At 42.6% G+C, this 267,639-nt stretch overlaps 3 protein-coding genes and 1 long non-coding RNA gene across 13 annotated transcripts; all 4 read left to right on the top strand.

Annotated features, from left to right (window-relative positions):
* Positions 1 to 8,299: 8,299 nt before the first annotated feature.
* On the top strand, positions 8,300 to 64,006 carry SNX4 (sorting nexin 4). 2 transcript variants are annotated; one of them, XM_037912268.2, is made up of 14 exons: positions 8,300 to 8,591; positions 14,854 to 14,972; positions 28,980 to 29,118; positions 29,202 to 29,351; positions 31,405 to 31,452; positions 37,312 to 37,367; positions 43,269 to 43,341; positions 45,640 to 45,701; positions 47,782 to 47,847; positions 53,853 to 53,942; positions 55,126 to 55,225; positions 56,455 to 56,600; positions 57,996 to 58,110; positions 61,873 to 64,006. In XM_037912268.2, exons 1-14 carry the CDS (start codon positions 8,478 to 8,480, stop codon positions 61,918 to 61,920), a joined length of 1,326 nt encoding a protein of 441 aa, XP_037768196.1. In that variant the 5' UTR covers positions 8,300 to 8,477; the 3' UTR covers positions 61,921 to 64,006. The 2 variants fall into 2 exon arrangements, with proteins under 2 accessions (XP_037768196.1, XP_037768197.1); XM_037912269.2 differs by lacking the exon at positions 29,202 to 29,351 and having other exon boundaries at positions 8,434 to 8,591.
* A 14,985-nt stretch (positions 64,007 to 78,991) lies between these two features.
* On the top strand, positions 78,992 to 107,265 carry LOC122462261. Of its 3 annotated transcripts, none has more exons than XR_006284729.1 (3): positions 78,992 to 79,378; positions 104,716 to 104,860; positions 106,853 to 107,265. It is a non-coding gene; the product is annotated as an uncharacterized LOC122462261 (long non-coding RNA). The 3 variants fall into 3 exon arrangements; XR_006284727.1 differs by having other exon boundaries at positions 106,717 to 107,265; XR_006284728.1 differs by lacking the exon at positions 106,853 to 107,265 and adding an exon at positions 106,222 to 106,371.
* Positions 107,266 to 110,091: 2,826 nt separating this feature from the next.
* On the top strand, positions 110,092 to 158,256 carry ZNF148 (zinc finger protein 148). Of its 4 annotated transcripts, none has more exons than XR_006284726.1 (7): positions 110,092 to 110,287; positions 134,269 to 134,614; positions 136,069 to 136,194; positions 141,356 to 141,479; positions 142,220 to 142,303; positions 145,307 to 148,953; positions 149,232 to 149,262. XR_006284726.1 is itself a non-coding variant. In XM_037913162.2 (7 exons), the coding sequence occupies exons 2-7, from the start codon at positions 134,285 to 134,287 to the stop codon at positions 150,825 to 150,827; spliced, it is 2,379 nt and encodes a 792-aa protein (XP_037769090.1). In that variant the 5' UTR covers positions 110,095 to 110,287; positions 134,269 to 134,284; the 3' UTR covers positions 150,828 to 158,256. The 4 variants fall into 4 exon arrangements, 3 of the variants coding, with proteins under 3 accessions (XP_037769090.1, XP_037769089.1, XP_043380800.1); XM_037913162.2 differs by having other exon boundaries at positions 110,095 to 110,287; positions 148,835 to 148,953; positions 149,232 to 158,256; XM_043524865.1 differs by lacking the exon at positions 110,092 to 110,287 and adding an exon at positions 118,409 to 119,362 and having other exon boundaries at positions 148,835 to 148,953; positions 149,232 to 158,256.
* A 12,859-nt stretch (positions 158,257 to 171,115) lies between these two features.
* Positions 171,116 to 265,966, top strand: SLC12A8 (solute carrier family 12 member 8). Of its 4 annotated transcripts, none has more exons than XM_007057055.4 (14): positions 171,116 to 171,254; positions 177,452 to 177,677; positions 182,432 to 182,578; positions 187,055 to 187,246; positions 192,011 to 192,242; positions 218,091 to 218,204; positions 232,315 to 232,402; positions 234,320 to 234,407; positions 244,399 to 244,545; positions 249,586 to 250,273; positions 251,485 to 251,582; positions 257,205 to 257,322; positions 258,914 to 258,974; positions 262,253 to 265,966. In XM_007057055.4, the coding sequence occupies exons 2-14, from the start codon at positions 177,561 to 177,563 to the stop codon at positions 262,416 to 262,418; spliced, it is 2,256 nt and encodes a 751-aa protein (XP_007057117.2). In that variant the 5' UTR covers positions 171,116 to 171,254; positions 177,452 to 177,560; the 3' UTR covers positions 262,419 to 265,966. The 4 variants fall into 4 exon arrangements, with proteins under 4 accessions (XP_007057117.2, XP_043381469.1, XP_043381471.1 ...); XM_043525534.1 differs by having other exon boundaries at positions 171,116 to 171,344; XM_043525535.1 differs by lacking the exon at positions 171,116 to 171,254 and adding an exon at positions 171,512 to 171,892.
* The last annotated feature ends 1,673 nt before the right edge of the window (positions 265,967 to 267,639 follow it).

The following is a 267,639-nucleotide window of genomic DNA, read 5'->3' as shown; positions in this document are numbered from 1 at the left end:
CTTTGCATTTGTCAACATTTGAATTTCATCTACCATTTTGTTGCCCAGTCACACAGTTTTGTGAGATCTCTTTGTAACTCTTTGATGTCTGCTTTGGACTTAACTATCTTGAGTAATTTTGTATTGACTGCAAACTTTGCCACCTCACTGTTTACCCTTTTTTTCAGATCATGTATGAATATGTTGGACAGCACAGCACAATACAGATCTTTGGGGGAATCCTGCTATTTACCTCTCTCCACTGTGAAAACTGACTGTTTATTCCTATCCATTGTTTCCTATCTTTTAACCAGTTACTTATCTATGAGAGGACCTTCCCTCTTATCCCATGACTCCTTACCTTACTTAAGAGCTGTTGGCGAGGGACCTTGTCAAAGGCTTTCTGAAAGTCCAAGTACACTATATCCAATGAATCACCCTTATCCACATGTTTGTTCACCTCCTCAAATAATTCTAATAGTTTGGTGAGGCATGACTTTCCCTTGCAAAACCTCTGTTGACTCTTCCCCAACATATCATGTTCATCTCTGTCTGATAATTCTGTTGTTTACAATCATTTCAACCAATTTTCCAGGTACTGAAGTTAGGCTTACTGACCTGTAATTGCCAGGAGTGCCTCTAGATCCTTTTAAAAAAAATTGGCACCACAGTAACAGACCTCCAGTCATCTGGTAGAGTGGCTGAGTTAAGCGATAGGTTACATACCAGTTCTTCAATCATATTTGAGTTCCTTGAGAATTCTTGCGTGAATACAGTCTGGTCTGGTGACTTATTACTGTTTAATTTATCAATTTGTTCCAAAACCTGCCGTATTGACACCTCAATCCAAGATAGTTCCTCAGATCTGTCACTTAAAAAGAATGGCTCAGGTGCAGGAATCTCCGTCACATTCTGTCCAGTGAAGACTGATTCAAAGAATTCATTTAGCTTCTCTGCAATGGCCTTGTCTTCCTTGAGTGCTCCTTTTCATACCTCAATCGTCCAGTGACCCCCACTGATTATTTAGCAGGCTTCCTGCTTCTGATGTACTTAAAAATCTTTTTTACTGTTAGTTTTTCTATCTTTTGCTGGTTGAAGTTACATGCTACTGTGTTGAGTTTCTTTAACAAGGATGTTAAATTTAATTACACTATGGTCACTATTACCAAGTGGTTCAACTATATTCACCTCTTGGACCAGATCCGGTGTGCCACTTAGGACTAAATCAAGAATTTTCTGTTCCCTTGTGGATTCCAGGACTAGCTGCTCTAAGAAGCTGTCATTAATGGTGTCTAGAAATTTTATCTCTGCATGCATCCCATTCTGAGGTGCCATCTTCCCAGTGAATATGGGATAGCTGAAATTCCCCATTATTATTGGGTTTGCTGTTTCTGTAGCTTCTCTATCTCCCTGAGCAAGCACAGTCCTTGCTTTGTCTGTTGGTCTCTGGAGAATGCAGTTTGAACCAGTATGTGCAAGTCTTAGCAGCTGGTGGGACCTCTTAGGGGGTGTTACAACCTGAGTGAATTTTTCTAATTATTCCCCAGTGTTCTTAGTGGGCTATGGTCTCCCTCTTCCATGGAATTATATATATTGTTGAGGGCAGGGATTACAGAAATTTAATATATTAAGATCTTCTAAAGATATTGCAGGAAATAGCCATATCTGTCACAACCTCCTTTCTCAGCCATTGTGGACAACACTACCACCCTACCTGTCATTCAGGCCTGTAATCTGAGTGTCATCTGGAACTGGAACTTGACTCTAGCTCCTCACATTCAGACTATGCCTCAATCTTGCAGATTCTTTCAACATCACATCTGTACAATGGGGCCTTTCCTGTCAATCCGCACAGCTAAAACTCTCGTCCAGGCTCTCATCGTCTCCCATTTCAGTTACTGCAATATCCTGTTCTCTGACCTTGACAAATGCAGTCTTGCCCTGCTGATATCTATTCAGAATGCGGTTGTAAAGATCATTCTCCTAGCCTGTGGCTTTGACCATGTCACCCCTCTCTTTACAACCCTTCACTATTTCTCTCTCTTCCCTAATGTATCAAACATAAGCTACTTGTCTTCACTTTCAAGGCCCTTCATGACCTATCCCCACCCTATCATCTCTCATTCAGTATCAAAAAGTCAACTCAAGCCTCTGACTGGACCATGATGTCAGCCTCCATCACCCACCTAAATTTTCAAACAAGCACCTTGGTGCTTTCTTTCATACTGCCCTCATTCTTGGGATCCCCCATAAACATCCCCAAAACTAACTCATTCTCCTCCTTCAAAAACCCTCCTTAATACACTACTATGCTCTGAGGCTTACAAAAAATGTGACAATGGTTAGGCTGTTGGTGTGCTGACACCAGCGGTGGTCATGCTGACAAATATTGTCTCATTGTTTCCTTGTACTCCCCTATCTTTTGTCTCTTATCTTATACTTAAATTGTAAGGTCTTTGGGGCAGGGACTGTCTTTTTGTTCTCTGTTGGTACGGCACATAGCACAATGGGGGTGGGACTCCTAGGCACTATGATAATACAAATAATAAATAATGATAATAAAATAATGCAACAAGCAGTCTGCTTCTTACAACCCAGACATGGAGGTACTGGGCTATCTGAAATGTATGAAAGTTTATAAGGAAAGATTAAGGGTTAGGTAAATGGAAATATACATGTTGACCTTGATTGTTTTTAGCATTTGCTATGTGTGCTTTGTACCTTTTGGGTGAATGAATAAATAACTACTTTGTTTTTAAAAAGATGGGGTTTTTTCGTCACTTTAACCACCTCCCTGGTCACAGGTCCCTAAAGTAAAAGGGATCAAAGTTGCCAGACTGAGTTGGGCCTGTCATTTTAACATGATTGATGCCCAGAAACCCTATCCCAATGTGGTTGAACTGTGGGGTTCTGCCCAGAAGGAGATGCAGAAAGCCAGGCCTGTCACCTAAAGGGGGCACTCACAAAGGACTAAAGGAGTCCCAAATGCCATTGGTCCTGTAACTGTGACAGCATGAAAACAATTACCTAATAGTGGTAAATTCCTATTTACAAATCCCAGCCCTGGCACTGCAGTCTTTAATCAGGCAAACCTCCCATTGCCTTTAGTGGGACTTTTGCCTGAGAAAGGTAGTCGAATAATGCCTATGTAACTGTCTTTGAGATGAATGTCTATACACCCCTCATGCATTGATGGAAGACTAGGCACATCAAGTGCAGTTCATATACTTCAGCATCAAAATTAGGTAGCAAAACCCACAGTATTTTTAACTGAGTACAAGCTGCAAGTGATATTTTTTTCTTTTATAATTAAAGAGTACTATTCAACATGAATAATGATGGCAAAATCTGGCCCTATGTTTTTCCTGTGTTACACGTATTCACAGAGAAGCTGTGTTGTCTATTGGTAAGAGCTCAGAACTAAGACCCATGACTTTGCAATTCTATTGCCATCTCAGTTAATGTGATCAAGCAAGTCACTTGATCTCTTTCTGTGCCTCAGTTTATCTGTCTGTAAAACAGATATAATAATGTTTACTTCTCTCACAAGGGTATTAAGAGAATTCATTATTAATGCGCTTTTGAAATAATTGGAAGAGGTGATATGTGTATTATTACTTTTTTACTGATAGCACTGTTTTCATAATAAAAACAAAATTTGATATTGTATATAGGTTTCACTAAAGAATTTCAATTATATTACTGATATAGATCAGACAAATTTTGGAGTATGCACACCCTTTAAATGCAAATGTAATGGATACAGGATATGTATCTTAATGTATATCTTGAGTAAACATACTGACAACCACACCGTAATGGAAAACAGATTTTGTGCTACAGTGTACAATCATGCATTTACATCTAAACTGGACGTTGGGGTTATAAAACAAATCTTAAATCAATCATATTCAAAGGACATAGCAGCAGCTCACATATTTGTAAAAGGCTTTCACTCCAAGAAACCCTTCAGTGAAAAAGCTTGGGAAACTCCATCCTGCTAGAAAGAAGGGGTGAGATAACAATTCAAGTCATCTGAGAAGAAATTTGAACAAACATTGAAGACAACCCAGATGCAGGATATTCATCCTACAGTTCTGTGAAGAAGGTTTGGGGGTTTATCTGAAATGCAGCTGGGAGAAAAAGATAAATTATTGATGAAGAATATGTGCAAGTTCAGCTGTGGTTAATGCTGAAGTTGTGCCCACTGAAAGAACAATGAAACACAGTTTTACTTCTCAAGTGACAGTGAAAGATATTCAGCTTAATTATTTATTATTATTTGTATTATAATAGTGCCCAGAGGCCCTAACTGAGATCAGGACCCCATTCTGCCAAATATTATACATCCATGTAGGAAAAGATGGTGTTTATAATCTAATTAAGACCAGGTGCAACAATCAGAAGGAATGGGGAAGGAGGACAAAGTAAGTAGTAACAAGAACATTAGTTTAAAGGCCAACTGAGTGAGATAAATATCAGAAGCCTGGCCATGTACCTAGCTTTTATCAGTTAGTACTTTCCTGTAGGCATCATGGTAGATGTGAGTTTTGAGCAGGGCTTTGCAGAACAGGGTTTATAGACTATTTCAGGAAGGGTATGTCATGTATAAGGGGTAAAACAGAAGAAAGCATGAACGTGCCTATGGGAAAAATGGGCAAACAGGCAATGGAGACAGTTTGGAGGGAAGCTACAAAAGTAGCTAAATTGTGAACATTTATAAAGGTCAGGATCAGAAGCTTGCTTGTTCCCCTTCAGAAAAAGCACTGAGTAGAGGGATTCAAAAGTGAGGGTGAGGTGGTCAGAATGATAGTCCACTGAATATGTCGCCAATATCCCACAGCTCTTAACTAACATTAGCAGCTATTTTGTTATTAACCAATAATAAAACAATGACCTAATGAAGAGAACGATAATGCAAAAATGATGAACAGTACAATACAGTGCTTAGTAATGTAATTATATATCCACAATTGCTATTGGAGTTGACCAGCTCCTCTGTTCCATTAGGACAGCTGGCTGGAGTCACAGCGGGGATGTAACAATGGCAACATTTCAATCATGAAAGATAATTGATAGCCTTTTGTGCTGGCCATTAACATATCATTAATTTATCCCTGACCGGCGATCAGAATCTTTAGTAATTATTCTCCAATCTGCATGATTAATAAATATCTAGCCTATGCATTATGAGATTGTGATTTTATCACCAGCCCCATTATTAGTTTGTTGCAGTTGGAGCACGTTTATTGACAGCTATTGATAGCGCTGTTGATTGCTCCCATGTCCAGGGTGTGGCTGGGCCCTTCCAACGTGGTGATTGGGGGCTGCACCCCGGGTCACTGGCCGGGGGATCCCGGCGGGGGGGAGGGGGGAGACGGGACTGGGGGCTGCACCCCGTCACTCCGGGTCACTGGCCAGGGGATCCCGGGGGGGGGGGACTGGGGGCTGCACCCCGTCACTCCGGGTCACTGGCCAGGGGATCCCGGGGGGGGGGGGACTGGGGGCTGCACCCCGTCACTCCGGGTCACTGGTCGGGGGATCCCGGGGGGGCGACAGGGGGCTGCACCCCGTCGCTCCGGATCACTGGCCGGGGGATCCCGACGGGGGGTGGGCACTGCGGGCTGCACCCCGTCACCCCGGGTCACTGGCCGGGGGATCCCAGCGGGGGAGGGGACTGGGGGCTGCACCTCGTCACCCCGGGTCACTGGCCGGGGGATCCCAGCAGGGGATGGGACTGGGGGCTGCACCCCGTCACCCCGGGTCACTGGCCGGGGGATCCCGGCGGGGGACGGGACGGGACTGGCCGGGGGATCCCGGCGGAGGAGGGGAACTGGGGGCTCCATCCCGTCACCCCGGGTCACTGGCCGGGGGATCCCGGCGGGGGAGGGGACTGGGGGCTGCACCCCGTCACCCCGGGTCACTGGCCGGGGGATCCCGGCGGGGGAGGGGACTGGGGGCTGCACCCCGTCACTCCGGGTCACTGGCCGGGGGATCCCAGAGGGGGGGAGGGGACGGGACTGGGGGCTGCACCCCGTCACCCCAGGTGACAGGCCGGGGGATCCCGGCGGGGGGGGCGGGACTGGGGGCTGCACCCCGTCACCCCGGGTCACTGACCGGGGGATCCCGGCGGGGGAGGGGAACTGGGGGCTGCACCCCGTCACCCCGGGTCACTGACCGGGGGATCCCGGCGGGGGAGGGGAACTGGGGGCTCCACCCCGTCACCCCGGGTCACTGGCCGGGGGATCCCAGCAGGGGAGGGGACTGGGGGCTGCACCCCATCACCCCGGGTCACTGGCCGGGGGATCCCGGCGGGGGACGGGACGGGACTGGGGGCTGCACCCCGTCACCCCGGGTCACTGGCCGGGGGATCCCGGCGGGGGAGGAGAACTGGGGGCTCCACCCCGTCACCCCGGGTCACTGGCCGGGGGATCCCGACGGGGGGTGGGCACTGCGGGCTGCACCCCGTCACCCCAGGTCACTGGCCGGGGGATCCCGGCGGGGGAGGGGACGGGACTGGGGGCTGCACCCCGTCACCCCGGGTCACTGGCCGGGGGATCCCGGCGGGGGAGGGGACGGGACTGGGGGCTGCACCCCGTCACCCCGGGTCACTGGCCGGGGGATCCCAGCAGGGGATGGGACTGGGGGCTGCACCCCGTCACCCCGGGTCACTGGCCGGGGGATCCCGGCGGGGGAGAGCACTGGGGGCTGTACCCCGTCACTCCGGGTCACTGGCCGGGGGATCCCGATGGGGGGTGGGCACTGCGGGCTGCACCCCGTCACCCCGGGTCACTGGCCGGGGGATCCCGGCGGGGGAGGGGACTGGGGGCTGCACCTCATCACCCCGGGTCACTGGCCGGGGGATCCCGGCGGGGGAGGGGACTGGGGGCTGTACCCCGTCACTCCGGGTCACTGGCCGGGGGATCCCGACGGGGGGTGGGCACTGCGGGCTGCACCCCGTCACCCCGGGTCACTGGCCGGGGGATCCCGGCGGGGGAGGTGACTGGGGGCTGCACCTCATCACCCCGGGTCACTGGCCGGGGGATCCCGGCGGGGGAGGGGACTGGGGGCTGCACCCCGTCACTCCGGGTCACTGGCCGGGGGATCCCGATGGGGGGTGGGCACTGCGGGCTGCACCCCGTCACGCCGGGTCACTGGCCGGGGGATCCCGGCGGGGGAGGGGACTGGGGGCTGCACCTCATCACCCCGGGTCACTGGCCGGGGGATCCCGGCGGGGGAGGGGACTGGGGGCTGCACCCCGTCACCCCGGGTCACTGGTCGGGGGATCCCGGCGGGGGAGGGGAACTGGGGGCTCCACCCCGTCACCCTGGGTCACTGGCCGGGGGATCCCGGCGGGGGAGGGGACTGGGGGCTGTACCCCGTCGCCCCGGGTCACTGGCCGGGGGATCCCGGCGGGGGAGGGGACTGGGGGCTGCACCCCGTCGCCCCGGGTCACTGGCCGGGGGATCCCGGCGGGGGAGGGGACTGGGGGCTGCACCCCGTCGCTCCGGGTCACTGGCCGGGGGATCCCGGCGGGGGAGGGGACTGAGGGCTGCACCCCGTCACTCCGGGTCACTGGCCGGGGGATCCCAACGGGGGGTGGGCACTGCGGGCTGCACCCCGTCAACCCGGGTCACTGGCCGGGGGATCCCGGCGGGGGAGGGGACTGGGGGCTGCACCTCATCACCCCGGGTCACTGGCCGGGGGATCCCGGCAGGGGAGGGGACTGGGGGCTGCACCCCGTCACCCCGGGTCACTGGCCGGGGGATCCCGGCGGGGGAGGGGAGGGGACTGGGGGCTGCACCCCGTCACCCCGGGTCACTGGCCGGGGGATCCCGGCGGGGGAGGGGACTGGGGGCTGCACCCCATCACCCCGGGTCACTGGCCGGGGGATCCCGGCGGGGGAGGGGAGGGGACTGGGGGCTGCACCCCGTCACCCCGGGTCACTGGCCGGGGGATCCCGGCGGGGGAGGGGACTGGGGGCTGCACCCCGTCACCCAGGGTCACTGGCCGGGGGATCCCGGCGGGGGAGGGGACTGGGGGCTGCACCCCGTTACCCGGGTCACTGGCCGGGGGATCCCGGCGGGGGAGGGGACGGGACTGGGGGCTGCACCCCGTCACCCCGGGTCACTGGCCGGGGGATCCCGGCGGGGGAGGGGACTGGGGGCTGCACCCCGTCACCCGGGTCACTGGCCGGGGGATCCCGGCGGGGGAGGGGACGGGACTGGGGGCTGCACCCCGTCGCCCCGGGTCACTGGCCGGGGGATCCCGGCGGGGGAGGGGACGGGACTGGGGGCTGCACCCCGTCGCCCCGGGTCACTGGCCGGGGGATCCCGGCGGGGTAGAGCCAGGAGGAGCCAGGGGCTCCGGGACCCGAGGGGAGGCCTGGGGCGGTTGTCCCCGGCCCTGCGATGAGTTGGCCCGGCAGAGCCGGTCTCAGCCCCGGGAGGCGCCGCGGCTGAGCGCCTGCGCGGAGGGGGAGCCGAGCCCCCATTCCCATGGAGAGCGCGGAGGCCGAGCCGCTCGGCGCTAGCGACGGCTGCCAGGCGGGCGAGGCTGAGCCGGGCAGCGGGCCCGCGGCGGAGGAGCCGGACGGCGGAGCCGCGGGCACGGTGAGGGGGCCGGGCGACCCGCAAGCGGGGGCGGCCCGGCTGAGGACGAGGAGGCGGCCGGGCTCCGCTCCGGCCTAGGCGCCTCTGCCGAGCGCCGCTCTTTCCTGCCGGTGGCGGCCGGTCTGAGAGCGGCCTCTCGGGGCAGAGGGTTGCGTGGAGCGGGGCCGGGCGCTCCCCAGGGGCAGGAGAGAGCAGCCCAGGCCCAGCTGGCGGGAGGCCTGGGCAGAGCGGGGCACGGACAGTGGCCCGAGTCCTGGGTGAGGGGCGAGCGCAGCAGCCTCGACAGGTGGAAAGTGCCTCCCCCTAAGTCACCTGCCCTCTTGTGAATTCTTCCTTGGGAGCTTCCTTTGCCACTTGCTAGCTGGCTTGTGCCTTGTCTTGGCCTCCGCCGAATCTTCCCCCTCTCTCTCCGTAATGCCAGGACCTTTGTCTGACTCCCTCTTCCCGCCAATGTCACAACTAAACCACTGCTCCTGCTTAACGCTTCTTCCTGTGGTGCTAAGATCCTGCCTTTGTGTGCTCACATCTGATTTGTGCTTGCCATAAATACTGCATAGAGTGGCTGCCCCTTATGTACTGTAGAAGCTAAATCTTTGTGCCTTGACTTCCCATCTGTAACATTATATCTGTAACAAATATAGTGCCCATCTATAAAAAAGGAAATAGGGACAACCCAGGGAATTACAGACCAGTCAGCTTAATTTCTGTACCCAGAAAAATAATGGAGCAAATAATTAAGCAATCAATTTGCAAACATCTAGAAGATCATAAGGCGATAAATAACAGTCAGCATGGATTTGTCAAAAACAAATAGTGACAAAGCACCCTGATAGATTTCTTTGATAGGGCAACAAGACTTTTGGATGGGGGGAAGCAGTAGACGTGGTATATCTTAATTTTAGTAAGGCTTTTGATACTGTCTCGCATAACGTCATAAACGTACTAGGGAAATACAACCTAGATGGAGCTACTATAAGGTTGGTGCATAAGTGATTGGAAAACCATTCCAAGAGAGTAGTTATCAGTGGTTCACAGTCAAGCTGGAGGGGCATACCAAGTGGGGTCCCACAGGGATCAATTCTGGGTCTGATTCTGTTCAGTATCTTCATCAGTGATTTAGATAATGGCATCGAGAGTACACTTATAAAGTTTGTGGACGTTACCAAGCTGGGAGGGGCTGCAAGTGCTTTGAAGGATAGGATTAAAATTCAAAATAGCCTGACAAACTGGAAAAATGATCTGAGGTAAATAGGATGAAATTCAATAAGGACAAATGCAAAGTACTCCATTTAGGATGGAACAATCAGTTGCACACATACTAAATGGGAAATGACTGTCTAGGAAGGAGTACTGCAGAAAGGGATCTGGGGGTCATAGTTGATCCATAGTGTTATGCTATTGCAAAAAAAAAAAAAGTGAACCTCATTCTGGGATGTATTAGCAGGAGTGTGGTAAGCAAGACACAAGAAGTAATTCTTCCACCGTACTCTGTGCTGATTAGGCCTCAACTGGAGTATTGTGTCCAGTTCTGGGCTCCACATTTCAAGAAGGATGTGGACAAATTGGAGAGAGTCCAGAGAAAAGCGACAAAAATGATTAAAGGTCTAGAAAACATGAGCTATGAGGGAAGAGTGAAAAAACTGGGTTCGTTTAGTCTGGAAAAGAGAAGACTGAGAGGGGACATGATAACAGTTTTCAAGTATATTACAAGTTTTTACAAGGAGGAGGAAGAAAAATTGTTTTTGTTAACCGCTGAGGATAGGACAAGAAGCAATGGGCTTAAATTGCAACTTCCTAATTGTCAGGGTGGTTAAGCACTGGAATAAGTTGCCTATGGAGGTTGTGGAATCTCCATCATTGGAGATTTTTAAGAGCAGGTTAGACAAACACCTGCCAGGAATGGTCTAGATAATTAGTTCTGCCACGAGTGCAGGGGAGTGGACTTCACGACCTCTCGAGGTCCCTTCCGGTTCTATGATTCTATTAAATGCCTTGTTTTCCCATCTGTAAAATGGGAATTACACTTACCTACTTCTCAGGGGCCTTTTGAGGCTAAACTTACTACACATGTGAAGCACTTTTAGACTCTTGGGTGGAAGGTACAGTAGAAAGGTATTATAACAAACAAAATTATATTAAAATAACATTAGACTTTTCTTTCTGATTTCTTCTGTTCACACATTTATTCCCACTAACTGTGAATTTTGACCACCAAACCTATGTGTATTCATAATTTTCTTTGTTTTTTAAATAAAACAGAAATTTGTGTAAAGGAGTTGGAGCAATGATAACTTGGAACTTATCACTGATGATCTTACCTGATAGTCATATCTTTTAAAAAGATACTAAAACAACTTTTAAAATAGATTGGGATGCATCTTGTTGGCTCCCAGTAAATGGCATGCCTGTTTCATTAGGATGACTGTCAGGAAACCAATTCAAAATGATAGTTTAATGACACACCTAGTCTGCTTTCATGGCTTACATAGTGTAGTCTGCTGGTGATTTATCAGTATTCAGGTGAGTTTATACTACAAACTTCGCGCAGCTGGCCCTGTCTATATTAGAGAAACTATTTTAACAAAAAGAATTATGTGAATGAAAGCTAGTGTTGTACAGGAAAATAAGTGTTAGCTATATGTATGCAAAATTAAGGCGTACCCAGGTGTTCTTGATACTCTCACCCATGTGATTCTTTAATAGTGGCTTGAAAATTGGCTGAACCTACAGGGCACGTCACATAAACCGTTGTAGTAGACGTAAGCCTGTACTGCAATGGCAAAAGATTGTTTAGTTCACTCTACATATAGACCTTTATTGCATTGTCAGACTAGGATCTTAAAATTCTTTGGCTCTTTCTAAGTAACCTTGTTTTTATGAAAACTATTAACAAGGAATTTCATTCAAAAATTTAAATGAAAAAGTCCTTTGAGGAGACTTGCAAACTCTGCTCTAGAGTCTTAAAGTAACTTCTTCATTATAGATGAAGCAAAGCCTCAGGACAGTAGGGATATGGTAGGAAATGTAAAGCTTCCTGAGACAGATGCCTCGTGGAAGGGTCACTATCTGATTATTAAATATTAAGAATTCTGTTTGTTCATTCTTTAGTTACTCTTAAATAGCACTCTTTCAGGGGTGGCTGATACTTACATAATCAGCTTCTAAAGTATCACTCTCACAAATAATATAGACCCTATAATTCTAAGGGTATGTCTTCACTACCTGCCGGATCTGCGGGCAGCGATCGACCCAGCGGGGATCGATTTATCGCGTCTAGTCTAGACGCGATAAATCGATCCCCAAGCACTCTCCTGTCAACTCCTGTACTCCAGCGCCGCGAGAGGTGCAGGCAGAGTCGACGGGGGAGCGTCAACAGTCGACTCACCTCAGTGAAGACACCATGGTAAGTCGATCTAAGTACGTCGACTTCAGCTACGTTATTTAGATCAATCCCCCCCCCCCCCCCCCCAGTGTAGACCAGGGCTAAGTGATCTGATTAAAGGAGCTGGGTGTGGTGGGAAGTGGGGGGAATAGAAGATAGCTTTAATTATGATTAGTAAAGATTTTGTCACAAATATTTTTAGTAAAAGTCACGGACAGGTCATGGGCAATAAAGAAAAATTCAGGGAAGCCTGTAACCTGTCCATGACTTTTACTAAAAATATCTGTGACAAAATGAGGAGGGCGAAGGGTCCAGCACCCATCACTAGTTCTGGGGTCTCCCGCCACACCTGGCAGCTTGGCTGATACGAGGGGTCCCCCGGTGACTCAGCAGCTGCCCGTGGGGGTACCCTGCAACTCCAAGCTGCTGCAGGCAGCAGGGCAAGTGCTTACACAACCCTTATGTGTTGCAGAAAATGTCTCCAGTGACTGACCCAAAAGGACACACTGGGGATGGTCCATGTTTACGCACCTCCAGTGGCCCCAGTATCCACTGCATAAGGAACAAAAATTTGATAATTGGTTCTTCAGTCTAGCAGACAAAGGTATAACAAGATCTAATCGCTGGAAGCTGAAGCAAGGCAAATTCAGACTGGAAATAAGGTGTACATTTTAACAGTGAGGATAATTAACCATTGGAACAATTTACAAGGGGTTGTGGTGGATTTTCCATCACTGACCATTTTTAAAATCAAGATTGAATGTTTTTCTAAAAGTTATGATCTTGTTTAAACAGGAATTAATTCAGGAAAGTCTGATGGCCTATGTAGACTAGATGATCACTGCGTCGTCCCTTCTGGCTTTATAATCTGTGAACAGGTACACGGGGTTTGTGGCCTCTATTTCAGCCGTACAGCCTGTTCCTCATTTGGGTGATGATACAGAGCACTTTTAGAAACTTGTGCTGCAACGTGTTTGTATAATATAAGATTCCTAGCACATCCTTTGCTAGATTGTTTTTTCTACATTTCCTGGAATATTTTTGTTGGTCTTAGACCATAATTTACATAACCACATTCTGCTGTTTCCAGCATGTAATGCTGGGTAGGACAGCTCATATGTATCACTTTACAGTATATCTTTATAGCAACTAAAAATAAATAAATAAAAAAACCCACCACTGCTATGAGTCTGTCATCTAGGTCTGTCTCTGGCTGAAATGACAAACCAAGGTCCTGACCAGATTCCATATAAACTCCCTGAAATCAGTCAAGTTGAATTTGGGCTGGACACTGATACTAGCATATCTAGCTCTTGTTTAAAAATCACCCAAGAGATAGTGGTGCTAGTGTCAGTGACCTACCCAAATTCAACTTGACTAATTTCAGGGTGAGTTTACGCAGGGAGAATGTAGTTTCAGTAGAACAAGGCTTTTGTTTTTTGTTATAGTTTGTCTTAAACTGTTGTGTAGAATTTTGTACTATTCAACAAATGCCACATTCTGCTTTTCTGTACTGGTAATTTCCTGAAAGTCTTTCACTAATGCTAGCTCCAAAGGGAGTGAAAGTTTAGGCCGGCTGCCACTGGTTTTTATTGCTGTATTATCTAACTTTGGTTGTTCATATTATAGAAATTAAACTTTTTTCCCCTCCAAAAGTTCAGTGATAAAACCATCTTTTAGCAGAACCCCCGCTAAAGAAAAATGCATTTGTATTTGTATGTATGGTAAATCTGTTTTCTGTTGACACTCTTTGCAACTTCCAATAGGTGAAGGTGTCTTTATATGTGCATGCATTTCTTTCTACATGAGAGTTGAGGTTTTCTGTAATTTCTAAGGTTGCTTATGGCATGAACCTTTCACTTGAAAAAATAGTAGCTGCAGGATTACATTTTGGAGTAGAGTAGGAGAGGTTAGTTGCTGCAGAGCACCAAATGCAGTCTCTCCCCACACAGATCCATTCACAGTACTGCTGCAAAAAATCACTTTCGTAGCTCATTGCTTTGACCAGATCACCCCTCTCTTTACATGCCTCCACTGACTCCTCTTTCTGCATCACAGCAAACATAAATTGGTTTTCATTTTCAAGGCCCTTCACAGCCTACCATATGCTATTGAGATGTTGCCTCCTGCCTCCACTCTACCATTGGCGCCAATTTTCATCATCCACTTGTTAAATGTTCAAATAAGCACCTTTATGCTTTGTCTGTCCTGCCCCTTGTGCTTGGGAGGAGTTCCCTGTAAGCATGTGCAAAGCTATCTTATTGACCTTCTTCCAATCCTTCCTTAAAACGCTCCTTTACCATAAAGCCTACAACAACTTGGCGGTGGTCAGACAGCTGATGTGCTGAGATTGCTGCCTGCCAGTCAGACTGACCAGTATTCTCGCTGTTTTTCTTGTGCTTCCCCATCTGTCTGTATCCACCTGTTGTCTCTTGTCTTTGTATTGTAAGCTCTTTGGGACAGGAACTGTCTTTTTGTTCTGTGTTTGCACAGCGCTAGCACAGTGAGGTCCTGGTTCGTGCCTGGGGCTTCTAAGTGCTGCTGCAAGATAAATAATAAAATAATTCTCAGCGTTACATTGGAAAAAGCTAATAAAGTGGCTACTTGTCTCTTGACTGAAGAGTAAGTGTGGGAATTCTACATGTGCGGCAAGAAGAAAGTCATTAAAACTTAGGCTCTGGTGTTTCAAAGACTTACATATATGCTTAACTTTACTCGTTATCAGTAGTACTGTTCACAGCATGTTAAGCATGTGAGGAAAGTCTCTGCAGGATTGAGGCCTTACTACTTAAACAATAGGGATGGGGGGAAAGGAGGAAGGAATTGATACATATTTCTTTCTTAAATGACTCGTGTGACTCTTGTAATTTTTCTTCTAAGATGATGGAAGATTGTTTGTCAAAGAAAATAGAGATCACTGTCTCAGAAGCAGAAAAACGGACTGGAAGAAATGCCATGAACATGCAAGAAACCTACACTGCTTACCTCATTGAGACAAGGTGGGTAATAAGAACTAAGATGAATGTAGGTTAGTAGATAAGCTATTTTTTAAAAAAGGTACAATAGCTTCTGATTATACATTATTTCTTTAAAACTCCCATTTAGAGTCCAAGTGCAGTTACAGTTAGAGAACTGGGTTAGTTTCTGCTTTCAATTATACAGTATCTATTTATATAGGAAATAGTACAACTTTTTATGTGAAAATGTGGCAGGTGACAAAGGGTTAGAGAAACTCTGGGCTGGTCTACACTATGGGGGGAGATCGATCTTAGTTAGTACTTAGATCTACTTACCGTGGTGTCTTCACTGCGGTATGTCGACGATTCCCCTTGCGCTTCTCATTGAAGTGGAGTACCGGAGTCGAGGCTAGAGCAATCGGCGGTCGATTTATCAATACTAGACACGATAAATAGACCCTGGATGGATCTATCGCTGCCCGTTGATCTGGCTGCTAGTGTAGACATGCCCTCTGGATGAGCAGCTCTAATCCATATTGTAGGTAACTGTTCATCCTGTGTTTTTTGGAAGGTGCATCTGAAAGATTTTTTGACACTGTTAAACAACAACCTTCCTTGATGCGTGCTTGATTTTCGGGGTGAAATGTGCTTGGTCAGAATGTACATTGTGGCTGAAAATAATGATTTGACTTATTTGGCATACAGTAAAGCAAAGGGATATCATATATTTTGAATCGCGCTACTTAAGTCAAAACTCATAGCATTTAGCTGTATGCTAAATTTATCTTTTAAAAAAAATGGTACTGATGAAATCAAATTAATGTTTTCCTCTTTGAGGGGCATTTTAAAGTAAGTATTTAATTAACCTACTCCTCTTACCAAGTACCAATTCAGGCATACTTTTGTTGCTTTTAAGTGGAAATAGTTTTTGTTGCTTAAATGGTTTTTCAAATCAAGTACTATTAAGTGTATACATAATGCAGATATGGCAAACACATTTCTGTCTATGCAGTGAAGACTATTTGCAATTTTAAATGTTCAAGCAGTGGTGTACAATTGTAAAAAAAAAAACAAAAAAAAAACAGGTCAGACTTTTTCACAAGACAGATTTCCCCCTGTCGAAGAGCCACTTTGATACCTTTACTCATTTTGGAAAGCACTTTATTCCCTAAGTGGTCCCATAAATGGGACAGCTTGTGGAGATTGCTGCTGTTCAAAAGAGTAAAAGGTTCACAATCCAGCCCTAGATAGGGTACTATACCTGTTGCCATTGACATAAGTAGCGTGTATATGTATGTATATTTTATGAGTAAATCTGGAAAGGTGAGGTCTACATAGAACTTTGTGAAACTAACAAAGTTTAATGATCTTTTACACAGATACTAAATTCATATATTGTGAGGAGTTTAAATTGCAATGTAAGTGACATTTCCCAGGATATGAGGCACCCCGTTAAGTAGTTAAGTGGCTCTTTAATTTGTAATGGCTTTCAAACATTCCTTTGTAGGATAATTTATTTCACACTGATTGTTGATACTGTAAAGCTACAACATACTCATGCAGAAATACTTTTGTTATATATTATCCTCAATTCTAAGAATAGGTCATGACATCTTTTTTGTGCATCATGCCTGTATATGTTAATAGAGTACATGAGGTTCTCTCTCACTTTGGAAGTTTAACTTCATAAAACAAAGGCTCCAGGAGAGAAATTCCTGCTTTATTTGTATTTATGGGAGTAACATACATATTTCCCACTACTGTAGCTTTGGGTAGTTGGTTACATGTACATTTATAAAACTATAGGATTTTTTTCTTTAAAATGTACTGTATTAAAGTTAGGGATGTGTTTGAATCTTTTATTCAGATACAAATACTGGCAAAATGGTATTTTTATTTGACAGCTAGGGAGGGGCAATATTTGAAAAGTTCTAGTGGCTATGTGATATGAAGTGCACTCTGGTGTGCCTCTGTTAGAGCTGGGCAAAATTTTCAGATAACACTTTTTTGCCAAAAAATGCATATTTTAGGTTGACCAAAATATTTTGCAAATCAATGTCAAATTCACAAATTGTTGTGGCTGAAAATACCAAAACAATTCTGAAAAAAACGAACCATTCTATTTCAATAATTTCAAAACAAGCATTTTGATCTTTTTCTGTTCAGACTGATATAAAGGAAAATCCTTTAAATGAAATATTTTGGGTCAAATGAAATGTTTGACCTGAAACAGTTTTTTTTTTCTGGTTCGGCCAAACTGGAAAATCAGTTTTTAGCACAACTCTAGTCTCTCTATACAGCCCCAAACCATGCTGATGCCTTCTCCAGTTCCCATCACTTTTCCTTGCGCAGCTCTTTCCCAGTGCCAGAGATGTCTCTCATTGCCCATGTTCCCACTCATTACCACTCAGATTCTTATTCAGTGGCCAGCAACTACTAAGACCAATTACACAGTTGTCAGACAAATACTGAAAATGTGGATTTGTCCCATTCTGTTTGCAAGGAGTGCTGGCTTCCCAGTACAAGTGTAATTGCAAGCTATTAAACTGGCTTCATACTGAGCTTGTAAATTTTGAGTGGGCTTCACAATATTCCTGAAGATAATAGGATATTTTGTTGTTCTGTAGCCAAGGAATAAAATTCGTTCACAATAATATGAAAGAAGAATATTCAATAACAGTTGCATTATATTTACGATTATCCATGGGTTCCAAGGTTTCCACTGTCCAGGTTTTAAATATGGGGTGGTGGTGGGTTTTTTTTAAGTCAAATTGTACAAATAACTAAGAGTGAACTAAACTTGAATGCGGCAGCGGCAGTCCAAAAAGCGAACAGAATGTTGGGAATCATTAAGAAAGCGATTAATAAGACAGAAAATATCATATTGCCTCCAGATCAATCCATGGTACGCCCACATCTTGAATACTGCGTGCAGATGTGGTCGTCCCAGCTCAAAAAAGATATATTGGAATTGGAAAGGGTTCAGAAAAGAGCAACAAAAATGATTAGGGGTATGGAACAGCTTCCGTCTCAGGAGAGATTAATAAGACTGGGACTCTTCAGCCTGGAAAAGAGACAACTGAGTGGGGATATGATTGAGGTCTATACAATCATGGTTGGTGTAGAGAAAGTAAATAAGGAAGTGCTATTTACTCGTTCTCTTAACACAAGAGCTAGGGGTCATCAAATGAAATTAATAGCAGGTTTGAAACAAACAAAAGGAAGTATTTCTTCACACAAAACGCAAACAACCTGTGGAACTCTTTGCCAGAGGATGTTGTGAAGGCCAGGATTATAACAGGGTTCAAAAAAGAACTAGATAAATTCGTGGAGGACAGGTCCATCAATGGCTATTAGCCAGGATGGGCAGGGATGGTGTCCCTAGCTTCTGTTTGCCAGAATGAGCGACAGGGAATGGATCACTTGATGATTGCCTATTCTCTTCATTCCCTCTGGGCACCTGGCATTGGCCACTGTCAGAAGACAGGATACTGGGCTAGATGGACCTTTGGTCTGACCCAATATGGCCGTTCTTATGAATGTGCCTTGGTAATGGAAGATAAGTATGTGGCTATTGGAAATATACCAAGCTGGGCACATATACAAACTGAGCTAGGGTGACCAGACAGCAAGTGTGAAAAATTGGGACAGAGGGTGGGGGGTAATAGGAGCCTATATAAGAAAAAGCCCCAAATGTCGGGATTGTCCCTATAAAATCGGGACATCTGATCACCCTAAACTGAGCCACGAGAAGACCTAGTGTGTTTCAAACTATCACTGGGCGTCAATGAAACCCACTAACTGGTTTGTTTCAAAATGCAAGTGATAGTATCTCCATCTTCCTTTAAAATTCACTGCATACATCCTTTTCCTAAAGTTTCACCCACACGATCATCTGATGGGATTTCCTTATTGATCTGTTGTTTATCAGTGACAATTAGAAAACTTGGTGTGGATTTCTTTCTCTGACAACACATTGCAGCACTGTAGGCTGTGAAAGTCCAGTGCATCTCAGATGTCGGACTTCCCAAAGGGATCCCATTTTATTTAAATTCTTGGTTTACATTGTTAGCATTGACTCAAAAGATCTTACGGATAAAACTTTTTTCTTCAGTTTTCTATTTTCTAACAGTCCTGAGAAAGTGTATCTGTATCACAGCTTCCATAAAATCACTGTCAGAGCACTTGTCCTCTTCAAAGCACTTGATAAACATACACCTGTCTTTGCAGTATCCCTCTGAGATAAGTAGGTAAATGCCATCCGCATTGTACAAATGAGGCAGAGAAGCTAGGGTGAACATGGTTGCCTAAAAGTCAGGCACCTAAATAATAGTTGCCTGATTTTCAGAGATGCTGAGCACCTGCAACTCCTATTTCATGCCGGAGGAAATGCAAGTATTCAGCACCTCTGAAAAACCAGGCAATTTTAAATTTAAATAAAAGAGCTTTAGGTACTGAAAATGTTGATATAAGTGATTTTGTTTGATGACAGCTCTCTTTGGCAGCTTTTAAACATGCCAATGTTTGATAGAAACAACTGAAATGTGAGACAGGTGAATGAAATGTGGTCCACCTGTGTTCCATACTGCCACAGCTGACAAACTGTAATGGCTTTTAACCATGGAATCTGCTCAAGGGTGGTTCTCTTTTTAAATCTAGTTGTCTTAAAAAGAAAACTGGAAAAACAGAATTTCTATCATATGCAACAATAAGGACACCGTCACTTGGGTTGTTGGCAGGGTTTGAACCAAAGACTTAAAGACCCCTGCTACTTGGGCTAAAGTATAAAGTTTTAGCCTTCATGTAGACCAGCCAGTAGAGGGGGAAGTACTGTAACACATAACATTCTACCACCATAGCAAATAGTCAGGTATCAGGATTCCTGGATTCTAGTCACGCTTCTGGGAAGAGCGTGGTGTAGTAGTTAGACAGGATAGCCAAGTACCTTAGTTTGTTGCATTCAGTAGGAAAGCCAGTTGGGCAGCATGGCTTTGACCCAAGTTTTGTTTCTAGTTCTGGTAGAAATGATCTTGTAAGCTCTCAGCTAAATTATTTGTAAAATGGAAGAAATTATACTTGCCTCCCCCAAGGGTCTGGGATCAGAGCCATTGCTTAACTTTAAGGGGTTTTAAAGTATATATAAATACAGATAGTGAGAGAAGTGTTCCTGGAGTCATAGCCTGCTGGCTCCTCCTCAGTGCCCTATCCCCTACACCACAGTATTGTGAGGGTTTCTGTCTTCTCCGTGGAACAGAAATTAAGTTTCACAATTCTGTATTATTCCATGGGGGCAGTATAGTACATCAGCACTGACATAGGTTTTCAGATTTCATGATGAAGGCATATGACCAGATAGGTATGGTGTAACATATAAAGATGGTAGAATGCAGGCTTTACTAAAAAGAAAAATAACAAAGTATGCATCTCTCCATTAGGCAGGATGACTATTCATGATGTATAGTAAGAATATCTGCTAAATCTAAGATAATACTGAACTAAACATGGTAAGTTTGTGTCTGTATGGTTTTTTTTAAAATATCTTTCTACTGCTGGAGACACAGGTTCAGGTTCAGTCCATGTGTTGACTTTACCCTTGTCCTAAATTCTTATTCAGGGGATTTAGGGGGATGAACCCTGCTAACCCTGTTTTTGGGCGGGTTTTTTGTTTGTTTTTTGCCAGTTGGTGATTCTTGGGATGCAAAAGTGTTTTCTGCCAACAAAACTACCTTTTATCAATATATTTTGGCACACTGTGATTGGTAACTTGCAAATGGTGTTTGACATTACTGTACCTTAATGGTTTTATTCTGTTTGTCATGAGATCCCAATGTAGAGATCCATTTTTGGAGAGGTAGTGAAGGAAGGACTGCATGACTCTTCTAAAGGGTACACATATTCAGAATCTATACAGAGGATCAACACGGTGTGCTTCAGTGGAGCAACAGTGTCATTTATTGCTCCAGTCCTGAAAGATCAAAGGCAAAACCTAACCATGTAGCTTAAACAGTTAAAGGGGGCTGTTGGTTTTACAAGGAAATAAAGCTCATATGTTTCCTTCCTTTCTCATTTAAGATTCCTGCAGTAATTTCTCTTTGTATTACATTAAGAGCTGTTTAATGGCTCATTTCAGATCATTAGTTTATATAGCAAATGGGAAGAAGTTAAGTAGATGAGCTAAATTTTTCACATTGGCGCTTTGAATTAGGGTAAAGGAATGTGGCTTTTAGAGTAACCTAATCTCCTAATCACTTATGATAACATCAGTTATGAAGGTAAAAGTTGAAGGTTTTAATTTTTGTCATTTAATTTTTTCCAGGCAGGCTGGTTCAGCCAATGAATAAAGTGTATTGTTAGAACTGTACTTTGAGGGGAAACATATGGTTTTCCTATCTGAACATTGTACAAGCATTATATTGTATTTTTAAAACCAAAACAAATTGAAAAGTTTGATTGAATGTCAACAAGTGATTATGATCTTAATTGAAGCTGGGTCTACAATACTTGCATTTTATGATGGAGTTCATAATGTGGCCTCAAAAATTAGATGGTAATGAAGGTATTAAGTGTAATGAGTACCTCTGTGAATTTCTACTTCCTTTTGGAACAAGATCCTCGAGAAAAGGATTCTTGTAATCGGTGACATTTTATGGCTTCATAATGCAGCCATGTGGAGACATATTTTATAAGATTAAAAAATGCTTTCTCCCATCTTGCCTGCTTCTCCCAAATCCATCCCCACAAAATTCCAGTCCCTCATTAGTACCTTATTGAAAAAGCCAATTCTGTGGATGAAGGTTCACAATCAAGATTTGTATGGTTTTTGTCCATCACAGTTCTGCAAAAGCATCCGCTCTTACTTTTCCCAGTCTTATCCCACTCAAACTCTCCAGTTCTGTGTATTTTTCCAAGTTACGTATCATCCATTTCTTCTTAGACTATCAAAAAAATTGGGGGGAAAAGTAGAGGTGGTGTTTTGTCTTTTAACTATTCACTGCAGCAAAGAATATTTTGAACTATAAATAGCTGTAAATGTTAGTTAAAGAGTTTGTGCTTTAGGACGAGTATTAAAGTTAGTTGAATAATAGGCTTGAGAAGCATAAGTCTTGTAGGATTGCATTTTTATTTTTTTTAAATATGGTAAAGGAATTTAATGCTTGTGGGGGGTACCTGATTAAAGCTCTGGAAACTGAAGTCATCTCCATAGAATACTGTCATGTCAGTATACCTCGATACTTAATCTGGAGTGACCACCTCTAGGGATGAGAGCATTCAGTCCATTGGCTTCTGTGTTCAGACCTAGGCTTTTGTGAGTGGGAGAATTCATCCTCCCTAGACATATAGAGGAGGGAGCAAGCCCTTCCAAGGTGGAGGCAGCCCTCCCTCCCCCCCAGTCATAGAGGCAGCCCCAGGAAGGAACTGGGATTTCCCCAGCTACATTTGGGAATAGCAGAAGCAGGGAGCATGGTGGAAGCGTACTCAAGGACTCTAGTGCAGGGGTTCTCACAACACATTTTTGGTGGCCTAGAGTGTGGCTACCAAGTCTTGCTGGTGGCCGCTCTGACATTTTTCCTAAAATACTTAATTAACTTTAGGAAAAACAAATAAATATGCACACATACAGTACATGTCCAAATCGTTGTAATTTATTTATGTAGGATATTTTTTGCAGACTCAATAATAAAAATAATGTACAGGTGTGTTATTGTTTACTGGACCTAAACAGAATAGAAACACAAATAAGGCACTTCACATGTTCTTGTCTTTTTTCTTGTTGTTTCTTTTGTTTTTTGGTTTCTTTAAAACAAACAAACAAACAAAAACAACTTGCTGGCCACTCAGTCTGCTGTGAAAAGTGATATTAACTAACATAGAGATATTACTTTTCACAGCAGACTTATTCAGCCCCAGCAAGTCTGGAGACAAATTAAGCCCTGGATGGGGAGGTGGGTACAGAGTCAGTGGGGGCCAGGGGTGATGGGACACTGGGGGAGGCAGCAGAGCCCAGGAGTGGTATGGGGGTGAGCTTGGGGTCAGAGCCCACGACCTTGCTGCCAGGGAACGAAGCTCCGTGGCTGGAGCCTACTGCCTGCCACCCGCCTTTCCAGGGCTGAAGCCCGAACCCACTGTCCCTGGGAAGGTGGGGAACTCTCACCTGTTGCCTGCTCTTCCAGCTTTTGTGTCTGCAGAGGGGGGTAGGGCCCAACCACTGCTGCTCTCCCTCCTTCCCCCCCGCCCCATCACTGCCCAGGAGGCCGTGGCCGCAAGAAAAGCCCCTGGTGGCTGCATGTGAGAAACGCTGCCTGAGTGTCTGGATGCTTGTGATGTTAGCAGGCAGCTTTTCACAATTTGAAATCTGGACGTTATTTTCTGTGTGGTCGTTGGTTGCCTGCCCTACCCTCGTCCCAACCCTCCTGCAGCACAGTTCCTCTGCTGCCAGGCTCTCTCACCCCCCCCCACCCCCCCGCTTTCTTCTGTGCCCCATAACAAACGAAAAGGAAAGGGAACTAACCTGATCTGTGTCATTCATACTGATCACTATCCTTTGACTTTTGCCTTTTTAGTTTACTCTTATATTCTTATTTGATTGTAAGCTTTTTAGGGCACAAACTGTCTTGCTATATGTGTATATGGCACCTAGCACAACCGGACCCTGATTGTGACTGGGGCTTTGGGTGCTACCATAACACAAATAGTAAGAAAAGGAGGACTTGTGGCACCTTAGAGACTAACAAATTTATTTGAGCATAAGCTGTCGTGAGCTACAGCTCACTTCATCGGATGAGACAACTTCCACAAACATAGGTACTCTGTCTTGGTGCAGACTCCTTAACCAGTAATTTAAGTAGTATATGTAATTCCTCTTTCTCTCCATGCAGGTAGACTAAGCTTGTGCTTCTGCTGTTGAGGGCTGTGGGGGGTAGGAAGTAACGGGTTGATTTAGGTGACCTTCCCCCCCCCCACCCACTTTTTTTTTTAATGCTTTCAATTTAGTGTCTCATTTAGAGGTGTGATTTCCCCCCCCCCCCATAAGTGGACTGATGAATACTAGGAACAATGCATGTTAGATTGTAATTCCTTAAGAATATTTGCTAGAGCCAGCCAGTCCATTTCAAAGCTGATACAATGGGAGTATTGTGAGAAATGAAGAAACAACAGTTAGGTCCTTGGTCCAAATGACCCTCCTCTGCAGCCTTCTAGAATCATAGGACTGGAAGGGACTTCGAAAGGTCAGTCCAGTCCCCTGCACTCATGGCAGGGCTAAGTATTATCTAGACGAAGTATTATTCTAGTTTTGCCTCCTTCTGTGTCATTTTTATGTAACTGCTTCTAGTTTAATATGCCCTTGCCTAGTTTATATTGATTCTCATGAGAATCAATCAGAGCTTAGCTTTATAATAGAACATTCTGTGATCAGGAACAGTCAGCATGCATTCACCAAGGGCAAGTCATTCCTGACTAACCTAATTGCCTTCAATGACGAGAAAACTGGCTCTGTGGATGAGAGGAAAGCAGTGGACGTGTTATTCCTTGACTTTAGCAAAGCTTTTGATATGGTCTCCCACAGTATTCTTGCCAGCAAGTTAAAGAAGTATGGGCTGGATGAATGGACTATAAGGTGGATAGAAAGCTGGCTAGATCGTCAGGCTCAACAGATAGTGATCAATGGCTCCATGTCTAGTTGGCAGCCGGTATCAAGTGGAGTGCCCCAAGTGTCAGTCCTGGGGTCGGTTTTGTTCAATATCTTCATTAACGATCTGGAGGATGGCGTGGATTGCACCCTCAGCAAGTTTGCAGATGACACTAAACTGGGAGGAGTGGTAGATACCCTGGAGGGTAGGGATAGGATACAGAGGGACCTAGACAAATTAGAAGATTGGGCCAAAAGAAATCTGATGAGGTTCAACAAGGACAAGTGCACTTGTCCTGCACTTAAGGCTAAAGAATCCCATGCACTGCTACAGACTAGGGACCGAGTGGCTAGGCAGCAGTTCTGCAGAAAAGGACCTAGGGGTTACAGTGGATGAGAAGCTGGATATGAGTCAACAGTGTGCCCTTGTTGCCAAGAAGGCTAACAGTATTCTGGGCTGTATAAGTAAGAGCATTGCCAGCAAATTGAGGGATGTGATCGTTGCCCTCTATTCAACATTGGTGAGGCTTCATCTGGAGTACTGTGTCCTGTTTTGGGCCCCACACTACAAGAAGGATGTGGAAAAATTGGAAAGAGTCCAGCGGAGGGCAACAAAAATTATTAGGGGGCTGGAGCACATGACTTATGAGGAGAGGCTGAGGGAACTGGGATTATTTAGTCTGCAGAAGAGAAGAATGAGGGAGGATTTGATAGCTGCTTTCAACTACCTGAAAGGGGGTTCCAAAGAGGATGGATCTAGACTGTTCTCAGTGGTAGCTGATGACAGAACAAGAAGTAATGGTCTCAAGTTGCAGGGGGGAGGTTTAGGTTGGATATTAAGAAAAACTTTTTCACTAGGAGGGTAGTGAAGCACTGAAATGGGTTACCTAGGGAGGTAGTAGAATCTCCTTCCTTCTAAGATTTTATGGCCTGGCTGGGATGATTTAGTTGGGGTTGGTCCAGCTTTGAGCAGGGGGTGGACTAGATGACCTCCTGAGGTCCCTTCCAACCCTGATATTCTATGATTCTCTTGTCATGTTAAGGCTGCGGTCCTTAACATGAGAGTATTCAAATATTATGGTGACTTGGACCATTTTGTCAATGCCTAGACAGAATACGACATGAGTAAAATAATACTAAGTGATCCCACTCGATATCTTGAGTTTTAATTCAATATTAATAAAATGAATGGATATCTTGGAAGCAAGCTTTAAGGAAAGTCAAAGTACTGTCCTCCTGATTCATTAATAGAAGATATACAGTATTGCCAGTTTCAGGCATTCAAAAATCATGAGTCATGTCTGAAAATCCATGAAATATTTTTAAAATAATAAGTTCTGGGTACATTTTCTTAGCCTTCTGATATGAGTCTTTAGATTACAGTTGGATCACGTTTTCTGGCTCTTTTCCTCAACCATGGGGGCTAGTGACTTTTTTTAAATGAAAATTGACGCTTGACTGCAGGAGCTGAGGTTTAAGAAAAACACCAAATGTTGAGACACGTGATAAAATTGTGAGAGTTGGCAACACTGGGTATAACAGAGCAATTATTTTAGAAGGCTGACGAATAAGGGGAAAAAGCAGCACACTCTAGTCTATTAATTATTTAAGGGCAGATCCAGACATGGAAGACAAACTCCTTAACTTTATCTTAAGGAGTGATGGAGAGCCATACTGAATTCCAGCTGCAGCCTTTATAAATGTAGTATTACCAAAGCCTGGATGACTTTCTAGTATCTCTGTGGGAAGATAAATTTTTTAATGATATAAAAGCATATTTATGGCTCATTTAGGGAAAGGATTAGCAGCGTTTTTAGCTGAAGACTGCTGCTATCCAGAGACACCCTTGAAAGGTGCAAGCTGGTGTGCAGATTTTCCAGTGCTGACTCACTGATACTATTGGTCTTGGTCTTGAGAGATTTGGAAAGTGGAAGATGTAAACCCAGGTTTTAAATAGCACTGAGAGTTGATTGGATTATATACAAAAAAAGTGATTTTTGCGGTATAGATTTAAAAAAAATCTTTCTCCACAGTTAGAAACAATGGATAGGAGCAGGTTCAAACTTGACATTGTACAGCTTTAAATCTGCTGGAAGAAATGGTACACTGTACTGCTGAGTACTATTAAGTCTTTACAGCTGGTAATCCCATGGCAGGGTTAGTAGTACTCACTGTAAGTTTATACCAGCAGTTCCCAGAATGCATTTACTGCTGCTTAGAAAAATTAAATTTGGTCACTTAATAAAAAGCAGTGATATTTTTAAGTCTACTGTAGGTCTGCACATTGAGGGCCTTGTTTTGACTTTCTCTCTGCATGTGCATATTTAACTTTATCAGTGGTGGGCAACCTGCGGCCCATCAGAGTAACCCGCTGGCAGGCCGTGAGACAGTTTGTTTACACTGACTGTCCACAGGCACGGCTGCTCGCAGCTCCCAGTAGCCGTGGTTCACCGTTCCTGGCCAATGGGAGCTGCGGGAAGCAGCGGCCAGCACGTCCCTGTGGCCTGCACCACTTCCCGCAGCTCTCATTGGCCAGGAACGGCAAACCGCGGCCACTGGGAGCTGCGGGCGGTGCAATGTAAACAAACTGTTTCGTGGCCAGCCAGCAGATTACCCGGACAGGCTGCGTGCGGTCTGTGGGCCACAGGTTGCCCACCGCTGCACTGTATGGTGCTTTATAGGTGAGCAATATATCAGTAATATTTTCTGGTTAAATTCTAACGTGTACTGTTGCAATATAGCAGAATTTCCGGTGTGTGTTGGGGGGTGGGGGTTATTTAGTACATACTTCTTTTATTATTAATATATTAGATGTGTATATAGTTTTTCATCCCAAAGGATCCCAGAATGCTTTACAATCTGTAGCAATACAGAAATTCTTTAAACCCAGCACTGAAATACAGCCACTTTTGGGACTGAACAAGTCAGCTGTGTGAAAGTGCATGACAACACCATACAACAGTTTTATCACAGGAAGTGATGAATACTGTTTCCAATTAAATCTATATGTAGAGTATAATTACACCGAAATTAGCAAAGTGCACCAAAGTAAAAATACGTTACTGTTTTTTGCAAAAAGACATGGACTCTTGAATAACCACGAGTAGTAAGGATCTCAGGTTTATGTTTTCTAAAAAAACTAGTGCTTTTAATGGCACAATGTCCTCTTACTATAGTGACTCAAAGACAGAATGCTAGGGAGTCACCAACACTACTAACTACAACGCTCAGGGTTTTCTTCTCTCTTTGCTTCTCCTTCATCCATCTCTGCACTTTCTTTCCATGCTGCTTTTTACACACATGGAACACTCCTCAAAACCGGTTCAGAAAGCCACTACATTTTCCACATTTAAATCCCATCTGAAGATGCGCTTCTACCATGATGCCATCAAGAAATTAGCTGACTAATGATAGCAAAGCTGTGGGGCAGTTGGGCAGATTATGTATCTAATGAAAATAACAAAATACAATATTTTTGGGGCGGGTGGGGAGATGGGTTGTATTATCAAGATTTAACCAGTTGCACTGACTACTTTACTTTTATGTTGTACCTGCTTACCCTTCCTTTAGCCCGTTTGTTTTAATTTGGGTTTGGGTTTTTTTGGACTGTAAACTCTTAAATCCTCTGAATAGCAAAAGGACACCATCTTGAAGTCTAGTCAACTTAAAAGATCTTTCAGGTACTACACTTATTTCTGAGGCCTCTTTAAACATCTTTGTGGCTTTAGAATTGCACTTACATATGTGTTTTAAAATGTGTGTTTTCTCCCCAGTTGCTGTGTGACGATCCAAACAAATAGGGAAAACTGATTTTTTAATCATGGGGCTGAGCCAGTGAACACTTACTTATATCAAGCATAAAACTCAATCCTGCAATGTGCAAAAAACTCCTGTTAAGTTCTGAGGGTCTTTGACTCCTCAAGAAGTCTGTGGGACTTGAGGGCTAGAGGTCCTTAGAAGATTGAAACCACAGTGCTTACTGCTGTGCGTAATAAGTGTACTCGCATGAGTACAGTTACTCATATGCATAACTGTTTGGTGGATTGGGCCCTAACTGACTATCTGAAGAGTGAAGTGAAATACACAGTATAAACAAACAGGAAAACTGGGGAAGGGGGAATCTCAAATCTTCCAGTTACTGGTAAATATAAAAATCTTGAGGGATACTTATACCAGTAGTAGGTTTAAAAGAAAGTTCAGGTAGCTTTGTGAAATAACTTGGTGTCCCTTTTAAAATATAATCTTAAATACTGAAGTATGTTAAATTATTAAAGTAATCACAAGTGGGTTACTATGATTTTTTTAATATATATATAATATATTAAATTATATATATAATTGATGTTACTGAATTGTAACAATTGTACTGATGGTCTTGGGAAAAAATCAGTAACACTCAGTTGGGATATTTTATTTTTCAGAGCTGTTGAGTCACAGACTGAAGGACAATGCTCCCCACCAGACTCCCTTTGGAGGCGATACAGTGAATTTGAGTTGCTGAGGAATTATTTGTTAGTTAACTATCCACATATTGTTGTTCCACCTTTGCCAGAAAAAAGGGTAAGGAAGTTGAAACTTCAACTCACTTTGCCTTACATTTAGCACTAAATTTAGCTGCTCTTAATTCTATTCTGTTCACACAGGCTGAGTTTGTTTGGCATAAGTTATCAGCGGATAACATGGATCCAGACTTTGTGGAACGACGAAGGATTGGTTTGGAAAACTTTCTAATACGTGTGGCTTCGCATCCCATCATTTGTCAGGACAAAATTTTTTATTCCTTTTTAACACAGGTATTGTAGAAAGGCATTCTTTATTTCTAAGTACTTCCCTCCACTTTTACTTAGTTATTCAGCTTTTAAATATTAAACACTAATAGCTTTTCTTCAGTGACTTATAAATTATTGCCTGCTCTACTTCTGCATTAACAAATTAAAGGAGGAAAAGTGTTTAGATTATCTAATCTACCTCCTGTCAGTACACAGTTGTGCTTTACAATGTGCCTTATAATTCTTTTTCCAGTCTCATTCTAAGGCTATTAGGGGATGAGATTACCACCTCCCTTGGAACTTTATTCCACAACTTAATGTAACTCAGGAAGTCTTTCCTGACGCTAAATTTAAATATTTAGCATATTGGACATTTTGCAGCATTTATTGCACTGACTTCCAGTTTGTTGTTTTTTTGAGGGGATGGGCAGTTTGGATGCAACTGACTAATCTATTAAACCTTACATGGTTTGGATCTTGGCTATTTCATGCTCCAATCTGACAGTTGTGATCAACTGGAATGCTCTCACTGACAGTCCTAGAGTGTCCACTGTGGGGAAAGAACCGAACTAGAATTTACTGATGTTCAGGTCATGTTGTAAAGCTGTGACTGAAATTTCTTTTTTGACTCAGTTTTGTGTTCTTATTGAGGTAATAATATTATTTTAATTGCTTTGTGTGCCTAGTAGGTTGTGATATTGCATTTTACACATTGGGATGAAATTAATGAACACTTTTCATGATTCATAGTTACACATACGTACCCTCTTGTACCATACAGTATAATTCTTCAAGCCTATTTTGGTATTTACGTGGTTGAATTATTTCATTTTCGCATCTCCCACTTAGTTTTTACTTAGGCAAGCTACATCATTAGTTCTTTTTAATCTTTCTTGATACATTACAGGCGGCTGGACTTCTTCTGAGATCCCTTCCAGCCCTACATTTTTATGATTAATTCCTCCAGCTCTTTAATCCTTTTTTCTTGCTTTTCTCTGAATTTACTCCATTGTGTCAAGAATTGTCTTTGTTGTAAAGTCAGGGTCCAGGACTGTGTGCAGTATCCTAGGTACAGTCTGATAAGAATTAGTCTCCTTTCTTCTGCTCAGATAAGATTGAACTTTTTTTTTTTTGTTGCCATCACCCTGCAACTGAATATCTAGTGTAAGTCTAGGATCACATTTTGTAACTGCTAATAGTGATCATCACAGGAAGATTGGCTTGATGAAGACAAATGTAATTAAAACTTACAGGAAAGTGGCATGTATGGTATTTGCCTCTGCTTTCTTAATATTGTTTCTTATTTGTGAAAATTTCTCTATCACAGTTCAGCTTAGAACATTTAGAGTATTCTGCTGTGGGTTATTAGGAGGAACATTCTGTTAACATGCTGAATGTTTATCATCTGAATTACCCAGACAATACAAAAGAACAGTTTTAAATTTTCAATGTGAACATTGCCATCTTGACTACTTCAGTTTCTTACTTAAGACACTTTTAAAAAAAAAATTAATGTGCCCTATTTTTGAGGTATACTGTTTTGAAAACTGGTTCATTCATTTGGTCTTGTTGGTCTGATGGCTTAGCCAGTCGTATAATGAGCTAGAAATGAGGCAGATTGAGGCCTCAACTCAGTCTCAATCCTGGCGTTGGTGGTGGCTGGGAACATTAAAGAAGTGACTCTGCCATTACCCCTCTTCCTATAAAGTGTGAATTGCTTGTCAGACAAGAATCCTCTTAAGTACACAGGATAAGGCAGCCTGCTTGTGTCACATAGTGAAGGGGAGAAGTTGTAAAGAGGGGATGGTGGGTAAACATAAAACCTGTCATATAGAATGACCCATTATTCTAAGTCCAGACATTGAAAGGAAGATTTCCTTGATGTACCTTTTTTTAGAACTTGGTCTAGTGAGTGGGACTGAGCCCATGTTTGGATGCTTGTGGTTCCCACATAACCCAAAGAGGATTCTCCAATGTCTTTTCTGCATAGAAATGGTGCTATTATCATGTCTCACATAGACTGTGCGTGCCATATGTTTATTAGTGAAGTTTACTGAAGTGAAACTTTTATTTTTAGGAAGGTGGATGGAAAGAAATGGTGAACGAGACCGGGTTTCAGTTAAAGGTAATTGTATGCATTTGTGTAGTGAACGTTGTAACCCTATGAACTGTTCTGACCACAATTAAAGACCATAATTCAGTCTCTGCAGAGTTATGCTTGCTGTTGTGTTTAAAAATAGCAGGCCCATGACAAACTGCATAATTTTGACCATATAAGGAAACAGTGTAGTACTGGTATTATGTAACAGATAATTACCAGAGTTCATAAGTGAAGCTGTGACAGGTCAGTTAATCTGCCCATGTTTCATATTTGATGCAGCATAGAATTAATATTAAGAATTATGACCCCTGTATTTTTATAAGCAGACTGAACTGGTTTCAGAGTGACACCAACTGAGACAAATAACATGCCAAAGCAGGACTGTAAAGGCCAGCTCTAAAGGTTGACAGCCTTGAAGGAGAGGGTGCTTATTTGGAGTGGTGTGGTGGAACGTACAAATAACTCTGAAATGCTTCGGCCGAAGCTCTGAATACAGTCCTGAATTAATTTTGAAACAGAGCCTGGGGTTTGGTATGATAAGTTAGGTACCTCAAAGAAACCTGAGCAAGACAACAGAAGAGAAGCAGAAATGGCCAAGACCAAGGAGGAAGTCTCTGACAGGACGAGTAGCCAAAAGGGTCAGATGGGAGAAAGGACAGTGCTCCCTAGCAATGGAAGTAATCTAAGTAATACCTACCTGGTTCAACTGTTGCTGAGTCTCAGATTAGATATGTTTATGCAGAATTTTACTTGCTTAATTAGACCATTTGAATTTTAATTAGTTTTGAGGAAGTCACTGCAATAAATCCTTGAAGGGAACACGCTCTTCTGACTTATAGGAGACAGTTGAGAAGAAAATTGAACACCCAGTTAGGACAAACTCCTAACAAGAGCCACCTACACACTGATTGCAGAAGGTAATGGGAGAGGGAAAACTGGTGGAGGACAGGCAGGAATAGGTGACTGAGTATTACATTAGTACACAGGCAAAGTATGGGTACATGGGAATCTGCTGACAGATGCAACTTTTGGGCATAGCCATATGTACTCTGCTTCTGTGGGTGCAAAATATAGTGTGCATGAATCTAAGCCTTCGTCTTAAATATATAGTCTCTAATTCGCTTGGTTGCAAAGAAAACCTTTCAAATGTGAACTAAGTATAAACAAATGAAGTACTGTTGTCCTGAATCTGCTGAAAGCCTGAAAAAATAATTCTGGGGTGTGATCTGTCCCCATTAATCACAAGGAAGTTTAATGCTGGCACCTACTGATAATGACAATTTGACTTAATTCACTGCTGATTGTATTACCGGGCACATCCTGCTGATGTCCATATCCCATAATTTCAAACTGTCTGCATGGTGTGAAAATCTGCACCTGTCCCCTATCCACCTACCACAACCTCTAGCTTCCTTCCCTCCCAACACACACAGCACATACAGACCACATCTTCAATGCCACGATGTACGTTCAGTAAAAAATTCTGCAACCAATTGAAAATCAAAAATGTAAAGGCAGGGTAAAATAAATTGAATTTAAGATTTAATTAAATAGTACACTAGTACAATATTCCTTTTGTGTAATTTTTCCATTAAATGAAAACGGAGCTTTTATTTATCTGAAGCTGCTGCAGAATATAGGGTCTTTGACACAGAATTATGGTTAAGTATGCTGTGGATTTGTGGTAGACCTTTGTCTTGGGGTGTCTTTTCTAACACTGCTAGGCATCTAGGACTATCATTCTAGTTTCTTTATGGCACTGGAGTCTTGAAAGTGGTCTTTTTCTTTTTTTAATTAAAAAGTTTGTCACAAGATCTGTATTCATTCAGTACATTGAGGCATTTAGGGAACTCAACCACATAATGGAGAGTGGGATTTTCCACGTCGTGATTAAGGGTACTGTCAATGTTCAGTGGAAAAAAACAGATGAACAAGAAGATACGTATTCCTTATTAAAGAAAGGCCAAGTTATCATCCAAGGAGCTAGGCTGTAAATTCAGGAAGAAATATATATATATTCTCTTAATAGTAGAGGGAAACAATGAGAGAGAAGGGGTTACAGGGGAATATTAAAAAGGTAAAAAATTAAAAATTTTAAGAAATAGGAATAACATTTGCAATGGTTTTCCTTTGTATTCATTTGAATTGCAAGAATTACCATGCTTTTATTAACCTCTTGATTATTTATGGGCTGATATGTGGATGTAACATCTGCTTGACAGACCTTTTGGAAAAACTTGATCCTATCCCTGCACTGCTTCTTTAAGTGTTAAAACTGCGGAAGACAGTTTTCTGAACCATCCTTTAAAATTACTGATAGCACATCATAATTTGCAAAGCATTCAGATGGTAGACACCGCTAACTCATATTTTTAAATGACATCATATGTATGTTGTACCCCAAAATCATCAATTAATGAAAGCTTCTGTTTTAGGCTGTGTTTGAGAACAGCAGTGTAGGCAGTTTTAGTTAGTTGCATTGAGAATGGTGGGAAGGGCATAATAAAAGTTTTTATTAAACTCTTAGGAATAACTCAACATAGATACTCCAGAATAATAGTGGGAGAAAGGAGAAAATTATGGCATGTAAGAGCAAGTAAGAAAAATATAGTTTCTGTTACACAAATTGTCAGATACGTGGCCTCGTCAGTTCATTTACCTTTATTAAAATGTAAGTTACTTGAGAGGGGAAGAAGGAACCCAAAGAACAACAGTTAAATTACTGCAAAATATTCAAAATAAACAACTGTCTAAGGACAGATGGTATCTTAAGTAAAATGTAAGATGAGACAATCGCCATTCCACTTTCTAGATTTCTGACAGTGTGCATGGTTATTTTCTCTATGGAATCCCTGTTTCTCTAAGGAATTTTTTATAAAATAATGGGGAATGGAGCCTTTCTCTTTCCTTTGCTAAAGCTTTTAATTATACATTCAGTTTCTGTGCTGAATGTAAAAATAAAAGATCTTTAGTAAGCAGATTGATTTGGTTCCTTATGGTAGCTTAATAATAATATCAGAGGCAGATTTATACTTGGAGTGCGTAGTTGTGTAGGACCAGAGGCGAGTCATGGGCCCATTTGCTGTCATTGTTCTGTGACACCAATGGGTTTGCAGACTAATTAGATAGCACAGTCCAGACACTGCAATACACTAGTCGAACAGATGAAGATCCTGTGTTTAAACCAGAAGGATTTATTTTGGATTACCCTGACTACTCGGGGTTAGAATTCTGTCTCTGCCAGCTGTAATGCGTTTCCCCGCCTCCAAAATACTGCAATTTAGAATACGTGTTTAAATGTTCTTTCAAAATTTTTTGCTCTGAGAGGGCAAAACACAATGCACTATCTTCCCCATCTCCCACCCCAGTCATAGTTAATCTAAAGGAGGAAAAACGTGGTGTACAATTCTTTTCTCCCCACCCTCGCAGCCCCCCCTCCCCCCCCCCCCAAAAAAAAACCTTAACAAAACTGCACTGGCTACGCCTGAGCACAAAGGCAATACCTCTTTTTAACTGCTATATTCCATATTGTCATCCAGTTTTTGCTTGTGTGTGTGTGAAAGCTACTTGACTTAGTCTCAGTTGACAGCCAATTCCTCTTCAAGTATTCACTCCATTTAACCACCTCTGTAAATTCTTTTTGCACATACTCTCAATTTACAGAAATGTCTGTCCAGAAACCTTACATAAACTTGCTCTAGCTTTATAGTAACCCTTAGCTAGTTTGTAGTATGATTTTGTGTGAAATAAGTGTGTAAAAAATGGCCAGATTGACGATGCACAAGAAGTCAGGCTGTATTGTTTCCTTCTTGTGCATCATCAATAGTAAAGATTCTGCAGGACAAATTGTTTCCTCAGTTACACCTGTGAAACTCCATTGGCTTTGAAAGATTACGTATGTGTAAATGAGGGCAGAATTTGGTCCTGTAATTGGAATTTAGTTAATCCTTTTGATGATGCATTTACAACCCAGAGTAGAACTGACTGTCTTGCTCTCTCAGAGAGCTCTTTTAGCTCTGTAGTTCAAACAGATGTATATAAAGTAGTGTAAATACTTTTGTCCATAAAGTAAGCAAGTATGAGTCGGACTGCTCAGAGGAAACAGATCTCGTGACCAAGATGTTGCCAGACACCTTTGAGTAGAATTGAGTCTTGACACCTGTCACTTATCTTTGTTGAAAACTAGCCAATCTATTCTTAAATAAAATTTAAAAACCCCTTCCTTTGCATGCTGAGAGATGACTATGGGGGGGGTTGGGATGTTTGCTCCCTCAGTCTGTAGAATGTTTGGAAAAGCAGAGTTACTGCTGGAAAGTAACTCCTTTTTATTCCTTGACCACACTTTTGTATAATACTCATCAGTAGCTGTCATGCCAATTGCAATAGCAAAATTACTTTTTAATTGAGCTCAGACGTTGTATTCAGCACTCTACCAACATGAGATGAGATCCCAGTGTCAAGGATATTACAGTGAAATTCAAACACAGTACAGCTTGGACACAATGTGATGGGAGGCAGAACAGTCTCGTTCTGGTGCCAATCTCATAAATAGAATTTACGGAGAGGCTTATGAAGCGAAACTTTGTACTCTAACTCCAAGCGAGCACTGGGTTCTACTGGAATCAGTTGCTAAATAACTTCTTAAAACTGCTCTTAAGAGTTGCTGACTTTGCTACAATTGATGCATAAAATATTATTCCTATAGCAAACATCGTTGCTAAAAACTCTTTCTGTCAGAAGGTACACTTGTGAATTATCACTCTTACTGAGCCTTTTGCACCAGAAGTCATGGGTCTTTTAAACCTACCTCTTTTAATTTGAAGGAGGATTAAGCTAAAGTGAACTCGGGCAACTTGTGAAGGAGAGCATCCACACAGGGATTGCGTGTGCTCTAATTTAGGACCTCTTACCTTTAGTTAATTTGTCTTACTTTTCTTGAGTGTCTCCATGTAGACATGCCTTACTATCTGAGGCAGGGACTGACTTTCTGTTATGTGTGTACAGTGTCTAGCACACTCAGGCCCCAATGACCAGGACATGTAGGTATTATAGTAATAGGAATTACAGTAAAACAAATAAAATAAGTGGAGATGTGTTGCTCTTTTGCAGAGTAAACACAAAAACTGATTAATTCTAACTAAATTCTTAAAACATTTAAAACACAAAAGCAAGAATTAGTGTTGGGAATTCCATACTTCTGTTGCAGGCACTGGTAGAATAACATTTTTCTCAGAAACAGAGCAGAAAGTTTAATTAAAGCAATTATTTCTTTACTGAAGAAAATCCAGTGATCCAATTTGTGATTCAGTATAGCAGTTTCCTATCTATTGAAAAAGAACACTGCATCAAAAGCTGGCTCTTATATAATATAGTTTTCCTCTACAGTAACTCTTAAAATGAGAGCACACAATAGGTTTGTGTTTGATGCCATTGGGGAATTGTTTTTGTAATTCAGAGCATATAAAGGTCATTTCCACTATTGGTTTTATTTGGTTTGAAAAATATATAAAAAAATTTGTCCATATAGCCTTAGGCCTACTTGCATCACCTGAAAAGAATGTAGGGTTATATATCTTAATTTTGTGGTTTGTGTAACATTTTAAGAAAAGAATATTTTGCTGAGGTTTATGATTATACTAGTTTAATGATACTGGATACTGTTTACATGCTAGTTCACAGAACAGTTTTGTTTTCTAGCCTTTTCTCTAAAAGCAGACTGACATTAGCTTTCTCACTTGTCAGATTTGTTCAATATGTTTGAAATTTTTGATGAAGTATTATGACAGAAAACTGCAGCTTTCTACTGTGGCTGCCAGGAAAGAGAAATTGTTGCTTGATGTTTTTGAAATATAATTGCATTATAACACTTTTATTTTTTTTCAGGCAGAGTCCAGGTTAAAAGCTCTTAATGCAACATTCAGAGTGAAAAACCCAGACAGGTAAGATTTTTTCATACTAGTTACAGTTGTAATTACGAATGACAGTGTATGCTATCTATGTAATTTTTCCTTTCTGAATGTATGCTATCTGTACACTTTTTCAACCTCCTTAACAAACCCAATAAGGGGCAGTGAAAAGCGGTTTGAAAAACCCAGTTCACAGGGAGAGCAGGAAACTCTTAAGGGAAATGCCATCACCTTATGCAGAATCGAAGCTTTTATTTAAAAAAACAGAAAAAAAAATCTAGGCTTAGTTTGCAAAGAAACCTTCGCAAATTAATGCAGTGGTACCTTCCTGAATCTGCAAGCATACATAGCCAAAATATCTCTTGTGCGCACACACAGATATATGCACTTGCTAGGGCTGCAGTTCCCAAGCTGCCAGTTTTCACAGCTGTTATTGGAAACCAGATCAATTTCAGTCTACCATGTCTTGGGAAGCTGTGGGTAGCTGTAGAGGCAGGTACTGGAGTTATTAGCTGGATAGGAGGCCCATTAACAGAGGCTGAAGTGTGGGGAGTATATAGTAGCAGACACTCCTCATTTCGGCAGGAGGAGGATAGTATAGGACAGTGGTATTCCAAACAGTGGGTCGCAGAAAAGTGTCAGACGGTTCCAGAGGTGCCAGCTTCTTCCTATCTCTGGGGGTGTCAACCCCAGGCCCTGCCCCCACTCCACCCTTTCCCTGTAGGCCCTGACCCTTCTCTGCCCCCGCTCCGCCTCTTCCCACCCAGTTCTGCACCCTCCCCTGAGCGCACCCGTCCCCGCTCCTCCCCACCCCCCCCCCAGCGCCTCCTGCACGCCGCAGAACAGCTGATCATGGGAGGTGCTGGGAGGAGGGGGGGAGCTGGCTGCCGGTGGGTGCTAAGCATCCACTAATTTTTTTCTGTGGGTGCTCTGGGTGCCCACAGAGTTGGCACCTGTGGACGGTTCACTGTGTTCAGGGCTGGATTAACCCATTGCTGGGCCCTGGCCTCAGCAAACATACACTTCTCCCAGCCGGTGTGGAAAGGAAGCCACAGATGAGTGGGGAGTGTGGTGTTGGAGAAGTAGCCTGCTCTGCATTCACCCCACAGTGGCGACACCTTTCCCATTGGGCTGGGCCTGTCTCCCTACTCTAGGTATTGCGACCCGGCTCACATGGTTTCAGTGCCACTCGCGTTTGGGCTGCCCCAAACTGCAGTGGCGCTGAGACCATGTGCACCAGGTCGCAACACTTGGAGTGAGGAGCTGGGCCCAGCCCCATGAGACAGAAGCAGCTGCTGCAGGTAGGCTCGCTCTCCAACTCCCCCCTGCCCCCCAGCCTTCTGAGTGAGCTAGGATTAGGGTTGTGGTGCCAGGGTGGAGGGTGCATATGTGTAATGGCGAGTAACAACAACAACAAAAAGACAAAATGCAGTTGGTGCGTCCCCTCAGTAGAACATTTGGAATCACTGATACAGGATATTCTCTCTGAAGCCCCTAGGAGAGTGGGAGGGGGGTAAAGTAGCAGACATTCCTGCAGCACCCAGGATAGTCTGACACTGGACAGAGGGAACCAAGAGACAGAGTGCTACTTCTCCCTTACAACAATATGGTGCTACTTAAAATCTATTAGAATCTGAAGGATGGAATTCTGAAGCCATGTCAAGAGATGACACCTTCCCCTTTTCCAGCATCTGAAAGTGGAATTGGGCCCCTGTTTGTATATTATCTTCCCCTCCCCAAAATCTATTTTTTTTTAGTTTGTGTGTAGTAGTGTTAGTCCTCTTGTTTTTAGGGCTTGGAAATTTTACCAGCCTCCTTAGTATGGGAGGGAGAAATTGAGGTAACACAGAAGAAGAGAAATGCAGTATTTGTAGAGAGAGATTTGGAAAGGGGACATGGAGGAAAGAACACAGTGTAGGGGAAGGGAAAGCAAAAGAGAGAGGCAGGTGATATTGGTGGCCTGTGGTATACGGGAAGTCAGACTAGATGATCTGATGGTCCCTTCTATGACTGTAAGATGAGGAAATTGATACTAAATGCTGCTAAGGAGAAGATGCATTATGATCTGGTTTTGGAAAGAAAAAGTAGAATACAGACAGGAGTGGAAAGAACATGTAATAAAAGCAAGAGTAGCATAGAGTCTGTTGAATAATATTTATCAAATTTGTTATATTAGGGATGTTACCAATATTTAACAAATTTATTTGCCAAATAATTGTGATATTCAGCCTGCTCAATGGCTGACCAAATGCTATTTGACAAATATATTATTCAATAGGTATTGGGGAAATTCAACAACTAATATATTGGACACTTTTTTTCCTGCTATTCCGTGGTGCCACTAGCTCTTATTGCAAGTAACATTTTTACAAGTTTATTAAATAGCTGATTGAAATGTTATAATTACATACACAGTCTGTTTTATTCATTTGTACAGCAAAGGGTGGATTGGCAGTTAGGAGGTTGGTTTTGGAAGTGTGGGAGCACCAGTATCTTTCGCTTGACTAGTAGGCTTAGTTCCTGAGGTAGTAAGTATCAGTAGGTTTCTCAATCCTTAATTTAAACCAGCCGTAAAAGTTGGATAGCAACATAGCATTTTAAAAGTCTAACTACTGAAGTTGGTTTGGAACAAAACCAAAACCAGTCTTCTGGTAGGCTGAGTGGTTTTTATTGAAGGGGTCAGTGGTGATAAAAATGTGCTCTTCTGTTGCTCAAAAATAAATTTGCAGTGACATTTCCACGGAATTCTCTAATCCAGTTTTGTTGCAAACCTCCTGTTATCTTCCTTCTGTACTTCAAATCCAGTCAAAAATTGCTTTCCCAGTGGTGCATTGTTCCTTTTTCATAAAGTCCACTATATAACAATTCTCATGCTAGCTACTTTCCTAAACAGAATAAAAAGGATCTGGGAAATTTCACTGTGGCTGAGCCATATTAGACAATAGCTTATGGCAGCTGAACTCGTGTGATTCTCAATAGTATACTTGAGCCTGAGTCCCCATGCCATTTGTGGTTTCTTTTTGCCCTATATACCTATTCTTAAAAATACCTTTTACTCCCCTATTGTTTTGTGAAGGGGAAATTGACCACACTTATAGTAACTTTCACTGTCAAATGCACAACATAATTGGAAATAAAAGGGAGAAATTCTCTGGTGTCTTTCATTTACAGTAGTTATAGTATCGTTATAGTAAACTTAAGTATGACTAGTAGTAATAGTAGGTGAAGTATTTTCATTCAGAAGTGACTTTTTACTTGGTAGTATCTCTATTAAAATGTGGTTCTAGTCTGAAAAGCGACTGTAAAAGCAGCAGAATCTGACTCAAGTTACCTGCTTTTCATCTGCATTGAAAGTCGTACTTTGCTAAAGGTTTGGCTGCACTAGAAATGCTAGAGTGGCACGGCCGTAGTAGGGATAAGGGGATAAGACGGAAGGTCCTCTCATGGATTGGTAACTGGTTAAAACTAGGAAACCAGGGGGAGGAATAAATGGTCAGTTTTCAGAATGGAGAGAGGTAAATAGTGGTGTCCTCCACGGCTCTATACTGGGCCCAGTCTTATTCAACATATTCATAAATGATCTGGAAAAAGGGGTAAACAGTGAGGTGGCAAAATTTGCAGATGATACAAAACTACTCAAGATAGTTAAGTCCCAGGCAGACAGCGAAGAGCTACAAAAGGATCACTCAAAACTAGGTGACTGGGCAACAAAATGGCGGATGAAATTCAGTGTTGATAAATGCAAAGTAATGCACATTGGAAAACATAATCCCAACTATACATATAAAATGATGGGGTCTAAATTAGCTATTACCACTCAAGAAAGAAATCTTGGAGTCATTGTGGATAGTTCTCTGAAAACATCCACTCACTGTGCAGCGGCAGTCAAAAAAGTGAACAGAATGTTGGACATCATTAAGAAAGGGATAGATAATAAGACAGAAAGTATCATATTGCCTCTATATCAATCCATGGTATGCCCACATCTTGAATACTGCATGCAGATGTGGTCGCCCCATCTCAAAAAAGATATATTGGAATTGGAAAAGATTCAGAAAAGGGCAACAAAAATGATTAGGGGTATGGAACAGCTTCCGTCTGAGGAGACATTAATAAGACTGGGACTCTTCAGCTTGGAAAAGAGATGACTAAGTGGGGATATGATTGAGGTCTATAAAATCATGACTGCTATGGAGAAAGTAAATAAGGAAGTGTTAATTTACTCCTCCTCATAACACAAGAACTAGGGGGTCACCAAATGAAATTAATAAGCAGCAGGTTTAACAAACAAAAAAGGAAGTATTTCTTCACACAATGCACAGTCAACCTGTGGAACTCCTTGTCAGAGAATATTGTGAGGGCCAAGACTATAACAGGGTTCAAAAAAGAACGAGATAAATTCATGGAGGATGGGTCCATTAATGGCTGTTAGCCAGGATGGGCAGGGATGGTGTCCCTAGCCTCTGTTTGCCAGAAGCTTGGATGAACTACCTGTTCTTTTCATTCCCTCTGGGGCACCTGGCATTGGCCACTGTCGGAAGATAGGATACTGGGCTAGATGGACCTTTGGTCTGACTCAGTATGGCTGTTCTTATGTACTTGATTTACTTGAGATATCTTCACCATTCATGTCTGAAGCTGTCTGACACACTGCGCTGGCATATATTTTATAAAACGTAAGGTAAAAGGATTGCCCGACATCCACCAACAGCTATATTTGTGTTTCCTGCTATAATTTCTCTGCTGGTCTTTAAATGTTTTGAAAGAAACTGTACACTTTAACCCTAATATGCCACACATTTTTGTGGAAAACTCTCTTTAGGCATAGAAATCATAGAATGCCTATAAATGACCTTTTCTGTCATGGGATGTCATGAGACGCAATTTCCTAAATATTAGAAACATGTGGTGTAAGCAAAGTTTGTTTTTTTTTAAATGGGTGCTGAAATTTTGGTTCTTATATTCATAATTAGCCACCTAAATAAGTGGCTTGTTTTTTTTTTTTCAATGAGACCTGCTGGGTTCTAAGCATTTCTGAAATCAGATCACTTATATATAGGTGCCTAATTAAGATTTTAGAAGCCTAACTTTAGGCATCTGTTGTTTGTTTATTTTTAAAATCTTGGCCTGGATTTTTCTTCACTACAGTAATTGACAGATTGTCATTCAGTAGTAAGTCAGTTCTTGAGTTCCTATTCTTTACTTTCACTCTGGATAATATGCATGCCTTTGCACAATCTAAGGCTTCAAAATAGGGTTTAAGTTGGTCTTAAATGGTGTATAGGTCTTGTGCTGGGCATCTGCACAGGAGTAAATAACCCCCTCTTGAGGCTTTTCGCAAGTCAGCAAACTGCTCTGGGGTTCAGCTTAGCCATGGATATTGTATCCATTTTACACACCACCTAGGTGTATTCTGAGGCTAATTTAATGTTTTTTAGAGTTCGAGATCCTTGCATGAAAGGCACATTGTAAGTACAGGTAATATTTTATCAACTTCAAAAGAATTTAAACAGTTTTTCATTAGTAAGCATAAAACCCATCAAATGGGATTTTAAATGAAAAGTTTCTTCCTGCTCTTTAGATCATATCTATCAAATAACATTCCACTTCATAAGTGCTCTTAAAAAAACCAGATACAGCAGTCTTTCAGAAAAAAACCTCTGCTGTTTATATTTATTTCTTAGATTTATGGCATATGAATTGATCTGAACCTTTACTGTTACTGTATAAAAGTACAGTAGTTTTGCATGTGTGTAATTCTTTGCTAAAAAGGAGTTTGATTCTGTTGTCATTTTCTAGGAATCCACAGCTAATTCCACTTTAACATAAGTCAAGCTCAGTGTCGCCAGCTGTTGTGTTGTTGCTCTATCTTACAATTTGTGAAAGCTTGCTTTTGTGATAGCTAATGATGTACTATCTGTTTCCTGTTCCCAGGAGATTTACTGAGCTAAAACACTACAGCGATGAACTGCAGTCTGTCATATCACACCTTCTGCGAATCAGAGCTGTAAGTATTTCCCATGTGTGTCCTGACAAATAGTATAATATATTTATAAGACAGCATTTCTTCTTCAGTCAATAGAGAAAACGGATGTATGTATTCTTCACTTGAAATTGGTTTGTTGTACTGTCCCGTGTTTTGGGGGTGGGGCGGGGTGGGGCGGGGGAGAGATTATTTTATAACAATACACTTTTGGGGGAAGGAATTCTAAATGTGCTTGGAGTGATGCAGTGTGAAACGTTTATCTCCAGTATTGTTCCCCAGTCTGAATTATTCATGTTATGATAGTCACTGGAAAAAGACCATACTTACACCACAGATTTCTAGTTTAAAAAATGCTTACAAATGCTTCCACAAACATTCATAATGCTGTTGTTTAGCTCATTGCTTTATTCTGTCTTGTAGAATAGTTTACATGCAGTAACTTATCATCATATTGGCAATTTAAAACCCCATGAATGTCACTCGGGGAATTGGGAAGAGGGATGGTTGGAGCTTAGCTGGGACAATAGAACCTTGGGACTCAAAGTTGATACATCAGTGTCACGCCCAAAGTAATAGACAAGACCTGTAGTGATTTGGAGTGTTTGTAGACCCCAGTTTGTTGCATGTTCTATCAAAATCTGCAGCATAACATTGAATATTTCAGAGAAATAGTGAGAAGTGTGAAGTAGACTGTTACCTGAGAGTAACATACATATCTTCAATTACAATTCAGAAGAAAGGGAGATGAGCAGAATAGTATTACTTCATCTCCTTCATAGGTGTTGCCACTGGAGGAAGAAGCAAGGGGGCCAGAAGCCCACATCAACTAGAAAATGTTGGATCCCCACTGTGCAGTTAGCGGGATTCTGCCTTTCTCTCACGTGGCAGAAAGGAGTTAGAATGGCATGGAGTTTTCTGGAACATAGACATATAATATTGTGTTTTCTAGAGCTTGTGGTGTGAATTCACGAGTTATGCAAGTTCCCCACAACATTTTTCATCTTACAGACAAGTTTATAATGAATAATGTCCTTTAGAATGATTAGAACCGTCACGTCATGGAATCAGGATGGCTGTCTACTATGGCTTGAAAACACAAGCTTAAAAAATACAAAACAGAGAAGGAAATAGGAAATTACAACCCTGGTAACAGGGAGCACGATACTAGTTCTTAGTGTGTTCAACAGGGGTTTACTTTTGGGTGAAAGTGTGCTGTAGGGGAGGATTGTAATTGATTGCCCTGTCGAGTGGAGGCACTTTAGAGGATTAATTGCTTGTATTCCAGTAACTTGCCTTCCTGCCAGTACATGTGTGTGTGAGCTGTGTGACAGTGTTCTAACTTATTTCCTTTTTACCTCTTTGACACATGAATAATTATGGCTTTTATAAAGCTTCTGTTTAACTCACTGACGTCTCAAACAGTGCTCTAATAATTGTGAAGGACAAAAATAAGTTGTGCTTCAGAGTTCAATGTAAAGTAGAGGGAAAGATCAATAACTGTATAGTTACCAACAGCGTAGCATGTGCAGGTTTCTGATTCTCTGAATGCATGAATTGATTTCTAGCGTTAGCAACAAGTGTTGTGATGAGTTGACTCTTCCTTTCCCATTCTTTGTAGTATTGTATTACAAAGAAAAAAATAGGCTTGTGCCTTTTCGGATTCTTCATCCTGTATGGAAAAGCCTTGAAGTTTCTTTTCTCTGAACAAACCCAGCTTTCCTTTGCAGTTAATTTTTAAGCCCTTTGTTAGGACTGCATGGGGAAGTGGCCATGCAGGGTGAGAGAGAGGAAGAGGCTTAACCACAACTCCGAACTCAAGTGTAGATTTTTGTCTTCCTATTTTCATATACACCCTCTTCTCCCAACCCCCTGACACACACATACATTCCCCCTGTGTGATGTCTGCTTACATCGTCGTCATACAGGTGAAATGAATCACGCCTCACGTTAACTCGGTTGTTGGTGATCTAACTAGAGTGGCTGATTGACTCTATGTATAGATAGTATGAGGGCATTTCTGTAGATTCTCATACATAGAATGGTCTAAGTGTTACTTTCAGTATAGTTTGAAGCCATTGATTTAAAAAAAAAAGTTATACTGTTGATCTTAAAAGACAAGTCAGAGCTCTGCTTTAGCCTTTATAAAATAACATTTTCATCTCGTATACTGCTATTGAGAAATTACAGCTGTAGACCTGAAGGGTTAATCAGTAAACATTAGTCTTTGCTGAAGATATGTATGTTTTACAAGAAGCTAGTAAACTGCATATAAAAGAAATGGGCTTGTCCAAAAAACTGACTTACAAATGTTTGTTTTAGAGAGTGGCAGACCGTCTCTATGGTGTATACAAAGTGCATGGGAATTATGGGAGAGTGTTCAGGTAAGAATCAGAACAGGTTTTTAAAATACATAATCTAGTTTCCTGAAGCTTAGATAGTTTGCAAGTAATGGATGAAGCTTATTTATCCTTATTTTTGGAATGTAAACTTTGATATATTTTGTTTTACTAAATATGTGCATTGGAAAGTGTCACTGCTCAGTACTAAGACACTGACAAATTGCTGTATTTGACACAGATCTTTCTACCTTTGCTGAACTTTTTAAGTTTGAACTGGATGAAGTTTATTTATTTATTTATTTATAATATAACTTCATGATTATTGTCTTTTTTATTACACATAACGCGGTCCTCGGGAGCCAAAAAATCTTACCGCGTTATAGGTGAAACTGTGTTATATCAAACTTGCTTTGGCCTCGAGCATATCCGTTATTAATACAGTACTTGACACAAGAAGTTTTATTCTTGGTGTTGCTTTAGAAAGGGCGCATCTGATGTCGTCCTTCACATCAAGCCCGGGGTCGGGGCTCGCAGCCACGCGTCCCTGCCAGAGTCGGGGCTCAAGACCCCCCACATAACCGGGTTGTGACCCCCAGTTTGAGAACCAATGTTGTAGATGAGACAGAAAACCATTTTTGCTTTACTGCGTTATATCTGAATTTGTGTTATATTGGGGTAGAGGTGTAGTTCTAAACCGTTTGTTCCTTCAGAATGCTTCCTATTAATTTATTTTATATAGTTCATAAATTGTTACTTTGTATCTGTAGTGGTGAAAGGTATCCCGATCCTTTCAATACATTAAAAAATCAACAGTCTCTCAGGTATATTCTAGTACACGTTTTAGAAGTTGAATTAACGAATAGTTTTTGATTTATGTGCCTGAGTTGCATGCTCAAGTTTTCCATCTCGCTGGAGAATTAAAGAATCTAACTTCTGGTTAAGGGGAACCTCCTGCTTATACAGTCTGTACAAGTGCTATATTTAATTCACCAGGTTAATGGATTGCAGATGTCTTTCTGGTTGGGGGTTTTAAATTAAATTAGGTGCATTTTTGTAATAACACAAGGATAAACAAATGTCAACATTAACAGAGTAGAATTTATTTAAATTTTATGTAAAGTATAGAACAATAAATACTAGACATAAATTACACAAAGAGGAGGATAACTAAAAGTACATTCTATATTTAAGAGATGGGGAAGGAGGTACATTTTTAGGATAACAGATAAAACCAAATAACATGTGCAGAGTTAAGAGATAATGAGTTTAACACATAATTGTGATTTACTTGTGGTGAACTTCTAAGTGCTTGCCATCTCCACTCCAGTTTTGGTGGCTGCATTATCCATAAACTGACATTCACTTAATCATTTATCTCATCTATCTCTCCATATAAATAAAATATGATTGTTTGGTAACTCTAGGCTTCTTTAGTGGAGTGGAGCTTTAGTGATTTTTATCTATTTATAGAAATAGTCAACAATATACAGTGATCCTAAGAAAAAAATCCGGTTTGGAGAGTCTTATTTCAGAAGTGAGACTCCAGTCTACTGTGAATGCTATAAATCCATCAGTTTTTCCAGTGTATGATGTGGCAGGTTTCTGTCTGATGATGTGTTGCTCGTGTATAATGATTATTCTCTTATTAGTTAAAAAAAACCAACAGCATTCCCATATTGAGATTTTGTCGTATAGCTTTACAGACCATTTGTATTGCAGATAATGGCGCTAAAAGTGTCAACGCAAAGGAATGAACCTTGTGTTGCAATTCTGTTAGAAAATATTTCTCTTAATCTCCTTAACTACTAAAACAAGGTTCTTTTCATGCCTGCCTCTTGAACTAGAACTAAAAAAAACAACAACCCTCTGTGTGTGTGTCTGTGTCTGGGGAGGGATGGAGCAGGGGCAACTCCTGACCAGAATGCTTTAAAACTGTCTCACTATTAAATTGTGTTCAGTGCTGCTGCTTAGAGGTAGAAAAGCAGTTTGGATGGGTACAACTTTTGAGGCAGTTTCCATTCAAATATCACCTGGAAAGAAACTATTTACAGGATGCTGATTATTAACTTCCCTTAACTTCATGTGTGATGTTGTTTCTCATTGGATTTGCTTTTTTCTTTAGTGAATGGAGTGCAATAGAAAAGGAGATGGGGGATGGGCTGCAGAGTGCTGGCCATCACATGGATGTGTAAGTACTGAGTGAATATCTGATAGTTTGATGTATGCCAGATGCACATATATTAAGGGGGGGCAGGGAATTCTATAAGAAATGTACTGAGAAAACTTTGGGGGAGAGATATATTACTATTGGGTACACAACATTTCAGTGACTTTTGGATGTGGGCTGTTTTTAGAGTCCATGTACTGTATTAAGTAGCTCAAAGGGCCTCAGGAGAGCCAGAGGGGTTACTTTTTATTATTATTTTGAAACTATAGAGGTGTTTGGAATTCTTCCAGCTTTTCTTTTAAGCTGCTATGCCAGAAACTAGTGGAATTAAACTGTAATGTACTGCAGACCTGATGAGAGCCATTTGTTTTTGGCAGGAATGCTTTGCACCATGCAGTAGATGGTACACTAATTTGTACTTAACAAAAAGTTTAAGTAACTTTTTTTTTTTTTAACTGTTCAGCACCCAAGGCTTATTTAGTGGAGTCCAAAATAATTTCAAATACCACCCTGAAATAAATAGTGGTTGTAACCAGGAATCACTACTGAGCACAGCAAGGGTATCTGTTTGTCCCTTACTACGTAAGTTTAAGGGACAAACAGATTCAATGATGGTTATTATGTACATGAAACAAGGAGAACAGAACCCTCAAAATAAAAAATAACCTGTTTAGCGCTTTGGATTGCTTATAGTATCTGTACTACAGCAATAGGGAATTCTTTTTGTTTGCCTAGTTTTACTTTTTATGCAATAATAAACATAGTAGAGAAATTTTTATTCAGTCTCTCTCTGGTTCCTTCTACTTGACAAAATCATAATCACTGGTAGAGTAGTTGTTTAACCAATTCAGGAGATCTGTGGCTTTGCAAATGGAACTAGGAGACTATTTTCTCTTTTAATTGGAAAAGATAATCTTATTTTAAAAGTGAATCATGAGAAAACTTTTAGGTTGCCAGTAATACTATTTTATGATGCCAGTTTACATCTGTATTGTAAGTTAATGCCCTTGTCCAGTTTTAGTAAGGGATATAAATTTTGAGATTCCTGCTGCCAGATAGAATTTTATGGAGAAGCTCGTTTAACAGTGAATTCTCAAAATTAGTGTTTGGTTTAAAAAGTGAGAATTTTTTATCACATCCTTAAATAATATGAGTGTTTAGGAATGAAACATAGAAGCATTTATTTCCATGTTTAAAAACCTTTTTATGGTTAATGTTAAAATAATTTTATTATACAGCTGAAATCCCATTACAAGAAGTAACCCCAAATAAAAGGGCATAGAAAGAATAAGGAAATGGAGTGCAGTGTTAAATATTTATTACAATACTGCAAAATTTGAATAGTCCCATAGAAATCAATTTATTTTCAGTTGCGTGAACAAGTACTGCAGATAAATGAAAACTTACTTGAACCTGCCTAGCTTTCCTTTTGTCGTACATCAACATGCACCGTGCTGTGATGTCAGAATGTTAAGAAGATATTTTAATCAGATAAAGCAAAGCAAATAGAACAAATACCTCATTCAAGAGATTATACCCCGCCAGTTTATACCTGCTCCACTTTACCATAGAACAGCAGTTAGAGGCACAAGGGGGTTGTAAGACTTAACACCTAAGACTTCTGCCCTTTGCATTGTTAAGTGTTGAAGACCCAGAGTGATGGTGGTGGAGAGTTCCCAGGGTAACCTATATCAGTCCATGCTTTAATGAATGACAATCAAAGGTGACCTCTGATGGCATAGTTTTCCTCTCTGCTCTAACAAACAGGTGATCCCGGAAGTGGCCTCTCTAGCTCTTTTTTTTTACTGGAGACAGCAATTGTGAGGTTCAGAGACAACAGTTGTGAGATTCAGAGACCGTCTTTCCCAGGAATTGAAATTAGACGTGATATTTGAATTTACAGGGGGGACTGGAAAGCAACTAAATTGGCAACACTGCATGTAACTAGTTGACCATGGGGGTGATGGGGAGGGTGAGAGAGAATGGGGGAGTTCACGGTGTGTGTAGTGAAATCCCTGTTCAAGGGTCTCAGTGTATGACTCACAAGTTGGGTTTTTTTGTTTGTTTTTTTTCCCCTCCCACCTCCAGGATCAACTGGAAAAATAATTGAGCGGTACAATTCTTCTTCCCCTACTCTCCCTCCCCTCCAAAGCTAATGTTATGGGAAGTAGTATGGAGTGTTGCACAAAGAGTATGGTTTCTGAGCAGGAAGTATACATTATAAATATCTAAACCTGTCCCTACAATACATTTAAAACTATTCTGCACATGTCCTGCTTATACCAGCTTCATTTTTACTAGTATTTTTGATGGTGAGTCAAATGTTTCTGTCCCTTTTATTTAACTCATTATTATTTAAGAAGCCACATAGTTGTGTAGTATGGGGGGAGTGTCTGTATGTGTATTAGTTTTCATGGTGCCATCCATTTTTTCTATCCCTTGATTTGTCCCATGTGCAGTCAGCAGTTACATGAATGACCCCCCCCTAAATTTAGAAACTTGACTCCAGCCTTTCTGGCATTGCTGCGCCATAATCAACTGACAACCTACAATAATTTGTTTAAAGTATAACAAGAGCATTTTAGTTGCACAACTCCCATTGACTATGAGGTGAATCTAGTATGTTGGAAAGTTTTAGCTGTGAAACATTTATTTTACTGTTTGTAGAAGCATGCTCACTGCCGTGCATTTCCCTTTCTCTTTGGGGATTTCCATGATTTGTTTAACCTGTTTTGGCCTAAAGTGTGCAAAATTGGGTTCAAATAGTCAGAAGTGCAGCTTCTGCTGACCTACTACTTTGTCAAATCATGATTTAAGTTTTGGTATAAATTCTGCTCTAGGGTATGTTTAGGTGGGAGTTGGGCAGAACAACTCCTAGCATTCAGTCATAAATCTTCCCTTGAAAAACTTGGCTGCAACTGATGTACAGTCCATCTGTAGCCCTAAAAAAATCCCAACTCTTTTGTTTTAGGAACTTTTAAAAAAATCCACAGAGCCTTAAATTCAAGTCTTGGTACAGACACAGTGGTAATGCTCCTCTCTCACAAAACTGGGCAGATGCCATTGCCCTTTTATGGATTATTATGCAGGAGATCAGCCATACCCCTTCAGGCTCAAAGACAGCACCTTCTCAACAAGCCCAGAGCCTTCTCTCACCTCCTTGGCTGTACATTACTGGTGGGCTTTAAACTCTGAACAGGACCACAAAATGTTGCTTTTGTGGCCACATAAAAAGCCATGTATCTGGAGCACCATACAGTAATTAAAGATAGCACTGAAACATGTTCCCTGCTCCAGCTCCCAGTGCGGTGTGTTTTTACTTCTATTTAATTTATCCCTGTATCCTTCCTACCTCCTTTGAAACGCAAGCTGTTGACACATTATCGGACTTCTGTCACAAGGTCACCTTGCCTGGACCCTTCTTGGATGTGCTGTACCTCAGTTCTCCCCTTCTATAAAATCATGCACACAACAGTCACAGTCCAGAACAAAATCTCACTCCTAGACTCTGGTTTATTAATATGCAAATTATATATTGTATTGGTTTGAGATCAACAAGATCAAATTCAATAAAGACAAGTGCAAAGTACTACATTTAGGGTGGGAAAAATCAAATATACACCTACAACATTGGGAATAACTGGCTAGACAGTAGTACTGCACAAAAGGATCTGAGGGTTACAGTGGATCACAAATTGAATGTGAACCAACATATGATGCAATTGCAAAAAAGGCTAATAACATTCTGGGATGTATTAACAGCAGTGTTGTATGTAAGACACAGGAGGCAGTTGTGGACAAACTGGAGAGAGTTCAGAGGAGAGCAACAAAAATGATAAAAGGTTTGGAAAACCTGACCTATGCAGAAAGCTTACAAATCTGGCCATGGTTAGTCTTGAGAAAGGAAGACTGAGGAGGGACGTGATAACGATCTTCAAATATATTCAGGACTGTTATAAGGAGGTCTGTGATCAATTGTTCCCCATGTCCACTGAAGGTAGGACAAGTAGTAAAGGACTTGATCTGAGCAAGGGAGATTCAGGTTAGCTATTAGGAAAAAATTACTAACAATAAGGATAGTTACTCTCTGGGGTAGGCTTCCAAGGGAGGTTGTAGAATCCTCATCATTGGAAATTTTTAAGAACAGGTTGGACAAACACCTGTCGGAGACGGTCTAGGTTTACTTCCTCAGCCCACGGGGCTAGACTAGCTAACCTCTTCCAGCCCTACATTTTTTTGATTCTATATTCCAGCTCTTAGATTGGGCAGAGGGGTTCCTATACATGTCTTCTCCTCAGGATTCCATAGTCCCCCAACTAAAAACTACAAATAGTTCTCCCAAACATGACTGACTTTCACTTTTCATCTATAAGGGCTCACATCACCTTCCAGCAGGCCCCCTGATTTGCTTCCCAACTTCTGGCTGTATCCCTCCTTGGGCTCCTTACCCTGTCCCTTGACAGGGCAGACCTAACAGCCACAGTTGTTTCCTACAGGAATCTCAATAGAGGAACTCCCAGCTCTCTTCCAGATCACACTCCCAGCTCCCTTTCAGTTTGGGAGCCACTACCAGTCCTTCCCTAGTTACTGGAGAGCCTCCCTGCTGAGAACAGGCTGTCATTTACATATGCCAGCAGGCCTGACTTTATCACCTGCTCCCTGTCCCTCAAAATTCCATGATTTAGGAAGAAAACCAGGCATGGGTAGTGCTTGGTATGAAGATGCCTTACCCTGTGACAAGTGCCCAGCGGTCCCTTTTGTGCTGGTTGCTTCACAAACACAGATAGGAGAAGAGATTGCCCAAGATCTTACAATGTGAAAGACACACATGAAGTATTGGATGCAAGGAATAACATGAAACCTAAGAACGTGGTGGTGATTGGCAGTTTTGTTACTTCCATATTTTGTTGTAATTTTGGTGCTTTAGGTTTTGCAACAAAGACTCTAGAATCCAAACTTAGTTGATTTTGTTGATGCTGCAGGAGGTGGAATATAACACAGCTCATTCATCCCAGCTGCATTGGCTCTGTGTTGCTGACACAGTAAACGCTTATTTCTGTCAGTAGGCTAAGCAGATACAACTCAAAACGTACACGAGAAGATATGTGCAGGAACCATTTTACAGAGATACTTCTGTCCCTAAGTATGCTTGAAAACACTAACTTTTTTCAAACAACAGGAGCCCATTGAAAGCTATCAGACAACATTTCTTACCTTTTTTAAGTGATTGTACATTTAAAAAGTCACTTTCTGCCACGCACAGTAGGGGGTGGGATTTTTCAAAACGTCTCTGCATCAGCCTAACGCTGCTCTATTGAAGTCAATGGGAGCAGTGGTAAAACTCCCAGTGACTACAAGAGGCGCAGTTAGGGCAATACTGAGGACTTTGGAAAATATGCTCCTCAAAGACTTGCATATATAGCTGCTAGTCTGAACTAACATTCTGATTTGTGAAGCATAGGTTGTTGAACTTTCTACTTCAGGAACTAAAAGGCTTGATTCTGCAAAGTGCTGAGGACTCTCAAATGCCATTGTTTCCATCACCATTGACTGAGGGTCAAGTGAAACCCACCTCTTAAGTGTTGCCTCTAGCATTTTAGAAGGCATCAAGTTCACTTCACCAAACCTTAAAGATGCCATGCTCACTCTGAAATTTATGAATATTTTTCACTTTGCTGCTGCCTGTTGAAAAATCACTGAAGAAAAGGAATAAATTACTTTAGCCAGTTGTATTTTTTTTCCTTTTCCTGTAATAAAAACAGCCTCCTCTTCAGCAGAAAACGTTTGACTAGTGTAAGATTTATCACTTCATTGTAGTAATAACTTAAGAAACAGGCCTTCAGGAGTGTTTATATTAGTCTGTTTGGCATTAAAATATACCTTTTAAATCCAACAATAAAGAACACTTTTAAGGTAACTTATGATTACCGCTAAGAAATAGGGTTCTTTCCCTTTTACAGTATTTAAATAATTTAAGAAGCAAAATCAGGGATTCTTCTGTTTAACCAAAGGTTGTACTTTACCAGGTATGCAGCTTCTATTGACGACATATTGGAAGAGGAAGAGCATTATGCAGATCAGCTAAAAGAATATCTTTTCTATGCAGAAGCTCTGCGGTAAGTATATTAACATAAAAGATTGGAATCCCTGTACTTCTGTCGCTTTATTTTGATACATGCTCCGCAGACTTCTGTCTGTATCCTTCACAATTTTTACTTTTGAAGAAAACATTACACAGTTACGTTCTGAAGTCTCCAAATACCTTGCATCTTTTATTTGTTTGCATCTTTTATTGCCCAGTAAGCCAATCAGAGTTAAGTATCGCTTAGCTGGTTAGTAATTCAATGGCAGAACCTCCAGGCAAAATCCAGGTGCTCTAAGAAGTAATGCTGTATGTTGATTAAGCTGTGCTCATCCCTTTTGAATCAATGCCTCAGCATGCTGCTGCAGGACAATCTTCTGCTAGAGATGCCATCTTCCATTATGAGACACAAAAGAGAGTCTCTGACCACTTACAGCTGTTCAAAACTAGCTATGGGAGTTTTTTTTAAGTTTCCCAAATAACTTCCAGTTGTGACAGATACATTCTGCCTCCCTAGCCTCCCCTAGTACTCCTTCCTGACCTAAAGTACTGTGTGCTGTTGCTGTGATCTGTTACAGTTGCCACATTCACTAAGGAAGTGGCAACACTTGTGTTTGCAAATCCATTTGTAAAGTTTGCAAAGCACATTGAGATCCTTCTGAATGAAAGGCGCTGTATACATTTAGGTACAGTTATCACTTTTTACAAACAAACAAAATTTTAGTACACTCTAAGGAATTTGGAGACTCTGGGTTAAGTTACAGTGGAAGACGTTTTCTTAAGATTAATGTGCATCATTGCCTGTCACACAGGCACAATGTCCAAAGTGACATGTAAACTGTTTCCTGCTATTGGAATTTTTACTGTAACATGTTGAATGAAACCACTTTACAAGGATGTCCTTAGATAGAGGATGGTTTTATATGTCATGCAAAATCTTAGTATGAGCTTATGGAAGAAGGAGCAGCAGGAGAATATGCTCAGGGTCACTGAAGTATAAAATCACTTAACACACCAGAAATTTTGTAATTTAGCAGGCTTGCGCCAGAGTTATGTTTACTGTTATAGGGCTATTAAATACAGGCTAGATAAATAACTGAACACGACTTATGCTAAAAAAAAAACCATTTTTACTGTTTTTTTAAAGCTTAGAAGGTGGTAAAAACGTAGCAAGACAAAATATTACATGACAAATCGCTCACTGATTATGTTTTCAGGGCTGTTTGCAGGAAACATGAACTAATGCAGTATGACTTGGAAATGGCTGCTCAGGACCTGGCATCTAAAAAACAACAGTGTGAAGAACTGGCAACAGGAGTGAGCCTGTTTTCCATTTTCTTCTTCAAGACTTGGATTTTTTTTCTTTTTCTTTTTTTTAGAGAGCTAAACAAGTTAGGGTGACATCTAAATGGCATTTAACAGATAGATAACATGCGGACAGCTGGTTATGATGACAAGTATCACGTGAGCTGTAGATCTTTTAGTGGTTTACAGTAATTTATTTTCATGGTGATTTATACAGTTTGTGCAGGGCTTATTTTTATTAAGACCTAGCAAATGCAGGCTTGTAGGTAAGGTGATCTGAAGTGTTTCAAATGAAATGAAATAGAATACTACAAAGACCAAAGTTTCTGGTTAGTTACAGTCATCTGAGGGAAAAAAATCTTTGTTGTACCTTTTAAAAGCTTAACATCCCCATTATGAAATGTTAGGTTCCCCCTTCCCCCGCCTCCCCAGGAAAAATGGCTGAAGTTAGATAATATCTAAAAACAGATATTTGCATTTAATCTGAAAGGTAAATAAACAGAGTAAACAATTACTGCTAAAGTTATTAATATTTTAATGTAGAAGTATTTTACTGTTTTTTCATATAATATGACAAGAAATATTACTTGAAGATAAGAAATTGGTGACTGAATACAAATTAATTAAATATGGGCCCAGAATGAAGCCCATTAAAATCAGTGGGAGTCATTCCCTTGAGTCCGGTGGTCAGTGGATCAGGCCATAAGACTCTTACCTATGAAAGTATTTGAAGAGAGAAAGTGGGTGAGGTAATACCTTTTACTGGACCAAATTCTGTGGGTGAGAGAGACAAGCTTTCAAGCTTACACAGAGCTCTTCTTTGGGTACGTTCCCAAACCTGAAGAAGAGTTCTGTGTAAGTCTGAAAGCTTGTCTCTCTCTCCAACAGAAGTTGGTCCAACAAAAGATATTACCTCACCCACCATGTCTCTCTCTAATGTCCTGGGACCAACACAGCTACAACACTGCGTACAGCAATGGAAGTAATTTGAAGGCAGTTTTTGAAGAGGTTAGAGACTTTATGTGAAGTTTCAGATAGACAATTTTTAATAAATAGGAGTTAATATAGGTTTGTTTAATTATTGGTTTTAATTTGAACTACCATGCCTCTTGCACCCATCTAGCAGTAGTGCATTTTTCAAATGGAAGAGCCCTTTATGTCAGTGTCTGAACTCCACCAGCCAAATAATTATTATCATTCTACTGGAACAAAGCAAAGAGCATTTTTCTGTTTGATTTTAGACTCTGAGAACATTTTCTCTAAAGGGAATGACGAGCAAACTGTTTGGTCAGGAAACTCCTGAGCAAAGAGAAGGCAAGATAAAGGTTCTAGAAGAACAGATACATGAAGGGGAAGAACAATTGAAATCTAAAAATGTGGAGGGCAGGTAAAGGTGGAGTTTTTAATATATTCTTGGTGTTTACGAGCTGTCTATAAAAATTCCTGTCATTTGCAAGTTGTGAAATTAAGTACAGTACACTCAGTTAGCTCCTGGTCTGAGAGTGTAGCTTATATAAGAACTGATCGCTTTTCCAGTTACTGAACCCATTTAATGGCTGAGTTCTTGTTTTATGTTCAGCTGGTAATATATTTAACAGGTGGGCTGTAAGCAACTGAGGATTTGAGCTTTCTAGTGGCTACTTGAATGTAGAATTCAGGTGTAGTTTTAGTTCAGTCTATAAATATGGCTCCTGACATTAAAGCTAATAATTCCTTAGAAAGTTTTGTATGAAGGATAGTTGACTTCTGTTCGTCATTAAATGTTTCAGCAAGCTACATTTGAATGACTGATTCTTAGTATTCTAACTAGTAGGAGCTCACATTCCAAAACCTATATATTTGTGTCCGAACACATTCATTTTTATTATAGGAAAGATGAGTGTGCTATCTGTTAGCTGTAATCCTTACATACCAAAAGATAAGAAACAGACCAGTTCATACGCAGTTCAAAACAACAAAATACTCAATAGAAATTAGGACATGGTAAATTGAATTCCTTAATCATCTTGACAGAAGTGCTGGACGTCTGCTTTTATAGCTCAGGAAACGGTTTTCAAACAAATACTTGTCTAGTTTGCGAAGTCCAGTACAAACAGTAAGCTATGGGTTACTTTAGTATATGAACTTGCCCCTGTTCTGGTTAAGTAGAGCTGGAGGCAAATATTGCAGGCAAACAAGAAAAGGGAGTATTCTATTCTGAAATAAATTTGCTTCAGTTAAGCTTGTGTCCACTTTTTGCAAACATTCAAGCAATCATCAATTACTGACTTAAATGCTCGTGACAAGTGAATTTTAAGATGGTCTACTACAGGATTCTCACAGGAAATGAGATGATCTAAGAGGATGCTGAGGCCCAAAGCCCCTCACCAGAGCACTGGCACAGAAGTATTTAGTGAGCCTGGCAAGGCTCTGAATATAAATTCATTATGAATTTAGTTCTGTGGCCACATAGATTAACTTTAGTCAGATCTATCTGTGAAAGTCTCCAGTTATAAAAAAATTATGTGATTTGCGATTAAAAATCTCTGAAGGACTACATGAATTATTGGGACACACATTCCAATATTAGAGCAAGTAAAAGTATAAAATGAGGATCCCATCCGAGGTGCATAGAAATTACTGTGATCCAACTCGTAGACTGTAAAAGTGTAGCACTTCAGGTATTGACAAAGGCAGAGTCCTTCTCCCAGTAAATTCAGTAGCAGCTGGCTGGGGCCCATAATATATTAAGTATTTTTTTAAAAACACTCACATTGACAAAACTATATTGTTTTCATTTCAGAGAGTTTGTGAAAAGTGCCTGGGCAGATATTGAACGCTTCAAAGAGCAAAAGAATCATGACTTGAAAGAAGCCCTCATAAATTATGCTGTGATGCAGATTAGTATGTGCAAAAAGGTAGGTTTTGCTTCTGACAGACAGGACAAATATGTAAATGGTAGTAGGGGACCCAGGGACGGATCTGTAACAAATGGGAGAACTGCTATTGCAGAAGGCTGGAAATCAATAGAGTAGGAGCTGCAGCATAGTCTACCTTGCATGCAAGATGCCATATACTTGCTGCCTCCTCTCTCTCTTCCTGGCATGCACTGAGGTTAAGAGAGATTCTCCTGTGTTGGTAACAGTATGCATTAAACAGTGTGGACCAAATCCTCAGTCTTTTCCCCATCCTTATATATGTAAAGTTCTTCTTCGAGTACTTCCTCATATCGATTCCAATTAGGTGTGCACGGCCGTCGGAGGATTTTTACCCTAGCAACACCCGATGGGTTGGCTGTGGAGCCCCCTGGAGTGGCGCCTTCATGGCGCTCGATATATATCCCAGGCAACCCAGAGCCTGCTCAGTTCCTTCTTACCGCCTGTGATGGTTGTTGGAACTGTGGAGTCCTGCTTCGCTGTTCTCCACTCTCCCTACGGTATACCTAATAGTTGATAGTTTTAGTTCGTTACACTTGGTTTACATAGTGTTAGTGGGGTTGGGGGGTCTTTCCCCAATTCTCCTCTTGGGCTCATGCCCAAGGCTCTGGGATTCAAGCCCTGCGGTTCCTGCTCTAAGCCCATGCCAGAGGGCGACCCCATGACTCTTGCCTGAAGTGTCTGGGGGAGTTTCATCAAGCAGAGAAGTGCAGGATCTGCAAAGGGTTTTGTCCCCAGACTCAGAAGGAGCGGGACTTTCGTTTAAAGCAGCTCCTCATGAAGGCAGCTCTTAGCCCTCAGCCTCCTGTGGTGCGCCAAGATCCAGGACCAAGCGCCTCAGTGAGCAGCGCCTTGGCGGCAGCAGTAGGAACAGCACCATGGTTGGACTCTGATTGAGACCCGCAGCACCGGTGCTCCCTGGCACCACAACCGACATCATTGGCCCAGCACCGCTCCCGTTCTCATGGCCAGAAGTGGCACTGAAAGCCAGAAAAGGGTGGCACACCTCCACAGAAACCAGCCTCCCTGGAACTGCCCATGGAGACGCGTCCCACAGGAGAGCGTCTAGGGGCACAGCCTACGGCTTCAGTACCGTTGACTCCGGCCCCGAGGGGAGGTCGTTGAGTCCAGTACCTCTGGACTCCCCGACACACAGCGTGGTTGAGGTCCGGTTGCCATCTATCCCGGATACCTTTGCGGCTGCAAGGGATCTTATTGCCATGACTGCATCGGCATCCCCTCAGCCTCATGCCAAGGCACCGGTGCCTGTACGTGCAGCACTGTCCCAGGGCAAGCCAGTCCTAATCCACCCGTCAGCACTGTCGGTCGAGCTGCAGCACCGATCCCATTCTTGGCACCATTTCCACTCCCGACACCACTCACAGTCCTGACGCTGCTCGCAGTCCCGGCAACGCTCTCCTTCACAGTGCCGGTCGTACTCGCGGCACCACTCCAACTCCCCGCGCTGGTCCCGATCGCGGTAACGCTCTATCTGCTGGTCGTCATCGAGAGGCAGATCCCAGACTTGACGCCACTCTCAATGCCGGTCATCATCTCGATCCAGATCCAGGCGCCGTTCCAGGTACCGGTGCAGGTCCCGGCACCGCTTCCCAGCGTCGCGGCATTGTTCCCCGTTGCCTTGTCGACGTGACCCAGCGCAGATCCGCTTGGCACCACCGTGGCCCTCACGTTCCTCTTCTCGTTCTTCGGGATCCGAGGCGGGGTTGCGTTTCTCGAACCGTTGCCATTTGGACCATAGCCACCTGGAGTCAGAGCCTCCAGCCTGCCACCGGAACCTAAGCAAACACTGCAGGACTTTCCCTTTGATGGAGAGGGCCTGTTTTCGGAAAAGACCAATTTAAGGCTACAAAATCTTAAGGACTCAAGGGCGATAATGAAGTCCCTGGGCATGCACACACCGGCTACTCAGTGGAAGCCCTTCAAACCCCAGCAGCTGCAACAACGCTCCTATCCTCGGCCGAGGCAGGATATCTATAGAAGGCGGGGGTGTAATGGCAGGAGAAAGCCCTCCAAACCCCTGTCTGGGCAAGGCCAGGGCCCGTCAAGCCTTCGTCGGGCTCAGAACAGGCTTTTTGAAGGGACGCCTGGGGGCGGTGTACTGGACCTTGTTCAGGATCCTACCCCACCTTTCTTGAATCGTTTATCCCATTTCCACTGTGCTTGGTTTTGTATAACCATGGACCGCTGGGTCCTCCGCACAGTGGAAGCGGGATACTCTCTCCAGTTTTCTTCCTCCCCACCCTCCTTCCCCGTCCCTCTTCAGGGATCCTTCTCACGAGCAACTCCTTATTCAGGAGGTTCAGACTCTCCAGGCATCCGTGCCTCTTATTTTGAAGTATCTCCTGGACCTAAAACAGCAGGGTCTGGCGGCATCCTCTGTCAGAGTTCACCTTGCGGCCATCTCGGCTTTTCACCCGGGTGCGAATGGCCGCTCCATCTTTGCCAATCCTGTGGTTGGCAGGTTCCTCAAGGGCCTGAACCGTCTCTACCCACAGGTTTGACAGCCAGTCCCCACATGGGACCTTAACCTGGTCTTCCACAGACTCATAGGGCCCTCATTTGAGCCACTGGCCACCTGCTCCCTGCTCTACCTCTCCTGGAAAATGGCTTTCCTTGTCGCAATCACGTTGGCACGGCGTGTCTCTGAGCTCAGAGCCCTTACCTCGGAACCACGCTACACGATCTTCCATAAATATAAGATGCAGCTTCGGTCTCACTCGGCCTTTCTTCCCAAGGTGCTATCGGTCTTCCATATCAGCCAGGACATTTTCCTCCTGGTTTTTTATCCAACACCGCGTGCCAGTCGCCAGGAACAACGGCTGCACTCCCTCAATGTCCGTAAGGCCCTTGCCTTCTACATTGAGCGTACAAAGCCATTCAGGAAGACGACTCAGCCCTCCTTTGTGGTGGCAGACGAGATGAAGGGCCTCCCGGTCTCCGCTCAGCGGATCTCTTCATGGATCACGTCCTGCATCCGCGCTTGCTATGATCTGGCCAGTCTACCAACCCCACCCCTCACTGCTTGCTCCACAAGGGCCCAGGCCTCGTTGGCAGCTTTTCTGGCCCAGGTGCCGATCCAGGAGATCTGCAGAGCCGGAACTTGGTCCTCGGTACACACTTTTGCTTCGCACTTTGCCATCATCCGGCACACCAGAGACAACGTGGCGTTTGGTAGAGCGGTCCTAGAGTCCACATTGCTTCACTCCAACCCCACTGCCTAGGTAAGGCTCGGGAGTCACCTAATTGGAATTGATATGAGCAAGCACTCGAAGAAGAAAAAACGGTTACTCCCCTTTTGTAACTTGTTCTTCGGGATGTGTTGCTCATATCCATTCCAAACCTGCCCCCCTTCTCCTCTGTCAGAGTAGCCAGCAAGAAGGAACTCAGGAGGTGCTGGGTCGGCTGGGGTATATATCAAGCGCCATGAAGGCACCACTCCAGGGGGCTCCACAGCCAACCCACTGGGTGTTGCTAGGGTAAAAATTCTCCGACGGCCGTGCATGCAGCATGCGCACACCTAATTGGAATGGATACAAGCAACACATCTCAAAGAACAACAGTTACAAAGGTGAGTACCCTTTTTTTCCCTATTAGTGGGAGTTTTGCATGACTTAAGTCTACAGGTAATGTAGGCAAACGTGACACATTTATTTGTTTGTTGCAAGGTTCCTTTGTTTAGAATAAGCAAAAATCACTTTTTTTTTTTTTTTTTTTTTTTTAAAGGGAATTCAAGTTTGGACAAACGCAAAGGAGTGCTTCAGCAAGATGTGATTATCCAGAAAATAATTTCTCCTCAACAAAGTGCCAGAGAACAGAAGCACAAGTGCACAATCATGGATACTAAGTTGCTACATGATCTACATGTAAATCATGAAATAAATGAGTTGAGTAAATACAGTTTTCTTTATGCTGATTGTAGTTGTGTTAATAGAGGACAAAAAGGAAATGTCCTTAAATCGTTAGTCCCTAACAGTCACTTTGTGGCATATTTTACATGTAGCAAATAATTGAGGGCAAAGGGGTTAATGAAAGCTGCAGCTGTACATTGAGGCAAAGGCTTTAGGGAAAGTCCAGACTAACCCAAAAAAGTATAGTGTCATACACAACTGAACTGTTCTCTGTGTGTATCTTCTGAACCATCACATTCCGTATTAGACCATCTCCCAATGCCCGCTTTCAGCTCTTGCTGGTTAGGATTTGTAATACTCTAGGGTTGGGGGTTTTTTTTTGTTTGTTTGCTTTTTAATGGCGCACACACAGTTGTGTTGAGGTTTACACCGTAAGAAAACAAAAACAGAAATTCATTGTACTGCTTAGAGTTCATAGTTACATGCCTGTGCATCTCCATGGAGAAATTTGTTTTTTCCAAAATTCAGGTTAAACACAGTCTCAAACTTCTGAGATTTTTTTTCATACCCTCTACAGTAGAGGAATTGAACAACAGTTCTCTACCATACACCTCAGTTACTGTGTCCCATTAGAATATTAATACTGACATTGGTCTGTCGTCTAATTTTCTACTAGTAGTAAAGGAGTAATGACCCAACTGAGCAACAGGGCCAGACTCAGACCTGGTGTAATCAGGTGCAACTTCAACTCATTTTATGGAACCTGCTTACCCCAGGTATAAATGTGGCCCTGTTTTCAAAACTGCAGTTCTCGTTTAGCTCTGTAGAAATAGTCACCTTTAAAATGAATACGTGGAACATCAAAATAGCTGGTTTTCTTTTGAATATTTAAGATTCATGGTGTTCTGCAAATCACCAGTCTGAATAGGCTTTGCTTGGCTCTTGAAACACCATGTTTCAATATTGCAGATACATACCTTGAACTGATTTTACAAGTACCTACACGAATGTGGTTCTTTAGTGTTTTGGCTGTAACATTTTAAATGGCAGATGAATAAATGTAATCTGTTAGACTGAGCTATTTGTCTTTGTGATACGATTTGTTCAAGAGCCAAGCATTTTTATTTCTTGCTAGCTTTGCAGAATCTTAAATATGAGATGCTGTTTCTAATTATACCAAAAACAAAACTAAGAAACCCCACCCCTACTGTTTCATGGGGCTTTTCTACGTGTTTAAAATGCCCCTGGAATTTTGTGGAATTTGCCAGACCTAATGAGTAATCCAAAAGAAGATTTGCTATAATATTCACTTGAGTCACATATGTTTGTTTATTATATACTACAAATAACACTAATTATCAGATACTGATTTAATGTATGCCAAAAGTCTTTAAAATTCGCTATACAATAGACCTTATATAATGTATCCATTAATTTTCCCAATACCAGATTCTGTGTTTTGCTGTGGCATTTTATGCTCTTAAATCATTAAGAGCTGGAGTAGGCTAAGATCTGAATTATTTAAAAGGTTAAACATCAGTTTATACTTTTAGCTCCTCTACCGTTTCAAGGCACGTGATAATGACAAATCTGTCATCCTCTGAGAAGTGATGTTGAGCAGAAAGAGTCTCTCCTTTTAATATTTACAGAGATACAAAATCATTCCATTTTAAAGAACTGTAGTAGTCAGGTCCTATAACAAGTAAAGTAAGGACTTGTACATGACAGGAACCAGGAACTGCTCATCTAGAGTATCCAGTAAACATTCTAGAGTATTGGTGCCTTAATCCGATACCAGGAGGCACTTGGAGTAACTATTTTTCATGCACTTTGATTTTGTTTGATAGATCTTTCTGGTGCCTCTTTTCCCCCATATTTCACATGCTGTACAACTTACTAAATGTATTATATGCCTTTTTTTCTTGCTAGTTGTCTTAAATTTGAGAAGGGAACAAAACAGTTCTTGTAAGCTTTGTGCCAAATATGCTAAATAAAACTGCTCTTTGATATTTTTGTTGTGTTTGTTTATTTTGCAAAATACTTTATTTTAGATTTTGAAAACTGTTGGTCCATATTTGGGTTCAGATTTTTGCACTGTTCGGGCCTTCAAAGAACATTGCAGAGATTAGGCTCCAAAGTTGGGTTTAATGTTTTTAAAAATCACGAAGTGACTGACTTGCTATTTATGTAAAGAAGCTAGTGTCTGGCTAAGGTTGAAACTAGATTACCATTAAAAGTTCATTTTTGGCCCCACCCTATCTTTTGATAGAATGGAGCCATGTGAGTTTCATATGTACCGTTTCCTTACTCAAGGAAAAACTTTTTTGGAAAGGTTTAATCAAATCTGACAAAACTTGGAAGAGACAAAAGTGGGGTCAATTTCTGTGACATTTTTCCTACCTTGGCTTAGAAACTCCATATTTGTTGGTCTTGGCAACTACTTGCCAAATTTTGGAGGGGATATTCTCTTTTTAACGGCAGTTTCCATGTTGCTAATAAGGTCCACATAACAAATGCACTTTAGAAAAGGCATACTTTGTGAAGTATGCACGGCCATGATGCAGTCTGCAGAACCCACAAAATACCTTTTACACCTTTGGAACAGTTCTGAAATCCCTGCCCTTGGCTTAATTCTTAAATTGTCCGCAGTTACAAAACTATTAGCGGAACAGACCAAAATGCTGCTATAATGAAGTGTCTGTATAGACCAGTGGTTCTAACCCTATTTATCGTTGTGGTCTGCATATGCAGCTCTCTGTGCGTTATGTGGGTCGCATCCACACAATATATATACTCCCTGTATGGCCCCGAGGCTGTCACATAGGCTGCAGCTGCATGCTGATTGGGCCGCAAGCAGGTCACAGGAAGAGATTTGCCAGTATAGACTATATGTTCTTGCGTGGTCAGTTTTGATGGGACAATTGCCAACCCCTCTTGAATATTGCTGGAGGTCTTGGCCGCTTACATGTGGCAGGAAGCATTAACCAGCATTGTCATTGCCATTTCCAGCGCACCATGCCGGGACTCAGGAATTCACCACTATGCCATTCGCTACGACTTTCTGATCCTGAAAGATCGTCATCCCAGATAGAGGCATCTCCATAGTTGTGTATTGATAAGTTCCAGAGACGTGAACCCAAGTTTCCTTCTTTACCTCTTCCAGCTAATCCCTCCTACCTCTTTTTTAGCGGTCTCTCTCTTGCTTTCTCTCTTATTTGAGTGTCCAGCTGATCTGGCCAAGACAGACTTAACCTTGCAATTCTTTGCTAGGACCAGTTTGGCAAGCAACAAGCAAATTTTGGCACCCTAGTCGGTGATGAAAAATTTGCCTCCAGCAGACTAGCCAAAGGAAAATAAGACAATTTAGCCGAATGTTTTCCAGAGCCAACGTAGTCCCAGAATTGGTAACTGGGTTGTGCACTCTGCCTAAGGTCTTCCAGCAACTGAAGTGCAACCCAGAAACAAGATGCATTCTATCTTTGGCTATGCTATTTTCTTCTCCTTTTCCATGTGTTTGGTTTTGTTATTACAGATTTTGATTTTTTATTTCATTCAAAGAGCTCAGACCTACAGTCATGTTTTGGGCTGCAGTCTAGACCAAGGAGAGGTTCTCACCACGTGCTCTAATCCTGGGTGCCTTAAATGCTCTGCTGCTTTGGCTCATAGCATGATACCAACAGCCAGAAGACAAGAATGCTGTTCCCTGCATGTCTGTGTAGTGTTCAGCAAGCAAATAAAATAGAAATACGCTTTCTAATGACTGACTTAATAAGCTACTGCCTTGGTTCAACGTAGATTTCGTACCCATCTTTTTTTCTTCCCAGCCATGGCCGTTGTTCTCTGTCAGCACCTTCCATAGAATTACGAAGTGCTGGTTTCCCTTGTCTTCCTAGGGAAGATCTTTGCCTAAACTGGGAACTGAATATAGGTGAGAAACTTGAGACTTCAACCCCCCTGGTTGAAGGACTCATCTTTCTCAGCTTGCAAGATTTCTGGCCTGCTGTGTCTATCCAGTGATGGATGCCAATAGGCTTCTTTCTCCTTCAATCTTACCAAACTCACTGTTTAGTCCCCAGACCCAGGATGACGTCATGCTGTTCTTCCCTTTCTGTGGGTTTCCCGACCCCTGCTGATTCGTATGTAAATAGGGCTTCCATTCATTGTTTTGATTCCCCAGTGCTACCTTCTCTCCTGCCTGGGAGAAAACCTGCTTCTTCCTTTGTTTAGTCACAGACTTGAAATCATAATATCTCCTTTAGCTCAAGTAGCAAAAGCTAGTGTATTTGTAGCTGACCCACCAAGTTTCTAGTCTCCGCTCCACAAGGGCACTTTTGTAATGTAGTATTGGGTCCGTTGTCTACGTTGCAGCTGTCTGACCAAACTGCTCCATCATCAACATCTTCCGGTGCTGTCAGGTGCATGACATCTATCACGGAAATGGGTTACAATGTTTCCTTCTACTTATAAGTTCTCTGATCAGCTCTGTTTTAAAAAATATATATATATTTTCAATTTGCATCCTTTCTCAATACTTGGGTGAGGTAATTGGGGTGCATTTCTCCACGGACTCTTTACCATCACTCGGTTTTATTGCTAACTTCAGAGGAAATAGAGCCCTTGGCTGTCTCCATATTTGACCATTTTTAAATTGCACAATATGCCCAAACAGCCTGGCCTTGATGAAGTCTCCCTACCATTGTGATGTATTTCTTTTGTTAGGAGTCCTTTTTCATGGCTGGGCATGAAAAATATCAACTCTATTGCCATTGTGTTTCAATGTCTTGACTTCCATTTGATAGTGTGTGTGTGTGTCCACTTGATGAAGGATGTTGAAAAACTGAGGTGGGTCAAAAAAGAGAGAGATAATTATAAAAGCTTAATTACTACATGATCAGAAAAATCCCTTGGTTTTCCTCTTCACAGTGGTGATGCAGTGGTCTGAATCTCATCAACCCTGCATTGGTGATGTCCTGAGATAAGAGAAGTCTTCTTAGAAGTGCTTTTTGATACCAGACCAGAAGGAAGGAAATATTAATTTTATTCATAAACCAGTCGGAGAACACTTCAATCTCTCTGGTCACGCAATCACAGACATGAGGGTCGCTATCTTAAAGCAAAAAAACTTCAAATCCAGACTCCAGAGAGAAACTGCTGAATTGGAATTCATTTGCAAATTGCATACTATTAATTTGGGCTTGAATAGAGACTGGGAGTGGCTAAGTCATTATGCAAGGTAGCCTGTCTCCCCTTGTTTTTTTTCCTGCAAAACCCCCCCCAAGACGTTCTGGTTAAACTTGGATTATTGCTGTGCACATTGTAAGATGAGCTGTTGCCAGCAGGAGAATGAGTTTGTGTGTGTGGTTTTTGGAGGGGGGGGTGTGGGAAAGGGGGGGGGTGAGAAAACCTGGATTAGTGCTGGAGGTGACCCACCTTGATTATCATGCGCATTATAAAGAGGGGTTTCAAAGGGGGATGGGCTGTTGCCAGCAGGAGAGTGAGTTTGTATGTGTGTGGGGGGGGGGGGGGGAGAAGGGTGAGAAAACCTGGATTTGTGCTGGAAATGGCTCTACTTGATGATCACTTTAGATAAGCTGTTGCCAGCGGGGGAGTGGGGTGGGAGGAAGTTTTGTTTCATGGTCTCTGTGTGTATATAATGTCTTCTGCAGTTTCCATGATATGCTATGCATCCGATGAAGTGAGCTGTAGCTCACGAAAGCTCATGCTCAAATAAACTGGTTAGTCTCTAAGGTGCCACAAGTCCTCCTTTTCTTTTTATTAATTTTATTGGCGGTGCCCAGGGACCTCAGTCACGGGTCAGGGCCCCATTGTGCTAGGTCCTGCACAAACATAACAAAAACACAATACTGCCCCCCAAGAACTTACACCCATGAGGTATCGAGCTTCATTTTGACATCTTCTCAGGCTGTTGCATCTTTGCCTCTTTCCAATCCATCTTAATCAAAGCCATATATTGTATGTTAGATGGTGACCCTTGTCCTTTAGAGGCAAAGAATACTATCTGGGAAGTCTACCATTATCAAGTGCTTTCATGGCTTTTTCTCTACTCCTTCCAGGTCTGAAGTGTTTTTCTTGGACAGGCAGACTAAATTAGCAGTGATATCACTTATGTGGTTGTATTATATGTTTGCATTCCGGTAGTACCCAAAGGTCCCAGTCAAACTGTAAGCACCGTGCAAACACATAGTAAGAAACAGATGCTGCTTTACAGAGCTTACAAGCTAAATACACCAGACCAACAAAAGGGGACGAGAGGCAGAGAGGTAACAAGATGTGCTCACAGTCACAGAGTAGAGGCAGAGCCAGGAATAGAATCTATGACTTCTAAAATATAGCACATTAACTCCTAATTTAGTGGCTTATTCCTTAGACCACCCTGCCTCGTGATAGTGGAAGGAGTGATTGTCATAAATACTTCGGACACAAGTTGGTTTAAACGTTCATCGTAATTAAGGAGAAAAAGGGTCTGGCCTCGGGCTTATGGCACAGGATTGGGAGCAGGGGTTCCAGTTCTAGCTCTGCCACTGATTCCCTGCATGTCTCATCTTCATTAGAAACAACAGGAGATGCCTGCCAGGTGCTGACGTGACTGATCCCTAAAAGGCTACCCTTAGAATTTTCCAAAACTGAGCCTACATGGTGAGCGCTGTGGGCCAGGGCCTGTGTGTCAGTGAGGGTGAGGACGGTGCCTAACATACCAGAATGCAAACAGCAATAGTAGCTGGTTCCAGCTTCATTTACAATTACAGCTGTGTTTGAAGCTGGTGTGGAGATGAGCACAATCTCTTTAAAAGAATTTTGCTCAACGCTGGTAAGATTTGGGGGTGGCAAACTCTAGCAACTGATTAAATGAGAAGCAGAACTGTCAGTCTGCAATACTGCATTTTTTTTAAACAGAACCTGCTTGAACCTGGGGTGGGGGGAGAAGCTACATCTATCTTGATGGGCTTCAGAACTCAGGATAAAGCCCAGAGCCTGAGCATGCAAACGCCCCTGTGACTAGTCCCATGGATCCAGCAGGACAACTTGTATGAGTAATTTTATTAAGATAATGTTGAAGTAAAAAGAAAACGGTACAGAGTTTAAGCATACAAGTTTCTGGTTATCAGGGAATAAGGTACAGATTATCAAGGGGTGCGAAATTCGGTTTAGGAACGGGTGGCGTAAGGAATACATAATCTGCAATCTCCCCGATTGGAGGTAAAAGTTTAACGGGTCAAAGTACAGACATTGAGATATGGGGGTATGTTGTCCATATAATGGCTATGTTCAGGTGTGGAGTATAATGAGTGGATACGACGATGGGGATGGATCTACCCTCATTTGGTGGGATTTAATGTTCAGTGAGTTTATGGTTCCAGTTCATATGGTCCAATGGAAAAAATCTCTCAGTCCCTTTCCCATAGTTGATGCACGATGTTGTACCGGCTCACCCCTCCTGGTACTGTCGGTGGCCGGTGATGTGTTCGATGTACTAGCTCACAGACCAGTTACAGGATTCGCCCCATTAATTCAGTGAGCTGCGATGATCATCTTGTTTACTTACAGTAAACGTTTTGACAGACAAATGGGTTTCTTTACATATCCTGGCACATGGTGAAAACAATCACACTCGCTTTAGAAAATAGCTGCATATAAATGAATGTCAATAATCTACTTCTATTTAGCATTATGGTAAAGTTCACTGTGCACATATGGAATTAATGTAGCAAAAAGAAAAATACAATTTAGCTCGCCCTCTTGTGTCTCTAAGAAGTAATTCAGATTGGCCTAATGTAAACTATACACACCATGGAGACAAATACTGCAGCCATTCACCACTGTCTATAGCAGTCATACAAATATTCAGTTTCCATTCTGATAATGTTCTCTAGAGAGCATTTTAAATATAAAGAAGTACTGTATGTGACTGTAGTAATGAACTCAAAATATCACTGATTAACTCCATTGACTTCAGTGTCGTTTTCTGCAAATTAATTGGATGCAGTGTGTTTTAGAATGATTGTATGTAACCCACCAATCTTGGCTCTCAGATGTGTGTGCAGTTTCCATTGACACAGTGGGAGCCCCGCGTATAGCTCTGAGGACAGAATTTATCCCATAGTTTTCATCTAATGCTAATTTCCTTGGGCTAGATTAACAATTGCCTGTGAGATTCATATGTTCTAAAGTCAGAAGGGACCATCATGACCATCTAGTCTGCCCTTCTGCATAACACAGGCCATAGGATATATACAAATTAATTCCTGTTTGAACTACAACATATCTTTTAGAAAGCCATCCAATCTGGATTTAAAAGTTTCTAGTGCTGGAAAATCCACCATACTCCTTGGTAAACTGATCCAATGACTGTTCAAAATATGCACCTCATTTCAAGTCTGAATTTGTCTAGCTTCAACTTCCAGCCATTTTGTCTGGTAGATTGCAGAGCTTTCTTATCAAATTGCTATGCCACATGTAGATACTTACAGACTGAGATCAGGTCGCCCCTTTCTCTTTCATTAGCTAAACAGGATTGAGCTCCTTCAGTCTCTCATAAGTAAGATTGATCAAAACAGTGGGAAACATTCTCATGTCATTTTTCTGACCCTCTTCAGTTTTTCAACATCCTTCGTCAAGTGTGGACACCAAAACTGAACATAGTATTTCAGTAGAGGTCTCACCAGTGCCAAATACAGGGGTAATCTAACTTCTCTACTCCTGCTTGCTATTCTCCTATTTATGCATCCAAGGATTTATTAGCCTTTTTGGCCACAGCATCACACAAGGAACTAACATTCAGCATTTTAGCCAGCATGACACCCTAAAGTCTTTTTCAGAGTCACTATTTCCCAGGATAGCGACTCCCATCCTTTTAGTATGGCCTATGTTCATTGCTTCTAGAAGTATGACATTGTTGGTCATATTGCAATGCATATTGTTTGTTTGCTCACACTTTACCATGCAATCCAGAGTACTCTATATCAGTGACCTGTCCTCTTCATCGTTTACTATTCCCCAAATCTTTGTGTCATCTGCAAACTTTCAGTGATGATTTTGTTTTCTTCCAGGTCATCGATAAAAAATAGCGTAGGGCCAAGAGCCAATCCCTGAGGGACCTCATTAGAAACACACTGCTTGATGATGATTCCCCATTTACAATTACATTTTGAGACCTATCAGTTAACCAATTTTTAATCCATTGAATGAATGCCAGTGCTGATTTTTGTCTCATTCCAGTTTCTTAATCAAAATGCTGTGTGGTACCTAGTCAAATGCCTTAGAGAAGTCCAAGTATATTACATCAACACTATTAGCTTTTATCAACCAAACTTGTAATCTCAGCAAAAAATATCAAGTTACTTTGAGATCTATTTTCCATAAACCCGTGTCGATCAGCATTAATTATATTGCCCCCTCACCCTTAATTCTTCATTAATCAAGTCCTGTGTCATCCATCCCATTATTTTCCTTAGCATCAATGTCAGGCTGACAGGCCTATAACTATCTGGATCATCCCATTTAACCTTTTAAAATTTTGGCATAACATTAGGTTTCTTCCAGTCCTCTGGATTTTTCCCACTGTTCCAAGATGTATTGAAAATCAACATTAACAATCCAGAGAGCTCATCAGTCAGCTCTTAACTTGCATTCAGGAGGAGTTGTTTTTTAATCTGGAGCTGCTGGTTTAAAAATGTCTGTCTTTATTAGCTACTGTTTAATATCCTCCTGTGTTATTGTTGGGATGGAAAGTATTTCATCCTCATCCTCATGATATGAATACATCATCTAGCTTTTACCCAAACACAGAACAGAAATATTTACTAAATGCTTCTGCCTTTTCTGCATTATTGACAATTCTACCATTTCCATCTAGTAATGGACCAATTCCATTGTTAGAATTCCTTTTGTTCTTCGTCTACTTTAAACTCCTTTTTTATTGTCCCTAAATCAGCAGGTCATTGATTTCTCTTTGTGGCCTTTTGCTTCCCTGATCAATTTTCTACAATTCCTAGTTTCTCATTTATATTCATGCTAAAAACTTCTCCGTTTTTCCATTTATTATATTTTTAAAGCTGGTTTTACTTTCCCTTGAAGCCAGGTTGTTTTGTGTTTTTGTTTCAACCTATATAACCTTTCTCAATTGTGGATTTTGGGTGCATTTTAATCAAATAATCTTTAAAAGTTCTCAGTTACCATTCACATTTTTCTATTCAGTTTCTCTCATGTGATTTTGGCTCATGATCACTTTCAGCTTCATGAAATTAGCCCTTTTAAAGCACTGTGTAAAAATATCACTGGTTTGGACTCGATTCTGATTACATACAAAAAATGATCATTTGCCACCTAAGCACCCACAAAATTTTTTTTACTTCTGTAATCAATTCCCCTTTCTCTGTGAAGACAAAGTCTAATATAGAATTCTCCTGTGTTGGATGAATCTTCCCACCAGGTTTCAGTATACCAACAAGGTTGACTTTGCACTTATAAATTAACAATTCCAATTCCCTTTGTTACCCAGGCTCCTAGCTTTGTTACATAAGAAATTAGAGAATTTTTTTTCACATCCCTTGGTGCCTTAATTCCTTCCGTTCTCAACATCATGATTTAGTTTTAAATAAGTGCTTATTTGTTCCCCTTTTTTCACCCACCCCCTTTTTGTTTGTTTAATGCCTTTCTGACTACACTGGACAGCCAGTCCCCTAGAAGATTGGTTCCCCTTCTTCCGAGAAGGAGGGCATCCTAGCTCTGTCTCCCTCTCCCCACAAGAGGTGGACCAATGCTCCACAAAACCCAAACCCTCTACTTTACACTACTTACTCACCCATCTGTTCATTTCCAGAATCTTCTGCCTTCTGTCTTCCTTCACTCATGGGATAGGAAAGCTCTGTTAGAAGATCACTTGGACATTCTTTTTCTTCGGCAACCTTCAGAGTTCCCTGAAGTCATCTCTGTTCTCTGAGGTATCCTGCAAAGCATTGTCATTAGTGCTGACACACATCCATCACCAGTGGTGCCTGGCCTATTGACTTCAGAACCCTAACCAATCTTGGAATGACATCCTGTATCTTGTCTCCAGGAAGACAGCACACCATCCTGTTGTCTCTTGCAGAATGTTCTTTCCATTCTTCTTAGTACAGAATCCGCCAACAAAGATCATCAGTCTTCCTTGGACAGTTGGAGCTCTCTTTGTGTACACACTTCATTTTCTTTTAGGTTGGTTTGAGAAGCCATTAGCAGGTATGTCCCATACAACTCTCCATTCCATTCATCCAGCTTGATCATCAGAGATGTTTTCTGCAGTTTCCTGCCTGAGAACATAACGAGTGGCTACATCTAGCTTTGTGCTGTTCTTCCTAGTCCTCTTCTCTCTAATAGTCACAGCCTGCCCTTCCACTTTTGCGTCCAGCTATGTAGAATGCCACCTGGTCCTCTTGCCTCTGGTGACTATGAACAGCCAAGCTTCCTCTAGTTTCCACTTTTTCTGGTTCCTTGGAGCCTGGTTCCTTTCTGGACTTTGAAATTGTGATGCTTCCTGGATCTGATTTTCCAAAAACACCTCAGTCTTTCTGGTGCTCCGCAGTGTCTGTAATTGTCCTTCCAGACCACGAATCTTTTCTTACAGCACAGCCACCAGTTTGCATGTCATACAGAGAAAGTCCCTTCTGGCTTTGGGCAGGAAAGAAAACAAGGTGTGTCCCCTGCATTCACAACCACTACTTCATTGCTGGCCATAAAAAAGTATGTAATATTCAGTTTAAGGCACAGAGACTGTAACTGACCAACAGTTACCGAATCAAAAGATGCATTTTGGTTCATGTAAGAGAAAATTGTCACATGGTTGCATTTTAATTCTTAGTCCATTTATCATAGTGTGAACACAGGGAAAAAAATCAGCAAAAAATAGCAGAAGCCAGGAAACTGCATTCAACAACATCTGTTCACTTCTGCCTGCTCTGTTGCTGTTGGTCCCTCCGTTCCACCCACAGCAAAGACACGTTGACTCTAACAAAAAAGTTTGTGGCAAAGATGTACATTCTCCCTTCTGAATGAGTGGGAGTCTCTGAAATTTCTGCTTTTAGAAAGCACAAGTCTTACTGCACCTTCCACGGAGCCCAAGTGGTTCCTCGTACTGCAGAAGCAGTCACGAGTAAAGTGAACTCTCATTATATATCACAGGAGATCACTACTTCCTTTTAATTTGCCTGAGTTGCTCAAATTTACCGTAGTAGCGCAGAGCAGTCCAGGAAAACATCACCTTTTATTTGTTTCCTTTCACCCTACGTGCCTGGCCCTGAAAATCCTAAACCTTCCAGAGCCAAGTGGACAAGTATTGCTGCAGCTTACACATCTGTGACAAACTTGTCCAAGAAGGAATCAGAGCCCATTCAACATGCGCCACAATGACATCCTGGGCAGAAATAGAATCTGCTGCTACAGAGGGAATTTCTAATCCACTTGGTCATCCATTAACTCATTGAGAAAACACTCCAGGCTTAGCCTTCATTCCTCTGTAGAAGCACCCTTCATCAGGAACATTCTCCATAAAGTCCCTTAAAAGTCTCACTATATTAATTTTTAGGGAAATCCTTTCCATCTTACATATCTCCTAGTCCCTACTATTTCCTTACTGTTCCCTATGTCCTAAATGTCCCCAGTTCAGGTAAAGATCATGGTCCAGGATGGAACATTTGTTACCTGATTATTTTCTTTCTGGTAGTCCTATTTTACCACCCTGATTCCCCTCGCGCCACCGCAAACAATTCTCTGCATGTATAAAGTCCATCTTTGATCATCTCCACAGGGTCCATATGGGTAGTGAATATGATTTAACAGGTGTTATGGTAACATCCTAATAAGAATTTAGTCTTTCAAAACAGTGCTGGAACTATTCATCCAGAATGAGGGCAGCAGGGGTGTGTGTGACCAAACTTCAGAGCCTCCTGAATGCATCTGAGATGCTTTCAGTATTTACAGGAAGAGACATGCAATCCAAATATCCTGGACTGAGCAAGAGGGCAATCCTAAAAGGTAATCCTTAGGTAACACATTTTTTTTCACTGACCTGAAAACAAAATGGAAGTCAATGCAGATCACAGAGTACAATGAATCCATACCCAAATCCTCTGGGCATTCTAGTTATAGCAATCCTACCTCTGTGTTGTCTGAGTCTAGAGAGTCTTTATGAGTGCTTTCTCTGCAGATGTTGATCCTGCCCTGTTCTATCTTCTCTACTAATATACTTGTGCTGTAAGTGAGGAGCAAAAGCTACATTAATCTGCACTTTTTTGGGAAAAACATTATGATCATATTCTGCCTTTGGATGTTGCACATGGAGCTTCCTTTAAAGTCTTGGGAACTGCTTCTGCATATTACTCCTGAGGGAATTCTGTGCCAAAAAATTAAAAATTCTGTACCCAAAAAAAATTCTGCACACAATATTTTAAAATTCTGCAAATTTTATTTGTCAATAAATAAATGTGGAGGCTCCAGCATGGCAGTGGGGAGCACAAGCCATTGGCTGCACAGAGGTGGGAGATCACCCTGCAGCCCCCGCAGGACACAGACGTGGCAGTGAAGCAGCACCTGACCCTGACACAGCACAAGAGCCAGGTCTGCCCCAGACCTGCCCCTCCACAGCAGGCGCACCAGGTGTGGGGCAGGTAGGTTCATCCCAGTAGGAGCCAAGTGTAGAGGGGCTTGGTGTGGGGTGAGACAGTTCTGTGTGGGGCAATCTGTGTGCAGGCAGTTTGATGCAGGGGGATCTGGATGCACAGGGGCTCATTGGAGGTTGTGGGTGCAGGGGTAATGGGACTCTGCAGAGGGGTCCAGGTGAAGATGGTTGGGGCTCAGGAGGGGGGGTCTGGGTATGAGGGGATGGTGCTCAGTCGGGGGTCAGGTGTGTGGGGTTCAGCAGGGGTGTCTGGGTGCTGGCGGAGTGGGGCTTGGTGGGATGGGAGTTTGTGTGGAGGGTCTAGTGAGCGGATGCAGGGGGTGAGGCTCAGTGGAGTGGGGGTTTGGGTGTGGGGAGGCTCATTGGGGAGGTTCTGGGTGCGGGCAGGTGAGGCTCAACAGTGGAGTCTGAGTATGGGGGGGTCCAGATGTATGGGTGGCGGATGGGGAGCAGCTCCCCATATAGTAATCCCTCTCCCAGCAGCTGAGGAGCAATGGGGCAGGAAGTGGGTGATGGGGGCAGAGCTTCCTACAGCCAGGGATGGTTTCTGGTGGTGTGTCTGACCTGGCCACGGCTGCTCCTTGCAGGGGAAGAGGAAGTCCCTTCCTTCCCCATCCCCAGTCCAGCCAGGACTAGCAGCTGGGACCGGTGCAGGGTAAGAGCCACCAGCCAGGGCATCCCCAGCCCCTGCTGTGATTTACCTCTCTGCCAACTGCTCTGGGTGCCTGAAACAATGCATCTGCTCTGCTGGGGAGGGGTGCGTGACCACTCTTGCGGCTTCCCTTTACTTCCCTGTCAGAAAGTCATTTTTCTGCAGGGAAGCAAAGAAATCTTCAGGGGATGTGAATTCTGCACACGTGCAGTGGTGCAGAATTCCCCCAGGAGTAGCATATGCAAGGTCAGAACTTGCTTTTAAATGCCTTGTTGAATAATGCACAGAAATAGGTTAATGAAATTGTAAGGGACTGCAGAAGACTCTGTGACGGCCTAGTTAGGGAAGAACGCTTTTTCGTGCAGACGGTTACTATCGGTCAGTGTCGGACATGAGGAACCCGTCGAAATCGGTCCTCAACCGGCCTTGACTGCCTCGTGTGGCCCCTTGCCAGTAAAGGAGCACAACCCCTTAGTAATTATACATGAGCTGATAATGTTAAGTGTATATTAATGCTTGCTATCCGCCCCTTCGTTGGACTCCGTCCCAGGCATTGCTTCGGTGCGCTGGGCTCTCTGCCTCCGTGACAGCAACGCTTGCAGTCCCTGTTGTGGGTGCGTCACTTGCCTTCAATAAAGCCGATTATTCACTGCTTTGCCGCGTTTAAGCCTCGCTTTTTTGGAGCACCCCTGCCAGGCCTCCCAGGCCTAGAACAGAACAGAAATATTTTGGGCTTCCCTGGTTTTAATTTAACATCTGTGCAGGAAAGGAAAAGGAAAGCAACATATGTGATGTGCTTTTGCACTTTGTATGTTGCTACACCAACCAGTTAATGGTTAGTTTGTAAGGCAAGTTCTTCCCTGGCAGTTCAGAATGGACTGCACTCTGTGCCAATACACTGACTTTCAATTTGGTGGGATGACTTGCGTCTATAATAAACCTCTGACTTCTCAACTGGAAATGGGTCGGCATGTGGGGGAGTGCCCCATGAACATCCACAGCCGGATGCAACGTGAGGCCTTGATCCTTCAAATCCTTAATTTACCCTAATAATCTGATTGACTTCTAGGGTAGTACAAGTTTGCTGAATCAGGCCTGTAGGGTAATTTCCCTGAAACAATCAAAGGGAAGAGTGGGCCAGGCCTCCCCTTCCCTCCAGGAACATGATAGAGAGCTGCACTTCAGTCAGTTTTGGTTTCTGAACTAAAGGAAAACAGAAATATTAGCAACGCACCAACCTGTGGGGTCACATGCCCTCCCATCAGACTTCTGTGTGTGCTGAGCTTCCCTTGCAGGGCTTGCTCTGCTCAGCCTGCCAGGAAGAAGGGGGGCTTTGTCCTTCTCCCTCTGTTTTCCCCTCTGCCAGTTTCAGCTCACTTAGCCGCTCCCCCTGACAGCCGGGCCAGATGGAGCCACTCCTCCTGCTGGGTGACTGTGGCTGCTCTGGGTGGCTACCTCTGTGCAACGTGGTGGCTGTTTGCGAGAGCCTGGCTGGGGAGGCGGAGGCAGCCTGCCCCCTCTACTCCCAACCCAGGCCCAGCTGCTGGGGAGAGGGGACGAATGAACTGGAGCCTCCACCTCCGGTACATTTCCGACTCGCTTGGCCCCTGTCTCTGGCAGCCAGGCCCAGGTGGGGAGTTGGCCACCACTGCCTCCCCAGACAGGCTCTTTCGCAGGCAGCTGCCACACTGCACAGGGGCAGCCACCTGGGGAGTAGGGTTGCCAGCACTCCAGGATTGTCCTGGAGTCTCCAGGAGTTAAAGATTAACCTTTAATTAAAGATTATGTCATGTGATGAAATCTCCAAGAATACGTCCAACTAAAATTGGCAGCCCTACCAGGGCAGCCACTCTCACCTGGCATGAGAAACAGCTCTGTCCTGCCCCCTCCACTCCCCGCCTGGAAATATGGTTGGGAGAGGAGATGCAGCAGGAGAAGGGCAGAACCTCTCCTTGCAGGAAACTTCGGTGGGGAGAGTGCAGCGGACCAAGGCAGGGCGCGGAGTCACGGGGGAAGGCGCTGGGAGCAGATTCCCTCTGCTCAGCCCAAGTTAAGGGCATTGCCTGCACCCATCCCGCTGCTGAGGTGTCCACGAGGACACAGGTACTCCGGAGTCCAGGGAGAAACTGTGTTGTTGTGAGCCCTCCGCCCCGCCCCCCCGGCTGGTGGAATTGGCTGCCTTGGCCTAGGGAGGTGGGGCTAGAAGTTTCCTCCCAGAGATGATGTGGAATAAATAGGTCCCCCCCTTACATTTTGCCTCCCCCCTCACCCCCCAAATATGAGCAGGTACAAATCATCTCTGCAGAGGGGCCCTGCAGAAAAAAGTAACAGACTGGTGCTGTTTTACCTTTCACTAATGATCTAGGTAGGGTTAATTGGGTGATGATGTGTGCCCTACCAACCTCCAATACCCCCTCCCCCATACCAGGCTGCTATTAACAGATAGCAATGGAGCCCTTTGAAAGCCAGCAGCCTGGTCACTTAGAACACCCAGGGCCTGGAAGTAGTTGGACCAGGAGGGACTTTGGTAGTTTGGGTTAGGAAAGGTAGAAGGGATCACTTGCACCTGTAGAGCCTGATGAGCTAATGCCCCCACCAGCTGGATACCTGTGAGAAGAAAGCAAACACTATAAAAAGCTGAGCTAGAAAGAAGGAAAGGGGGTTTCACATGACTGAGGCTATGTTGTGACTTACTTGGAGCACAAAAAGAAATATAGGCACCCAGGGGAGGACCCTGCTGGACTGTGTGTATTGCTTAATTCACAAAGAGGGCTTACCAGCCAGGACTTCTAGGAGATGAAGGAAGAGCTTGTTCCTAAGTGGGGGCTTGTCTGGGATCTACTTGTAGGCCAGAACCAGGAAGGGTTGGTAGGTGGCCTGTGAGAGGCCAAGCTGAACCTGGAAGAGCTGGAGAAGCTGATGTGGTGGCTGGTAGACCAACAGAAGGAGATGCCGAGGATGTTGTAGGCATTCCAGCAGACTGAGCGACAAGCTCTGCTGGGATGGCAGGTGGAGCAACAGTGTGTGTTTCAGGAATTCATGAAGGAGCAGACCAAGGTACGACAGCAATTACAAAACACGATGAGGCCTGTTGGGGGAATGGAAGTTGAGGGGGCTAGGACTCTCTAAAAGAGGCCCCAGGGGTGATCCCAATGTGGTTCAACTGATTTTTGAAAGAATTGCTACTAGTGAGTGCTGGGATAAAGGGTTATGGGCCCTACAATTAGCCCCTTATTTGGTGGGAGACACCCATTCCACTTACATGACTTTGAGCAAGGAGCAGGCCAAGAACTACGACGTATTAAAGGCTGCTATATTGGACCCTGTTGGCTTGTCAGCTGAAATGTACCTACAGAAGTTTAGGGCAGCTAGGTGGACTTGAAGGGTACGGTCCAGGAGTTTAATGATTGGGCCAACCAATGGTTGAGGCCCAGGGGGTAAGAGATCAAAGTGGTCATGAATGCTGTGATATTAGAGTGGTTTATGCAAAGCCTCCTAGATACCACTAAGGTCTAGTGAGGCGATACAAACCAGAGATGATGGAGATAGTAGTAAAATTTGCCGAGGACTGTATGGAAGCAGAATTTCCAAGGAAAGTGGCTTGTCCTACACAAACAGGGGAAGGGGTGAGATCCCTCAAACAGTAAGGCCTATGACTCAGAGAGACAAGAAGGGGAAAAAAGGCCATTTTGTCCAGTTGGGCTATAACCTGCTACCAGTGCTAGGGAAAAGGCCACATTAAGCTGGACTATGTGTATATGGAACGAGGACTGGGGGAATATTGTGGCTGGACTGGGAGAGAGTAAAAACAATGACTGTTAAGGTGGGCAGAAGGCCAGAGATGGGAATTATTGATACAGTGGCCAATTGCTCATTTTGCAGAGCAGGCTGGTTAAACTGCAGTGGTTTTGGGAGGGGAACACTCTAGGCATAGAGTGAATACATGGGGAAAAAAACACTTATCCGGTGGCAGTAGCCCTACTAGGGGAACATGGGAGGTTCTTGATAGAACAGGGTTGGGTAGTGGGAACGTGGTCCCATCTTGTCATCATGGGACTGATTGGAACCCATGAAGGGAAGCCCAGTGGAAGAAACATCAATGGAGGGCAGAAAACAGAATGAGTATGGTGGAGCATGGTATCCAAAGCCCACAAGGAGGGAGAGAACACTAGACAGAAACTAACAAGCCAAGAAAGTGAAGGCCAGGTAGGAAATACTGGGGCAGAAGAGAAGCTGGAGAAGGGGGTGAAGATGCAGTGGTCACCCATAAAAGAACAACCCAAAAAGAGTGGGAGGTGAACCCAACTGCTAGTGGACCCAGAGGAAGGGAAAGTCCCCAGGGGCTTAAGACCGAAGGGGAGCAGAGGCCATCAGATGGTGTGTTGCTGGCAAGGGAGGATGTCATGGCTTGCTCTACAAAGGATAGGATAGATCCATGGCAAAAGGCTGTGGGTTGTCCCTGATGTGATGGCCTGCGGGAGGAAATGGAATTGTGGGGTAGACCCCCCCCCCCGCCCACTAAAGAGTGCTTATTCTGTGGATGGAGAATAGGAAACCATCAGCGTCCATGGAAAGGAAGACTAAAGGAACTCAGAGGTGATGAGAGATCACTGCCCCCATAAGGAAAGTAGAGCATGATCAGGGAGAAAACTGATCCCCCAGTGGAAAAGAGGGGGCTGTAGCCAAGCTGGGAAACCTAAAGTGGGGAGGTATGTAACAGGGTGCTATTAGTAGCTATAAACTGAGCCCTTTGGAAACCAGCACCCTGGTCACTTACAGCACCCAGGGCACTATGTGATCTGAGTAGAAGGGACTTAGGTAGTTTGAGTTTGGAAGAATAGAAGGGATCATTTGCACTTGTACAGAGCCTCATGAGCTAATGAGGTAAATAGCCCACCAGCTGGATAGCTGTGAGAAAAAGCAAACTCAAAGGCTGAGCCAGGGAGTAGGAAAGGGGGCATCACATAACTGCTGCTATGTTCTGATGTATCTGGAGCATAAAGAGCAATCAAAGCCATGTGGTGGAGGAGCCGTGCTGGACTGTGTGTGCTGCTTAATTCTTAGAGAGAGCTTACCAGCCAGGGTTTCCCAACTCAGGCCGGCCCATTCCCTGCCTTTGGTGTTCCAGCTCCGCCTTCCACCCCACACGAGAGCCACAAACATGGTCATATCACGATGGTGCAGTCTGGCTGTGTGACACCACCTGCCTTTGGTAAGCAGTTTGCTGACACAGAGACTGTACCACTTCAGCAACAATAGTATTCCATGTTCTTCCTGGGCTATGGCAATGCATGTTCCAAAAACTGCACAGGGAAAAGCAATTCTAAGTAGCACAAAATAACATCCCTTTTTACATGCTTGTAAAAATAATGGGTCATCCATCCTTCCCGTACTATAACTGACCCTCAACTACTGCTTGAGGATTATAAGCAGGCCACCCTTTCCTATTAGCTTTGTTACGAAAGCCTGTAATAGGAGCTATGGTGGACAGCACTCATTTTCCCATTTAGCTAATGAGCTGAGGAGGGCCATGATGAAGTTCAAACCAAAGTTCTATGTCTCAGTTGCTTCTTCTGCCAGGACTCTTACCGCTGGTGCCAAAGATTCTTCATAAGGTCTATAGCAGGGGTCAGCAACCTATGTCACACGTGCCAAAGATGGCCCACAAGCCGATTTTTTTAATGGCACGCTGCTGCCTGCCGGGTCCCGGCCACCAGCCCCGCTCAGCACGCTGCCGAACCCAGGCCAGGACCCCGGCAGGCAGCAGCGTGCCATTAAAAACCCTGCCCACCCTGGCCTGCTCTTCTCCGCCCCCTCCCGGGCAGGATGAAGAAGCTTCGTCCTGGCGGCTGCTGCTGCAGGGCAGGCAAGCTCCCAACTCCCCTGCCTCTTCTTCCAACGTGCTGGGTTCCTGCCCCTCCTCCTCTCCCTCCCTGCCACCGATCAGCTGATGGCCCTTGAGAGGGAGAAGTGGAGCAGCATGTTCCTGCTCCAGGGAGGAGACAGAGAAGAGGTGGGGACGGGGCCTTGGGGAAGGGGGGTGGAATCAGGGCATATCCCCTCCAGCTCCCTGCTGTGAGCTGCTCTGAGCAGGGGGATGGGAGCACCCCCACCACCCCAGCCCACACCCCCAGCCCTCTGCCCTGACCCTTATATTCCCTTCACACACACCCAGCCCTCTGCCCTGATCACTGCACCCCCCACATACCCCAGCCTTCTGCCCTGATCCCTGCACCCTCCTCACACACACCCAGCCCTCTGCCCTGACCCCTGCACCCCCGCCTCCTGCCCTGACCCCTGCACCCCCCCACGACCCCAGCCCGGACTCCTGCACCCCCCCCATACCCAGCCCCCTCACACCCCATGTCCTGACTCTTGCACCCCCCACATTCCCACCCCCACCCTGAGCACCAAACAGGAGCTCCTGCACCCTCCCACATTTCCACCTGCACCCCTCACACCAAATGGGAGCTGCCCAGGTAAGCACTCCACGCCCAAACCTCTTGCCCCAACCCTGAGCCCCCTCCTTCATTCTAGCTCCTGGCCAGACCCTGCACCCCAACTCCCAGCCTGCTTCTTCACCCCCAGCCCTGTGCTCAGTGCACTCCCACCCTCAGCTCAGTGCAGAGAGAGAGGAAGAGAATGGGCTAGAACCAGGGAGAAGTTAGGTACCCACTCTATGTGGGCAGGGCCGGGATCCCAGAGCGGCAGCGGGCTGAGCGGGGCTTGTAGCTGGAACCCTGGCTGGCAGGAGCCGGTGGACTGAACCTCAGACCGGCAGCGGGCTGAGCTGCTTAGCCCACTGCCAGTCTGGGGTCCCAGCCACCAGCCCTGCTCAGCCTGTTGCCGGTCTGGGGTTCTGGCTCAGCTCGCTGCCGGCCTCGGTGAACGGAACCCCAGGCTGCCGGCCTAGGTGAAACACCACCGGCCCGTTCAGCCTGGGGTTCAAAGATCAGCATTTTAATTTAGTTTTAAATGAAGCTTCTTAAACATTTTGAAAACCTTGTTTACTTTACATATGACAATAGTTTAGTTATATAATATATAGACTTATAGGGAGAGAGACCTTCTAAAAAACGTTACAATGTATCACTGGCACGCGAAACCTTAAATTAAAGTGAATAAATGAAGACTCGGCCCACCACTTCTGAAAGGTTGCCGACCCCTGGTCTATAGAGAAATGGCAGCATGCTGCTCTTTTGCATCCCCAAATAGACCATTCCAGTTTAAACACACATTCTCCCACATGAAAGAGAAATGCAAATTAATACTTTAATAGTTGGGCACCTGGATTCCTCCTTTCAAAACACTGGACATTGGCCATGTCCAAAGTAGGATATTAGACAAGATGGATGATGGTCTCATTTGATATTTCCCGTGCCTTACATAATGCTATCTGATATTTGGTTGCAGCCTTGCAAAATACAGTGGAAAAGATCAGGCCGGATACTCTTATCCAGCCTGCCAGAAGACACTAAGTAGTGAATCATACATATTACACAAAGCAACTGCCAATGCGCAAATTCATTTTTTTTCTTATAGGAAAAAATAATCCTGCCACTATCTGTGTAAATTGGCACCTACTTTTAGGTCAGTTATGATGCTGTCGTTTGAACACCACTCTCTATAAACACTGACATACCTAATTCACTGAGCACTGGTTGGGTCTGTTAGCTCTGAACCAATAAATGCACTGTGTATTAATAAGATCTCTTGTAAATGATCTCAGGATTTCACGAAATTTCTATTTAAATAGTTAATGTGTCTTTAAAATAGGTCAGATGATGTACAGATCAAGTATAGTAATAGAATCTCTTTCCATGCATGATTTTGTCAAAAGGCTGCTGCTAATAGATCTGTCTAATCTGGTAGTCAAAAAACAAAACAAACCCCTTATTTGCAAATATTTTAGCTAATATGAGTGCTGGGTGCAGTTCTCTATGATTCATGGAGTATTATTTGTTGGTCTTGAGTATTCAAACAACAGCTAGGCATTTGTGAAAATGTTTGTGGATTTCCCAAAAATTTCACAGTGTTAGCAGGAATGATTATTCATGCCATGAACTGCATTGTTCCTTACGTGCTGTTCTCTTGTCTAAAACATTGGTCAAAGAGTCAGGAAGCGGAAACGGTACATTAGGAGTTTGAGGTCACTGAGCACACAACATAGAGAACAGTTGAAGCAAACAGTCTTCAGACAGCTGACTCATGCTCTGAACATCATTCATCCACATAGATTTGTCATTCAAAAATTTTCTCGGAAGAAAATCGGGATTAGCTCATGAATGATTCACTCACGAGAGAGAGAGAGAGAGAAACAAAAGGAAAGGGTGTAGGGCTAAGATTTTTTTTAAAACTGACCAGTGATTTTGGGTGTCTCAATTTTTGTGGGCCCCAGTTGAGACACTTTTAAAGGGGCCTGACTTTCGAAAGTGCTCAACACCCAACTTCAGAAAGTCAGGTGCCTTTTTAGCGGTCTCAGTTGGGCCCCAAAATCACTCGCAATGATTATTATTCATAATCACCAGTTCCACCAGCTCTTACCATACATAAACAATCATGAACATTGTCTGGCTTTGCCATAGTTACTACAGAGTCACCCCTTATATTTCCTGTCCTTGGTATAGGAAGCATTTGCAGTATCTAATCTCTGATTCTGTGATAACTATTGGCAAAAGCTGACTCTTTAATTCAATTTGCTATCATTCAATTATATGCAATGGGGGAGGGTGGGAAGAATGTTAATGTGCTTAAACTTTCTTTTCTCTTTTGGCATTTGACAAATTTTATAGTAAAATGACAACTCTTAGGGATGTACTAAACATTTTCTGAATGGAATATGAGCTAGTAGAAAAGAACTTTCAAAAAGTGGATTTGTTACTATACCATTGTTATCCATACCTGGTGTGACAATATATTTATCCATAACCATCAACATGTAAAAATCACCTGCTTTGCTTGCTGCTTGGGCCACGTACTGTCCTTCTGCAAATCCATTCCCTAGTTTCCCCTCGGCCGCCTCCTTGCTCCCACTCATGCCCATTGGGGCAATCTGCATCCCCAGCATGGAACAGTATGAACTGCTTTGAACTGAAGGCAGTTTTGTAGTGCACTGTGCCTTTAAGAGATCTAGAAGCAGTGGCTTACAGGAAATGCAGTTTTGGTTCAGTAGAATTTAAAATAACGCTAATTACTTTTCTGAGTAAGGTTAACTAATGGAGTAGATAGGAGGGGTCCAGACCCAGTGTTTAATTTGCAATGAAAAAGAGGTCCTGGGGCTCAAGCAATTTTTTTTACATTCATAACTGATACAGCAATCCCAGAGGTGCTGGGGCTATGAACTGCCAAGCTTGGAGGTGCTGGGGCTCAGCGTCTACAAGCCCTGGCACACGTTAAGCCCTGTCCAGGCCACAAAGTTTAGAAACCTATCCAGACTTCCCCGAAGTTCCGAGTGGACAGATCTGGAATCTTCATTCAGCCTAGCATGGAGCTAGATGTGAAATTGGCTGCAGCTGGTTTGGGGGGATTTGGATCTGTGGTCTTCTTGGGCCCTGTCTCAGATAGAAATACAACAAATGTGGTTTGAGCATACATCTTATGAGAAACTGGATCAGCACATTTACAGCTGAGATACTTTTTTCTTTATGCAGCACACTTTTCAGTACCTAATTTCCTAGGCTGTTATGACAAGCTACCATCCCCCAGGTTGTTCTTCTCATTTAATACCAGATAAAACCTAGTCCTGATTTCCTTTCTCAAAGGCCCCTTCCATGGTATTTGCTGAGCTTTATCTCTCTTTGATAGCTGTGAAACTCTCCTTACCTTATTCCGATTATTTCTGACAGTCTTGTAGCACAATTAAATAAGCGATGCTGCACCTGAGCATTCCTCATGTCCTGTTGCTTACAGCAGTGACACTGATGTTCTAAATGAGCTATATTAAAACCTGAAATTCAGATGCAACTAATATAACAATGACAGCCAACACGCTATTGGAGCTGGCTGACGCAAATAATAATTTAAATGCTGAATCAAGCGAGTGTTCCTGGGATGCAGGTTACGGAGAGCTGAATTAGACGCCACTGTAGAAAGAGGCTGGAATGCCGTTTACCCACATCTGTTGTTCACTCTGGGCATTTATAGTGTAAAAGGGAAAGGCTAGAGAGACGGTTTCAATTGGTAGCCAATTAGCAATGAGCAAAAGTAAAGTGCTGCAGCGACAAGAGCACTGAATAGTGTTGTGTCCCTGGTTACTGGGAGTCTTGAGATTCAGTAATGAGGTACATAACAATGAATTATACAGATCATGTCTATACTGTACAGGGACCCATGCAGCACTGGTTAAACTCCCCAGGTCCTGTCCTAAGATACTCTGTGCTGGGTGTAAAACCTCGGCTGGATTGTCCTGGGGCAGACTCTGGCTATTTCAAATCCCAGTCAGGAATCCGGAGGGAATGTCCACAGGGGGTTTCCACTGGCTTGTTAAGAAGGGCCTGTGTCCTTCATGCAAAATGTAACTTGTGGTCTCTGCACCATAAGAAGGAGCAAATATCTGATTTCTGCCACTTTATCAGAACATTGCTTTAAAAAGAGAGTCAGGTGGGTTCTCCTTTTTACACTCCCTTATGGCATGTGAAGTGATGTGAGTTTCTCGTTCCCCCACTAGCTTCAGGGCATCAAGAGCTTCTGGTGCAAAAACTGCAGAGAGAGATGGAAGGAGTTTAAAGAAAACGGGAGGATATTTAAGGTTCCCAGCCGGTGGGGGAATGGGAAGGTGTCACAGAGTGGCTAGCCCCTTTAAAAGGGAGAGGGGTCCAGTGTACCTGGACTGATTTCCTGCTGCCCCATGGGCCTGCAGAGAAGGCACTTGGCATTTATAAAGGGGGAGACAGCGACAGGTTGTTAGCAAATACCTGCATAGCTGCATGGAGTGATAAGACTCCTACAGGGCCATGAGTCATCAGGGGGAAGATTGGTCCCTGTGCGCACCTGTCAGCCCAGAGAGGTGAGGGAAAGAACTACGTAGGGAGCTGCAGGCAGGGCTCCTGAGGAGGTGACCATATGTTCGGTTTTGGCCGGGACAGTCCCTTTTTTAGGCTCCGTCCTGGCCGTCCTGACTTTTTGGACAAAACTGGGCATTTGTCAAAAAAGTGGGGTTGGGTGGGACCCCTAGCATGGAGGAAGGTGGGGTGGGGCGACACCAGACCAAGTGGCAACGCCATCTCTGCACTGGAGGGCTAGAGAGAGGCTTGGGCTGGCCGGCCAGCCCCACATGAAGCGGGGAGAGGGGCCTTGGGCAGCCCGGTGTGCAAGCTTGTAGCGGGGTGACTTGGACCACCAGCCCCATGGGTGAGTGGGACAGGCTCAGAGGACCAGTCCTGCACATGGGGGGGGGGGGGGGCACTGGCACCAGCCCCAGAGGGGACCTCAACCTGGCTCCATGCCGGTGGGAGGCAGGGAAGGCTTGTGGCTCAGGTCTGCCCAGGGGTGTCCTGTTTTCCTTTGGGGAAAATATGATCACCCTACTCCTGAGAGCCCAGAAACTCAGACCTTAGAGGCTGGCTGTGCAACCCCTGAACCCAAGGTGAGACTGCAGGTCAAGGAGACTGGGTTTAAGGAATACAGGCCACCCAACGGCTGACAATAAGCTCACTGGTCTGACAAGACACTGAACTGTTTAAATTCTTTAGGTGAGGGACAATCTACAAAGCCCGGACATGGAGAAGCCAAGGTGCACTGGGAAACCAGGGGAATGAAGTAGCCTCTTTCTGGGATACCAATCTTAAAACACTGAGAATGCACTTAAATCCTGATTGCTGCTTCACAGTGTTTGTGTTTCAGTTTGTTCCTGTATTGAAATGGGTGACTTTTGATGTGCATTGCATGTTTTGAGTATTTTGTGGGCTATTAAGCAGCAATGTGCTTCATAGTGGGGTGACACCTACTGACAATTAAACAGCTTAGTGTTTAATGACCAATATCAATTTTTCTAGATTATGATGTTTCACAAACAGGATGGAATTATTAATCTTTTAGTCACAATATTTATTGAAGGAAAAGGATAAAGAAACACTGGGGAAAGGATAAATGATTCATCCCAGAAAAAGCTGAAGAGCCGCTCATTCACTCAAATGCACAAACTTTCAGTTGTTGCCATCAGTTGTTTTTGTTTCAGCGCTACCATTAACTTTGACCATGGTAAAAAAACTTTTTTCTGAGACGTTACTTTCACCATAACCTTGTAACATAAACAATACTATGAAAACTGCTAAATGAGCATCTAATCCTACCAGTAGGTCCCACTGAGAATTCAGGATGATCAACTTCTACAGAATTAGCCCGTAACAGCCTATTTTGCTCTCTTCTGCCAGCATTTTCTGGGTACAGCAGGCAATTTAAGGTCAACATTCCTTTTTATTATATTTTTTAAAACTTTATAAACTTAGTTGCAGCTACAATACTAAATCTCATAACTTGTGAAAGCATGTTCTACATCGGGTTCTCAACATTTTTCTTTCTGAGGCCCCCCCAACATGCTATAAAAACGCCACAGCCCACCTGTGTCACAATAATGGGTTTTCTGCATATAAAAGTCAGGGCCGGTGTTAGGGGATTGCAAGCAGGGCAATTGCCTGGGGCCTAATGCCATAGGAGCCCCCGCAAAGGTACATTGCTCAGGCTTCAGCCTCAGGTGGCAGGGCTCAGGGCCCCAGGCTTCAACCCCATGCGGCAGGGCTTTGGCTTTCTGCCCTGGGCCCCAGTGAGTCTAATGCTGGCCATGCTCATGGCCCCCTGGGGGTCTTGGACCCCTTGCTTGAGAACCACTGTACATGACTCCATTTCAGTAAGAAACTGGATACACTCACAAATAGGAAGGAAAAAATGTTGTGTCCCCCTTCCTTAATTTTTGTCTCTTTAGATTGTAAACCATTTAGGGCAAGGATTGTGTCTCTTTGTTCTTTATCCCACACCCAGCACAAGAGGTCCCCCAATCATAAATGGGCCCTTTGGGTGCTACTATAATATAAATATTTACTAGGAATAATAAGAGAAGTGGCTATTTAGACTGTAACCACTTTCAATGGTAAATAACATTTTTAAATACTCTAGTACACAGAACTATTTGTCTTTAAAAATTACCTTGCTTTTAATGGGTAAGTATTGTTTCAACATTGTATAATTGGGAATAGTTGCTATAATGCAGTGCTTTTAGAATACATTTCTTTGCAATGACAAGAAAAATATTATACCTTTGCATGTCTCATTATTTTTTCTTATCCCCTTTTACCCCAACATACATACTCATATTTCTTGAGCTATAAGGATATGAAAAATATATTCTTCAAAGAACAAACTTTGATCCTGTAATATTGATTTTTTTTTTCTTTTTGGCACTGACCATAATGTACAAAACTGAGTGTCGTGATACCTTTTTAGATAAATGTCTGGCATAATATTACTTTCAAAGATATATTAATATAATTTATATAAGATAAACAATTGTTTGTCTAAGATTAGCACATGCCTTAAATGTGAAAATGGTTTTTTACATATGGAAGAGGAGCTGTTTTACCACCTGTCAGGGTTCCTTCCCCACTCTGAACTCTAGGGTACAGACGTGGGGACCCGCATGAAAGACCCCCTAAGCTTATTCTTACCAGCTTAGGTTAAAAACTTCCCCAAGGTACAAACTTCGCCTTGTCCTTGAACCCTATGCTGCCACCACCAAGCGTTTTAAACAAAGAACAGGGAAAGAGACCAGTTGGAGATGTCTTCCCCCCAAGCCCTGCACACCCCCTTTCCTGGGGAGGCTTGAGAATAATATCCTAACCAATCTGTTACAACGCCATCGAAGACCCAAACCCCTGGATCTTGGAACAATGGAAAAATCAATCAGGATCTTAAAAGAAGGATTTTATTTAAAAAAAAAAAAAAAAGAAGGGTAAAAATCATCTCTGTAAAATCAGTATGAAAAATACTTTACAGGGTATTCAGATTCAAAACACAGAGGATCCACCTCTGGGCAAAACCTTAAAGTTACAGAAAACCGGAATAAACCTACCTCTTAACACAGGGAAAATTCATATAAAACTATAACCTATAGGAAACTAATCCGCCTTGCTTGGCTTACCTATACTGTTTGCAATATTGGAGACTTGGATTAGGATGGGCTGGAGAAGATGGCTTTCTGTCTGGCCTCTCTCAGTCCCAAGAGAGAACAACCACGTAAACAAACAGCACAAAACAAACGCCTTCCCTCCCCAAGATTTGAAAGTATCTTGTCCCCTTATTGGTCCTTTGGGTCAGGTGCCAGCCAGGTTAGCTGAGCTTCTTAACCCTTTACAGGTAACAGGATGTTGCCTCTGGCCAGGAGGGATTTTATAGCACTGTATACAGAAAGGTGGTTACTCTTCCCTTTGTATTTATGACACCATCCTTTCACTTTTTGATCCAGTCTATCAACTATTTTTGTATTGTTGTTTTCAGTATTTTTTGCAGGCTGGGAGAGAACTTTCCCTGAACCTTTTGCTACTTTTTCTAATTGGGGTTCAGGTACCTTTTAGGATTACAAAAGAATTAGTTCAATAAAATACTTTCCTGCAAAATGGAATGATGGTTCATATTGCTGGCTTTATTAATGTATTCCGCAAAGAAGCAATGCTACATGTTTTAAGGACATCATGGCAGTCAGTCCTTTTTCTGTCTATTTTTTGTCTAGCAATTACTTCCTATAGGAAAATTAGGGTTATTGACAAGTGTGCATAGCTACAGTGCAGAAACCCTTTTTGACAGCTCCCCAATATTGTCAAATATTTTTTGTTTAATGAGGGGTGGGGAGTACATAAGTGGATTGTATCTCAAAACAATACGTTTTTTAAATGGGACTGATCTACATAATATTGCTCAATTTGTGTCCAAGTACAATTATGGTCTCCTATTATCCATTTTAATTAAATACACCAAATAAGCTGATCTGCAGTAGTTATGATGGCAAAATTAAAGCTGCCTTAATCTTGATCTAAATATACAATTTTAAAGGGAAGCCAAAGATTTTTTTTATTGTCTTCCAAACTGCATTATGGTTAGCGAACAGTGTTGATTTCAGTCTGTCATGAAGCATTTGATAAGGAATCCAGGATAGTATGGTGTCTTTTTTTGTTTTGTTTTTAAATAAAGCTATTTTTTCCCCATAAAGGCTACAGGAAGTTTGGCCCATCTCCCGAGGCCTGCCTTTCTCTGTTGAATCAGTAGTTCCATATTTTTTGCATGTAATGTGGAATTTAAACTTCTAGATATTTTATCAGTCTTTGAAATGTGAAAAGGAAACTCTGAGGCTACTTTATATTTCATTCCTTTACAGCTGTCAAGGCCTCAGGCTTGTGAAAATTAAGATAAACTTTTTGTAGCAGTTGGAGGCAACGGGTTTTAGCCAGCACCACATCCCAGGAGCTGTAACACCAATGGATGGAACCTCTGGAGAAGGTGACAGTGGACAAATCCCTTCCTCAGCATCGTATTAAAGAAATCATGTCTCAGGCTTGGGCAAGTTCAGGATCAAGTCAGGTCCTTTACTTCAGGGCCTCATGGCAACTTCTATCTCCAGATTACATGGAGGGAAAAAAATCCACTTTTTCATCCCAATCCCGCTTTTCTATCTGCTCCTTCTTTGGTCTCAGATGGAGTCCTCCCCCTACATCCACTGCAGCTCAGGCAGCTTCTCTTAGGCTTGGGCAGGTTCCTCCCCCCATTTACCCTGGTGAAGGATTTTTAGTCCCTTTCTTGTCTTGTTGGGTATGCGCCATATGCTATCAGCACTCAAACCAAGATCACTTTTCAAGGAAATGCCCTTTTAATCAATAACAAGACACTTTTTAATCACAGCTCACTTTAAATGATCTTAAGCAAAGAACCTTCCTCTGCTTTCTAGCTGGAAGGCATAACTTAGTAAACGATATTTATTGAAAGCTTTTGTTGTTATTGGGCTGGGATCTCCCCAACTCCTCACAGAACTTTTAAAATACTGTTCTAGCCATGTGCATGCCCATAGGGTTCAATCGGGTTTTCTAGGCATGCTTAGCATTCGGTAACAGGTTCCCTGGAAGTACCCTGAGCAAGCTTTGTGAACTTGAGCCATCTGACCTAGCTTTAGAAAGGACTTTCAAGGTTGTGTGAACTGGAGATACAAATCATCATAGGCCAAGCTACAAACGAGAAGGCAGGATGTGCCGCCATACCGGATCTCACGTTGGAGAGTAAAGTGATTCATTTTTCTCATGAAGGAGCATAATAGTGTTAGGCCATGGTGATTAGAACTTTACAAGTGTCTCTCTGGATACTCCAGAGCATTTAATCTGAAGTTTGTAGGTGCATTAATCTCAATAGCTCTCACTGGTTAAGAATAGAAGGGAGCCACTAATCAGAGTCAGGGTAGATGAAAGGCAGGCTTTTGATTCATGTGTCATTTTGAAAACCATGGAGAAATAATGAATGCCTCCATGCTGTTGCCTGAAAATCATCAGTTTTAGCTGGGTCTTCCTTGGAGAAATTAATGGGGTCATCCACAGGAAGAACACACACAGTATATTGTGCCCCTATTTACCAAACTTAAGTCAAGGAAAAAGTTTCTAGCATGGACATCATTCCAGTTATAAAATAAAGATTTTGACACATTAGCATAAAAAAGGTCACATTGTTAATGCTCAGTTGTGTTGCTTCATATGGGGCCAGATTCCTTCCCTGAAATCTTCAATCTGTTGGCAGCTGTTTTGTATTATTGCTCTCTTACAGTTGAAGGCTTCTTAACCCAATTTCTGACAAGCTCTGGCATCTTTCCAATGTATATCTACATAATTGTTTGCTCTTGTTTTAGGATTCCCTTTAAGCACAGGTCTTAAATTTCACAGTCGATATACTGATATGAAATTTATACATAAATACAAGACCTGTGGCAGTGGTTATTCAGTAATAGCTTCTGTAATGGTTTGTTTAACTTGGGATAAGACTTTGTAATGAAGACCTTTGTCCCTATGTTTACAGAGACTCTTTGTGAATGTTTTAGTACAGGCTGGGGATTGTTAGACCTTGTTTATTCCTAGATAAACTGCATATTTCCCAAAACAACTGGATATATACACTTGAAAGAATATTAGCACATGTAATTTACTTATGTGATTAGGAAAATATTAACTAGAAGCCTTTTAGAGGGCTGCACAGTAACTTTTCGGGTAAGCATCAATCTTGTTGGATCAGATCACAAAACTTGAGTTAAAAATAGTGACTGGGCCAATTCTGACCTCCATTCCATTGGGATTGCACAGGTGTAACTGAGGATGAAATTTGGCTTCATGGGTTTACATTTTAAAGTATTTATTTCTCTAAGAAACATTCCTCCTCCCTGTTTCAAAATCTTTTCAATTCTACTTTCCTATTCTTATTTAGGAACACAACTAATTAAAAAATTGCCTTTGAATTGTCTAGTCCTAACATGTTGTATGGCTTATCAACATATTTGGCAGGTTGTTTTTGAAATATTTGGAATGTGAGTAGCCTGGCAGACAAGAAGTAGCAAAGGAGGGGCAAGAGTCTGAATGTCAGATGTTGACTCTTGCTCGTTGCACTGGCATTAGCATGGAGGCTTGGGCTTTCAATATAACAGGATGCAGTGCATCTCATTCTAGCAACCTGGATAGCTAAAGAATAGCGCTGATGGGATGGAATGTCAGCTCAACAGAGGGACTGTGAGGGAGAGGAGTAAAATAGAGGGAAATCATGCAAAACCACGTGGAAAGGTCATAGATTAATGTTAAGGCCTAAAGGGACCATTATGAGCATCTAGTCTGACCTCCTGTATAGCACAGTCCAAAGCACCTCACCTGGTAATCTCTGCATCAAGCTCATAATTTTTATTTGGGCTATCATGTATATTTTTAGAAAGACATTCAATCTTGATTTAAAGACTTGGAGTAATGGAGAATCAACCATGTCCCTAGATAAATTTTTCCAGCAGTTTATTCCCCTTACTGTTAAAAATGTGTGCCTTATTTCTAATCTGAATTTATCTAGTTTCATCTTTCAAACATTAAATTTTATTTTTCTGCTAGATTAGAGAGCCATCTGCTCTCAGAAATCTCTTCCCCACACAGATACTTTTAGGCCATGTTCAAGTCACCTCTTAAACCTTCTTTTGGATAAATTTATAGATTGAATTCCTTAAAATGCTCACTATAAGGTGTGTTTTCCAGAGCTCAAACCAATCTTTTAATTCTTTTCTGAATCTTTTCTGATTTTTCAACACCTTTTGTGAAGTGGACAAACTATTCCAGTAATGGTGTTACTGAAGCCATATATAGAGGTAATACCTTCTTACTCCTAGTTGCCACTCCCCTACTAAAACATCTGAGAATCATGTTCACACTTAGCTACAACATTGTACTAGGAGCTCATGTTCAGGTGCTTATCTATTATTACTCCAAAGATCTTATAAGTATGACCCATAAATGGAACCCCTGTCAATGGAGGTTTTGAAGGACAGGCTAGACAAACACCTGTCAGGGATGGTCTAGGTTTGCTTGGTCCTGTCTCTTGAACTCCCTTCCAGCCTTACATTACTATGATTCTTTGTCTCCAAATGTATGGCCTTGTATCTGGCTGTACTAAAATGCATGTATGACCCTAAGAGTGCCCCAATGCCAGATGGCACACTGTTGTCATGATATATTACATGTCACCTTTCGGTTCACTATCATTGGAAAACTAATAACCCACTGATCGTTAATATTCGTGTGTGATGTATGTACAGTTAACCTACAAAGAACTTGCCAGACTCACTGGAAATATGTGACTAAAATGCGTTTAAACAAAGATTAGCAGGGGGACTTGATAAACAGGTTTTCTCCAGACAAAGGAAAGAAGCCAACACTTCAGACCAGGTCTGGCCACATTAAGTGGGCTATTCAGTTGTATTGGAGATTGAAAGAAGAGATCATTTGCATTGTAAAAATCACCAGCTTGGAAGGAACCAGCTTGGAGTCTACTGTTCAGGGCATGGCATCTGCACCCAGAAGGGGAAAGGAACTTTATCTGGGGATCCATTTCAAAGGTTTACTGGACTATAAAGAGAGGGGGAGTGAACCCCTGAGTTAGCCTTCACCCAAGGAGTCAGAGAAACCAAGTGGTTTGAGCTCCGTGTGTTAGGTCCTGGCTAAAACTCTAGCCAGCCAGGCTGGGAGAAAGACTGTGGGGAGAAAAACTTCTTTGAACAAAATACTTTAGTTTGAATTTTTGTCTTAGAAATATGTGTGGTTTTTTTTTTTTTTTACTTTTGTTCATTTGTAACCATGTCTATCCTTATTCCTTAAACCTATGTTCTTTTTGTTAGTAAACTTCTTGTTGTTTTACCATTAGTCAGCTCAGTGCTTTGATTGAAATAGTGTTTGTTAACCGCAGTTAAGATAATAAGCTGCTGTGTGCTTGTCTCATTAAAGGAACAGTGAACTTGGTAAGATTATGTGGGTGATACAGTAAGAGGAGCTGAGCACTGCAGAGAAAGATGTCACTGAGGGACTCAGGAATTAGGGTTCATTAATTGTTACCCGCTAGGCATGGTTTGGACTGGCAGAGTCCAGGAGAGTTTGCTGAGAAGGCAGACAAGATGCCATGTCGGGGAGCTGTCACACAGCTTAGCAGCAGCATAACTCTCACTTGCTGACGCTGAGGAGTAACGCAGTGGCTCACAATAGGGGGAACTACAGCAAATTGTCACAGCATGTCATTCAAATGAGCCCACCTGACCAAGCAATTCATGTTAGCCTGTATGATTGTCTTGTTTCCATCATTATTTTCTACTTCCCAGATGTTTGTGTCATCTACAGATTTTAATGGTAACGATTATATCTTCTTCCAGATTGCTATTCAAAAACTTTATCAGTAATGGGGCAAGAACAAATCCATAAACTAGAAGCACTCCCATTTATGATTTATTGTGATCTATCAACTAACCAGTTTTTAATTTATTTAATATGGGCTACACTGCTTTTACACTAGAATATAGGAACGTAGAAATTGCCATACTGGATTAGAGCTGAGGTCCATCTAGTTCAGAATCCTGACAGTGACATAACCAGATGTTTCAGAGGAAAGAAGCCTAGAGTAGCCAGATGTGGGATAATTTGTTCCCTGAACACTAATTGTAAGGGACTGGCTTGAATCCTGAAGCACAAAGTTTAGTATCCCTTCCACAATTCGTGGTGTTAATAACTCTGAATATTCTTGATAGCGATATAATTATCCAATCCCTCTTTTACGCTTAAATTACTGGTCTCAATTAGGGCTGTCAAACGATTAAAAAAATTGTGATTAATCGTGCAATTAAAAAAATAATTGCAGTTAATTGCACGATTAACTGCACTGTTAAAGAATAATAAATACCATTTATTTAAATATTTTTGGATGTTTTCTACATTTTCAAATATATTGATTTCAATTACCACACAGAATGCAAGTGTACAGTGCTCACTTTATATTATTATTTTTGGTTACAAATATTTGCATAGTAAAAAACAAAAGAAATAGTATTTTTCAATTCACCTAATACAAATAATATAGTGCAATCGCTTTATCATGAAAGTTGAACTTACAAATGTAGAATTAGGTACAAAAAATAACTGCACTCAAAAATAAAACAATATAAAACTTTAGAGCCTACAAGTCCACTCAGTCCTACTTCTTGTTCAGCCAATTGCTCAAACAAGTTTGTTTACATTTGCAGGAGATAATACTGCCCACTTCTTGTTTACAATGTCACCTGAAAGTGAGAACAGGTGTTTGCATGGCACTACTGTAGCTGGCGTTGCAAGATATTTATGTGCCAGATGTGCTAAAGATTCATATGTCCCTTCATGATTTAACCACCCTTCCAGAGTACGTGTCCATGCTGATGACAGGTTCTGGTCGATAATGATCCAAAACAGTGCAGACTGAGGCATATTCATTTTCATCATCTGAGTCAGATGCCATCAGCAGAAGGTTGATTTTCTTTTTTGGTAGTTCGGGTTTTGTAGTTTCTGTATCGGAGTGTTGCTCTTTTAAGACTTCTGAAAGCATACTCTACACCTCGTCCCTCTCAGATTTTGGAAGGCACTTCAGATTCTTAAACCTTGGGTCAAGTGCTGTAGATATCTTTAGAAATCTTCTTAAAACAAACAACAAGTGCTGGGTCATCATTTGAGATTGCTATAACATGAAATATATGGCAGAATGTGGGTAAAACAGAGCAGAAGGCATACAATTCTCCCCCAAGGAGATCGGTCACAAATTTAATGAACACTTTTTTTATTTTTTTTAAAAGAGCATCATCAGCATGGAATAATGTCCTCTGCAATGGTGGCTAAAGCATGAAGGGGCATGTGAATATTTAGCATATCTGGCACGTAAATACCTTGCAACGCTGGCTACAAAAGTACCATGCAAACACCTGTTCTCACTTTCAGGTGACATTGTGAATAAGAAGCGGGTGGCATTATCTCCTGCAAATGTAAACAAACTTGTTTGTCTTAGCAATTGACTGAACAAGAAGTAGGATTGAGTGGACTTGTAGGCTCTAAACAACTGCATTGTTTTGAGTGCAGTTATTTTTTTGTACATAATTCTACATTTGTAAGTTCAACTTTCATGATAAAGAGATTGCACTACAGTACTCGTATTAGGTGAACTGAAAACAATTTCTTTAACATTTTTACAGTGCAAAGATTTGTAATAAAAAAAGTGAAGTGAGTACTGTGCACTTTGTATTCTGTGTTGTAATTGAAATCAATATATTTGAAAATGTAGAAACATCCAAAAATACTTAATAAATTTCAGTTGGTAATCTATTGTTTAACAGTGCGATTGTGATTGATTTTTTTTAATAGTGATTGATTTTTTTGAGTTAATCTTGTGTTAACTGTGATTAATCAACAGCCCTAATCTCAATGATTCCTGATACATTTTTTGTATTATTCCCCAACCTATTCCTTACACACCTTAAACTAATTGTTTGCTTTTTTGACAGCAGCTGCACATTGCACAAAGGTCTTCATTGAATGGTCTACAGTGATGCCCAGGTCCCTTTCTTCAGATGAGTTAACTTACAACTCTGTATGGTCTAGGAGTAATTTATATTTTTCCTCCAGTGTGCATTATTACTCTACATTTATGGACACTGAATTTCATTTGCCATCACGTTGCCTCTTCACCTGGTTTGTTTAGGATGTCTCTGATGTTGCTCATAGTCAGAACCAGAGAGGACTAATCTAGGTAACCTTCTCATCTGCATATCTTCCTACCTTATTGTTTAACCCCCTTTTCAAGATAATTAATAAATATATTAAACTTGGAACCATGTGACTTTCCCTTAACCTTTTGCCATGATGAAAATTGACCATTTAATCTACTTTGCTTTCTGACTCAGTCTTTTAGCTTGTTGACAATGACACACCTTGCCTCTCACCCCAGGACTATTTTAGCTTCTTTACTAGCCTCTTCTGTAGGACCCTGTCAAAGGCCCTTTGGAAGTCCAAATAAATTGAGTCAGTCCTCCTTTATTCACTATGTTGACACAGTCAAAGAATTCTATGAATGAGACACTATTTTTCCTTGCAGAAACTGCTGATGAGATCCATCCTGATCTTCCATGTGGTGTTCTGCTTTGAATTATTATTTCAACCAATTTGCCAGAACAGATGTAAAGTTTGCCGGTTTATAATTCCCTGGCTCGCTCTAGAGCCTTTTTAAATATAGGTACAGCATTTGATACCCCTCCAATCCTCCTGAACAGTGTTTACTAGATTGCCTATTCTTGTTAGCAGCTCAGCGACTTCATACCTAAATTCCTTCAGAACCGTGGGATGTACCATTTAGGGTTGGTGACTTACTGCTTTTTAAATTATCACCCTGATCCAGTGCCTCCTAACACTTCAATCTCTGAGAGCACCCATCTTTATTACCAGAAAACAGCAGATCTGGGGAAGAAATCTTCCAACATTCTAGATGGTGGAGACTTGATGCAAATCATATAACTCCTCAGCTGCATCCCCCTCTCTGTTGTTCCCTTTAAACCTTAGTGATCCAGCAGACTCACCCATTCTTTTTCAAGTGTCTGTTTCTGAAGAAACTTGAATTTCTTGGCTTGCTTGCTTATTTATTTAACACCTTTATTTGCTCTTTGAAATCTATTTGGGACCTTCTAATTTTCCTCTTACTGCACGTTGCAACATGCTCCCATTTTAATTGGCTTCGCCACAGTCAAATTTCCAAATACCAAAGGTTTGAATAGATTCTCAAAACTTTCCATTTAGCCATATGGGTTCACACCTTGCCTTTCTGGTTGAGTGGTAGGGAGCTGTGTTCTTACTGAGTGTTTGGTTGTTTCTTTTTTTTCCCCCTGCCTTGCCGCCTCTAAGGATTTTACTTCAGTAACTTTTAATTTTAGAGCCTTTTTGACTAATTAAAAACCCAATATAAAAATTAAACCACAAATTCAATTAGGGATGGTGAAATGACAATAAACACTTCAATGGTTTCTCATTTGCTTTTCCTCATTGGGTATTTGTACTGATGTTCATTAAACTCCCTCTTATGCTACGTGAAGTATTTGAACTGAAGAGTGGATGGAAGGAGACTTTCCTACTTTTGGTAGCTATCATTTTCTAACTACTGATAATTATCTCTGCAAGGTTTGGCATTCATCCCTCATTCCCACAGGCACTGCTGTAGAGTCATTTCTTTTATTCCTGAAATGCACCCAGCTGTGTCATAAACCTTAGATACAGTTATGATCGTCAATGGGGCTCAAAACTGGACCTTTGACACAAAGACCCCAATTCAGCAAGGTACTTTGTTGTTTAAAATTAGTCATGTACTTCAGTACTTTGCTGAACTGGGGCCCAAATGCACAAACCTATACCATGTGAGCCAACAACTAACTCCATTATTAGCTGTGTCAAGGATTATCTTTGCCAGTGCCAGTCATATGTCCTAAGCCAATGTATTACATACTCCCCGGAATAAACCCAGAACTAGCTTGTCTAATGAGAGCCATGCTGTCTGTGGTTCATTCAATTTCAAAGCATTTCCATGTAGAGGTGTAGGTTTGTTAGATACAAACACTTGATGCCAAAACCAACATTTGTAAAAACAATCCATAAGGCAAAAAACCCAATATAATTAAAAATCAGATCAATCTAGTACCACAAATACTATAATCCTTTAATCATAATTTTTTCGCCTTCCTCTGCAGCGTGAGGCACGAGTCATTTGCTGGAGGCTTCTCTGCACCTTGAAGTCTTTAAACCACGATTTGAGGACTTCAATAGCTCAGACATAAGTTAGGGGTTTGCTACAGGAGTTAGTGGATGAGATTCCGTGGCCTGCATTATGCAGGAGGTCAGACGAGATGATCATAATGGTCCCTTCGGGCCTTTAAGTCTAGGATTCTATAATTGTTTGGTTTCTGCATAGACTCACTATAAGATAATAATAGTGTTGTTTGCGTGGTTACCTGTGCATTTCCATACTTTAACATCCAGGTAAAGTGTTTTACCTTTAAATTACTGAGAGATACTCAACTTTAATGACACCTTAAATCAGGGGTAATCAATTATCTTTTGTCAAGGTCCAAATTTCTTGTTCAAAGGATAATCAAGGTCCAGACACCAGAGGAAATAATAAGTAAATAAAAAGACTTCACAGTCTGTTCAAAAGCATCTGACTGTCTGGATTTGCCCCTTGGTCCACCAATTGACTTCCCCCTCCTTAAGTTGGTTTTTGTGTGAGGTTTAGTATGGGTTTAAAATGCTCGGAAAAAATACAATTGTTTATGTAGCATTTCACAGTGTCAAAGATCTATACACACATTGGCTCTGATCCTGCACATACTTGGTCACACTGAGTTCCGTGGGATTTCTCGTGTGTGTGAAATTAAGTCTGTGTTTGGAAGACTGAGGCTACTAAGCAGGACTTCAGAGGCCACAACAAGCTCATGGAAAAGAGAGGGAGAGAGAAGTTGTATCCCCATTTTATTGACAGGGAAGCACAGAAACAAAAAGGCGAAATAACCTGGTCTTGACACAGAGTGAGTCAGTGGAATGACTCAGAATAGTAGAAATGATGTTGCAGCTAAGAGAGCTAAAGCAAACCTTGATATAAGCAGGGCCCGCATGGGAGTATCAAGTAGAAGCAAGGAGGTGGCATTATCTCTGTATCCAGCTTTAGTGAGACCATTCCTAGAATCCTGGGTCCAGTGCTAGCGTCAACACTTCAAAAAAGATGTTGAAAAATTGGTAAGAGTTGTGAAAAGAACAAGATTTGCAGTCTGACAAACAGGCCTTACAGTAAGAGATTTAAGAAGTTCAATTGATTTCAGTTTATCCAGGAGAAGGCTAAGAAGTGACTTGATCATGGCCTATAATTACTTACATGGGGAAGAGATTTTGAGTAGTAGATAACTTTTTTTTTTTTTTTCCCTCTAGCAGAAAGGGGCATAACAGGCTCCAATGATTGGATGCTGAAGCCAGACAATTTTAAACAAGAAATAAGGTACACATTTTTAACAGTGAAGGTAATGAGCCACTCTGACAACTGAACTAGAGAGATGGTGGATTCTTTCTCTAAGTCAAGACTATCTTTCTATAAAATATGCAATAGTTCAAAAAGTAATGGGCTTGATACAGAAATTACCAGGTGAAGTCTTTTCTTGTTATGTAGCTCAGTCTAGACCAGTAGTCTCTAACCTTTTTATGCCCAAGATCACTTTTTGAATTTTAAGGACAACCCAGGATCTATCCCACCCCTTCCCCGAGGCCCTGCTCCACTCACTCCAATCCCCGCCCCCCCCCCCCCCCCAAGTCATTTGCTCTCTCCCACCCTTACTTACTTTCACCGGGCTGGGGAAGGAGCTCTGGGCTGAGCCTGGGGCAGGGGTGGAAGAGAGGGTGAGGGGTACAAGCTCTGGGTGGGTGTTTGGGTGCAGGAGGGGGTGTGAGGTGCTGGCTCTGGGAAGGGGCTCAGGGCTGGAGCAGGAATTTGGGGTGCAGGAGGGGGCTCCTGGCTGGGGCAGGGTGTTGGCTCTGGGAGGGGGCTCAGGGCTGGGGTTTGAGGTGCAGGAGGGGATATGGGGTGCTGGCTCCAGGAGGGGTCTCAGGGTTGGGGTGTGGCCTCCCACCAGGTGGCGTTTAGCCTTGCTGCACCACCTATTGAGGTAAGGCAGGCTCCTTGCCTGCCATGGCCCCACACCGCTCCCGGAAGGGGCCAATGTGCCCCTGCGCATTGCTTCTCTCTGCAGGCACCGCACCTAAAGCTTCCATTAGCCACAGTTCCCTGCCCAATGGGAGCTGCTGGGGCGTGCTGGCCGCTTCTGAGAGCGGCATGGGGCCACAGCAGGCAGGGAGTCTGCCTTAGTGATAGGCAGCCCCGCTGCAACCGGAGATCGCGATCGACTGGGAGAGTCCCCAGGATTGACCAGTCAATCGTGATCGATGGGTTGGTGTCCACTGGTCTAGACGATCAGAATGGTTCATGGATTTAAAAAAATTTATGACGACATGGTTTTTAGCTGGTCTTAAACAATCAATATCCTCCAAAGATCCCAGTTACAATTTTTACGATCGTTCCTGCTTCCTATCCTTGTCATTCACTCTGAGCTTAAAAGGAAAAAGAACAGGCAATTTTAATCACTTTAAAAATAATAGTTACTTACTGTGGTTCATTATAAGCCCCTTGGAAACTTGAAACTGAAATCTGTTTCCTCCCAGAGCGTATGCACGTTAGTTTGCTACTGTTTTAGGGTTGCCCACAGCTGGAGAGCTTCTGATGGTATTCATTTTATTTTTTGGTGTTTTAGATTAAATAGTATTGAATTTTTTACCTAATGAAAACATAAATATTTCTATGGCCGTAGCAAAATATTAGACACATGCAAAACCAACAGTCCAATGCAGTATTTTGGAAAAGTTTTAAAAGGACACATTTGTCCTACTCTGTTTCTTATGCTGGTTTGCAATGTTTAACTCCTTCCATCCAAGTATTTCAAAGTATATAAACATTAACAATTAAGCCTCATAACAGCCCTATGAGTTGTGTAATTAACACCTCTGTGTTAGTTTCCTCATCTTAAAGATGAGGATAAGGCCTGAATTTTCAAGTGTTCACTAGTTACAAGTGCCTCAATTTTGGGGTGCTTAACTTTGTATGCCTCTAGCCCAGGATTCTCAAACTTCATTGCACAGTGACCCCCTTCTGACAAAAAAATTACTGCAGGACCCCAGGAGGGTGGACTGAAGCCTGAGCCCATCCAAGCCCTGCAATCCTGGGGGCTTCAGCCCCAGGCAGGGTGGCTGTAACATGAGCCCTGCCACCCAGGGCTGAAGCCTTCGGGCTTGGGCTTTGGCCCCAGCAAGTCTAAGCCAGCCCTGGTGGACCCCATTAAAACAGGGCCGTGACCCACTTTGGAGTCCCGACCCACAGTTTGAGAACCGCTGCTCTAGCCTCACTTTCAGAAGAACTGCACCACCTGCAGATCTCACTTCTATATTTTCAGGTGCTGAGCACCTCTGAAAAAGTGCCCCCAAAATGGAGGTACCTGTAGTCAGACGACATTTGAAAATCTGGCCCTAAGTATCTTGTCAAGGTCATAGAGGAAATGTTAGGCAAGAGCCAAGAACAGAACCTGCTGACTCTCAATCCAGTGCTTTAACTACAAGATAATCCTTCCTCAAATTACACTATTAATTGCCAAACACACTTTTGAAAAGCAGGTTCCCACTGATGCATCCTAGGAAAAAGTGTTATGCAGACTCTGCTAGAGGCCTGTAATCCTGAAATGTATTTTAAAGTCAAGTTAAGTGAGGTTCTTTACTCCCTCCTTTAATGAGATTCAAAATTTTTGATAGGTAAAAATGAATAGTTATGAAGTTAATTGCCGTTGAAGGAAAAAAATCAATTTCATAGGTGTACAATTTTTCTTGGTTTCTATAACCCTATTTTTAGAATATCTGGTCTTTCATTTTGTTCAGCAAGCAAGTCAACCACAACTGTTTCTTGTTGTATTTGAACAAAATGCAAAATGACTGCTTGCAAAGTAGTCATACTTTATTAACTCCTTCCTTTGTTCTTACAGATCTATTACACAATACAATTTCCAAAAGGTTTGAATAAACCTGTGTGCAAAGAGCCAGCATAATACAAATCCTCAAACTATAGCTTAACTTCAGTGATATTTTGTCCTTAGCAATGCATCACAATATAACCACATAGCAAGATCTATGTCCTTCCAAAGAGAAGAGGTCATCTATTGAGGCACCCTATTAACAGGAGTTAAAAATTGCACAAAGCTGATAACACCTGCTGACTTCATTGTGCAGATGGAGCTTGTTAAACTACCAGAATATGGAAGAAAGGCATAAGCCTTGCGGCAGACAGTGACATCCTGTAGGACACCCTAGCTTTGGAAGAAAACACCTTCTGCAGTTGTTTGAATTATCCACTTCACAGGATTTGGCTTTATGGGTAAGTATGACCTTGCACAGCATGTACAGATGTTAGCCCCATCCACAAAAACACTTTAGTGCATTCTTCCCTTTACGCGTGTGCTTAAGTGTTTTGCTAGACAGGGACATTTATTTGGAGCAGAACAGGAACATCACCTGCTCGTGGTCTCTAGATGTTTGACTGGCAGAGGGGGGCAGACAGACAAATCCACACACTGCTCAGGTGTACAAATATCCATATTTGGGGTATGTACATGCTAAAATTCCTCCAACTTGCACATTTTTGAAGATATGGCCCACAATGCAACCCAATGTACTGTACAGCAGTAGTCACAAAATTATTAAAAATATACTGAAGAAATTATTCCATAGATTTTTAAAGCCAGAAGAGACCATTATGATTGCCTAGTCTGACTTCCTGCATAACCTAGGCATGGGGTTCTCAACCTTTTTCTTTCCAAGGCCCTCCTCTGGAGGAGGGTACTCAGGGCTCCGGGCCAGGGGGAGGGACCCTTGGGCATAGGCATACTTTTATTTCTATTGGGGGTGGGGTGGGGTAAGGGCTGGCATGGTTCAAGCCAGGAGTCCAGGAAGGGAGCACCACCTTCACGCCCTAACTCACTCAGGCCATCCCACCTGTCTGGGCTGTGGTGGACGCACCAAAAAATATAACTTGGGGGGGACTCAGTTCAAAAAGTTTGAAAACCACTCAAGGTAAAGGGACGGGATAGCTAAGGGCTGTATGCAGGCAGGGGAGTAGCTCAGGGTGCAGGGAGTGGGTAGTTAGGGGCTATGTACAGGCAGCGGGGGGGCTCCTAGCTTCAGCTGGGGGTAAGGGGCTGGGGCTCCTGGCAGTCCCCTGCTGCATTTATTTTAATGTTAGTAAATATTCATTACAATAGCACTTAAAGTGCCTGTGCCACAGCTGAGCTCCCATGGTGTTCATAAAGACTTGGGCACTAAGGAGTTTACAATCTAAATACACAAAAGATGAAGGATTGGGGAAGGTGGAGCAAAAAATACACAATGGCATCAAAGTGATGCAGAAGTTAGTTTTAGTTTTCCCACCAATCTGCATATTCCTCATACAAACTATGATTACCCATGTCCTCCATACTCTGATTTTCTTAATCATTGCCCCCCAAACCCATTCCCTTGGATGGCACAGAGATAGAAGCCCCAGTCATTAAATAAAAAAAGTAAATCCTCAAACTAGTGAAAAGTTACAGAAAAAACAGCCATCAAAATATTCTCCTGTGTTGGGTGAGAGATCCCAACTTTCGCAGCCACTGGGGAAATGCCATATGACGTTTCTACTAAAGTCTAGACAGCTTTTGTAATTGGTATTAACTTTCCTTGCTGTGTTCCTTTGTTATTCAGGATTTGCCTTAAGGAGCGAAAGTGGAAAACACCTTTCTCCCAACAGCAACCTTTAAAGAAAAGTAAAAGCTTAAAATAAGTGTACTTTTAATGACTGTGTGTAGTAGAAAGTGTGGATGTGGTGGGTTCATATGACTTCAGGTTTGTCCTACTGTGTGATCTCTTCTCTATTTCTCTCTTTTCTCTATTGTATTTTAAATTAATTTTAATAGTTAGACTTGACACCATCTAACAGTGCAGGTAGCTGGCGTACTTGCTGCTGCTGCTACTTCTACAAATCTGCATTTTGGTGCTGCTCTTCCTGCAGCTTTACCTGCACCTGGCTTTATTTTGCTCCCCATGCCTTGAACTTCTCCAGGATTCTAGACAGCTGCTCTTGCAATTTTGTAGCACAGAGGCTGCTTGGTGCTTCTGCCCTTACACATTTTTGACACCTGGCCCCTGGGTTGTTGCTAATGCAGGCTTCTAGAGGGTCTGTATTTTTTGTCCCTGCAGGATTCCTAAACCAAGAGCTCAGCTGCCCCCAGCATGTCCAACACCAAGGATCTCATTGCTAATACTCCTACAGATTTCCTGAATTCAAACATTCATTCCTACCAGACTTGTAATGTGCCTCATCTACTTGGTACAGGTTTTTCTGTCCTTGAAGGCATCATACACCTAGACTGCGGGAACGTCTGCCTCCTCAGATTTCCTGTATACAGGATACTCTTTGCTACCTTCCTACCACTGCAGCCTTCCTGGAGACGTGGTGCTCAGAGCTGTGCCTGTTCCAACAGGTTTTGTGCACCACTAATGCTGGGTGGGGTGCTGCTGCTTTTGCTGGTCTACACCATTCAGTTCTTCTGTTCCTGCAACCTCCTCCACATCCAACATCCTCTTATCTGCTCCAGCAGATATCTGACAAGGGATACTCAGTGCTGCCACTCCTGCAGATTTTCAGTACCTCTTGCCGTTGGTGCTGCTGTTCCTGCAGTCAGTACTTCCCATGTATATTTCCTCTACTTGGAGCCCTGAATACTGCTACCCACACAGCTCCCTTGCACCCAGGACGCATACTGATGCTCTTCCTGCAGTTCCGTATCTCATTGTTACTCCTATTGCTTTTCTTCACTTAGTGCTTGTGCACCCGTTTACTGCTACTTCTCCAGGTTTCCCAACACACTCACTACACTGTAGGTTTCCCAACACATTTAACACTGCCACAGCTGTAAATTTCCCTGTACACATGGCAATAGGCACTACTGACCTGGGAGTAGCTCCTGCAGGTTTCCAAAGGACTAGGCCACACCATTCCTGAAAGCTCCTTGCACATCGTGGCTCTCAGTGCTTTGGGTTATGCCACACCATAGAGCACATGAGGCTGTGGCCCCTCACCACATATTTCCACACCTTGGGGCATCTAGTCCTGCAAAGTCCCCTTCATCTCCCTGGAGCCTGGGGTGCCCTGCCCCAATCCCTGACCCTATGCACTCTTGCAGGGCCCCCTCTTGCCCGGCCCCCTCTTGCCCCTCCATGCAAGGTCCAATTCTCAAGACCCCACACCCACCCTATGCCCCAGTGTGACCAGTTCTCTAGACACCCCCCCCCCCCAGCCCCTATATGACCAGCTCCCTGCCCCCCCCGCTCTGCTCCCTATCCCGCAGTGTGACCAGTTCTCTAGACACGCCCCCCCAGCCCCTAGTATGACCAGCTCCCCGCCCCCCCCCGCTCTGCTCCCTATCCCGCAATGTGACCAGTTCTCCAGACACCCCCCCAGCCCCTAGTATGACCAGCTCCCCACCCCCCCGCTCTGCTCCCTATCCTGCAATGTGACCAGTTCTCAAGACACGCCCCCAGCCCCTAGTATGACCAGCTCCCCGCCCCCTCCACTCTGCTCCCTATCCCGCAATGTGACCAGTTCTCCAGACACCCCCCAGCCCCTAGTATGACAAGCTCCCCACACACACACCCCTGCTCCATATCCCGCAATGTGACCAGTTCTCCAGACACCCCTCCCCAGCCCCTAGTATGACCAGCTCCCCACACCCCCCGCTCTGCTCCCTGTCCCGCAATGTGACCAGTTCTCCAGCCCCCCCAGCCCCTAGTATGACCAGCTCCCCACCCCCCCACTCCGCTCCCTATCCCGCAGTGTGACCGGCTCCCCATACCCCCCACTCTGCTTCCTATCCCGCAATGTGACCAGTTCTCCAGACACCCCCCAGCCCCTAGTATGACAAGCTCCCCACACACACACCCCTGCTCCATATCCCGCAATGTGACCAGTTCTCCAGACACCCCCCCAGCCCCTAGTATGACCAGCTCCCCACCCCCCCGCTCCGCTCCCTATCCCGCAGTGTGACCAGCTCCCCACACCCCCCACTCTGCTCCCTATCCCGCAATGTGACCAGTTCTCCAGACACCCCCCAGCCCCTAGTATGACCCGCTCCCCCCCAACTCTGCTCCCTATCCCTCAATGTGACCAGTTCTCCAGAGACCCTCCCAGCCCCTAGTATGACCAGCTCCCCACCCCACCGCTCTGCTCCCTACCCTGCAGTGTGACCAGTTCTCCAGCCCCCCCAGCCCCTAGTATGACCAGCTCTCCACACCCCCCCCTCTGCTCCCTATCCCGCAATGTGACCAGTTCTCCAGGCCCCCCAGCCCCTAGTATGACCAGCTCCCCACCCCCCCGCTCTGCTCCCTATCCCGCAGTGTGACCAGTTCTCCAGACCCTAGTATGACCAGCTCCCCACCCCCCCGCTCTGCTCCCTATCCCGCAGTGTGGCCAGTTCTCCAGACACCCCCCCAGCCCCTAGTACGACCAGCTCCCCACCCCCCTGCTCTGCTCCCTATCCCGCAATGTGACCAGTTCTCCAGACACCCCCCCCAGCCCCTAGTACGACCAGCTCTCCACACACCCCGCTCTGCTCCCTATCCTGCAATGTGACCAGTTCTCTAAACACCCCCCCAGCCCCTAGTATGACCAGCTCCCCGCCCCCTCCACTCTGCTCCCTATCCCGCAATGTGACCAGTTCTCCAGACACCCCCCCCAGCCCCTAGTATGACCAGCTCCCCACACCCCCCACTCTGCTTCCTATCCCGCAATGTGACCAGTTCTCCAGACACCCCCCAGCCCCTAGTATGACCCGCTCCCCCCCAACTCTGCTCCCTATCCCTCAATGTGACCAGTTCTCCAGAGACCCTCCCAGCCCCTAGTATGACCAGCTCCCCACCCCACCGCTCTGCTCCCTACCCTGCAGTGTGACCAGTTCTCCAGCCCCCCCAGCCCCTAGTATGACCAGCTCTCCACACACCCCCCTCTGCTCCCTATCCCGCAATGTGACCAGTTCTCCAGGCCCCCCAGCCCCTAGTATGACCAGCTCCCCACCCCCCCGCTCTGCTCCCTATCCCGCAGTGTGGCCAGTTCTCCAGACACCCCCCCAGCCCCTAGTACGACCAGCTCTCCACACACCCCGCTCTGCTCCCTATCCTGCAATGTGACCAGTTCTCTAGACACCCCCCCAGCCCCTAGTATGACCAGCTCCCCACCCCCCCGCTCCGCTCCCTATCCCGCAGTGTGACCAGTTCTCCAGCCCCTAGAGTGACCGGTTCTCCAGGTACCTTCCGCCCTCAGCCCCCAGCGTGACCGGCTCCTCGGCCTCCACGCCCCTACCCGCGGGACTGCCCCAGGCGGCCGGTTCCTCAGGCCCCAGCTCCCTCCATTCCGCCGGCTGCCCGGACTCCGGCCCCGCGCAGTGCCGAGGCTCCCGCGCGCTGCCGCCACTCGCCCCAGCAGGCCGCCGAGGCTCCGCCGGCGGGTACCCCGGGCGGCTCCCAGGGCTCCGGCGCCTGGGCGGCCGCGGGTCCTCCCGGCGGTTTCCCAGCCTGCACCGCGGCGCGGCGGCGCTCTGGCCGGCCTGTCGCTGTCACCGCCAGGAGGAGGCCGACGCTGCTGCGCTCCTCGAGCCGCCGAGCAGGAAGGACCCTTCGCCGCCGCCGAACTTTCCCTCAGGACCCACCATGCCCGGGGCCGCGGCCCGGGGACTCTGAGCGCCGCGCCCGCCTTCCCCTCGCAGCGCCGCGGCCGGTAAGCCCCGGAGCGCGGGGGAGCTGGGTCGGCCCGGCCGCTCACGCACAGGGAGGAGGGAGGGAGAGAAGCTGGGCCTCGCCGCTCCCTGTGCGCGGCGCTGCGGGCCAAGCGGCCCGGAGGCTCTGCGGAACCGCGAGCGGGGCGGAGGAGGCCGGAGCCCCTGCGGGGCTGGCGAGGCCGGAGCCTGAGGAGGCGGGGGGAGGAGGAGGAAGCGGGGGGGGGGGCGAGGAAGCTTCCACCCCCCTTTGTTGCTGTGGAGGGTGAATGTGAGGGGAGCTTCCTTCCGCTCCCCCCTTGATGCGGGCTGCGCTCGGGGCTTTCCCTGCCGGAGTCTGAGTTCGGGGCAGGAGGCGGAGTGAGAGCTGCTGCTCCGCCGCGAGCGGGGCTCGCACTTGGGGGACTGACAGACAAAGACGGAGGCGTGAGATTCGGGGATAGGGAGACAGACAGACCTAGAGACACCCCCACCCCCCACTTTCTATTGTTCTCGGGAAGGGGAGCTGCTGATTTGGGGATTTAATCCTCAGAAATGCCCCCCCCTTCCCTATAGGCAGCTTTGCGAGTGGTCTCTCTAGTGTCAGGAGCTGCTAACAAGTGCCTGCTTCGAAGTCCTCAGACAAGAGAGAGAAAAAAGGGGTGGGGGAGTTGTGACGGGTATTTAATTGCGATTTAAACTCGCCCCCCCCATACCCTTGTCAAACGTTAGTCTGCATTAGCACAATAATGAGTCTTTTTCTTTAATGGTGCATAGACATGGGCTAGACATCAATGTTGCAAATATAATGCATCTTTAGCTAATATAATGCATGTTTAGCTAACCTTTCCCATTTTCATAAACCTTTTTGAATTCTGTGATTGAGGGGTGCTGTATAATGATGTAAAGTATTATTGTACATAGAATCCAGTGAGCAAACTTTTAACTTTGTTTCTCAACCCCACCTGGAATATGGCCATGGATCATAAAATAGATGTATGTGATTCAGAAAAGCTAGAAGTTTAAGATGAGACAGAGAGATAGTGGTTTCACCTCAACACGTTGAAAAAAAGATTATTGGAAAGGCAAACTGCATAAAATGAAAACTTTATTAAAATGAAGGGAATCTTTATTGTTTTGTTTTTAATATGCTAGATTAAGGACGAGCCAAAGTACAAACTTTAACATTACTTTTCAGTCACCAGGAGTATGTACATGGAACTTAAGCTCTCTGAACACAGTGGATCATCCATGTTCAGATCTACTCCTTTGCTTGTGGGGAACACTGTCCCTACACTTTCCCTCCCTAGGTTTGGAGATCCTTGCCTGAGGAGGTAAAAGAGGTTGAGGAATGGTATCATCCTATCCCACTTCCTGAAGGGAGTCATGTTATACAAGAGGTCAAACTAGAAGATATAATGGTCCCTTCTAGCCTTAAAATGCTTGAATTTACAAAAAAAAAGTTTATGCCCCTACAGGCTGCATTAACTTTTCTATATTCTCTATCCTGTGGTACTCGTGCATGCTTCCAGAGACAGCTGTCATTGAGGGAAGCCTGGACAGTGCTGGGGGGGCCCACAGCCTATCAGACATAGTCTTTCTGTGTATCTAGTGGAATTTGACTGCTCTGGTTTGGAATCCTGTTGGTTTCACAGCAGGGACAAATGCTGATCTCCCAGGAATGGTTAGAGGAAAACTCTGCAAAATCAGCTTTACTAAGTCAGTCCTCCCTATCATAAAAATCCCTATCATGGGTTTTTATCAAGAAGGGTTACAGAATATTTATGTATTAAAACAAACAAGAAACAGGGACTGTTTAATTATAATAATTGTATTTTTTTTACTGATTTTCTAAAAGTGTTTTCTTCATAGTTGTATCTTAGCATAGGTAGAAATTCTAAAAAAAAAAAAAAGTTATTTTGCCAGTATAACTTAAAAACAAAATAAAGAGACTAGCCTCCTGTATTTGGGTATACAGTGTAGCATTTACATTTTCTGCCCTCACCCCCTCAGGCAAAAGCCTGGGATAACTAGTGTATAGGTAATATATATTTCTGGCATGGTTCTTGATTGCTTTATTGTCTTGTATTTAATTTTTACCCTATTCCATATTTAAGTCCAGATCCTGCAAACATTTATAAATAAATTAATTTTAATGGAAAGTCTCTAATATAACAGATAATGATGTTGTCAGTTTATAAGTATCTAAATATTAGCACTTTATTCTGGGGGAAAATGGCATTCTAAATCTATTGAAGTTGAAAACTGCTGCTTCTAATTTGTGAACTTCTGTGACAACAACATTAGTGGTGTTTTAAGACACCATTATGGACATGCTTTATCCCAGTGAAATATTATGAACTCAAATATAAAAGAACTGACAGCTCATGGACAGGACTGAGCACCGCAAATTTGGTGATGTAAATTTGGAAATGGTGGAACTAAAGTTTTCAGTTGTGAGTTCAGTCAGTTTAGACTAAGTTTCAGAACCCTAAAAGGAGAGTTTGGGGGATGAAAATGTGATCAGTCACCATATTTTAGTGTTTTTGGAAAATCCTGGACAGGACTGACATTTTGTCTTCTACTGGAGATTAAGTATGTCTATGGTGGCAAGGATCTTTGTCGTTTTAGTCCCCTGTGAAGAAGAATATTAAGTGTGCTATTGTTCCATTGTAAATATCTCCAGTGGAAACATTTATATACTTAGGGCACTCAGGAAAGTTAAGGTGAATCAGGGGTTAAAATGCTTTAACTTAGAGGTATGTCTACACTTCAGGTGCTACAGTAGCACAACTGCAGTGCTGCAGCTATGCTGCTGTAATGTAGACACTTATTATAGTGAGGGAATTGGTTTTTCCATCTCTATAGTAAATGCCCCCCATTCTGAGGCTTTAGCTACATTCATGGAAGAATTCTTCCATTGACCTAGCTGCATTTACAGTCGGGAGTAGGTCGACCTAACTAGGTCACACAGGGTGTGATATTTTTCACAGCCCTTAGTGATGTAGCTAGGTCAACCTAAGTTTTAGGTGTAGACCAGGACTTACGTACATGAACATCACACCTTTAGTTGATTCACCTTAACTTTCCTGGGGGTTTGTCTATATGGTGTGGCAGTGCTCACCAAAAGGGTGTAAATTGTAGAGTGCTCTAATGTGTTGCATGCCAACTGTCCTGTGTAGACCCTGCTGACACATTGTAAAAGGTTCCTAGTGTGTGTTAATGTAGTGCTGTTTCAAATGAGACTGTCAGTGCACGCTAGGTACCTTTTAGAGCGTGTTAGCAAGGTGTACGAGGCAGTTAGAATGTAATACATTAAAGCATTCTACGGTTTGCACCCTTGTAATGCGCACTGCTGCAGTGTGTCGACCAGTTTGAGTGTCCCTTTGTAGAAAAGCACTTACGCTGTGCATGCTTGGAGTAGCTTGCAGGAATGCGCTCCTAATTCCAGTTTGTTAGAAATACTGTCAGATAGATTAGGCTTAATTTAGTTTTGGTTTTAAAAAATGAAACCTTCCCCCTTAATATTAAGAGAAATGTTTTTTGTGAAATTAAAAAGACATAAATAAATTACAGGTTTTCTCTTTGGGTTTAAACATTATCCTGCAATGTTTGCTGGTTAGCGTTGTTCACGAGAACCTGAAAGTGAAACTGACTTGTCTATTTGTATTGTTCAAACTGAGTGAAGGGCTAAAATTAAATCAGCAAATTAAATTATTTCAGTTGAAATCATCTAAATTGTTATGTTTTTCATTTGACTAGGCTTTTTAATGAAAGTTGCCTTCTCAAATCGCCACATAGTGATTGGAGAATAGACTAAGGCCCTTAGCATGCAGTCTGACCTGTGTAGGTGGACGCTTATGCTCAAATGAAGTCCCACGGAAGCTACTGAATCTCCGCATGGATACACTGAAATACAGATAAAGACCCTTGAACAAATAGCGACTCCTCACATACAAATTGCTTGATGTCCCTAAAGAGCAAAAATTTAACTGTTGACAGGACATGGACTGTCAGCAAGGCACAAACCGTTGGCTCCAGCTATTAATTCTGGATTGGGCACTCTTATTAGAGAGTTTTTCACAACATTTATCTTCAGTTACACAGATTCCGTCAGTCACTTTATTTTAGTACTTTTCAGTGCAGTTAAAAACACAATCCCATCTGTTTAGCTCATTAGTACTATATATACATTGTAAACATTAAATTATTTTTAAGGTTTTTTAATCTTCATATCTATATAGCAGTGTTCTTTTATATATTATCAACAATGCTTTAAGCTACAAATGTAATAATTAACATACAGATTGAACATATCTTACTTATAGTACACATTAATATCAAATAACATATACAAAGACTATTACAATAGGATTTGTGATTAAAAATGTTTTCTTGAACAGATTGCATAATGAGATTTTTTTTCATCTGTAGTTAGCAGTTCAAATAATATATCAGAAAAACTTAAAATTATTTTCTCATATTGCTTGGTAAGTGTCTTGATTTTTTTTTTTTAATATTTTTTTAAGTGTGCAGAAAGAAGATTTACCTTCCTTTGGAAATGCAGTGAGAAGTATATCATGCAGAGTGATAGATGTACATACACATATATTCCTAATGAAATTTTTAATGTGTTGAAACGATTCTAGTAACCCAGTCTACACAATGTCTGGAATTATGTATTAAAAAAAAATCAGATAGTACTTTTGCTCCAAAATTCCTATTTTTTCCAGCATTTATGCTTAGGACATTGTGAGATTTTTCTTATGTTCAGGAATACAGTATAATTAAGTAGCATTTTTTTACTAGTGATGAAATATATTTAGGTTTAAATATGCCTTCAGGTTTGGAAAAATAATGTGGGAAATAGTTGTTTAACTGTATATCCTGTATGTATTGGTCTGATTTTGGAGCTAGTGTTCTGTACTGCTTTTATTGACAGTTTAGTATTACAGTATCTGCGTCTTGTCACAATTTGTACAGAAAACTTTTAAGACAGTGCTGTGTGATTCTTCTTTTATGGCTAGGATGACATTTTTATAAATGCAGAATTAAATAGTCTGATGATAAAATGAAATCTGTGTGGGCAGAAGATCCAACCTGCAAATAGCAGAAGGATATAATTTGTGAGCAGTCTATCAAGTATAAAGTGTCTATATCTCTAGCACTGAAAAATCAAGAAGCATGTAAAATGACTGTAAAACAAAATAATTCCTTGCAATAGCAAGTTATTTTAATAATGCATAAAGTTGTTGTGGTGACTGTATGGATAAACTCTTTAAAGTGGGAGGCTATATCTAATTTTACAACAAAGGACTCCAAATGAAAGCTGCATATACATAGGGTAAAAATATACCCATTCTTAAAAATTGCAAAGATTATCTTTGCTCTTGTAATATTCCACAATGGCTGTATTAACTTTTTACTACCGATGTTTCCCAAAATAGAATATAAAAAAATCTGTCAAATGGAACAGTTTACAGCAAAAGTAACATCGTGATTGGATAACGTTACATTACTGAAGGAGGTGGAGTGAAGAAGATTATTAGCTGGCAGATGTGATATAGTTGTACATTCACTAAATATTTAAGAAAGGGAAGACAAACATTTTTACGCTATCTGAATTGCTTCTAAATGGCTGTTTTTCAGAAATGTCAAATACATTTATATTTTTGCAAGCATTGAAGTTGCGGGCGAGAGAGTTCTGGTGTGCTCCAAACAAGTATAACTTGTACCTAGCAATCCTCAATTCCCTTGCCGTCTCTGATCTGTTTCTGCCACCAGACATCATAAGTGGGTTACACGTTGGGTGTTCATTTGCCAGTGTTACTGTATGATTGTCTGGTCCGACTCTGACCCATCAGTGTTCTGCTTTTGCCAATGTCCCTAGACTGCCTCCTCCTCCTTTTCTTTATCCCAAACTCATAGAGATAACTGGCCTAGGGTTTTGTTCATTGAGTACTGCAAATATTCAAAAGTCATAGGGAAAGAGGTGCTGTTACTAAGCTGCTTGGAGAAAGATTGAGATCTGTAGGTTATGTGGGAGAGGCTAGAGCAGCCTTTGTGTGCCATTGTGCAGTCTTATGCAAGTTTCACAATGACAGGATGTTAAAATGTATGGATTTTGCTTACAACATACTCATCCTAGGAAAAACTAATATGGAGCGTCATTGAGGCCAAGAATTTAACAAGTTTCAAAGAGGGATTGAATGTTTATATGAGTAACAAGCTACCCAGATTTCTGATACTCTTTTCGCAAGAGAGAGAGAGAACCTCATGTTTCAGGATTTAAAACAATGTCTAACTATTAGGGATTAGAATGAAACCTTTACAGGGCACATTATGCACAACTATCTACTGCATCTTTCTGAGAAGTGTCTGGTGCTGGCCACTGTTGGGTCTAGGATATTGGACTAGATGGAGCATTGGTCTGATCCTGCATGGCAGTTCCTTTGGAACAATATGTGCTTGTGGTTGCTGTTAAGAAGGATTGGTTTCATAGATCCTACCAGGGACACTAGTGACCTCAAATAGATTTCAGAGTTCTCCAAGAGAAAGTATCCTACAGCCAGTGGCCCTGTCTGTTGGTGGCCTACTATGATATTCTGATTGTCATCTGTTCTTGATCATTGTTATGATGGTTCTTAACACAGGTCACCTTGCTATCTTGAGAGCCTGTGACAAGTGAGATGGATGGCAAAAGTCAAGCTCTTAGGTTGCGTCATTTTTAGCATTGAGCATTTCTAAAGTCATGTGGTAGGTATAGTGAATGTGAAAAAAAGCAATTTTCTTGTCTACCATTATGTCCATAAAATTCCCTGTAAAAGAATTGTTCAAGGTGGTTGGCAGTTTGGTATAGCCTAGCTGACTCATTTTGCAAAGAGAAATCTAATGTTTTTTCTTGTTGTGAAGCGATTATTTATTTCATGGACATGATTTATTAGATTCAGAAGTGATGATTAGTCCCCATTGTAATCAAATGCAGCAAAATCTCTGAATGAATTTGGGCCATTACCACTTGCTTGTATTCTAGAAGTGTGTGAGAAGTTTTGGCCTTCAACATGCGTGTGATCTCATTCCACTTTGGTAGAATTCACTGTGTGTGTATTGAGTCAACTTTTGTTTGAGACTGTTAATATCTTAACAATAGAAGGGTAGGTTGTCACCTTTCATCTAGGAGAAGATGGTGGTTAGGCCTTGCATAAGAAGCCAAGCCTGCCAGTTTTAGTCCTGTGTGAATCTTCACTGGGGCAGCAGATAGGTTGCAGGGGTGCGTGTGTGGTAGGGATGCTGTTGGTGTGTAGAGGCCATGAAGAAGCTAGGTAATTGTTTTATGGACCTTATGAAAACCACATGGTTTCTCCTTCTTCCATGCAAACTTCATAATCTCCTGTAATCCCTTTAAAATGGGTTGTCTAAATGACCTTTAATTTTTTTTTTAAATTATGTTAATGCTACAGACCACCTATACCAAATTTGAAGTTGAAAGAACTTTTATGGTTGTTTTGGGGGTAAAGTAAGGCTTATGATGGAAAACAAGTCTGAACCTTACTTACGGTGCAGATGCCACCAACCCATAATCAGTATTGTGGTCAAAAGGTCTTATTTTTAGAATTAAAACTTGGTGTAACAGAGTCCCCTGTGGTTCCCACAGATGGTAGGAGAACCTGACCGCACACAGTTATTTTCACTGGGTGGTTCCAGCAGAGGCCCTGGTTCCTTGCTACTTGCAAGGAGGGGTGGAAGGGCTGTCCTTTGTGAGCCTTCTTAAATCTCTCCAGATGGGGGATCAAAAGAAAAGTCACAAACCTCAACACATATGAGAGTACCCCCATTCCCAGGGCCCGTCAGAAAGTGAGGTGGGGAAAAGTCCACAGTGCTGCCAACAATGCAGCACCTGCATAGTGAGTTTTGAGAAATCTCCCTGGCTGGGCTTCTGAGTCAGGCTTAGTCTGTCTGGCTGACCATGGGAGTTTGCTGCACTCTCAGTAAGGTCAGGGTGAAGGTCTCCTGGTTGGGAGTTCCCTCTGTGACTTTAGGAGTCACTCCTGCAGTCTGCTGCTTAGGGCAATTCCCTCCTCATCCCCATAATAGCTGGCTGCTGTTTCCTCCCTTTTAAATGCCTCCTCCCTGTCATACAAGATTGACAGGTCCTTGGGGGGGGGGGGGTGGGAGGGGGCTAGCCCGGGCTGCCCCCAGGGCCTATCTGGGACCTTCTTCGTCTGTGTGGGGTCTATGTACACCCCAGCAGACTTGGTATTTATATGCAAGTTGATGATTTCTCCAAAGAACTAAATAAATTAAAATGTATTTCTAGCTCAAATCAGTTGACTGACATGAATCTTCAGTGCATTTTATGCAATGTGGTATCATGCAAGGCCTACACTAATTAAACAATTAAACAGTGTTTGCATTCATCATGGGAGAAGCATGCAGGGGGCAGCACTAGGAGCTCAAGTCATCTTATGCAGTGGGAATGATGCACTATGGTGCCTGGAAGGTCTTTTATATTCAGTCTGGCTGACAGCCAGCATTGAAAATTGGAACCTCTGGCCTTCTGATCAGTTGAGTTTCGAAACAGCATCACCAAACAGCTCAGGGAAGATTGTATTTAGCAGTTTTACAACTTGAAGTGTTTGCGTTTAACCTAAAAGCAAATTATTTAATCTTAAGAGTGTGGTGAGAGTGTTTTTTGTCTGCATTGTTGGTCTTGGGGAGGATGGCATTCTTTTGGCCAAGTAGCAAATTTTTTGAATTTAGTTCTTGAATTTAGAATTTAAATATAGTTGTTTAACTGTATGTCCTGTATGTATTCGTCTGATTTTGGAGCTAGTGTTCTGTGACTATAGGTGGAAAGATGTCCCAAAATGCCTTTTTTGCAAGACAATCATAACTATTTCTTTCAGACTCTTTGGATAAATGCCTTTTTTGTGACTTCTAGACAGCCTTATTATTTTGTTACTTCTTATTTGTAATGTGGTAGTACAGTGTGCTGGACAATGTCCCCATGCTTACTTATACCCAGCAGCACATCATGCACAGGGAAATAGTGTGTGTCCTGAGAGCTTGGAGTCTGAGAAGACAAGCAGCATACAAAGGTAAGGGAAAGGCATATACAGTTTTTATGAATATTATACACGTTACACTACATATTTTTAAATTAAAGAAATGTATATCAGCTATATCTAACTGCCCAGCAACCTAACCCTTATTAGATGGTCAGCTGTTATATGCGTTTTGGAATTAATATCTGGAATTATTGCATTGCATTCTAGGTAGGCCTTGTACACCATATAGAAGCTATAGCATGTGCCGAATGTGACTGTGGGACATTAGTCAGAGTGCATGTATTACACCAGAACGTAGGGCTGGTCTACACTATGGGGGGTGGGGGGAAATTGATCTAAGTTATGCAACTTCAGCTACATGAATAACGTAGCTGAAGTCGATGTACTTAGATCTACTTACCGCGGTGTCTTCACTGCAGTGTGTCGACAGGAGACGCTCTCCCGTCGATTCCCCTTGCTCTCCTGTCGATTCCCCTCCCCGTCTCATTGAGGTGGAGTACCGGAGTCAACGCTAGAGTGATCGGCGGTAGATTTATCTCATCTGTACTAGACATGATAAATCAACCCCCACTGGTTTGATCACTGCCCGTCAATCCGGCCAGTAGTATAGACAAGCCCGTAGTTTCCTGCCTTTTTTGTGATGTTGGCTGCAGTCACCATCTTACATGCATTCTGGCTTGGTGGTGGAGTCCCCTTGGCTGTTAGTTTTAGGAGGTTTCCAAGTCAGTGCAGATGACAGTTCTGTGAGTTCATGGAACCAGTGTCTTTCATCAGTTTGTCCCTGATAAGTACAGGGAGTACACACACAGATGGAAACATTCTTTGCTTTGTTTTTGGATCAGTCCAAATGTCTGTTCTACTGTATTCTGACACTTAATTAGTGCATACAGGGATCAGGGTACCAGTGCCACTGAGGTCAAGGCTCAGTTTCAGTGGTCCTTCCCCAGAAAAGTGCCTCTTCCAGAGAACTGTTAGAGAGCTCTCCCCTGAATTGCTATTGAGGCATTTCTTCAGTGGGTTAATGGATTAGTATAACTGTGTTTCCCATTGCCATTCATGAAATGGCTCCAAGGCACTCTCTCTTTTTGTATCATCCCTTTGGCTTGATTTAATAAAAGGCTTGAGTAATTAAAAAATCAGGGAGAAGACTGAAGTCCTGGTGAAGGCCAACCCACATGGAGTCTATGGTGGAGGCCAGTGGGTTTTTCTTTTTCTTAAAGTTCTCTTAGTCTAGACTAGATTGAGGAATTATCTGGTAGAACTAGTTTGCGTTGTTGGTAGTCTGGTGAATACAGTATGCCAGTGACCCATAATGGATTCAGCAGTTGTTTGCTCTAACACTTTTTCCTCATTCTTTAGACAGTAGTTCAATGAGGATAGAAAAGATTGGTTTATGACTGTGGTATCAATATCTAAACTGAACAAGATGTCTGTACCCAGTCTGTCTTGGCTGAGTTTCAGACTCCAAGATCAGAATGGTTCTCAGTGGGTTATTCCAGGGGTGGGCAAACTTTTTTTGGCCTGAGGGCCACATCTGGGTGGGGAAATTACATGCAGGGCCATGAATGTAGGACTGAGGCAGGGGGTTGGGGTGCGGGAGGGAGTGCGGGGTGTGAGAGGGGGTGCCGTGTGCCGGAAGGGGCTCAGGGCAAAGGGTTGGGGCAGAGGAGGGGTGTGGTGTGTACGATGGGGCTCAGGGAAGGGGGTTGGGATGCAAGAGGGGGTGGGGAGTGCGGGAGGGGGCTCAGGGCAGGGGTGCAGGGAGGAGCGCAGGAGGAGGCTCAGGGCAGGGAGTTGGGGTGCGGGGTGTGCCAGGGGGCTCAGGCAGGGGGTTGGGGTGCAGGAGCAGTACGGTGTGCGGCAGGGGACTCGGGGCAGGGGATTGGGGTGCAGGAGGGTTGCAGGGTACGGGTTGGGGTGCAGGCAGGGTGGGGCGGGGGCCCAGGGCAGGAGGTTGAGGTGTAGGAAGGGTGCGGCAGGGGTTGGGGTGTGGGGTGCAGGAGCAGTTCGGGGTGTGGGCTCCGGCCTGGCACCGCTTACCTGCTTCCCCGTTCCCAGCCAATGGGAGCTGCCGGGGGGCACAGGCAAGGGCAGCGCACGGAACCCTCTGTCCCCTGCAGGAATGTGGTGTCAGCCGCTTCTGGGAGCGGCGCGGAGCCCGCGGCGCCACAGAGGTGGCAATCCTGCTGGCAGATCCGGCCCACGGGCTGTAGTTTGCCAGTCCTGGTTTATTCTGACCACAAGTGTCATGTACCTCTCTGGCTGCCAGTGGTTTAGTGATGGGCTTGCGGCTAATAAATGTCAGTGACTCTCTTTAAGTTAATAAGGTCTTGACTGTGCTTAAATGTGTGAAGGTGTGGGCCTTCAGTTTAAAAAAAATTCTGTATTGTTCTGGCAGTTTTGCCTGGTTTCTAATTTTTCATGTTTGGGAAAGATTTTTGAGAAAGGCATGACTTGGGCGCTCTGTTCCCACAAATCTGCGGTTGATTAGCTCTTTTATTTCTTTCAGTTTGTGTTCAAACTGTCTTGTAATACAGACATGTTCTGATCAACTTGCTGAATGCTCTAATGATCCTTGCTGATAATGTTAGATACTGATAGCAGCCTTTGATACAGGTGATAGCATGGTGTTGGTGGCCAGGCAGCTAATCCTGATTGTGATGAGCTGAATTGTTCTTCAGTCATTGAGTTCCATAACTGGAAGAGAGATTTCAAAATTTGGTGATAGACATTTTCTCATCATTACTCAACACTCTTCTTTATGGACTGTCGAAAGGTTCTCCGCCCCCTGTTGTTAATTATGCATAAAAAGTCAGAAGGGGTTATCATAATGGAATATTGCCTGAGATACCCATAGTGCTGATACTCATTTCAATGTCACCTTTACTATTCTCTCCTCTTGAGGTTCTTATACAGCTCTGATCATCACAGTGTCTTAGCACCTTCCAGAAGTGCATTAAACATCATCATTAGTAACTGTCACTTGTGTTTCTCTCTCCAGGGGAGTGTTGTACAGGAATTATTTAAGTTCAATATATGTACACTGTACTCTGTGTTTACATTGATACAAGCAAAGTCAAATAACATTTTTTCTTGTGCTTTCAGTGGTAATAGTGAGGTTTATGGTCTCTCTTAGTTACTATGGGAGTTTATTCCACAGTCTTGGATGGGCCCCTGAGATAGCTCTTTCTCCTGTCCATGCAAGCTGTACCTCTGCTGTAGACAATTGCAATTCTGTTGTGCCTGAGGAGTGGAGCTGTCAGCTGTGATCCTCACTCCAGAGATTTAGAGGGGCTCTTCTAGGTATCCTGGGCCCAGGCTGTTGATGGCCTTGAGGATCAGGATTGAGATCATGAATTTTGTATTCTGAGGAAACCAGTGTAAAGATTAGAGGCCAGGGTCCTCATCTGATCTCAGTCTTATCCCCACTTGCTGTTTCTGTCCTCACCTCCCAATCCCAGTGTCCTTGCTCAAACAGTCCCGGTGCAGACAGAAGTCTGTTGAGCATGTGCCAACTGAAATTTTTCAGAGGATGATAATTTGGCTAGATTTGGGTAGATTTTCATGGAGTATAAAAACATGCAGGACTAGAACTTGGGACCATGAGGTTCTGGGTTGCTGGCACTTCCTCATTGCAATGGGAAGCTTGGGCTGGATTTCTGCTGGAGGACACTGTAAAGCTAGACACTGCAGGAAGTACCACCCAACAGGGCCTGTGTGGCTGTCCCCCTCAGTCCATTGATTGCTGGTATATAAACTAGGAAGCCATCATGGGGAGCAGCCTGAGTAATAATGGTGACCGCCTCCTTGCTTCTGCTCCAGACCTTGCCTTGCTGTGTACCCTAGTCTCCAACTTCTGACCCTGGTTCACCTTCAACTCTGCTTTTTTCCTGCCGCCCATAACCTGGTGCCTCACCCTGACTCCCTAGTATCTTGACCTGGCCCGACCCCAACCTGTCTGCAGCTTGGTAACTGATCAATGCACATAGGCCACCTGCGGATATGCCCTGACACGGGGATGGAAAAGGCACATCCCTGATACAAAAGCCATCCCCTGCCAAATTCCAAGTTCCTTCTCCAAAGGATGGGGGCATTAGAGCTTTTCAAAGAAAAGGTCACAAAATTTTTTTAATATGGGCAAAAGAACATGGGCAAATACAATGATGTATTTTTTCTCTGGCCTTGCTCTCAGAAACTGCTGAACTGTTTTGGCTGAAATATTCAAAGCAAACACACAAACAAAACAAAAACAAAACAAAACAAAACAAAAATCAGCCCATGGCAGACATCTGGCATGGAAAATTTCAACCCAAATAGCTGAAGTTTGGCAAAGATATAAGCAACTGAAAACAGAGAAGTGTCAGGCAACCTTAAATATAGGCAGTGCTACTATCCCACCTATAGTAAGCTAAAGCTAGAGCTAAGACTTCTTAATGTTTAAGTTTCACAATGTAAGGACACCGATACCATATGTAATCTATTCATTTCAACCGTACAGTAGTAGAAATTCTAATGGGTTTTTGAAATATTGCTTTTATTAATGTTATAGAGAAGCTGATAATATAGTGTCACAAGATTCATGGACCTTTCCATTCCAGAAAGTAAACAAATGTTGCATATTTTATCATCCATGGTTTTTTGAATGGCGAAAGTGTGGTTGCCTCACTGGTTTGTGGTTTTTAACTTGCTTTGTTGCTGGAGTAATATGGAAAGCTTTTTGAGACTTCTGTTCAGTATTGAATATGTTCTAGATATGTTACAGTATGATTATGATAAATGGTCAACTAATATTGAGTTTAGAAAAAGCAGGAAGTTCTAGACTATGGCCCCAAACCTCTAAAGGTTTTCACACATGCACTATAAATAGTCCCGCTGTGAGGAGTCCCGTTGATTTTAATGGGGGTATTCACAGTGCACAAAATTAAGCATATAGGTACATCTTTGCAGTATCAGGGCCTATATTGGCACAAGTTCAGCAACAGAGTTATTCACAGGGGCATATGCTGGATGATCTGAGTCTTAAGAGGGTTTCAGTCATATGGTACAGTTAGAATTCTCTAATTTTGGGATCTGTAAACTTTTTGTGTGTGTACTGATTTATGTTTGGTAACTTTCTTTGCAATTCAAAACTCAACAGCTATTAATTTATTACCTTGAGTGCTACTTTTCTTAATTTCTAAGGAGGGTTCTGCTGATAGTACTGTTTTATTAATACGAAGGATAAAAATAAAACATGTTAAGCATTTACAATTTTTAAAGCATAATTAGGTCATTTTGTCATCTCTCTTTTTGTTAGTATAAAGAATTGTAGGAATATTTCCGTATTTCCTCCTATAAACAAATTCTAATGGTTAAATTTGAGAATTTAAATACAAACCCTCTGCTGTTGTAAATTTTGGCATAGGTAAGGTTCCTACACCAGTCTTACCTTTCCCAGTCACAAGTGTACATACAGTTAGAGTTTGGACTGAGTGGTTCTGGCAAAATAAGAGCACAGACACAAGAATAAGACATGGAATGGCCTATGGAACTGGACTGGAGGCTTTTGTTTGTTTGTTTTTCCTTTGTGAATTTATTGATTGATTGATTCATTTAAATCCTCCACTTGTCTTTTGTTGTGAGTGTGTGTCTGTTGCTGGTACTTTTTTTTTAATGAGGCTTCAGCAAAAGTTGCTTGTTAGGGAGGTTTTTGCCAGTTTTTATCAGTTATACCAGTGTAATTATACTGGTATAGTTATACTGCTATAACTTATTCCAAAATAAAAGTAACCTTTTTTGGTTTACCTTAACCCTCTTCAAATTAATGTAAGCCAGGGGTTCTCAGACATCATTGCATCATTATCTTGATTTTGATTTTGGAAAATCCTGAAGAGAGATTTATTAGCATGGCATCTAGTTGATAAAGATTTGATAGAATTTCCATTATACACACTATTTTTACATTTATTCTTGGCTGAAATTTGGAATGCACAGTGAGAGAGAGTTAGTGCCTGAATCTGTTCATAATACATTATTTAATTAAGTTTCACAGTAGAATTGGCTGATAAATGGTAAATAATTTCCCCCCAGAAAGTTATTTTAAAAAATATATAGATGTTCCATTTTGGAGTGGGATCCTTCCCCCCCTTTTCTCTTCTTTTTTTCTTTTTGCCATTTTGCCTCTGTAAAAGGATGGAGAAGGTGGGGTGGGGGGAGGAAACGAAAATTATGAAAACTCAAAACTTTTTGAAATTCTGTTTGAAACTCAGAAAATTTAGAAATAAATGTTAAAAAATATATAAACATTTTCTTCAAAAAAGGGGCCATTTTTAATTTAATTTCTTTTTTTGGACAAAAAATTTCAACCACATCTATTCTACAGTAGGTAGGTAGATAGATTAGGTTAAAAAGCAGTGTGAAATTAAAGAATGCACGTTTGATATGTGAGAGCAGATAGTCATTTTCCTTCCTCTTTTATTTACGTTGTCAGTTTTTCGAGATACTTCCTCTTTCTTCTCTTTTGCACAAATTGTCTGTTCATTCATTACAATCTCCCAAATTCTCCTAAGCCTGTATTGCACATATTAATTTACATCTAAGATTTCTGAAATGCACCCAATTAGTATCTCAAGGTGCATGTTAATTATTTAATAAAATCAACTTTATTTGTACAAGAATAAAAGGAAAAACACATATATACACCCATCCACAACCAGTCAAAGAGCTTGGTCTTGCATTCTACCCTGATGTTAAACAAGCTGATTCTTTCCTCTGGGGTGTCTGTTCTACTTCACTGAGTAGTCACTACCATCCTAATTATCGAGTTAGGTTAGTTCTCATGCAGTCATTTGGACAGCGTACAGGCCACAGAATACATCATGCAGCTCCATGATTTGCTGTCCACTGAGTCAAATCTGGTGCATTACAGGATAGAATGGCTGTGGGGGACAGGGATCTGTTGACACTGTCCAGCCATTGTGTTTTAGGTCTTCTGGGGGTCTTTTCCATCCTGGTTTCATTGGGTCAAAGTAGAAAATGATTCTTGCAGGGAAGCTGGTAGGCATTTGAAGCAGATGACCATACCAATTTAGAGAGTGCTGGGAGACGGTATGACAAAGCACGACCTGTTTAGTTAGAAAATTGATTTCTTCATTAGACTTTAATTCATGCCATTTGATATTTTTTGATCATTTGGACATGCTTCATCTGAATGGTGTCCAACTTTTTTTTAATTTGAAGAGAGAAGCACCACGTTTCAGTCCCATAGGTCAGAATACTGACCACAGAAGCTTTATTTATCCTCAGCTTTGTCTCTGTAGTTATCAGGGTGTTTGGTTCATGAAAGACATTCTTAATAAAATGCCCCATTACTGATGAGCTTTTGAAGTGCAGGCTTCAGGTTCTTTCTTGACATTGCTTGTATTATCAACAACATAGACAATGTTGGTGAAATCACTGACAATCCCAGATGGGTGGTTGTCCATATGCTAAAGGCCACAGCATATTCAAAATTGGAAGAATTTTGGCTTTACCCCAATTAATTTTCACGCTGATTTTGGCTGCTAAGTTTTCCAGAGATTTAAGAGCCACAACCAGCTCGTCTCTTGATTTGACAACCAGTGCTATGTTGTTGGCAAAATTGATGATGGTAAGGTTCTTATCATCAAGGCATATGCCTAACCTGCATTTACTTATTGTCTGGTCAAGCATGTAATCTATGATAGCAGTGAAGAATTTAGGGGTAGTAACGTGTCCTTGATGAACACCCAACCTAATTTTAGAAGAAGACAGTTCTTTTCCGATTTACAAGAATGAAGCTTGAGGAGTCATCATGTAGAAGACGAAACATTCTACAGAGCTTATTAGGGATGCCTGCAAATTTCAAGATCAGCCAAAGCAATTACCCTGTCAAAAGAATCAAACGCCTTGATATCCACAAATGTAATGTGAATGGGGCACTTGAATTCTTGTGCTTTCTGAATAAGCTGTGAAGATTTGCTCCTTTCGTTGTTGAAAAGCCGGGAATGAAACCAGCTTGTTGTGGTCTTGTCTTATTGCTTAAGATATCAGCGGCTTGGGCCAACAAGAGAGAAGCAAAAACTTTCCCCGGGGTGGACAGAAGAGTAATGCAACAATAATTACAACAGTCTTGATTGCTGCCTTTATGTTTCCAAAATGGTAGAATATCACTTTTTTGCCAGTCGTGTAGGACTGACTCTGCTCTCCGGATGATATTGAGCAGTATCTGCAACCATAAGATAATAGCTGGTCCAGAACTTTTTAACAGTTCTGCAGGATTTTCACTGAATCCTTCAGATTCCTTCCACCTTATTTCTCTTAAGCTTCTTTACAACTCTGTATATTTTGTTTATAGTGAACTTGTTAGGGTCATTTTGTGCAGAATGGGTCAACGTGGCAGTGGCTATCAGGTTACATTATCAGGACACATTTCTTTTCTACCCACTGTCAAAATTTGGTGGTATTTGTCCTTTTGTTCTAAATAGGCAAAGGCAACGACATTTTGCTTTCAAGACATTTTCAGTTAAGTACCTTTTACATTCTGAGTGGGGTGGGCTTGAGAGCCCAAGATGCTGCCTAAGCCACAATGTCCACACTGCTAATTTTAGCAAGTCCATTTACTCAAGTGGAAGGCTTGTTCATAGCTGTAATGTAGATATATCCTTAGATCTCCTTAATGCACCAGGAATCTTTGGAAAAACTTACGAGAGGCACACTGAAACTAACTGTTCTGAAGTGCTGTAGTAGGGTTTGTCTGAGTAGCAGTTTTTGAAACAAAGCAACATGATTCAGTGGCTCTAGAAGGGGTTCTCACAACAAAATTTTTGGTGGCCTTAGAGTGTGGTCACCAACTCTGGCTGGTGGCCGCTATGACAATTTTTCTGTAAAACATAATTAACTTTAGGAAAAACAAATAAATATGCACATATACCTGTCCAAATCGTAATTTATTTATGTAGGGTTTTTTTTGCAGACTCAATAATAATAACAACATGCAGTTGTCTCTGTTCTTTACAGGACCTAACCAGAATAGAAACACAAATAAGGTGCTTTGCATGTTCTTGTCTTTTTTGTTGTTTCTTTTGCTTTTTTGTTTTATGATTTTTGTTTTTTAAATAGAATTGCTAGCTAGTAAGTCTGCTTCTGTGAAAAGTGATATTTGAATGTTAGTTAATCTTACTTTTCACTGCCATTTGTTAATATCACTTTTCTCCGCAGCAGACTTGTTGGCTAGCTGGGAGGCAGTGAAAAGTGGTATTAACAAACCTATAAATATCAGTTTTCACAGCAGACTTACTTACTCAGCCCTGGCAAGCCGGGGGACAAATTAAGCCTTGGATGGGGAGGTGGGTAGGGAGGCATTGGGGGCCAGTGCTGATGGGGTGGATGGGTCAGGGACCGGGGAAGGCAGCAGAGGCCAGAGGCGATGAGGGTGGTGGTGACCCTGAAGCACAGTGGCACCCCAGGCTGAAGCCGGAAGCCTGAGCCCCACCATCCGCGGGAAGGTAAGAAAGTCACACCGGCTGTCTGCTCCTCCGGCAATGTGGCTTCAGAGGGGCACAGGGCCCAACCCCTACTTGCTGACCCAGGGTAGGGACCAATGCTTTGCTCCCCTCCCCCTCCAAATCATTGCCCAGACAGCTGTGGCTGCAAGAAAAGCCTCTGGTGGCCGCATGTGAGAAATGCTGTGTTCTGCAAGCAATTGCTGAGCATTGTATCAAAAGAGAAAGAAGCTCTAGGATAGAGCAACTGTTCCGAGGTTTTTTCTCCAGTCCTTCCTTCCTTTTTCTTTCTTTCTTGGTATGCATATCTGTGCAGTCTGTCCTGTGGAGCCCCACATTCAAGTGCCTTGCTTGAGGCATTGAGTTTGGGGAATCTCTAACAAGCACAATGAATACCCTAACTCTGCATTTCTTTTAGCTTTGGAGCATTTAAGTTACACCTTTTATGTTACCTTTTTTTAATTGGATCTCTGCCTTTATTGAGGGATTTTTAACTATATTTTCAAAGATGGTGCTAAAAATCTTATTAAATAAAAGTTTTGAATCCCAGGAAAAAGACTGCCGTGTGAATCACAATGTTTTATGGCATGAGGTATACTAATTTACACTAGTATGTGGTGTGTATTATCATGGCTTCTGTCAAGGATAACCTTATTTTGGGGATATCTTCTTTCACAGATGTAGCTTGTTCTAACTTACTGGTTGACCTACTACAGGTCTTGGTTTCAATTAAAATAATATGATTTTGCTTACTTAAGCAACCTCTGCCCTCCTCCCCACCCCCCCCCCAAAAGCATCCTGTGGTCAACTATGCTTGATTTGCCGAGGCAGTTCCAATCGGGACACTTCTCATTTGGACTAGTAGCCTATTTTTATATGTTTTTCTTTACTTTCATATTATTTGGTACTGTTTTTAGATTTTGTGTAGACTAGATTGTGTTTCATCAGTTGTAGTGTTATGCTGCAGATTGAGTCCTCATTATTTTTGTATGAATGGCCAGCTATCTAAAAACCTGCTCTTATAATGCACCTGAGGTGACTCAAGATCAGAGCTTGAAAAATGTACCTGATGCCTACTATCCCAAGGACTAAGCCTACTCGTCGGTGTGAAAAGCAGCCATGTAGTCATATCCCTCACAATTTAAAGGAGTAAAACAGCTGACAATATGTTACAAATAAATGCAATATACTATCAGTGTGTGTCCTCTGCTAGGCAGCTGCTGCACATTACCAATTGTTCCTCTCGCATTCTGCTGCTATGTATCAACCAGTCTGCCCCAATTCATTGGTGACAGCAGCAGCAGCAGACTCTTTTGCTGTCTTTCTGAGACCCTTTTCTCATTATTCTCCGTACCTTTCTGCCAGGAAATAGCTTTAAATCCAGGAATTCCTCAATTTGTGCCTGATTTCAGAGCAGTTTGGCAATATTCTGCATCTGGAGCAGTCTCTAGCACTGCTTTCAGCTGTGCCTTGAACAGACAGACTGCAGCTGCTGTTTTTCACACTTGAATGCTTGCTTCTTAGCAGCTTGCACTTCCCCATCTCAGCACCTCTCCAGCTGGTTCCTATGAAGGCTGCCGTAGAATAAGCTAATACTGCAGTAGGCATCAACATGCATAGAATCATAGAAATGTAGGGCTGGAAGGGACCTCAAGAAATCATCTAGTCCATCCTCGTGCACTGAGCAGGATTAAATATACCTGGACCAACCCTGACAGGTGTTTGTTCAACCTGTTCTTAAAAACCTCCAAGGATGGGGAGTCTGCAGCCTTCACCAGTAACCTGTTTGAATACTTAATTATCCTCATAGTTAAAGTTTTTCCTAATATCCAACCTAAATCTCCCTTGCTGCAAATTAAGATGATTACATGGCCTATTCTGGGTGGAAATGGAAAACAAATGATAACTGTCCGCTTTATAACAACATTTTACATATTTGAAGACTATTATGTCCTCCCTTGGCCTTTTCTTCTCTAGACTAAATGTGCCCAGTGCTTTCAATTTTTCCTCATAGGTCATGTTTTCTAAACCTCTTATCATTTTCGTTGCTCTCGTTTGGACTCTCTCCAGTTTGTTCATAACTTTTTTGAAGTATGGTGCCCAAAACTGGAAATAGTACTCCAGCTGAGGACTCACCAGTGCCAAATAGAGCAGAACAATTACCTCCCATGTCTTACATGTAACATTCCTGTTACTACATCCCAGAATGGCATTTGCCTTGTTGTAAGTCCTCTCCAGGAAACCTTCAGCACCGTTGACGGAGAACTACTACTTCACCCTGCTGCCATGAAACCCCAGTTACCTCCAAAAAAATTCCATGGATTACAGTTTCTCTCCCTGGGATCATTGGTGGCATTCCTGGTGCACTTCATCCCTTGAAAAGTGTGAAATCTCATTCTTTTCTTTGGTAATATGTGATTCAGACAACTGGAAATACTTTTTAACTTAGCTGAGATAACCTAACCCTGCTTTAAACATTGAAGAGTCGGTGTCCCTTCATTTGAAGAGAAATGCCCTGAAGATGATGCATAAGAAAGACTTCAAAGTTGCTTATCTAAGTATCCCTGGAGAAACTAGTCCGTTCTGACTAGATCCCTCCCAAGCACATACTGTCTGATCAGAAAAAAACTAGAGTTTAGCAGGATAAAGTTTTCAAATTGTCCTTAGTGCCTCAGATTGGCTCTTTTCACACTTAGAGAGGTAGTCTGATACAAGTTTTGTTTGATGGCTTCAGACTGTTCGAAAGAGCCTCAGAAACTTAATAAGATAATGCTCCTTCAGTGTTCTTCCAGAGTCAGTCGATCCAAATTTTGAACTTTGTTTCTACAGACCATTTCAGAACAGATTCAACCAACTGTTCTTTAGCTCTGGGTACTCCACTGGTGCCAGATCACTTCTTCCCAAAGTCCCTGCTAGACTATCCACTATGTATATAAAAGGTTGTAACTGGTCTACTGTAACATGGCAGGATGGCACTAGAAGCAGAAAGTTAAATGAGAAGCTCTCAAAATCCTATCTCTCTAGCAGTATATGAGATCTAGCAAAGCTGAACTGGCAAACAGATTGGCAAAGTTATAAGGAATTCTCCCCAGGAGATTGGAAATTTAGGACACCTGGATTTACCTGACCCAAATGTGCTTCCTTCCACAAACAGATTTGTTTGCAAATTTTATCAGATAAGAAAGTTCTGAACTTTTACTTTGTTCCAGACTCTTGACAACAGCAAGATTGGACAACTGCTTTCTTCTTCACATGGGCTGGCCTGCAGAGAGACTTTGCTACCTTCCCCAGCGAAGACAAAGGATTGTTGATCCTCATCACCCCAAACTGCCCCTATAGACTGTGGTTTCTGCATCTCTCAGGAACATCTGTCTCTTTGAATCATTGATATTCACACTTATGGAATCTTGTGTACCGAGTCCTTTTAACATGACAGTATTTAACATTTTTGTTGAAATCTAGGAGGACATCTATTCTGGGAAAATACTAAGGGTCTGGAAGCCCTTTTTGTATGGTATTGCTCACTGGAATATTAATTCCATGCAAATGTGTTGGAGTCTCTCTTCTCTAATTTCATCAAAGGCCTTGTTCTTCAGCTACCTCACAGGTTAGGTTGTAGATTTGGGGAGTGTCAGTCTTTACTTTTTCATCTCAAATGTATTCCTCCATTTTCATATTTCCACATTTTTAAAGGTTGTTGGTTCCTTTTTACTTTCTTATTCATTTATAAATATCTTTGACCTTTTGTATGCAGAGGCTTGGGTTTCAGTGTCTCCCAAAAAGGAAATGAAGCCACATCATTAAATCTTTTAATGATGTCAGTACCCTACATATTTAGGGTCAAGCTGAATGAATACATCAGTAGTCAATCCATTCTGACTTCCAGCAGTGGAAAGTTTACTGGGACAAGGTCCACTTTACCATGAATATCCAACATGGTTCAGTCTTTTGACTTGGCAGTTGAGCACTTGAACTTGAAAAGGGGGAGGATTATTAGACAATCCTGCAGGTCTCAAAAATCAGCCACCTCTCTGACATATTCAAGGAATTAGAGATTCTTGCTCTTGTGTGATAGGTCAGGCACAGATCCTCTCCTGTCTTGACTAGATTAATGCTGGAGAATGGTAATGTTGGCTGCCTTTTTAATTCTGTTTTAATTTGCTTGAGTGAATCGAATATTCACAAGAATCAGGACTACTAATAGTACTGTCTGGAATCAGGCATGATACAGATCAGTAATGTGTAATCTTCACCACTCTGTTCTGCCAGTGGGCCACATTCCTAATATCAAATGCTCCTGGGCCCCACTTGGGGCGAGTCTGCCCTTCATGCCAGATTGTGTGATGAGTTTGTGAAATGAACAAATCTTCACTAGAAATTAGGATAAATCCAGAATCCTCCCTATTTTTCTCAATCACTGCAAGTGTTTTTTGAGACATATTTTCTATTTTCATACTGAAAACTGAAGTTTAAACATTACATGTTGATCTGTTTGTTACAAGTTTGTGGGTGGAGTGTATGCTTTGGGAATAGCAGGATGTTAAATTGGCTGTAGGGCATCACAATGTAATTCTTAAGAGATGATGGAGAGCCCTTCTGAACTGCTGGGTAAGATGGTTTGGCTTCTTTGGCTATTTAATTGAACAGTTAGAACATTAGGGACAGAGCTGACCCAGAGCCTAATTAGCTAAAAAGCCTAACTGAGGTAGAGCTGAGCCTCCCGCACAGCATGCTGAACTACTGCCTATTTCCTACTCTGTTTTTGCACTGTTCATGTGGGCAGTGTTAAGCCCATAACACCCTGACTCATGATCTAGTGTCGGAGTGGGTGTGGAGGTGATCACCCCCCTGTAAGTATGTTTAACTATTCCTCTTCCTTCTCATGCAACAACAGCAGCAGCAAGAACCAAAAAATTCTCCTTCCTCTCCCTTGTGACGATAAAGCTGTTCTGGCAGCCTGGAGCAGTGGTGACAGGAGAGACAGACAAAGAGAGGGGAGTGGAGAAGAGAGAACACAGTGAAAGGAGGCATCTTCAGGAGAGGGATCAGGCACAAAAATGGGGAGAGGGGATGGGGAAGAGAGGCAGAAAAGAAAAAATGGAAGCAGTTTGCTTCCTTTAAAGGGTAGGGAATGTATTTAAGTTTCTTTTGGCTATCAATTCATATAACTACTGTATCACCCTGTTATATCGGTAGTCAAAAGACAACCACAACTCAACTATAACCTATTTGAAAGTGTGTGTGAGAGAGAGAGAGAGAGATCACCTTTAGCTTATTACAACAAAGATGAAGTGTTGAAAGCCCTGGACAGTACTTACAAGAAAGGCATGTGTTGTTGACTCTATTTTGTAAAACTTTTTTTTTTTTAAATGTCAAGTAAATTTTTAAATAACTTCCCCATTTGTAGATATTCACTTGCTATCCTTCTCTTTGTAGGGTATTGCACTTAAGCATGAATATTGAAGACAAACTTGGAGGATTATTTCTTAAATGTGGTGGCATAGACCAAATGCAGTCAGCCAGGGCTATGGTAGGGATGGGTGCAGTATCTGACCAATCTTCAGTATCTGGGGAACGGCAAGAGGCAGTGCTTCAAGACCGGACTATGGCACATCAAGAAATTCTTACAACAGATGAAGTGTTACAAGAAACTGAGCTTCGACAGCAGGAGATGATTTCACATGATGAACTCATGGTCCATGAGGAGACGGTAAAAAATGATGATGAGCTGGAGGCTCAAGATAGACTTCCTCAAGGGCTACAGTATGCAGTCAATGTTCCTGTAAGCATTTTCTTCATGAAATATTGCACACTCATTTAGGAAGCATGGTTTGGTAATGTTGTTGTGTTATGTTAGGAATACATTAATGAGTTATTTGTATTTTGATTATAAAAATATTTATTAATAATAGATGCTATTTATGAAAATATCTTTAGCTGCTGACTGGGTGAAATTCATCTCCGTTAGAGGGCCAACACAAGGCCCTGTACATCATTTAAGCCAAGGTTCATGAGCTGAAGTGTGGTTTGAAAAGTGTATTACAACCTTTTGTAGGTCATTTGCATTGAGGTGAGTTTCATCCAGCTATATTTCATTTTTATAATAAGCATCTATTTATAAAAAAATAGATAATTATATTTTTGTTACTATATGAATTGACTGGTTAACATTAAACACTTAAAAAATCACACAATAATAAATTTTAAAGAGCAAATATAAACCAGGATAAGTAATATTATTTAAAGGACCTGCATGATTTATTTGTTTTATGAAAAGCACATTTGGCCATGTGTGGAAATGTTTTTTCTTTTTGCCACCTGAAGCATTTATGTACATGTTTTTAAAGTATATCTCATATAGAAATTTAGCATTTGACAGCTATTGCTTGCATTCATGCTACCGGTCGAACATATGACACTTTGTAGATGCCCATATTATGTCTTCCTTAATATTTAATAGAAAGTGTCTTCCATCCACTACAGGGAGAATATAAATGGCTTCCATTTGAAAAATATGCATTAATACTGTTAAGTTTTATATTTAACGGTTTGGGTGTTTACTGAAATGTCAGTGATTTAAAAAGACATGTTATAAAGGTGTAAAAAAAAAAAGAATAGTCTTTTTTCAATGAGTTTTGTTAAAACAATGTACATTGGGAGGGCTTTCCTTTCAACTGCAGATCAGAGATTGTTGGGCAGTTTAGAAAACATTTCAGGAATATTTAAGAATATGATTTTTAATAAAGTTGACAGATCAAGAAGTATTACTGGGAAAAAGTTCATTCGCTGTACTTTTGGAAGGTTCTTAAAAAGTTTTTTAGCTCAAATATATAGTAAATTCATCCATTTCTGTAAAATCCTGGCATTGCCAATACGACAGGCAAAAGTAATATCGGTATGAAACAAATGGAAGAGTGATGTACATCAAAATCTCTCAGATGTGCATGTAAACTAGGAGTCACAAGGAGACACTACAGATCAGAAAGAAAAGCCTACATTTTTTGGATGAATGAAGAGGTAGAGCAAACTGTAAATCTGTATAGAATTCTTTCCTTTCCTTCCTTTTGAAGATACTGATTACTCCTTTTTTGTTAAATTTCTGAAAGAATGAAACCATGGGACAATTCCTTCAGAAAAAATCTTAGCCTTTATTTCAGCCGTTTGTCATCTGAAAATGAAAAATTGCTCTTTTGTAATGAGAACCTCATCTGAAACTGGCACTTCGTATCTTAACAGATCAGTGTAAAGCAGGAAATTACTTTTACTGATGCCTCTGAACAACAGAAGAGAGACAAAAAACAAATACGAGAGCCAGTAGATTTGCAGAAAAAGAAGAAAAGAAAACAGCGTTCACCAGCAAAGGTAAGACTGATTTTGGAGAAACCAAGCTTGAAAAGAACCTGTAGATTTGCTATGACTTTGACTGATTTCTTTAGAATTCGAAGTAGTTATGTCTGAAGTTGTTTTATTTGTACAGAAAAGATGCAACTTTGGAGTGTTCCAGAGTCCAGAGAAGACTGTGATATAAGGCATTCATAGTGTATTTCTTTGAACTCCTTTTAGAAACATGAACCTTTGATATACTTCAACATCTGTCTCTCCAGACAGTTCCCTTTCCAAATATTTTTTTTAAATTATGAGTCAGTAGTTTTGTGGACAAGTTATAAATCATTGCACTATGTTCATCTAATAATAGTTGTACCTTTCTGTGAGCCTGAGAATTATTGTGTGCCCTTATGCATTGAGAACAGTTTAAAAACAAATCTAAAATGACAGTTCTGAAAATTTTTTAAAAGTTTTCATCCATAAATTTAGTAAAATAACCCGCTGATAGAGAGCATTCCTAAAATTTAAGTGTTTTTATATATATTCTACTCCTGGGGGAATTCTGCGCTGCTGCACGCATACAGAAATATGTCCCGGCGCAGATTCTCTTCGCTTTTCCGCAGAAAAATGGTTTCTGTGGGGAACCAAAGAGAAACTGCACCAGTGCTCACTCACCCCTCTCCTGCAGGGTCTATTCAGGCAGCCAGGGGAGAGGAAAGTCACTGCGGCACAGCGAGCGGGGGGCGTGTCTGGGGATGCCTTGGCTGCCCAGGGATGTTCGTCCTGGCTGGGCATGGGAGGAAGGAGGAGGATGATGGAGACAGAGTTCTCCCTCCACTGCCCAGAGAAGCCGGCACTGGGTCAGATTAACTCTAGAAACTTCCCCTGGCTGTAGGAAGCTCTGCACTGCGGGCGGAGAGTTGGAGGGAGGGGCTAGGTGCAGGAGGTGAGGCACAGCAGGGCGGATGCCCAGATGCATGGGGGTTGCGTGGACGGGAAGCAGCTCCCCCTACAGTGACCCTCTTCCCCCACTTCCTGGTCCCATCGCTTCTCAGCTACTGTACAGGGTGCTGCTCCCCCTATCTGCCCAACCCCTGTGCATCTGGACCTCCCCGCACCAAAATCCCCCCTGCCAAGCCTCACCCCACTCTCCCTGTGTATCAGGAGCCCCCTGCACCCAGAACCATCCCCACCAAACCCCCAGAACCCCCATCCTGCTGAGCCTTACCCCCTGCATCGGGAGCTCCTCACAACTGGATCCCCACCCCACTGAGCCCCAACCAGCTGCACTCTGACCGCCACCCCACCACTTCTCCAGCACCCAGACCCCCCCGTTGAGCCCTAACAGCCTTCACCTGGACTCCCCTGCTGAGTCGTATTCCCCCTGCACCCAGAACCCCACAACAAGTCCCTGTGATCCAGATCCTTCCCAGACACCCCACCAAGCTACCCACACCAAATTGTGCCACACAGAACCCTGGTACTCTTGAGGGAATTCTGCGCCAAAAAATTAAAAATTTTAAAATTCTACAAAATTTTATTTGGCAAAATAACACAATAACAACATAATCTCTCAATTTTGGTAATTTATTTCAAAATACTTGTCAGCAAATAATTGAAAATAGTGATTATATTGTGTTATTTTGACAAAATATGCAGAATTTTGCAGAATTTTTAATTTTCTGGCACAGAATTTTTAATTTTTTGCACAGAATTCCCTTAGGAGTAGTATTCTTATTTGTGTTAGAAGTTCTCATGATAACTGTTGTTCTACATTATTTTGAGAATTTGTTTTCCAGATCTACTGTCAAGAGGAATATAGCAATTTTACCCATCTGCCTGTGTCACTGGGTAGCCTGCCCTTTAAATGAGGTGGCGCATAGGGGTCAGCCCACTCTCCCAGATGGCATGGCCTTTTAAGATTTTGAATGGTCCTATACATACATAATATAAGGCCTGTCCTATGAGATATTGATAGAGAAGAAGTGGTTCCAGGAGTAAGTAGTGCTTGCAAGAAAATTCCATCACTGTGTCTTTAAGGGCCGGGAGTCTTGGTGAGAGGGTGCGGCCAGGCTGTCCTGTCATCCAGGCAATTGGGGGTGAGCTGGGAGATGCAGACCCCCGTAAATGTTGTCTCCTCCCTCATAGCTGGGCAGACATCAGCAAGAGAAGCCTGGTCTGCTGAGGCTTCTGAGCATGGGGACTAATTCGGGGGGAAAGGGGCCAGCTGAGGGAGAATCTGACTGGGGTCTGACAGTTGTCTAACTTATAGCTTAGCTTCAAGGAGGCAAACTGGGGACTTCTGCGTAAGGAGAGGGGCGGGGGGGGCTGAACGGTAACCCAGAAGGGACTGTGAACGAGGAGTACCTTTTGTTAATTTTGAGACTTTTGTTTGGACTTGTTACCTGAAGAGGGATTGAATTTAGAGTGATCCAACCAGAGGGCTGAGCCACATGAACCCTAAGAGACACAGAAAATTCTAGGGAGGAGAAACTGAGGCAGGGAGTGCCTGCAGTGCGGAGGTACTGTAGGACAGAATTGCCCTGTAACAGTCTGAGACCTTAGATTTTCCTATATCAAAGGGGCACGTTTTTGTTAGGACAAAACCAGGATCAGCTATCCAAATGGGGCCTGCAGCAAGGGTTTGCCTTCTTCTACTAAAATGCAAGCTAATTATTTATTTTATTTGGATTTATGCAACAATTAAAATAAAGCACACAGGTGCTATAGCAGTTAAGTAAAATCACAGTCCCATAAAGAAGACCACACAATAGCATAAAAATAAGTGTATTCAGGAAACAGCCCAGCCAGCAAATAAATTAAAGCAGCAAATCTCCCCTGCTCCCTCTACCCCTCCTGCCCCCCAGAAAAACCTCCTGAAACAAAACAAGCCTTTTCATTCTCCCAGGGTTACCTATCCCATAACCTTCCCCCCAGATCTTCTTATATAGATGTCTTTTGTGGCATGCCTGAAGGGCTGACAGATTATAAATATTTCAGATAGAGTTCGGGAGCAAGTTCCAAGCTCTTTGGTCCCTAATAGCAGCACGCCTCTCTCTGTTATAATGAGGGGGATCCAGCTTGAATGCCTCACCCTTTCTCCTCAGAGACCACATCTGTGGGAGTATTGTTTGGTGCAGGAGGTGGGTGTCCCTCTTACAGAAGACTTCATGGGCATTCATGGATATACTTCCTTCCTCTCTCTCCCTGTCTGCTTGCTCCATTCTTTTGAGATGAAGAGGGATTAAAAAAGGTTGAGGGAAATCCTTGAGCAGGGTTTGTATCAATCTTTTATTGGCTCATAAAAATAGGAAGAGCAGGAAGAGCAGAAGGATTGGTATGGCATAATCCCAGCATATTGGTCTTGATTTGCTGCCAATCCAACAGCTGGGTTTTTAAGTGTGGAGGTCACTTAATACATTGAAATATTTTCAGTACTGTTTTTCTTTTATTACTTGTCTACTTGAAAAATCTACAGTTTTTATTCATTTTTACCTCCATTATTTTTTGGACTACATTTTGGCAAAACTGATTTTCTTCATTTAAGGAGAGCTACAATGCAGTAAATTAAAAAGATTCCAGAATGTAGAGGAAAAATGGAGGAATATGAAATCTTTTTTTCTGTTTTCAGCACAGTTATTTTAAAATGTCAGTAACATACATAATACATGTGATGAAATTTCATTGTTTTATAAAATATACTTTTTTATCTGACAGTGTCCGTTTAAGTAGTAGCATACTGTTACAGAACATAATTTTATAAGCATTGGACTTCACAGATCTGTAGGGCCCCTGCAAACATATTAATGTGCTTATTGATAAACATGTGAGCAATCCCATTGGTTTCAAGTGTGTGTGCTTGATCAGAGCCTAAACTGTCTGTGAGGTCTGCTGTATCAGAATGAGCAGGTAAAATTAGAACAATTTTCAAAGTAGGTCCTATAATAAGAGTTAATACTGAGTTTATCCACAATCACAGAGCAATGGAATGGCTCTTTTGCTTGCTCTGTTAAAATATCCTGGCTATTTAGAGTGCCAGCATGCTTTCCTCTTCGGTTTTTATAGTTAGAGAGCTAATCACTATTTTTTTGAGATTATTCTGTTATAACACACTATTATAACACTGTTTTCAGTCACCTAAAACTTTCTGAAAATTTCATTTGTTGGGCTGCCATTTTCCTGCTGGTCTCTTCCCAGTGGTGTTATTTTGGGGCAAGTTTGAGCAAAACTGTACTGAGCTGTATCAAATGTGGGAGAGGTGTGGAAATGAACTTTCCGTAGTATTTACAAAATTCTTGCAACTTAAAAAAACAATCTACTATGGCATCAAAATTATTGAAAGTAGAAAGCTGAATTTGGCAGGGAGATCTTCTCAAGGGATACAGTAAGTGAGGAAGGGCTCTGTAAGATGAACGAGTTAGGAGGGATCCAAGGTGGGTTTTTTTTCGTTTTTTATCATCTCCACATTACAGAATATTGGAGAGGTTGTCTTGTGGCCACTGAGCATACAAAAGTGATATAAAAGCCTGCTAAGTACTGTACCATGACATTATATCAAAGAATTAGAAAGCCAGGCTAAGGGAGTATAATGGAAAATAACTAAACAATTAAAGAGTCACTGTGATACTTCTGTACTGACATTTTATATGTAACTGGACAGGGGTATAGTTTTATTAGTCCTGTCTTAATTTTAGCTATGATGTGCAGTAGCAGACAGGTTATGTGGTTACTCAGGGATAAGCTTTTATACATCTTGACAATCATACAATCTTGCTTTATTTCCACAAAGATCATACAGCATTCCACTTATCCTTTAAAATATGATCATCCATGGTTCTGTGGCCAAAGATAGTTTGGTTACTTTACCTCCTTCCCAACAGATGGAGGAAGTAAACACTGACATTTAAAGTGACTCCACTCTGAATAGGGAAGCTGTAAGCTGGTTTTCCATCAATTGCTTTTGTCTCCAGCAGCTGGAAATATCTCTTGACAATTAATGATACACAAGTTTGAAACAGGCAATTGTTGCAAATGTAAAACCAAAATCCTATTGGTGTAGATTTATAGAAGTTAGCACTATTTTTACCTGAAATATTTGAATTTTCTGCATTACGAATTCATTTTATGTTTTGATTTGTAGTCAATAAAACATCTTTAGTGGGTAGTGTGAGAACAAATTTTACTTTTTTTAAAATAGATCCTTACAATAAATGAGGATGGATCACTTGGTCTGAAAACCCCCAAATCTCATGTTTGTGAGCATTGCAATGCTGCCTTTAGAACCAACTATCATTTACAGAGACATGTCTTCATTCATACAGGTACTGCTTAACTTCACTTGTCTTTTCTCCTATATAAAGATCTGTTTACTCGCAGTAAAAATGTTTTCAGCCCTATGCGAATTTCAGTTCTAAGAGCATAGGTAACTTGGCATCTAAGCTTAGAGATTCCATGCACCAAAGTGTCAAAAGAATACCAGAAAAAATCAACATATGTTCATTAAACTGAGGCAATAACTGTTTACAAGATTTCTTTTCTTTCTTTATCAGAAAGTAATGGGTTGACTTGTAGCCTAAGTGCCAATATTGACCCCTTTGTAATATGTGCTCTAGATGCTTATTTGCCTGATGAGGTATCTCTGGTTCGGAGAAATGAAAAGGTACTTATCATTATAGTAGCTTGCCGGAACCCAAAATGCAGACTTATGCCAGCATCATGATTGATCTTGTTCTTGAAGAAATTACAGCCATTTCGGCTCCAACTCCTCCATGATTGTGTTAATGTGACGCATGGGGAGAATTCTGAAGTCCGTATATGAAGTGAGCTGTAGCTCACTTAAGCTTATGCTCAAATAAATTGGTTAGTCTCTAAGGTGCCACAAGTACTCCTTTTCTTTTTGAAGTCCATATAGTTAGTAGGGATAAATTGTTTGGTATTAGACTATTTTGGAATCTGCTCAGATGCTGGTTTCTTATAGATAACTATTTTATTCCTCAAAGTAATCATCAGAAACAACAGTTTGTAGTTATTAACTTATGGATGTGGAATTATATTGTTCAAGGTGAAAAACCATTTCAGTGCAGTCAATGCGACATGCGTTTCATACAGAAGTACCTGCTACAGAGACATGAGAAGATTCATACTGGTGAGTATAGTGCCTTGAGTATCTTTATTGGGGTGCTTAAAGAACTGTTTCCCAAATCAGGTCAGGTTTCCAATAATAAGTGTGCAGCTTAATATCCTGTTGGAGTTTGTTTTGATTTTAACATATATGGTACAAAACATTTAGAAGTGGTTTTAGTTCTGTGCTTTAGCATTGCTTCTCTTTTCTTTGGCTGCAAAGTGAGTGTCAACGGTAGTGAGCAAATGTGGGAATTAAGTATTCTTCTTAAAATAGTCCCACAGTGGCAAATCATAAAGTTTAACATCCCGTGATTTTTTCAATCTTCTCTTTTGTCATATAAAACTGACTTTTTCACTGGGGTCTTCATAGCTTAGAAGATTTCTTATTTCCTATTGAAGTAAAGGAAAACTAACAGGACTGTAATGGCCAAAATGCCTAACCCTCCAGGTATTAGCATCAGCATTACTTTTTATTCTATTTTAAAAGTTTTAATGCAGAATTATTTTAATATATTTTATATGTGTGTGTGTGTGTGTATATGTATATGTGTGTGTGTGTATATATATATATATATATATATATATATATAGTCAAATAAGGCCCAAATTTTAAAACAAATGAGAGTTAGCTTATGTGTATTTGTTTATTTTTGTCTTATTGCAATGTTCAAAATCACATTCTCTAACAGGTTTGGCTTTATTGGGTTTTTGGCATTTTGGTGCATGGCCTTTCAATCCCTCTGTAAATATTTTGTGATATGGTCCTTTTGGACTGGATGCCAATTTCTCAGCCTCTTTTACAGAAAAGCAGAGCTGGTGAATGTGTACAGTGTTTCCTGGCTATAGCATTTAAATGGATATGAATGCTACTAATGTGAAGGTGTGTGTATGAAAGTTGAGAAAGTTAAAAACTCTGCAAAATGAATTTTTGAGCAGTGTACAGGGAGTTACATGCACAAGTACCCTGTTGTTAACGGGATTTCTGTGTCTTATGATGCCATGAATCCAGACTTAGTAGGTTTCCTTTGGCCAGTCAGCCACAGAAGAGTCCCACGTTCTTTTTCTGCCAGTGGTTTTGTTCTATTCCTAGTTTGTCCTCTGGCTCTGAATTGGTGAACTTCACTCTGGAGAAACTGCTGCCTTCACTCTGTGTAGATATTAATCTTGTCAAGAATGGATCACACCTTAAAAAAAAAGAAAAAGAAAGCAGCAAAGGGTTTAAATGTTGTCACTTTTTGCAGAATCATTTTTTCTGCAGATTATTCCCTGTACATGGCTTTGAAAATGAGACTGGACAATGTATCCAATTAGCAGCTAGGTACAAGCATTATGTAAATGTCATTAGTACAGTATTTTTGAAATTCAACATTTCCAGCCCTAGAGAGAAAGCTGTTATGTTGCTTTTAGAGTTGGTTTGTTTGTTTATGCCAACTCTTGCATAGGTGTGTTAGTCTTTTGTGTATAAGAGTAAAAAACTGCAGTCTTAACAAATTAACTTTACTGTTTCCTGAACTTTTGGAAAAATATTTTCCCCCTCTCCTCAGCCTCCTACTGACTTAGCATAATTTGGTAATTTTCTCTTGGAACTGGAATAGAGGATTTGGTTTAAACCATTAGAATCCTGGTGTTTTCCAGATGACAGTTAAATGAGTGTTTAGGACAATCTCCACTGGGGTAATTCTCTGCTTTACTGAGCATGCAGTCAGTAGGGGCTGCCTTAAAATCTTAATAAGTCCCAGTGAGCTGTGATTATTATGTTTATATGGCTTATTTGAAAAAAAGGAAATAACTTTTTTGGTTGTCTTAAAAAGTTTTCTAAAGCTCATTTAGTAAATAAACAGAAAGTGTAGTGATAAAACCTATGGGCCTGTGTTTATACGGGAGGTCAGACTAGATGATCACAGTGGTCCTTTCTGGCTTTATAATCTGTGGATTTTGGTGTCCTGCCTCAGTTATAGTTTGGCTCCTTACTGTCTACACACTTAAAAATCCTTCTTTATTTTAATTTAGATATGGTATTCTTCACCACTGGTCCTAAATTGTTGTCTAGTATTGCAGTATGCTGTTCAACAGTTGCATACTGGGATCTTGCAAATAATTTACATTTTAAGATTGCCTTCTATGGCTAGAAGGTGAATACTGTCTCCATGATTTTACTCTGGGAGAAAAAAAGTCTTTTCCTTGGACTTCAACTTCAATATTGCCATAGATTCTTTTTGTCTGTAGAGGGTGAGAATCCATGGGAAGTGTTTCTGCCTAACTCTCCCTTTCTCTTAAACAGTTTTCTGTTTTCTGCACCAGCTTCCTACCTCTGCATTCTTGCCTCACATCCTAGTTCTTTAATCCAGCTCACTTTACATTTTGAGTACAAAAAAATTTAAAAAATAGATAAAACAGTCTTGGGACTAACAAGACATCAGCCAAACATAATTGCTCAATCACTCTGTTTTTATGTTGCTTGCCTTTTCTACTCTTTTGTCTAAATTTTGTGTTTAGATTGTAAGTTCTTCCTAGGCGTTTGCTTGCATAACTGTTAAGTGTCCTGTTCACTACACTTTGTAGCTGCACTTTGTAAATACATTTTAGAATTAATATTAACAGACTTCCAGTACAGACGTGTCCAAAACATCTGAGGTGATTTTTCCTTTATATGACTTAGATCAGTGACCTGCATAATATATTGTACATTCCATTTAAGTTATTCCTTTCCTTCTATATGCAGTCTTTTCCCACTCATTAACCCAGTTAAGAAAAATGTATCCTCAACTCTTTCCCTAGTTTAAGAGAAGAAGATTGTGTCCTAATGATCTTATCAAGTCACATAATGTGTCCTGGTTCAAAAGTTGGATAGAATTTTACAAAAAAAGTCTACCTTCAGTTTTCAGCTCTGTAAAATGGTTGACAGTAGGCATCAGATCATCTTAAGAATTGAAGATGAATTTTCTGATACATTTTTAATACTTTTCTAACATACTCATCCTTACAGAGATTTAAACCAGAGTTAACTGTGGTATTAACTTCACAGACTCACCTTCACAAGGCATTTCTTAATTTTATCTGGAAGAACATTATGCCACTCTGCTGAATAATATCTTCCAAGATGTAGCAGCTCATTTGGGAACAGTTTCCTCAAATCAAGATTCCTCCTCTTTCCAGTCAAAATCTAGACAGAAATAATGTTTAGATTTGAAGGCATACTTAGTGTATACTCGCAAAGGCCCCAAATTCTCTCTTATGATCTGACCCATTCACACTTTTCAAATGGTGTAAAGGGGACAGATAACTGGGAGAGTAACCTACCAGCATATTTCCCCATCTCACCCCATCGAGGGCCTACCCAGTTAGAGTAAAGCAGTGTAAGGGCTCTACAACAGTCCATTTATGCAGCCCCAGGGGCATGCTTGGGGGTGAGAGGTGTGTGAACAGAGCACTATGCTCCAGCCTTTACGGGCTGGCAGAATGACTTCTACAGGGATGTTAAAGCTAAAATAAGTTTGAGCTTTCTCTAGTGCTGTTCCCATTTGGGCTGGGGAGGCCCAAAATGTGGGAGGCAAAGCCACCTTTGCCCCAACCCCAGAGTTAGGTTTTAAAGGGGGATTTAAGTGACAGTAAGGGGGGCATTTGGTAGACGAGAAGCAGGAAGTTGTTCCAAAAGTTGGGACAATGTGATAGCACAAAATTGGGAATGGTAGGAAACAGGAAAAGGAAACAGCAAGGAAAGAGGATTGAAAGCAGGATAGGGAATGATGGGAGTGATATGGAGTATAAAACTAGAGCAGATATATAGACGGGACAGAATTTTTAGGGCTTTGAAGGTAATGGTGACGTTCTTGAACTTGATTCAAGAAGCAGGTAGAAGGTTAGGCAAAAATACAACACTACGGTAAAAGTGGTATAAACACCTAGATAAATAAGTGTGAAAGTACTGATCTGATTACAGTGAAAGTGGAGAGAGAACTTTCATAATGGCTAAACTGAGTAGACTGGAGTTGGAGAGGTACAAAGCTAGAAGGCCAGAGAGGAGAAATGTATGATATTCAATACAAGAGATGAACATATTATGAGCAAGTGGGTAGTGAAGTAAACCAGATTTTGGTGATAGTATTAAAAAGGAAGAAGTAACAAACATTATCAAGAGACTAGATGTGGAAGGAGGAGAGAGAACTCAAAGACGATACTGAGGTTGTGAGCCTGGGGAGAGGGAGACAGGGAAGGAGCAGCAAAGAGCGTTCAGGATGGAAGATAAGTTCAGTTTTTGAGAGAATAAATTTGAGATGGCAGCAGGCCATCCAAGAGGAGGTATCTGAGAAGCACTGGAGATGCAAGACTCAGTAGCTGGCGTTGGAAGCTATCTGCATAAAGGTGAGAGATGAAACCGTGGTAGCTGATGGGGTCACCAAGAGAGACAATATATAGATGATCTAAAAAGGTCTTTTCTTTTCTAGTTTCTATGAATTAGATTTCCAATACAGATTTACTGTAGGTCTGTCTAATTATATCACAGAATAATAATGATACTCAGATAATTAAAATGTAAGCTTCAATAGTAGGCTATTTACAGTAGATGGAGAATCTGTTCACTACATGGATATTGGAAGGAAGGTTACATAGAATGTATACAGTGTTTATTTTTTTAATTTTGCATCATCCATTTGGAATTCTAAGTAATAATGAAGGAAAACTGCAGTACTATAAATGTTAGTGTCTTATATGAGGCTTTAGCCATGCTACCCTTATTTACATTAGTACTGGGATGTGGTTAAATTCCTCTATATTGAGTGGAAAATATACCTCTGAGTATCAAATTCATAACTTAGTAATAATGAGAACAGATAGCACAGTATCACATAACCTCAGATGGAAAGGGTGGAACAATCTAAACCTTACTTCTAGAAACAAAGGAAGGATGCCAGTATTGTCTGCAATAAAAAACATTGCGTTGTTTCCAGGACCAAAACCACGTTGGCAGATGCTGTCAGCAGAATCCCTGTTTTCTATCTCATTAAATCACAAGATTGCATAATAAATATTCAGAAAAAAGAACCATCAGTCACATCAACAATAAATAAGTTTGACATTGGAGAACAAAAAGATAACCAGATAATGCAGAGACTTAGATATGGTTATTGAGAAGTGGTAGGACTGGGATATATTATTTATGTCTAGATACTGTAATTCCTATTTCCTGAAGAGATTTACATCTATACAGAATCCACTCTGTATTATAATACCCTATTGGCCAAGATGATACTGGTTTAATTTATTTTTTTAATTTAATTTTGCCCCAGTCTCTCTCCATTATGAAAGATGGAACTTTTTCCCCTGGACAAATACCAGGATCTCAGTAATTTTTTCTTCTTAAGAAACTAGTTTATATGGGAATATGTGTAATTCATTCATTCATTCATAAAGACTAATGTGCCTTAGCTTTGCAGATTGTTTTGCAGTTATTAAAAAGACAAGATTTCTGCCTTTATTCTACAGTCTTGAAGCCTTAATATTACATCTATAATGCAAGAGATGTCCTGCTCTTCAGGTGAATTCCATTGAATAACAGTGAGTTCCTGTAAAAGAGAGACACTCTGCAAGACAGGTAGATTGTTTTTAGGCTTCATCAGACAAAGGACAAAAGTTAAAACAAAGAGAGATAATCTGAGTTACTTTATAATGTGAATGGATGTTTAGACATTTTGTTTATTTTTAATTAAGAACAAATTAGGTGAGAGGTATAGATAGCACAGGAGTGGAAATAGCATTCAGAATATGTTGTCTGAACAAATGAATAATATGACAAAGGGAAAGACTTCCGTGTCCATTTGCCAGAATGAATTTAACTACAGAGATTTGCTGTTTTTAATTTAATTACCAAAAGAAAAGGTCAAGTGAACATGCCTTTTACTTATTATTGGAAATATTCTAGAAATCAAACCAAAATTCTTAAATTATTTAGGGCCATTATTTCAGCTTTTCATACAGATATGGAGGTAAAGAAGAGGGAGAACTATAGAAAATAACACAGATATTTTAAACTTTTTTAACCACTGACATCTTGAAAACTTGAATTTCTTTTTTAGAAAATAGTGTCAAATGGTGCAAGAAAAGTGAAAGAATTTAGGCCTTGTCATCAGTACAGTCTTCTCATTGTCCTAAATATGTATTTTTGGCAACAATTCATCTTGAAAAATATTTTTCTATCCTATGCAATCTTAAGTAACACTTCGGATTTACAGTACATATCTGCACCTAGGGAACAGAGATGGCAATAGAAACTGGTTACTTAAAATTTCCCCTTTTTTAATTAGAATTTCTTGGTATATAATTCCCTTTTTTGCTTTCCTTCATGGTATTCTTGATATATTAGTGAATACAGGGAAAATTGAGACTTATATGAATGAACACAGATTGCTTTTTCAACAGGAGCATACTAAATCCTCTTCTCCATTACTTCCAGTAGAGGCTAGTAATATTTGCCAAGGTTATCATGTGGAATAACCCTTTGTTTTTCTGTTTTTATTTTGTTTAAACTATATTTTAATATAATGACTGTTTTTAGGTGAAAAACCATTTCGCTGTGATGAATGTGGTATGAGGTTCATACAGAAGTATCATATGGAAAGGCACAAGAGAACTCATAGTGGAGAGAAGCCTTACCAGTGTGAATATTGTTTGCAGGTAAGATGGTTAATTGAAATAATTCACATTATTTTAAAAGCTGAAATAACAAACCTGATTCTAAAGTAATACACACAAGAATTTCCCTAGATTTTGAAGTCTGACAAGCCTACAAATTGATGTAAAAAAATTATACTAATGCAAACTGAATGCATGTTGTAGAGCAGCCTTCAGTTGAAGTGGCTGAACTGTGTGTGAATTAATGAGTAAATTACTTACAATCAAAGTTGGCTTTTCTTATATATATATTTTTCTCTAACTTAAAATATCCTCTGCAGTACTTTTCCAGGACTGACCGTGTGCTGAAACATAAACGTATGTGCCATGAGAGCCGTGATAAGAAACCTAATAGAAGTGCCACCAAAGTTGGCCTTTTGACATCTGAGGAAGATCCTGGCTTCTCTACACCGATGAAAGATAGCTCCTTGCCAAAGAAGAAAAGGCAGAAAACAGAGAAAGCAAAGTCTGTGGACAAGGAAATTGGAGATAAATCAGAACAGAAGAAGGATAAAAATGACTTCTTGCCCTTGTATTCTGCCAGTGCTAAAGTAAAGGATGAATATATGGTGGCAGAATATGCTGTTGAGATGCCACATTCTTCTGTCAGTGGGTCACACTTAGAAGATGCAAATTCTGGAGAAATACACCCACCTAAACTGGTTCTCAAAAAAGTTAATAGTAAGAGAAGTCTAAAACAGCCACTTGAGCAAAGTCAGACCATTTCACCTTTATCTACATATGAAGAGAACAAGGTTTCAAAATATGCCTTTGATCTTGTGGATAAACAAGGTTTATTGGACGCAGATGGTAATGCTGACATTGACCAAGTTGATACTTTACAGGAAGGACCCAGTAAACCTGTACACAGCAGCACTAATTATGATGACGCAATGCAGTTTTTAAAGAAAAAGAGGTATCTGCAAGCGGCTAGTAATAATAGTAGAGAATATGCCCTGAATGTAGGTACTATAGCATCTCAACCTTCAGTAACACAGGCAGCCGTAGCAAGTGTCATTGATGAAAGTACCACAGCATCCATATTAGATTCACAGGCACTGAATGTGGAAATTAAAAGTAACCATGACAAAAATGTCATTCCAGATGAGGTGCTTCAAACCCTACTAGATCATTATTCCCACAAGGCTAATGGACAACATGAAATATCTTTCAATGTGACAGATACTGAGGTGACCTCCAGTATATCAATCAATTCTTCTGAAGTATCTGAGGTCACCCAGTCTGAAACTGTTGGAACAAGCTCTCAAGCTTCCTCATCAGATAAAGCCAGTATGTTACAAGAATATTCAAAGTTTCTACAACAAGCGTTGGATAGAACTAGCCAAAATGATGCCTATTTGAACAACCCAAGCCTTAATTTTGTGACTGATAACCAAACTCTTACAAGCCAGCCAGCATTCTCTTCCATAGACAAACAGGTCTATGCTTCTATACCTGTCAATAGCTTTCGATCGGGAATGAACTCTCCATTAAGAACAACTCCAGACAAGTCTCATTTTGGACTAATGGTTGCTGATTCCCAGCACTCTTTTCCCTTTTCAGGTGATGAGGCAAATCATTCTTCCTCCTCCTCTACACAGGACTTCTTGGATCAAGTGACTTCTCAGAAGAAAGCAGAGGCACAGCCTGTCCATCAGGCTTATCAAATGAGCTCCTTTGAGCAGCCCTTCAGAGCTCAATACCATGGAGCAAGAGCTGGAATATCACCTCAGTTTAGCACTGCCAACGGACAGGTGAACCTGCGAGGGCCAGGGACAAGTGCTGAATTCCCTGAATTTCCCTTGGTGAATGTAAATGATAATAGAGCTGGGATGACTTCTTCACCGGATGCCACAACGGGCCAGACTTTTGGCTAAAAAAATCTTTGTAAATAATATTGGCACTTTAGAACAGATCTGTCAAGGGTGGTGTTACTCTGTATAAGATGGAGTGCTGTACAGCTTTTAAGAATGTTGTGTTATAACAAAAGTAAGCTGATATAGCAAGATCAGTAACTTCATTTTTGGTTAGTCACCAATCATTGAACTGCCTTACATGTTGTCTCCCCTATAAAAGGCAGTTTATTACTCACTTGTTCGAGACCAGAAAATTGCTCTTTTACATACACTTAAATTTAAAACAAAACAAAAAACCTAAGGTAAGGTTTCCTCCCATAATAGTTTCCTATTTGGTTTCATTGTACATTCTTGGGAGAACAGTAATTGTCACGTTGTTGTCATTTTCTAAGCTTGTCAGTGTAGTCATTGCTCTTCAGCAGGGAATCTAAATATACTAAACAGAAGAAACTAAAAGTTTAAATGTCAAGAGATTATGGCTAAACCACAGTGGTGTATTCTATAGAAATACCTTTTCTTCCCTCTCTCTTAAAATGAAGTATATGCCATATGCCCTTTATTTTTGCTTTGCATTACACTGAGCTGTGTTTTGGAGGAAAGAAGTAATAATAAATTCTTATAGACTAACTCCATTATTTAAAAGTTTAATTAATTTAAAATACTTTAAAAACTTTTTTAGCAAAATACATGTCTGCTAATGCATTTACTTCAGTCCTGAAGTGTGTTGCATATTTCTTTGTACAGTTGAACCTAGACATAACTTTTTATGATTCTTTCAGATGCAGATATCAAGATTTTGAAGTTTTAGTTAAAATACTCTGTAGATTACATTCCCGATTACATAAAGCTTACACAAATTGTGTATTCTGAGATTTTAAAGCTTAATTGTACTTTACCCTGCATATTCACAGTGATTAACAAAGAGCACTTAGATTCTATTTGATATTTTTTGATTTCTCAAAGAATAAAAACTATTTTAGATTTTTAGGTCTGATATGGCTGCATCATTATCATATGATACAACACTGATTATTATTTTTTAATATAAAATGAGATTGGAATTTCTTAGCTTCTGTAAAAACTGGTTTAATTCTCTCTGTCTAGAACTTTGACAATTCAGATAATTAAAAATACTAAAGCATCCCAGTAAGCTGGAGAAGTGGGCCTTCTAATTGCATATCTTTTTAGCGATTTCTTAATGAACAATGTTCATTACAATTTTACCAACCAAAACTGTTGACTAATGCTAGTGAACAGAATTTTTTTTCAGTATAGATGAATGATCAGAAGCTTTTGTTGCATTTCACAGTATAAATAAACTGCAAACTTTATCTCTGTACCATGAATATGTTTTCTTAATAGTACTTTGGCTTGAAGTATACAGTAAGGTACGATAAATAGTTCTGTGTGCATTTTTAAGGTGGTGAGATTGGAGTAACATAAATGTGTTGTGTAGTTTAACAATTTTAAAATTTTGAACTTCATGTTCACTCTTTTGCACCTTTCCCTAGAGGGTACATGGTCAGGTAGTTTAAGGCAGTTTAAACCTAACATTGTAGGTTGATTAACCATTAAGTGCGGATACAGATAAGGATGCATACATCCCTTTACAGAGCTGTCACTGGCTGACATCTCTCAAATGAAACCATCAGCTTGGAGAGGAGGTTGAGCCCCATCGTGCAGAAGAACACCCTCCCCAGCCAGCAGATTCGAGTGGGAGAGCGCAACTTACCCATTCCCAAAATAGTAACCACGTTTTATTGTTTTGCATCATTGTAGCTGCAGTAACTCCCTTGGGCCCATTTTAGGAAGAAAGTTCATCTGGAATCCATAGACTGCACCTCAAGTGGCCAGGGAGATCATTTACATGAGCTTCCTGCATAACTCATTTGTATACAGTGAGACCAGATTCTTATTGCCCTGTGATGGCCTTAACTATTCTTAGGATTTGTTGGCCCAATGTGCAGCTGTTTTATGATGCTGCAAGAGGTTATATTCCCTATCACTTTCTTACAGTAACAGGTCTGAAGATTTGGCCCTGAGTTAAATAGAAAAATAAACATCCAGGGAGAAAAGCGAAATCATTGTACAATATTAGTGACACATAAGGAAACATCTTTAAAAGAATATTTTTAACCTGATTGTGTCCCTTGAATTTTTTCTACATTATTGTTTGAGTCTCCTGTCCTACTTGCATAGACGTATACATGTGTATGGCACCTAACTCACAACAAGAAACAGCCTGTCATGAAGCAGATACCTCATTTCCATTAAATATTACTTCCATCACATCCTAGCTTTCACTGTCCCCATAGATCTACATCGGCATCTTTGTTTTAATATCCTACCATTGCAAAAATATGACCATTTATTTACCATTGTTTTAAGAAAGTTCCCTTGGGGCTAGATTATTACAGCATTTAGTTGGACACACAGGAAATAAGAGGGAGTAAGGCCTGCTAGGCCCTTGCCAGATTGATGACTGGCTATGTTGAAGAGGGCAGGAGCTACTCTGCTGATACTCTGTTGTGAGAAGGGGAGGGGACCTTGGCTCCACTCTCTGCACACTAGCCAGAATAGTTAACTTTGTGCATAGTGGTGATTATGGTGTTTCACACAAAGGGTGAAATAACTTGCTTCTCCCCAGAGGAGGAATTGTGGTTCTCTGAGTCACAGTTCGTTCTCTGGTGTGTTCCTGGGGTATTACAGCTGTGCTCTGTGACGTAGGGCAAGATGTAAAGTCCCCACTCTATCCCATGGTGATTATTTTGTAGATCTACTTTATACATATAGTTAGAGGGCGTGCTAATAGTTAATCCGTGGAAATTTAGGCCTTTTCTACCTGGAGAAATTTACCAGCAGAATTCTTCCAATATGATTTTGTTGCTATACCAGTATTGTTCTGCCAGTAAATTTCCCTCTTTAGATAAGCCTGTATTTTTTAACAATTTCATCAATTAAAAAAATATTTTTCCCTTCAACATGTTTTATTGTTTACATCCTAACACACACTCACATGCTTCCCCCCTTTTGATCTGACGGATGTTTATTCTCATCTGTGCCCCCTATGTATTTGAGGGAACTAAAAATGAAAATGACTTTTTATTCACTACATTGTTCATTTACCACCATTATTAAGTTAGCACACTTTTGGGAATAGCATTTACATCCCAGCAAGCCAACAATAGAAGCTCTTACATTATTTTAAAGGTTGTGAAAGGTGTGGATGTGTGTGTGTGTGTAAGGTGTGGGATCTTTTATGGCTGTTTTTTTCTGTGACAGAATCAGGATAAATGAAAAATATATATTTAGAAAATTGAGGGCATTTACTCCCAGACTATAATAATTTTAAATAGATAGTATTTTGGGCCTAAATTACTAGGCAGAATCCCTTTTAGCACTAGTCCTTTGTTATGTTTTACCACAATTATAACTACTAATGAAGGAATTGATTTGCAAAGGTATATTAGTAAGCATCTACATTTTCTTGTACTGGTATGAGAGTGAGTTAATCATAAATGACAAAGTTTGAAGAGGAGGATAGCATTGTGTACTACTATACATTGGTCTTATAAACAGTAATATGAAGAATTTAAATCAGGCTTTAAGATGAATTTTTTCATGGCCCTGTGTGTCTCCTGGTGTTGCCTATGGGAAAATTATGGTGCAAGAAGAAAATACAACAACCCGTAAAATACTCATTGTGGTTTAACATTTTTATTACTTTTTATATTTATATTGTAGGTTGTCAATGTTTTGAGAAAGGGCGCAGTTCAGTGATAAAGGGGAAATACAATAAAATCTTTCTATTTCACTGATTGCTAATCAAAGCACCCCCTAATTCTTACACATACAATCTGCTTTCTCCCCACTCTGCAAAGTATTAATAGTAAAGTACTGTAGTGAGGTCTCACTTTAATGACTGTTACTTCAACCAAGTATACTACGGAACATTTATTAGAATACTCTGAAGTAGTATAATGAAAACTAACTACAGTTGTCGCAATAAATGAACGAAGTACATTTTGTGATGTGATATCCTTGCCTTTGTTTGCTTGCTTACTTGCTACTTCTCAAAATTCAGTCATTTGTAATGGTTTTCTAAGTCATTACTGCGTATTAATGGGGTACTATTGTGGCTTTTTTCAAAAATGTTTGATTTTTCCCTCTGAAAAATCTGGATTAAACAATATATTCCATGCTTGTTTTGAATATTTTTAAGTTTTCATCATGTGCAGCAAAAATTTGAAAATGACCCAAATAATCTATTCTGAATTTTGCAGTATTGCATTATTCTGTGTATGTAAATTTGCAAACTGAATTTTCTTGTTAGATTTTTTTTTTTTTAATTCATTACAAATTGCAGGGAAATTCCTAATATTCCTGGGAATACATTTGGAAACTTTAGCAGGGAGACATATGCTTGTGCTATGGTACTTGAGTTGGTACCAATACACATGTGGACTTTCAAATTATGTGGTTAATACTGAGGCAAAATAATAATTGTATGCTTTATTAGTGTTAAAAGTTCTACTAAATGGAAGCCTTGTAATTTTGAAAGTTCATTCATTTTATGTTGGTGCATGTTTATGTTAAGCATGTAACACATTAAACTAGAATTCACTTTTGCAAAGAACATGTACTAAGAAAGTATTACTGTTAATGAAAAACACCTTTTAAGTTTAAATTTGAACTTTTGTTCAGTTTTAAATTGCTTTAAGTCAGGGAAATAAATTTTATAGTTGCTTTTGTTATACTCTGCATATAAAAACCTTATGTTTCCTTTTAAAAACTATTTCTTTTCTTAGGATACACAAATTGAGGCGAGCAAACATTTCTAAGATTTGTTTCTTGCTTTCCTTAATCCAATGGATGGAAAGCTAAAATTGTGTAAACAACATTATTTTATTTTTTTATGCAATATCTTGCTGTAAATATGATTTATCAAATAAGGATGTACCTATGATCGAATCTTTGATTCTGCACAGTTAGAGTTTATATATAAATATAAATGTGTCTTGACAATCAAGGACTTATGTCAGTCTTCCTTTATGATGATTATTATTGTTCTGCATTCCATTTGTTTGAATTGAGTACCAATGTGGAAATCTGTATTGTCTGTAAAGTATGTAATGTTTTTATAGCTTGTTTAAAAAAAAAAAAACCCACAAAAAATGCTGTAAATATATACAAACTAATCACAGTACTGCTTTATGTTAGAAGGCATATGATGTTGTACTGTATGTAAGCAATAATACATGACAGTGCTAACTTTACAAGTAGCATAAGGATAGTTCCAAAAAATAGTTTTGGAGTTAATAGCCTTGTTTGAGTTAATCAATATTCTTAATCATTTTTTATAAATAAATTCAACTGTTCTCCTGTTGGAGTATATAACATTGTTTACACAGCACAATTTCAGTCACAGAGGAGACAGTCTTTAGATTTATGACTTCGTCTGTACACGCTTTCAGTAAAAAATGAATGGCTTTACTTCACTTCTGCGAGATGAGGAAGACTGCAAAAGTTTAGTTTTAAAGGAATAGAGATACTTTTCTGCTTCTGTGCTGATTCCTGACAATTCTTGTACTTTAATTCAGAGTCCTTAAGTCCTGATACTGACCTGATGTGACTTGGGGCTCCAATATAAAGGAATAGTTCTCTTCATAATTCATATACAGCTAAATAGTGAATCTACAGGTTATATGTTCATTTTATGTGCTAATCTTTTAAGTGTGAGCTATCCTCAACTGATGAGATGGGTTTATTCAGTTATTAAGGTGTCAAACTTACTTTAGTTTGAACTGACTAGGTATTGGATGGTAGAGTGTGGCATAGCTATTTGGACACAGTCATCCCTGCTTTAGAAAAAACACAGATTTATAAATGTAAATGACCTACATTTTATAAGAGAAATGTTTTTAAATGCTAGTCAGTTATATAATATGTGCTTTGAAGGATTTGCTAGTCCACTTCCGTCACTTTTAGTACACTGGTATCTTTTATATGTAATGTATGCTTTTTATTATTGTAGCAAAACGTTTCAGTAGAAGGAATTTTGCAACAGTATGGAGGGAATTTTCATTGTCAGAAATGAATTATACTGGATTTTGTCTGTGTACTCTTGTCTTTATTTTAATGCTGCCTGGAAGGGAACTTCGTATCCAAATAAAACAGGTGACCTTTTATTTCAAGGGCATACAATGTAGTGCTAAATTGAGTCTGGAAATATGATGATTTTGAATTTGAAAATATATATATATATATATATATATATATATATATATATATATATATATAGGAACACTGTTACAGTGCATTTTCTGATAGTGTTATTTTCCTGAAGTCCATATGCCTTCTTTGTATTTCAACTAATAAAAAAAGACCAACACCCTATAGTTAAGTTTTTGGCAGGATAATAGGTTTATTTCAGTGGTAATACGGTATTCTTTTAACCTACACCATCAGCTCCGTCCATTTTATTGTCTGTGTAAAAAAAAAAAAAACCACCTCAAATTCCATCTGTAAAAAAATTGTACATAAGTAATAGATGGTTTTATATAAACCTGAAAAGTATGAATTTGTAAATTCCTTATGTTTCTGATAGAAATTAGGAGATGAGTCTTAGTTCCTGTGAGATCAGGGATTTCATGACAAAGGCGGGGGGGGGGGTGTGTGTGTGTGTGCGCGAGAGAGAGGGAGAGAGTGTTGTCAAACAAAGTATAAAAGGGTTATTTCATTTCAAAGCAGTCTCTAAGCATTTAAATTTAATAATCCATTCAGAAAGGTGAAAAATATTTTGCAGGGAAGTTATTTAACCAGAATTGTTTAGTTCTTAGTGTTTGATCTTGCTCCCATTCAAGTTAATGGGGGCTTTGTTTACTTGAGTGGGAATTTAAAAAAAGAAATGTGCATTGTGTTGCTCTAAAATCAAAAGAATAAAATGACTTGGTTAGCAGGCTTGGCCAAATGAATTTTTTGATTAACAATACAGTTTAGAAGATCGTTTTTCTGCCTTTATTTCTCTTCTAAAAACAATTTTTAAAATACTTTGGCAGTTGCTATTCCTATTCATTTGACTGTGATTGTAAATTAAATTTTGCTTGACAGAATATGGCATGAACGATTGGATTGTTGTGCCTGTATAATTCAGTGGAAGATGGTTTTTATGCATAGTCATAGTGAATGATATTGTATTCTTAGAATTGATTTATTCATTAAGTGGCTTAATGGGTTTCATTGCTTCTGACATTACTGTTTTCTTATGGTTAACTTAGCCATTTTGGGTTTATAATACCCTTTTATGTATTGTGATACTAAAGGAAATTACGTTACTTGCTTTAATTTTTAATTAATCTATTAGTTTGATAATTTATATTTGCAAATGATGCATTTTAAATGTGGTCACTGGCTGTTTGAAAAATAAAAATATAGAATACTGTTTTATGAATTAAACTGTTTAGCGGTATTTTTCATGTTAGTTTATTTAAGACAAAATCTGATCTCTTAACATGGCAGACAAAGGCATGTAGAAATATATCAAGTATGCCAGAAATGATGTGGTTAATTTTAACAAATAAGTCAAATATTTAAATATTTGATTATGGGGTACAGCACATTTTCATAGGGCTTGTTTCCTGTTTTTTCCCCTCCTATAGATGTAGAACATTATTACCACACTTGCTACTAATTTTAATTCAGAAATTTTGAGTTGATTGCATTACTGAGGAGTTGGATAGCAAAAGATAAGTGAGACAGCTTTTTATGTACACTGGAGGCCATAGTGTAAATAAGAATTAGGTCTTAGTACGTTTAACTGTATATGTCAGAAATGTAAATTTTAATAAGTTTTGAATATATTGCATAAAAAATGCACAGTGTGTGTAATATATAATTTAATAGAGCATATTCTTCCTGCATTGAAGCAGAATCCATCAGAAGAATTGCAAATCCTAGCATAGTGCATTTATAAGGAAGAATAAATCTTGTGATCAAAAATAAAAGCAAGCCCTAGTGCTAATCTCTAGTCACTTTGCATATTTTTAGTGTCATTATTTTACTGAAATGTTTTTAGTATTGATGATTTTGGTATATAATTATAAGACCATTTCCAGTAACAAAATCATTTTGAGAAATGTATAGATCTGCTGATTGGAAATCTGTTTGACTTTGCATAAGAAGTAGACTTGATATCTTTACATATACTGTGATATAGCTAACACACAAAGTCATGTAAACTCTGAGTTAAAGCTAGTATGACTCTCCTTACTCTACTCCTTTTTAGTCTCCGTACTGCTATGCACATTGCTTTCAGTCAGTGCACCATTACATGGTTGCGCAAGCAACGAGAAACATGCATCCAATAAATATGGGTTGAGTACACTATACATATAAATATGGTGCATCACTTCTGTTGTGATTTTACTGAAATGTACACCTATAGCATTGTAAAGAAAACAATGTATAAAGAACCACACAAGATATGTAAACATGATTGCAGTCGTAATTTTAAAAATGTGTAAAACAAATCTTAGATTGTGGGCGTACTTTGAAATATGACTGAGAAAGTTGCACCTCCTTATTCAGCAGATCTGTTTTCTGTATTCTGTTATATTTTCTTACTTTAGTGATGCTTATTTTTAGTTATTTATTGGAAACAAGGCAACATTTAAATCTGAACTTGATAGCCTAAGACTGTTGGCTTTCGTGCTTTAAATGTAACATTGTGAAATAGTGTAGATCTGTGATCTTGAAAATAGGGACATTTGTCAATAATTTGATGTAATATATATATTTATCTACCCCAGTTTTCTTTTATAAGTAGTAATTGTTGCAAACCAAGTTGGAATACAAATATCCCCTAATTGTTCACTGAGCCAATATTATTGCAAAGAGAATAACACATTAAGCTATCTTTAATATTTGCTATGGTTATACAGAGAAGTGTAATCATCTTGCTCTTAATATGACTTCCTTAACAGCCTGACCTGTCAGAATTGGTGCTCCATGTGTTTAGAGGGATACAATCCCTGTTCCTTTAACTTGGAATTTTCCTTTTACTTCATGTGATAAACCATGCTGAAGCTCTACTCCAGTGATCTACTCACATAAGTGGAGGCTGGTTATTACGAGAGTCTGGAAAAGACTTAGTACTGATCTCATCCATCACCCTTACTAAGCCAGTGGATGATTGTTTCCTACAGTAACTAGTGTGATGTTTTGTCTAATCTATTTCTCAAGACATGGAGTTAAACAAGTGCAAGTCTTTCATTGGGAACCAACAATTTTTTGAGAGAGACTGAAAATGGAACAGGTATGTGTTTTCCTTTCAGAAGTTGGTGAAGCCAGCAACACTGGAATGGTCTTTCAAGTAAGTGGCCTCTTCCTGTACGCCTCTTTTCTATTCCACTGCAGGGCTCTCCTTCAAGTTTACATGCTCTATCACAGCAGCCAACCCATGCTTTAAATTATTAAACCTGTCAGATGTGTGCAGATGTGTCCACTTCTGTTGATCATTTGCAGGAATTAAATATGATGGGTTGGTAAAATGTCACCTGGTAAATCCAATCTTGAAAATTCTACTCATCCACTTGCCTGGATTTTTTCACAGGCAAGTAAAACATAATACTTTTAAATTATAATTGTGGTAAAGACTAGATGAGTGTAGGTTTTGTCCCTGGGTAGGTAAGTTTTCATGATAGTTTTGCAAAGGTGTTAATCCTGTTCTGTTCCTTTAGCTTTACAAAGGAGGTCAGTTTTACTGTTCCACTTTATAGATTGGGAAACCAAGACACAGGAAGGGATGTGACTTGCCCAAGATCACCCAACAGGCCAGTGGTTGAGCCGGGAATAGAACCAGGTCTCCCAAGTTGCAGAGGACTGTGGGTGGTTGGGACTGCTTTTGGGGTCATTATGAAGGTTTGGGCACTTGGTTAATTGAAAAAATCCACAACCATATTGTATATGTTCCTCAGCTGCAGCTGTATACCAGAATCATTGTATCCTGGAACTGCATTAACTCATTTTCTGAGCTGCTTGTTCAGGGAAGTTTGAAAGATACAAGTGTAGGTAGGGAGTTGTGTGCTAAAGCCAGAGAGCCCTTTTGTCACAAGTTTAATATGGGCATAGAATCATAGAATATCAGGGTTGGAAGGGACCTCAGAAGGTCATCTAGTCCAGCCCCCTGCTCGAAGCAGGACCAAGTCCCAGTTAAATCATCCCAGCCAGGGCAGGTCAGGGATACTTGTTATTACGGAGATAGGAAAGTTGTCCAAGTTCTTGCCATTATTGAGTGGTTGGTGGTTTCAAAAGGACTTCTTCAGGAGGCAGGTTAGAATTATGACTACAGGGAGAGGAGCTGGACCCTTCATGTACTCTATCAAGGTTTGGGCCAGGAGGAAGGAAGCTTGTCGGTGTGGTGACAGGGAGTGCTCTGGAAGCTCTGGGCCTTGAGCAATCGTATACTGTGAGCTAACCCTGTATTCCTTCCCTACAGTGATGTTTAGAACGGATAGACTCTTTCAGCCTATGTCAAAGGTGGTTATGTCACTTTCTCTGGTACAAGAAAAGGCAGGCGAAAGTTTAGATTGCTCAGGGTGTGATTGCCTCAAATTTGAGAGCGGTTGTTTCTTTTTAAATACAATGCTAAGGATAGTGTGGAACAGGCAGAGTGGTTTTTCCTCTGTTAGAGCCTTTCCAAGCAATTTGATTTCTTTAAAAAAACAAACATGTTGTAGTTCATTTGTGTATCTAACTTCCAACCAAGTGGTACCTTGCCCATCATTGTTATCTGAGTGCCTTGAAGCCTTACATGAACAAGAGCAGCTCTGTGGAATACCTGAGTAACATACTTGATGGTAGCTAATAATTGACATTTAAAAAAGATAATTGATGCTTAAGCTGCCTTTCACTGTAGGAAAGGATGTTAGAACATTTTCCCAGTGAACATTTATCAGTGCTAATTTTCTGACACTAGATTGTCTTCCTCATAATTTAGCAGTGCAACCTACACTGACACCAGCCTATTAACTCACATATGCACACGCACACCAGCCTATGATTTCGCTCTCTCTCGCACATAGACACGTTCCCCCCCTCCCCCCCGCCTCTTAACTTATTGTACACAAGTGTTGGATGGTTGGGGTAATGGTATTTGTAAGTTCATACTCTACTTTGCTGAAGGACTTAATTCCTCCTCCTAAAGGTCATTCACTAATAATTTCTGTTTCCTACATTTTCTTTGCAACCTATCCCACTCCAAATCTGTCTGTCACAGGTGTAGCCATCAGTGGACCATCACCCACCCAGCTCGCACGCAGGCCCTCCCAAGTACAAGCCTGTGTGAATGCAGAAGCTGAGGTCCTTGTGATTACGGATCAGAAACTCCTGGCTGAAGAGTGAGTGGTTCTTGGCCTGTCTGCAGAACGCCATGCTGGGAGGGAGCAGAGTGGAACAGCCTAGTCAGTCCCACTGCGCTCAGCACCTCAAGTTTCTTCCGGCTCTGCATGGCTTTGATGAGAGCCAGGCCCCGCAAGCATGCTGATTAGCGCCCTTCCCTCCCCAGCTTAACCTGTACCTGCCTGTGGGACTGCAGGGTTCGTTCCTCTCCACTGAGCAGCTCAGCACCCAGCATCCCTGCTCTCAGATCCCTTCTCTGCACTATCTACACCACTCCCCTATAATCATGCGCCCTGGTATTCAAATATAATATGCAATAATCCACAGTAATATGCAGTATCAATGATTTGCTGTAACACCAGAGCTTTCGTCATTGCCCATGAGCCATAATTTGGGTCCCACCCAAATTTCCACTCCAAGCTACTGATCTATGTAGGTGTCAGCAGCCATGCACTTTCTGAAAAAGACTGATTCTTTCCCCCTGTTGTATGCGCTCAGCAGAAGTTTTGTGGGTGTATTGCAAGGCAGCTTTTGGCCCTGTGTTCTGAATCCCAGCATCACCAAACCATAACTGTTCCTTTTTTCTGGCTTGACTAGCATTTTCCCAGCTGGAGTTCATTTTGTTGGCCAGTGCTTCTGTGCATCACATACACAAGAGCCAAAGTATGATACTGTAACGGTTATCATAGAAAGAAAAGGAGGACTTGTGGCACCTTGGAGACCAACAAATTTATTTGAGCATAAGCTTCCGTGAGCTACAGCTCACGTCATCGGATGCATACACTACTACCCACTGATTAGCAAAGCAGTTTGGCTGTGGTTCTGCAAGCGTACGCATGTCTCTGGTATCTTACAGTATCTTCTATGCCAGTACAGCTCTCTTACTGGTCTGTAAACATGTGTATTCATGACCATAGCCACAAGTTACATTTCTATCTGCTGACACAGTTCATTACACCAATATTATATTTTAGCCAGTGCCTTCTTTCAGAACAGATAATATTCCCTAGGCTGCATAACCTTATGAACTGTTATTTGAGAGAGGTAAGCTGGCACAGGTACAGAAGTACAAGCTGTGACACTGAACACGTTAGCTTTCACAGTTGCCTCTATATGATTTTTTCTCATGGTCAGATCTGATTATTAGTGCCACTTCACAAAGGCAGAAATACAGGGACTTTGCTGTTGTTAAATCAAAAGCACCAGGCTAGTTCAAATTAAACTTCCATCACATGTGGTTCATTCTCTCTCTCATCCTCTCTCTAGGGCAAGAATTATGTGTGTAGTAGAGTGTTTTCTTTTGAGGTTGTTTTTAAAATATGCACATTGCTGTGTGTGTTAGAGAAGACTGGTCAAAGGGCTTTGCATGTGGTGCAGAAGGTGAACCTTGTGACGGTCCTTATTAATATGCCTGTAAGTAAGAATATTTTGCACATTTTCCTCCACTTATAGTGCTCCCAGTCTCTGTTTAGTTAAATGATGATCACTCAAGTTGGTAGCCATTTTAAATATGGCTCACTTCCTTCTTGCTGACTAACCTGTCTGCTACTATCTTTCGCACCTCAGGAATCTGCTTTCTGCTGTCTGATCTGCTACACTTCTTGGCCCCCAGAATTTGTTCTCGGCCTGCTTGCTTGCTCTCGTTGTAGATCATCTTTTTATCACTTCATCGACTCTACCCATTAATCCGCCTCCACATTCCAATCCTCTGAGCAGTTTCAAATGGCTGGCATAGTATGATTTTATGGAGAAAGGAGATATTTCTATTTTAAAGTCTAAGAGGAACAATATTCAGTCCTGCTAGGATTGGCATCTCATAACCTTGAAATGGGAGTTCTGTATTATTGGAAAGGGGAGATTCCTGGCTTTCCATAGGGACCCTGAAACCACTCAAGATATCAAACTTCAAGTTCATATTGTTCGTATGTGTAACAAAGATATTTTAGGACATTTTTAGAAACGTTTTAATGTATTAATTATATTTCCCCCCACCCAGCTGAACTAAGTAGCTTCGCTTTACAGGTTGGAGAGAGAGAATTTATTTATACCACACCACACCACATATTTCCTATATGTAATTTTAGAGCGTGTTCTGTAGTATATTGCTTACCACTTCTCATTTTCACTGTTCTCTCAAAAATATTTCAATACATTTGGGAATGATTTATTGAGTAGACTTACAAAAATAACTGTGGCATATCAGTCTGGACCCTTTTACTAAAGGGCTAAGCATTGCTAAAGGTAAATGAAATTTAACACTCATCAGAAACACATATGGTTGCACTTAAATGCTAGGGTGGGATTTTCAAAAATACCCAGTGTTAACCTATCTGCTCCCAGTGAAGATGATGGTAAAACTCCCATTGACTTAAGTGGGAGCATATTTAGGTCATTTTTTAACGCTTTTGAAAACCTATCCTTAACTTCTTGCTCAAAGTACAATTATGCACACAAACCTTCCTCCCCATCCACACTGAATCCTAATGCAAATCACTAAAATCAGCTGTCTTAATTTTTCTAGTTTACATCAATTTTACATCACAAAATTAAATGGTGATTTGCACTGGTGTAAGTGAAACCTGGAGGGAGGGATAGCTCAGTGGTTTGAACACTGGCTAAACCCAGGGTTGTGAGTTCAATCCTTGAGGGGGCCATTTAGGGATCTGGGGCAAAAAAAAAAAAAAAAATGGGGATTGGTCCTGCTTTGAGCAGGGGGTTGGACTAGATGATCTCCTGAGGTCCCTTCCAACTCTGATATTCTATGATTAGAGAATCTGTTTTCTTCTAGTTGTAATGAACACATAGGTCTTTGAAGGGAGGATGGTGGAAGGGTAGGCAGGTGAAAGGAGAGATCTTTAGAGATTTACATCCTCAGGACGTGGGTTTTTAAAAGTCGATGTTTTTCATACATAGATATTTATTGTTCTAGACAGCAGGTCTGAGTTAGACCTCCCTATCCTTCAGGGCGCAGCTTTCTACCCACCACATTTGAGTTTGTGCTCCACCTAATTGCACCATTCTGACCGCAGTTCACTTCCTGTCTCTGAGAGAACAATTTTAGGGTGTTTACATGGGGAAGTTATTTTCAAAATAAGGTAGGGTGCAACTTTAAAATGCTTTAGCTATTCCAGAATATTTCCCCAACTGAAGTAGCCAACACGTTATTCAGTGACAGAATCATCCCGTCCTCCTTCAAACACTCAATAGTCTGACCAACACTAAAGAAACCCACCCTGGATACATTGGTTCTAGCCAATTACTGCCCAGTGTGAAACCTCCCATTCCTGAGCAAGCTCATAGAGAAGGTAAGCAAGGCCAACTACAAGATCACCTAATTTAAGATAATATTCTAGACCCAGCACAATCTAGGTTCAGGCCAGGACATGGAGCTGAAACTGCTTTTGTGTTATTGCTGGATGAACTCCTCCAGTTAATGGATAAAAGGCAGACATCCATTCAAATCCCCCTGGACCTCTCTGCAGCATTTGGCATTATTTACCATGAGATAATGCTGCCTCACCTGAAAGAGTGGCAGGAGTCCAGGGTAATGTGTCCTGAAGGAACACACTCAACAAACAATAAGGGAAAACTGCCCCCCCCCACTTACCCCCTGATTTGTGGAGTCCCACAAGGATCAGTTCTCCAGTCCTCTTCAACATTTACATGCAACCTTTAGGTGAACTGGTCAGACAACATGGACTGAAGGATCAACAATATGCAGATAACACACAGCTCTACCTATTCTTCACCATGTACGACCATACCATTAACAAGATGGCCCAGGGCCTGGATGAGATCAGCTCATGGATAATGAGCCACTGGTTGAAGCAAAACCCGAGCAAGACAGAGGTAATGCTGGTGGGCAGATTAAAGAGCAAGGAAGAAAAAAAGAGTGGCTAGTCCTACAACAATATGGGAAGAGACAATGGAGACAGCCAGGAGGATAGAGGATTATTTGCAGAAGACTACAAGTGAGAACAGAAGACAAGAAGATTGCAGCCAGAAAGAACAGAAGGAAGGAAGGCTGAATAATTGCACCAGCACCAGGAAGAGACAGGTCTACATGACTGGGGACTCCCTACTAAGAACAGCAGACAGGTCTGTCACCAGAGCTGATCTGCAGAACAGAAGGGTGTGCTGTCTGCTGAGAGCTAAGATACAGGATGTGAACCTGAGACTGAAAAGGATGTACTGGGAGCAGGAAAGAGTCCATTGATTTTTCTTTCACATGGGAATAAATGATACTGATAGGTTCTTGCTATCAAGCCAGACTACGCCAGGCTGGAGAAGCCACTTAAAGAAGTAAGGAGGCTCAGATGATCTTCAGTGGGATTCTATCTGTCCCTAGAGGAGAAAAGAGAAGGCAAGACAAGAGTATGATGATCAATAGATGGTCCAGGAGGTGGTACTACAAGGAGGGCTTTGGAATGGTTAACCACTTGGAGGCATTCATGGACAGAGTATTGTTTTCTTGGAATGGACTCCACCTGAGTAGGGAGGAAAATAGACTTATGGGTTGGTGGTTGGCACAGCTAATTAAAAGAGCTTTAAACTAGCAATGTGGGGGAGACAGTTGGACAGTAATCTCCTCACCTGATTCTAATATTGAGCAGGAGGAAAATCAAGCAAAAGAGATAGCAATGGGAAAAGGAACAATAGAGGGTAGGAGAATGGACAACAAGAGGAAAGATAATACCAATATCACTGACTGTAATAGTCAGGTAGGCAATACTAGCAGTAAAATGACTTTACGTAATTAGGAGGTATTGCAAATAGGAAGGAGGATTAGAGTATCATACAAGAAGATTTGGATGACCTAGAAAACGGGGGTAATAGAAATGGAATGAAATTTAATAGTGCAAGGTCATGCACTTAGGGGCTAACAACAAGAATTTTTGCTATAAACTGGGGATGTATAAGGTGGAAGTGACAGAGGAGAAGACAGACCTGGGTTTATTGGTTGATCACAGGATGAGTATGAATAGCCAATGTGATGCAGGCCATAAAAACGCTAATGGAATCCTAGGATGCATCAAGAACAGGAGTGCTTGTGGAGTACTTGTGGCACCTTAGAGACTAACAAATTTATTTGAGCATAAGCTTTCGTGAGCTACAGCTCACTTCATCGGATGCATGCAGTTGAAAATACAGTAGGGGGATTTTATACACACAGAGAACATGAAACAATGGGTGTTACCATACACACTGTAACGAGAGTGATCAGGTAAGGTGAGCTATTACCAGCAGGAGAGAAAAAAACCGTTTTGTAGTGATAATCAAGTTGGGCCATTTCCAGCAGTTGACAAGAACGTGTGAGAAACGGGGGGGGGGGGGGGGGGGGGGGGGGGGGAATAGTTTTACTTTGTGTAATTACACGCTCTTGTCAACTGCTGGAAATGGCCCACCTTGATTATCACTACAAAAGGTTTTTTTTCTCTCCTGCTGGTAATAGCTCACCTTACCTGATCACTCTCGTTACAGTGTGTATGGTAACATCCATTGTTTCATGTTCTCTGTGTATATAAAACCCCCCACTGTATTTTCCACTGCATGCATCCGATGAAGTGAGCTGTAGCTCGCGAAAGCTTATGTTCAAATAAATGTGTTAGTCTTTAAGGTGCCACAAGGACTCCTGTTCTTTCTGGGGATACAGACTAACACGGCTGCTACTCTGAAACCTGTTAGGATGCATCAGGTGATGCATTTCCAGTAGAGATAGGGAAGTGTTACTACCATTATACAAGCACTGGTGAGACCTCATCTGCACTACTGTGTGAAATTCTAGTCTCCCATGCTTAAGAAAGATTAATTCAAACTGGAATAGGTGCAGCGAAAGAACTACTAGGATGGTTAGAGAAATAGAGAACCTACCTTATGAGAGGAGACTTAAGGAGCTTGGCTTATTTAGCTTAACAAAAGGAAGGATGTGGACAGAGATGATTGCTCTCTATAAATACATCAGAAGGATAAACACCACAGAGGGAAAGGAGTTATTTAAGTTAAGGGCCAATGTCTGCACAAGTACAAATGGGTATAAACTGGTCATCAATAAGTTTAGGCTTGAAATTACATGAAGGGTTCTAATCATCAAAGGAGTGAAGTTCTGGAACAGCCTTCTAAGGTGAGTAGTGGGGGCAAAAAACCTAATTTGTTTTAAGACTGAGCTTGATAAGTTTATGATGGAGATGTTATGATGAAATTGCCTACAATGGCATATGGCTGATCTGCAACTGCTATTAGGAAATATCTCCAACAATTGGAGGTGGAACACTGGACGGAGAGGGCCCTGAGTTACTGCAGAGAATTCTTTCCCAGGTGTCTGGCTGGCGGATCTTGCCCACCTGCTCAGGGTCTAACTGATTGCCATATTTGAGGTTTGAAAGGAATTTTCCCCCTGGTCAAATTGGCAGAGACCCCTTAGGTTTTTTCCCTCTTCCTCTGCAGTGTGGGGTATAGGTCACATGCTGGTTTGAACTAGAGTAAATGGTGGATTCTCTGCAACTTGAAGACTTTAAATTAAGATTTGGGGACATCAGTAACTCAGCCTGAGGATAGGGGTCTATTACAGGGATGACTGAGTGAGCTTCTGTGGCCTGCAACATGCAGGAGGTCAGATTAGGCCATTGCGAGAGTCCCTTATGTCCGTAATGTCTCTGAGTCTGTGTTTGCAGTGACGGTTCAGTCTCCTTTGATTAAATATACCCACCTACAATTGGATTCCTCACTGATGTTAAGCTCTCACATAGCAGCATCCATGAGTAATACTTTAACATCTCTGGTTGGCTAGAAGACTCTGTCCCATCCTGGCAGATGAAGACCTGGCCTCAGTTATTCATACCTTTGTTACTTGTCTGGACTATAGCAATGCAATATACGTGGGGACAAAAACTTCAGCGCTTAGGAAACTCCACCTAATCCAGAACTCTGCAGAGTGCCCCCTCCGCAGCACACGCTTTTGCCAACGCATCAGATTTGTCCTCTGCTCTCTGCACTAGCTTCTCATAGAATTTCAACTCAAGTTCAAAGTCTCAGTCCCAGTCTTCAAGGAGCTCGGGGGCAGGATTTCTTAAAGTTTACATAAAGGTGTGAGATGAAGATCCTGGGCAACAACTATGTGCCTCTGGCCCAACGTAACTCTCTACAGAAAGGTTAAAGCTCATCTCTGGGGGAGACAGAACTTTCTCTGGTGTTGATCTGAGACTGTGGCATGAAGTCTTAGGAACTGAGGACCATATCAAACTTCACCATCTTCTGCTCCAAGTGCAAGGCAAATTTATTTGACCTTGCCTTCTCCAGCATAAATACATAACAAATTCTAAACCCCTACCAAAATACGGCATTCCACAGCGTACACTTGTCCCCCAGGGGAGAGGATGAGAGAACAGACTACAGAAGTGTAGTCACATTGCTTAATGCACCACGGGAAGGTGCTCAGATACTGATGATGGGCAGGACCTCAGAACCTGTATAGGACAGAAGGGAATTCCAGATAAGAGTGCCTCAATCTGATAAAGTGAGCTGTAGTTCACAAAAGCTTATGCTCAAATAAATGTGTTAGTCTCTAAGGTGCCATAAGTACTCCTTTTCTTTTTTTAAATCTACTTTGCAAATTTCCAGCGTCGACAACCCCTTAGTGTGCCACATCGGGAGCTATTTAGGAAGAGCTATTATGAAATGCCCTTGCGTAGATAAGCCCTTATGCACACACCCAAGTTCAGCCTGATGGAGCACATTATGCCCACTGTGCTCCATCAGGCTGAATTTGGGTGTGTGAGAATTTCTTTTCACAAAGTGCTAGGATAAATCGAAAGCCTCCATTATGAATAAGAAATAAGGAAATGATGATCGGTTTCATGTTTTCTGTGAAACACAGGATGCTGCTGCCTAGCATCCTTATTTGACTGTTTATGTGCCTCATTGTCCTCCGCCCTTAAGGGGAAAAAATCATGTTCCCTGAGTGTCAATAAAGAATAAACGAACAGGCTTGCCAAGCAGGATGTTGTGCCTATTATCTCAGATAATGGGACTCATTCTCTGTTTGCATATATAACCTGTCGCATTCCCTCCCTTCTGACTGCAACAGACAAAATTGTACAAGGCTCCTGTTACGTGTGCTGCTCCCTTTGGATGCAACCAACAAGCGTTGTCTCTTACTAGGACTAGTAGAAAATATACTGCAGGACACAATGCTGCACAAACAGGGTTAGGAAGGGGCCAAATACCAAACAGGCCTCATCCACTTCCAGACTCCACACACTATGGGTGAAATTGTGGCCCTCCTGAGGTTAGTGGGAGTTTTCCCATTCACTGCAATGGGGCTAGGATTTGCCCCCTAGGGATCTAATTCTGCTCTCAGCTCTGAATCAAACACCCTTGTAATGGAGTTACTCTGGATTTACTGGTGTGAGTGAGAGCTGGAGTATTTACAGTCTAGGAATGCCAATATCAGCACTAAGAAAGACAAAGCCCTAGCCCTTGCTCCCCTAAGTCAGGGCAGAGAGCCTGCTGACCTCAGGAAGTGGTGGCAGGATCAGGGCCGTATTTGGTAGCTAGAGGTAGGTTAGCTGGATGTGTGTAAGTCTAAATCAATAATAAGGGCCATCCAGCTGTTGGGGTTGCCGCCCCTCCTGCTTTCTGGAGGCAAGTGAGCTCTTTGGGGAAGCCCTGTGGTCTGTGTCCCCTTGAGGCTGCCTAGCACAGCACGGGAGCAACAACCAGCCCCATGCTGGGGAAGGGGGTGCTGGCCTTTAGCTGTGGTCGGGGGCATGGAGGGTGACTGCGGCTGGATGGCGAGAGGAGGCTCTAGGGCTGCGCTCTCCGGCTCCTGTGCAAAGGAGCAGGGAGTGTCCCTGCCTGGGGAGAGGCCACCCCCACGTCCCGCCGCCGCAGCCCCAGCAGGGCCAGGCCCACGTGGCACTGAGTGCCCGGCCCAGGAGAGCGCGGGCAGGGCAGTGCTGGCTGGCGGCTCGCCTCCGCCGTCCCGGATCGCAGCAGAACGCACGGCCCGGCCCGGCCGGGGCTGTCTGAGGGGAGGCACAGCCCCACCCCAGGGTAAGGCGAGCCTGGGGGAGGGGAGGGGACGCCCCCAGGCCAGAGTCGGGGGGAGCGGGGAGTGAACCCTGCCCCAGCCAGGGGGCCCAGGTGAGCAGAGCCAGCAGCTGCTGCGCGGGGGTACGTGAGCCCAGGGCCGGATAACGGGCTGGTGGTGGGGCGGGGCGAGTGGGCTGGACCCCAGGCGCGGAGCGAGCACCGGGGGGGTTGCTGCTTCCAGGGCAAACAACTTCTGGTTTCTTTTCACTCACCCCGTAAACTGCCACTGACTGAGCAGAGAACCAGGGGCCCGGCTGCTGCTCCCTGCCCCCCTCCGAGGGCAAAGCGGGGGGGGGGGGGCAAGAGTGACAGGCAGGAGAGGAAAGGGAGCCTCAGGTGCAGGATCTTCACAAGCAGATCAAGGCGGGGGCAGGGCGCTGCAGGTGCCTCCCGGATCCAGGAAACTCCGGCTCCCAGCTTGAAGGTGGGCAGGGCTCGCCCTCCTTCCTGGTCCCTTCTAGGACTCGTCAGCTCAACCTGCCCGGCGCACGCACCTGCCCGGCACGGCTCGGATGGCTGGGAGGATGAAACGACCGGCGAGCCGAGCTTCGGAGAACGTGCACTTACGGGCCCCCGAGCAGGCTTGTGAGCTGTGCAAGGTGACGTTTGTGGCTGGTGAAGCTGCTTTCTTCAAAGACAGGTTTCAGAGTCTGTATTCGCAAAGAGAAAAGGAGGACTTGTGGCACCTTATAGACTAACCAATTTATCTGAGCATCAGCTTTCACTTCCACTGAATGCATCCGATGAAGTGAGCTGAAGCTCAGGAAAGCGTATGCTCAAATAAATTGGTTAGTCACTAAGGTGCCACGAGTCCTCCTTTTCTTTCTTCAGAGAGGCTACCGAGATCTAGTCTGTATGCTGGTAAATCTTGGAAGGAATAGCTGTCCCGTCTGTGAGCTTCCTTGGACATCTCTTTTTTATGATTAAAAAACAATAAAAAGAACAGTTAATGATAAGAGGTGGGTGGCTGTATTTCCTGTAGGTTGTCAAAGAGGTGAGAGCTCTCTCATCAAGAATATTTTGGTTCACTTCAGTGTTTTATTTATACTGTAATATTCATGATAGTAGTGCCTAAGGGCAGATGAGACCAGGACCCTGTTGTGCTGGCCTCTGTATAAACAGAGCGAGAGACAGGCCCTTACAGTCTAAATCAGTGGTTCTGAAACCTTTGTACTGGTGACCCCTTTCACATAACAAGCCTCTGAGTGCAACCCCCCATTATACATTAAAAACACTATTTTATATATTTAACACCATTAGAAATGCTGGGGGCAAAGCGGGGTTTGGGGTGGAGGCTGGCAGCTCACGACCCCCCCATGTAATAACCTCGCGACCCCCTGAGCGGTCCCGACCCCCAGTTTGAGAACCCCTGGTATAAATAGACAGGACAGACAGGGTGTCAGAGAAAGAGAGAGGACATACAGCCAGAGTGAACAATGCAATGGTGGCAAATGTCATTTACTTCTGTGATTTATTTTATTATATAAATCCTTCCAGTGGGGTTTGTTCTTGTTTTGTCATTATAGGTGGTCATTTACAGCATAAGTGTAACAGTGTTTAGTTACCTAAGGTGGTGGGGACCTTATAAACAACTTTAAATAGAAGTAAGACAGGTCAGGCTGTAAAATTGATGTACTACAAGAGTAAAGGTTTGTCCTTAATATGTAATACTCTGTTACTATTGTTTTCAAAATATAGAAGAGCAACAAAATTAGCTTGGATATTACATTACCTGGAGAACATTGTTGTATTTGTATATAATCAAACGTTCCTGAGTGTGCTATTTAAGTTTATTGTGCTGACTGCCATCTGATTTATCTTTAATTCATTTTTCCTTGGTGTCCCCAAAATTAAGTGTTTTTAAAAACTTGACCATGATGAGGGTTTAGGGGATTTATTGAAAACAAAGTACTCTAGGCTGTTGGGTCCTGTCACAAAACAAGCCTTGAAAGTAACTCCTGTAACAGGAAGGGAGCCCCTTCAGAGGTCATTGGACCACACACAATTGCGGTTGGAAATGTATTAACCTCTTTTCTTTAAAATCAGCCATCTGCTGAGTAGCTTAGAGTAGTGATTTTGGCTGAGAAGCTTCTTTAATGTGAATATTAATGAAATAGTCTTAGTTTGAAAAGCTAAAAAGAAAAGGAGGACTTGTGGCACCTTAGAGACTAACACATTTATTAGAGCATAAGCTTTCGTGAGTAACTCACGAAAGCTTATGCTCAAATAAATGTGTTAGTCTCTAAGGTGCCACAGTCCTCCTTTTCTTTTTGTGGATACAGACTAACACGGCTGCTACTCTGAAACCTTTGAAAAGGTACAAAGGCAGTTTGAGTTGCAGAATGCACACTAAAGCCTGTAATTTTCATCTTCCAGAATAAGCCTTTATAATTAAATATGAAAGTATCTCCACTTCCAAATTACTTGTCACCATAAAAGCAAACAAAAAATCAATCCTACATAATTATTTTTCCTTAAAACTGCAATGGACATATTTCCCCAAAAGCTCTTGTTTTGCTCTTAGCCATGAAAGCCATGGGGAAACAGATACGTGGTCATTGGTTACATTTCACTGATTTATTTAGTGCTAGGGAAGTGACTATCAATCAAGATTTGAATTAGGCCCTAATTCTATATTTGGGGAAAGGAATTATTATTCTAGCTGACTAATTTTTGAATGGTGTATGTAGCATAACATGCTTCAGCCATGGTGTGGCAAATGCTAGATAGAACCAGGGGTCACCCAATGAAATTAATAGGCAGCAGGTTTAAAAGAAACAAAAAGAAGTATTTCTTCACACAGCGTGCAGTCAACCTGTGGAACTCATTGCCAGAGGATGTTGTGAAGGTCAAAACTATAACTAGATTCAAAAAAGAATTAGATCTATTGTCCAAGAATTTATCAATCAGTGGCTATTAGTTAAAATGGTCAGGGATGCAGCCCCATGCTCTGGGTGTCTCAAAGCCTCTGGCTGCCAGATACTGAGACCAAATGACAGGAGATGGGTCACTTGATGATTGTCCTATTCATTCTCTTTGAAGCATCTGGCATTGGCCACTGCTGGAAGACAGGATACTGGGGTAGATAGACCATTGGTCTGAACCAGTATTGCCATTCTTATGTTCTAACCTAGATGGATATTTTGTGGTGGTATTATTAAGCTAGGCATCTATATACACACACATAACAAGAAGAAGGTCCCTGCCCCAAAGACTACAATCTCAGACCCTGATCTCACAAAGAAGTGTGTTTATTTATCTTACATAACTGTGAGAAATTCTGTCGACTTTAATGGGATGACTCACATTGTACAAAGTTAAGTGTGTGTAAGTCCTTGCAGAATCAGAGCAAAATATTTATTTTCCTTTCATTTACGTATCTTGCACAGTGTCCTACATAAAACAGTATCCCAAATTGCTTTGCAATGCTAAATAAATGCAAATATTTGTGATTTATGTATGTGTACAAATCATTGTAGAGTTAAGTTATAGGAAAGGGAGAAAAATTAGAGAGGCTGTTCAATACAGCAGTAGCTGCAGAGGAGAAAGCACCCAGACCAACAGGGGTGAGACTGTGTGCAGGGAGAGAGAGAAGTTAGTAATAGACAAGCAGAGGGATTGGGGAGTAGAAAAGAGAGCAGGGATTTGCAGAGACCAGAGTGACTAGAAGAAGGAAGCAAGTCTGTTGGAGGATTTAAAAAGTAGGAGGGCAAAATATCCTGGCAAGGTTGCACCCCAGTCCTGAAACCTATAGCACAGTTCACCTGCAAGTGATAAATTTCATGACTGGGGCCTTACTATGTAAAAGATCTTTACATTTGCCTGTGGAAGATATCGTAAATGAATAATTACTTCTCGATATTCCAGACTTGCTGAAAATGTACTCTTGCAAATGTACTTTTGCTGCTAGGAACGCTTTACCTCTGTGTGTCCAACAAGCGCATGGGTCTTAGAAATGAGCACCGTAAAATGAACAAGGACAGCGATGCTCATTTTTACTTCCAGGTGTATCTTCCATAAATTAAATGAATTTTGGTGATCACAGTGGAACCTTTACTAAATAAAATCTCTTCCCATTAAAGAGCAGTCTGATGCCTTGTGGAACGCTTTGAAAAATATTTTGTCTAAAAGCCTGCATGTCCTGTATTTTCCTCCCTCCAGTTTCATCATTGGGGCTATTTGCATAAAAACACAATCTTTGTAACTTAAGGGTTCATCTGCTCCTGCTGCTGCTTCCCTGCTTGAAGCCCCAACCGCCCTAAAACAGCAGCCGATTGTGATATTGTCAAGGATTTTTTTTTCTTTCTTTTTTGCTTCAAAGCAGGGAATGAGCAGCAGGGAATCCATGAACTCTTAACTGCTTCACTGCTGCTTAAGAGGACAAATGCACAGGGTAAAGAAACACCTCCTGTGCTGTCCAATGTACCAGGCACAGCAGAAATGCTACAAAGGAGGATCATCAGTGCGACTACTGGGGAACACAGACGTTGTTTCTATACTAGTGTGCTCACAATGTTATGTTTTAAGGCAAAGGCAGAATCAGAAAGGAAGGCTGGTTAAGGAAGGATGGTCTTGTGGGTAAGGCCCTTGTGGGGCCGGGACATGAGCGATCTGGATTTAAGTCCCAGCTTGCCTTCCGATGTTGTGTGTGACTTTGGGCAATTCCCTTAATTTCTCTCTCCCACTGTTCCTGAAGCTGAGGACAATAATCTTCCTTTCTCTGTTTAGACTGTATGTTCCTGGGGACAGAAACTGTCTCTCCCTATGTGTTTGTACAGCGCCTAGCGCAGTGGATTGCCGATCTCAGTTGGGGTCTCTAGGCACTACTCAAATACAAATAAGTAAACATGGATTTTATAATGATGATTGATTCTTTGTGTGTGTATTTGTTAAGTCCCGTTACCATGAAGTGTAATTAATAGTGATGTTAGAAACCCAAAGGAACAAAAAAGTTCCCATTGTCAAATTTAATAACTATCAGAATATATGCTAAACATCATCGTTCAATCCTTATGCTGTTGTTAAGTCCTTTGCCCCAGCTGAGATTGGTCTCTCTAAATACATCAGGGGATAAACACTGGGGAAAGGGAAGAGCTATCTAAGATAAAGGACAATGTTGCACAAGAATGAATGGGTATAAACTGATCATGAATAAATTTAAGTTGGAAATTAGATTTCTAAGCATCAGAGGAGTGAGGTTCTGGAATAGTTTGCCAATTGAAGTAGTAAGAAAAGTAGTAAGTAAAGTAGTAAGAAAACTAACTAGTTTTAAGATGGAGCTTGATATGTTTCTGAATGGGATTATATGACAGGGTTGCCTGTGATAGCCAGGGACTGGACTCGATGACCCAGGTAGTCCCTTCCCATCCTCTGCTCCTAACTCTCATCTGTTAGTGCACACTTCTGTTTTGATTGTAAGCTGTTTGGGGCAGGGACCTGTCAAGCTATCTGTTCTGTGACACGCCTGGCATACCTTGCCTTGAGGTATGGTACAAATCATAGGCGCCAACTTCCCCTCTTTCCCCTGGGTGCTCGACCCCCGCTCTTTCCCTGGTCCCGCCCCCACTCAACCCCTTCCATGAGGCCCCGCCCCTGCCCCACTCCTTCCCACCCCTGTCCCTCCACCATTACAACCCCTTTCCCAAAGTCCCTGCCCCAACTCTGCCCCCTGCCTGCCCCTATTCCAACTCCTTCCCCAAATCCCTGCCCCGGCCCTGCCTCTTCCCCGCCTCCTCCCCTGAGCGCACCGCATCCCCGCTTCTCCCCCCTCCCTCCTGGAGCGTGCTGATGCTGCCAAACAACTATTTGGCAGCGGCCAGGCGGGTAGTGCTGGGAGGTAGGCGGAGGACCAGGGACGTGGCACGCTCCGGGGAGGAGGAGGAGGTGGGGTGGAGGGTGAGGGGAGCTTGGCTGCCAGTGGGTCCACTAATTTTTCCCCAAGGTCAGGACTTTGTTTTCTTGTCTTCATACTAAACATGGTCTACCAAGATGCCTTATTAGAGGCAGCTCCTATATTTCACATGCTGGTGTCGTTATAAGGGTATGGTTTGAAAGGATGGTGCTGCTTAAATGGCAGATTTGGGCTTCTTTGTCTTCTGCAGAATTAGAAAATTACAGTAGGTTGGTCTTTCTTTTTCTTCCCCATCCCTTCTGACTAGGAGTAACAAAACCATGAATCCTCGTCTGTGGAGATCCCAGTGTTACAGGAATTTGTCTGGGGAGAATAGCTGACCACCTACTCTGCCCCCCAGACTTGTGATTGGCATTATGACTGCACGTTGGATATACAGCTCTAACATAAAAGATAAAATGTTTGTGCATAGCGCCGCTGGCCTGAGAAGTGACACGCATGTGCAAGAGCTGTTCCACGAGGAAGCACAACAGGTATGTTGAAAAGGCCCCTTCTCCCCAAGCCACTGATCTCTTGTGTTCCATCTTCAGCCCCTTGTGACGTCATCGTGAACTGGCAGGTGAACAGACTGACATAACAAATATCTGCAATTAATCAGGTTATGTCAAAATCACATGTGTTCCAGTAAGAAAGGTTTTCATTCCTTCTTAGGCCTTGAACATGATGGATACCTTATTACGCTATTGAGATCCATTAGAGTTGCATGATGGTCACCCTTTCTCAAGGTCTTACGTTTCCTCCAGTCAAAAGTAGCCTCTGCAGGGTCTGGTCCAAGGAAGCTCTATGAGGTGAACATCTTGTCTGGATGCAAGGAAGGGCCTGTCTTTTCAAGAGAGCGGTATAGGGTATAGTCACTTTCCCCAAACTCTAACTCTTGGCTTTGTCCGCTATGAGATTCTAGTCATGCTGGTACCAAAAGGGGATGGTTTTGTGTTTTTTGTTTTAAAAAGCTGAAGGAATGGACTGGGGCCCTACTCCCTGCCTCTGAGACCATGCAGCAGAGCCATTGCAAACTTCTGCTTGGAGCACAAGTGTGTGTGGTGAATGGTTCACAGTACAGCACAGAACCCTTCCTTGGGGAATCCGTCTCAGACGGCTCTTTCCAAGGGCAGCTCTGGTAACATTTGGAAAATTGCTGCTGTCTGGTTGCCTGTAGGCCATTTTTTTAAAAGATTCTACCACCACCCATGATGGTCCATAATTTGAAGGTTTCAGAGTAACAGCCGTGTTAGTCTGTATTCGTAAAAAGAAAAGGAGTACTTGTGGCACCTTAGAGACTAACCAGTTTATTTGAGCATGAGCTTTCATGAGCTACAGCTCACTTCATCGGCTGTAGCTCACGAAAGCTCATGCTCAAATAAACTGGTTAGTCTCTAAGGTGCCACAAGTACTCCTTTTCTTTTTACATAATTTGAAGGAGGTTGAACTGAGTCTCGTTGAAACAGCTTGGACAACTGAGGTACCTGAGTGAGAATTTGGCTAGGATACAGGGGTTAACTAAGTGCCTTGATGATTGCATGTTGTCGAGACTTTAGTTTTGCATCTCATCTGAAAGACCGCATCTCTACTGATGTAGGAACCCTTGCCATCATACGGGGGGCCTGGTTCTGTAACCATGTCAGAGAGAACAGCACCACTTACCGAATCACCAACAAATAGCAATAACACAATCATTAGTAAAATCTTTTAAATGTTGTTTATTTCCCATTCCTGTAAAAAAATAAAAAATAAAATAAAAAATAAATAAAATAAAATAAAATAAAAATAAAAAAATCCAAATAAATTTGCTCACTTGATGGCTTTCCTATGTAGGACCCAGTTACTCTGTACCCTGGAATGTTGTGTATTGTACTTGACAGTGGGTTAAAGCATTTTACTCACCTGAAACTGTTAAAAATGAACATTTTAGTGTTAAAGTTATTCTGTTACCTGCAGGTCAGCATGAGTCTATATCATGGAGCTCATAGTGGTTATGCTGTATATGCCTGAAGATACAGCATGCCAGGAAGCAAACCCATGCTTAATACCAGTCTTCCATTATGACTGTATTGGCCTTGGCTGAGGTTTCCAAAACCTAATGTTAGGCTTCTAAGTGCACATTTAGGCGCCTAAATAAGTGCCCTTTTTTGTCAAGAGTGCTAACCAGCCAGTAACATTCACTTAAATAACAGCCTAAGCTAGGTCTCTGCTTACAGTAATGACAAAAAACAAGTTTGTACTGTTAGCTCTGCAGGGCCAACGCAGAGAGAGTAGTTTCCCTACCATTGTGGGGGCCTTGAGCACTGGTGCACCCTATCCCTCCTCTTCTCTGCCGATGGCACATAATAGTCTAGTCTCCTGTGGGCTGTAATACTTCGGTCTAATTTTGGTTGTTGGGTTTAGTGTGTGGGCGCTGGCTGCTGGTGGTGGCCTGTGGTATACAGGAGGTCAGACTAGATGATCTGGTGGTCCCCTCTGGCCTTAAACTCTATGACTGTGAGTGAGCTGGATTCTCTTTCTTCTTGTGAAGCTTCAGCAGAATTGCTTACTAAGTTCCCACCACTTACGAGTATGCAAATCCAGCGAAAATGTTGGGGCTGCATAGGTGTCACCGAAGGGTTAATTTGGCTTGTGGAACCTTTAGTACTGGTGCTGAACCATGAGAAAGAAAGACCCACCTTGTCTTTCAGAAACCCAGGCTGAGTTTGCAGGGCTGGCAGTTAGAAGAAACATCTTTGAACTTGTAAACAGGAAATGTTTGATAGTCACTGGGAGAAAATAATCATGGAACCCTCTGATGCCTTTTCTATAGAGGTACTTTTCAGAGGAGAGCCACACTTAACTATGCAGAAGCTGAATCAGCATCACTGCATATTCTGCCCAGGCATTACATTCCTTCCCCACCCACCCTTCAGCTCCTCACCACGTAAACTGCATATGCTGTAGCAGAAGTGTTCCAAGGTGGTGGACATGTCCTTTGCTGAAGCAGGATGTGTCAACCCAGAGCACTTCCCAGCCTTTAGTCATGAGCACATAAGAATGGCCAAACTGCGGCACAACGATGGTCCATCTAGCCCACTGTCCTGTCTTCCAGGGGTGGCTGGTGCCAGATGCTTCAGACGGAATGAACAGAACAGGGCAGTTATTGAGTGATCCATCCCCTGTCGTTCACTCCCAGCTTCTAGCAGTTGGAGAGTTAGGGACACCAAGAGCATGGAGTTGCAGCCCTGACTATCTTGGCTAATAGCCATTGATGGACCTATCCTCCATGAACTTATCTAATTCTTTTTTTGAACCCAGTTATACTTCTGGCCTTCATAAAGTGCCCTGGCAATGAGTTCCACAGGTTGACTGTGCGTTGTGTGAAGAAATACTTCCTTTTGTTTGTTTTAAACCTGCAGCCTATTAATTTCATTGGTGACCCCTGGTTCTTGTGTTATGTGAAAAGGTAAATAACACTTCCTTATTCACTTTCTCCACACCAGTCATGATTTTATAGCCCTCTATCATATCCCGTCTTAATTGTCTCTTTTCTAAAATGGGCACACCTAGTCTTTTTAATCTGTCCTCGTATGGAGGCTGCTCCATACGCCTTATCACTTTTGTTGCCCTTCTCCGTACTTTTTTCCAATGCTAATGTGTATTTTTGAGATGGGGCAGCACTGCATGTAGAATTCAAGGTATTGGTGTACCAGGAATTTATATAGTGGCATTATTTTCTGTTGTTCAGATGTTTTCAGAGAACTGCCCACAATGACCTCTTTAGTGGTAACAGCTAATTTTGAACACATCATTTTGTATGTATAGTTGGGATTGTTTTCCAATATGCATTACTTTGCTCTTGTCAATGCTGAATTTCATCGGCCATTTGTTCCCCAGTCACCCAGTTTTGTGAGATCCGTTTGTAACTTCACAGTCTGCTTTGGACTCAACTATCTTGAGAATTTTGTATCATCTGATATCCTTGCCACCTCCCTGTTTTATGCCCTTTTTCAGAATATTTATGAATATGTTGAACAGCGCTGGTCCCAGTACAGATCCTTGAGTGACCCTGCTATTTCCACTCTCCACTGTGAAAACTGACCATTTATTCCTACCCTTTGTTTCCTGCCTTTTACCCAGCTACTGATCCATGAGAGGACCTTCCCTCTTATCCCATGACTCCATACTTTGCCTAAGAGCCTTTGGTGAGGACTTTGTGTAAGGCTTTCTGAAAGTCCAAGTGCACTGTATGCACTGGATCACCATTCTTCAGGTGTGTGTTGAAATCCTCAGAGTATTCTAATAGATCAGTGAGGCACGATTTCCCTTTACGTGGTCGTGGTCCTGTGCCTGTGTTGAGTCTTCCCCAACATATCATGTTCATCTGTGTATCTGATAATTCTGTTCTTTGCTATAGTTTCAACCAATTTGCCTGAAGTTAGGCTTACTGGCTTGCAGTTGCCAGTATCTCCTCTGGAGCCTTTTAAAAAAATTGGCATCACATTATCTGCCAGTCTTCTGGTATAGAGACTGATTTAAGCATTAGTTTACATACCACAGTGAGTAGCTCTGCAATTTCATACTTGAATTCCTTTGGAATTCTTGAGCCTATGCCATCTGGTCCTGGTGACTTATTACTATTTAATCTATCAATTTGTTCTGAAACCGCCTCTATTGACACCTCAGTCTGGGATAGTTCCTCAGATTTGTCATCTAAAAAGAACAGCTGAGGGGTGGGAACCTGAGGAGAGCCCAAGTACACTCCACCATGACTCCATTAATGGGGAATCTGCTGATTTGGCATCTCCTGTAATGTATCTTTTTGTGCCTGATAAAAAACTGACTGTATACCTTTTACATCTAGCGTCCTGTGCCAGATGGATTGAGATGTTGTGGCCCTGCCTTCTGTACAGTAGAGACTGTTTTTTTTATGCTTCAGTGTGGTGTTACTTGTTTGACTGAGTTCTATGTGACAGAGAAAGCAGATTAAGAACCTAATAGTGGTGCTTTCTGCATCCACGTTGTGGAGCCTGCAATAGTTTCATGGCATTGCTGGGGTCTGTGGACCCTCGTGGTCCTGTCCCACCTCTCAGGGTTTCCTCTTTCCGTTGATATACTGCTCTTTGTGGGTAATGTCAGGTAAAGGGACGCTGTAGTAGCCATGCACAGAGCACCCGGTTGTAGGAGTCTTGGCAGGCCACTGTGCTACTTCTGCAGTCAGCCAGATGACAGCATGGAGGTAACTGAAGGTTTTACTTTTCTCTAGGTATCGCAAACACAGACCAAACCCTGGTGGAAGATACAGCTATTCGTCTGGGAGCCAGTGCTCTTTGGAACCTGGGATGGCGTCTTTACTTCTTGCATGATCAACATTTTTGGAGTGGTTCTTTTTCTGAGGACTGGATGGCTAGTGGTGAGTGAAGGACAAACTGGGTAACATTATGGGTTAAGTGGTAGGTTATTCTCTCCCCCACCACAATTACATTTGATTTTGTGCTTCGTGAATCAGTTAAAGCTCTTGGTTTTTCTTCTTGCTCTTCTGAAAATGTAAATGACTGTGTCTAAAAATACATCGCGGCTGGGGCCGTTTTCTCTGTAATGTGCTGTTCTGCAAATGCCAATCAAACCTGACAATTTATAGGGAAGTCCACGTGTAATGGTGTATCCAAATATAACTTTCCAGGTAAAATGTATTGCCATGGTTACACATCCTCCACTGTCCTCCTCCAAGCAGCACTGAAACAATCGTATTTCTAACATGGCAGTTTTAAATGGAGATCCTGCTGTTCCGAATAAAAGGCCCTGGATTGTGCAACGTTCTCCTTGATATCCAGGAGAGTCCCGTGCTTGGCTCAAGGGTAGCGTATATCCCAGTGTCGTGGCTTTAAGAGTAGCCTGATACTGCAGCTCAGGATCCAGCCTGGCTCAGAAAATTGTGCTGGTCCCTGCAGCTTCCATGTAGGAAAACCAAAGCTTCCTGAGGGACTGTTGGAGCTGAAACCTGGACTTAATGTCATGAGCCCAGCTGTTCTTAAAGGTCCAAGAAGAAACTTGTAACATCTAGCATTTGATATAGTTCCTTTCTTCTGAAAGGGTAGGGATCTGTGTGTTTTTACAGGGAGAGAAATTCAGGGCCAGGTTCTGATCTCCCATGGCACCAGGGTATATTTGGAACAATATCAACGAAAATACGCAGTCTGAGAGGTGACTCAGGCCCATAATAAGGAGATATCGATGAATCCTGTTGCCACTATTGGGAGGAAATGAAGCAGCTGTTCAAAGGCACATAGCATTACTTCACAAGGGTTTATAGCAGGAAGTGTAGATATGACCGTATCCAATTGAATCTGCAGGGGAAACGTTGAACCCATGCACATTGAACCCAGTCCTGCCAGGTTCTGAGTGCCTTCAGTTCCCTTGTATAACTACTTTAACTCACTTCCTGATTATATAATCTAAATTTGGCATATTGGTTCAACGGGTACTGCGGTTCCCAGCCCTGGCTAGGCCCAGTGTAGTTCCCACATTGGCTGTTGGGAACAATACTCTTGTGAGAATTGCCCTGGGGTCTACAATGACCGAAAGGGTCCAGGCCTTCATTCAAGACTGTACGTCCAGAAACCCCCTCTCCCCTAGTTTCACGTAAGGGATTAGTTCATTACTGACTCAGAAAGTTGAGTGCCGCCCACTGAATCACCAATGTAACTTCCTTCAGCTGCCATGATTTTCCTTGGAGGTCTCTCCACGAATCATCCAGGCCCAATCCTTGCCTCATGAAATCTGGTAGTCCATTGGCAGCACAGGTGTGACATCATCAGAAAGATCCTCATTCCCAGTTGGATTACCCAGGGCCCTGTACTGATACTCATTAGCCAGACATAATAGCTGAGTTTTTTCATCATTTACTTCCCTTTCCCACGTTAATTTCAACTGAGATGTCAGAAAGGTTTCCATAAGCCCTTCATAAACACTGTCATATTCCCTCCACCCCTCACTTTGCTATTTAATAGAAAGTTACTGGTGGAACAGTCAATAAATAAAGTAAAACATCAAATAGAGGATTTTTAAAAGGGAAATGGGGAGTGATTGAAAATAACGGTATTAGGTTTTAAAGTCAATGAGGCTTCACACAAGCACAGGGGTTCGCTTGCATGGATCTGATTGCAAGATTGGGGCCTTACATTGTAAAATTTTCAAGACAGAAGGGGTCACATCTTCATATACTGTGCTGGCCCAGCACCCAGTACAGAGACACCCTGATCCTTACTGCAGATCTTTGGGCCCACATTGAAGTATTACATAATAATGCTAATGATACACTGGGCCTTTTACTCTCAACTGTAGCATGTTCTGTCACGCATGTGTAAAGAAGCTTCAGTGTTCCAGTTTTCTCTCCCGCTCTGCATTCTACTCTTATCCCTGGGTGTGGCGTTCCTTCCCATGAAGCACTGCAAGAATGAATTCTGGTTTTTAGGGTCTGTGTTATTGACTGTTTCTTCTGTAGATCCAAATGGACTGTCCATTACCACAAGCACTGGGCAAGAACTACCATCCCTCCTCCTACCAATTTAAAAAAAAACTGTTGAAAGTATTTCAATGTGTTTTTTAAAAAAATGCAAGCTTTCTGTACTGTCTTAACTTGACTGTACATAATTGAGGCAAAGAAGTAATTGTTCCTTTTTCTAAAAACAAAACAAAACTAAATTATAAGGGTTCATGTGATGTAGACCCAGCTAGCAGCTGCATTCATTATGAGCCCTGGCTTCATTTTCCACTGATCCAATAAAATCAACATCTAAAACAGCAGGATATTGAATCAAAATAGGATTTCACAATGATAGCAACATCCTGGATACATTTCTCTTTAAAAAAAACAAAAAAAAACAAACCACCACCAACAAAAAGATCTGGGACTTAGACCAGCACAAAATAGAAGCAGCAGCCGTCTGTTGCTGATAAGAAACAAAATGGTGCCAGAGGCCAGCGTGTCCTCAGATACAAGAGCCACTGAAATGGAGAGAGGCAGTTGGCAGCCAGCAGCGGAGAGAAATTATGCAAAACATTACTGTAGTAATGGGGTACTGCTGGAGGGTAGGGAGAGGTTTCCAATCCTCTTTGCATTGGCATTGGGTCCTGGATGAGTTTTCAGGGGAAGTGACTGAGATTCAGAGATCAGCGAGTTACACTAGTTGGGGAAGTTCAGCAGGAACATAAAGAGACACTCTTGATCCTGGAAAAGAGATTTCTGCAGCATGAAGAACAAGCATAAGACGGTGAGAACAGGGATCACAGGAGAAGCATTTGATGCCGGGACTCCCTGAAGGCACTGAACAGTCTCTAATTCTATTTCAGTTTTGGAATCCTGACTTGAATAGAATAGCCCACCAAACGTGCCACGCTTCAAACTGAAGGCACACAAGGTATGCTGTCCCTTAAAGCTGTAGATGGTGGGAGGCCCTGGGCTATGTGTGGCCTAGTTCCATGGCTATCAAGGCACACAAGCTGACTTACCTGCTGCAGTCACCAAAGGCTCTATGGCACATGGTGGCAAGAGCATTACATGTTTTTGGGAAGAATTGGGTTTCCTTGTAAGCCTGTGGGCCGAAGGGTTCTGGGATTCTAACACAGATGACCTGCTCGCCCGTTTGCCATCTCATAACACAGCTACAGTGGTTGGATACATGGAAAAGGGATTTCAGGTAGGTCTGTTAATGCAGCTTAGAGCTGGGAATGAGAGGACGAGCCAGCGCCATATGCCAAGACAGCTGTTTGTGGACCTCTGCTCTAGATCAGGAAGTGAAAAGTCACAGGTTGCACAAATCCGCTTGTGATACCACCAGAAGGCGAGCCAATTTCCATGTTGCAGGCCACTGAACAGGACTGCTTGAGAGCAGGACTGTCCCAAGCATCTGTGGAAAGCTGGAGGAGCACATGGGTGTGGACTGAGATATTGCATCAGACGAGACAGCGTATAGTCCAGATAACAACCAGCAAGCAATTACTTATAATGTGTTTATTTTTTCTCGTGTATATTCAGTCTTTCCTTCGGTTTTTGTAGTTCATTGATTTGGGTGTTCGCAATGTAGTAGTTCTCAGTGGCTTAGATTTTCAGAAGCATTTGATCTCAATCAGAGCTGCTGGGTTCCGAGCCCTTTTGAAAATCCGATCATTTAGGGGCCTAAGAAACGAGCTGTTTGAAAATCCAGACTTTTATTTCCGGACCTGTTGGGTGCTAAGGTTTTTTGTTTTGTGTTTATCTGACCCAGTATTTGTAACAATCAAAATATTTCTTCCCCCCACCCTCTTTTTTCCTTGTGGTAGATTATTCATGGTTACAAGGCAGTTGTAACTGTGAAACTTTAGTTGAGTAGTGATCTGCCCTTGATAACACTCTGGTGTGTTAAATCTCAGGTTGAGGGATCAGTGGGATAACATGATGCACTCAGGAATTTATACAAAGTAGGGCTCATTTGGAGAGACCCTCACTCACTTGTTGATAAGGGTAGAATTGCCTAGAAAGAACCAGTGGAGATAAATATTATTATTTATTATTATTATTACTATTTGTACTACGGTGGCATCTAGGAACCCTAGTTATGGATTAAGAGCCCATTGTGCTCGGCACTGCACATACGCACAACAAAAGGACGGCCCTTAAACCTCAAAGACCTGAACATGTTTCAAGAATTTTATAATTAACATACATTTCTGTGGTTGCTCAATTTACAGGTGAGAAGAGTGTGTTTTATTTAATCTGAATATAAAATAACCTACAATGAATTGACACAATGTGTTATAGTTAACTGGAATCTCAGAAGGTGATGTTTTTTTTTTCCCACTCTGAATAATTTTCCTTGTGTTCTTCAGTGTCTTTGTTTCTCCATTACAGGGAAACACTGGCATTTTAATGGGCATGTTTCTGGTGTCCTTTGTTGTCGTGGTTGCCCTGGTAACTGTCTTATCTGGAATTGGGGTTTGTGAGCGGTGCAGTATCGGAAGTGGAGGAGTCTATTCCATGATTTCTACTGTCCTCGGTGGTCAAGTTGGAGGGACCATTGGCTTCCTTTATATTTTTGGTCAGGTAAAAACGATTGTTACTGCAAGCATGCCTTTAGTCCTTTTCTTCCAGGCTCTAAAGTAAATGAGATGATCCCACTAAGAAGGAGGGTGGCATGGAAAAGCAGAGTTGTAGGCATATAATTTCATTCCTCTCAGTATGATCAGGCTTGTTGTCACTCATCGACAGCAATACATTGAAGAGTACAGACAAGTCCTGTCGTGTTTGAACAGGGGAAATGCTAATGAGGAGGCTAATGATTTCCTCCCCATGTATGGAGCCATCTCTGACACAGTCTGAAATCTCTCTGCTGTCCTGAGGCGCTGGTCATGGGAACAATGACCAAACCAGAAAGAATGAAACACAAAAAATGCCATAGCTAACACGTCTCATCTACAAGCAAGGGAATATTTAAACTCAAGAGGAAAAAGCCTATGTGGCCAAGTGGACAATACAAACTCTACAGATCAACTGTGGGGTTATACATTTGCCCATAGTGGACTAAATGTTTCCTTACGAGGGTGGAGGCGTAGGAGCAGCACTTGGGGAAAAGAGATGAGGTGGTTTGGAGACAAAATAGTGTCTGAGCCATTAAGGAAGCGGAGAGGAGCCGGAGCCCGTGTGGAGGAGGCGCTGACTGGGGAGGAGCTTAGGGGTAGTTGATTTTGTGCAGTTTTTCAGCTCTTTGTTTTCAGAGAAACCCTAATGTGCCACTGAAGCGGTGGATTGAAATTAAAGGCTTAAGAAACACAAACAACTATCCCTACTAATAGAAAAGTGGTTATTAATGCCCATAGCAATTGGAAAAAAAGAAGAGGTATTAGAAATACCAGAAAAGGTTGCGCACAAGAATTGGTCATTTAAATGCATTAGCTTGCAAAGGTCTTTAAAATCCTGGCCAATTCGAAAAGTCGACATAAAATACAAATTCAATAGTTATAAGACAGGGCATGCACAAAAGTCACACGTGTAAGAAAAAGACTTCCCCCAGCCTTTTGCACTGTAATTCCCCCAATCTCCCCCCTGCCTGGGAAAGCAACTGAGCTGTGCAGCATGTCCTGAGGTCATAGAATCCGGGCTCTGGCAGACCAAGAATTTACCTAGACAAACGTTTTATGTGGGGGGATGTGGGGTGTGGAGAGATGGGGAACTGGCAACTGTTTAGCAGTGCTGTATTTTATCCCAGAGGTTTTCAAACTGGGGTACGCATACTCCTAGGGCTACACGAGCTGTCGTCAGGGGGTATGCCAGAAAATTCATGTAATGGTGGACAATGCATTTTGTGTAATTAGACTTGGCAATCTAATCAATGTTTGATCTCCTTTCAATTAAAACTACAGCCACCGTGAGACTCAGAACCATTTTCAAATGGTGGGGCATGCCCCCCGAAGGGTGGCACAGAGAAACTTCGAGGGTGGTGAATGGCAAGAGCTGGGCCCTCCTTGGAGTTACAATTTTTGGTTGCGCCCCCTCCACCCCAGACAGGCTGGGTGGCCTGCTGAGGTGATTCAGGGGGTGGAGGTGGCGCTCCCGCCCCGAGTTCCACCGCATGCTGTTGCCGCTTGTCCACAAAAATCATTCCTCTGCCTCACAGTTCAGTGACTTCTAGAAGATTTTGCTAAATGGAAGACAGAAATCTTGGCGGGGGGAGGTCACTGACCCCACATCCACCCTTCTCCCATGCGTCACTTCTGTCTATCTCAGATGGGGGTATGCGGTAGACTCCATTATTTGGAAAGAGATACACAGCCTAAAAAGTTTGAAAACCATGTTCTGTCCCAAAGCTGGTGTATTTTTTTCATACTCTCCTCCTCAGTTAGATATAGACCACTTGTTTCTATGGCCCAGCATCCATCTGAAGCTCACATGAGGGGCTATCTGTGTTCCAAACAAGGAGTTGGGTAGTGAACACCATAACCTCTGTCCTGGTTATTTGAGCTAGAAGTACTTGTGCAAGGAAGGCTTGTCAGGCTCCAGCTCTAAAATAGTTGTGTTTAAAAGCAGAGATACAGGTGGCTCTTATGTCAAGAACTGTGGACGTTTAAACCCAATTACATCGTTCAATAAGCTGAATATATGGTTTTCAAAAACCTCATAAGAGGTTAGTTTTCCACTGAAATCTGCATTTCTGATTTCAGGATGGATAGTTCAAAACCATTTAAAAATCCCCATTTCCATGGTGCATTTATGAAGAAATTGGCTCCACCGTAGAAAGCACAGCAATATCTTTATATGCGTAGAAATATTTCATTCTTCTGGTGAAGGTAGGGTTTATCGAAGGAAAGACAGGCTGTTGCTTCAAGGACACTTACAGTGTGGAGACCAGCAGTGGCTCCTTCTTTCTCTCCACTCTCTGAAGTATCCTTTGAAGTCTACATACTGTTTCCTCTTACTTGGCCTGGTTACGAAAGTAGGAGGATCCTATTTAACTCCTTCCAAAAACTGGTGTTAATCAGTTGAAAAGAACCCTGAAATCCTAAGCTGCAGTGCTTCCTGCAAACAGCTACATGGCATTTCTCTGTGCTTTCAGGATTCTTTCTTGTATTAGGCTTTTCAGGCTAATGCATTTTGTTTGGAGTCAGGTTCTACTTTTCTTTTCAAGTTTCAAATGCAATCTTTTGTGACTATCCCATCACGACACTAGACGTCCTTTCAGAAATTATATTTTTAGAAGTTCTCTGTATTAAACGTGCATATTGAAGGCAAAGTTTTCAAAATTAAGCATGTGCAATTACATGGATGCATTGAGAGCACCCATTGTCTGCCTGGAAATACCCGTCCTTGAATGCACAGATGCTAAATTGGTGGAAATCAGTATTGTTCCACATATAGCAGTGCTGATTTACCCCAGCAGAGGATCTGATCTATGGTCTGTTAATCACTAGTTTGTAAGGGCTTGATTTGACTCTTGTTGAAGTCAATAGAAGTCTTTTGTTTGACTTTCCTGGGATTTGGATTGTGCTGTTTGTGACTAACTGACCAGATTGGGTCATTTGTCCTGGGACCACTGGATCTAAAAGCATGAGCCTGTACTGCTTGAACTAAAAGACAAGGACCATTAGTCAGGAGATAGTGGTTTACTCAAACCTGTATACATGGCCTGAACATTAGAAGGGGACAAAGACCCATGCTGTGTCAACATAGGTTGCACACTCACCCTGGCTGAGGAAGTTCATCCTAAACTTCAGAAGTCCACAGCAGTTCAAATACCCATATGGGCCATCAATTTGTAATGCCTCCATGTGCACACATTGGTTTTTTGAACCCATATGTTTGGTGCACACTGATGTTCACATGTAACTGCCCATGCCTGACTTTAGAAATGTGACCCTTGGTATGAGCTGCACGTTGAAAAAGATTGCTGCTGAAATGTCAGATATAATAGGAAGGTGAGAAGTTTTAGTTTAGAGAGTTATGCAGTGAATAAAAGTCCTCTCTCTTCCTCTACCCCCTCCTTCTTCTTTAAATCCAGTAGTGCCATTTTGGTTTGGGCAGGGAAAGGATTGCTTGGGTTTGGATTTTCTCTCTGGCATGAATTGTGTCCTTAACCGGCACACACTTCCCTGAGCTTTGGAATGCCATTCCTGCAGACGCACACACATCCAGTGAAGAACACAAGTCCTTCTCTGCCTCAAGAAAAATAAACGGCTCTCCCCAGAGCTCATGGAACATGAGTTGCACAATACACGCTTATCAGAAGTGCAGGCTATGTTCCAGTAAAGAGACAGGGAACCGGTGGAACAGCAAACTTTAAATCCAAACTAAATACTGAGTTAAAAACCTTGAAAACAATAAAGCGGGAAACAATCAGTCATTCTCCAAGCAGGTGCTTTACAGAAAGAAAGGAAAACAAGAAATTACAGAGATGTGCTCTTATTTTGCGCCTTGGTTGGGCACGCATATTTTCTTTCACTTCACAGAAATGCACAGTTCAGGAGATGCACAGTGTCTCTGGGGTGTCAGTATGACAAATTCATCCTGACCTCACCATTGCTTTGTGTATTCATTGAGTTTTATTCTGTTGTTTTAAAAAAGGGTGCACTTTAGAGTTGGTAAAAGGCAGTAGATTAACAGTCTCAGAGCCTTAAATCCCCTATTTACCCACGGAACAGGTCCAAACTTTCTCTCACTATCGTGCCAACATACCTCATTTTTGTGTTTCATCTCCATGTGAATGTTTGGCCCAGGGAATCCTCAGCCTCTCTGCTAAAGTTATGCTAAGGCTGTGGGCGGGTCATTGGCTGTGGGCATCAAACCCAGGACAAGGAGCCTCTATTGCCTGAGCTAAAAGCCCAGCTCTGTTACTGAAGGCTGGAGCAATCTCTGTGTGTGGCCTAGCCACCGCTTGAGGGGGACAGAATGCCACCCTGAGTGGATGGGGGATTACACTAACAAGGGTGCAAATTGTGATGTGGTGCCAAGGGTCCTGCAGGGATTCGACTGAGATCACCAAACGCCTCTCGCATCCACCGTGGTGCAGCCATCAGATGGTAACCTTCAGTCAATACCATCCTGGGCTAGCTGAAACTAAAGGGTGAAAGGTTTCAGAGTAGCGGCCGTGTTAGTCTGTATCCGTAAAAAGAAAAGGAGGACTTGTGGCACCTTAGAGATGAACAAATTTATTTGAGCATAAACTTTTGTGAGCTACAGCTCACTGCATCGGATGCAAGGGTGAAAGGCTCTGTATCTTGTCACCAATCCTCTGAGCCATCCAACCTCCTCCTGTTCAGGCATCTTGGCCAGTCCTTGCACTGGGGGTGGGGGTGTTTATGTTTAAATGTCATTCAGTGTGTTGCAGGTGCTATGTACATCACCGGGTTTGCAGAATCCATCTCCAACTTACTGGGTTTCAGCAGCACTTGGGCAGTTAGAGGCATTTCACTGGCAGTCTTACTAGGTCTGCTTGGAATTAACCTGGCTGGTGTTAAATGGATAATCCGGCTCCAGCTGTTACTGCTCTTCCTGCTGGCTGTTTCTACGTTGGACTTTGTCATTGGATCGTTCACGCACCTAGATCCAGGTAAAACTTCATGAATGCTTCACATTTACAGTTGTAACAGTATTTAACGTGTGTGAAATTTTGTTTTCCCCTTAATTTATGATTTTGTGAATTTAAAATCCGGACAAAAATATGGACCAAAACTTCCAGAGGTGGATCCCTAAAGTTAGGCACCTAACCAGAGCCCCTATTCTGCAACCACATAGGGCATCTCTACAGTACAGCCTGAAGTCGACCCATGTTAGGTCAACTTACAGCCACCGCGGTAATTACTGCAGTGGCTGATGTCCACACAATCCTCCTTCTGTTGGAAGTGCGTATCCTCACCAGGAGTGCTTCCACCTACTGAAGAGGGACAGTGTGGGGGGGAGGCTGAGACCCCTCCCCGCTAGGAGTCCAGCTGCTCCCCCACAGCTCCCTGCTCCCAGCCAATGTAAGGAACACAGTGTCTACACAGCCACTGTGTCACCCTAACTAAACCAACATAAGCCCTATGGCTGTCGTGGAGTTGGGGTTATGATATTGGTGTAATAAGGCACTTACATCGGCAGGACAAGGCTCTAGTTTGTACACTGACATAATTAGGTTGACATAAGCTGCAGCCTGAGATAGAGGTAGACCAGGCCTAAGATACATCCCTAAACACAAGTACCAATGTTTGCAGGAATGGGACCATAGGTGCCTAACTTTGGTGCCTAAATTTAGGTACCTAGTTTAAAAAGTATTGCCTATAATCTTTTATTGAGTGCTTAGTTTCTGAAAGCTTTCTAACAATAGAAAATTGCCTGCACAGACAGAGCTGCTATGTCCAATGAACCAATTTTTAAAAGATTTGTGTCCGTAAAGATTGAGGATAACAAATTTACATTAAGTGTTTCTTATCAGTGTGATGCCTGTAATGTCCTTTAAAAAATAAAACCGTCAGCCTATAATGAATTGCATGACAGCACATCAAACAGTTTAGACAGTATGGGCAATATTGTCTCATTTTTTTCCCTTGTGCTGCCCACCCCCCAATGTGTGTGTCTATATCCAGCTTCTGTCTCTTGTCTTAGATTGTAAATTCTCTGAGGGCAGAGAACATCTTTTTGTTTTGTGTTTGATTCTACAGCGCCTAGCACAAGGGGTTCTTAGTCCATGACTGAGGCTCCAACGGGCTACCATAAAACAAATAATAAATAAGTGTCACCAGGAAAATATTCTACTTATAATGTGAAAACCCTATACATATTTGGAGAATAATTTTGAAAATTTTGTTTCGGTTCTTTTTAGATGTGCCCTTTGTTGTTGTAATCAGCAGTTGCTCTTGGAACTGGATGAAATATTAGCAAGACTATCCAAAATGCATGAAATTTGAAAACTTTTGACACTTCATTGTGACTTCAATATCAGTCCTCTTTTTTGTAGCTTTTTACACTGAAATGTACCATGTTTAGTAAAAATTGGTCTTATGTTCAAGCAAATATTGATCCGTTTAAAAGCAAAGAAATTTTCAGGATGACAGGTGGCCTGGTTAAGGAGGGGAATATTTTCTGGGATAAGGAAAGTCTCTTAAGGCTGATTGTGGTCCAGGGTTGGAGACAGACATAGCTGCACTTAATAATAACCCCACAGTATGGAGTAATGTTAACCATGTGATTTTCTCTAAGCCAGGAGTCATAGAAGCATATTGCATAATGTGATGGATTGCAATGAAAGGAGTGCAGGAATGCTTAAGTGACACTGACCACAAAAAAAGTGCAATTATCCAAATAAACAGAAGGTGTCACTTTATCTTTGATTTCCCTCCATTCCCAAATGCACCACAGTGTTCTCTCTCTCTCTCTTTTTTTAATAAATGCACAAAGTCCATTTTTCATTGTCCTTAATTTAGATTTCAACATTAAAAAAAAAACTGCTGGAACAGGGATGGGAAGATGTCACCTTGTAAATATTCATAGCCCAGCTGGTTTGAGAGAATTTCACATCAAGATATTTTGAGTTTGCAACGCTGATAGCAAGCATTGTTCTGATGTCACAGGCACAGGACTTAGACCTGAGCGAAAGCATTTTAGGATTCTTTGGAGGAAGCAAACTCTGGGAAAACAATGTTTTATTTCATCATAGTAAGTGTTGCAAAATTAAACCTGCTTTATCACTCAGCTGATGCTTGGAAAGAAAAGTAAATCGAGGAGTGCTGTGCTAGGTACAGAAAATTGAGTTAGTGTGCTTTATAACTAAAGAAAACATGAGGTGGATTCCAGAGTTGTTCACTGTTCAATTAACTTGTCTTGAGTACAGGGGAACTGGGCCTAAAACTAGCCATCCTTTTTTAATAAAGAGGAAAAAATAGGTACAATGTAAGAGAGAGAGAGAGAGAGACTATGGGTAGGCCTACACTGCAAAAAAAGACCCGTGGTAGCAAGTCTCGGAGCCCAGGTCAACTGACTCGGGCTCATGCTATAGGGTTAAAAATAGCAATGTATGTTATGTCTACATTGCAGTTAGAGACCCGAGGCTGGCCCGGGCCAGGTGACTTGGACTAAGGGGCTTGGGCTAAGCCGTGGCTAATTGTGGTGTAGATGTTTAGGCTCGGGTGGAGCGTGGGCTCTAGGACCCCGTGAAGTGGGAGAGCCCCAGTGCTTGGTCTGCAGGCTAAGCCGCAACGTCTACACCACAATTAAACAGCCCCTTAGCCTGAGCCCTGCAAGCCTATGTCAGCTGGCATGGGCCAGCTGCAGGTGTCTAATTGCAGTGTAGACATACCCAGAGAGGCTCAGGCTGGAGCTCAAGCTCTGAGACCCATCCCCTCCCTGGGTTTCAGAGCCTGAGCTCCTGCCCAAGCCCCAATGTCTACACTGCTATTTTTAGCCCTGTAGCACAAGCCTGAGACAGTTAACCTGGGCTCTGATACTTGCCGACACTGATCTTTTTTTTGAAGTGTAGATGTACTTTATAGCAGGAGGATGAATATGGAACTGGAAGGAGAGAATGAAAGGAGGAATATAAGAAATAGAGAGAGAGAGAGAGAGAGAGAGAGAGAAAACATGCCCAACTTTACAGCTGGAACTTTTTATTCCTTTATTAGTTTTCCTTACATGAATTTATCTGATAGAAAAGAGAGAGGAGAAAGGAAGGGAGGTGGATGGGAGGTACCCAGTTTAGCAGTATGGAATCTACAGTGTATCTGTGGCCTACTCGAGGAGAGGAAAATTTTCAGGGTGAAGGAAAGTCTCTTAAGGCTGATTGTGGCTCAGGGTTGGGAGATGGGGGGCCCAGCTCTTCATTCCAAACTCCCTCTCCCCTCCAAGTGTGCAGACTGTATCTACCATCCAACTTCTGGCTTAATGCTTGTTTTGAGAAGTCTTCATTTGTTTGATTTACAAACAACTATATAGGAGAGACTTTTTTTTTTGTTTAGTTGCCTGAAAAGTGTATTCCGAGGGAAGTCCTGCACTACCCCCGAAGGCCTCTGAGTGGTATCTCAGCCCTGACTGTAAGCACTAGGGCTTTGGAAAGAATAGCCCGCTCTGTCTGGATTTCCAGCACTTCCTTTAAAGTGGCCTAGATAAATTAGCCTTGATTGTATCGGTTTACATGAAGCCTTTCCTACAAGGCAACATCTAATGATTTACAGATGATAAATACAAATATTGATAAACCCAGCTGATCTTTTTCACACGTTCTGTTGATTAATAAATGATTTTGTAACTGCAAATAGAAGGACCCCGTTCAGCTGGGCAATTGCTATGCAAGAAATCAAATTAATACTGCCTGGCTTTGAGGGAAGGGAAGTGTGTGGTGGTTTAAAGACAAATAAATTGTCCTTGGCAATGGGCAGAATACCAGTCTCAAGAACTACTTCTGTCCTGGATCAGTGTTTTACAATCTTCATCTTCTTGATCTTTATGTTACATCTTCAATATTTGTATATAATCAGCTTTAGATCTGTTGTGGCTGGCTGCTAACTTTGGTCACATGAGGATAGTGTGAGTATGGAACAGGCCAGTAACCTAGGTACCGAGGGCAAGAGAGAGGCACTGTGAGACACAGTTGTCTAGGGGATGAGCATGGATTGGGAGTCAGGTTGTTCTGGATTTTAATCCTGACTCTGATGCTGATTACCTTTATGACGTATGGCAAGTCACTCAGCCTGTGTGGGCCACAGTTTGCCCACCTGTAAAATGGGGATGGTGGTACTTTTGATGTTTCTCCATCTCATAGGCTTGCTAAAGGGACTAGTTATTGTCTGCACAGCACTTTGGAAATATGGAAGTGCTATATATTTTTTTCTTTGGATTTTTAATAGTCTACATGAATGCCCATCCAATAATAAGAGATGCCCTGGACACACATTTAAAAATATATTATTATTATTGGGGCTGTCAAGTGATTTAAAAAAATCAATTACGATTAATCACATGATTAATCACACTGTTAAACAATAATAGAATACCATTTATTTAAATATTTTTGGATGTTTTCTACATTTTCAAATATATTGATTTCAATTACAACACAGAATACGATGTGTACAGTGCTCACTTAATATTTATTTTTGATTACAAGTATTTGCACTGTAAAAAACCAAGAGAAATAGTATTTTGCAATTCAGCTAATACAAGTACTGTAGTGTAATCTCTTTATCAGGAAAGTTGAACTTACGAATGTAGAATTATGTACAAAATAAACGGCATTCAAAAATAAAACAATGGAAAATTTTAGAGCCTGCAGTCCACTCAGTACTACTTCTTGTTCAGCCAATCGCTCAGACAAACACGTTTGTTTACATTTTCAGGAGATAATGCTGCCCGCTTCTTGTTTACAATGTCACCTGAATGTGAGAACAGGTGTTCTCATGGCACTGTTGTAGCTGGCGTCACAAGATATTTACGTGCCAGATGTGCTAAAGATTCATGTGTCCCTTCATGCTTCAACCGCCATTCCGGGGCACATACATCCATGCTGATGACGGGTTCTACTCGATAACAATCCAAAGCAGTGTGGACTGATACATGCTCATTTTCATTATCTGAGTCAGATGTCACCCGCAGAAGGTTGATTTTCTTTTTTGGTGGTTTGGGTTCTGTAGTTTCCGCATTGGCGTGTTGCTCTTTCAAGACTTCTGAAAGCATGCTCCGCTCCACACCCCATCCCGATCAGATTTTGGAAGGCACTTGAGATTCTTAAATCTTGGGTCGAGTGCTATAGCTATCTTTCGAAATCTCACATTGGTATCTTCTTTGCGTTTTGTCAGATCTGCAGTGAAAGTGTTCGTAAAATGAACCACATGTGCTGGGTCATCATCCGAGACTGCTATAACATGAAATATATGGCAGAATGTGGGTAAAACAGAGCAGGGGACATACAATCCTCCGCCAAGGAGTTCAGTCATAAATTTAATGATTTTATTTTTTTTAATGAGCGTCATCAGCATGGAAGCATGTCCTCTGAAATGGTGGCCGAAGCACAAAGGGGCAAACGAATGTTCAGCATATCTGTCATGTAAATACCCCAAAACTGAAAGGGTGTGAACAAATTGGAGAAAGTCCAGCGGAGGGCAACGAAAATGATCAGGGGGCTGGGGCACATGACTTATGAGGCGAGGCTGAGGGAGCTGGGCTTATTTAGTCTGCAGAAGAGAAGAGTGAGGGCAGATTTGATAGCAGCCTTCAACTACCTGAAGGGGAGTCCCAAAGAGGATGGAGCTCGGCTGTTCTCAGTGGTGCTAGATGACAGAACAAGGAGTAATGGCCTCAAGTTGCAGTGGGAGAGGTCTAGGTTGGAAATTAGGAAAAACTATTTCACTAGGAGGGTGGTAAAGCACTGGAATGGGCTACCTAGGGAAGTGGTGGAATCTCCATCCTTAGAGGTTTTTAAGGCCCAGCTTGCCAAAGCCCTGGCTGGGATGATTGAGTTGGGGTTGGTCCAGCTTTGAGCACGGGGTTGGACTAGATGACCTCCTGAGGTCTCTTCCAACCCTAATCATCTATGATTCTAAGAGGGCAGCAAATGTAAATAAACTTGTTTGTCTGAGCAATTGGCTGAACAAGAAGGAGGACTGAGTGGACTTGTAGGCACAAAGTTTTACATTGTTCTGTTTTTGGACACTTTTTGATTTCACTTACAACACAGAATACAATCTATATGAAAATGAAGAAAAACATCCAAAATATTTAATACAGTTCAATTGATATTCTATGGTTTAACAGTGCGATTAAAACTGCGATTAATCACGATTAGTTTTTTTGAGTTACTCCTGTGAGCGAACTGTGATTAATGGACAGCCCTAATTATTATTATTTATTATTATTGTTATTTATTGTCAACCTCACCAATAGTTCATCTGATGCCCCTGGCCATGTTTCTTTGTATCTTTATGTAGGAAAAATAGGCATAAGTCCTAAGCAATACTTAAACTCGTGTCTTTATTTGGTTCTGCTTGGACAGAGTCCCCTGGCTCTTCCTCCCGCACCCTAAACTCATCCCCAGACACACATACACAATTAGGATATTGTCCAAAAACTCACTCCTTTCCTGTGGTTTGCCCTTATTTTTAGACTTCTGGGGCAGGACTGTACTTGTAGAATAGGGGTTTTCTCAGCTGGACTTCCTTTCTCTGTTTCTCTAGCTCACTCTTCCTTAGAGAATCTCTCAGGCTTTTGTAGCCCTGAGCTGGAGCTGAAGAAACCTCATCTGGTCTGGTTGCCAGGGTGAGTCAGCAAATAGCCCTGCCCATCCCCACAGTGCTACAGTCTGACCCGTGCTCACAATGATGTGAACTGCAGCCCAAGAACAGTTAACCATTCATTACTTCACCTTATCAGGGTAAGAAATGTAGGCAGAGAATTATCACAGTGGGTTAGCATAATGACTTAGCCCACAGGTTACTAAGTAGGGAGATGTTGCAGACCCCACTGAGGATAGTAATACCAGGTAATCAGTAATGCTGCAAGATCCTGGGGGTGACAGTGGGCAGCAAATTAAAGATGAGATGTAATGTGAGATGGCAGAAAGTGTCTCTGTGTATTTCAGATGTCGCTGAAAGAGCACTAACAACCAGGACCGAGAGAAATAATGCAGTGAAGGAGAACCAGTAAGAATATCAACTGACCTGTGTCAAGCTCCTTACCTAGATATGAATGACTGGGAAGATAATGGTGGGAGGTATATGAGTTTTCCTATGCAACTGAGTCCAGTGCTCTGCGGAGTATGGCTAGCGATGTCACTCTTCCATTTTCTCTGGTAGCTACAGGGCTTTCTATAGCTGCTCCATGGTACAGTCACCAGAGCCTCAACCTCCAGAAGTGACTAGAACTTTCTGAAAATCAGGCCCCTTTAAGGCATCTCAGGTTGGGCACCCAAAATCACTAGTTATTTCTGAAAATTTGGATCCCATGGTCCTTGTATGAACATCTGCTTCAATAAAATATGGGGCTTGCTTAAAGTGGAGAGCTTTATTGTGCTAGGGAATGAAAAATAGCCATAGTGTCTTGCTAGCTGGACACTGTATTATTTTTACTGAGTCCAATATACACGCCTCAGCTCCAGAAAGTCCTGATGCCCTTTGACCCCCTAATAAGGACTTGTGTTTGTTACAGTATTATTATTTTTGTCTGCACTGAACACCATTTTCTTTTTTGTCTTTGTGCCTTTGTATTTGAATATTTACTTCTCTGGGATCATACATTTCAATATTCATCTCTATTTGCTACCCACAAAAAATAAACGATAAAGATAGAAGACTACTGCAGTATACGTGATCACTTCTTCAGAACAATATGCAAAGCCTTTTGGCCTTTATGCATAGAACATTAGAGTCATGGAAAAAGAAGATAAGGCCGCTGTTAATGCCCTACTTTTATTTTCCTAGCCTATCTCTAGTAATTTTTGTGGAGGGTTACTCCCAAATACTCCCTTCAAATAGGCGCCTGTTTTCCTGTTTTGGCAATTGCTTTCAGGTATTCTGTGAAAACAGAACTACTGAGGGAGTAAATAAAAAGGGTTGGAGTGTGCGGGCGAGGTGTTGGAGGAGAGATCTAGTGTTAATTCTGTCATGCTTTGTTCCTTTTTTGAGATGAAAAGAATTGCAGTTTATCTAGAAATGGTTGTTGCTTTGCAATTTTTAAATGTCTAATGCTCGTTTAAAAGAAAATGCGTTCTCTTTGTTCTTGTGTTCTCTTTGGCTGTGACTGCAAGTTATATCATTAAACCCAGCGTGGGCTAGCGGTGTGACCTTCAGACTGGGAGTTGGTTCTGCCGCCAACTTTGCTGTGTGACCTTGAGCAAGTCACTTAACCTCTCTGTGGATAGGACCCTGCAGTGCTGGGGTGGACCAAGGCCTGTGGCTTTTCCCCATCTGTAAAATGAGGTTTCACTTCATAAGAGATGCTGTGAGATATTAGTGGTAGGGTTGAAAGTGCTTTTAGGGGTGCAGCTGAGGTGCTACATAAACACAATATATTCTCCTATTGTTATTTCCAAATGTATTACTGTTAGGATAATTCTCTTTGGAGTTATTCTTCAGATAAACCACATCCCTGGTGTCATATCCCTTTGTTTTCGTATTTTGAAACTAGCTTTGCAAAACCCAGAAAAAAACGTTTGTTCTCCCTTTTCTTCGAAGGGTGTATTCTTTGAAGGCTTTTTATCCCCCGGGCTTCCTGTAACAGGACAGGGAAAAGTGACATTTGTTAGTCAGCGCTGCAGCTGGCTAGCTATAAGAGGAGGGGAGCCTCTCGTGAGCCCTTTCACAGAGAGGGAACCTACCACCATTAAATCAAGATCTCTGTTGTATAAACATTCCATCGTAAAGATCCTTAAAATGGTGTCTCAGGGGCTTTGGTGGACAGTTTTTTTTTTTTTGAAGAAATTCAATCACAAAAATAAATAAAAAATCAAAGAATAAAATAACCCTTTTTCTCTGCATGGAGTTTTTTTTTGGGGGGGGGGTGCAAGGGGCGTGCCCCATTTTGAAAGAGAGGTACAGGAAGGATGTGTGTGTCAGATGATGATGTGCAGCTAATCCCACAGGCTTTATCCAGCCTGATTGCTGACTTCCTGGCTTGAAACACATCTGGAAATTGGCATCAAATTCTAAGTAGAAATCACTGAAGAAACGGCAACAGAAAATCCCACTTTGCTACTGAACAAGGTAGACACAATGGTGAATAAAGCAGGAGACTGCTAATGTGATCTTTATTTATTAAAATACATGCGGTTGCTTTACCCAGGTTTTTCCAATTATAGCACATTGAATCGGCGTGACATCACTTTTGACCATACGCCAGTCTATTCAACAGTCTGGCAAAGAAATTTATTAACTGGTTACCTGCCAATTATCTGGGGTAGGAACTGAAGTATAGATGTGTTTTAAAAAGTGATAACATTGTTAAGATTCTTGTTTAGATACTGACAGGAAGGCTAAACAGGTCTGTATAGTCTCTAAGTATTTAAAGAGAGATTTTTTTTAAAAAATTGATCTATAACTTTTTTGGGAGGCTGGGGTTATCACACTTGGACCCTCCCACTCCTATGTACATTTGGAGCCTGTGTCTGTCTCTGCTCATTTTCCAGCCTCCAATGTACACTCACTGCTCTGATTGTATTAAGCAACACTCAGTGTTTTGTGTGATGGTGTCTGTAGGGTGACACACAGACAGAAATTTATTACAAGAAGCTGCCCTTTATGGACCCAATCCTGTGAGCATTCAAGCACCTCCTGCAAGGTGCTGTGTGCCATCATTTCCCACTGATGACGTTCATCGATTTTGAGTGCAGAAGGGATCTTTTGTGATTATCGAATCTGTCTGAGAGGTGAAGGGACATGCCCAGGGTCACACAGCAGGTCAGTGGCAGGGCTGGGAATAGAATTTAAGATTTCTGATTCTGACTCCAGTGCTTTATCTGCTGGACTGTGCTGCTTTTGAGGTCCTCAGTGGGATCAGGGATCAGTGCTGTTGGTGAGTGACTTTCTTTTGACTTGGATTTCTCCCTTTAAAAATACCAAAAGGCCATGTTTAGGAGTAGCTACTCAGAGATGGGTGAAGTCCAGACCACACGGAAGTCCCTAGGGGTCTTGCCACTGACATCTGTGGGGCCAGGATTTCACCTACAATATCTGTTTAGGCAAACTAAGGTGAGAGAAATGAAATAAAAACACCCAAACATCTGTGCAAAAGACTGTTATTAGTAATTAAATATTGATGTTACAGTAGAACCCAGACGCAAAGTGAGCCGCCCCCTATCTGTTCGTTCTATTATCACACTTAGCTATCAGCTCCTGCCTTCGCTCTGCCAGTGGTGCCAACCTTGATGGGCCATCTGTCCCCTGGTCCTCAAAAATCTCAGCACTTTCTCCAGGGCCATCTCCCAAGTCTGGAAAAAGTTCTCCATTGAAGTTCCTAAGGGAGCCATCATATTCTCCATTTAAACCCTCACGTAAAACCTGCTTTTGCCAGCCTTCATAGATTTTTGAGGCCGGAGGGGACCATCAGATCTTCTGCTTGGACACAAGCCATAGAATTTCTTCCAGTCAGGCCTGTAGTGAGCCCCAAACCTGTGTTTGGCTAAAGCATGTCTTTCAGAAAGGCATCCGGTCTTGATCTGAAGACTTCAAGAGGTGGAGAATCCACCACTTCCTGTGGAAGTGTTTTCCAATGCTTCGTCATCCTCACTGTTTAAAATATATATGCCTGTAAATCACTCCTCCCTGGCTTTGGTTAGACAAGTAGCAAGCTGTGACTTCAGCTCTTCTCCTCAGCTCTGCTTTCTTGTCACCTCATCCTTCAAATCCGTTCACCCAATTTGTCTGTTTCCTCTATCTGTTGTGTCCTGCCTGACATATATGTTGGGAGCTCCCTGGGCAGGGACAGTCTTCCTTGTTGTTTGTACAGTGCCTTGCACAATGGGGCCCTGATCCTTGATTGGGGGTTGTGGGTCCTACCATACTCCAAATAGATGGTGATAACAATGGGAGGTGGAGAGATGCTACAAGCAGGTATATACAGTTGTTGCAGTGATTTATATACATGTACACATTTGATTTTTTTAAAACTACATATAATCAAACTAAATATCTACTTTTTCCAGCTGCCCCTCCATCTGACTGTCAGGGTCTGACTGACTTCTCATGGGCTTGTGGCAGGCTTGTGTTTTGAGGAAGGAGAGGGTAATGGCCTAATGGATTAGTTCATGGAGGGAATTCCATGCATAGGGGCAGCAGGGAAGGGAGCACAGCCCATGTCTCATCACTAATCCTCTTGATTATCCAGGGCATGTCTTCACTGCAGAGTTAACCTTACTCAGGTTTTAGCCCAAAGCCCACTACTGTCTGCACACAAAAACCTGTGGCCTGTGTTTGGAGGTTCTTTAAGCCCAGGCTAGCTAACCCAGCTGGGTATTGAGGGTAGTGTTTGGCTCCGTTTTAACTGGAGCTGGAACCCACCCACTTTGCAATGAGGATGCAGCCTAAATCGCTCAGGTGCTGGTAGCCCTCCAGTGACTTCCCACAGGCCAGAAAAGTTCTCCCACAAGTTACTGGGAAAGAATCCTAGAGAATCTCAGCACAAAGAACCATGGGTTATGCTCTCAGACACACATGGACGAGCGCAGAAACAGTGGGGACAGAGTAACACGGGTACAGCATTGCATTGCCGGGGGGACACCAGGGCCAGGCTAATGGGTATCCTCTGGAGTTTATACATTGAACAGAGAGGGCGATAATTTGGATGCCTGCATGAGTGTGTCCTCTCATAGTCGGACGTATCCCTGATTAATGGCACCTTTGTTTGCAACTTCTAATGTCTGAAGGTTCATGTGAACAAAGCTGTGAGTGGAACAGTGTCCTGAGGAGAGGTTTGATGGGTCTGGGCTCAATCATGAGCCAGTCGGTGTGCCCTTTCTGTGGGAACGGGGACACAGAAGGCACCCCTATACTTCTGAGCAGGGGCTACCTGCTTTCAGCTCACAGCACAGCGGGGGCAGCTGGTAGGTAGTGGGTAAGCAGAGAGTGGGCAGAATCTTGACTTCATGCCCTCCGACGCATGTCTGAGCAAGTACATCTGGGAAGTAAGTTATGCCAGGACAAAGGGCTGGCACAAGTTACGTCCCTGGTGGGAGAAGGTAACAAGGGACCAAATTATGAGACTCTGAGTCACAATTCAGTCCCTGCTGCAGTCTTGTGGCAACACCACTATGCACTCACTGTTCTTTGCTTAGGGGAAGAGGGAAGGACTCCTACTGTGTGTTTGTATACAGTGCCTGCCGCAATGCAGCCCTGCGCTTGGGCTGGTGCTCTACGTTCCACTGTGACACAAATGATTAATAACAGTGCTAGCAGAGGTGAGTTTGTGGCTGGCTCCCAGGAGTGGCTGTTGGTGATGGTACCAAGCTTTTTTCCTGGTGTTCTTTGTGCTGCTACCTAGTTAATTTTGACAGGAACTTCTGTCGTCGCCCTATTGCACATAGAGGTGGGACTTGCACTTCCACTCAGACACCTCAGTTAGAGCCTTAGAAGGAGCCAAGAGCATTGAATCAGCTAACAATAGCTGTCGTACGAAGAGGATATTTAAATTTAGAAAAACAGGAATTTGCTTTGCTTTCTTTATTCTTTCTCTCTGCTTTTGGCCATGGGATGGCAGTTGGTGGATAAAGTGGGCGGGAAAAATATGCCTGTAAGTTCCATTCACTGTTCTCTGCCTCTGGCCTCTTTCATCTCAGTTATCAAGTTGCACTCCTTTTTCCCCTTAAGTCCTGTTTTTCATTTTAATCAGTCTTTATCCTCTTCGCTCATTTAATGCTTTCCCAGGTGGGCAGTCCAACCATTGGGTTTGCAGAAATTGCATCTCTGTCCATATTCTTCTCTCTTCTCTCTATCGGTTTTTTTGGGTCTGTTTTTCCAATTTCACTGAGTGCTCCATTTTTCACGTTCTTTTACTTCCTACTGGATTGAATCCAACAGAGCTACACACATAAGTACAGACTGCAGGATCAACCAAACTAGGCCCTGATTCAGCAATTTATTTCATGTGGGCAGAACCCCATTGAAATCAGTGGGGCTCTGCATGGCCCTGCAAATACACACCAAGTAACAGAATCAAGGCCCTAAACTTTAAAAAGTGTCCACGTATTTCTGGGGGAAAAACCCAGATTTTCCGTTCCTTCATAAATATATAGTATGTACTACATGTGTGACCTTGGCCTTGTCACTTCGCCTCTCTCTCTCTCCCTTCCCCATCTCTGAACTGGGGATGGTAATGCTTTACCTGCCTTATAAAGTGGTGTGGGGCCAATGGATGGAAAGCCCTATGTTAAGTGATAACTATTATTAGTATATATCAAACCAGTCTTTGTATGGAGATGCTAACGATAGCTAGTCACCACGGAAATAACATTGGCAGCATTTGCCAATTCAACTTAGAACTTCCTTGTCTCTGTCAGCACTACTTGTGCTATAGTGTTGGATATAATTCTGCCTTGTGCTTTTTTGATAAATCCTGCTAGAGTTCCCCTTTCCCCCCGTCTCTCTTTATAGCTGCAGTATATTTAGTACTAGAAGCCAAACAAGGTTAAGTAGTTCAAGGGAAATGTTTACTGTCCCATAATCTCTACTTTCCTCCTCTTCATTATGTTTAAATGGGGCAATTAAATAAAACCAAAATCACTTTGTCTTTTTTGTCTACTAATGATTGTTTTTAAATTAATGAGATCTTTTCTGTCGCATGATTCTATTCCTTCAGTGTTTCATCCTAGTGGTCACTCCACTGTTTTGTGGCCCAGCCCTGCCTAAGTACATTAATTTATTTTCTTTATGAAAATAATTTCCAAATATTAAATTATTTCTCCAGCTGCCTCTCTTTTTTAATTTGATTTCCTGTCGTACCATCAGCAATGGATCGAAATCTGTGCATGGGGCATTTGGTTCCTATCTGCAATGTGGAAAATATAATATAATGATAATTATAACGAATAATAAATCCATACAGTTACTAAACCAATTACTAATTAGGGTAATAATTACAAATGACCAGTTAGAATACCAATTGAGCCAACCAAGTACTAATTACCAAACCAGTTAGAATACCAATTACCAGTTAGAAACAAAGTACCAATTATAGTACTATTTTACCAATTACAGTACCAATTACCAATTTATAAAATATACACAAACAATATACAATACAATAAAAAAAATAGTTTAAATGGCTCAACTATTCCAGTGTGAGGTCACAATATAATATAATGTCACGACATGACAAAAATGACATGATTATATTATAAACGATAATGTAATATAACCTAGAAGTTGAGTTAATAAAGTCAAAACATAATTTTTTGAGCTTATGTAAATGAAATGTCATTTTGATGTTTCCAAAATTAAATTTCAGAATTTTGTTCTGCAGGAAATTTCAGAATTTCAGTTTTTGGTTCTGATTCAGAGCAATTTTTGTTGTTGAAATTTCAGATTTTCCCCTGGACTGGGAATTCGAGGTTCCAACCACCTCTATTAACTACATCGACAGGGATGTTGTGAGGCTTGTTTCATTACAGTCCATGTAGTGCTCAGATAGAATGGTGAGGAGTATAGTATTTGATCTGCGTTTCTCTCCACCTACATTCTAATCTCCTACCTTGTCTCTTTACTTCTCAAACCCCAGTGTTCTTCAAGAAGTCAAGACAGGATGAGAACATACAGGTATCAGTATGTTAGTGACCATGGTTAGTATTTCAGTATAAGCTTCCACTGCTCTCAAAGCATCTGCTTAGAGAAGGGCGCATAGAGATCAGAATTACCACAGAGCTCACCAGAGCTAATACATGCGTAAGGTGATAATATAGACTCTTGGCTTTCAAAACCGCGGAGCACCCTGCACCTTCCATTGACTTCCATTTGTTCAGTGGGAGAGGCAGAGAATGCAGCATTTTGAAAATCAGGTCCCTTATTTCGGAAATTGAATAGGAAATTTGGAGCCTAACTTTTTAATGTTTTTTTTTCTTTTTTAAGTCTTGGCTAGAACCGTTTCAGCAGAAGGTCTGAGTAGTGTAATCGTTTATTGAAATGAAGACTACTGATTGATATCTCACTAGGGAAACCCAAGAAGTAAACAAGCTGAGAGGGAAGATCTGATCCAGTATAAATGGCTTTAGGTGGCTGCAGTGAGTTCAGTCAATTCACTGGTGGAGTTTGATGGCTAAAGAATCTGAGTCCCACCTGTCCTAATCATCATGGTCTTCAAGAAAAACAAATGATGGGGACTTTGCCACAGCCAAGATGAACTTGCCAAACTCCCTGAGGTGCGTGGTGGTTGGTACAATGGGAGACAATCCTAATGCTTGGTTTTGTTACTCATACAAGAGACAGATATTCAATGAGTCCCTGTTTTTACCCAAGGCTCGTGCTCACCCAGACAACCCCCGGAGGATACTTCTATCCTAGACATCCTTGTATGCTGAATTACTGAAAGCCCTGGAGTGAACAAGTCCTCCGCTCCAGCCAGGTCTCAGTAATATACATCAGAACCACTGCACTGTCCAATGTAAAATCCCTTTTAAAGGTCTTACTACTGGACAGCAAATAGCAATGCTTTTATTTTGACTAATGTTAAGTTATTTCTTCATCCAATAAACAGTTCTTCATACTGTAAATATTAACGTATTATCCTTGGAGGGAATATAATATGAAGAGGTAGAGTGACCTTGTGGTTACAGCGAGAGGCCTGAGTTCCCTGCTCGGTAATTAATCCACCAGGTGAGCTTTGGTGAGTCACTCAACCTCTTATTAGCTCAGTTTCCCCATCTATTGAATGGTGATAATACCACCTACCTCAGAAGGGTGCTGTGGGTCTTATTTAAATGTTGATGAAGCATTTAGAGATCCTATGGGGACATGCTGTAGAAATGCACGCAAAATCTAAAGTGTTACCGTGTATTGAAACCTGCATTGAACTGCAAAGATGCAGCATTCTGTTTGTTTAAACTTTGCAAAGAGTGTTCTGTTTAGTCATCATAAAACATGCACAGTGAGTGTTTTCCCCTTAAAGCGCTGACGGTCTCCGCACTTGTTAACTTGTTCATTGTACACACAAATATTTGTATATTTATTGGGGGTTGACTCATCCTCCTGCTACAATTTCACTGGCTGCAATTAGAGCAATCCCAGACTCCTGCATGTGCATAGTACGGCTTGACTGAAGTGTGACCTAAATACCACATTTTCCTCCTTGTTGACATTGGCAGTGGCCAGAACGACAGGTGCAGTAAATTTCCAACCTTTGGCAGCTTTCGGGAGAGGGTTAATTCTGGGATCCCTCACAGCCAATAGCTGACAGGAAGTTGTATTGTGTGTTGACTTTAAACAGGAGGTTTGGGAGATCAGTTCAGAATCAGAAAACAGTAACTTGGAAGGAACAAACAGTCAATGCTTCAGAAGGGTGGTGATTTCCTTTTGGGTAAACACGTCATTAATCTAAGGGAGCACATTCTTTTCCATCAAAAGATAAGGAGTCCAAATTGCCTTTCTCAGGGCTTGGTCTTTTTAGATTGTTTTAACTGTTGGCTTTTTCTGCTTCAATTACAGACTTTATATAATCTTTCGTTTTGGGTTTGCCCTGCTTATTATGGGTGTAGGAAAAAAATCTCAGACCAGGATTCTTTCTTTCTTTCTTTCAAAACTATTCAGTGATTTTCCCCCTCTCCATTTTTTTTTTACAAGAAAAATGGTGATGCAGAGTTGTTTTATGGGGTTTTTTTTGGTTTTTTTGGATTGCTTATAAGTGTGCTGTGTTTGAGCATGAAGTAAATTGTTTGTCCTACTTTATAACCCACCTGGAAACCCGGGTTTCTAATAAACACTGTCAGCTTCTTCTTTTATCATTAGTATACTTTGAATAGGAAAAAATATCAATCAGATCCTTTCTTCATTGTTTCTGATTTCATCTTGCAGCGTTCGAGATACCTATCCTAGAATGTCTTTCACGTTGGCCAGTGGAGTATTGTGAGGGCCCGTTGCGAGACTCAGGCCTTAGCATGGGTAAAGGGAGACATCATTAGCGCATTCGACTCTGGAAGTCAATGGGGTTCTGTGTGGATGTGACAATCCGCTTGCAGCAGTGGGACCTAAAATTGCATTTCATCAGGATCTGCAGAATATTCCCACATGTCCGCAACCGTAATTAGTTTTAATAAGAACACAGACAAATTATGCTAAAATAACTATTTTAACGACTAGTGTGAGTTGAACTGAGATTTGCACTCTTGCCCTAATGCTATGACAGCTTTGAGATGTAGGCAGTTATTCGTGGGGCAACCAAGCTTCACCAGACTCTGTTTCACTTACAACCTAAAGCTAGGATTTGAACCCAGAACTCCAGAGATGAATGGCAAATGGACTAACCCAATCCACCAGCTGGTTCACTGTAACACTGTGTGCTTAGCCTTTTGTGTAGTGTCTAGAATTGCAGTGCATGTGCTTGTAGGAACTAATACGGCTATGTTCCATTCAGTGATCTGATAGCGTGCGTGAACTAACACTTCCAAACTTTCTTTGTGTTTATGTTTATGAAGTTGTTTTGGGGTTAATGGACAGCAAAGCAGGAGCCTAAATTAGTGCTAGTAATGGGTTGACTCACAAAAGGTGTTAACGTATTGTTTTGGATAAAGCTTCTGGTAGTTCGGATCCAAATGTGTCCAGCACTGTTTGGTTTGGAATCTCACGTGTTCAGGCTTCTTAGTAAGATTTTTGGATCCATATTCAGTGGCTGGAGGCCTGGAATGCAGCGGCAAGTTATATGCTGAACGTGGCAGGGCGCAAAGCTGGTTGCAACCAACCAACAGCGGCTACTGCACACTCTGGGGAGGGCGAAATGCACTATGAACCCTCTTTCAACCCTGCAGGTCCCATCATGGCATGGTCCAAGGGAAAGCAGTGGCAGGCAGCAGCTGGGAATTATGTTACCCTCACTCAGCTAGCATATGCCACACCTACTGCTGTCTGGGTGGAGGGGCTGCCAAGTTTTAGTGGATCTGGCCCCAGCATAGTAGTTTTAATCCACCAGTGCCTGTCAGAAAATATGATTTAAAGCAGAGTTTCTTGTATTTCTAGAGCAAATCAGGAAGTGCAGGGATGTCTGCTCAACTCTGTTTGAAAATTGTTAAAACTTGTTTGAATCTCAGTTCTGGTTTGGCAAAGATTTTGTTTGTGCTTCATCCAGTCTGGCTTACCTGGCAACTCATCTTTCCTTTTTGAATTGTTCTGTTTTACAACTCAGCAATAGCTGAACGCATCTTCTCCTGTAACATTTGGGGGCTTGAGGGGGAAAAAAAAAAGTCCGCTTGTGCTTATGCCTTCTATACCAAGTTTCGGGCCACAGTGAATTGTTACAATGAAGTTATCCCTGAATGTAGGATTAGTAGAAACTCTGACACTTAACTCCGTTCAGCTCCGCCGCTCTCTCTGCTCTTCTTTCTTCCGACTCCCTCCCACTTCCTGTCCTCCTCCCAATCCTCCCTCCTAAACTCTGTTTCTGTATTCGTCTCTCATCTTTGTTCCGTCATTCAGAGATCTCCCTCCATGTCCTGCCTGTAACAGGTTGGCAGCATTTGCTGAAACACCCCACACAGATATTTCACAGGTGTTGCTGGGAAAAGGGTTGCATAGGTTCTCCTAACTTTCTGAGATAGGTGTTAGTCCACCTGGATATAAGGGAGGCCGAAGTGACTCCCTCATGAGAGAGGATCTAGGGTACGGGCTAAGTAGTGACAAGGCGAGAGCCTGAGGAGCCGCCCACCCTGGGGAGGTTTGAGCTGGACTTTATCTTACTGTTAATTTCACTGTAAACAAAGCCCAATCATAGAAAGGTGTCTGTGTGTGGTGGTGGGGGTGGGGGAAGTATGGGTTGTCTTTGACTCTGCAGTGTGAAGACTTTGTTTTTTGGAGCAGGTTGGGAAAGGCACTTACAGTATCATTCATTTTCCTCCTTGGATCCCACACATCTTCACCACGGCCTTTTGATCACAATAACTCACTAGAGATCTATACCATTTCAAGTGACCTTCACAGTTGGCTGACCTTTTACTGTTGTGTCTGATTTAGATTAGCAGGGACAGTGTCTTCCCCTGTGTTTGTGGATGTCAAAGGCAATTATAACTGAATAATAATCTTAACTAAAGTAGCGCGAATGGCACCTGCACTGGGTCGTGCCTCAGTGAAGCTTGCGAAACTATCATAATAACCAGTGGATCTCATCTTGGCTGTCGTCTGCATAAGAACTAAATCCAGTTGTTTATGTAAATTGGAAGGCGGGGACAAAATGTTAGCAAGCAATTGTGCCATGATCTCCATTGTGATTTGTAGCATGAAACCCTACAAGCAAATGAATTACAGAAACCATTTACAGATCTTCAGGAATCCATTTGCATGCAAGTTGTTTTTCTTCTAAGGTTTAACCCTGGACGGGAGATCGTCCACTTGGATGTTTGGAAACTAATCCCTAGCACTGTGTTAGAAAATCACTGTGAGTAACACTGGGCACAATTAAGAGAATAGTCTTGACTTTTTCTTGGTGGAGAAAAATGTTGCTCTTCTGTTATGGGCTATGGGTATCATTTTTTAGTGAGTTTACCGCTGGTATGAGCTGAATGAACTGAAGTCCTATATGTATTCACCCCACAGGCGGTGGTGGTGCGAGCTTCTCCATACATACCTCAGCTCTGACGTAGAAGGGTCAGTACCAGGAAAGAGAGGTTAATTGACTGTCCATACTCAAGTCAGTGTTTTGCCCCTCTGGTGAGGTTTTCAGTAGGATACCTTGTACTGGTTTTATGCTTGGGATACTTGTCCTCTGGAAACTAGACCAGACCAAATTAATTTCATATAGCTCATCCAACATAGGAACAATCTCTGGGTACCACCAGCCTGACTGGGCTAGTACGGATGATTTTGTGGTGAAAGGACGTAACACCACAACTAGAGCTGGGTGAATTTTTTTTGGATGAATTGGGTTTTTTTCCCCTGAAAAATTCAGTTTTGGTCAACTAAAACTATTTGAAAATTTCATATGAATTTGCCTAATAGTTTTGACCAGTTTTTTTGAGGGGGGAGGGCGGCCTTAGATATCATTTACATAATGCAGGGAGGAGCATCCACCTTATAACTTTTAACCTAGTGGTTAGGGCACTCACCTGGGATGTGGGAGACCCGTGTTCAATCCCCCCCCCTCTTCTGATGAAGAGAAGAAATGTGAATGTGTTTCTTTTATGGTGTAGGAGAGAGTTCTAATCACTGGGCTATGCGATATTCTGGTATGGGTCTGACTCAGTCTCTCCTGTTGAAGCTCTTCCACTGTGAATAAAATACTTGAATAGTTAATGGACCAGAGAGTGTGAGTACGAGCAGACATGACTGTATAGCCTGATGGTTAGGCACTCACCAGGCAGATGAGACCCATATCCCTGTTCCAAAAAACATTTAATTATTTATGCACAGTGCAGGAGACATTGAGAGAGACCCGCACCATAATATCCCATAGCCCAGTGGCTAGGCACTCCCCAAAATGCTGTTTCATGAAGACTGAGGACTTTGCAGGTGTTTTGGCCATGGGGATGGAGAGGAACAGGGTCGACTTTGGTGAGGAAACAGACAGGATTTAGTGATTGAAGAAGGAGAGAAATAGAGAAGAGGAGATAATTACGCTAGTGTTGTACAGTTGTGCTGTGGCTCCCCTAACCCCACATCTTACCCTCCAGAATACTGAAAATTCTAGGGTCAGCCCCAGGAAACATCCTGCAAGAAAAACCTTGCTGACTGTTTCAATGAGAAAAATCCAAGCCAGGTACCAAATTGTGGTATTTGGAATGGAAAAGTGGTGGTTTATTTTTTTTTAAATCTCACTTGTCTTCCAAGCCTTTAGCATCCACCTTTATGCGTAAAACTCTAACCACAAGTACAGTGTAGTAAGTGATGATCATTTGGGGGAATGTTCTTTAAAGTAGTTTTCACTTGTGCATGATTTAGTTCCATGCTCAATCCTGCCTCCCTGCCAGGGTTTGCTTAACTTTAAGCTTTTGAGTAGGCTTTTTGAATCTGCCAAAACTTGACTAATTTGTAATGAGCTCCAGGTTGCATGAAACTTGGCAGGGCAGATATCCTTTATGTAGTTGCATAATAGGCTGACCCCAAATAACCACTGCTTGCTGGCAGGATCTCCAAATCAATCATTTTCCAAGTTCTTAAAGTGCTAGGCGGAAACCTCAGGCTCTGCACACGGCCAGCCCACTAAGGTGTGTCCTGTGTTCTCGAGCCCCACATCTCAAAGCTGACTCGAGTATTTTTCTCTTCTTCAAACTGAAAAAACTCAACTGTTAAAATTGGCCAAAGGTGAGGAGAAACAAAGCTTCCAACATCAGCATTTAGATCTCAGTGAAGAAGCTTCTCTTCGCCTTCAGTGGGTGAAGCGTTAAGAGTTACGGATGCTTTCTGTTTCCTTTTGTAATATACCACACAACGTGGGTGAGGGATCTGAGTGCAGTGTGAGCTAAATCCTGTGGCTTCTCTGTTCTCCTAGGGATCCAACCAACCCCTTCTCTAAGCATGACTTTTTCTCAAAATCTTCTCACCAGGAGCCAGATTTCAGAGTAACAGCCGTGTTAGTCTTGAAGCTGAAAGCAAGTTAGCTCTCAGCCTTTATTTGGACTGTAGCTGACATCCTTTGGTTTGTATACAGTGTCTGTGATTGTGGCTGATACCATAATAGCAGTGGGTAAAATGGTTAACACCCCCTTCAAGATCCATGAGCGAGGGCACACAATGATCCACAAGGACATAAAATAAGACCCAGCGCCTTTCTCTCTTTCAGATTTGAGGGTGAGGATGATGCTGGTCAGGGATAAACTTCCTCAATAGGCATTTTGTATTCATCTGCCAAGGCAAATGAAGAACAAACAAATAGTACAATTGTTATACAGCACACCCACAGTGCACAAGATACTTCACAAAACAAATATAGGGGCTGGGTCTTACAATCCAAGATTAGGTGTGTTGCAGCGAGTGACCGTAAATAATAAAAAGGGGGAAGACTGGATGCAACAAGGGGAAGAAGTACAAGGATCACTAACAGTTCTATGCATTTATAAACAAACTAGATGCAGGTGGCTGGCCTATTGCCAGTGCGGCTCCCAGTGGTCAAAGTTTGGGCTCCTCTTGCATAAAGCCAACCGACAGACCATGCCATTTACTTTTTAAGCAAGAATCCCTACAAAAAGAAATCCATCTCTTGTATTGTATTTTCATAGAAAGGAGGGTTCCCAGCAAATGCTTTTGGTTGGGCTCCAGAGTACTTAGTGCTCTTCTTTGACTACCTGCTTGGGATAGGAGAGACACTCTGCCCAAAATAATTGTTCAGTTGAAAAAACAATTTTCCATCAAACAACAGTTTTGACAGAATATTTTCGGCCAGCCTTACTGCAATCCTAACTTGGGCAAAACTTCCATTTAAGTCAACCTATTATGTACTTGAAAACCGTTATGTCTCCCCTCAGTCTTCTTATCTCCAGACTAAGGTTTAAGTATAGACATACCATGAGTCTCTTTGTGCCTGAGGCTTGGTCTACATTAGTAACTTTGGTCAGTATAACTACATTGCTCAGGATTGTGGAAAATCTGTGAGAAGCTGTCATAAATCTAAAGGGAAGGGTAAACACCTTTAAATCCCTCCTGGCCAGAGGAAAAACCCTTTCACCTGTAAAGGGTTAAGAAGTGAAGACAACCTCACTGGCACCTGACCAAAATGACCAATGAGGAGACAAGATACTTTCAAAGCTTGGGGGGGAGGGGGAGGACAAAGGGTCTCTCTCTCTCTGTCTTTGTGTTGCCTTTGCCGGGACCAGAGCAAGAATGCAGGTCAGAACTCCTGTAAAGGGTTAATAAGCAATCTAGTTAGATATGCGTTAGATTCTGTTTTGTTTAAATGGCTGATAAAATAAGTTGTGCTGAATGGAATGTATATTCCTCTTTTTGTGTCTTTTTGTAACTTAAGGTTTTACCTAGAGGGATTCTCTATGTTTTGAATCTGATTACCCTGTAAGGTATTTACCATCCTGATTTTACAGAGGTGATTCTTTTACTTTTTCTTCCATTAAAATTCTTCTTTTAAGAACCTGATTGATTTTTATTGTTCTTAAGATCCAAGGGTTTGGGTCTGTGTTCACCTGTGCAAATTGGTGAGGATTTTTATCAAGCCTTCCCCAGGAAAGGGGGTGCAGGGTTTGGGAGGATTTTTTTGGGGGGAAAGACATTTCCAAGCGGGCTCTTTCCCTGTTATATATTTGTTAGACGCTTGGTGGTGGCAGCAATAAAGTCCAGGGGCAAAAGGTAAAATAGTTTGTACCTTGGGGAAGTTTTAACCTAAGCTGCTAAAAATAAGCTTAGGGGGTTTTTCATGCAGGTCCCCACATCTGTACCCTAGAGTTCAGAATGGGGAAGGAACCTTGACAGAAGCAGTTATACCAACCTAACTCCCGGTATAGACAGTGCTATGTTGACGGGAGAAAAATTGTTGTCCTATCCTCAGAGGTTAAGGAGAAGAAGCAATGGGCTTAAATTGCAGCAAGGGAAGTTTAGGTTGGACATTAGGAAAAGCTTCCTAACTGTCAAGGTAGTTAAGCACTGGAACAAATTGCCAACAGAGGTTCTGGAATCTCCGTCATTGAGGTTTTTAAGAACAGGTTAGATAAACGCCTGTCAGGAATGATCTAGTTATTACTTCGTCCTTCCATGAGTGCAGGGGATTGGACTAGTTGACCTACTTAGGTCCCTTCGAGTCCTACACTTCTAAGATTCTGTGATTAAAAAAATATAGTAGCAAGACATTTCTTTGTGCTTTTTGTCAGTGAGTATCTGAGGATTCGGTAGGAGCTTTTGATTAGCCATATGAATTTTCTGTGATGGTTTCAAAGCCCTGTTGTTCTCTGTGGTTTTAGAAGTAAAATTTGTAGATGTTTTAAGCAGAGCTCTCTTTTATCAAAAGAGTCATTTACGTTCCCTTTGAGACAAAGGACAGCTGTGATAAAGTCTACACTCAGTCACCTTTTCTCTTCACATGAAACACTGGTCATTGCACTGAACGCTCATTCCACTGGACTGTTAGTTCCTCATAAACACAGGGAAAATTCTTATTGGTATAATAATATGCTGTGGACAAACATTTTGTAGTTATTAAAGGAAATGTTTTGATTAATGAAATGGAAAACCAGTACAGTTCAAGTCTCCTGAAAGAAGTTCCTGCCACACTAGGACACCATATGAAAAACCAGGACTGTCCCAGTCAACTGAGACAATATGATCACTTTATCTATAGAGTCTGTTGTATGCATCATTTACTTCTTACCAAATTTCCATGATCCGAGCCATTTTTACTCTGACCATCCCATGACCTTTCCTTGAGCTGTCAGGCTCAAATATGTCTGGCAAATTCAGATGGTTTAATTTTCAGTATCCAAGTCTGTAGTGTGTGGGTGGGTGGTGGAGGGGGGAACACATTTCTTAGATACTTTGAGATTATTGTTTATACAGTGCTGATCTCTCACCAGTTGCCTTTTTCCATACTTCATAACACTTTTCCTTTTTTAAATCAAAATTCATGTGTGATCTGGAAAAACTTAGCATGAGGTGGGTGTGGGGAAGCATGAAATCTCCAGCAACAGCAGAAGGTACGCAGTTATTGGCATTTGTTTTTCATTATGATACATGTTTACACACCAGTTTAAACATCTGCTGAAGATCTGGGAAGGAGTTTTGTTGGTCGTAGTGCACAGCCATGTGTTTAGCTATATTTTTGAAACCATAAGACGGCAACAGAATAACAATGTACGTGGGGATGATAAGAATAAAACTTGACGTGGGAGTCTCTGGCTATAATATAGGGCCTTATTGTTTTCAATCTGTGTCTGAGTCTAACCTACAGGAGAGGACTGAATCCACAGTACGTCAAGTTTATCTCAGCTGTGAGTTTATTGATGACATGTGCTAAAGATACATTGTATGTATTGATTGATGGAGCAACTCTCACAGTCAATGTTTGTGAATGCTGACTTAGGGCTTCTTTACACGGGGAAATTGACAGGCAGATCTATAGTGCTAAAATTATACTACAGTGGTATAACTCCCATGTGGACAAGATTCTGGAATAAAAGTGACTTTATTTCAGTATAATAACTCTGCTTTAGAAGTGGAGAGTTTTATACTGGCATAGCTACAGTGGGATCATTATACCTCTATAGTTCTGCCAGTCAGTTTCTCCATACAGACAAGCCCTTATTGGCAGATATTGTGAGCCTTGTCCTCAGCTGGCTTAAATCCACGCAGCTCCATGGATTTCAATAGTGCTGTGAAGATTTACACCAGCTGAGGCTCTCACCATGCCTATTTTAGTTGTATTTAGCTATAGTTTCTCCAGAAATTTAAAATAGGACTGACCATATTTTCCTGAATTCATATTAGTTATTACAAATTTAGGGCTTAAGCCAATTGGTGTGGTCACATATGTTTGGAAAATAGACCTTCCCCAATGGTGGGGGAGGGAGAGAGAGAGTATGTCTACACAGCAACTACTAGACACCCACAGCTGGCCCGTGCTAGCTGACCCCTGGGGGTCAGGCTGAGGGGCTGTTTCATTGCTATGTAGACAGCCTGAGCCCAGAAGGCTACACAGCCCTGCAGCTCGAGCCCCATGAGCCCGAGTCGGCTAGCATGGGCCAGCCACGGGCTTTTCTTTGCTGTGTAGATATACCCTGTGTGTGTGTGTGTGAGAGAGAGAGAGAGTGTAAATAAGGGTTTCCATCTATCAGATTCCAAATCCATTTTCTCACAGTTTACATTTAAACCCCTTGTGTTTGCAGAACATGGCTTTGTTGGATATTCGAAAGAACTTATGTTTAACAACACGCTACCAGACTACAGTACGGGGGAGTCTTTCTTCACCGTTTTTGGAGTATTTTTCCCAGCTGCTACAGGTACTATACATTTTATTACCTGATGCTTTATTACCGAAACTGCATTATAGAGGCGAGCACACGTAAGCAATGTGAATTAGTCTTAGCACCTTTTCAGGGTAGCAACGCATGCAGCTCTCCTGGTTATCAGAGTTGGCCATGCCAGCCTGCCTCAGTGAGTGCATGGTGGATCAGTGATTCTGGGATGCCTCACATTCTGTACAGCCTCGTTGCACTCTTTAATTTAATCTTCTTTTTCTTGGTGGTCAGAAATTCCACGTTGTTTTTAATCTATTGGTGCTGAGCTGTAATTGGTGTTACCTTCTAATTTTCATGCCTTTTCCCCCCAATGGACACTGACTCTTGTCTTAACTCCTTGATACAGGGAGCTGGGATTTCTTTGACTGCAGTCCACTGTTATCTATGAAACCTGTGCTGACTGCCAGACTAGAGGGTTAGGCATTGGTTTAGGTCAGTGTTTTTAGGCCACAGTATTAACCTACCGTATCACATTTGGTAGTGCTTACCTATAATGGTGATGAAAAAGATTTATTTCCTAAATTTTGGGTAATAATTCTTAAATGCTTCTCCTAAAGTAGATGGGCATTCCTATTTCATTTTAGATGGGGCAACTAATGCACAGGTAAGTTTTGCCTAAGATCACACAACAAATCCGTGGTAAAGTTGGGAACAAAACCCGTTTGTGCTGACTCCCAGCCCTTTACTCAATGCACTAGCCCACAGTTCTCCTCTCTCCCTAATTATAGATTTTGTTTTGCATTAGCCTCTCAGCATAGCTACTGAGAGACTCTCGCTAATGATTGCTGCTGTGGTGGCATGTGTAAGGTGAAGGCTGGTGACGTGGTAAGGGTAGTACCACTGCTTATCATTCCAGCTGACACATTTGTTAAAAGTAATTGTGGGTTTGGTTTTATTTCACTTTCCCTAAATTAACAAAAAGGCCATAAAAAATGAATCTGGCAATGCCAAGTGGGAATGAAATCACCATCAATTCGAGTTAGAATACCTCTTGTTGATGCTGTTTTTATGCTATAAAAAGTACCGATTGTAAGCAGTTTCCATAGTGATGAATCCTTGGATTATAGAATGAATTTTCAGAGGATTAGCTCTAAGCAACTAGCCGAAAGTCATTAGCAGAGTTGCTGCAATACTGGGAGACATATTATATGGTTTCATAAAACAGATGAAATAAATGAGTGTTCCAGTAGCATAAATACTTGTTTTGTTAGAAATCTACCTCATTTGCTTTGGAAGAGCAAGTGTTCCCGTTACTTCCCTTTTGTCCCAAAATATTCGTTCACCCAGTTGGATCACCAGGGCTACGTGAACTTACTGCAAAGACCGACTGAAGAATCTTTCTTTCAATGGCTTGTGTGGCCTTTTACAGAAGGGAATTGCTTCCCGTTTCCTTGAACACTCCTGTAGTTCTGTTCTGATTATGCTGATTATAAAGGGAGTATTTGTCAGAGCGGGGACAGAGGGGGTGGTGATGTGTCAGGCCTAGCAGACTTTCAGACCACATTCAGCACTCAGAAAGGCTTGGTCTCTGAGCGTCTCATTTCATGCATTTTGTTGAGTAGTGGGAATAGTTTCCCTTTTGTTCACTCTCTATGGAAGGAATGAAGCACTTTAAAGGCTTCTGAATCCTCTATCATTGTGTTGCCTGCACAACCTATGGGCTCGATCCTGCAGTGTTGGGAGCTCCCTTTACTTCCTTTCACTTCCATGGTGGTTGAGTGTGCTCAGTACCTTAATGGAGACTGGGCCATTGTGAAAGTGCTTGAGTTATTTCTTATTTGCCTCTCGCTGAACTCCCTTATTCTAAGTCCAAACAGGTTGGGCAGTGATTTGGCAGGCGGCTTCTCGCGTGTGCCCAGTGAGAGTTTGTTTTCCTTTACTGCTATCTTGTCAGGGTGGCTAGTGGCACCATGTGCTCCCTCCTGTTCTGAGTCCAGCCTCAACGTAGTGGTTGATGGTATTGTTTTTCCTTTCTCCCTTACCTGTGACTACTGGCTATGAGGAGGCTGCCATGTCATCCCCATGTCTGGAGTGCCGCTGCTCCTACCCAGCTGAATAGGGAAAAAAGGAGTGCGCTAAAACCTCAGTTACGAACACCAGAGTTACGAACTGACTGGTCAACCACACCCCTCATTCGGAACCGGAAGTATGCAATCAGGCAGCCGAGCCACCCCCCGGCCCCCAAAAGCAAATACGGTACAGTACAGTACAGTACTGTGTTAAATGTCAATACTAAAAAATAGAAAGGGAAAGTTTAACAAAAGATTTGACAAGGTAAGAGAACCATTCCTGTGCGTGGTTCATTTAAACAAAGATGGTTGAAAGCAGCATTTTTCTTCGACATGGTGAAGTTGCGAAGCTGTATTAAGGGTGGCAAAATACCTTGTTGACCTCAGCAGGCTCAGTCCTTTTTAGCCTTGGAGATTCCTCTCCTCAGTCAGCCCCTTGTGCTTGTTTTCCTTCCCTTCTGGGGAGGGAGTGCAGCCTTCCTACTGGGAAGGTTTGGTGTCTTGCTGCAAACAGCCTACTGGCAGCTTCCCTGCTCCTCTCACTCCCTCACTCTCTCCCTCCTACCACACAAGGGAGGGTTTAAAAAGGTCTCAAGTAGTTGGAGTCAGCTGAACCTAACTGGTTCCCTAGCAACTCCTTTTCCAGCTGAACCTTATTGCCCCTTGGTTCTCTCTCCTCAGTGGATAGGGAGGGGCCTTTTAACCCCTGGGACTAATTACTACCCCCCCCCCCCCGTAGCTGTTTGTGCTGGGTTTACCACATACGGCCTCCCCCCCTCCCCCCGCCCAACACTGCAGGGTTGGGCTACTTGGGTCGGCAAACAGTGCACTCTCGACAGGCCATCCGCTTTGCCATGTTGGATTCCAGACCTATGTTGTACTCTGAAGTGGAAGGGTTGAAGTGACAGGAACCATCTCGTCACTCTGGCATTTTTGTTTCTTTATTTTGGTGCATCCACTGCAGAGGGGCATGGTCCGTGACAAGGGTAAACCTCCATCCCACTAGATAGTAGCGGAGGCTTTCTACGGCCCATTTTACCGCCAGGCATTCTTTTTTGACAACGTCGTATTTCCGTTCCCTAGGCAGGAGCTTCCTACTGAGGAAGAGGATGGGGTGTTCGTCATCCCCGACCATTTGTGAAAGTACCGCCCTCAACCCTCCATCAGAGGCGTCGGTTTGTAGGATAAACTCCTTCCCCCAGTCTGGGGCCACGAGTATGGGGTCAGTGCAGAGGGCCGTCCGTAGATCTGAAAAAGCCTCTTCAGCCGCGGTCGTCCATCTTACTATGTCTGGGCCCCGAGCTTTCGTCAGGTCCGTTAATGGGCATGCCCTGGTGGCAAAGTGGGGAATGGACCGTCTAGAGTACCCCACTAGTCCCAGGAATGCTCTGACCTGTTTTTTTCGGAGTGGTCGGAGCCACTTCTGTATAGCTTCTAACTTGTTGAGTTGGGGCCTCCCCACGCCCCTCCCCACCCGAGATATTTGGCTTCAGCTAGCCAGAGCGAACATTTGGAGGGGTTTGCCGTCAGCCCCGCCTTCCTCAGGGTATCCAGCACTGCCTCCACCTTCTCCAAGTGTGTCCCCCAGATGCGGCTATATATGATAACGTCGTCGAGGTAGGCTACCGCGTACTTGCCATGTGGTCGCAACAGTTTGTCCATGAGCCTTTGGAAAGTAGCCGGCACCCTATGCAACCCCAGGGGGAGGACGGTGTACTGATATAGTCCCTCTGGAGTAGCAAAGGCCGTCTTCTCTTTGTCAGCCTTGGCCAGGGGGATCTGCCAATAGCCCTTGGTCAGGTCAAGGGTAGACATAAACCGTGCTTTTCCCAATCTGTTAATTAGCTCATCTATCCGGGGTATAGGGTATGCATCAAACTGGGACACCTCATTCAGCTTTCGGAAGTCGTTGCAGAACCTCAGGCTGCCATCCGGCTTAGGCACTAAAACCACTGGGCTTGACCATTGGCTATGAGAGTCTTCAATGACTCCTAAGGCCAGCATTTTCCTGACCTCTGTCCTGATCTCCTCTCTTTTGGCCTCCAGGATCCGGTATGGCTTGACGTTCACCTTCACTCCAGGCTCTGTGAGGATGTGATGGTGAACGTAGTCCTGCCTGGCTTTTCTGAGAACACATCCTGGTTGCGTTTAATCAGGCTGATCACTTCAGATCGTTGCTCCGGAGTCAACTCCGGGGATATTCGCACTTGGTCGGGCTGGCTGCTTTTAGGGGATGGTGCCCCTAGCGCAACCACGTGTGCTTCTCTATCCTGCCATGCTTTCAGCAGGTTTATATGGTAGATCTGCTCCAGCTTCCAGCGACACGGCTGTCGGACCTTATAGTCGACTTCTCCTATGGCTTCTGTTATCTCATATGGCCCCTGCCACCTGGCCAGGAGCTTGCTCTCTGCTGTGGGTATGAGCACCATTACCCGGTCTCCCACCTGGAACTTCCGGGTCGTTGCTTGGAGATTGTAGTATGTCCGTTGGGCCCCTTGGGCCTTCTCCAGGTGTTCGCGCACAAGCGGGGTGACTTGAGCTATCCTGTCTTTCATTTGCAACACATGTTCAATGACATTTCTCCCGAGGTTCGGCTGTTCTTCCCAGCCCTCTTTGGCCATGTCCAATATGCCCCTGGGGTGGCAACCATATAATAGCTCGAATGGGGAGAATCCAGTGGAAGCTTGGGGAACCTCCCGTACAGCAAACAGCAAGTAAGGCAGCAGGGCATCCCAGTCTTTCCCATCACGACTAACCACTTTCCGTAGCATGTTCTTCAATGTTCTATTGAAGCGTTTGACAAGACCATCGGTCTGGGGATGATAGACTGATGTCCTGAGGGTCCGTATATGGAGCATTGTACGTAGGTCCTTCATTAACTTGGTCCGTCAGGATCTCTTTAGGTATCCCTACTCTGGAAAAAATCCGGACTAATTCTTTGGCTATGGTCTTGGACATAGTGTTCCGTACGGGTGCGGCCTCAGGATTTCGGGTGGCATAATCTAGTACTACCAGAATGTACTGATGACCCCGGGCTGACTTCTCCAATGGCCCTACTAGGTCCATAGCTATTCGCTCGAATGGGATTTCAATAATTGGTAGAGGTACCAAGGGGCCCTTAGGTGTGGTCGGGGCCCATGTATCTGACATTCCACACAGGAGGTACAATATCACCGGACCACTGCATAAATGCCGGGCCAAAAAAACCTCTGCAGAATCTGATCAAGGGTCTTATCTACCCCTAGATGGCCCCCGAACAGATGGCTGTGGGCCAGATCCATCACGCCCCTCTGATGCTTCTGTGGGACCAAGAGTTGTTCTATGACTTGCTCTTGGACCCGGACTACTCTGTATAGCAGATCACCCTTAATCACATAATATGGCCCTGGGCCCTTAACTCTCCCCTCCACGGGGACCTCATTTACCTCGTCTCCTTCTTTACGAATATTGCTGTATATTGGATAATTGGCCTGATTCTGACCAAAATTCCCGAGTGAGGTCTCCATTTGTCCAAACTCAGGGGGATCTACCTCTGTCTCCCCCTCAGGGAAAACCCCCGGGGAACTAGGTCTGGCGATTGGGTCATTGATCACCTGCCCCGCCCCGCTGTCCGTTGAGCGACCTCTTTCCCCTACAAGCGTAGATTTCTGGTACTGGATCAAGATCCTCATTCCCCTCCTTTTATCCGCCCTCCGTTCCCTCCAAGTCTTCCGGGGCTTTCCCAGCGGGGAGAAAAAATCCTGGCCAAATTCATGGAAGGCTGGGGGTGGGGGTGGTTATCTATCTGGGCCACCCCCTGGATCCCGAGTTCATTATTTTCTTCCACCTTCTCCCCAGGGAGTAGGCTATCAAATCCCAGGAAGTCTAGTCCGATAAGGACTGGGTAGAGAGTTTCGGAACTACTCCCACCGTCACCTTAGTGGGGTTTCTGAGAACTTCTATTTTTATGGGGATGGTTGGGTAGTAACTGACATCCCCATGTACACAGGATATTCCTGAGCGTTTGGCCCGGGATAGTTGGTCCTGCCCGACCAGCTTTCCTGAGACCAGTGTGATTGCACTTCCCGAGTCTACTAACACGGTGGTCTCTATACTATTCATCTTAATGGGTCTAGTATATCTACGAAGGACCATCGCAATCCCTACTAGACCCTACTTAGTCTAGTAAGAAATAATAATACTTATTAGATCACATGGTCCCCCTATATCTCTCAGTTCGCATTGCATGGGCTCTTCTAGATTTGGGCATTGGGCAGTGATATGCCCCCATTCGCCACATGCATAACATCGGTACCCTGCTCGCGGCAGCCCCCGATTTTTCGGGCTACTGGGCTTTCTCCTCCGATCCTTTCTCCCCCAATCCTCAAGTCTCTCCGGGACCTCTGGCTGCTCTTCCGCCTCCTTCCTCCCCTCCATAGTCCAGCCTGGTGCTAGGGCAAACCGGGGCCTCGGTGCAGAGACTTGTCTCCGATTCTGGCGCCTTCCTTTCCCGGTGGTCCGAGAAAGTTCTTGGGCTGCTAAGTGTTTCTCTATGAGGGCAACTAGTTCATCATAGTAGGAGGGATTATTTTGGCGGACCCACCCTCGTATGTCCGGCGGCAACCCCGTCATGTACCTATCCAACACGTGGATTTCCACTATCTTCTTCAGCCCATGGGTCTCGGGGCGGAGCCACTTCCAGGCAAGGTGGATTAAATCAAATAGCTGCGACCTCGGCGGTTTGCTGTCCCGGTATTTCCACTCGTGGAAGCGCTGGGCCCGTATGGCTGACGTCACACCTGATCTTGCCAGGATTTCCACCTTCAGCTGGGAGTAATCCATAGCTGTCTCTGTGGTCATGTCAAAATAGGCCTTCTGGAACTCCCCACACAGAAATGGAGCCAGGATACCTGCCCACTGGTCTTGGGGCCAGGCCTCCCACAATGCTGTCCTATTGAAGGCGAGGAGATATGCCTCTATATCATTGTCCGTAGTCATCTTCTGTAAATAGTTGCTTGCCCTCAGCAGCCAGGCCCCCTGGGCCCATGCGTCAGCGTGGTCAGGGCTTTTAACTGGTTCACTACTTCATTCAGGGTGGCTCGATCTTGGGCCGCCTGGTTCATCAGTAATTGGTTCATCTCTTGTTGGATGCGTACTGACTCTTGCTGGGCAGCCATCTGTACCCTGGTAGCCTCTAGTTGGGCCTCAGTGGCCTGTATCAACGCCTTCACTACATCCTCCATTTTTGGGGGGGTGATTTACCCTGCCCTGAGATGGCTTGCCACAAAGCCTTACTCACTCACCAAATCCCACTGCTTACACCAAGTGTGGCAAAATACCTTGTTCGCCTCAGCAGGCTCAGTCCTTTTTAGCCTTGGAGACTCAGGTTTGGGGCAAGACAAATCCTCATAGGTGGCACAGGTCCTGCTATTCCTCTCCTCAGTCAGTCCCTTGTGCATGTTTTCCTTCCCTTCTGGGGAGGGAGTGCGGCCTCGCTACTGGGAAGGTTTGGTGTCTTGCTGCAAACAGTGTACTGGCAGCTTCCCTGCTCCTCTCACTCCCTCACACTCCTCCTCCTTCCACCCAGGGGAGGGTTTAAAAAGGTCTCAAGTAGTTGGAGTCAGCTGAACCTAATTGGTTCCCTTGCAGCCCCTTTTCCAGCTGAACCTTATTGCCCCTTGGTTATCTCTCCTCAGTGGATAGGGAGGGTCCTTTTAACCCCCTGGGACTAATTACTACCCTCCCCCCCTTGTAGCTGTTTGATCTGGGTTTACCGCATAAGTCAATGTTCAGTTGTAAACTTTTGAAAGAACCACCGTACCGTTTTGTTCAGAGTTACGAACAACCCCCATTCCTGAGATGTTCATAACTCTGAGATTCCACTGTATTTATGACAAAGCTGCAAAGAAAATTAGCCTTCGTGTTATTAAATGGTTCTTCATCGCTGCTGGTTCTTGGCAGCTGGGAAAGCCAAAGCTAATAGACAGAACTTATTTAAAGCTCCAGCAGTTTATTATTTCATTGGTTAGCAGTTGTAATACCAGTAATAATACTCAAGAGTCTCTTAAAATACAGCTTTTTGCGATGTACAGTATAATTAATTGGGTTGCTACGCACGACTTCCCTCGTTTTGGTTAGTCAGTTATTCGGCGGGTTTAAACAATTCCCTGGCAGTAGCAATGTGCCAGTGGTGATTGTGTGATCTTACTCCCATTCCTGTTTGTATTAGAGCAGTGCATAGAGGCCCCATCCAGGTACCAGTGTGTTAGGGGCAGTACGTACAGAAGAATTTGCCCGGAATAACTTGCAGTGTGTTTAGACAAGAAAAGAGATGGGAGTAAGGAAGTTTGGGGAATTGAGGCCTTGTCTACATTTAAAATGCTGGACCGGCACAGCTGCACCCATGCAGCTGAGCCACTGTAGCTCCTCAGTGAAGTTAGGTCAGTATAACTGCATTGCACAGGGGTGTGGATTTTCCACAACCCTGAGTGACGTAGTTATACGGACATAAGTTGCTAATGTAGACCAAGCCTCAGGCACACCCAGGCTCCTGGTGTGTCTATACTTAAAGCACTACAGCACTGCAACTGCACCACTGTAGTGCCTCAGTGTAGACCAGAGGGGGAAAAACTACAGCCTGTGGGCCATATCCGGCCTGCAGGACCCTTCCCTCTGGCCCCTGAGCTCCTGCCAGGGAGTGGAGTCAGGACAGGCTTGCGGAGGAGCCAGTCCAACTCCCCGGCAGCGCGGTGTGCTGGGCAGAGGCTAGCTCCTGGCCCCTCCCATTCTGCTCCCCTTCCTCCCTGCCTCCCTCGCAGTCACAGTTCCCCCAGTGCCTGGGCAGCGTGGCTGCTGCTCCAGCCAGGCGGCATGGCTATAGCGCCGCCAGACCTGGTGCTCCAGGGTGGTGCGGTCAGGGGACAGGGAGCAGGGGGAGTTCTGGTGGGGGGCTGGATCAGGGAGGGTTGCAGGGGGGCGGCCAAGGGGCTTGGGCCCTGCTGCTGGGGACAGAGGCAGAGCAAGCCAGGGCCCCCCTCCACCCCATCATGCTTGGCCCCTGTCCCCAGCAGCTAAGCCCAGACAGGGAGCGAGCCCTGCCCGACTGCCAGGGAGAGCAGCCAAACAAGCAGGGGAAACGCACAGGGAAAGGACCGAGCTCCCCTTTCCCCCATCCCATAGGTAACGTGGAGCGGGGAGAGCAGGGAGGGTTGGATAGAGGTGGGGGTCCCAGGGGTGGTCAGGGGGTGAGGAGCAGGAAAGATTGGTTAGGGGTGGGGGTCCCGGAGGGATGATCAGGGGGCAGAGAGCAGGGGTGTTTGGATAGGATGCCACTTGTAGAGTCAGACCAGTTGAACTGGCAGGAGAGAGTTTTTGAGACGATGACTCTTTAATAATAGAAGTGAAATAATCTTGGAACTAGAAGGTTCTGCCACGTGGTGGGGGGGGCAGTCTATCAGAGTGCAAAGGGTGCTAGTCCTCAGCTTCTGCCTTCTAGAGGATTTTGTGATGGGTGATACAGACCCCTCTCTCTCCTGAATGAACCCTCTCTCTGCTGGAAATGGAGGGATTTACATCTGTGAGTGAAGAGGAACTTCATAGGAAGACACCATGAGAGTTCAAGTTCAGATTCAGCAATTAATAGTGGTTAAGGTACACTTTGTGGAGGAGAAGCGGTTTGTGGAGTTCTGTATGTTGGGGACTTAGTGGGGATTGGATATTGGAACTGTCCCGGAGCGAGACAATTGTCACAGGGCAGTGGTTTTCAACCTGTGGTGGCACTACATCTAAGGGGTCTTTGAAAGGTTGTTGTTACCATAGAACAGAGGTTTTCAGTCTATGGTCCATGGACCCCTGGGGGTCCGCAGACTATGTCTAAGATTTCCAGTGGGGGTCTGCACTCCATTCGAAATTTTGTAGCAGTCTGCAAGTGAAAAAAGGGTGAAAACCACTGTCATAGTATAGAAGTAGAGGATTTGAGTAATGGAAAGTTCTTTCCAAACACCAGCCTTTAATAAATCAGTTATTAATACTAGAAAGCCACACACGTGCATTAACATTAGAGACTGGATATGTATCATTTAAGTGATATTTAGGAAACTCTGTTGCTCTGTGTAATGATAGGTGAGGCTCCAATTATGTGTGAGTCCCTGTGTATCCTACCACCTGTGAGCGAACACTTTTCACAGAGCAGTCACTCCATATCTGACCTCCCAGTCCTCATCCTCAATTGAAACCTGCACAACACTTTCAGAAGATGAGCCTGAGAGCTTAAATCCATAAGTTCGTAGACACTAAAAATCATGGTCTTAATAAAGACACTAGATTTATGGCTTATCACAACAACCTGTAACCCACTAATCTGTATTTTTTGTCCTTTGACTGCAGCGGTATTAATTGGCCACCTCACCTTGAATTGTTTCTTAGATTATGTGTTAACTACTTATGATAAACAATGTATTCCACCTTGTATTTGGGTGTGACATTCACAGTACCTTTCCCAGAACTGAGGAAGAGCTCTGTGTAGCTACAAAGCTTGTCTCTTTCACCAACAGAAGTTGGTCCAATAAAAAATATTACCTCACCCACCTTGTCTCTCTGTATCCTCTCAGAGGATCTCTAAGTAGCTCTTCAGGTATATCCTTAACTTTGTTACCAGATGGCACAGCTTCCTCCCCCACATGTAGTAAGGGCACACTCTACAAGATACAAGCGGCCTCAGTAGCATCACTTCAAGAGGTCCCCTGCTTGACATTTTCAGGGCAATGAGGCATTATGCCATGGTCCAAGAGTCCTCCACTGATGCATCCTTTGGGCAGAAGTTCTACAAGCAGCTATACCACCTGCATCCTCGCACCCTTCTTCTCTCTAAGGACGGCTTGTCAGTCACCCACAGTGGAATACACATAAGGACCAGCACTCAAAGAAGAAAGGAAAGTTAAAGTTACTTACCTTGTTGTAACTGGAGTTCTTCAAGAGGCATGGTCCCTATCTGTATTTCACTACCCACTCTGCTTCCGATCTTGGCATGATTTGTGGTGAAGGAACTGAAGAAGCGGTCAATCCTCCCCTTATGCCCTCCGTGCAGAGCGGGAGGGGAGTAGGGACACAGGTGTGAACCAATGGACACTGCTTGCAAAAATTCTCCAATCTCAGGCACAGGAAGCACATGTGTACCCACAATGGAATACAGACGGGGACCATACATCTCAAAGAACTCCAGTGACAACAAAGTAAGTAACTTACCTCTTGAGGTCATTTTAGTGTGAAATATCTTTGCACTGAAACTGAATTCTGGAATAAACTGCATCTGGTGTTTCAAAGTGACAGCAAATAGATTTAGAAGTCTTGGGCTAAATAATCTGCAAACTGGCACAGCTCCACTAAGGCTGTGGAGTGGTGCCAATGTACATGAGCAAAGAATTTGGCCCCTTTTAAAAATGAACACTTATCTGGTATTTTCCATTCCCCATCTCCAGAAGGAATGAAGGAGACGAGGAATGGAAAGGGCCCTTGCTCTCTACCTTGATTTATAATGTAATGTACTAGAAAATGTAAAAATCTTGGTTTTATGACAGTGATATATGATAAATCATAGGTGGTTAAGTTATAAACTGGAGGTGGTGTAGCTGTTGATTGTCTCTGACCTATGATGTAGGTAGTACCCTTCTGCAAAAGTTTTCATGTGTCCATCCCATGGATAATTCCCAGAATAGGATTACATTGGGCGTAGTTGTGATGTACAGGCTGTCTCGATACTCCCTTGGTTTCCTGGCTGAATTGACCACGGTTTTATCCTGCCTTGCCCAGCAGCCTTGCCGTTATCTGCTTTGTGAGATAGTGGGTCTGTGTGGAAAATTGAGGCTGCTATCGGATTGAAACAGAGACATGGGTAATTCTCTCTGAGAACAATCTGCAGATAAGATTGTTCAAATTTGGAGGGGAATGAATGATTCCATGGGGGCTGATCTATGTCTGGAGGAGAGAAATGTCCCAGCTTCTCAAGTTGATTTTTTGGACAGTTTTTCTTGTTGAGAGCTGGAATTTTTGAGAGCACTCCACCCTACTGCTTTCAAATCAGACCCATTCTTTCTTGTATTTAACAGGGAAGGAGCACTTTATTATTAAGGGTAAGCAGGTTGCTGCTTCATTGAAAAGAGTTGGACCTGCTACTCAGGAAAGCACTTCTTGATGCTAATCTTCTCCAGCTATCACCCTGTCTGTAACATGTCCTTTGTGGACAAGGAGATTGAGAATAAAACAGCAAGACACCACCTGTGACTCCTGAACTTCCTTGGTCCTCTTCAGTAAGATCTGAGGCCTCTGTGTCGTATAGAGGAGGCTGTATTGGCCTCTGTGGTTGATGATGCCCACATTAACTCTTGTGCACTATCTAATCTATCTATCATACTTATGTGGCCCCATTGCTGTACTATCAGAGTGGCTCGAAGTCCTTAGCGTGCTTATCCCCATACACCATTGTGAAGTAAGGAAGTATTATTGTCCCCATTTCACAGACGGGAAACTAATGCTGCACAGGAATGATGAAGTCAGAGTTTGGGTGGTGAATAAGTGACGACAGGCTCCAATTCAGCAAGTCGGTGCCATTTTAAGGCGCTCCCATGAAGTGATTGGCCCTTGTGTGGCATTTCACCTTGAGCCGAAGGCTAGACAGGAGCAATTCATCTTGGCAAAAACCCCACAACAAAGGCAACTAGTCATTGCCATGCCAGCAGACTACAGTCTGCAAGGGACACCTTCCAAACACTTTGCATGGTAATGAGTTGAACATCACTGAGGAGGAAGGAAGTTCAGTGGTTAGGGTGCTATCCTGGAACTGACTCAGGGTCAATTTCCTGCTCTGCCACGGACTTCCTGTGCAATCTTGGGCAAGTCATTTGACCACTCAGTTTCCCATCTGTGAAATGGGGATAATAATATTTCCTTACTTCACGGTGGTGTATGAGGATAAGTACACTAATTGTACACTGAAGAATAGTAGTACACTAATAGTGTACTACTAATAGTAGTGCACAACCAATAGTACACTACTAATAGTACACTAATTGTCCAAATTCTCATCATGTTTTTAAAGTAACATGGCTACTTTTCTCTTTACCAGTATCTGAATACTTCTAGGAAGTGTCAAAAAGCTATTTTGACCAGGAAGGATAGTATTGTGCTTATGGCACTGAACCGAGACTCAGGCACTGTGGCCCAGTTACTTAATCCCTTTGTGCCTCCATTTGCCAAGCTGCAAACTGGGGGATAATTCTCCCTTTCTTCTATCCTTTTGTCTGTCGTGTCTATTTAGATTGTAAACTTTGTGGGGTAGAGTCTGTCCCGTACTATGTATTTCTATGTGTCTATTGCCTCGGGATCCCAGCTGGGGCCTCTAGGAACTACTGGCATATAAATAATTACAACAGTTTAGTTAGATTGTCCTCAGTTCTACCATGTGCTTTCTGTGTGACTTCGGGCTTAACACTTAACCTCTCAGAGCTTCAGTTTCCCTATCTGCAAGCTAGAGATAATGCCTATCTCACCAGGATGTCATGAGCTTTAACTGACATCTGCAAAGTAGATTCCTGGATGGGAGATGCCATATGCCTGCACATTATTATTATTCTCTATCTGTTAAATGTGCATGGCATCGTTGGTAGACACAGACAGTACAAGTCATTTTATAATAAAGATTGTCTCTCCTGGATGTAAGAACCTATCATCTCTCTGGGTCTAACTGCATGTGTAGGAGCTGGGTAATACGGCCTGTTGACTGGACACTGGGATGAATGGCAGCACTTTTCTATTGACAATTGAACAACGCTGTTTCCCGTGATGTTTGTATTAAGATAAGACGTTTTTGTTTAAATTCATGCTTTTTTTCTCATGTCATTGTCCAGTCTGAACAAAGGGTCCTTTGTGGGCATGTTTTTGGTAGCTTGTTACCATTGGATACAGGGTTGAATGGCTACTTACTTACAAAGCTACGGCTATGGGGCAAATAGTGTTTGCATCAGCGACGTGACAAAGTATAGCTACAGTTCTGACACGATCGATAAATGATCTAATTCCAAATTATGTTTATCTTTGTCTACAAAATGCAGGTGTGATGGCTGGGTTTAATATGAGTGGAGATCTCCAGAAGCCTGTGGCCAGCATCCCACTCGGGTCTCTGGCAGCTATCGGCATTTCGTAAGTCGCTTGAAAGAGAGTGAAAAGAATTTACTTTCTGTTTAGAGTGTGCCCTGGATGTGACCAATCTATTTCGTATTCCAGTCAACCTTTTATTACTCACCCATCTGGAAAATTAAAGTCTGGCTCTTGTTCAAATTATCATCTATTACCCCCTCCTACTCTGGATGGTTTTAGTGAAGAGATTCATTAATGCGGATATAATCAATTCTTCTCCACCCCTCGGGCCCACTTCCTAATACAGAATGTGTATTAACTCTAGAATTGTCAAATTGGACTACTCTGGAGTAGATTTCAAAATTGTTGGATTTAGGGTTTTTTAAGAAAAGAAAAATTACAAGCCTTCTAAAGAAACAGGCTGAGTCGTTTATTTATATTAGCTCACGTGTTGCAGCTAAATTTCTCAAGTACTTTTTTATGAAGAATGACTTAGGGTTTATCCTCACAGCAGCTGGGAGGGTGCTTCCCAGTGCTGGTAGACAGTCGCACTAGCTTTGCTCAAGCTAACGCGCTGGAAACAGCAGTGTGGCCATGGCGGGATGAGAGGCGGATCAGGCTAGCTACCTGTGTGCACACCTCGGAGGTCAGGCGGGCTAGTCTAACTGTGTCCACACTGAAATATTTAGTGCACTAGTTCAAGCTGAGCTCGCGGCTCTGTGTATCCGAGCTGGAAAGCACACTCCAGCTGCTGTGTAGACATAGCATCAGATGAAAGGAGCCCTTCTGGTGGCAAACTCATAGTGAATGTGACACTGTGTTCTTTGTATGTCATTTCTCATCCTGATTAGTTTTTGCATGGTAATGTGACCGGGTTTTTTTTTTTTTATGCAGTGTGTGTGATGGTAATATTTCCTCTCTCAGCCATAAAGGGTAACGTTTTATCGGTGGGATGATTTTGAAGGCTTGTAATTGCCTGGTACACAGTCTTGGGGATTAACCTTGCATGAAGCGTGGAAGGTCATTCCCGAGGCTTAAAAAAGAACATTGGAGTCATTTGGGCCCCAGGCATTTTACACATCGTTCTGGGCAGGCTAAATTCCAACTGCCCCATGCACATGGCAGTGGGTTGCTCTGCTGTCCCTTGGGACAGAGAGGCAGATTGTGTCACTGAGATTTGTTACCTGGCAAAGTGTACACCCTGAGGAGAACCAGTGCTGTTACTCTGGCTGGTGCATTGTGGGGGATGGAGCCTAGGGTCCCTCAATTCCCTGCCCTGCCCCAACAATTCCCACCTGCTTGTGCATGGTGGGATGTAGTGATTTGTGGAAGGCTACATCTCTGTCTGTGCGGCCTACCCTCAGACAGATGCAGGAAGGACAAGGTAAAAGTGAGGCAATCACATTTAATATAATATGCCGCAGACTTGGCATGCCCACTTGCAGGCATTTAGGAAAAGGTGAGTTTTAAGGAGGGATTGAAGGAAGATGTCCATTTACATTGACTCATTTCCCTATTTAAGACATTTCTCATCTAGTAGTTCTCTCTGAGGCCATTTTTCACATACAATAGAACCTCAGAGTTACAAATACCAGAGTTATGAACTGACCAATCAACCACACCCCTCATTTGGAACCAGAAGTATGTAGTCAGGCAGCAGTAGAGACCAAAAAAAAAAAAAAAATACAGTACAATACTGTGATAAACATAAACTACTTAAAAAAATAAAGGGAAAGCAGCATATAGCAGTTGCTGCTTATCACTTTACACTTTTGCCTTTGCATGTAGGTAATGCTACTATGCTACTCCCTAAATTTTAGAACAGGGAATACAAGTATTGCAGTAATGTCAATTATTTGTGAAGCTTTTAAATGGTGGTCACTGTAAGTAGCTGAATTTCTTCAGGCCTTCATAATAGTAAAAATGCCCAATGAACTCATTGTTTTGGGAACAAATGGTGTCTCTCTCTGTTGTTTGCAGGTGGTTTCTATATATAGTCTTTGTTTTCTTGCTGGGAGCCATTTGTACCCGGGAGTCGCTCCGCTATGACTTTATGATAGCAGAAAAGGTAATTAGTTAAATTTAAAATAACTCAATCCATTGTAGAAAACGGTGCTTTCCAGTCTACAGGGGCATTATTTTAAGCTGGGATTTTCCAGAGTCTAAGGGAAAAGCAGTGGATTTGGTGCCTTAGGCTCCTTTGAAAATCCCAACCCAAGATTCCTGGGTAAAATTGATTTGAATAGCTTGCATTCTCCAACATGACCTGTAATGCTGAATCTTGGAATAATTCCACAGCAATAACTTTAATAGCTAAAATATGCTAATGTTGCCTAATGATAAACACTGTACATTATTCAGTATAGCCCTTTTCATCAGTGGAAGCTTAGGTCTATTGAAATCTCCAAAGAATCACACTGCTTATCTTTACTAAGTCAAGCAAGGCTTACATTTTCATATCCACTCTAGTGTGATTGCAATGTAAGTAATGGGATTATTAAATCCTAGGCATTCCACATTGGCATATACCTACAAAGCTGGTTTGTAGTGTCATAGTCAATGAACCTTATCACTGAGGCCCTACAAAAAGAGAAGAAAAGATTTCAGTGTATTTCATTGCTCGCTTACATTAAGTGGAAGTAAAATGTTATATGGCTAATTTTCAATTATCCCCCATTATCCAAATTATATGCTCACTGCAATTTGACAGAATTTCTTTGATTAAATTAGTTTGGCATGCTTTATTTTTATTTAATTCTTAATTCTTCTAACAGAGTTTAAGCTATAATTTCTATTTGAAATGCATGCTTTCATTTTCCCTCTGAATGCAGCCCTAGATTTTGTCCTGTTTCCAAGATAAGAAAAAATAGTTTAGATTTACACTGAAATATGATTGTATGTGGGGTATCACAGACTCCCAAGTCGTGCCCACTCTTGGCCCCATACGGTCCCTGGGGGGAACCCCCTTTAGTGTGACAGCCCTTCTTGGAGATCCACTCTCTCTCTGGGGTTAAGCCCCTCCGCCTCCTGGAACCGCATCTCTCTGAGCCTTAGCACGCCTCTCTTGCTGTGGGCATCCTCAGGGAGTCCACTTGCTCTGGACCCCTGGAGCCTCCACTCCCAGAAGGAATACTGCAACCCTGTTCTCCAGACCGGAGCGACTCTCAGCCAGCATAAAACAGGAGGGTTTATTGAGCGTCTGAACCCAGCATAGGAAACGCTCAGGGCCCTCAGGCCTGGCCTTCCTCAGCACAGTACATCTAGGTCTCTCCTGCATCCGGGTGGGCTCTGCCTGCTCTCTCTCCCCAGTCCCGAGACCCTGTGCTTCCCAGCTGGGCATCTGATATCATCTGCCTCTAAGCCCCGCCTCTGTCCATTGTCTTCTATCCAGGTAAACAGGGTTGCCTGGGCTTCCTCTCCTCTCAGCCATCCTTTGTTCCCAACTGGCTGGTCAGGTCACCAGGGTCCTCTCTCCACAGCCCATTGCCCTCTCACTGGCCAGAACTGGCTGTGACTCCTAAGCTGGCCTCCCGGTCCCCAGGTCACCAGTCGCTGGGGTATCCATTCTCCAGGCCATTGGCTGGGGTCCCACGTTCCATCGCTGGTCGTCTGTAACAACAAACTCCCTCTCCCATCTCCTCGTTAAACCAGCAACACCCAGGGAAACTGAGTCCCACCCCCTCTGCATGCAAACCATTGAAAAAAACAAGAAAAAAACAAGAAAATCCCCCACTTCATCACACAGGGCTTATATCACTTATAGCTAAGGCAGAAATCATCACTGTTTCTGGGAGAAAAGTGGAACAATTCTACGCTAGCCATTTTAATTCAGTGTCTTTGTTATATAAATGTTGATAGTCCTTTATTACCATAGCGCCCATGAGCCTCAGTCATGGACCATTGTGCTAGGGGTTATACAAACAGAACAAAAAAGATGGTCCTTACGCCCCCAAAAGCTTACAGTCTTAGTATAAGAATAGAGACAACAATTAGATGTAGACACACCGATGGGGAAATACAAAGAAACAGTGAGACAAACTTTAGTGAGACTCACAGTGCACCCTAGTAATGTATTCTTTTAGATGATAAAAGTACTGTACATACCTGGTACTTTTAATGAATAAGTAGAAGAGAAAAGATTTGTAAAATTAGGTTAGCTTCAGTACCCCATAACAAACAAGCAGAATAGCTTGTTTTCCTTCTTTGACAGGGTAACTGGTTTGGCAGATAGGGGGAATGCAGTGGACATAATATACCTGGACTTTAGTAAGGCTTTTGGTGCAGTCCAACATGACATTCTGATGAGTAAGCTGGACAAATGCAGGCTTGGTGGAACTACCATTAAGTGGATAAATAATTGGTTAAACCATCGCAAACAAGGAGTAACTATTAATGGAATGATGTCAGATTGGAGGGAGGTCTCAAGTGGGGTTCCACAGGGATCTTTCCTGGGTCCGGTGTTATTTAAATCTTTATTAATGACCTGGATGTAAGAATAGAGAGCATAATGATCAAATTTGCAGATAATACAAAGCTAGGAGGGGTGCTGCAAACACTTTGGAGGGCAGAGTTAAAATTCAAAGGGATTTTGATGAATTAGAGAACTGGGCTATAGACGACAAAATGAAATTCAACAAAGACAAATGTAAGGTGCTACACTTAGGGAAGTAAAACCAAATGCACAGACACAGAATGGGGGAAAACTGGCATGGCAGCAGCACTGTTGAGAAGGATCTGGGAGTTGTGGTGGATCATAACTTCAACATGAGTCAGCAATGTGATGCTGTTGCAAACAAAACAAATGTTATTTCAGGTTGCATTAACAGAGGCATAGCATGCAAGTCACAGGAGGTGATAGTACCGCTCTACTCAGGGCTGGTTAGGCCTCAGCTGGAGTACTGTGTCCAGTTTTATTCACCAATGTACCGAAAGGATGTAGAGAAACTGGAAAGAATCCAGAGGCGAACAACAAAGATGATCAAAGGGATGGAATGCAAGCCATCTGAGCAAAGGCTAAAGGAACTGGGTATGTTTAGTTTGGAAAAGAGGAGATTAATGGGGGATATGATAATGATCTTCAGATACTTGAAAGGCTGCCATAAAAAAGATGGAGAAATGTTGTTCTTTTTTGCCACAAAGGGCAGGACAAGAGGCAATGGGTTCAAACTACAGCATAGCAGATTTAGATTAAATCTCATGAAAAACTTCCTAACTGTAGGAACAGTAGGACAAAGGAGCAAACTGCCTAGGGAGGTCATGGAAGCTCCTTCACTGGAGGACTGGAGATTTTCCAAAGGAGGCTGGATAGCCATCTGTCTTGGATGGTTTAGACACAAAAAATCCTGCATCCTGGCAGGGGGTTAGGCTAGATCAGCAGTTCTCAACTGTTTTCTTTCAGAGCCCCCCCCCCCCCCCCCCCCCCCCGCAACATGCTATACAAATTCCACATCCCACATGTACCACAACACCTATATTTCTGCATATCCAGTAGATTAAAAGCTAGGATTGGCATTAGGGCATGGCAGGCAGGCAGGCAGGGCAACTGCTCGGGGCCCCATGCCATAGGGAGTCCTACAAAGGTAAGTTGCTTCAGTCCCGGGCAGTGGGGCTCGGGCTTCGGCTTTCTGCTGTGGACCCCAGTGAGGCTAACACTGGCCCTGCTCTCTGGATTATTGTGGCAGACCCCTGAAATCTGCTCCTGACTCTGTAGGGTGCCCCAGATCCCCAGTTGAGAACCACTGGATTCGATGACCCTTGCGGTCCCTTCTAATCCTATGTTTCTATGATGCTATGGAATCTTCTGGAAAGAGAGTCTTACGCCTTTGTTATATATCATAAAACACAAGAAAAAACAAATTCAATTTTCTTTTCCCCTTGTTCAGTATAAATGGTGATGCAATAAATGTAGAAAATATGGTTTCTTATTAGAATTATTATAAGCACATTTGTATTTTATTGGCCTTGTTTGAGAGGAGAAAACATTACACATCAAAACCTGTGCAAACTTTCCATTTCTGTCAGTCGTAGTTAAAGAAACATTTGGCTGCTTGTCTTCCTTAGAATGTATTTTTGTGAACCTACAAAATAGGGACACAAAGTAATTTCACTTCAAAGGAGATCTAATAGGCTAGGGCTGCCAATTTCTTGTGAAGTATTTGTACTTTCTAAACTTTTTAAAAATTAATTAATTAATTAATTTTACTTTTGACAAACTCAGTGAAAAGACATTTCCCCCCTAAGCCCTGAGTGGAATGTCAAGTAGCACATTTAAATGCAAGTGTTTTTGGTGACTAAAATGATAGTCAAAGCCTGACACAATCAAGTGTTTCTTTCAAGTATTTTTTTAAAAATAGGACCAATAGCATTGTGTTTTTGTATTGATTAGCATTCTGAAATCCAAAGGGGCTCTTCTGTTCTCTAATGTAAATTTCTGTTCATTGATTTGTTTCTCGTATTTTTCATCCATCCATTCACAACACACTTTGTTTTCCTGGAGCCAAATTAGTTCGTTAGGGTGTATGTTTTGGGGGGAGGGGATAGCCTGGAGGGGGAAAATGGGTTGGTTTGAGGGTTTTCAAAACACAGCATGAATTTATATGCTGTCTCCAAGCAGAATGAATTTTATATCTTTTCATCCAACCTCCTTTACAATGCAGGCTGCTTTCATAAATAAGAAGAAAGGCCAATGTGTCTTGAACTTTCTTAGAAAATGTACATTTATTAACCACTACTAGTCAAGCACACACCAGCTGGGCATGTACAACCTCAGGAACACAAAGAAGCAGGGAATAACCTCTTAAGTGAACAGGATGAGGTATGAGTTTGTTTAGAAATTTTTGCCTGTGAGAGGAAGGATGGTCCAGTGGTTAGGGTGCTGCTCAGGGGACCTGGGTTCAGTTCTCTGCCCGGCCACACACTTCCTGTGTGACTTTGAGCAAGCTGTTTGGGCCCAGGTTTCTAGATATATTTAGGCATTGCTGCCCTCTTCATTGCAATGTCTAACTGATGTAGGAGCCTAAATTTCATTTTCAAAAGTGATTTAGGAGATTGAATCACATCCACTGAGGATTTTGGCTCCTAAGTACTTAAATCTCTTTTGAAAACGGTATATAGGATCCTAAATTAGTTAGGCACTGCAATGCGGAGTGCAGCAATGTCAAAATACCTTTCGAAATCTGGGCCGTAGAGTCTTTGTTCCCCAGTTCCCCATTTGCAAAATGAGAGAATAGCGCTTCCGTTCCTCACAGGATAAATACATTACAGGTTGTGAGGTGCTGTGGGAATGGGGGCCATATTAATACCTTAGATAGATAGAGAGACTCTAGGTTCACAACTTCGGAGACAAATATTATGGGGAAATGGACTGGAATATCTGCTACCTGCTGGTACATCCCAAGCTACACAGGTAGACTCAGATATGGCCTGCTATTCTGTGCCACCATTTTGGAAGTAATCACTCAGCTCAACTAACTCTGTGCCAGTGGCTTTCAACCTTTTACCTCTGGAAACCTCAAAAGAAAAAAAAAATATCCCTGGCTCCTTACTGCCACCCACCCAGTCCTGCAAAGGATTGTGGGATTGGGCTCTTGGCCAAAAAATATGGCTGCTTTTAGGTCTCGGGAGGGGCTTACCGGATTGTTGCTGAAGCCTGGGTGGCGAAGCCACTGCTGGGTGTGGAGCTTCTCACTTCCCCAGCCCTCATGCTGTTCAGCTCTGTGGGGGGGCACCAGAAAAGGCTGTGGAACTGGCTGTGCTGCATCTTGAAGGGCCGTTTCCCTATGGCTAGGGCCCTACCAAATTCACAGCTGTGAAAAACGCATCACGGACCATGACATCTGGTCTCCCTTACCCCAAAATCTGGGGTTTTTTGGTGTGCTTTTACCCTATACTATACAGATTTCACGGGGGAGACCAGCGTTTCTCAAATTGGGGGTCCGGACCCAAAAGGGAGTTGCAGGGGGATCACAAGGTTATTTTAGGGGGGTTACGATATTCCCACCCTTACTTCTGCGCTGCCTTCAGAGCTGGGCTGCTGGAGAGCGGCGGCTATTGCAGCGCTCTGCCAGCGGCAGCACAGAAGTAAGGGTGGCAATACCATCCCGTGCCAACTTTACTTCTGCGCTGCTGCCTTCAGATTGCTACCTACGGGCTGAGTACGGTGCATAGGGGAGCATGGCTGAGGAGCTGCAGCAGGATTGGGTGGGCAGCAGCGGGTGGTGGGATTGGTTTGTTCCTTCACACCCCTGCCCTAGCTGCTCCCACGTCCAAGCGTCTGGGATTTGCCAGTGATTCTTTTCTTGAAACCCAGCAGTCGCCCCTTCATGACGCACTTCTGGGTCGAGCCCCACTGGTTGAGGATGTCCTGCTCTGCGTTATGTCAGGGCCCCAGGCCAGGATTCTCGGTGCAGTGGAGACTCCCCAGTGGAATGCTTTAGACCTTACTCCTGCATCTGTCTTTCAAAACGAACTGGCCTACCCCACCCCCCGCACCCATTCAAAAGCCAGCCTTAAGCAATTGCAAGACATTTGGGACACCATGGTAGGCCTCAGCAACTTGCAGCATGATTTTTCTCCACCACCGCCAGGAGAGAAATGCAGGCTGCGGCTACTTCAGCTACCATGGGGCCCTCATACAATTCAGACCCTTTCCTTGTGTCAGTTCACAGCCCCATGTTTCTTTCCACCCCTCAGCAGCTTGGGGCTCTACAGATCATGAGGGTTACTCTGAAATGCCCCTTATTTCAGTGTGAGAAGGTGGGCTGCCTGTTTTCCACCATTTTGATTAAAGCAAGTATGTTGAAAATGGAGCATGTCGCTCCTTCAGCGGAGGGATATGGGGAGTGGAATAGCCGGGTATTCTGAATAGGCTGGGAGAGGAAGGAGAAGACATGACAGTCAATCTCTAGGTAAGGAGCAGTAGCCATATATTATGCAAAAGTCCATTTCACAGCAGGAAAGATGGCAGCTGCAAGGTGGGGAGGCATGGGGAGAAAATAGCCCCTATCCAAAATACTGGGTGGAGGGAAAGAGACTGTTATCCAGCTTTTTGGAGCTCTTTGTCTTGCATGACTGGATCTTGTGCGGAGACGGCTAGAATATGGCATGAGCCCTGTTTATCAAGCTTTCATAGCTGAAGCACTGCTGATAATATCTCCTGTTCTGCCAGCTGGTAACTGTTGTGTGCTTGTTGTGGTGGATTTATTTGTGCAGAAAGCTGCATGTGAACTTGTGTGTGCGTAAGGTGGATCCACGTGCTAGAAATGCTGACACATTTGCCATGAAATTTTTTTCCCTGTTCCATGAGGTAGCAAAAGTAGAAGCCAGGACGCTGACTAGGAATGACATCCTGTGGCAAGTCTTGTCAGACAAGTCTGGCTGCATGTGGTGGCCAGGGAGACGCAATAACCTTCTAGACAACTCTGCAGATTCATGTGTCAGTGCACGATGGGAGTTGCTCAGTCAGTCTGGGAGGCAGGGAGTCTCATATTTAATAAGAAGCCCACATTCATTTCCATTTCTACAGAAAACTAACTGCCTTTACACTGGCCAAAACCTCTCACTGCACCAGCATTTCCCTGCATTCCCCTGTGTATCCAGAAGCAACTCCTCAACAGGGCAATCCCAGGCCTAGCATAATTGTGATAATCGGGCATCCTGCGGATTTTAGCATTCAGAGCTGCCCACAGCTCAGGATGATCCGTGTGGTCAGCAAATACATTCTTTAGATTTTAAAAAAAGTTTTGCCTCTATCCTTTAACTTGTAGCAGTGACCATCTGACCTTTTATCCATTAGCTGCAAGCTTGTCTGATCAGTCCACTCTAACTCCTCCAGTTAGTCATAGTCACTTATCACAGGCCACAAACTGTTGGCTTTTTTCCATGGACCATGGGATGGTTTTAGAATTCCTCAAAGGAATCTCATTAATTTCTGCCCTGGCTTCTCTTTGGAGCGCCCACCCCAAGGACAGTTTACTCTTCTTTACATGATGGAATGTCTCTAGAGTTCAAATACCATAGGGATGGGTTCAGTATAAGAACTAGACATAAGCAGAGCAACATCAGCCTTTCAGCAGATACGAAGCCTGTTCTTCAGCCTGTAAGGAAGGGTTCTCTCTTGTCCTCACTGTTACTTGAGAGGTCTAAGACTCAGCATCCTATTCCTATCCAGTTGAGGAGAGAACTGTAGCTCCATTGTCTTGTGTAACATCTCTGTTCAGGTCCTCCAAAGATTTTGCCAAGGTCCTGTAACAAAGACAAGGAAGAGAGGACCTCATTGATATTCCTGATATTTCATGTATTAAAAAAATGTAGGAAAGTGTTTTGGAAAGAAATTTGAAAGCCATCATTGTACAGCACAGAGAAGCAGGAAAAGATTTCCTTCGCTTTGCTGTTGATCTTGAGGGTTTGATAAACCCTTAACTTATATTGAAAATACTGGCAACAGCCTCTCTGTTTTCTTCCTGAGAGAAACTAGAATCCAGATCTTCCAGTTCCCTGTCCCTTGTGCTAACCTCAAATGAATCTGTTCTCTTTTTGTCTGTGTTTCTGGATAACCATAACTTGTTCTTTCTTCCAAGGATCAATACCGGCACAATTAATGTGGATGTTAAGGGAAATACCATGTAATTAAATAATACAATTGGCTAGAATTTGGGGGGCCCATTCACATCTTGGATGGAAGCAAGGTGAACACAGGATGCTGCAAGAAGTTATGATGGGGGTTCAGTAGGTGTTATTCTTCCGTGTTAAAAGCTACTGAAACAATCCATGTTCTACCCTAGTCTTACCGGCAATTGTGTAGCCGGAGGCACCTTCTTTCAGATGAGGAGATTACCTGATCAGATTTCAATTTGTGCATCTACATTCTGCTGACCTATCGTCCCTTTGAAATTTCAGTTGGCTACAATATTTTTCACTTTCTGTTCTGAATGGTATAATGTTGCTGTGTGCTGTCAAACAGCAGCCTTGCTCCAGCCCAGCAGTGAAGAGCAGAGGAAGGATGCTGGTGTGGTTAAAGCACAGGACAGGAGATTTGGGTTCCATTCCTTGTTTTGCCACAGACTTTTCCTATGAATTGGGACAAGGCACTTTATCTCTCTGTGCCTCAGTTCCCCATCTGTAAAACAGGGATATTACTCCTTTCTCCCATGCTTTGCTGTCTTGTCTATGTAGATCGTAAACTCTTTAGGTCAGGGACTCTTATTATGTGTGTGTATTGCACCTGCCAGATTGGCACCTTCCATCATACAAAATATTAGTAATAAAAGGTGACTGCCCTTAAGTGATGAGTCTGTATAAAAGTTTTGTAAAGTTTAAATATTGGTTTGGGATAGAATAGAACCAAAGGTTATTAAATACAAAAATAGGAATAAAGCAGTCTGCTTAGCACTATTGCTTTAAGGATTTTTAAGTTTTATGTTCATTTAACTTAAGGAAATTCCTTACACATTTAAGACAGGAAAATAAGGTCGTCACATTATATCCTTTGGAACATGTTTTTGAAATCCCATTTATTTAAATGGCAGCTTTGATTTGATTGCACTGTGTATATCTTCCCCTCCCCTGCTACTCCTCCACTATTGGTATTCCCTTATGGGACACAGGGGTTTGTCTTCCTGTTTTGGATGGTTTAGAGCCTTGTGTAGCTCTTCCTGTATGATGCTCTCTGTATATAAGTGTGCACTCCTGAAATAAACTCCCTTCAAACTCACTTCCAGTTGCTTAAATGGAATCAGATGTCTGCTTCCTCGATGCATTTTCTCCAAGTGGCACATATTTCTGGACGTGAGCTTATCGAGTGGTTTCCAGTTGGTACAGAATGTTCAACACTGAACTGCTTTCATGGGATAATTTTACTGTATTACTAGTTCACACTCACAGTACAGAGCAGGTTAAGTTGCTACTTTCACACGGCTCCTTCTGTTAAATTTTGCCAAAGTCTTTAGCATTTACAAAGAAAATTAATTGATTTTAATTTGGAAAAATCTGTGTTTAAAGACAATTAAGTGTTTTTTAAAAAAATATCTGATAAATATTTGTTTTCTCTTTGCATTTTCCAGGTGTCCTTGGTGGGTTTCTTGTTTTTATTAGGATTGTACATTTCCTCCTTAGCTTCCTGCATGGGAGGTTTGTATGGAGCACCCCGAATCCTTCAGTGCATTGCCCAGGAAAAAGTGATACCTACCCTGGCCTTTCTTGGACATGGGGTTAGTAATCAGTGATGATGTAGAATTAGCTGTGGGTTCTATAAAAAACAAATGTTAATGGTGCATGGAAACAATGAATCTGCTGTCAATAGATTGTCATGGCTGATGTACAGTAATTAAATACCAGGAGAGGAGGGGGTCATGGTTTTTCCCCACTAGGGATCAGCAGGTGGAAACAGCATTCAAATATTTGCTTTGTAAAGAAACACAGTTATGGGAGAAGTCTCTCTGTCTGAGTCCAGGTCCTCCTCATCTTCCTATTTGATTACTGTAAACTCTTCTTCTAATCTCTGCTCTCACCAGCACTCATATTGCCCCCTCTGTCGTCCATGCAAAACACAGCCACTAAGTTCCTCTTCCCTGCCTGTTGCTCTGTTCACGTTGTCTGCTCTTTGAACCCCCTCCATTGACGCCCCCTCCTTCATGGCAGGAAGTTCAAGCTTCTTGTCCTTGCCTTAAAGGTCCCATATAACTGCCCCTTCTTACTTATTTGCTTTTGTCTTTCATTGTATGCCCCCCCATCTCGGTTCCACCATAGATGTCTTCCTCAGTACCCCAGGGCATTTCTCCCACATCAGTCTCTTCCAGACAGAACCTTACTCATGGAAAACCCTTCGTGAGCTGGTCTGCAAGGCCTCTATCCTCTCTTTATTCAAGTCCCTCCATAGGACCCACTTCTTTTATGATGCCTACAATAAATTAGCCAGTTAATAAAAAAATGACTGGCTAATTTATGTCTTAATATATTAACCCGCCACCACCACCTTTACTACTTCAAGCTGCCATGTAGATGTCACTCACGTTCTTGAGTCCCAGTCGAGTCCATGGGGCGTAAGCATATGCTTATGTGCTTTGCTGAATCAGAGCCTGTATACTCTGTCCTTCCTCCTTAACCCTTCCCTGCTATCTTTTCGTCTCCCTTGATTTCATCATGTTTGAAACTAGGCTCAGTTCTGCTAGTGGCAGATTCAAGGCCTTAGTATGTAAGCACCAGAAAGCAGGGATCACTTCTTATTTATATTGTGGGGTGCCTAACTCATTTTGGACTCTGTAAACCTAATGAATAATAAAAGGATAAACGGATACGTTTTAAAGGTCAGTTTTGGGGACTACAAATCTTAAATGCTCTTTTAAGCTAAGCTTTGGTTTGAGTACTACTAAGGCTTGTTTCTGTCACCATTACTCATGTACATAGCCTTATACACCTGGGTAGTCCCGTTTACTTCAACTGGGCTCACATGAATAAGGGTTGCAGGATTGGGCCATAAATTCAAACCAAATCCTTCTTTTCTGACTCTGTTTTTTTCTAACTAGGGAAAAAAAACTGCCTCTCTCAAAGCAACCCTGTAATAGCAAACCTGTCTGGAAAAATTTCAAGAGAGCAATTTTTCACATGTGCAAGATCTTGTAAATAAAGTGAGGAAAAATTACTTTAAAATAAGTTTTTAATATTTTAAGTGTTCTGTAAGTGTATCCATTTTGTGTGCACTGTTTCTTGAATATTCCTGTGGTTCTTAAAATACAAGTAATCATAATTAAAAAAAAAACATCAAAACATTGAAAGTAGTTAAGCTGCTTCTGTGGAAAGAGCCAAATTCTGCACTCAACTATTGTGGTGTCATTCATTGACTTTGACGCAATGGTGGCAAAGTTGATTCTAACATGGCATAGCACTGGCATAGTTAGCTTCTGTTTCTTCATAACATTTCCTAATATGAACTCCTTTGTCCTGGCAAGGTACCAGAACAGGAAGTGCTTTGAAAAGAGGTTAGGAATTAAGGGAAAATCTCCTTCCTCCCTGCCTGTATCTGCTACCTTGAGAATTGACTGTTGATTTGGTTCGCGGGCCGGTTAATAAAGTGGATTGCCCGTAACAATGCATTCTGCACTGGTTTTTTTATACAGTGGTTTAAACATGTTTGTAGTCATCGGAATCCTAGTTAATATGAAGGAGTGGAACGTTGTTTTCTGTGTTGTTAACCTTAGGCCAAAGGCATCCTAAGACTGTACCATCTGTTCCCTGTCTCAATAAGTGTCTCTAATACTTAAGATGCTTTCTGAGAACACTGTTATGCCTGAGACACATTTCTCATATTGTTGGAAAATCTGTAAGGTGCAGGATGTATTACCCTTTCTATTAATAAATGAGTGTGGAGGAAATGGAAATAGTTTCCCTTGGAGCTCTGCGTTTATTAAAGAAGCACATACAGTAGAGGAAAATATAGGATGAAAAATATTTCAAGGTGGCATATTTTGGATACTGTTGGTATAACAGGACTGTACGTTCCAGACACTATTGGAGTTACCTTTGTATGGTCAGTACTATGGTTTATATGGAAGCTGGTGAAAGTCTTAGTATTTTATATTTGAAAAGCATTTATTTTAATTTATTTCTTGTTTATCCAATCAGAGTTGAAAGATTGTATGAAAGGGACAGTCATGATTTAAATGTCTTGCTTGTGGTACTAATAACCCCTTAAGGAGGGAGATTGTCCAAGGCACAAATGTCATTTAGGCAGCTGGCTCCTATTGGGATTAGGCACCTAGGCACTCCTAATGGGAGTTAGGCACCAAGCTGCTATTTGAAAATGTTCCCTTGGGTTGCTAAAGCCATGAGAGGCTTAGACATCTAATTTCCTTTTCACCATTTATGCTGGTTCTTTCATTTGTGCATTTCACTCAGCGTGGGCGGTGACATTAGTCCGCATGGTCAAATAACTAGCCACCTTCCCAAACAGAGTGTCGTGTTTCCAATACTGTAGGTCAGTGGGTCTCAAACTTTTTTACTGGCAACCCCTTTCACACAGCAAGCCTCTGAGTGTGACCCCCCAAATAAATTAAACACACTTTTAAATATATTTAACACCATTGTAAATGCTGGAGGCAAGCAGGGTTTGGGGTGGAAGTTGACAGCTCACGACCTCCCCCCACCATGTAGTAACCTCACGACCCCCTGAGGGGTCCCGACCACCAGTTTGAGAACCCCTGCTGTAGGTGAATGTTTAAATGCCTCCAAAAATCTTTTTACTTTAATTTTTTTAAAAACCATAACATTTCAGTTCATAATTGATAGTTAATTAGAGCCAGAATAGTCCTATTAAGTCATCTAATCCATCCCTCAGTGCAGGATTATTCTTGACAGTGTCTCATCCAATCCAGTTTTAAATGTCTCAAGTAATGGTCTTCCACCACTTCTATAGGGAGACTATTCCACAACCTAATAAATCTAGGCCATGATCCTGTAAAATATTGCTTCTTCCCATGCAGAGTCCTATGTTGCACTTTAGAATTTTGTCTTATACTCAGGCTAAGTTTCCCTTTTCTTAATGTCATCGTCCCATTCTGCCTATTTATACCAGTCTAATAATAATCCTTCTCCAGCATTGATATTTGCTCCTCACTGATGGTTACAAACTTCTATCATGGTGCCTTCTTGCCCTTAGAGTTTCCTACCCCAGGTGATGCTTTAGGCACTAATGTAAGGGTTTGGGTAGAGAAAGGCAAACTCCTCAAGAAGAGTCTATTAGGTGCTGTAGGTTTACATCAGAGCCTCCAAGCTAATTAGTGTGGTTCTGCTTAGTAAAGTCGCGTTGTGAGTGTGTCTCGCTGATTTCCAGATCACATTTACACATAAAAAGCGAAATCTTTGTTTCTTTTAACTGCCAGCCCCACAAACTCATTCTAAGCTCGAAGGGCTTGTCTTCACTGCGGAGCTAGCACTGAATATAATTTGATCTCTGAGAGTGGTGATGTGATTCTGACTGGTCGGTGTGGACAAGGACAAGACGTGTTCAGCATTGTGTCTGCTAGTCATAGGTAAACCCTGATCCCAGTAGGATTTGCCCACGGCTTGTCCTGGTCTGTGCTGGTCCGTCAGCTAACTCAGCTGTTGAAAATTATATTTAAGCACCAATTTCCCAGGAAAAACAAGGCCTGAGAGTGGAGCGGGGTTCTTTATGTCTCACACACCATCGCCTGGAAGAGAGGTTTTGCCATCAGATTGTGCCCTCATTGGCATCCCGTGAGCCTTGCGTGACTTTGCACAGGCATCTCAGAAGTGTAGAAACACTGAGTGACTTGTCCAGGGTGACCGAAGGGCATGTTAGACCTGGAGTTAAAGTTCAGGAGCTGCCAACTCCCAGTCCTTTATTTCAGCTTGACGCACTTCATTCTGTGCCTCCTTTCCATCCTCCCGCTACCTCCACCCTGTCCCAAAGTAAAAGACTAAACAATACTTCTCGTGGTAGTCTGCCTTCCTGACCCTCGCCTGGCATCATTTGTTGCTCTTCCTGACACACACCCTTTAACATCCTTGACTGCTTAACCTCTCATCTGCTCCTTTCCTCTTGGCCTTAGGGCAGTTGGGCCTTCTTTATAAAAAGAGGAGTAATGCTAAATGCCGAATCCGGTAATACCGGGGCTGCAGGTTAGCCTTATTTGAAGGCCAGGCCAGCAGCTCCTCATGTAAAATGGCACCTCTCCTCTGCCCCGCTGCCCCACAAGGCTTGCTTGGCTTAGCTGCCAGTTGAAACCATTTTCAGAAACTCCTTTCCAGTATCTGTATATGTCAAGCCTTTTGTTTGGCAACAGTGTATGTTCTTGCATGGATCTGAAATTAAAAATGCATGATTAACAATCATTAGCAATTTTCCTCTCCAAAGCACCGTCTAAACAATATAATAATCCTCCCAATGCTCTGTGAGTTGGGAGCATTGCTTTATTACCCTACTTAATGGATGGGAAACCTGAGATGCTGAGTGAAGTTAAGTGACCTTCCCAAGGCCACACAGCAAGTTAGTGGCAGAAGTCAGATTTGTACTCGGTAGTTCCTGGCTCCTGGTCCCTCACTTAATCCTCTAGACTCTGATGCTTCTGTTCATATATGTATATATGTTCCCTTATTTCATGACCAGTCCATCAAAATATTGCCTAGACATTGATAGTCCTCTATCAGTGTGAACAGAGAGGATAGTCTTCACTTTGGGGTTGGTGGGGAATGCAAATATATATTTAAATATGTTTGTTTGGTTTACAAAATAGAAAGGGCGTAACAAGACCCCAGTGGCTGCGATTTGCTTAACGAGTCTCATCACCATGGCATTCGTCTTCGTTGGCCAAGTGAACATCCTTGCTCCTATAGTCACCATAAACTTCATGCTGACGTACATTGCTGTGGACTACTCCTATTTCTCAGTCTCTATGAGTTATATCCTACAGCAGAAACCCAAAAGGACACAGAGGGAGGCGTCTAGGGCTGTCAACTCTTCCCAGCCTTTAACCTTTGAGAAAACTTCCCGTTATGGATCAGATGGAATAATTCAAAGCAGATCAGATGGCACCTTGCTGGAATTCACAAAAGACATGGACCAGCTTTTTAAGCCTCTTAATAAAGATCCAGAGACTTGTAAAGAGAACGAAGAGAGAGACAAGAATTTAAACCAAAAGGTCAAACAGCGAAAGATAAAGAAGCCAGCCAAGCAAACATTACAAGACAGCTTTCTCTTGGATCTCGATCACAATATTGCCCCTGCTCCTTACTGTTGCACCAAAACATCAGAGCCTGATGATAAAAGTCTGCAGAGTTTTACTGAACAGAGTCATCAGAGTGAAAGAAAGCTGTGTTTATCATCAGCTGTGGACACTGAGCAAAAACGTGACCATGAGCTAATGGAATATGGAGAACAGCTTTTTAATGAGCTGCAGAATCCTCCCAATCAGAAAGCGGAAGGTAAAGATAACAAGAGCCGAGATAGACATCTGGGTTTTCATGGGGGGATGCTTAATAATCTCTGTCCTGCTGGCACTTTTCTGTAGGCAGGCTAGAGACTAGTTTTATATGATGCTGTCATTCTGTGATTCATGGCAATAATATCTTTCTTTTAATAGGTGAGGGTAGAGTTCATCATAATGAGTCACAGGAGAGGTTCCAATCTAATTTGCCTGTGGAAGATTAATTGCTGGAGAACAGGCAAAATTATGTGGGAATGTTCACTGTATACAGCATGCTGCTTATTATTCTGCAAATGCATTCTTAATGCTGTACATTAAAAGATTTCTGAGCATACTACGGCATTTGTTTTCATCTTGATATTGGGGGGTGGAGGTTTGTGAGTTTAAAGCCCTGTTCTTCAAATGAAATTGTACCCATGCTGTGCAAGGAGACCATGAGTAATTCGTCACATCATCATCACTACATCTAAGAATCTGAATTCATTTATATTGTAGATCTGGATACTTAATGCTTTGAATTTGTAGAGTTTTTCATCTGAGAATCTTAGGGCTTGTCTATGCAAACATTTAGTTCACAGCAAGCTGGAGTGTGAATCTAGCCCACACTAGGCTGTTAGGGACTAACTGTACGTGTGGGTCCTACTCACACGCATTAACAGTTTTTTCATGTGATCTAGTCCTATTTCAAAGAACACTAGATCAGTGCTCACTAATGAACTGTTACTGCGCATCAGCAGGTTCCCTGGGGACAGTTAGTATGGGCAGGCTAGTGCAGGGTACAGTCACACCCCTGCTCGCAAGCTAATTGTTCGTGTAGACGAGCCCTTAGTGTTCTACAAGCATTGATTAATTAAGCTTCACAAACCCCGGTGAGGTTTTATTATTATATCCTCCATAGGAGGAAAGTGAGGCACAAAGTGGGAATGACTTGCCCAAGGTCATACAAAGAATCCATCGCAGATCTGGGAATAGAACCCCAGACTCCCTGTCTCCGGCTCTAAATGCTAGACAACCCTGCCTCTCTACAACCAGCGCTAAACCTGGCTAAGCCTTGTCATGCAAGTTGGAAGTCTTGTTTTCATGTAACTTGATGTAGATTGGGGACAAAGACCCTAACCAAGGGGTAACCTGGCAGCTTCCTAGGATGCAGCTCTACTTCATCACCTGTGTTGGTTTTGTAATGCTTCGGTTTTCTTTTTCTTTCTATAGATACAAATGTAAAGCAACAAAATCAAGAAGTAGAAATTCAGAGAATGCCAGTTTCCTTCTACTCCAGACTCTGCAATCACTGGGTTTCCCTTGTTGGTGTAAGTCACTTTCTTTTACTTTGAGCATCGCTTTAGGATGGTAGAAAAGTAAAAATAAACAAATCACAATCAATGCAGTAAAATATATTGGCATATTGGTAAAGGGGTTTTCATTTCCAGTATCCCAAGTCATTATGTGGTTGGTTAATCATAAAGCTCAGATACACAGTGCTGAATGAAAAGCTTTAGGGCTTAGCTTTTGACACGGTCTCCCACAGTATTCTTGTCAGCAAGTTAAAGAAGTATGGGTTGGATGGATGCACTACAAGGTGGGTAGAAAGTTGGCTAGATTGTCGGGCTCAACGGGTAGTGATCAATGGCTCCATATCTAGTTGGCAGCCGGTATCTAGCGGAGTGACCCAAAGGTAGGTCCTGGGGCCGGTTTTGTTCAATATCTTCATTAATGATCTGGAGGATGGTGTGGATTGCACCCTCAGCAAGTTTGCGGATGACACTAAACTGGGAGGAGTGGTAGATACGCTGGCGGGTAGGGATAGGATACAGAGGGACCTAGACAAATTGGAGGATTGGGCCAAAAGAAATCTGAGGAGGTTCAACAAGGACAAGTGCAGAGTCCTGCACTTAGGACGGAAGAATCCAATGCACCGCTACAGACTAGGGACCGAATGGCTGGGCAGCAGTTCTGCAGAGAAGGACCTAGGGGTGACAGTGGACGAGAAGCTGGATATGAGTCGACAGTGTGCCCTTGTTGCCAAGAAGGCCAATGGCATTTTGGGCTGTATAAGTAGGGGCATTGCCAGCAGATCGAGGGATGTGATCGTTCCCCTCTATTCGACATTGGTGAGGCCTCATCTGGAGTACTGTGTCCAGTTTTGGGCCCCACACTACGAGAAGGATGTTGAAAAATTGGAGAGAGTCCAGCGAAGGGCAACAAAAATGATTAGGGGACTGGAACACATGAGTCATGAGGAGAGGCTGAGGGAACTGGGATTGTTTAGTCTACGGAAGAGAAGAATGAGTGGGGATTTGATAGCTGCTTTTAACTACCTGAAAGGTGGATCCAAAGAGGATGGATCTAGACTATTCTCAGTGATAGCAGATGACAGGACAAGGAGTAATGGTCTCAAGTTGCAGTGGGGGAGGTTTAGGTTGGATATTAGGAAAAACTTTTTCACTAGAAGGGTGGTGAAACACTGGAATGCCTTATCTAGGGAGGTGGTGGAATCCCCTTCCTTAGAAGTTTTTAAGGTCAGGCTTGACAAAACCCTGGCTGGGATGATTTAGTTGGGATTGGTCCTGCTCTGGGCAGGGGATAGGACTAGATGGCCTCCAGAGGTCCCTTCCAACTCTGTTATTCTGTGATTCTATGATTAGCTGTGACTTTGCCATGAGCCCTGTGTATGTGGCAGTGCATTGTTTGGCTGCTGCAGGTATAGCCCAGGAAGGAGGTTATGACTCAAAGTCGCAGTCTGCCTCCCAATCCCGAACCTCCTCAATGCATTGGGGTCAAGTACCCTGCACCTGCACTCTACCTGGTGCAGTTGTGCTGCCCTGTGCATTGAGAGGGGGGCGCAGAGCCAAGGCTCTATCCATTCTCGTTCCGCCCAATCACTGCCCACCTGGGCCAATGGGAAAGGGCTTAGTGACTCTGCAGAGGATGCTTTCACCTACCACAAAATGCAAATAGTGGGCGTATTCTGTCTTATTCCCTTCCATGTGTGAGCAGGCCAGGCCAGGATCTCACTAAAAGTCACCATGGGACAGAAGTGGTTGATCTTATTTAAATAGGGTGGGATCGCTATAATTTTAGAGGATCAAACCTAGGATCTGACTTCCTGCTTCCAATCCATATTTAGGAAGAAAGGGATGCATTCTGCTCTCAGTCTTGCTGATGTAAATCCAGACTTACTCTGGATTTAGGTGGTGTAACCCAGAGTAGAATGTGGCCCATAGTAGTTAGAAGCTGGGGTCTAAGGAGCAAGGCGAAATGTAGGCTGATGGCAAAATAAGCAAAACAAGACTATGAACGAGACAGTGTAAAATCAGCTTGAAACACACCATTGGGAGCCCAGGCTGTGATGTGCGAATGAGATGAACATGGCTGTGATATCTTGCACCAATGATTAACTTCCCTGCTGCATTCTGAGCCAACTGCACTTTTCTTGAAGTGGTTTCTGAGAGACCGGCGGTGGTGAAGTTACAGGAATCAGTCAGCAAGACCTGGCTGGTCACAGTGGCTGGGTGTGCACATTTCTATGGGTCCTTTTCGTAAATGGCAGAAGAATGCTCTCCTTGATACTTTGTTTCTCTCAAATTTCTGGCAACAGGCTGAGGAATCCATGTGCTGCCTATGTCACATGCATCCACTTCCTTCCTGCCATTGAGGGTGCTATTCAGTCCAGGAGTGCCTCTGGACGCTTCGCTACCCGTAAAGTTCAGCCCTACAGAAAGTGATATCGGGCTATATGATGGTGTATATCATAGTGATACCTAATGCGAACAAAAATTGTGGAACGTTTATTAAACCTCATGCTTCAGGACTTAACCCAATCTCTAGCTATTACAGATCAGGGTGAAACCTTCATGGGGAGGCACATTACCCCACATCTGCCTATGGTGAGGTGCCTATCCTTCCTTTGAAGCATCTGGTGCTGGCCACTGTCAGAGACAGGATACTGGGCTTCGGGTCTGATCCAGTCTGGCAATGTATTATGGTATAAAGCTTTTAGAAGCACTAACGTTGGATGATCAGCATAGTTTACTCAGGGCTTTGCCACTCAGAAGTGAAGTGTCTAATTCAGACTTGTGCTGCTAGAATCTGAATACCACGTGCATTCTGTATGTGCCACCTATGTATCAGAAAACTATTTTAGGAATGTTGCATTTTGATTGGGACTACCTTTTAGCCTTCCACCTGTAAAGCCCAGGTGCCTTACTTAGAAGGAATCCCACTGTACAGGGCTCACTGCACATAATCAGAATATCTGACAATGACCAAAAATAGCTTTCCTATACATAAAAATGTCAATATTCAAAGGCCAGTACCTCAGGGCCTTTTCAGACCAGAAAGAACATGACTAGGAATCTCCCTCTTATCAATGGTGTGAAGCTCCCCTTTCTAGCCATGCAGTGTAGTCAGATGTCAGCTTAGAAGCCATGCCATTTTTATGTATCAAGGAACCGTTACTGCATAGAATTTTGCTTTTCCCAGATCTGGGGCAAGAGTAATTTTGGAGGGAATTCCCACCGTTGGGGAAGGAGGAGGAAACATTTCTCTTTAAAAAATCGCAGGTGTCTGAAGTAGCTGAGGGATTTGGAACATTGAAATGAGTCTTGGGGAGATGGATTGGAGCAGGTGGCAGGAAAAGTGGTCAGAAGTACATGATAAATGAAAGCGGCAAAGAGTCCTGTGGCACCTTATAGACTAACAGATGTATTGGAGCGTGCATCTGAAGAAGTGGGTGTTCACCCACGAAAGCTTATGCTCCAATACGTTTGTTAGTCTATAAGGTGCCACAGGACTCTTTGCCGCATTTACAGATCCAGACTAACACGGCTACCCCTTCGATACATGATAAATGAATTTATCACATGGCTTTGCACTTTATCATGTGGATATTGTCTCCACATAAGTGATTTCATGTATATGTATAGTGAGTACAGTTAAACAACATACAGCACACCTATTAAATTACCCACTGTCTTTAGCTTGGCTTTGGCAACCACATTTCAAACCACGTTGCTCAGTAGCTCATCTTCACCAAATACTAACTGCTAGAGAAAGGCCCTGCTGGACTGTGATGAGATGGGTGGGATGCATGCCCGGTGTCTTTTCTTGAGTGGATGAAATCTTCTAAGCAGTTGCAAGTAAACACCTGCATTTTGGATCAGTAAACAGCATGGTTCCCAAACACTGAGCTCCTATACCACGACTGCAGTTAACACCCCTCCCATAAGCATGGGGAATTCTTACATTTGTGTAAAGAGGTGATTCTGACATTGTCATTAAAGCAGACTTGGCTTCTGTGGAATGATTTGGATTGGAAAGAGATCATGGTGGATAACTAGGGCTGCGGTAGGTACACAGTGATTTAAAAGACTTGATATGGAAGCTTAATAATATATGTGCACATCTATAAATATACTTGTTGACCCCTTGCCACTGTCTGCCCCACTCCCCTGCCTGCTCAGCTCTGGCAGTAATGCCAGCTTAGACTTGCTTAACTGTTTCTCCTACAAGTATCTCCATGCTTTCCCCCGGACCTGGAACACGCTTCCTGAGCTGGCACCACTCTGACCCCCATTCAGACACCTCCTGACAACTCCTGTTTACCCTGACACCTTTGAGACTATGGATGGTGTGCCTGAGGATAACACGGGAATACTTTGTATGGATACATTTTTCAAAAGCGCCTATGTCCCTTTCTGAAAGAGGTCTAGGCCCATACCCTCAAAGGTACCTAATTGAAATCAATGGGAGTTAGGCACCTTAATGCCTTTCAGGATCTGGGCTTTAGTCACTTAGGCACAATGGGACTCAGGCTCCTAAGTCACTTTTGAAAACGAAACTTAGATGCTTTTGAAATTATACCCTGTATTTTGAAATTTGTAATACAGAGTTTGATAATACAAAGCGGTCACCTTGACCACTTTACTTCTAGGTTGATCCCCTTCTTGTTTCTCTTCTCCTGTCTATTTTATCTTTCTGTTTTCTTCTGTGTGAGCTCTTTGGGGCAGGAGCCATACCTCCTGTTATACTGGCACAACTCCTTGCACATTGTCAGTGCTACAGGAAGCAAATAAGGAAATAGTAATAATGATGATTATGTTGTAAGGCAGCTGCATCATAGATCTCTCTCATCATTATAGTAATGACCTTTGGGCGAAATTCTGCTGCATGTTGACAGGTGGCAAATCTCAACCCGTCTATATGATGGGTGAAAAACTTGGAAAATGTTCATCCAAATTTGCGAAAAACAAGCAAAAAGTCACAAAGGAATCAGGTTTATGGCCTGATCTGAAGCCCATTGAAATTCTGCTGACTTTGATGGGCCTAGTGTATTTCCATTGTGTTTGGGTTGGGAGCCACAGAGAAGTCTGTCTTTGTGGCCTGTATATCATCCAGCTGATCTGTGGCAGCTCTCTCCCCACCCCTATACAGAGGAGAGCTAGGCCAGAGGACCAGTAGGGTACGGCCAGGGGATCTATGACTATCCAGAGCTACTGGTTAAAACTCCAGAGGAGGCACTGGGGGTGCAGAATGTAGGTTTTTGGTAGAATATAAAATGTGGGTGGTTTGGTGCACAGGGTTTGGCAAGACTGGTGAAGGTGAAGTTTCTGATGATCAAATGACACCTTGAAAGCTCCAGTACTGTCATACTCAATAAAAATACTAGATTGTCCATAGGTACAGGCCGCTTTTTATTTGGCTTCATCATTGGCATTGGCCTATTTTCATCCTGAAGAATAAACTCCTGCCCTGGGCAACCGCGCTGTGTAGCTGGTAATACTCCCCCAGGGGCCAGAGTATTGCCAGGTCTTGCACAAGATCAGAAAAATGGCAGAAAACATCCTCTGGATTTTGCAGGAAATATTTGTTAGTGTAACAGGGAAAGACAATCGTGCACTGTGTAGTAATCCTGAACACTGCATTTTCAACAGGCAATCGGATCGCTTGTAATCATGTTTGTCATTCAGTGGATCTACACTCTCATTAATTTGAGTGTAGCAATTATTCTGTATTTCTACATTGGCCAAATGAGTCCTGGACTACCCCCCGGTGAGTATTTTTAATCTTCTGTGGCATTAAATCATCTTAAAAACCTATTACATTTTAATTGGAGTTAATTTGAAATTAAGGCATTTTCATTTAACATGTGAGTTACACATTACAAATGGCAGATTTTGTTTCCTTGCTAGTTTATAGCAAAATTTGCTAATTGAGTCTTTAAACATAGTTATATATTTGTTTCTGGCTACAATTAGCATTACCAGATTAATTTTTGTTTCTGATGAGTTTAACCATCTTGTTTAAAAGTTAATAAGCTGTTTTGCTATGCTGTAAAATAAATTAGAAAGAGCAATTACTATAAGTAAAAGCACTGATGTTAAGAGTTAGTAGGAATTGCAGATATTAAATGTATTACATCAATGGCTAATCTATAAATACACTTTAATAAACCTAATTAGTCAATATAAATCCACCTGAGAAAACTGCTGTGAAAATTGGAATTACGATAAGTATCTCATTAAATTTCAGTGTTTGTAATGGCAAAACAAGAAGGCCTTTTGATTCTGAATTAAACAGGTTGAATATGTGAGGAACATAATCTGAGCAAATACTCTTAAGCAAAAGGGCATTGAAAAGGTCTATGCATGTGATTGGCTTATACTGTACAGGTTCAAAATTAAATACTAAATCAAGTTCAGAAAGCAAAGCTACCGTAGCCTGTACGGTATAAGCCAATCACATGCAGAGACCTTTGCAATGCCCTTTTGCTTAAGAGTAAGTCAATGAGTTCCTAAATCACTCACATGCTTTTGAAAATATCCTCTTTTGATCATTTAGACTTGAGGTTGCTAGATTGCAGATCCCATGAACGCAAATTGTAAGAAACATAGAAATAAGCAGTTAAGTTGTTGAATATCCCATCTACCCTCTACACATCAGTTCCCCATTTTTCAGCCTCAGTTTATCTCCGATATGGAATATTGGGACAGAGTTAAGGTTGTTAGGAGTACCTTAATGCTATCTTTCCATATTTTCCAACATATTATTTGAAAGATTTACCTTAACTTAAAACGTCCTAGCTTTTCAGTCTTTGTTTTTTATACAGTTTGAACATGCTTTTGAGTTTTCTCCCCCTTAAATTATCACTACATTTTGTCACAATCGATACCAGTAGAGGAGGCAATGTTGCCTAGTGGCTAGAACACTGGCCTGGCACTCAGGAGCCCGGGGTTCTATACCCAACTCTGCCCAGGTGATCTCAGGCAAGTCACTTTACTTCTCTGTGTCTATTTTCCCCATCTGTAAATGGGGATAGTGATACATACTCCTTTGTAAAGTGCTTTGAGATCTATTGGTGAAAATATAGGGTATATTATTATTGCAGTTTAATAAAGCTTATGTCTAGGAATAATCAATGGTTCTCTCTTCAGGTTACATTCTTGAGAATCTTTAAAAAGCTTTCGTGTATGGGAAAAAATGAGACACATTCTCACAGTTATTAAACCTGTAACCTTTTGTGTAAGTAGGGCTAATAACAATATGCACATTTGTTTGAGATTTTATTGCAAGTCTAGATCATGTAAAGCTATTATGAGAGAATTAGCAGCATGGTGACTTTTCATGTGTTTTCCCTCTGCAGGGGCAGCAGCTAACTTCAGTTTTCTCAGCTGGATTAAGTTAGGTTTGGTCAGCTCATGCAGGTTGGTACTAATCACTTGGCGGTGACCTAAGTAATGCTCACACTTAACAATAAACAATTGAAATTGTGCATAAATGTGGCAGTGTTGCAGAATTGTTACACACCTCTTTTGGTGCATTGGAGTTCCTTGATATAACTGATATCATCTTATATTTAGAGTGCTGATATGGCTAGAGAAAGTGACTACGTAAAACTATTTACTACTTAAATCAATAGACCTGCCCCCTTCTTATATTCAGAGTTGCATATGCCTACTTTACTGGCAAAAATAAATATTTACTCCTATTTACATGAAAATGCACTTTAGGGAACCTTTAGTGCACTTCAGCAGAGGCTGCACAGACCAATTAATGTGCACCACCTGAGTGCTCTTTAGAAATCAGAATGCCATAGAGTGAATCACCCCACTGTGTAGAAAAGCCCTGTATGTGCTAGATAGCAATATTCTAACCCAGTATTCGGATGGGAATGCTAGCGAGGATCCTGGCTAGTGTCAATTCCTGGAGGAAAGCAGAGGTCGGGTTCCAGGTTCACACAGCTTGCTATTCAGAATAGATGATGATGACTGTTTCTTGTTGTATTTAAGTATAACACCATTGGTGCGCATGGTGTTTTTTAGATATTATTTATTTATTTTATTACCTAAAGACCTCAAGCAAGACTGGGACCGCATTGTGCTAAGTATCTGTGCACAGCGATCAACACCTCCTGTCTCAAAATGTTTACAGTCTAAATCGACAAAGGGTGGGAGGGAAACGGAAGTGAAATGACTTGCCAAGATTCCCCAGCAGGTCAGTGGCAGAGCAAGGAATAGAGCCCAGACATCCTGACTCCTAGCCCAGTGGCCTCTCCACTAGACAATCTGCCTTCCCCTATATAAAAGAAGACAAGGGACCTGCCTTGAAGTCTTTTTTCAAAGGTGCCAGTCCTGCAAACCCATAATCGTGCGTATAACTTTACTCCTGTGGCCACTGGGACTATTCCCAGGAATAAAGTTTCATACCTTCATTAGTGTTAGCAGGATCAGAACCTGAGTTAGACAAAATACAGGCAAAGGAGGAAGAATTAAGCTTTCTACGTGCCTTATTCGGTCCAGGGGTTTCTCCCTTTCTTTTTTCACATTGTTCGTTTGTATTCCGATGTGAGTGAAAGGGAAGAGTTATGAGGTGAAGCATGAGAACAGGATGGATGGATGGGTTAGTGCTAAACGGCTAGTCAGAATTACTCATTGCATAGTGAGTCAAACCCAGCCCGAGGATCTGTGTCCTGTACACTGTGTCCATCCAGTTCCCCATAGGTGTATATGCACATTCATTATTTGCTTTGTATACACACATTGCAAATGTAGAGAAAGATTCTCCTTTCCTGACACCTCTGCATATTTTTTATTCCCACTTCAAATCTCTGTGGACCATTCCATACCCAACACCCGCTGAAGTTTAGTACGCAACAGAGAGCTGCAGTGCAGCAGAGAAGGAATGCACCCTGTGGGCGTAAAAAGAGAGATGTGCCTTCCCCCTGTAATGAGCCAGTTCCAAATCTTTGGGTAGATGTGTCACTATTACCAGACGTTCTTAGACTGCAGCTTGGCAGCATGATAGAGTCCTTGGTGCCTTTTGTCAGTAGTATCGATCGGTCGAGACACAGCTAGGAAGGATTGAGTGTAAGGCTGGCAGCAGTCCAAGTTAGAAGTTGATCTTGTTTATCTCTTGTCACAAGATGAAATCTCTCTAATTTAGACAGCTGGTAGGGTAGCCTTATAATAATGCCTGCAGTCAATTCCCAGAGGAGCTTTCTTTTTCTTTTCTTTTTCTTTTTTTAAAGCACACCCCTGAAGCTGTGTTATATACAGGATATCACACACAAATAAATTGTGGGTGGTTTGGCTTCAGATTTATTTTTACAAATTGCAAAGCAAGGTGGGAAAGGACATTTTGACGAGACTGAGCGCCCAATCTTGGAAGATGTTGAATGAATTTAAAGGCAGCTGCGGGCTCTTTGCACCTCTGAAAATCAGGCTACTTATTCAGATATTATATATGGACGGAACAGTGTTGTCAACTTTCACAATTGTATTGTGAGTCATGTGAATTTTGATGTGTTTCTCAAACCCCAGCTCCTGGAATCAAGAGATGCCATGAAAATCTCAGCTTTCATTTTAAAAAATAAATAAGTTTCTAGACCTCATGGTTGCAGAGAAAAGCTTGAAATCATGAAGCGTGTGCATCCTAAGGAGTCAGAAACCAGAGGCAACAATAAAGAACCCACCATTTATTAAAAATCTCAAGACTTTTAAGCCAATCTCATGCTTTTTTTGGTCCTGACTCATGATTTTTGAATGCTTGAGGTTGACAATACTGAGTTGCCTAAATTTAGACACCTAGGTTTGAAAAAGTTCTCTTGAATACAGTAGATTATATTCTGTAGACAGAGAGATCACTAAAAATCTTACTGTAGAATAAAGTTACATTGACTGACCTTTACCATTATGAGTAGGATGACTAGAAGTAAATCCTTCTCACTTTTCTGCAACCACATTGCCTGTAAACTTACGAAAAGGGTTGGTAAGATATATGATTATCCTTTTTACTTGTTAGCAGCCACAAAGTGCAACTGTGATTGAAACAAATTCAGCCTCACTTTATGTGGCTGAAGAGCTTTGAAGCAACTGGACAGCAACCAAGGAGAGGAGGGATATTTATTAAGAAAATCTTTATAAACAATCGGTTTCAGAGTAGTAGCCATGTTAGTCTGTATCAGCAAAAAACAACGAGGAGTCCTTGTGGCACCTTAGAGACTAACAAATTTATTTGGGCATAAGCTTTCGTGGGCTAAAACCCACTTCATCAGAAGCATGGAGCCCACTTCCACCTTAATTGAATTGGCTTGTTAGCACTGACCCCCCACTTGGTAAGGCAACTCCCATCTTTTCAGATGCTGTGTATTTATACCTCTCTACTGTATTTTCCACTCCATGCATCTGATGAAGTGGGGTTTAGCCTATGAAAGCTTATGCCCAAATAAATTTGTTAGTCTCTAAGGTGCCACAAGGACTCCTCGTTGTTTTTGTGAGCAATGTTACTATTTTTTTCTAGTAAAGGAAAATGTTCTCTGAGTTCTGCAACTCACATAGCCACCAAGAAAAGTTTTTACTATCTTTTTTCTAAGTCTTTGTGCATCTGAGATTTGATTTGTTTTGTTTACATAGTTCAAAGCACAGCTGCTGACAGATTGGGAAACAATGGGACATCTGAAGGTTGTGTGTTTGTCTGTTTTCAGGACAAGGCCATCCCCAGAGGAGCAGATTGTTGTTACACCGTCCTTTGCAACAGTTGGCATGGAGACCACTCAGCTCACCGAAGAGAATGCAGATTTTGCCTCTCGAGACCGCTACCACCATTCCTCTGTTATCAGAAGAGAAGAGTTTGTCAATCAGTTTCAGTAAAAAAGAAAAAAAAGGATCCGGTGGTTCACTCCAGCAGCCACTTAACACTAATCACTGCTGTGGCACCTGCTAAAACTACTTGAACAATGTGACTATATTTTGTAATGCTTCCACTGTTTGGGGTTGTGTCTTTTTATTTTATTTTTTTACAAAGGACAAGTTTGCAATTTTAACTAGGATTCCATATCCTAGCCAGTTGAAAAAAACAAATTAAAGGACTAAAGTGATCAGTAACTGAGGACAATAGCATTAGAAATCTAAAGAATTCAAATACTGTACACACTAAATATTACAAAAACTAGAAACACTTGAAGAATGCAATTTGAAACGTCCATGGACTGAATATGGAGGCAGTGTGATCTTTTGGTTAGAGCAGCAAGCTGAGACCTAAGACTCCTGGGTTCTGTTCTCAGTCCTGCCACTGATTCGGTGCAAACTTAGTCTAGTCACTTTACCTCTTTATGTCCCAGTTTTCCTGTCTGTAAAATAATATTTTTCTACCTCACAGGGATGATGTGTGTTTTAATTAATTGGTGCTCATAAAGTGCTTTAAGGCATTTAGAGGATAGGCCAAAATGGTGAAGGCAAGAGAATTATGAAGTGTGTTCAAAATTGGAATCAAATCCATTCGCTTAAATTTATGAACTCTTCTGTATCGTCATACTGTGAAATTATGTTTTATCAGCACTAAAGAGCTGTTTTCAGCATCACCACAGAAATGAGGATTGGGAGAAGCTGAATCTTGAAACATAGGTGATAATCTGGGACCCTCTTCCTGAAGGTATACAGTGTTTCCAAATATGACATGTCCCAGTTAAAATAATAATTTATATGAATGATTAAAAAGTACCTTTTAGGATATACGTGGACACATCCTTACTTCAGTCAGAAGAAGAAATGTATCAGTTCTGCTTAGTCCTTCAGGTAGGAAGCAATGCAGGCAAAGCTCCTGCAGAGGTCTGAAATGAAGGAGCAGGCCTCAGGAGTATGTAGTAAAATAGTAGTGAGCACTGCAAAATAAGTCTGGGCATTTAAAATGTATAAAAAAAGGGAGTGACCATTAATTTCCGTTAATCTTTGAATCTTTCAATTTTTTATTTCTTGTTCAGTGAGATAATAACCAGTTCTCTGCATCTGCTACAGAAAAAGCTCTGTGAATTCCTGCTAGCTTTGGGACCAATGCTACTAGAAGGGGCTGAAGGCCCTTGACTCCCACTGAACTCGATGGGAGCTGAAGGCATTCAGCAGCACCTCCCAGGGTCAGCCCATTTGAGCGCTGTTTCTACCATGTGATATTTTCCTCCAGGTGGAAGGAAACCAGCTTTTCCAATGAAATCATGAATAAAGTTATTCTGGGATGCTACTGAAAGTTTGCTCCACGTTTTAATTTTCTGCTTTGGTCACAATTCAGCATTACTTAAATGATCGCCCTTGTGAAAATTAATGGGACGCTGTCAAATTAACTCAGCCTGAAGGTTGACCCACCCCAAGCTGTTTCATGTTAGAAACATTCATTTCAGGATTCCTTAGTTACGTTCCTTTTAAAAAAACAAACAAACAAAAAAAACCCAGATAGAAATACATAGAGATGGTCCTGAGCTGTGTTCTAATCTAAATTTGATCTTCCCCAAATATCAAGAAGAGTTGGATTTGATGTTCTGGTTTTGCTCTGTACTCTAGATAAAAAAGTTTGGATGTTGATCCATACTTCCCTTGAATTCAGTGAGATTCTGAGTCCGTGCACATCCACCTCTTAAACTAAAGCCTAATGTTTTTCCTAATGTAGGACCAAATCCTATACCCACAGATCTCAATGTGAGTCTTGCCATTGACTTAAATGGGTGCAGGGTTGGATCTGTAAATGGACTTGTGGTGGTACATGATGCTCAGAGATCACGAGCTTGTATAGGTGTATCTGTGAAGACACTTCAGGTGCTTTTTTCCTGATACCTTGCCTGTGAAAAGATCAGTTCAAAGCAGAAACCTACTAGCAGAATCCTGCAGTAAGGGGCAATTTTGATTAAATGTTAAGGTCAAATTAACCATAGTATGACCTTGTAAACTGTATTTAATGTAGTTCTGCAATCTGCAGCCTTTTCTTCGTGCTGATTTGGGTCCTCAAACAACCTGGAGCATGCTGTATTTGTTCCTTTTACAGTATGATACATAGCCATAGTTATATAATAAGGGACACAGACTGCAAAATTTCATAGCACTTAAGACTTAGCAGCATCTAAATATGCTGCTGCTCATCCCATCTCAGGATGCTCATTCAGCCCCCCATTTTTCTGAAATAAGGTGTTTAAATAAGAGAAAAGCAGATAGCACAGCTCGGTATGAGAGATGGTTAGAAAGTCTTTGTTTTACATTTTCTTTCTTAGGTCCTAAACAGTTTAATGCCCTCTTTGGTATCAGAGACAGCAAACAGAAGCAAAATATCTAAGGGGAAAAACGTCCCTTTACTACCCATATCTTGTTTGGGAAATGTGTTAGTTAAAACCAGATGACTGGTTTTGGTGTGGAATGTTTAAATATCAGCCACCACAGTTTGTTCAGTTATCCGTCAGACGTAACAATGTGAATGGCCGGAAATACAAACAATAGTTTCAAGCTTTGTGCAATGAGGTTTTGATTGTGCACCATTCATATTGTTTTATCAATGTCAGTCTGTCAGAAAAACCAGAACAAACACCGAAACATGCTTTACCGCTCTCAAACGCTCTCATTCCATCTTAATGTTCTCTGACACAACTTTGTGCCGCTTGCTCTGTAACAATACTGTCAGTTATACTGGGCTTTAATGTGGGAAATTCAGTCCTGTGCAGAGGCCTACCACAAGGCCGTAAGTGCCACTTAAGGACTATTGTGGGGGCTCTGAAAGTGGACTTCAGCACTGCACAGGGTTTTGTTAGCCTTCTGCACAACAGTGAATTTCACCCTAATATGATTAGACAAATGCATCAGGATTGGCATGTCCATAGTTTTGCTCTGGCAGTAATATGGTGTTGCTATTGCAACGTTACTTCCCTCAAGAAGGATGGCACTTGTTGCAGCATTAGATGGAGTATGAACTGAAATACATGATTTCTTGTACTTGTGCGCCAGTGAAATAATCCATCTCTCTTACAAATGGGCACAATAATAGGCTGTCACAGCAACATGAGTGTAAGACGTCACACGCACACCCTGGGCGTGCACTGAACACGGGAGATCACATTACAGAGACTGTCTATTTTAACCATGTATCGTCTGGTTAAAGGGATCGGCTGCTCCCGCTCTTGGAAGGTTTAAATATTATACTTTAATAATTGCCTCCATGACTGAAGAAGAGCTTTTTATCATTGCTGAATAGAGTTCAAAATAGCTCTGATTGTGCAGAGAGAGTTACCTGAGTGAGTACAGAGGGGGCTGAAAGATGGTAGCTCTCCATGGCATTGTCTCCTTGGTCCAGATCCACGACGGGACTTGGGCATATAAACCCCAGACTTAAGCACTTCAGTCCCAGTTACCCCATTGAAAACCAGTCTGAGCAGAATGAAAAGGAGGACTTGTGGCACCTTAGAGACTAACACATTTATTTGAGCATAAGCCTTCGTGAGCTACAGCTCACTTCATCGGATGTAGCTCATGAAAGCTTATGCTCAAATAAATTTGTTAGTCTCTAAGGTGCAACAAGTCCTCCTTTTCTTTTTGCGAATACAGACTAACATGGCTGCTACTCTGAAATCTGAGCAGAATGAGGCCCATTGCATAATGAAATATGTTCTAGATCAACAACATGCTCAAAGAACCAGCTGTGTTTCGGGACAAGATTGAGGTGCACTGGCAGAGCTGCTCCAGGGGCAGCTCTAGGTAATGTTCTCAATCTCTCTCTTTCACGAGCAGCAAATGACAGAAGGAAGAAGCAAAAACTCTTGATGTGAACTGAGCAATGCTACAAGTTAACAAAACGAATGTCCGTAAGATTAGCTTGTGACTTATGCTCTTCTTCCTAAAACATCTTGATTCCTCTGACGTTAGATAAACCTTCATGAGCATGAAATATTTTTTTCTTGCCCTTTTCGGGAAGGAAGAGTGTGGGTGGGAATTCGCTACTATTCCCCACCCTACAGCAACCTATCACCAGGTTAGTAACTTCCCTTGAGCAGAGTAACTCTAGACTCTGTGGATTGCAAGAAGATATAATTTATCTTAAGATCAGTTCAGAGAATAGCTCTGAGAGGTATCTGTGCTCGCTACTCCCAGGCAAGTACCCTTTGGTTACTATCACTAAGAAAATTTCCTGCTATTTCTGCTTCAAAGTCTCCCTGGACCCTCATATACTTTAGCTATCATCAGTAACTATTTTGCTTTGACTCCACAGATTTATTGATAACAAGCTTTTTTTTTTTTAGAAGAAAGCTGTGAAATAAACATGATTTGTAAAAGGTCATTCAACCTAGGAAATAATTATTTAAATAAATGTACAGATCTCAAGAAGAATTTTGGTTTATTGTTAATACTATAATATAAACTGGGGGGATTGTGGGTGGGTATGTTTTCTACACTGCTCTTTCCAATGTGATTATCCTGCTAGCAAAAACAGGCCCAAAGTGTTGTGAAGCAGCCATTTAAATGTATAACTATTTATTTGTGTTACAGTAGTATTTAGAGCCCCCAACTGAGACTCGGACTCCATTGTGCTAGGTGCTACACAACCATGTAGCAAGAGACAATCCCTGCTCTGAAATGCTTGCAATATACATAGTCAAGAGCAATAGCAGGCAGGAGCAGTATAATAGCTCGGGAACTGAAATACTATGAGAATAAGGGGCTAGGGGCCTATGGCCTGCAATGTGCAGGAGGCCAAACTGGATGATCATGATGGTCCCTTCTGGCCTTAAAGTCTATGAGATTCTGGCCTTAAAGTCTATGAGATCCTTAGCTGGTATAAATTGTCATAGCTCCGTTGAAGTCAGTGGGCTTGGCCTTGTGTCATTTGTGCCAGGTCACACGGGGAGTCTCATGGCCAGGCCAGGAACAGAACCAAGATCTATAGCTCCCAGTCCAGTGTTACAACTATCCTTTATCTCACCTCATGGGTATCTCGCGGACCGTCCTGACTTTCGGTATACGTTTTAGTTGCATGACCAGGCTAAGGAGAGAGACAGCTGCCATTTTCAGGTCTGCAGCTTAGATGATAGTAATAGGAGTGATATGGGAAACTAGATAGAGAACAACC

This window comes from Chelonia mydas, chromosome 11 (assembly GCF_015237465.2).
Source record: "Chelonia mydas isolate rCheMyd1 chromosome 11, rCheMyd1.pri.v2, whole genome shotgun sequence".
In the NCBI taxonomy this organism is placed as follows: domain Eukaryota; kingdom Metazoa; phylum Chordata; order Testudines; family Cheloniidae; genus Chelonia; species Chelonia mydas.
This window is presented reverse-complemented; position numbering and strand designations above follow the sequence as displayed.

Bases quoted from the DNA above. Each gene is read 5' to 3' on its own strand.
- SNX4 (XM_037912268.2), top strand. From the start codon at position 8,478: ATGGAGAGCGCGGAGGCCGAGCCGCTCGGCGCTAGCGACGGCTGCCAG. The intron at 8,592-14,853 runs GTGAGGGGGCCG...TTTTCTTCTAAG, and splicing joins ACGGCGGAGCCGCGGGCACG to ATGATGGAAGATTGTTTGTC. The intron at 29,352-31,404 runs GTATTGTAGAAA...TTTTATTTTTAG, and splicing joins TTTATTCCTTTTTAACACAG to GAAGGTGGATGGAAAGAAAT.
- ZNF148 (XM_037913162.2), top strand. From the start codon at position 134,285: ATGAATATTGAAGACAAACTTGGAGGATTATTTCTTAAATGTGGTGGC. The intron at 136,195-141,355 runs GTAAGACTGATT...TTTTTAAAATAG, and splicing joins AACAGCGTTCACCAGCAAAG to ATCCTTACAATAAATGAGGA. The intron at 142,304-148,834 runs GTGAGTATAGTG...GACTGTTTTTAG, and splicing joins ACATGAGAAGATTCATACTG to GTGAAAAACCATTTCGCTGT.
- SLC12A8 (XM_007057055.4), top strand. From the start codon at position 177,561: ATGACTGCACGTTGGATATACAGCTCTAACATAAAAGATAAAATGTTT. The intron at 234,408-244,398 runs GTAATTAGTTAA...TGCATTTTCCAG, and splicing joins ACTTTATGATAGCAGAAAAG to GTGTCCTTGGTGGGTTTCTT. The intron at 244,546-249,585 runs GTTAGTAATCAG...TTTACAAAATAG, and splicing joins TGGCCTTTCTTGGACATGGG to AAAGGGCGTAACAAGACCCC.